The following is a 243793-nucleotide window of genomic DNA, read 5'->3' on the forward strand; positions in this document are numbered from 1 at the left end:
TGCTGCAAGTTCAGAAAGAAACGTCATCTCTTCTGCCTGCATTGTGTGTCGTTTATTAACAGAAAAGGTCAACGCTTAATATCATCGTGGGAGTGCAGCGATCAGAAGACCCGAAGAGGACTGTGAACTAACTACAGCAATAAACGTAAAAAAGAAAAAAAAAATTAAGAACAGTAAAGCGTGCCTGTGTTTTTACATTATAAGCCTTTTACAATAAATACTCCTAATCTACAGTTTGATAAACCAGCGCGTTAGTTGCGACCTTTGTTAAGAAACATTATCTGTTCTTTGATACGAAATTCCGGCGGCCTCAGTTCACAAAGCAAATGTTGACATGGCGGGAAAATTCCGCGGCCTCACAAAGCAAATGTTGACATGGCGGGAAAAATGTTGACATGGCGGGAAAATTCGGCGGCCTCAGAAAGCAAACACGCATGGAATGCACCTCTCCCCCTGTAGATATATCTCGTGTCGTCATGACAACGTCATGACGTCACGAGACAAAAAATGAAAATTATCTAGGAAGCCAATCTTCGATTTTCGCCAAAATACACCACAATGGTCAAATATGACCAAAGTTTATTTTTTTACCGGTCACTAAGTCACAAAGGTTACCATAGCAACGATTGTCGTTTTCTTTTGTTTTTAAACAAGGCCGATTTTCTCGAAATCTAGACTGACACTTGGTATTCATTTTTTAATATTACAAAGAACAGTACATTAACTACCTGTAGACGAAATTTAAAAAAAATCTGTAAGAGCGTTTTCAAGTAAATCGGGAATGTAGTTTTTCGCAAGGTTTTATGGTTTCCCACAGTTGGCACTCCATATCTTTCATCAAATTAAAGCAACAAGAATCTTCTCTTTGGTGAAATATCTTCGATGGTTATAAACATTTTTTAACTTGAAAGGAGCTCTGTCAACGGCTACGATTACGAAATGATTAATTTTCGAAAACTGCGCTCAGACAATTCGAAACAACGTAAAAGCGCGTATTTCATCTTAAACGGAATAACTTTAAAATGCTCCTACATAACTCTTTGAGAAATGGTCAGCAATAAGAATGATGCTTGCGCTTTTTATTGCAGTCGAAACGCAGAACACAAAACTATTGTAAGCCACAGAAAATAGCACCGAATTGTGGCTAAGTTTCAGTGGTCGTTTACCTTCTGTAGCGTACGATTTTGTTTATTCTGGTCCTTGTCTATTTCCCTCTTGATGCACGTGCAATGAATATTTATTCAAATTCCCGCGCTTAGTCTGTCATGCGTTTATGCTAAATTAATTGAAGAGAGAATAATTAATGGCGGCACGTTTAACAAGCTCATCCTTATAAATAAGTAATAAACAACATCTACGCAGTTCTTTTATTTTTGTTGTGATCTCAACTTTTTAAACAAAAATATACAAACTTTTAAGACTGAAAGTGCTGAATGATCTTTTCTAAAACCCATTTTGCGATTTCTTTTGCAACAATCTTTCGTTTTTTGATGCATACACGTGTACGTCTATTTATTTATTAACATATTTACACCATTTTGCATACTAAATTACGCACGAGCTGCTGCGTCGTCAAGCGCGGGAATTTAAATAAATATTCATTGCACGTGAATTAAGAAGGAAATAGACAAGGACCAGAATAAACAAAATCGTACGCTACAGCAGGTAAACGACCACTGAAACTTAGCCACAATTCGGTGCTATTTTCTGTGGCTTACAATAGTTTTGTGTTCTCCGTTTCGACTGCAATAAAAAGCGCAAACATCATTCTTATTGCTGACCATTTCTCAAAGAGTTATGTAGGAGCATTTTAAAGTTATTCCGTTTAAGATGAAATACGCGCTTTTACGTTGTTTCGAATTGTCTGAGCGCAGTTTTCGAAAATTAATCATTTCGTAATCGTAGCCGTTGACAGAGCTCCTTTCAAGTTAAAAAATGTTTATAACCATCGAAGATATTTCACCAAAGAGAAGATTCTTGTTGCTTTAATTTGATGAAAGATATGGAGTGCCAACTGTGGGAAACCATAAAACCTTGCGAAAAACTACATTCCCGATTTACTTGAAAACGCTCTTACAGATTTTTTTTAAATTTCGTCTACAGGTAGTTAATGTACTGTTCTTTGTAATATTAAAAAATGAATACCAAGTGTCAGTCTAGATTTCGAGAAAATCGGCCTTGTTTAAAAACAAAAGAAAACGACAATCGTTGCTATGGTAACCTTTGTGACTTAGTGACCGGTAAAAAAATAAACTTTGGTCATATTTGACCATTGTGGTGTATTTTGGCGAAAATCGAAGATTGGCTTCCTAGATAATTTTCATTTTTAAAAAGACCACCCTAGGGCTAAAAAAACTACATCGAGCCTCCTTAAGTTACTACCAAAGTGTTGTCATAGCAACAACACGACGTATGTAACATATTCGATAATGTTCGTTCTATTTTCTGATTGGACAAAAGAATTGAAAAAACTTTGGATACGTTGACGAAAATTGCTAAAACGTACAGAGTTTAATAGTGAATGTTTAGGCTAAGCCGATGTATACCAAACAACCTCACAGTTACAAAAGTGTCAGCTTCGATTCTTTGACTTTAAATCGAACTTTGAATTCTCCCCAGTAATTTCAATATGTTTCATTCGGACAGATCGCTTAAGCTTTTAAATGAGAAATTATGTTTTGATCTGTGCATCCAATATTGAAAACTAAAGCTTCGTTTACACGAGCATTTTTTGCGACAATTTTATGTGAAAAATATATTTGACCGTGTAAATGACAATTTTTTGTCGGTAGATCAAAGTTTATTTGTTTTTAGAAACAATGTTTCGATCTCAACCTAACACATCTCACACATGACTTTAAATTTAAACCGACAAATCATATTTTGAATTTAACACCCTCACGGTCAACTTAATTATGACAAATATTCTTCAATTTGTTTAAAGGAAGCAAGATTTTTAATTTTACCCTCGGATATACAAAGAAGGGAGAACCCTCCTTGAGGTTTTTTTTGCATAAGCATTGTTTTCAATTTCTCTTGGGACGATTGTACGTCATTGTAAATCCCAAGAGAAATTGAAAACAATGCTTATGCAAAAATTTTGCGAGGTAAACAATATGTATTATGGGAACGGTGAAAACAGCGAATCAGTGATCATAATTACAAGCAGGTCTAGCCAAAAAATCGTCATTATTAACATTTTTGCATGTTTGTTCCAGTATTTTTTGAAACAAAAGCGTACGATTTGTTTATTTTTGCTTTCTATAAGCATTCTGGCTTCTGGCTTTTGCATCAATTTCCGTCATTTTTTTGAATTTCTTAGAAAATGGTGAAATCCAAGACAAAAATAATGTAATCTTGTAAACTAAGCTAAGGACTTTATAATCAGTGCAAAATAATTTCACTGCTCCTTAATAGAACGAAAACCCTGGGTAGGGGCTGCATCCAGCACCCCCCCTCCCCCACCCCCACGCCCCCCGCCTTGTTCCACGTTGGGCGTATGAATTTGCTTGTACGTCCGAGAAGGATAAACTTCGCTCATGGTTAACTAAACTCGAGAAGATCACTTGCTTTTCCATACCGCAATTTCCAATAGTACATCTATTTTTCAAGCAGACAAGGTTGCTGTTTGGGGTTGCACCCTGGGGATGTAGCATTACCCAAACAACCATCAGTGAGGAGAATTTATAGCTTTGCATGGTTCTGAATTTCTTTAACGTAAAAAAATGTGAGCATAGCTCAGATTATTAGTGAAGGTGGTTAGCAAAAACACCAAAAGGAGCAAGAATACTTTAAAAAACTGGGGACGATTAATGTTTGAAGATGCGCTTCTTGTGTTAAATTCAACATTTGTATTTCTTTTAGGATTTCTGACATAAAGTTCAAGACAAGTAGAGGACAAGGACAAGTCAAAGCAAACAAGACAAAACCAGTAAATCACTGATCATGGAAACACAAAACAGCGGAGCATACCAGAAAGGAGATTATTAGAATTAAATGCATCCAACTGTATGTATCTTCATTACAGACACTATTAAGATGTATCTAACATGTGATTCAACTTATTAATGAGAGGCAAACCCAGAGAAATTTCCATTTGTTGATTTTTTGTTTTGTTTTCGTTTTCGTTTCTGTTTTGTTGTTGTTGTTTTTTTCTTTTCTTAACTTTAGTTTTCTCTTAAAAACCAGTCAATTTGACTTTAAATTTGAAACAAGACGTCAATATAACTTCGACAAATTATCTAAACGTTCTAAGTGTCTGCATCTCATTGAATACGTTGGGTTAATGTTAGGTGTCAGTAATTTTTTTCCGGTGCCACGTTCAGATAGCAAATTTAATCGCAATTGGATAAAAAAGAAACAAGAAGGCGGACTATAAATTGGGCTTCTGTAAAAAATCTTGACGAAGTAGTTTTCGGTTTAATCTATTTTATACACAATATGATTGAGGCGTGCGTGACTCTTGAGAATTAGCGGTGTTGCGTTACATTGTTGATCGTCGTGAATATGAACATATGTTCGGTGACTGATAGTGTAACGCAACACTATTATTCTTTAAAATCACGCGCGTCCTGATCGTATATTTCAATTTATTTTCCTCTGGTAAGCCCAATTTTTAGTCAGCCTTCGCGTTTATCCCAGCAGGCTATGATTTTTTTTCCTCACTGATGAATTTTAGAATGAATTGTCTGTTTGCCAAAATTGCAACTTAAAATTATTTTTGAAGGCAAATGATTTTTAAGTCGGTAAAAATCATTGAATATTTTTGAAAAACAAGCTCATTATAACAACAAATTAAAATTTTCTCGTCTTCAAAAATATTTTGTAAACATTCGTTGTCTTGATAAGCCAAAATTTCTTAACATGCTTAATTTTGTGTTAATGTTGAACAAGATTAAAAATTCTTTTTTAAATGATATTTTGGAAAAGATTGTCTTGATTTCCAAAACTAAGCTTACAAGTTAATCTATGTTAATTTTAAATTTTCCCGCCAAAAAACTTAGAAAAAATACGGGCGCTTTAAATACGCATGCGCCATTTTTTTTATTTTTGGCTTCCTCTAAATCACTGTCAGTAAATCCATATTGAAAATTTTTATTTTCCCGCCAAAAAACTTAAAAAATACGGGCGCCTAAAATACGCATGCGCCGATTTTTTAAAAAAAATTTATCAAAGTGCTATGTATTTGTAACTTAATAGTTCATGTATTATTTAATTTGCACAATAAAATAAACAACATTCAAAGACATTTGAAGTCTGCTTTTTTGTCTCTTTTATTGATCTCAACAATATTTAATCATGTAATATAAAGTCAATTGTCTACGAATTAACTTTAATTAGTTTATTTAAATTCAATTAAATTAATTACAAAGGTGTAAAGAAAAAATTCCTCCTATATATACTAAGTCTTTTGGCGGGAAAATTTGGAAAAATTTGCACAGAGTTCCCCCTGACAACTTTGTTGACAAAAATTTTAAGAGGGTAACCCCTAAAATTTTTCCCGCCAAAAAATTACAACATAACCCCATCTTATACACAAACTGGTTGAAACTTTTCGATGCCACTTGTACAAGTATTTGTAAGCGAAACGATTTTGGAATCCAATCTCTTATTTGTGTAGAAGATGGTGAACTTTATGGTGATATCTTGTTAAATAGTCATCCCTTAAACGACGAGCAGCTAGAAATCTATTTACAGAAACGAGAAAAGCAGGTTAAAATTTGTACAACTGCAACGTTTCAGCACGACATTGAAGGGTGAAAACACTTATAAATCAAAATCTTTAAGAATGTTTATATAGCCGGGTAACTTGAGGGTAACTTGAGCAATTCCAAAATGTCTCCACCTTCTCAATGTTCAAACAAGGGTGCTGAAACTTTGCATTTGTAGTAATTTTAACCTGCTCGTCTCGTTTATATAAATAGATTTCTAGCTGCCCATCGTTCAGGTCATTGCTATTTAACGTGATATCACCCCATATAAGTTACATTTCAAGAAGATAGGAAAGGCAAGCCATAAGTATTTCGAAAGGAAAAACTCCTGCGTAAATATTTAAACAACTCCCTCCCTCTATGCACGATTGAATCTCCCAACGTCCGTCATTTTTAGCCATTTCAGAAAACACAAACATTTCCGAGTAATTATAAGCCAATTGGATATTTTTATGGCTTGCCAAGTTACCTTCAAGAGATAAAATCGAGCCATGTCAAAACCATTCGTTTCGGTTTGTTACACAAAGCAAGTAAGACAAATATCATCGCAAAATACGAAAAAGATTTAGGCACAACTTTAATTTAGTGCAAGCAATTTCACAAAAATCAAAAAAACCTCGTTTTCGAGTTATTGAAAAAAAATTTAAAGCAATCTCTTTCGAAAACGTTTGCGCGTTGTTAGTTAAATTTCTGCCCTGTGTAGCATTCAGAAACTGGTTTTGACAAAGGCTCTGATACATTCAGTGAGGCTCTAAAGATTAATGTCTGATTATCAAAAAGCACTTCAAAATGTATCGCTATTGTATACCGTCTGTAATTTTTTTAAACGAAGGCGAACATTTTAGTTGAATAAAGAAATATTGCCGTTTTTTAACACGAAGGCGCACAATATAAAAGGACTTGACCCCTCCCACCTTCAACACTGTAAATTTGCATTCAAGTTTTGCACATGGAGGAAGATTTTTGCAGAAAAATGTTTTGTTCCTTTACAAATTTCAAATCTCTTTTTTAACATAAAACCTTACAATTTCTCAAATTTTGACTCATACGTCCTCGACAGGGTGTCAATTTAGACTTTTAGTAAAGTAATGTTAAAATTATGAACTTGAAATGTCAACTTTGAGCGAGTGAAAATGTGAATATGACATTGTGTAAAAAAAATCCATCTTATAAGTAAGCACTTGTATATACCTGAGCGTTGTGAGTCCAGTTCACTAATAAACATAATTAAAATCCATCTTGTTCAGTTTTGCTATAATTTGTTGAAAAACGTTTTTAGTTCGTTGATGTAGGATATCTTTCAACGAAAATTGACAAATTTGATTATAACCATCAATTCTCAGCTGCGTTAACCCTCGGACGTACAAGCAAACTCATACCCCCACCATCGTACAAGGGGGGGGGGGGTGGATGGAACCCCTCCCCGGAGTTTTCGTTATATTAAGGCGTAGCGAAATTATTTTGTACTGAGAAGAAAGCCCTTAGTTTACTCTACAAGATGACAAGATTTTAATTGGCTGTGACGTCACATGACGTCACGTGACGTCATTAGAGCCGCCATCTTGGATCCGCCATCTTGGATTTCAACATTTTCTTAGAAAGTCTCAAAATAACGGAAATTGATGCAAAATCAAGCCAGAATGCTTATGGAATGTAAAAATAAACAAATGTTGCACTTCTGTTTCAAAAAACTGGAAAAAATGAAGAAAAATGTTAAAAATGACGCTTTTTTGCAAGACCTGGTTGTATTTGTGACGTTGCCATGGCAACGTCAAATATCATGGACACATGGTTGACATATCAAAATTTCCGCCAAGGATGAATGAACAGCTACTGAAAGTTTCAGCATTGTAGAGTAAATCCTCTTTTAAAAATTTGGAAAAAACCTTCCGGGGGGGGGGGTGGCATCCACCCCCCCCCCCCCCTTGTACGTCCGAGGGTTAAGTTTGCATTTGACTGACAATTGAGCCCTATAATCCCTCAAATGGCTCATTTTATAGTGCGCTTCGAGTTAAAAAAAATTAGCTCGAGAGATTTGTATTTCGGTGTTTTCTCGATTTACCAAACTGAAACCAGACATATCTTATACAGCCTCACTAAAAATTACAAGAGAAAATATTGGGTTTCTGATCGATGTTTCATGTATAATTCCCTCCCAAACAAAGCTTACAAACTTTTCCGTATCGAAAAAACATCTGAGAATATTCTTCCTTTACCTTTTTTTTCAGTATATGAAATTATTTCAGAAACCCAATTATCTCTAAACGTTATTTTAAGGCGGATCTGCATGTCGTGTGTAGGTGTACGCTAATGTAAATTGTGCGCGATCTAGCGCTTTATTCGCCACAAACAAAAATTAAAAAGTGAATTTTTCATGTAATATTGTGATCATGTCAACTATTGTTAATAGCCTTGAAGGAATTTGCGAACAAAATGAATTTGAACTTTAACAAGGCAATCCACAGCTTTGTTTCTTCGTCTATAGTGTTTCAAATTTTGAGATGAAAATAAATAAAAAAAATTCTATCAACTATGGTCGTAATAATTGTTCAATACATATTATGTGTTTGATAGTTGCAACAAATTCCACACGACCACTTTTTTATTAGTTTTGAGCAAGTGAATTGCTCTTCAACAAACCAAATTCATAATCATATCTCAGCATTTAGAAATTTGCTTTTGCTAATGTTTTTTCCTCAGTAAGGTTTTTGAGAACAAGAATAAAATGTTCAGTGTTGATGTTCTTTAAATTTAAATTTCCAAGTCAATTATACCCTAACATAATTTGTTTTGGTTGACATGATCACGTAACCAATCAGTTACAAAAGGCCAATTGCTACGACAGTTTGATTGCAATATGCAGCGCCACCTTGAAATACTATAATATTTGTGAATGTCTTGTGATATGTTTTCAGAGCTTAGAAATATTGCAGTTTTCAGTCGAAACAAAACTGACAAGAAAACAAACAAAAATGATTAAAATTTGACAAGCTATTTGAAAGTTTTTACCCGTGCAAAGACGCTAGACAGTTCGATTCTATTAAGACACATTCTGATTGTATTTTTTTCACGGATTTTGTGAAAATGCTATTCTGATTGCTCAAAATCAAAGGCATCGGAAAACATGTGCAGACAAAACATCTTTAAAAACCTTTCTGATAAACATGGCAGAATTTAAATTATTTTCTAATGTTTTTGTCCGCGCTTGAATGTCTCTCGAATATAAGTAATAGTTCAGCCGAAAAATAAAATATTTCCAACTGGCCTACAATTTTAGATATTTTAAGCCTAATTCTATCTCAAGAACAGTGCCATTTGTTATCAGAAAGGTTCCAGTGTTACTTAATTCTCAAATAACATTCTTAACTTTGTGTTATTCACTCCTGTTTCGGACTTTCCCTCTTTGAATCCTTCCACTCCTTCTTTTTGCAGACATTTCCAGACTTGACGGTTCTAAAAGTGAAAGGGAAAATTTATTAAGAACAAACAAATCTTAAGGAATAAACACAAGTCCCAAGTTAAAGGCTAGATGCAGCAAGAGGCCTAGATAAAGTTTGATAAAGAAATATTTTGTAAAAGAAAGTAAACTTTCGGCGAAAGAAAAAAGCTTGGAATTTATAGCTTCTATTGCAAGTTGTAGTCTTCATTTAAGTATGATGCATTTTAACAAGGTCTTCGTCGTGAAACTAAACCGAGCACGTTTCGAGGCGCGCACGTGTTGAACATGAAGCAAAGTTTACCGCCGTAAAATATATACTTCGCGTTAAATTGAAGTAAAATTCCAAGAAATAGCAGCTTACCCGGCATAGATAAGAACAGTGTGGTATTGTTTTCCTCCAAGCGGCGCCATCATTTCTTCTCTAAAGTTTCTGCTCGTGAAAGAAAGGAGCGCTTCACATCTAACCCCGTCCACGAACTACTTTGACTGACAAACAATCACCTCCGATCTGCGTGGTCATGAATATGGAAAATTAGATTGGACCAATGGTTGGCAAACAATTAAATCTATGCCTGCCGGTATTCTTGGCTTGCAACCACGTGAGAAGGCGGCCATGTTGGAAGACAAAACAATAAAAAATGTTTTCGCGGAATTTGCTTGAAAAAAGTGTTTAGTTCCTAGTGGAGGGAAACGCTTTGTTCTTGTCCATCAGCATGGCCGCCGTGACATCAGCTGCAACCCAGCAATTCTTTTGAAAATATGTTTTGTTATGGAAAGAACTAACGGCTACAATACAGAATTATTTTTCTTGTTACAACCCAGCGTTTCTTTTTATGTTTTTAGCCACTTTCGTCCCTGTTTATTTTTGGAAAAGTATATTTTTTAAACTAGAGATAATGAATTGTAAAGGTTGAAGAAAGCATTCAGAAGTTTTCATTTTCATATAGTATGATCTGAGTTGTTGGGCCTTTAAATTATTACTTTTTATTTGTTTGCTGTTGTTGTTTCGCCCGGTTTACACGAGCAATTTTCATGTGGCAATTTTTGTGACAACGTTTATTTGCTCATGTATATGAGAAAAATGGTCAATTTTTATGCGACAAATATATTTGTTGACAAGCTGGCGAGTTAGCGTTTTTGTGACAAATAAAAGTTGTCACATAGAAAAATTCTTCGTGTAGACGACTTCTCACATAAAATGTGGCAAATATTGCGTCGGCATATGTGGTGCCCAATCTCCCAAACTCCTACTGAGCACCGTGCGCCCTTATCTCTGTGCTTATCTCTCTCAAATAACTGTTGTGTCACCTACACGATCAAATATATTGAGCCGGGTTAACACGGGCAAGCAGGTATCGCCTCGGGCGACTCTTACGCTTCTTTCGTGATTAGCAACCTCCCGCGTGCATCTGTAACTAAATAGTGCACGAAGTGACGTTCACCATTTGTTAATTAGGGACGGAGCATTTTTTTTATGGGGGGGGGGGGGGGTAAATTACCGAAAAAAATTCCTGCACAGAAAAAACGGCAAAACATATGCTGAAAAAATCGTCATGGGGAGTCATGGCGATTCTTGTACAACCTGTAGGTGAAAATATCTTGCCCACAAAAATTGCCCACTCTCGCCCCACCACCGCTCTCAAAAAAATAATGGTCCCCCCCTTAGCTGCAGTCCTATGTTGAGATCTTCACTAAAAGTTGTTGTTGCCGGACTATAATTCACGAGTGTCAAAGGGTGTGTAAGTGCATTTATTACATTACTAGAGAGGGCCCGATCTTCTAGACTCCAGGAATAAGCGGGGGGGGGGGGGGGGCGCTCTTAAAAAAAAGTTTTTCTCGGCCATACAGGCCTTAGTTGAACCTGAAAATAAGGTGGGGGCCCAGGCCCCTCCCCTAACCTCCGCCACTGATATTATATCTTCGCCAAAGAGGATTTGCTAGACAATTCTGTGTGCAACAAAAAACAACCATCCATGAGCAAAATGCCGAAATAAAGAATGTTGAGGTTTTTGATAAACAAATAATTTACATTGTAAAAAAAAACAACCAAACTTATTATGTTAAATTATTTAGAATGCCCTTACGTTGTCATCAGGATGCAAAGTGTTAACACATCAAATCCTCTAAACTAGTTATATATAATGTATGGGGGCCAGTGTGGAGAATTTCCATGTAACATCAGACACTCAAATCATACAGCACAAGTAGGTTTTAATAAAAAAACAAAACAAAACTATGTAATTAACAACAAATTTCATACATATACATTGTAATGTACAAAATACAAAAAGCATCTGAATAAATCTTTCACTAAGTGTGACTTGTGGGAGAAATATATATTTACATTTATATTATGAATCCTAACTATATTATCTGCGAGTTCGTGGGTCACGGTTAGTGTTTATTACATTACGCACACTTAAATCATTATTATAATTCCCATTGTTCCCATTTGATGCAGCTGGAAAAAAACTGCCACCGTTTCCGTTTCCATTCCCCCCGCCATTGTTGCCACGCTGTTTTAACCTTGGGTCACGTGATGCATCGACTTTAGCCGGAGCATTCCCCTGGGAGCTTGAAACGTCGTGTCTGCCATATGGGTGGAATCTGTGGGACCCTGAATTGGGTCCCATAGCTGGATGGTGATTGTTAGGAGGGGTCATTGCAGACAAGTGTTCCGCACTGTGGTTTTGATTCCTCTGTGCCATGGAAGATGTTGATGTTGCAGTTGTATTTGGTGTATTGGGCGAGGTTTTTCCTTGATCGCCTTGTTGCAGACTCTGTAAAACATGTAAAATGTCCATGTGATCAACATCTGTTTTCTCCCTACAATATCAATACACTGTTGAGCAAACAGGTGATGAGAATATAGAAAATCATCAACTACACTGTAGGAGATATTATCTTGATGTAAAGGGGGTGAAGTCTGCATATGAGCCAAATGGATCATCAGGCTGGAGTTTATTCCAGTTTCCATGGCATGAAAGGACAAAGTATTTTTACTCCCCCGCCCCCCCCCCACCCTTGGATGGGATGCTAGTCCATCGCAGAGTTACCCCCTAGCATTCACTGTGTAAAGAGATGCACTATGAGAGTAAAGTGTCTTGCCCAAGAACACAATAATTATTAATGCGGTGTCACGCCAAGGGCTCAAACCCGGACCGCATGATCTGTCCAGTGCACCAAACATTAGAACACCGTGCCTCCCATAATTATTATGCTACATGGAAATTTGTGGTAAACATTCCAACTTACTGCATCCCAAAGTAACAGCAAAAATTTAATTCTGAATCAGAGGAAGCGAATTCCCTTACCATAATTAAATCCTTTCAGGAGGCGGCAATATAATGAACGAGTGGTTTAGGGCACTAGTCTAGAAATCTGGCCAGAGGCTAGTTGTTCAAGCTCTCTACCCTACTACTAACTGAATAAATTTTGTTCTCAGTTGTCACAAGTTCAAATCACCCAGCACACTTTGTAAATAGCCAACTGGCAAGGTCTGCCCCTTGCCATGTTTAAATAATTATTAAAATATTAGTTTCTATTTGAGTGGCAGGCCTAGAAACTAGCTATCCCCTGTGCCCTAAACAGGGAAAATAATTAATTTTCTCTTGTTTACAAGTCCTAGTGATCTATGTGTAAAATGGAAGTCTAAGTTTCATAAATAATAATAAAAATAACAAAACCAATAACAATAATACTAATAAACTAAATTGACCACTTCCCAAATGGTAGTTTTCAAGGCCAATGTACCAGTAAACAAACGCTGCAGTAAATTATTGTAAATGAACAAAATTATTAGCTGTTAACAAACCCAATTGGCAGGAAGCAGACCTGTTGGCTATTTACAAATGTAGCGGAGGAGTTGACCTCGGGACTACCAAGAACAACACCGGCTAGTGGTCAGAATAGGACTTTTACCCGAGACCTCCGGATTTCAAATCCAGGGCTCTAACCACTCAGTCATACATTAACAATGCAGTTGCTCAGAAAAAAGTTTTGTCATATAAGTACTATGTTTTTTGCTGCTGTCAATTACCTTGGCAGACCTCTCAGGAAACAAAAGTTCACTTCGACAGGTCCACAGATGTTCATCATGTAACATCTGTGGCTTGTGATTGGTAGATTTTGATAATAATATTATAGCAGCAAAAAACAGTGCAACAATGTTGGTGGAGTTTTGAACTTTACGGCTCCCATGCACCAATTCAAAAGCACAGTGTCAGGCACAGTAAGAAAACTCTTACAGACCACAAAGTTCAATCAAGATCACAATTTGTCCAAACAGGGTTTGCCAGTCATTTTGACCGATCACATACATGGCTTTTAAAGTAATAATGATGACCAGAAAAATAATGAACATTCCTGATACTACCAATTTATATCTTATGCGTTAACTTTAATTCTAACAATTTTTCGAACATGTGAAGCGATATGATTATATTTTGCTTAATAGGCGTTTACCGCAAACACCCTCAGATAAAGCATGCTGCACCCTGGGTAAAGAAGGCCAAAGCAGGCGAACGAAGACGATTGATGGAACAGCAAGAGCAAGTGCAGGTAGTTTAAATTTGCTATTTTCAGTATTTTGACTGGTCAGAAACACATGATGACTGAGCTGAAATAAGTTTGGCCTGTCAACATGACCGGCATCTGTCTAAAAATTATTTTGAGCCCTGAAATGCTGCTACTTAGTTCTTACCTGTTTATGCTGCTGAAGAAATTCTGCATTAGGATCACTCATGTTTGGCTGCTCGCAAAACAACATACAGAAACTAAAACAGAAAAAGTAATTATCAAGTTTTTAATAAAATTAAATGTGAATAAAATTTCTTATTAACATAATTGGACTAAAGTGGACCGGGTGTTTATTAAACAAACGATATCTCTTTTTGTCACAAAAAAATGCCTAGAGTTTACAGAATTAAAAGCAACATTAAATTGCAACATCTACAAAACAAGAATAGTACATATGTTATACTACAGGAAGCTATGTGTAAGATAAGTACTGTACCATATACTAACTCTGTTAAGTGTAGCCCCTGTTTATTATAACTGCCACTTTTCCAGATAATTTATGTGTCACATAATTATAAGAGCAAAAATATTAAAAGAGCGCCACCCTTCAATAAGCGCCGTATTCATTAACACTGCAGCACTAATCAAAGCATCAAAAGACTGAATTGTTCGAGAAGTCAAACTAAAAATTAAAGCAAGTGCAGTAGAACTCAGTATCAACCAGCCTCGGAAATTATTCTCCTACATGATTACAGTGCATGGAACCATGATTAAACAAATCTCTATATAACGAAGTCCTCAGCGTAATGAACAATAGTGTACAGCCCACCCAAATTAAAGCTACAGTAAAATGTATGGAGCAGTACCTTCATATGGGAGGTGTGGGACGAGTGGGACGTGATTACCTGAAGTATGCCGTATTGTTATTATTAAGGCCGTTGAGAATTTTAGTGCAATTTGCGGATATTTCACAAGTTTGTAGTAATTTTGAAAAATGTAACAAAATGCAGGAAATCAGTAACATTTCCATGATTATAATCAGTAATCTGTGAATATCAAATAAGGAATTTATAATTCTTCATTTTTCTGGCCATTAAGTTCCAAAATGGGGTGTTACAATGTAATATTATACTGCAGAGTACACGCAGGTAAGTACAGTACTTTCTGTGTTCTCCTGACCTTATGATAAAATGGCATAATAAGGTAAAAGTCTGCATCCAGCCTAGTGGCCCATCTTGTCGGGGCTCATCCCAGTTTCAGTAGCATGAAGGAGGCCTTCCAAGGGGGGTAGCCGTGTCGCAATGTCCCATGTTTCTGAGAGCCCATGTCGCCTAGCTAACAGCTGTAAATGTCGCTGTCGTTTTTTACCCTATTGTGTTGCTGTCGCATTGTGTCGCTGTCGTGTTTCAGTGCCGTAATGATGTCGCTTGTCGCTGTTAAAATGTTCCTATGTCACCAGTATTCAGGGTCATGTCGCTTGTCGCTTTTACCCCTTGGAAGGCCTCATGAAGCAACTAGGAGTATTTCTACTTCCCCCTTGATGGAATGCGAGTCAATCACAGGGTTACCCCCAGCATTAAAATTAATTCACCGGTACCTATTTATACATGTGGGTGGAGAGGCACTAGCTATGACAATAAAGTGTCTTGTCCAATTGCAAGAACACAACACAGTGCCCTGGCCAGTGTTTGAACCTGGACTGCTCAATCCGGAGTCCAGCACGCCAACCATTAGGCCACAGTGCCTGATCCTAAATACTACAGGCTAATAATGTGTCATACTTTTTGTGTTCTCCAGACATTACCAGTATTTATTATATGGCTACAATAGTACGCGCGCTCTGATTGGCTGCTGAGCGGGCATTATTTTCTTGTAATGACCGGGCATTATGAAAATTTTTCTCGGCTCGACGGTTTTTTGAGTTCTGAGTAAAAGCTACTAGCGAGGGGGCAAAAACAACAAAAAATGCCGACAAAATATAACTATCTTTTCAATAACTGAAAGAAAAATATAAGCATACCGATACTTCTTTAGTATGAGCGACCAAGAGAGCCACAGAGAGCGAGTTTTACCTCCAGTGTTTTTTCCCTTGATTATACTCTTTTTTTGAATAGTGCTTAAAGGCCATATAATAAATAACTTATTAACCTCGTCCGTTCGGTTATTACAGGGGAATCTCAGACCTCGACCTTGATGTATTGACCTCGCTGTCGCTCGGTCAATACATCAAGGCCTCGGTCTGAGATTCCCCTGTAATGACCTCACTCTCGGTTAATAAGTAGTATATACTTTTTGTGTTCTCCAGACATTACCAGTATATGGTCAAATGGCATAATATCAGAATAATGAGCAACTATGGTGGTGGCGGACATTAAAAATATTTTATACAGGATCACACATCATGTCAAATTATAATTAATAAAAGGATAAATGCTCTTAATTTACACTTACTCGCCAACTTTCTCCAGGTACCCCATTTTGCCAGTGTACAAAGTCAAGCTTCCTTTCCATAATGACGAGTACCTGGGAAAAGTTCAGTGTAATAAAAGTTATTTCTGGATCAAAGCTAAAAGTATATAAAAGACAGTAAGAAAAAATATAGGCAAGACATTTTTTGGCTTTAAAATGTGTCTTTAAAATTTGTCTGCATAACATAGAGATAGAAAAAATTGTCATTTGTGGTTATGAGTGTTCTAATAAAAGCTATTGAGCAGTACTTTTATGTGGTACTGTTTATTATGTTGTACAAGGTGGTTCTAATTTTTAGGTCTGTGTATGAAACCCTAGTGTGTGACCATTCAAATGAAAGCTATTGAACAGTACTTTCATGCTGTACTGTTTATTATGCTGTGCAAGATGGTTCTAACTTTAAAGTCTGTGGATCACACCCTAGCGTGTGCCCACTAGAATGCGAGCTATTGGGTAGCAATGTTATGACAAAATGTGTGAAATGCATTTACATACAGAGAGAGTGGTAAAGAGTGGTATGTTTGGATTTTGACAAAATTATTTCCAAAAGGACAGGGTCTCTCTTTTTTTGTTTGAAAAACAAACAGGTTTCATTTTTTATGTCCGATTCTATCAAAATGTTCAACACAACCAGCCATAATTGTAATGCGTCAAGCTCCCCCTACAAAGGCACATAAAGAAGTTAAATTTTCAGTCCCCCCCTGCCCCGATCTTTTCCAAAAAAAGAGCTAACCAAAAAAGCCCTTTTCACCTTCAACAACAACAAAAAAATCATTTCTACACTTTCCTACACCTGCCTTAACTGGAAAATTAAGATTTTTTGCACCGGGAATTGATACTGGCTCAAAAAATATCCCTTTCGGCCAAGTGGTAAATTACCCTCCCCTCCCCTACAAAAGCAACCCTTTCACTACGAAATTCACTATTCAAGACAGTTGATGCTTGTTTTGGGCAGCAGGCTTCGACAAGAAAATTTTGCTAACAAATGGCTGTGATTTACGGCCATTTGGTAGTCCGAATTAGCCTGTTTTACTATGACAATTGCCTGGGTACCCCCCGACCCATGGAATTTCCGTGTAAACTAATTTATGCACATATCGAAACGTGAAACCCCACGATCTCGGAACTCAAAAGAATTTGCATTGAACGCATTCCGCAATCGAAAATAACCAGTATACAAGGCGAAGATAGCCTTCCTTACCCTCGAACAAACTTAATGATATCTCCTGGTTGAAGGATTTCGCCAACTTCATCCCAAACAGACACGGTAATCGAGCCTGTTTTATCGGCTACGCGGCATGAGCGAACAACATGAGCCTCTTTCGTTTTGGTAGCTTTCCCTACAAGAAATAGCCGAGATTTTAGATTCAGATCAAACCGAGAGCGGGTCAGAGGACAGGGCAGGCTTACCGACTTCCAAAACTATGAATAAACAGTGTAAGTTTTTTATGCCGGGCCGAATATCTTTGATGTCTGTGAAATGCCTCGAGTCTTCCGCCATAAGACAGTCTTACTGCGCCACTGATCTGCGAACGAATCATTGAACAGCTCTTATAAAAGAACTGATCAGTGACGTCATTGGCACGTGTTCCGCAGTATCGGCTAGGACTTGCGAATAAAGAATATTGGATCGACAATTATTTTCGAGGCTCGAAAAAACTCTTAAAATCGTTCTGGAAGTATCTTCTACTTAGAAATTTGAGTCCTTGCTAATATGTTATCTAGATGGCAGATAAATAGAAAGGGCCGTTATAGGTTCACGAAAAATATATCTCACAGAACGTTAGCTGGGACATGCGAATAAAGAATATTGGATCAACAATTAATTTTCGAGGCTCGTAACACTTTTAAAATCGTTCTTGAAGTATCTGCTACTTAGAAATTTCTGAGTTCGTGCCAATATGCTATCGAAATAGAAATTAGCGTGTCGTTATGGGTCCGCGAATTATAAGGCCCAGTCCACACTGACCCGGGTAAATTTGAAAACGGAGAAATTTGAAAACGCCGCGTAAAATGTTTTCCGTCCACATTATCGTTTTTGTATCATTTTGTATTCATCGTGGTAGAGTACAATAATAAATTATTTTTCGTTTGTCTCACGACGTAGTGACGTGTGATGGAGATCGCGACGTTTCGACTGCACACTGCTAGTCTTCATCAGGCGATAAGGTCGACTGGTTGTGTGTGAACTTATAAAGCACGCTGCTGCGCTGTGATTGGTTGGTTTTCAACAGCTGTTATTGGTGCATTTCGATCCTCACTGTTTCTGTGTCCTGTTGTTCCCCCAGCGGTCCGCTGTCGTACAGTTCTCCTGTTGTTGTGTTTTTTGATCGTGGGCATCTATGCTTCAGGAATTTCAATTCCATTATCCCTGTTGATATTATTAGGGTGAAGTCTTATGTGAATTGCCTCTTTGACCCTGCGTTTGTACCAGTGTGGGTCACGATCAATAAACTTTACCTCGTTCCAAAGCGGGTAGTGTCCGGTGTTGTTGGTGTGTTCTGCAACGGCGGAGGTCTGGGTACGGGCGAGTCGGATGTCCGACTCGACTCAAAATGTTCATCGTCCACACTAACCCGTGTAAATTTGAAAACGATACGCGGTATCGGCCATAGATAAATGGCAGAGCATGCGTTCATTATAACTAGAGTCCGTGCTATATTTAAATTAGGGAATTTTTTCACAATAAATGTTTTTGTCGGCGCCGAGGATAACGTCGATTAAAAAACTAATTTACTTAAAAAATTGCCGATGATCCGTAGATTTTAAAGCTAACCTGACCTGAATATTTAAATACAGCGATCAGTTCCAAAAAGAAGTCAAAAATTCACGGAATAAAGAATTAACTGATTTAGCGTTCGGAGTTTTAAACTTAGGTTGTAAAGCGCAACGTTCAGCTGCAAACAACAAATTAAGCTCGATAATAAAACACCCCTCTGTAACAGACCCAGTGGGACCCGACCCAGTGGATTATTTTCCCCTACCCAGTGAAAATGTAGTCTCCCCGGTACCCAGCGAATATTTTGATTTTACCCGCCTATATTTATGCTTCCCCAGTGACTGTGCGGTGTGACTTATGTCGAATAAACCTATTAAAAAACGAGCCCAAATAAGCCGACCCAGTGGAAAATTGGCCAACCCAGTGACTTTTTTCAGATTCCACTGGGTCTGTTACAGAGGGGTGTAATAAACAAAGAAGTGAAGATGAGTTTTTCAACAATGACACGACAAGGGACAAAGAAAAATTCTGAGTCCCCGACGGGAATCGAACCCATGGCCTCCCAGATACCGGTTGGGCGCTCTAACCAACTGAGCTACGAGAGACTCGTGGTGAGCTGGGCCATTTACTAGGTTGATATGTGACACGTGTCCTGCATACTGCTAGGATCAGCAATGTCGAAATCATCAAGTGTGTTGTAAATAGTAAAGATGGTAAATTTTAAGCTCCGTGATAAATAATGAAGATGAGTTTTTCAACAATGACACGAGCATGGGACAAATTGAAGAAAAATTCTGAGTCTCCGACGGAAATCGAACCCATGGCCTCCCAGATACCGGTTGGGCGCTCTTACCAACTGAGCTACGAGAGACTCGTGGTGAGCTGGGACACGTGTCCTTCATACTGCCAAACACGTTCCTATACTACACGCGTACAGGCGAGATTGGGGCCATTGTTTTTAATAATTATATCTTTGTAAACCTGAAGTGAACCAAAAATGGAAAGGTTACGCGTTTCCAGGCCCGTTGACCTGAGCGTTCCCTGTGCGAACCATCACCCATCTTTCTTGACCTTTCTCTTGCTGTTTTAAAGAGAATCACAAATCCACACTCGTTCGTATACTACACGCGTACAGGCGAGGTGCGCGCCACTGTTTTGAATAAGTATATCTTTGGTAACCTAGAGTTAACCAACAGTGCAAAGGTTACGCGTTTCCACGCGCGTTGGCCTGTCCGTACCCAGGGCGAAACATCACCCACCCTTCTCGACCTTTCTCTTCCTCTTTTAATGAGAATCACAACGCCAAACTCGTTCGTATACTACACGCGTACAGGCGAGGTGCACGCCATTGTTTTTAATAATTATCTGTTTGTTAACCCAGAGTTAACCAAAAGTGGAAAGGTTACGCGTTTCCACGCGCGTTGACGTGTGCGTATTCCGGGCGATACTTCACCCACCCTTCTCGACCATTCTCTTCCTGTTTTAATTAGGATCACAATGTCAAACTCATTCGTATACTACACGCGTACAGGCGAATAAGTGCGCGCCATTTTTTAAAAAAATTATATCTTTGTTAACCTATATTTAACCAAAAGTGGAAAGGTTACGCGTTTCCACGCGCGTTGATCTGTGCGTACCCCGGGGGAAACATCACCCACATTTCCCGACCTTTCTCTTCCTGTTTTAATGAGGATCATGCAACGCCAAACTTGTTCGTAGACTATACGCGTGTAGGCAAGGTGTGCGCCATTGTTTTAAAAAAATGATATCTTTGTTAACCTAGAGTAAACGAAAAGTGGAAAGGTTACGCGTTTCCACGCGCGTTGACCAGCGCGTACCCGCCTTCACCCGCCATTTTCCACCTCTGCATTGGAATATACCATTGGTAGTTTTTAATAACAGGTCATATTCCCCAAGTGATGTTCCCCAGTTTTCCAACTTTGCGTTTCACGTTCGCACTTTTCGCTTTCATCCGGTGCAAATTGTTAAACTAGAATCACTTCGTGAATTTTACCGGGGCCACATTTGGCTTGGCAACCAACGTTTACACTAGCATGCATAAGGGTCGTTTATATCAATAGGTTTGTCGCGCGACATGAAAATATATTTTAACGCAAATATTCTTTAGAGAAAAAAACAACGTGTAAATGAATAATGTGAAAAGAGAAAATGTTAGGGAATTCCTCTTTTTGAACAGTTGAGAATTTGAAAATCTGGCTAACGTAAATATTGCGCGACAAAGGTTATTTGAAACATTCCGTTTTGTCGCATCATTAGTCAAAGCAAGATTTTTACCGTAATTGCATTACATTGATTCATACGAAGACTTGTTTCAATATCACAGGGTGCCCGCGTTTTTAAAAATTGTAAACTATGACAAAATTAAATTTACTTCTTTTGGATATCGTTAAGAATCAGCCTTTTGATTTAATTTAGATTTTATGCCAATTTTTATGCGACAAAGCATAGGCGCCCTTGGCCGGCGTGATTTTTGTGTCTAGTGCGAAGCTCAGACACAATGCTATAACGTTAAAAAATTTGGGTAAGTGCTTCATATAAGGCAAATTATGACGTCATACTAACCAATTTACACTGAGGTTTCTCATACGTGACAGCGTACGCGAAGTATTTTGCGGTATTCTTCTCTGGGTAATAGTAATCGATAATCACTCGTTATTGCCTCGTAACCCGAAGTAAACAACCGAGCTAACGTAGAACAAACGGAACAAGTCTAATTTGAGATAATACCCGATTCCCTCTATAGCGCGCGCCTGCAGGGAATCACGGTAGTTGTATTCATTATATTCTGCGCGAGACTCAGCAACGATGCGCGTTGCTGAGTCTCGCGCATGGTTTGATGAATACAACTACCGTAATTCCCTGCAGGCGCGCGCTATAGAGGGAATCGGGTATTAAGTCATTAACTACGTCAACAAACGTTAACACAATGTGCTCTCGTGCTATCTGTTCACTCGCGCGCGCTCAATCAATTGAATATCCACTCTTAAGTTTTCGCTCATGAAGTAGTCTCTCGTTAAGATTGGGGAACTTGTCGTTCCCCCAAAAGTTATAATCTTTGTCTTGAATGCCCTCCTGCTTTTCGCAAAATGGCGAATAATAATTCAACTGAGCCAGCGATACATCTGAGCAAGTAAAGTTACTATGACAACGATTTTGTCAAAGCGGAAAGCGGTGCCCTGGAAACGAGACGTTGAAAAAACGAAAGGAACGGACAGCATTTTATGACCGGTGCTTGTGCCCCGGTAATTAGATGGCAAGGTAAATTTTGAACAGGCTAATGATATTTTGAACGCCGACAAAACTACTTCGACCGTAAAAAACTTTTGAAAAAGATCACCCACAAATGAGCAGCCTTCTCTAAAAATATTTGATGGAAAATAAACACAAAACCCTCCATTTGGCTTCAAAAATATGCACGGACATTATCTGTTCCTGAAAAAGCTCACAGATCCTTTATTGATACAGATATTTTTTACGGTTTTAAACCAGAATCATGAAGCCAGAATCAAGTAGTGTATGGTCGGTTTTTGTTTTGTAAGTAGTGTTCTTTGTGTTGCAAAAAAAAGAAAAAAAGCTCACAGATTTCGTCGAGCTTCGCTCTCGGAAAACTGTTCGCTTCCAGACAAATATCGGTGCATATTTTCCCGCCAAATTGAGGCTATTCATTTTTTTTTGTGCGTATTCCGTTGGGAAGTAAAGTTCCATTGGCTAAAGTTAATCCTAGCTCTGAAACATTACTTGCTTACAAAAAAGCGGCAGGTGGATTTATACAGCTTTTTACAGGTTGTATTTACAATTTAACTCTTATTTATAGTTAACAATTATTCACCGAAGTGGAGGTAAATATCATCACATTCACCGATAATAAGGTGAATAATTTTTTTAAGTATATACCACACAAGTTGAATAACTAGCGGACCAAAACATCACTTTCGGTAAACAAAGCGACGCGCGAAGGCAGTTTGTTTCTCTTTAGCAGCTCGGAGGTGAAAAGTACTTGGCTAATCACCTACGAGCTAACCAATCAGCGCGCGCGAAAAGCACTATTCGCTTGTGTGGTATATACTAATTGTATATAATCTCACCGACAATAAGCTCAATAGCAGGTACTAGTTTGGCTAATGAACTCAAGCATGAGTCTGCAAAAACAATATTCGGTTATACGTTGAATTGTTATTTTGTTTTTTATAGCGTAGCTTGTAAACAAATAAAACTCAGTCGTCGTAATTTCTCTCCTTACAAGCAACTGGAAAAGTACTTCAAAAATTAAAAATGGCTGAGAGAAAGAAACAAATTAAAAAAAAAAACATTGCAAAATCACCCCATGCTAAAGATGAAGTTTATTGTCCGAACAATCAGTACAAACTTTAATTGAAGTTTAGTTGTTTACAACTGTTTGTTTACCCTCTCACAGCTAATATTGACTTGTAGATGATTTTAGTTTTCAATCCATCAGTAGAGCTCTTGAGGGTTAGGAAAAGCAGTGAATAGCTGAAATATCATAGAATAATGTAAGAACAATTTTTTTGCAAAAGGATTCAGCAAACCTGGCAAATTACCAGAAGTGTAATTAACGGCTCTTTCAGCAACATTCAAGAGCAATTCTATTTACATGCCGATCTTGCCACAAAGGGGTGTCGCTTTTTTAGAAAATGAATAAGTAATGAACAGTTTCACGAAATCGTCAGAATAAGAAGTTTAAAAATTCGCCGCACTGTGTTAGTATTTTGTGTCAGCGTCACCACGGTTACATTCTTTTTGTTGGAAGGCAAAGGAGGCGGTAGGGAATTATTTGGTAACTTTTAGGTGTAAAAACAAACAGTTTGACAACGTAAAAAATCAAATTTTGTTAAGAGTTGAAGATGAACACTATCTTCAAACACAGCAACGGTACGGCAGTCCATCATTCAGGAAATGAAGACAACTCTAGTCTTAAAACTATTGTCATCATAAACTGTGTTCTTAATGCTCCACTAATGCTCATATCCATTCTGGGCAACGCTTTAGTATTGGTAGCCATAATAAGGAATCCTTCTAGTCGCTCAACTTCAATTATTCTGCTCTGCAGTCTCGCTTTTTCGGACCTTCTTGTTGGTCTCGTTGCTCAGCCGATTTATACTGCTCTTCAACTTACGCAAGACCAATCCGTACGCCATGTTTGGAGGATGATTGGGGCTTCTTTATGTGGAGTTTCCCTCTTGACAATAACAGCCATCACTGTGGATCGATTTCTGGCTCTTCACTATCACATGAGATATGCTACTTTAGTGACTGAATCCCGTATTAAATATACTTCAGTAATTATATGGTTGATTTGTTTTCTTATATCGAATTTTCAATTCTGGAGTCTTCGTGTACAAAGTTTTCTGGTGGGCCTTCTTACCATTATTTGTATTGTAATTTCCACATTTTGTTACATCAAAATTTATCTCATTGTTCGTCGGCATCAGTTACATATTCACGCTCAACAACAGGCACTGCAAAGTTCCAATGGTGAAAATAACTTAAACATGATGCGATTGAAAAAAAGTGCGGTGAACACTTTGGTGTTCTACATAGCTTTAGTTACATGTTATTTGCCAGAGTATGTTATATCAACTATCCATGGAATCTCTGACAAGAACTGGCAACCAGAATGGGACTTTGCTCTCACTGCAGTATTCGTGAATTCGTCCCTCAATCCATTTTTGTATTGCTGGCGTCTTCGCGAGCTTCGAACGGCAGTTGTAAAGACAGCAAAGCAGATGTTATGTAAACAAACAGAAGAAAACTAGACACTATCTTAATGAAGATGAATTTTCCAACAATGACACGAGCATGGGACAAAGAAAAATTCTGAGTCCCCTTCGGAAATCGAACCCATGGCCTCCCAGATTTCTGCTGAGCGCCAAACCGGTATCTGGGAGGTCATGGGCTCTTTGTCCCATGCTCGTGTCATTGTTGAAAAATTCATCTTCATTATTTATCACCGAGCTTTAAAATTTACCATCTTTAATTATTATTTACTAGACACTATCTTCTTTCTGAACGAAAAAAGGATATAAATAGAACACAGCGAGACAATAACTTTCGTTTTCTCTCGGTTGTCAGTTATTTTAGACTCGTGTTGGCAAACTCATAAATCAATGAAAAAAACTGTAAATAAACAAGTTAACAACAAAACGACAAATGCATCTTCATTATTTATCACCGAGCTTTAAAATTTACCATCTTTATTATTTACTAGACACTATCTTCTTTCTGAACGAAAAAAGGATATAAATAGAACACAGCGAGACAATAACTTTCGTTTTCTCTCGGTTGTCAGTTATTTCAGACTCGTGTTGGCAAACTCATAAATCAATGAAAAAAACTGTAAATAAACAAGTTAACAACAAAACGACATATGCAGGACCTCGTGATGTTAGATGGAGGTGTAATAAAATTGTTCTCGGTGTGTTGGAGCGTTATAAGGCGTCAGTTGAAATGAGCATACGTAGGAGGTAATATGTCGTTTTTTTCTTCTTTTTGTTGATCGACAGAATTCGCGAGCTTCGAACGACAGTTGTGAGACAGCAAGGCAGATGTTATGTAAACAAAGAGAAAAAAACTGAATGCTATCTTGTATTTTGGACATATCTCACACAGGACAAGATAATAATATTGTGACAGGATGTCAAGGAATCGAATGTTTCATTCCGGTGAGACTTTGAACCTATAGTCATATATTTTTCTTTTAGCGTCCCATGATAATTCTTTGTTTTCTTCAATGTTGGCGTTTTGTTTCTTTCAGCTAAAAGATAATAAAGAACGTTCACAGCCAGCTCCAGGTCATACTTATGAAAACACAATATATCAGCCAGGTCACTGTCCCTTAGAGGAAGATAAAAAAAGATAACAGAAATACCACCTGTACACACACTAAACTGACATGAAGTTTATGGATGTCTCATGTCTCAGAACAAACTTTCACCGCTGTATTTTATTCTCTGAGAGCTAATAATTTATTATTGTCTCATAGATTTTTTCTCAATGAATTAGGTAGGTGTTTGTTACTTGATTGAAGCAGTGAATGAGTGTATTCCCTTTGAATAATGTGTAAGGCAATTTTCATCAAAAAAGAAGCAGTAAATTGCCAGAAAATTAATCAAATCCTCTCCCACCTATATTTGAGACCAGTTTAAATTACTTGCCAATCTTGCCAAAAACCGATGTCCCTTTTTCGGAAACATGAATCGAACAGGTAATCGTACGAACACATTTCACGAAAAAATGTCAAAATAAGGAAAGTTAACTAAGAATCACCGGATGTTTTAGAAAATGCACTAAACTGTGTTGTTTGTTGGTGTTGTTGTTGGCGTATCCACTGTTTGATCACGATCAGCTTTGTTATACTCTTTTCGCTGGAATCACAAGAAGAATACTTTCGTCATTATTAGGTGTAAAAACAAACATTTTAACGACGATAATAGTTCACATTCAGTAAAAAGTTGATGATGAACAATACCGACAAACACAACAACGGATCGGCAGATCATCATTCAGGGAATGGAGACAACTCTACTCCTGGAACTATTATCATCATAAACTGTGTTCTTAATGCTCCACTGATGCTCATATCCATTCTGGGCAACGCTTTGGTATTGGCCGCCATAATAAGAACTCCTTCCATTCGCTCGACTTCACTAATTATGCTCTGCAGTCTCGCTGTTTCGGATCTTCTTGTTGGATTCATTGCACAACCGCTTTATATTGCTGACCAACTCAAAGACGACCGTTCCGTGAACCACGTTTGGATAATGATTGGGGCTTCTTTATGTTTGACTTCTTTGCTGACAATAACAGCCATCACTGTGGATCGATTTCTAGCTCTTCACTATAACGTGAGATATGCTACTTTAGTGACTGAATCCCGTGTTAAATATGCTTTAGTAATTGTATGGTTGTTTAGCTTCCTTGTATCGAGTTTTGACTTTTGGAACACACATGACATATTATTCTTTTAGTCCTACTTAATATCATTTGTCTTATAATTTCCACATTTTCTTACATCAAAATTTACTGTATTGTTCGTCGGCATCAGTTACAAATTCACGCTCAACAACAGGCAGTGCAAAGTTCCAATGCTGAAAACATGACGCGATTGAAAAGAAGTGCACTGAACACTTTCGTTTTCTACTTTGCTTTTATATTATGTTACTTTCCAATGTACATTATACTGACTATCCATGCAATCTCTAAGGGAAACTGGCAACCAGAATGGGAATTTGCTACCACCTTAGTGCTTTGTAACTCGTCCATCAATCCATTTTTGTATTGCTGGCGTCTTCGCGAGCTTCGAACGGCAGTTGTAAAGACAGCAAGGCAGATGTTATGTAAACAAACAGACGAAAACTAGACACCATCTTCTTTCTGAACGAAAAGAACTGAAAGTGAAGAGAACACAACTAGCGAGGCAATAGTTTTCGTTTCTCGGCTGCCTGTTGATAAAGAAGAAGTTATAAATAAACAAGAACTGAAGAACGACATTAGCAGAACCCCTCAATGTTAAACCGAGGTGCACTGACGAATTAAAAGCAGTAAAACGAGACATCTCTAAAGAAGCTTAAATAGTAGATATTAATTAATATTTTGTCCCTGTAAAATTTTAAGTGAAAACCAAATAAAAAACAGCCTCTATAGTACTTTCAATTACACTCACAAGCAATGTAAATCCTTAAATATGTCCTCGCAAATTGAACGCTACCCTAAAAATTCTGTTTAAACAGATCAAGGGCCTCTTAAAATTATTTTCCGTACTGGAAGAAGAATCCTTCAAAAAATGGATAATTAGCAAGCTTTCCCATTTTCACCTGTTCCCTAGCCGGGAGGAAAAAAATACATCCCTGAATAAATAAGTGACAAGTGGTCCCGGTATATAAACCACAAAATAAACAAGAACTGCTTAAGAACTGCTCATTTAAACAAACTCGTGTCAACATTTAAGCCAACTGCAGTTCTTATATAAAGCATTAGTTGCCATGACAATTTGATGATATGATGTCCTGACCCTTTTCACTCCTGATGTCAACATTCAACTTCTTCTTATTAGTCTCATTGCGGTTCTGATGTACTAGTCTAAAAAATGTCCTTTGAAATCGGTTTTCCATATTTTTATAACATCCATGGTTCATCGAAACCTTGAAGCTTCGTTGGAAGACATACCTTTATGATTCAAAATTTGGTTAAAGGGACAGTGTCCCGACTGATCATCGAAAGTCCTCTTTCCTCAGTAATTTCTACACTATATTGCCACCAAATGTACAATTCAATTGTTTAAAAAGATTGTACGGACCAAAATCGAACAAGCATTTTGGGGAAAAGTACATCTTTTGTCCAAAAATGCACGCAACGAAGAAATTGGCGAATTTGACAAAACTTTCCATGTGGTTTGGCGAGAGCTCCTTTTAACCAACCATTTTGAAAAAATTGAAGAAATTTCAACCCGCAAACTTTTGTTAAAAACCTTAACTGATGCACTGCTGATGGTTTTACGAATTTGTCGAATTTTTGTCAAATTCGTCAAACTGCAAACTTATGTCAATAACCTGAACTGATGCACTGCTGACAGGTTTGACGAATTTGGCAAATATGACGAATTTGTCGAAATTTTGTCAAATTCGTGAAGCAAGCTAACTAATGTCATAACGTCAACTGATGCACGGCTGACAGGTTTGTCGAATTTGGCAATATGACGAATTTGATTAAATATCGTTAAATTTGTTAAACAAGAAGCACATTCTATCAATACAAAATTTTTCATCCTTGGCAAAATTTCGTCGAATTCGCTGCCTACTTTGAACCCTTCTCCTTTGCACATTCTATCAAATTTTCGTCATAGGTGAAATCTCGTCAAATGCGCCAATTTCATCGTTGTGTGCATTTTTGGACATATCTCAAAAAGCACAGGATTTCATCAGATATAATTTTGTGACAGGATGTCAAGAAACTGCAAACGTTTCATTCCGGTGAGACTTTGAATCTACATAGTCATATATTCTTCTTTTAAAGTTAATATTTCTTTGTTTTCACCAATTTGGTGTTTTGTTCCTTTCAATTTCAAGATAATAAAGCGCATTGACAGTCAGTTCCAGGCCATACTTACAAAAACACAATATATTAGCCGGGGCACTGTCCATTTAAGGAAGATAAAAAAGGAAAAAAAAGACCACCTGTACACAAACTAAAGATGAAGTTTATGCCTGTCTCATTGTTCAAACAATCAGGACAATCTTCAGTTTAAGTTTGTTTACCGCTGTATTTGATCTTCTTATCAGCTAATATTGTCTCATAGTTGTTTTTTCAATCTTTTAAGCAGGTGCTTGTTGCTTAATTAAAGCAGTTAATGTCTGTATTACCATTGAATAATGTGTAAGGCGAATTTTTATCCAAAAAGGCGCTGTAAATTGCCAGAAAATTAATCAAATCTTCTCAGACCTATATTTGAGACCAGTTTAAATTACATGCCAATCTTGCCAAAAACCGGTGTCTCATTTTCGGAAACATGAATTAAACAGGTAATGAACACATTTCACGAAAAAATGTCAAAATAAGGAGAGTTAACTAAGAATCACCGGATGTTTTAGAAAAGCACTAAACTGTATTGTTTTGTGTTGGCGTATCTACTATTGGACAATCTTGGTTATATTCTTTTCGCTGGAACCAAAAGGAGAATAATTTCATTATTTTTTAGGTGTAACATCAAACATTTTGACGACGCTAAGTGTACATATTAAGTTTAAGGTGATGACGACCAAGGGATCGGCAGACCATCATTCAGACAATGAAGACAACTCTACTCCTAGAACTATTATCATCATTAACTGTGTTCCACTGATGCTCATATCCATTCTGGGCAACGGTTTGGCATTCGTCGCCTTAATAAGAACTCCTTCTATTAATTTTGCTAGCCTTCAATGATTGTGTTTTTATTCGCCGAGTTTAAAGGATGTAGCTGGGCTAGAAAGGGTTCAGTTCGTTTTCAATTTCCCATGCATTAGTGTATATTTTTGTCCGCAAATTGACGAAGTTCGCGGGAAAAATTATAGACAAATGTATGGGAAATTAAAAACGTAACTGAACGCTTTCTAGCCCAGCTACATCCTTCCAACTCGGCGAATAAAAACTTTTGCATAGTATCTTAACTTTACAATTCATGAGTTGTTCAGAATTATATTCAATTTTTCTAAAAGATATTTGCCGTCAGATTCCCATACAAACACTGTAATTTCTACCAGCTTTGCCTACTCGTCAAGATGGCGTCGAAAACCGCGATAAGGCCTTTTTCATTTTCTTTAGAGCTGTTTTGTAAGGTGATATTGACTCACAGATGTTTTTCTTTCAATCCATCAGTAGGGTGCTTGTTGGTAAAGTAGAGAATGAATGGCCGTATTATCATAGAAATCATAGAAATGTAAGGCAATCTCCATCTAAATAGGCGCAGCTAATTATCAGAAGTTTAGTCAAAGTATAGTCCAGTTATATTCAGGTTCAACTCTAACTACATAGTTATCTTTCCAAAAAAAGGTGTTCCTCTTTGAAAAAAATGAATAGGTAATGAACACATTTCACAAAAGTAAAAACGTCAAAATTAGAAGTTAACTAAGAATTGCCAGATGTTTTTGTAGAAAATGCACTAAACTGTGTCAGTCTTTTCAGTTTGATCAACTAAGTTATATTCTTTTCGCTAAAAGGAAAGAAAAAATTATTTAGCTGGCCGTATAAAGTTTTAAAATCGAAAACTTTGACAACGCTACGAGTAAAAATTCATGCAGTAAAACGTCGATGACGAACAATACCGACAAACACAACAACGGATCGACAGGCCATCATTCAGGAAATGAAGACGACTCTACTCCTGGAACTATTGTCATCATAAACTGTGTTCTGAATGCTCCACTGATGCTCATATCCATTCTGGGCAACGCTTTGATCTTGGCCGCCATTATCAGAACACCTTCCATTCGCTCAACTTCCATGATTATACTCTGTAGTCTCGCTGTTTCAGACCTTCTTGTTGGTCTCATTGCACAACCGATTTATATTACTCATCAAATTACGGAAGACGGTTTCGTTTATGATGTTTGGAGGATGATTGGGGCTTCTTTATGTGGAGTTTCTCTATTGACAATAACAGCCATCACGGTGGATAGATTTATGGCTCTTCACTATCACATGAGATATGCTACTTTAGTGACTAAATCCCGCGTTAAATATACTTTGGTAATTATATGGTCGATAAGCTTCCACGTATCAGGTTTTGACTTTTGGAATAGGCATGTATATAGTTCTCTTCTGAGCAGCATTATTATTATTTGTGTTATAATTTCCACATTTTCGTACATCAGAATTTATCTCATTGTTCGTCGGCATCAGATACAAATGGACGCTCAACAACAGGCAGTGCAAAGTTCCAATGTTGAATATAACTTAAACATGGTGCGATTGAAGAGAAGTGCAATGAACACTTTCGTGTTCTACATAGCTTTGATTTTATGTTATTTTCCTTCGTATGTTATATTAACCCTCCATTTCATGTCTGAGAAGAAATGGCAAACAGAATGGTACTTTGCTCTCACTGCAGTATTCATAAACTCGTCCATCAATCCATTTTTGTATTGCTGGCGTCTTCGCGAGCTTCGAACGGCAGTTGTAAAGACAGCAAGGCAGATGTTATGTAAACAAAAAGAACAAAACTAGAAACTTTCTTTTTTCTGAACGAGAAGTAATTTAAACAGGATACTGAGAGAGGTAATCTTCGTATTTTTTCTCGGTTGTCAGTTAGTTTTACAGCTCATGTGATAAGTTATAAATAAACAAGAACTGTAAAAAAAAAACAGGAACTAAACAAGATTTTCAGGACCTCGGGATGTTCGATCGAACTTCATTGAAATTTTTCTTGGTGTGTTGGAAGAGTAACTACAGTTTAAAGCGGGGTCATTCCTAAAGAAGCACACGTAGAAGATAACTTGTCTTTTTTTTCTAGTTCGTCTGCGATAAATTTTAAATAAAAAGTAAATAAAAAAACAGTTTACGTAGTATTTTCAGCCTCATTCGCAAGCGATCTATACCCTTAAATAAGTTGTCGAAAATTGGAAGCTAACCTAGAAATTCTATTCTTACATATCAATGGCACCTTTAAATTACGTTCGGCTCAAACAGAAAATAATATTCAAACAAAGGTTGATCTTCGAGCTTTGCCATTTTCACCTGTTCTTTCGCAGATAAGAAAAAAAAGCCCTGAATTAATAAAGTGATAAGTCATCTCCGTATATAAACCAGAAAACAAAAACGAGACAAGTCCTTCGGCTGCGGCGTTGAAAAGTTCAGCAACTCATTTGCAGAAACTCGTGTCAATGTGTAAGGGCCTGTTTACATGATTCCGGAATGACTTTCATTCCGGAACGAGTTCATTCCATCCCCATATATTTCTTTGTATCTGTTTAGGGGGATGATGATACCGAGACGAAAGTCAAGTCATTCCGGAATGAGTTTTTTCCGGTTTTTATTCCGGAATGAGATTTTCGTTCTGGAATGAAATATCATGTAAACACAGAACGAATTTCGTTCCGAGATGAAATCGCATTTCATGAAACCGCATACGGAGGCCACAGTTTGAATTTAGAGCGAAAAAACGTGATAACATTTACTGTTTAGCCCAAAGAAGCAGCTCTGTGGTCAAATTTCAAATACGGTCATAAATGGGCAAAAAAACATGTTTGCGCGAAACATGCGCCATCTTGTTTTGATCTTGCGCGAAACATGCGCAAGTTTGTTTTGATCTCGCGCGAAAACCGCGCACGTGAAAATGCCTTTGGTTGAACGGGTCGACTCTGTCATGTGAATGCAGAACGAACTTCATTCCGGAACGAATTTCGTTCCGGAATGAAACTCATTCCGGAATCATGTAAACAGGCCCTAAGTCTACATACATTTTTTATGACATTTATTGCTGTGAGAATTTGATGACGTCTTAACCTTTTATACCCCGATGTCAACATACAAATTCTTATGACTGGTCTCCATACATTTCCTATAGTAATAGCTGAGAGAATGTACCACACACTTTCCTTGGAAATCATTTCCTTTATTACTTAAACCTCCATAGTTGTCGGGCACCTCCAGATGGTTTGGATAAACGACTAATTCACGTTTAAATATTTCCTCACAAAAGGAAATAAAAGATCTCTTCGAGATACCGACTATTTTGCATGGAGTATGAGTAGGGGAAATGATAATATTGAAAGCGATTTGCCATGCATTAAATCAACAGGTTAAAATCGATCTTAAGTTTGACTGCTACTTTGCTTCAAAAGAAAGGTTATCAGTTGATTGATTTTCCTGATTATCAGCTGGCTGGGAATTCCCCTTGTCAAATTCCTACTTCGGAAAATAAAAAGGTCTAAATAAACTTGCCTGTTGTCTCCTTGAATCTGTCGCGAAGCCACGATTGCGCGATGTATTTTTCGATGAAATATATTACATGCGACACAGTCTATGTACTTCCACCGAATAAAGACATCGCCATTAATAAAACAAGTCACATTCTAAATTAACAGTGCAACCTACAAGTCAACAACCAGCTATTTACAAAACTCAAAACACTAATTACGGAGCTCAAAAGAAACCGAATCGAAAACACATTGAATACTCACGTCTACACTTACTTCGGTACACTATAGGTGATTTTCACTGTCACGCCGCGAAAAAATAAATCCAAAACTATTGAGTAAAAAAAAATCAAGAATTTTACAGGTTGTAGAAAACTACTATATAAACTCCTTGTCCAAGTCTCAGGTCTGTGCGTTATTCCGTACTCGGGTTATCCGTCAAAATGTTTCACGCAAATTTAGAGAGCACAGTACGGAAACGCCATGTTGGAGTTCAACCGCTTGGAGGCAACCATCAAGAAATAGCTTCCCATAGATAACAAACTATTACATAGAGAAAACAGAACAAAACCAACAAAAGGTAAGTCAACTTTATTTATCTCGCTTTCAACACAGAACACTACGGGAACGCAAGTGTTGACGCATTCCTATTGAACGACATTTTCATCACCCACAGCGAAAAGTACTCCCTTGAAAAATTAAAACAGTCCCTTGAGAGTTTACGAAAAACGGTAAGAGAGTGAATTCACTGCTCACTTGTCTTACTATTTTACTTTAACAAGCAAATTAGTCGAAAAAAAAAAAGGAAAAACCGCCTGCAAACATACTAAAGTTAAATTTTATGCATATATTATTGACCCAATATAATCAGCATAAACTTTAATTTTAGTTTGTTTGCAGCTGTTTGCCCTTCTCTGAGTCGACACGTAGATGTTCTTTTTTTCTTCATTCCATCAGCAAGGTGCTTGTTGGTGAAGCAGTAAGCGACCGTATTATCACTGAAAGTAACACAAGTTCCATCTTAAAAAAGTGCATTGGTAAATTAACACAACTTTAATCAAATGTTCCTCGAGTTGAATTTTGGACCAATTCTAATTACATGCCAATCTCGCCACAAAGTGGTGTCGGTTTTTCGAAAAAATGAAAAGGTAATGAACACATTTCACGAAAAACGTCAAAATAACGAGCGAGTTAACTAAGAATCACCAGATGTTTTAGAAAATGCACTAAACTGTGTCGTTTTATGTTAGCGTCTCCACTGTTCGATCACCTTTGTTATATACTTTTTGCTTGAACGAAAACGAGAATAATTTCGTCATTTTTAATAGTAAAGTGTAAAACAAACACTTTCACAACACTAAATAGTTGACGATGAACAACACCGACAAAGACAACAACGGATCGGCAGACCATCATTCAGCAAATGAAGACAACTCTGCTCCTACAAGCATTATCATCATAAACTGTGTTCTTAATGCTCCACTGATGCTCATATCCATCCTGGGCAACGCTTTGGTAATGGCCATCATAATAAGAACTCCTTCCATTCGCTCAACTTCAATGATTATGCTCTGCAGTCTTGCTGTTTCAGACCTTCTTGTTGGATTAATTGCACAACCGCTTTATATTGCTGACCAACTCAATGACGACCGTTCCGTGAACCATGTTTGGATGATGATTGGGGCTTCTTTATGTTTGACTTCTTTGCTAACAATAACAGCCATCACGGTGGATCGATTTTTCTCATCGTTGAAAAACAGGGACAGTGTCCAAATATACAAAAACGATTATACGGGCCAAAATCGAACAAGTATTTTGGGAGAAAAGTGCATTTTATGTGCAGAACTGCACGCAACGAAGAAACTGGCGAATTTGACACAATTTTCCATGTGGCTTGACGAGAGCTCATTTAAGCCAACCGTGTTGAAGAATTATTTGAAGAAATTTCGTCAAATTCGTCCAACTTGCAAACTTATGTCAATAACCTTTACTGATCCACTGCTGACGATTTTACGAATTTGACGAAATTTCGTCAAATTTGTCAAACCGCAAACTAATGTCAATAACCTGAACTGATGCATTGCTAAGAGGTTTGACGAATTTGACGAAATTTTGTCAGGTTCCTGGAACCGCAAACTAATGTCAATAACTCAACTGATGCACTGCTGACAGATTTGAAGAATTTAGCAAACTTATGACGAACTTGATGAAATTTCGTTAAATTTGTCAAACAAGAAGCTCATTGTGAAGAAATTATTCAACATGACACGAGCGTGGGACAAAGAAAAAATCTGAGTCCCCGACGGGAATCGAACCCATGGCCTCCCAGATACCGGTTGGGCGCTCTAACCAACTGAGCTACGAGAGACTCGTTGTGAGCTGGGCCATTTACTAGGTTGATATGTGACACGCGTCCTGCGTACTGCTAGGATCAGCAATGTCGAATTCATCAAGTTTGTAGTAAATAATAAAGATGGTAAATTTTAAGCTCGGTAATAAATAATGAAGATGAAGTGTTCAACATGACACGAGCGTGGGACAAAGAAAAAATTTCTGAGTCCCCGACGGCAATCGAACCCATGGCCACTCAAGAAAATCAAGCATGTTCGCAGCCAGCTCCAGGCCATACTTATGAAAACACAATATATCAGCCAGGTCACTGTCCCTTAGAGGAAGAGAAAAAAAGATAACAGAAATACCACGTGTACACAAACTAAAGATGAAGTTTATGCCGGTCTAATGTCTCAGAACAAACTTCAGTTTAAGTTTTTTCACCGGTGTATTTTATCCTCTGAGAGATAATATTTTCTCGTAGATTTTTTGCCCAATCTATAAGGTAGGTGTTTGTTGCTTAATTAAAGCAGTGAATGACTGACTGTATTATCATTGACTGATTAATGTGTAAGGAAATTTTTATCCAAACAGAAGCAGTAAATTGCCAGAAAATTAATCAAATCCCCCCCGACCTATATTTGAGACTAGTTTAAATTACATGCCAATCTTGCAGTAAGACACTACCTCTCTGGAACCTCTATTTTCATTCGCCCGGTGTAAACACTACCTCTATTGTTATCCAGGCCTAGGGGCATTGTTGTCACCTGTTATCTATTATTTTAAGAACCAATGAATTAACTCGTTTCGAGAGGTAGTGGGCAACCCCAATCTTGCCAAAAACCGGTGTCCCTATTTCGGAAACATGTACAGGTAATGAACATATTTCACGAAAAATGTCAAAATAAAAAGTAAACAAAGAGTCACCGGATGTTTTATAAAATGCATGCACAAAACTTTGTTGTTTTGTGTAGGCGTATCCACTGTTCTATCAGGATCAGCTTTGTATATAATTTTTTCGCTGGAATGCAAAGGAGAATAATTTCGTCATTTTTAGGCGTACAAACAAGCAGTTTGTAGTGTATTGAGCCAGCGGCTAGGAGCATGCGCACTTATGCGCATTCTGAACCATGTGCTTTCGAATAAAACCAAATACATGACAGTGGCGACGAGGATTAAGTCGTAAGAAAACGTCGAAATATGACTGCTATCGGGAAGATAGAGAGTTTTGATGAGACACAAGAGGAATGGGAAACTTATGCGGAACGTGTAGAACAGTTTTTCTTAGCAAACAACATCGATGAGGACCGCCAAGTGCCAACCTTGTTAAGCTTGATCGGGAGCAAAACATACACATTGTTGAGGGACCTTCTTTCACCGGATAAACCAGCCACGAAGAGCTTCCAAGAGATCGTCACAACCCTTCAGCAACACTTAAGTCCTAAACCATTGGAAATAGCAGAACGCTTTCGTTTTTACAAACGAAATCAGCGAGAAGGAGAAACCGTTTTGGCCTACGTAGCAGAACTGAAGAAACTAGCGACTCACTGCAACTTTGGCGCAAACCTTAACGAAGCTTTACGGGATAAGTTGGTCTGTGGCCTTCAAAATATGCAGATACAGAGGAGGTTGCTTTCAGAAGCAAAACTGAAATATTCCAAGGCTTTGGAGATAGCCGTAGCGATGGAAACTGCCGTTCGTGATGCTTCGGAATTGCACAGTGAGCTGCACGCAGAACCTCGAGTTGACAAAATCTCAGATAACAGCAAGCCACCGCCACCGCCACCGCCGCCGCCGCCGCCGAACCCCACGCCTAAAGTTTGCTATCGATGCGGAGGAGACTCACACGCATCACATTATTGCAGATTCAAGGACCAGACATGTTATTATTGTGGAAAGGTGGGCCATATTTCCAGAGTTTGTAACTCGAGACGACAAGGTAAGCCAAAGCAACCACCCAAAACACCACTAAACACTCAAGTCCATACTGTTCAGTACAGTGAAAGTGATGAATTTGAAGATGTGTTAGGAAGCATGAAGATACACAATGTGAGCAAACCGAGCAGTAATGTAATCTGGGTAGATCTGAAAGTAGAAGGGAAACCGTTGAAAATGGAACTGGACACAGGCTCGGCTGTGTCGATCATTCCACATGATTTGTACATGGAAAAATTTAACGACAAACCTTTGCATAAAACTGAACTAATGTTGAAAACCTACACAGGGGAAAACATTGTTCCACTGGGAGTCCTTAAGGCAAATGTTGAGTACAAAGATCAGCAACCCTTACTTTTGGATCTGTATGTGGTTAAGAATAAGGGCCCTGTGTTGATGGGAAGGGATTGGCTCTACAAGATACGCCTGGATTGGTATGCTATTAAATCACTAAAAGCTTCACAAGCCCCACCAATTGCTAAAGAGCGTCTGCAGACCATGCTAGACAAATACTCTGATGTTTTTGAAGATAAACTTGGAACATTTAAATCAGCTAAGGCAAAGCTAACCCTCAAAGAAGATAGCCAAGCTCATTTCTGCAAAGCTCGTGCCGTGCCTTACGCCTTGAGGCCCAAGGTTGAAGAAGAACTGAGAAGACTTCAGAATGAAGGTATTCTCACAAAAGTTGAGTGGAGCGATTGGGCCACGCCCATTGTACCTGTCCCAAAGAAAGATGGGTCTGTCAGAATTTGTGGTGATTACAAAGGCACAGTAAACCCAGAACTACAAGCTGAGCAGTATCCTTTACCCCGCATTGAAGATATCTTTGCAAAGCTTAGTGGTGGGCAGAAATTCTCAAAGATTGACCTTCGTCAGGCATACCACCAACTAGAGATGGAAGAAGATTCCAAGAAATACCTCACCATCAACACACACATGGGTCTGTTCCAGTACAACAGACTGGTGTTTGGCATCACATCAGCACCTGCTATCTGGCAGCGCACCATTGATCAAGTGTTGGAAGGAACATCTGGCACAAGCTGTATCCTTGATGATATGATCATTACTGGCAAGGATGATGAAGAACACCTGGCTAACTTAGAAGAAGTTCTGCGACGGCTTCAGCTTCATGGGTTGAGAGCGAACAAGGCAAAATGTGAGTTCTTCAAAGAGAAGATAACCTATTGTGGACATGACATCGACAAAGATGGCCTACACAAGTCAGCAGAGAAAGTTGAAGCAGTATTGAGTGCACCACGTCCAAACGATGTAGCTGAAGTGAGATCTTTTCTCGGGCTAATCAATTACTACCACAGGTTCTTGCCTAACCTATCGACAGTAGTACATCCCCTGACTCAACTTTTGGAGAAGAATCATCAGTGGAAATGGACAGAACAGTGCGAGATAGCATTCCACAAAGTGAAAGAAATGATCACTTCAGAGCAAGTTTTAACACATTATGATCCCAGCCTACCACTAAGGCTTGCTTGTGATGCATCCCCTGTCGGTATTGGAGCGGTGTTGTCCCACGTGATGAAGGACGGTACCGAGCGACCCATAGCTTTTGCTTCAAGGACACTCACCAAAACTGAGCAAAAGTATGCACAGATTGACAAAGAAGCCTTGTCAATAATCTGGGGGGTAAAGAAGTTCCATATGTATTTGTTTGGCCGCTCTTTCACATTGTACACAGATCATCAGCCCTTAACGTCAATCTTTCATCCGCGGAAAAGCATCCCTGTGGTCACTGCAGCTCGACTGCAACGTTATGCCTTGTTCCTGGCGGGCTATGATTACACCATTGAATACAAGAACACTAAAGTTCACAGTAATGCCGATGCTCTTTCCCGCCTACCACTCGAAAATGAATCCAGGGATGAGGAAGTTGTTGATCCAGTGGGTGTATTTAATTTGATGCAGTTTGATCCACTGCCAGTCACAGTGGATAACGTTAGGCGAGAAACACAGCGAGATCCTGTTTTGGCTCAAGTGTATGAGATGACCAGTAAAGGTTGGCCACACAACCCTGATCCTGCACTCAACCCCTATTTTGTTCGCAAAGATGAGATCACATTACAATCAGGCTGTCTGATGTGGGGGATAAGAGTCGTAGTACCTCCAAAGTTGCGCCCTCAAGTTCTCGAGGAACTTCATCAGGGACATATGGGGGTCGTGAAGATGAAGGCCCTAGCCCGAAGTTACATCTGGTGGCCTGGAATCGACAAGGAAATTGAACTGACTGTTAAGTCCTGCTCAGGTTGCCAACTAACACAGAGAGAGCCCAGTACAGTACCGGTACACCCATGGGAGTGGCCTTCGTCCCCCTGGCAACGAATTCACATTGATTTTGCAGGTCCGTTCCTCAACAGCATGTTCTTGGTGGTAGTGGATGCACATTCAAGATGGCAAGAGATAGAGAGAATGACTAGTACAACCTCAGAGAAGACCATTGAAGTCCTTCAGAAGTTATTTGCCAGATATGGAATACCAGCCCAGTTGGTAAGCGATAACGGGTCGCAATTTACATCAGAAGAGTTTCAGCAATTCCTTAAGAGAAACGGAATCAAACACATCACTTCAGCACCTTACCACCCTGCCACCAACGGGCTGGCGGAACGAGGTGTGGGGAGCTTCAAAAGTGCGATGAAGAGCGAAACTGAAGTGAAATCCTTGAACCTTAAGTTGGCAAGATTTTTGCTGGCTTATCGGAACACTCCCCACTCAACCACTGGAGAGCCACCATCCCAATTGTTCTTAGGAAGGAGATTACGCACTCGACTGGACCTGTTAAAACCAGATCTCAGCGTCCAGATAAACAACCGTCAGATAGACCAGTCTGTCGCCAAGGGTGGTTCTGTAACGCGGTATTTTTCCATTGGCCAGAGAGTAATAGCACGAAATTACAATGGAAAATCGAAGTGGGTGCCAGGTATTGTGCGTGCACAACTAGGACCCCTGTCTTATGAAGTGGAGATTGGGCCTAACTTAGTTTGGCGTCGACACACAGACCAAATCAAAGATTCCAATGTTCCTGTTGCAGACAACCATACACCAGTTATCCAGCCGTTGCTTTTCCCGCCCCCAGTAGAGCACCATGGTGACCAAGTAGCTGAGCCTCTTGAGCAGACAGAAACCATCCCACGGGAGACAGGTTTTCAGCCATCCAATCCAGCGGCTAAACCTTCAGTTAGCAGCCCGCGGAGCCAGATTGAACATGTTCCTGCTAGAAGATACCCTACCAGGGAGAGGAAGCCCCCAGCCCGACTGGACCTTTGAACATTGAACTGCCCATTTCTAGGGCTTTGACTTTATTTGTAGAATAGCATGTTGTGTTGGACTTTTTTTTTTCTCCCGGAAACTTTTGGGGTACGAGACTGGCTTAAGGGGGAGGAGTTGTAGTGTATTGAGCCAGCGGCTAGGAGCATGCGCACTTATGCGCATTCTGTACCATGTGCTTTCGAATAAAACCAAATACATGACACAGTTTGACGACGGTAAGTGCTCCGATTCATGTTAAAGCTGAAGATGAACAATACAAACAAATACAATAACGGATCGGTAGACCAGCATTCGGACAATGAACACAATTCTACTCCTGGAACTATTGTCATCATAAACTGTATTCTTAATGCTCCACTGATGCTCATATCCATTCTGGGTAACGCTTTGGTATTGGCCGCCATAATAAGAACTCCTTCCATTCGCTCAACTTCAATGATTATGCTCTGCAGTCTCGCTGTTTCGGACCTTCTTGTTGGATTTCTTGTTCAACCGATTTACATTGCTCTTCGACTTACAGAAGACCGTTTTATATACCATGTTTGGAGGATGATTGGGGCTTCTTTATGTGGAGTTTCTCTTTTGACAATAACAGCCATCACGGTGGATAGATTTCTGGCTCTTCACTATCACATGAGATATGCTTCTTTAGTGTCTAAATCCCGCGTTAAATATACTTTGGTAATTATATGGTCGATAAGCTTCCTCGTATCAGGTTTTGACTTTTGGAATAGGCATGTATATAGTTCTCTTCTGAGCAGTACTATTATTATTTGTGTTATAATTTCCACATTTTCGTACATCAGAATTTATCGTATTGTTCGTCGGCATCAGATACAAATGGACGCTCAACAACAGGCAGTGCAAAGTTCCAATGTTGAATATTACTTAAACATGGTGCGATTGAAAAAAAGTGCAATGAACACTTTCGTGTTCTACATGGCTTTGATTTTATGTTATTTTCCTTCGTATGTTATATTAACCCTCCATTTCATCTCTGAGAAGAAATGGCAAACAGAATGGTACTTTGCTCTCACTGCAGTATTCATGAACTCGTCCATCAATCCATTTTTGTATTGCTGGCGTCTTCGCGAGCTTCGAACGGCAGTTGTAAAGACAGCAAGGCAGAATTTATGTAAACAAACAGAAGAAAACTAGATACTATCTTTCTGAACGAAAAGATTTATAAACAGAATACTGCGAGAGAGTAATCGTCTTTTTCCTCAGTTGTCAGTCAGTTTTATTGCTCGTGTTGGAGAAGTTATAAATAAACAAAGAACAAAACAACTATGCAGAGCATCGCGATTTTAGACCAAGGTACAATGAAATTTCCTCGGTGTTTTGGAGGATAAACAGCAGCTAAATAGGGCAACCCTAAGGAAACTTATGTTATTTTACGTAGAAGATAAAATGTGTTTTTTCCCTACATTTTTCGTTTTATAGTTTATCTGATATAAATTTTAAATAAAACCCAAACAAAAAATAGCCTCTATGATTGCGTTCACAGCAACTGAGCCATGTATACCGGCCCTTACATATCAAGGGCCCCTTTAAAATGTTTTCCGCTCAACTGAGAAAAAAATAATTCATGGTAAATTTGCGAGCTTTGCCATTTTCACCTGTTCTGTAGCAGAGCGGGGAAAAAAACGGAATCAATAAAGAAATAAGTCATCTCTGTATATAAACTAGAAAACAAAAACGAGATATGTCCTTCCGCTACGGAGTTTAAAAGTTCAGCTACTCATTTGTAGAAACTCGTGTCACCATTTTAGTCTACTTACGTTTCGTATGGCATTAATTGCTGCGAAAATTTGGAATTAATGTCTAAACCCTTTATACAGCCCCGATGTAAACATACAAATTCTCATTAGTGGTCTCCATACATTTCCCATAGTACTAGTTTAGAAAATTTGATTATACATTTGTCCTACACGCTTTTAAATCATTTTCTTTATTTCTTAAACACCCAAAGTTGTCGAGCACCTGAACATGGATTGAAAAAACGACTAATTCACGTTTTAATATTTTCTCACAAAAAGGAAAAGTAGAGACAAACCGCCTGCAAACATACTAAAGTTGCCATTTTTGCAAATGTGCTTAAAGCATGGACCCAATATAATAATCAGCATAATTTAATTTTAGTTTGTTTGCAGCTGTTTGCCCTTCTCTGAAGTGATATTGACACGTACGTAGATGTTCTTTTTCTCCAATCCATCAGCAGGGCGCTTGTTGGTGAAGCAGTAAACGACGGTATTATCACTGAAAGTAAGAGAATTTCCATCATTGGTAAATTAACACAACTTGAATTTGGACCAATTTTAATAACTTGTCAACCTCGCCACGAAGTGGTGTCGCTTTTTCGGAAAAATGATTAGGTAATGAACACATTTTTAAATGTGTTCATTACCTAAAAGAAAAAGAACGTCAAAATAAGGAGTTAACTAAGAATCACCAGATGTTTCAGAAAATGCACTAAACTGTTCTGTTTTGTGTTAGCGTCTTCACTATTCGATCAACTTTGTTAAATTCGTTTTGCTTGCAGGAAAACGAGAATAATTTCGTCAACAATTTCACAACACTAAGTGTTCATATTCAGTTAAAAGTTGATAATGAACAATACCGTCAAACACAACAACGGATCTGGAGACCATCATTCAGACAATGAAGGCAACTCTTCTCATGAAACTATTATCATCATAAACTGCGTTCTTAATGCTCCACTGATGCTCATATCCATTCTGGGCAACGCTTTGGTATTGGCCGCCATAATAAGAACTCCTTCCATTCGCTCAACTTCAATGATTATGCTCTGCAGTCTCGCTGTTTCGGACCTTCTTGTTGGATTTCTTGTTCAACCGATTTACATTGCTCTTCGACTTACGGAAGACCGTTTCATATACCATGTTTGGAGGATGATTGGGGCTTCTTTATGTGGAGTTTCTCTTTTGACAATAACAGCCATCACCGTGGATAGATTAATGGCTCTTCACTATCACATGAGATATGCTACTTTAGTTACTAAATCCCGCGTTAAATATACTTTGGTAATTATATGGTCGATAAGCTTCCTCGTATCAGGTTTTGACTTTTGGAATAGGCATGTATATAGTTCTCTTCTGAGCAGTATTATTATTATTTGTGTTATAATTTCCACATTTTCGTACATCAGAATTTATCGTATTGTTCGTCGGCATCAGATACAAATGGACGCTCAACAACAGGCAGTGCAAAGTTCCAATGTTGAATATTACTTAAACATGGTGCGATTGAAAAAAAGTGCAATGAACACTTTCGTGTTCTACATAGCTTTGATTTTATGTTATTTTCCTTCGTATGTTATATTAACCCTCCATTTCATCTCTGAGAAGAAATGGCAAACAGAATGGTACTTTGCTCTCACTGCAGTATTCATGAACTCGTCCATCAATCCATTTTTGTATTGCTGGCGTCTTCGCGAGCTTCGAACGGCAGTTGTAAAGACAGCAAGGCAGAATTTATGTAAACAAACAGAAGAAAACTAGATACTATCTTTCTGAACGAAAAGATTTATAAACAGAATACTGCGAGAGAGTAATCGTCTTTTTCCTCAGTTGTCAGTCAGTTTTATTGCTCGTGTTGGAGAAGTTATAAATAAACAAAGATCAAAACAACTATGCAGAACATCGCGATTTTAGACCAAGGTACAATGAAATTTCCTCGGTGTTTTGGAGGATAAACAGCAGCTAAATAGGGCAACCCTAAGGAAACTTACGTTATTTTACGTAGAAGATAAAATGTGTTTTTTCCCTACATTTTTCGTTTTATAGTTTATCTGATATAAATTTTAAATTAAACCCAAACAAAAAATAGCCTCTATGATTGCGTTCACAGCAACTGAGCCATGAATACCGGCCCTTACATATCAAGGGCCCCTTTAAAATGTTTTCCGCTCAAAGATAAAAATAATTCATGGTTAATTTGCGAGCTTTGCCATTTACACCTGTTCTGTAGCAGAGCGGGGAAAAAACGGAATCAATAAAGAAATAAGTCATCTCTGTATATAAACTAGAAAACAAAAACGAAGATACGTCCTCCGCTACGGAGTTTAAAAGTACAGCTACAAAAACTCGTGTCAACAGTTAAGTCTACGTACGTTTCTTATTGCATTTACTGCTGCGAGAATTCCATGATGTCTTAACCCTTCATAACCCGATGTCAACATACAAATTCTCCTTAGTGGTTTCCATACATTTCCTATAGTACAAGTTTAGAAAATTTGACTATACGTTTGTCCTACACGCTTTCATATCATTTTTCTTTATTTCTCAAACATCCATAGTTGCCGAGCACCTGAACATAGATTGGAAAAACGACTAATTCACGTTTCAATATTTTCTCACAAAAGAAAAAAAAAGAGACAAACCGCCTGCAGACATACTCAACTTGAAATTTATGCCTATATTGTTGACCCAGTAGTCAGCATAAACTTTAATTTTTGTTTCTGAGCTGATATTGACACGTAGATGTTTTTTTCTTCAATCCATCAAAAGGGTGCTTGTTAGTGAAACACTAAACGACGGTATTATCACCGAAAAGTTAGAGAAGTTCCATCTAAAAAGCGCATTGGTGAATTAACACAACTTGAATTAAACTCCTCTCGAGTTGTATGTTGGACCAATTTAAATAACATGTCAATCTCGCCACAAAGTGGGGTCGCTTTTTTGGAAAAATGAATAGCTAATGAACACATTAAAAAAAACTCAAACTAAGGAGTTAACTAAGAATCACAAGATGTTTTGGATAATGCACTTAACTGTGTTGTTTGGTGTAAGCGTCTCCACTGTTCGATCACCTTTGTTATATTCTTTTTCTGGAAAAAAAGGACTGAGAATGATTTGGTAATTTTAAGTTAAAAATGAAAACAAAACCAAACAGCTTCACGACACTAAATGTTCACATTCAGGTAAAAGTTGATAAAGAACAATACCGGTAAACAAAACAACGGATCGGCAGACCATCATTTAAACAATCAAGACAACTCTACTCCTGGAACTGTTATCATCATCATAAACAGTGTTCTAAATGCTCCACTGATGCCCATATCCATTCTGGGCAACGCTTTGGTATTGGCCGCCATAATAAGAACTCTTTCCATTCGCTCAACTTCAACGATTATCCTATGCAGTCTCGCTTTTTCAGATCTCTTTGTTGAATTCCTTGCTCAACCGATTTATATTGCTGAAGAATTTACGAAAGATCGTTTCATATACCATATTGTATACAAGGTTTGGAGGTTCATTGGGGCTTCTTTATGTGGAGTTTCTCTTTTGACAATAACAGCCATCACTGTGGATCGATTTCTGGCTCTTCGCTATCACATGAGATATGCTACATTGATGACTAAATACCGTGTTAAATATATTTTGGTAGTTATATGGTCGATCAGCTTCCTTGTATCCGGAGGTTTTATATAGTTTGCATTTGGGCGTTATTATTGTTATTTGTCTTATAATTTCCACATTTTCTTACATCAGAATTTATGTCATTGTTCGTGGGCATCAGTTACAAATTCACGCTCAAAAACAGGCGGTGTAAATGTCCAATGCAGAAAATTGAAAAGAGGTGCAATAAGTACTTTCATGTTCTACATAGCTTTAAATATATGTTACTTGCCAATATATGTTATATATTATATTTGGCTTGTCCCCTTAATGTCCGTATTAACGGGTTTCCACTGAATTAGTCTTATGTTTTCACCAATAAATCTTCCTTTTATAAACCCGGTTTTGCCGCTGTTAACTAATTTTATAATGACTTTTTGAGACGGTTTGCAATGTCAAAGTCGTTATTTTATAGTCACAGTTTAGTATCGTTACTGGACGCCAGTTTTTAATAAGATTTGGTTCTGTGTCTTTGAGTTTGCTTGCAGCCGTCTTTTTACCACGTCTGAGCTAATATTGACTCGTACATGGATATTCTTTTTTCCACTCAGCCATCAGCAAGATGCTTCATGAACAAGAGTAAGAATGTTTTATCATTGAACGATGTAAGGTTTTATTCATCTAAAAAAATCGCAATAAATTCAAGAAGTTTTATCAAACGCCCTTCGACTTATATTTACATTGTAAGACCATGCAATTATTAATGTCAATCAAGCCAGTAACCGGTGTCACGTTTTCGCACAAAAGATAAATACGTAATAAAAAAATCACCAAAAATACAAGCAAGGAAAGTAAATTAAGAATAACAGTCTGTTTTAAAAAATGTACTGAACTGAGTTAACATCTTCTCTATTATTAAATCAGGTTTTAGGTTGTATCCTTTTCGCTAGAATGAAAAGGAACATAAGTTAGTTTAATTTTTTGTTGCAAAACTACAACGGATTTGGCAACGCTAAGAGTTGAGATTCAACATTGATGATGAGCAATACCGACAAACACAACAACGGATCGGCAGACCATCATTCATACAATGAAGACAACTCTACTCTTGAAACTATTGTCATCATAAACTGTGTTCTTAATGTTCCACTGATGCTCATATCCATTCTAGGCAACGCTTTGGTGTTGGCCGTCATAATAAGAACTCCTTCCATTCGCTCAGCTTCAATGATTATGCTCTGCAGTCTCGCTGTTTCAGACCTTCTTGTTGGTCTCATTACTCAACCGATTTATATTAATTTATTATCAATGTTTGGATGATGGTAGGGGTGTGCCTTGTTGAAGTTTCTCTCTTGACAAAAACAGCCATCACTGTGGGTCGATTTCTGGCTCTTCACTATCACATGAGATATGCTACTTTAGTGACTGAATCCCGCATTAAATACACTTTGTTAATTATATGGTTAATAAGCTTCCTTGTATCAGGTTTTTATTTCGTAAATTCGAGAATAGAACACTTATTAATAACCGTTGTTATTTTTATTTGTCTTACGATGTCCACATTTTCATACATCAGAATTTATCTCATTGTTCGTCGGCATCAGTTGCAAATGCTCGCTCAACAACAGGCAGTGCAAAGTCCCAATACTGAAGATATCTCAGTGGGATTGAAAAGAAGTGCAATGAACACTTTCGTGTTCTACATAGCTTTGATTTTATGTTACTTTCCGATGTATGTTATGTTGACTCGCCAAGGAATCTATAAGAAGATCTGGAAAACAATGGCGGACCTTTGCTACCACCTTAGTGTTTTGTAACTCTTCTATTAATCCATTTTTGTATTGCTCGCGTCCTCGCGAGCTTCGAACGGCAGTTGTAAAGATAGCAAGGCAGATGTCATGTAAACAAACAGAAGAAAACTAGACATCTTCTATCTGAATCAACAGAAATGTAAAAGGACATAGCGAGATCAACAGCAAAGTTCGTCTTTTTCGCCATTGGCAGTTAGTTTTATAGCACATGCTTAATGTTAGGCATTAATTTGTAGAGAAATAGAAATAAAAAAGAAGTAAAGGACATTTGTAAGTGCTCTGTAATTTATCTTGTTGTTTCGCGTGACGTGGGGCATCCCAAAAGAAATTCACTTCAAAGGTTTTTACATGTGCTTTTAAGATATCATTCTTTTATTATTTCGTCTGTAAAAATATAAAAGTAAAAACGAAATAAAACACTGTTATCACTGTGCTACTCTATCACACTATGAAAATCAATGATGCGCTGGAACCAGGAGTATCCCCGCGAGTGTTTACGGGTGTAAGGACACGGCACGCGGGTGTTTGTGGGTGTAAGGACACGACGCGCTAGTGTTTATGGGAGTGTGGAAATGGCAAATGATTTGGTATTCAGGCAATGTTTATGGGAAACTAATGTCATCATAAAATGTGTACATCTACAAACCTGTATCAGTAATCTAATGTTTTCAACAATAAATCTTCCTTTTCTAACTGAACCTAGTTTCGTCGCTGTCAGCTAATTTTGGAACGACGATTTAAGACTGGATGGTTTGCAATGTCCAACACGCCATTTTGTGTAGTCACAATTTAGTACGGTTACTGGGCGTCAGTTTTTAATAAGATTTAATTCTGTGTCTTTCAGTTTGCTTGCAGCTGCCTTTTTACCGCGTCTGAGCTAATATTGACTCCTATACATGGATGTTCTTTTTTGTCCTGTCGGCCATCAGTTATATAAATTATATGCTTGATGAATAAGGGAAGCCAGGCAAAGATGTATTATCATTGATAATGTCAGGTAATTTCGATCTTGAAAGGTGCAGTAAATCACAAGAGGTTTAATCGAACGCCGTTCGACTGATATTTACATTGAAAAACATATTAATAATGTCAATCAAAAAACTATCATATGTCATGGAGTTAACTTAATATCACCGGACGTTTTAAAAATTAATTCACCCTCTTTTCGCTTGAACGTAAAGCAAGATTATTTGGCCATTTTCAGTAAAAAAAAAAACAGTTTAACAACGTCAAGTGTTCGTATTTAGCTAAACGTTGATGATGAATAACACCGACAAACACAGCAACGGATCGGCAGAATATCATTCGTACAATGAAGACAACTCTACTCCTGAAACTATTACCATCATAAACTGTGTTCTTAATGCTCCACTGATGCTCATATCCATTCTGGGAAACGCTTTGGTATTGGCCGCCATAATAAAAACTCCTTCCATTCGCTCAACTTCAGTGATTATGCTCTGCAGTCTTGCTGTTTCAGACCTTCTTGTCGGTCTCATTGCACAACCGATCTATATTGCTCTTCAACTTACGAAAGACCAATTTGTAGACCATGTTTGGATGATAATTGGGTTTTCTTTATGTGGAGTTTCTCTCGCGAAATTAACAGCCATCACTGTGGATCGATTTCTGGCTCTTCACTATCACATGAGATATGCTGCTTTAGTGACTGAATCCCGCGTTAAATATACTTTAGTAATAATATGGTTGGCATCCTTTGCTGCCTCAGGATACGTTTTTTGGAATACTTATATACATGATTTTCTTTCAGGCGTTGTTACTATCATTTGTCTTATAATTTCCACATTTTCTTACATCAGAATTTATCTCATTGTGCGTCGGCATCAGTTACAAATCCACGCTCAACAACAGGCAGTGCAGAGTTACAATGCTGAAAATAACTTAAACATGGCGCGATTAAAGAAAAGTGCAATTAACACTTTCGTGTTCTATATAGCTTTAATTATATGTTACTCGCCAATATATGTTATACTTACTATCCATGGAATCTCTGACAAGAACTGGCAAACAGAATGGAGCTTTGCCTCCACTTTAGTATTAAGTAACTCGTCCATTAATCCATTTTTGTATTGCTGGCGACTTCGCGAGCTTCGAACGGCAGTTGTTAAGACAGCAAGGCAGATGTTGTATAAACAAACAGAACAAAACTAGACACCATCTTCTTTCTGAACGAAACGAAATATAAAAAGAATATAGCGAAACAGTAATATACGTTCGTTTCTCCATTGTGATTTAGTTTTATAGCTCAGGTTCGTTGTTAGCTCTTACTTTACGGACATTTGTAAATAAAAGATTGAAACGTGATTTGATAATGAGCAAAAAGAAACTTTTAGTTGTTCCATCAGAAACCGATACTTCTGAATACTTGAAAAGAAGAAATGAATATCTGGATGCCATATCAAACTTTCAGCCTGACCAAATTCATTTCTTCGACGAGGCCGGTGTTACAAAAACTACAGGAAATCGCAGTTATGGAAATGAAAGAGCAATTGAACTTCAAAGATACGCTTCTAACGCCGATTTACTTCACTCGCTTCGTGGCGTTGATTTTTCTAATATCCTCGATGGCCTCAAATGGATTTGAGTTGCTACACCTTTTTGACGATGCCGTAGATATCCATCTACGCCATAGGAGCGTTGTCTTGGAGCGTGGAGACTGCGTCGTGATGGATAATTGCGGATTCCACCATGGTCTATTTATTGAGCCAGTGCTTAGAGATCTGCTGAATGACTTCGGGGTGCAGCTGCTTTTTCAACCCCCGTACTCTCCGTATTTAAACACATGCGAATATTGCTCTCACCAAGTAAAGAAATTCCTTCGAAAATGTCAAATGCTGGCCAACGACGAAACAAAGATCGCAATCGCCGAGCGAGTTTCAACAATTTCCAAGGAAAATTCTTTTAGCTATTTTCAGAACTGTGGATATGTTTAAAATATTGCTTTAAAATTGATTTAGGTCTGTACCGTACAAAAAATATAAGCTGAAATAAAATACAACCTTGTTTACGAATGCGATTCCACAGGTTTTGTGACAATAGCCTTGAACATTGCAATGGGTGGGACAGCTCAATCAAATTCCCGCTCTCTGATTGGCTAATTATAACTTGTGAAAGAAGTTTGTTGGGTGGTCAAACCAAGGCGCGTCGAGCTGTAAATGGGGCATCCGCGTGCGCCGTGTTACATCGGGGAAACTGGCCGACGCCTGGCTGATAGATTCAGAGAGCATTTACGATCTATCCTCATACAAAGCGATGCTCCAGTGGCTGAACATTTTAATCTGCCAGGACATAGCACAAACGACATGCTTGTGTCAGTGCTCCGTGCCGGACTAACTGACACCATGGAAAGGAAGCGTTTTGAGGCAAAGCTGATTTTCCGGCACCAGACCCTGCGACCTCGTGGACTGAATGTGGACTTTAGCTTTTTTTGAACTTCTCTAATGTTCACTCAAACAAGCGCGCGCGCTTGTGACGTACGTTTTGATTTGTAAACTTTCAAATACTTTGATCACGCGCACGTGCTGATTTCCGTTAGATGGCATTTCACATTTACCACTGAAGAAGGGGCAGTAGCCCCGAAACGTATGGAAACATTATACTACCATCAAGCGCATTTTTCATTTTCATTTACATTTTAATTATCGTTTCAATTCATCCCTAAAGAAGCTCACGCAAGAGATAATATGTGCGTTTTCTTTGTCTTCTTTTTATGCCAGTGTTTCAACTGCGAAGAATCTTAATGGGAACTAAACAAAAAGCCTCCTACTACTTTCACTCGCATTCATAACGTAACCCTTTAAATAATTTGTCAAAAATTGAGATCTAAACAAGAATTTCTATTCTTATAGGGCGCCTTTAAATTATTTTCCGCTCAAAGAGAAATGATTTATTTTTTTTACGAACTTTACCTCTCACAGACAGAAATAATAAAACACATGAATCCATTAAAGTGATAAGCTGTCTCCGTATATAAACCAGAAATACGAAAACGATATGAGTCATTCAACTGCGGAGTTTAAATGTTCAGCTACTCATTTGAAAAATCTCGTGTTCCTATAGCATAAGTAGCCGAGAGAACTTGATGATGTCTTCTTAACCCTTTAGACCCTGATCTCAACATACAAATTCTCCACACTGGTCTCATTGCGGTTCTTCTAGTATTAGTTCAGAGAATTTGTTTTGGAATCATTTTTCGGCATCCATATATATTTCATCGAGAACCTTAAGATGCATTGTAAAAATACTAAGCTTTAAAAGAAGACTGAAAGAAAGACAAAAAACCGGCTCGTGCTATAGTTCAAGTAAAGTTTATGCTTGTGTCATTGTCCAAACAATCAGTACAAGTTAAAATTTTAGCTCAGTTGTTTACAGCTTTTTTTTTCACTCTCTAAGAGCAAGAGAGGATAAAGGGTAGGAGAGTGAATTCCCCATTACGTTTTTTTTTTTAGACATGGAACCCAGTACTTCCGCGGATGATTACGCGCGTTGCGTGGATGCTCACGTGTTCCAAAGGGAACAACCAGAATTATTAAAAACTAGCAATGGCATATTGCAATTTGATTGGTTAGCAATATGGTAGCCGATACGCGTCAACGAAAACAGCTGGGGAGCTCAAATATTGCAATTCTTTGGGCGATTTTAATAAAACAATTATTCCACTCACGCTTGTTGGATATGACACCGTTATAGCCATTTCGGCGCTACGCGCCTCGTTGGCTATCTTATCTACCATCTCATTTCCAACGCGCGCTCGTGGAATAATTGTTAATTATCCCACTTCGCCGACCACCATGTTTTGGCCTTTGCATTCTCTACGGAAACGCGCGAGAACATCCACGCAACGCGCGTTTATGTCTCTAGAAGTTCTGGGTACAGTTTTAACAATTAATGTATGGATTTTACTACCGTTTATAGCTATTCGCTGTTTTCACCGTTCCCACAAAACACCTCCCCCCTCCGCCCAAAAAAAAATTTGCATAAGCATTGTTTTAAATTTCTCTTGGGCTTAACAAATGACGTACAATCCCAAGAGAAATTGAAAACACTGCATAAGCAAAAATTTAGGGGGGGGGATAGAACTTTGTTCACACTATAGTATTCATGAATTTGTCCGTCAATCCATTTTTGTGTTGCTGGCGTCTCTGTATTCCAATGCAAGAGTGGGTTTTTAAGCCGTTTGAACGAATTACACTCTCGAAGGTTTTTTTTTAAGTGCTCTAATATAGCAATTGTTAATAAAAATGGACCATTATTTCGGGTCATCGATCGTGACTCCATTATCACGAGCCTTGTTAAATAATATGCAAATCAGGAAAAGCTTTTCATATGCATTTGTTTTAGCAAATCCCTGCTGATCAAATACATTTCTTATTTGATGTCAACATAAAACTTCTCATTAGTGATCTCCATACATTTCCCATAGTACTAGTTTAGAGAATTTGATTATACATTTGTCCTACGCGCTTTCAAATCATTTTCTTTATTTCTAATACATTCATAGTTGCCGAGCACCTGAAGATGGATTGGAAAAACGACTAATTCACGTTTCAATATTTCCTCACAAAAGGAAAAAGACCGACCCCGCCTGCAAACATGCTCAAGTTGAAATTTGTGTTTATATGATTGCCCCAATAAACAGCATAAACTTTAAGATGGTTTCCGCCCAGCATTAGAGCAATACAGGCAGAGAGACCTCATAGCATGGTAACAGTTTGAGTACAGCTAACAAAAACCTACCAAAACTTTAGCTCTCAAGCTGACCGCACGAGAGAAAAATAGATTTGAAATGATCTATATTTAAGAAGAAAAATAAGCGATAGGAAAATAGAACGACGTTTCGATGACGCCATGTCATCATTATCAAGTCAAAATTATAATACGGAGTTCAGGCTTATATAGTGATCTAGGGTGTGATAATATATTAGCATATTAAGATTTTAAATAAACAGTTTAGCACGCACAGAATCTGATTGCGTGTTAAGTTTCGGCTTTATGTTTCTAATAAAGAGCATTTCGTAAATTAAACAGTCCAACTTCGTGCGGCATTTCTTTAAAACAGAAAACTGGTCTTGTACATTGTAGACTTGCAGCTGGTGGTCTTCTTTTAAGTGTTGGCCAATCGCAGAATATTTATGTTCAGCGATGAGTTGAAAAAGATGTCGGGATGTAAACCCAACATAATCTGCATCACACAGATTACATGAGAATTTGTAGACAACGCAATGCTGATTTATAAGGGGAGGCTTGGCTTCTACCACTTTGATGTCATCCATAATTTTCTTGCTTGTAAACACTGGCTGCAGGTCGCTTCCGATTTTCTTGTTGAGGTCGTTAAGATTACGCCGTAACTGAAGCGTCAGCCGATTTCTGATCTTTAAACGGCAAAATAATTCTGATGGGCTTGTCTTGCTGGATTTCTTCCGGTGGTCTTGCTTGATCTTGTGTGCGAATAAAGCTGTTGATGGTTGATTCAATTAAGCGGGTAGGATACTTTAATTTGAGAAACATTGATCTTAAGTTGTTGCATTCATTGGCAAAAACATGAGAGAGACGTTGTGCATTATGGGACACCAGTGAGATTGGAAGGAAGACGAGATTGGAAGGAAGACGAAGGTACAATTGTTTAAAACAATTGTTAGGTCAGTTTTGATGTATGGATGTGAGGCTTGGAAACTTACGAAAACAGAAGCAAAGAGGCTGGACGGTTTCCAATACAAGTGCATGAAGAGGATTCTAAGAATAAGGTGGCCTCAGACCATATCCCACCAACAAATCCAGGAGAATACAGGAGTGAACAGAACGAGCGATGAGATCAGACGCCGAAGATGGAACTGGATTGGTCATATAATGAGGAAAGGCAGAGAGGAACATTGCGTCACAGCTTTGGAGTGGAGGCCAGAAGGGAGAAGAAGACCGGGTCGACCGAAAACAACATGGAGGAGGATGGTTGAAGATGAAAGGCAAACAGCTGGGTGGCAGTCATGGGCGAATGTCAGAGCCCTTGCAGCAAATCGTAGTGGGTGGAAAGAGAATGTCAAAGCCTTATGTGCCTTATGGCATGGAGAGATATAGTAGTAGTAAGAATCACCGGATGACGTTTTAAAAATGGGGAACTGAAGCTGTGTTGTTTTCTGTTAGCGTCTCCACTGTTCGATTATATTCTTTTCGCTTGAACAAAAACGAGAATAATTCCGTGACTTTTAGGTGTAAAAGATAAAACAAACACTTTCACGACACTAAGTGTTCATATTCAGTTAAAAGTTGACGATGAACAAACCCCACACAACAACAGATCGGCAGGCCATTATTCAGGGGATGAAGTCAACTCTACTACTCCTGAAACTATTATCTTCATAAACTGTGTTCTTAATGCTCCACTGATGCTCATATCCATTCTGGGCAACTCTTTGGTATTGGTCGCCATAATAAGAACTCCTTCAATTCGCTCAACTTCAATGATTATGCTCTGCAGTCTCGCTGTTTCGGATCTTCTTGTTGGTCTCGTTGCACAACCGCTTTATATTGCTTCCATGAACCACGTTTGGATGATGATTGGGGCTTCTTTATGTTTGACCTCTTTGCTGACAATGACAGCCATCACTTTGGATCGATTTCTGGCTCTTCACTTCAACGTGAGATATGCTACTTCAGTGACTGAATCCCGTGTTAAATATGCTTTAGTAATTATATGGCTGATTAGCTTTCTTTTTTCGAGTTTTTACTTTTGGAACACACATGTACATACTATTCTTTTAGGCTCACTTACTTTCATTTGCCTTATAATTTCCACATTTTCTTACATCAAAATTTACTGTATTGTTCGTCGGCATCAGTTACAAATTCACGCTCAACAACAGGCAGTGCAAAGTTCCAATGCTGAAAATAACTTAAACATGGCGCGATTGAGAAGAAGTGCAATGAGCACTTTCGTGTTCTACTTTGCTTTAATATTATGTTACTTTCCAATGTACATTACACTGACTATCCATGCAATCTCTAAGGGAAACTGGCAAACAGAATGGGAATTTGCTACCACTTTAGTATTAAGTAACTCGTCCATCAATCCATTTTTGTATTGCTAGCGTATTCGCGAGCTCCGAACGGCAGTTGTAAAGACAGCAAGGCGGATTTTATGTAAACAAACCAAAGAAAACTAGACACTATCTCCGATCTGAACGAGAAGAACTGAATGTTAATAAAATACATGTAGGCGATAATTTTCGGTTATTTTTTTCACGGCTGTCAGTTTGTATTATACCTAGCATAGAAGAAGTAATAAATAAACAAAAACTGTAAAACGGCGCCGAACCTCGCAACGTTATATATATCGAAGTCTACGGAATTTTTTCTTTTAAATTGTGAGAGATTAACAGCAGAAAAATGAGATACATCTCTACGAAGTTTAAATAAGAGATAACATGTGCTTTTCCCTTTTTATGTATATTTTGTCACTGTTAATTTTAAATGAAAACCAAATAAAAAACAGCTTCTATTACACTCACCAGCGATGTAAACCCTTAAATATGTTCTAGAAAATTGGATGCTAACCTAGAAATTCTGTTTTTAACAGATCGAGGTCCCCTTAAAGTTATTTCCTTACAGAGAGAACAATCCTGCAAACAACGAATAATTACCTAGCTTTGACATTTTCACCTGTTCGCTAGCCGGGAGGAAAAAGTACAGCCCTAAATTAGCAGAGCGACAAGTCGTCTCGGTATAAAGACCACAAAACGTAAACAACACACGTCCTTCCGCTACAACGTTCAGGTACTCATTTGAATAAACTCGTGTCAACATTTAAAGGGACTGTGTCACGGCTGAGTTAAGTTTATTTTTTAAGTTTTGACAATAAAACTTAGTTTTTGTAAAGAAATTACTCCAATGGATCCAAATCACAAAACCGTAGCTTCATTGCAACTAAATGTGCCTCCTGTTATAATTTGAAGTTACAAGCAAACGCGACCAACTTTGAAAACTGTTCAACCCAACAATATTTCAAAAACTCATAATGTAATCCGTTTCAATCTTCGCCATTTTTTGGCCATCCGTACCTTCTTTTGTACTTGCGCTGTTATTGGAATGATAAGAAGTTATGTTTATTTTTCACCGACTGTTTGATGGTCATTTCCGATGTCTAAATTTGGCTAAAATCGGTGACACAGTAACTTCCTTTTATGCTCGCGATTCCAACATACAACTTCTCTCTACTGGTCTCATTGCGGTTCTTATCAGTCGAACAAGTCCAGAGAATTTCCTTTGAACTAATTTTTCTTCACTTTTGTAACATCCATTGTTCACGAACACCTGAAGCTGGGATAGAAAAATACCTCTGCGATTCGAAATTTGGTGAAAGGGACAGCGTCCCGACTGCTTACCAAAAGTCCTCTTTCTTAATGTCTACACCTTATTGCAACCAAATTTACAATTTAATTGTTTAAAAAGATTATATGGACCAAAATCGAACAAGTATTTTGGGGTAAAAGTACGTCTTATGTGCAGAAATGTAAACAACGAAGAAATTGGCGAATTTGACAAAATTTTCCATGTTGTTTGGCGAGAGTTCATTTTAACCAACCATGTTGAAGAATTTGAAGAAATTTCTTAAAATTCGTCCAACTCGCAAACTTATGTCCATAACCTTAACTGATTCACTGCTAACAGGTTTGACGAATTTGGCAAATATGACGAATTTGACCAATTTTTTTTCAAATTCGTGAAACAAGCTAACTTTTGTCATAACCTCGACTGATGCACTGCTAACAGATTTGAAGAATTTTGGCAAATATGACGAATTTGACGGAATTCGTGAAACAAGCTAATTTATGCCATAACGTCAACTGTTGCACTGCTGACAGATTTGACGAATTTGGCAAATATGACGAATTTGATGAAATTTTGTTGAATTTTTAGTGTCAAACAAGAAGCTCATTCTATCAATAAAAAATGTTCATCTTTGGCAAAATTTCGTCGAATTCGCTGCCTTCTTGATACCCTTCTCCTTTGCACATTCTATCAACTTTTCGTCATTGGCGAAATTTCGTCGAATTCGCCAATTTCGTCGTTGTGTGCATTTCTGGACACATTTCAAAAAGTACAGGATTACAATCGTGTGGAAGTGGATGACATTTCATCAGATATAATTTTGTGACAGGATGTTAAGAAGTCAAATGTTTCATTCCGGTGAAAATTTGAATCTGTAGTGATATATTCTTCTTTTAAAGTTGATATTTCTTTGTTTTCATCAACTTGGTGTTTTGTTTCTTTCAGTTTTAAGATAATACGCGCGTTCATAGCTAACTCCCAGCCACACTTATGAAAACACGATATATCAGCCGGGTCACTGTCCCTTTAAGGAAGATTAAAAAAAAATGTAAAAAGAAAGACCACCTGTACGCACAATAAAGATGAAGTTAATGCCTGTCTCATTGTCCAAACAATCAGGACAAACTTCAATTTTAGTTTGTTTACCGCTGTGTTTGATCCGCAAAGAGCTAATATTGTCAAGTGGATCTTTTTTCAATCTACTCGGTAGGTGTTTTTTGCTTGATTGAAGCAGTGAATGTCTGTAATACCATGGAACAATATGTAAGACGAATTTCGACTAAAAAGGCACAGTAGATTACCAAAAAATTAATCAAATCCTCTCCGACCGATATTTGAGACTAGTTTAAATTACATGCCAATCTTGCCAAAAACCGGTGTCCCTATTTCGGAAACATGTACAGGTAATGGACATATTTCACGAAAAATGTCAAAATAAAGAGTTAACAAAGAGTCACCGGATGTTTTATAAAATGCATGCACTAAACTTTGTTGTTTTGTGTTGGCGTATCCACTGTTCAATCAAGATCAGCTTTGTTATAATCTTTTCGCTGGAATGCAAAGGAGAATAATTTCGTCATTTTAGGCGTACAAACAAGCAGTTTGACGACGATAAGTGCTCCGATTCAGTTTAAAGCTGATGATGAACAATACAAGCAAACACAACAACGGATCGGTAGACCAGCATTCGGACAATGAACACAATTCTACTCCTGAAACTATTGTCATCATAAACTGTGTTCTTAATGCTCCACTGATGCTCATATCCATTCTGGGTAACGCTTTGGTATTAGCCGCCATAATAAGAACTCCTTCCATTCGCTCAACTTCAATAATTATGCTCTGCAGTCTCGCTGTTTCGGACCTTCTTGTTGGATTTCTGGTTCAACCGATTTACATTGCTCTTCGACTTACAGAAGACCGTTTCATATACCATGTTTGGAGGATGATTGGGGCTTCTTTATGTGGAGTTTCTCTTTTGACAATAACAGCCATCACAGTGGATCGATTTCTGGCTCTTCACTATCACATGAGATATGCTACTTTAGTGACTAAATCCCGCGTTAAGTATACTTTGGTAATTATATGGTCGATAAGCTTCCTCGTATCAGGTTTTGACTTTTGGAATAGGCGTGTATATAGTTCTCTTCTGAGCAGTATTATTATTATTTGTGTTATAATTTCCACATTTTCGTACATCAGAATTTATCTCATTGTTCGTCGGCATCAGATACAAATGGACGCTCAACAACAGGCAGTGCAAAATTCCAATGTTGAATATAACTTAAACATGGTGCGATTGAAAAAAAGTGCAATGAACACTTTCGTGTTCTACATAGCTTTGATTTTATGTTATTTTCCTTCGTATGTTATATTAACCCTCCATTTCATCTCTGAGAAGAAATGGCAAACAGAATGGTACTTTGCTCTCACTGCAGTATTCATGAACTCGTCCATCAATCCATTTTTGTATTGCTGGCGTCTTCGCGATCTTCGAACGGCAGTTGTCAAGACAGCAAGGCAGATGTTATGTAAACAAAAAGAACAAAACTAGACACTTTCTTTTTTCTGAACGAGAAGTAATTTAAACAGAATACTGAGAGAGGTAATCTTCGTATTTTTTCTCGGTTGTCAGTTAGTTTTACAGCTTATGTTAGATAAGTTAGAAATAAACAAGAACTGTAAAAAAAAAAAAACAGGAACTAAACAAGATTTTCAGGGCCTCGGGATCTTCGATCGAGTCCCATTGAAATTTTTCTTGGTGTGTTGGAAGAGTAACTGCAGTTTAAAGCGGGGTCATCCCTAAAGTAACACACGTAGAAGATAACTTGTCCTTTTTTTCTAGTTCGTCTGCGATAAATTTTAAATGAAAACTAAATAAAAACAGTTTACGAAGTACTATCAGCTTCATTCACAAGCGATCTATACCCTTAAATAAGTTGTCGAAAATTGGAAGCTAACCTAAAAGTTTTATTCTGACATGTCAATGGCGCTTTTAAATTATTTTGCGCTCAAAGAAGAAAAATGATTCAAACAAAGGTTGATCTTCGAGCTTTGCCATTTTACCTGTTCTCTCGCATACAAGAAAAATAAAAGCCCTGAATCAATAAATTGATACGTCGTCTCCATATATTAAAAACAGCAACTCATTTGTAAAACGCATGTCAACATTTAAGGCTTGGTGCAGTTTTTATTATTATTATGGCATAAGTTGCCGTGAGGATTTGATGTCTTTATACCCGATGTCAACATACAAATTCTCATTACTGGTCCCCATACATTCCCTACAGCACTAGTTTAGAGAATTTGATTATATATGTCCTACACACTTTCCTTTCAAATAAGCGATCATTTCCAGGTGCTAAATAATGTTGAGAATGCATGCGACAAGTTTGAATAATTTACTGGAACACAAGGGATTCCAAAGCGCTTCCAAATTCAGTGAGTTTCATCGAGACTACACACACGAAACTAGATGAGGCTGTCGTGTAAATACTGGATTTTCTCATACTTAAAATGTTTGGAGATGCGTTAAATACTGAAGTCAGACTGTGAATGAAAAATAATTTTGCTTTCGCCGTTGCAACCGTTTTAGCCCATTTCTCGGTATTTTCAACGGTCACAGCAATAAATATCTCACTTTCAATCATTATGCAAATTTCGACATAAGCGCGTGTTGTCTCGGAACATCTGTATAACGCAAACAATTTACCTAAAACCGTTCTCCTTCTAACCTGGCCTTGTGATAAAATTCTTTTGGCTTCTATGTAAAAGCTTTCTTTTTGTTTGCGGCTGTTGAGAAGCTCTTTTCATTTCCCACGCTCATAAAACAGTGTTTGTTTTGCAGCAAGACTCGAGTTTTTATTTTTCGTTTGGCCTTTTGAAGGGGATAATTCCAAGAGAATTCACGTTCCAAAAAAAAATATAATAATCTTGCATTAAGCAGGAACTTGCTAATTTGCTGTCGAGGGTGTCAAATAAATATGATGCTGCTTGTCAAGACTCACAAATTACATACAGGTTCCTGATGGAGGGGAGGGATGGGGTTGGGGGGGTATAAAGCCGATTACCCAGCCCTAGCCTATTGTTTTCCCGAATTTTCCAAATTCAAATTATCTGTGTACCTTATGCGAGGCGATTTTGCTTCAACGTATGATATTTCCACAATAATTCGAGGTTCCAGATGATTTGCGCGCGAAATTGTTAACAGGCTGCTTGACGCCTACCTGGCATTATTGGGGATTATGGCACCTTTTGCTATTCGTTACAAGTTCGCCAAAATCACTCTTTCTGGGATATCTCACGTTCTTTTTAAGCTAAAATACCTAAAATCCTACATCATGCGAAATTTTGCTCGATTCGTGTTGCTTTTGCTCCACAAATTGCAATTACGCGAAGAAAGCGGATTAGGAAGAAATTTGACCTGTCCTCTTAACCCTTAATATGCTGAAATTAGTCCAAAAAACACGTTTTTTTAACCGTTAATCGATTTTCTTGGCTCCACGGTCCAAAAGTTCTTTAAATTTGCTAAAAATGCACTTTCTGACAATGCAGGAAGATTTTGATGTAATTTCCATGTAAAAATGTACAATATTTTACTTTGGCGCATGCGCATAAGCCAAAATTTGGACTTAATTTTTTTTTTTTTTGGCTGAACCGTTCCGATTTTTTTCCTTGCTCCTTTCCTTTTCGTTTTTCTCTGCTTTCTTATTCTCTCTATCTTTTACTCTGTGCACTTCTTCTACTGGCATGAAAAGTTTTGATCTGAATCAATGGAAAACCCTGGAAAGGAGATCATGATCAAGTACGGGTATTTTGGCCTGTTTTAGCACCAATTTTACGCCAAAAACTGATCGCGTTTTTTTCGATTAGCTCTGTCGGAATGCAGTCAATATTGAAGATGGGACAGTCCTGTGGAAAGATCTATCCAAGCTCTATAAGATGCAAATCACAAAAATCTGCTGACGTGTAAATTGGTGACGTCATAAGTGGCAGAATGGCCATTCCTCCAAATCCCGGAATAATTCGGGCTTAGCATGTTAAGGGTTAAGATTTTGTAATTATTTTGTCGACAAATGAAACTTAATGCTTTCTCTAAGTAAAGAGCAAAAAAACGAAATTTTGAAAATTTGACCGGATTTTGTTAACAGTAACCTTAAAGCAGCGTTTTCAAACTTCAAAAACACAATTGTATTGTATTGTGAGTAGCTTTTAAGCTGCTCACAATATAATACAATACAAATACTTAAAAGTATTTGTACAAATAAGAATGAGTAGTTAGACGTATCTTTTTGTTTTATGTTTGTAAACGACGTCCTTCTGTGTGTTGCAATAAAAAAAGTCTATGCTTCATGTCACTGCTATTTAATCGGGCGTGGCCGATTTATAGTTTACCCTTTGGTCGTCCTAGACGATAGTCTCCTGTCGGCTAAAAATGACGGGGATAGCCTGGGCCAATCGGTTTCATTTCAGTTTTGACAGTAAATCGTTGTAGGAACACTGGGTCGACTTTTGGGCTTATCTGCAATCTGGTTCTCTTCTTTGCTTCGGCGGGAGGACAGAGAAAAAAGCTTACGGGGTAAAGTACTAATAATCACCATTGTGAAACTGTAGTTGCTTTGACAAGTTGAAGCTATTTTTGTAAATAAAAGGGGTAACGTCATTCATGTCACGCAATGTTTTTGTGGGAAACTTTGAAACTAGACGCTTTGCTGGTGTCTACAAATAGCAGTGTGATCTGGCGGTACATTTTTTTGAGGCGGACTCCACTTTAAAAACTATTTTTTATATATTTAGCAAGGAGTATGTCGATTTTCATTTCCGCACAGTTGGGCGTCAAAGTCGCCTGTCACAAAGAGTAGAATGTTTGCACAACATGGTTTAGATATGTATTTTAGATTTGACTAGTGACGTTAGTAAGACACTTCTCAAGACGTCAGCAAAACATTGGCAATGTACAGTATTGGTGTGAACTTGAATGGAATTTTTTACGAGATCAGTAAAGCTATCGAATGAAAAGATGACTTGAAAATGAAAACTTCGAATAATTATAATTAAATACCAATTGAATTCTAGATGAGAAATTCCGGAAGTGACATCTGTGTTCAAAATAGGAATTTTTGTACAACTTAAAGTTCCGAAAAAAAAGACCACATGTTTTGTAAAAATCACAGACAAACATGATCAGGAAAACAAAACAGGCCAATGGGTTTTATCCACGAAAATACAACTTTCTTAAGAAAGAGTTTGTAAACAAGACAATGGAATCGAACTACATTTCACACGAAATTTGCATACATTTGAACTTGCAAAAAAGAAGTATCTCTGCCGAGACAAAATAGCGAGACCTTACATTAATAATTATTGTATTCTGATCTGATTGTTATTTTTTATGCATTAACTATTTGAAAGTGGTTCTCATCGATGAAAACAAAACGGTTTTTCATTCACTGCTTGAAGTATTTATAGACGTGAAAACATTCGCTTAATCAAATTACATACTGCACGAAATATTTTGTATCCATTTGTCCCGAAACTTTGAGGAAATTGAAATCTTTGTGGACAGTACTTCATAAAAGCAGTTCATAGAATTGAATAAAAAGATAAGAACCATATTGATAAAGGAAATTTTAAAACTTTATTTTGGCTCATTTTGACGAAATTCAGGATTTTCAAAGACTGCCAGTAAACGGCTGTATCTTGTCTGTCTCTAACGATTTTGCTACGGTTTCGAACGAGCTAATTTTTCAACATGATATCATGGCAGCGGGCAGAAGTCGGTTCGTTCTGAATTTTTCAATACGGTTTACAAGTTACAGGTCAATATACAGACCCTCTGTACAGTAAAAAACGTTTTGGGAACAAACCATTGTGAACTTATTTTCTATGTTGATCAGTAAAAATCCTTAGTACGACATGGGGTTTGTTATCAAGTTCGTTAGTACGTTAATACTGCAAGGTGTATAACCTCAGAGAATTATTATCAAGTGTGTTTTGTTTTATTAGCGGTTTATACTCTAAGGTCTTGGTATGGGAGATCAAAATTAAGGCAAATTTCTGTTATTATCTGATTGCTTGGCACAGATTAGTACGATACTGAATTGGTTAGGAAATGTAAACAAACATTAAATTGAATGAGAGTAGAAAGGGAGGAACAGGTGGGGGTGAAAGGCTAAGGAGATGGAAAGGGAGGGAGAATTAAAATCCATGCTTGGTTATAACACGCAACCTTTGACTTCTGTTGTTTTCTCACAAGAACAAAACTTAAGGTGGGGTTCTACCTGAATTTGAATGGAACTTTAAGAGATTTAAAGAAGGGATTGAAGAAAAGAATGGAAACACCTCCAAACAGTTGACCCCCTCGCAAGAGCACTCCGGGTTGTCAGGAGACTGTTTGGTGTCCGTCCACCAATTTTTAACTTCAAATTCAAATTTTAAAATCACATTAAATATCCAATATTTCTTATTTGTCTAAATTTTACTAATCCTTTGAGAAAAACTATCGCCTCCCAGACATCCCCCAAAATCGTCCAAAAATTAACAAAATACTGCAAAACAAATGTATATGGGATAAGTAAAGCTTTTTTGGATTCCTTGAAACGCGGCTGAAATGGTTTTCAGTATTTTCCAGCCCCTATACTTTGGGTCAGTACTACTATTCTTCACCAGTTGCTATTACAGTAATGGTATGAAACAAATACCTAATCATTGGTCAATAATAAGCTGTGATCATTTTCTTGACAATAGTAGTTACCTGATTAGGAGTTGTATACTGTTCCATTAAAGTGTAAGGGCTGGAAAATACTGAAATGCGTCAGCCACCTAAAGCGTTGGAAAAATTGGTCTTCAGGTAAAAACCCCGCCTTTATTAAGTATTGCGAAAAGGCTGCACTTTGCTAAGTGTTACAAATTTATATTTTCTAGACGTCTAGTTCAATCGTTCATTTGTATTGTGCGAAATATATTTTTAAAAATTGAGACCATTATGTCATTAAGTAATAATGCAATCTTGAAAACATTCCAGATTTTCATTATTAAATAGAAACACGAAAAATTCAAATTTGGGAAAACAAGCCTGTCAAAATGACGTTGCCATGGTGATTTCAAGTTACTGGCACAATAACTAATCCTACCAAATTATTGCGAGATAAATTTTAGATAAACGCGCAAAGTTTGGCAGCGTTTGGTTGAATCTTGAAAAAGTTATAAGCGTCCAAAGTCAGCGCGGGCCTCAAAAGCGCCCCCCCCCCCCCCCCCTAGGCTCTTACCGAAAGTGCTCGTAAAAAAAGCATTAAATGCTAAAAGAAGTGCTCGTTTTTTTGCCAAAAAAGTGCTAAAATAATGCTAATTTTTTTAAAAAGTGCTCGTGGGTAACATAAAAATGCTCACTTTTTTCCGATTTTTTTTAAACATAGAATATTACATTTTTCAGGTTTTCAGTTACATTTTTCAACAATAAAATGTAACGATCAATGTTTGATGTCAGAGTACGCTCTCGAGCTATCTCTGCCTTGGCTGGCTGACTTCCATTGTTCCTCGATGACAACGTGGATGACGTCATCTTGGAACGAGTGTGATGGACTGGGTTTCTAGAAGGCAACCACTGACGTATCAAACCTATTCCCCAGGCCTCCACGGCTCCTTTGACTAAAATGAGGGCTAATGCATCTTTGGACGCCATAAATAAAGTCAGATTGTGCTTTTTAACACAAAATTAGACAAATAGTCAGTCGAAAATCCAAAATAATGCTAGCAGTGCTTTTTGGGATAAAATGTAAAAAAAAAATGCTCGCGAAGCCAAATAATGCCAAAAAAGGTAAGAGCCTACCCCCCCCCCCCCCCGGCCTGAATAGGTTTAAGTGACTGTTTTTCCAGTGATTTTTACTGTACTGTACCCTGCCTTTCAAGTCAAAACAGATAGCTAATTATTAAGCGCCCGATTTTAAGCTTCTCAAGCTTCTCAAGCTTCTTGTTTATTAAGTTGTGCTCGGCAGTTCACACTAGAGTCATACAACATTAGTGTGAGCTGTCTTCTTTTTAACATTTACGTAAACTTGCCTTCATGTCGGAAGTGTGAGCCAAGCTTGCTACTACAGATCTTACAATCAGCATAAACTTCAATTTTAGTTTCTTTAGAGCTGTTTCTACAATTTCTAAGGTGATATTGACTCACAGATGTTTATTCTTTCAGTCCATCAGTAGGGTGCTTGATTGTAAAGTAGAGAATGGATGGGCGTTTTATCATAGCTAGAAATCATAGAAATGTGAGGCAATCTCCATCTAAATAGGCGCAGCTAATTATCAGAAGTTTAGTCTAATTATAGTCCAGTTATATTCAGGTTCAACTTTAATTACATAGTTATCTTTCCAAAAAAGGGTGTTCCTCTTTGAAAAAAAATGAATAGGTAATAAACACATTTCACAAAAGTAAAAACGTCTAAATTAGAAGTTAACTAAGAATTGCCAGATGTTTTTTTTAGAAAATGCACTAAACTGTGTTCTTTTCAGTTTGATCAACTTAGTTATATTCTTTTCGCTAAAACAAAAGAGAAAATTATTTAGCTGGCCATATAAAGGTTTAAAATCGAAAACTTTGACAACGCTACGAGTAAAAATTCATGCAGTTAAACGTCGACTGATGATGAACAATACCGACAAACAGAACAACGGATCGACAGACCATCATTCAGAAAATGAAGAGCACTATAGTCCTGAAACTATTGTCATCATAAACTGTGTTCTTAACGCTCCACTGATGCTCATATCCATTCTGGGAAACGCTTTGATCTTGGCCGTCATTATCAGAACACCTTCCATTCGCTCAACTTCAATGATTATACTCTGCAGTCTCGCTGTTTCAGACCTTCTTGTTGGTCTCATTGCACAACCGAATTATATTACTCATCAAATTACGGAAGACGGTTTCGTTTATGATGTTTGGAGGATGATCGGTGCTTCTTTATGTGGAGTTTCTCTATTGACAATAACAGCCATCACAGTGGATCGATTTCTGGCTCTTCACTATCACATGAGATATGCTACTTTAGTGACTAAATCCCGCGTTAAGTATACTTTGGTAATTATGTGGTCGATAAGCTTCCTCGTATCAGGTTTTGACTTTGGAATAGGCATGTATATAGTTCTCTTCTGAGCAGTACTATTATTATTTGTCTTATAATTTCCACATTTTCGTACATCAGAATTTATCTCATTGTTCGTCGGCATCAGATACAAATGGACGCTCAACAACAGGCAGTGCAAAGTTCCAATGTTGAATATAACTTAAACATGGTGCGATTGAAAAAAAGTGCAATGAACACTTTCGTGTTCTACATAGCTTTGATTTTATGTTATTTTCCTTCGTATGTTATATTAACCCTCCATTTCATCTCTGAGAAGAAATGGCAAACAGAATGGTACTTTGCTCTCACTGCAGTATTCATGAACTCGTCCATCAATCCATTTTTGTATTGCTGGCGTCTTCGCGAGCTTCGAACGGCAGTTGTAAAGACAGCAAGGCAGATGTTATGTAAACAAAAAGAACAAAACTAGACACTTTCTTTTTTTTGAACGAGATGTAATTTAAACAGAATACTGAGAGAGGTAATCTTCGTATTTTTTCTCGGTTGTCAGTTAGTTTTACAGCTCATGTTAGATAAGTTATAAATAAACAAGAACTGTAAAAAAAAAACAGGAACTAAACAAGTTTTTCAGGGCCTCGGGATGTTCGATCGAGTCTCATTGAAAATTTTCTTGGTGTGTTGGAAGAGTAACTGCAGTTTAAAGCGGGGTCATCCCTAAAGAAACACGCGTAGAAGATAACTTGTCCTTTTTTTCTAGTTCGTGTGCAATAAATTTTAAATGAAAACTAAATAAAAACAGTTTACGTAGTACTTTCAGCTTCATTCACAAGCGATCTATACCCTTAAATAAGTTGTCGAAAATTGGAAGCTAACCTAGAAATTCTATTCTGATATGTCAATGGCACCTTTAAATTACTTTCCGCTCAAACAGAAAAATGATTCAAACATGGTTGATCTTCGAGCTTTGCCATTTTCACCTGTTCTTTCGCAGACAAGAAAAACAAAAGCCCTGAATCAATAAAGTGATAAGTCATCTCCGTATATAAACCAGAAAACAAAAACGAGATGGTAATACCCGCCCACGGGAACATTATCCCTTCTCCCACTGGGTGTGTAGGTAATTTGAACCAAAAGGCCGGGTCGCTAAGTTATTTTCAAACGGTTGGTGCACGGATCACACGGTCAGCACATGTTTCGACGGCTCTCGATGGAAAAGCCTTGTGACATTTGCAAACTAAAATTGCTCCTTGGCGGGCGTATTTTTCAGATGAAGAAAAGAACTGGTTAGAGAAACTATCGGAGGTGCTCTAGGCGAAATCTCGGGGCGATCGGAGCCTTTGGGGCGAATTTATGGCTGGATTCCTTCAGTCGATCTGCTGGTAGACTGCTTGCAGTCTGTTTTTCTCTCGAAATTTAGTAAGGGAGTGCGAGGCTAGGGAGGGTTTAAGACGCGCGAGGAAGGATTGGGGCGAGACAAGAGTGCGCGCCCCAAGCCCCTTCTCATCCACCCGCCAGTTCAACCAGTTTGCTCGCGTTCCTGATATAATCGCGCGCTCCGACCCTAAGAGACCTAAGGGAAAAGGCAGACTACCAGTAGTCTAATCTGCTGGGCTTCGGCACTCGAGTGCCCTACCTTGAGGAATTATATATGGAGAGGAAAATAGAGAACCTAAAACATTAACCCACTGGAATCGCTTTGAAACGCCTCCCAATGGCACAGAAACACAATTTACACAGGGCAAACACAATTTACACAGGGCAGGTAAGTCGATTTTATTAGATCCTTTTCCCCTATTTTGAATTATTTTTTACGATCGTTATATTCCCATACAAACTCTTATAATAACGTTATTACGCAATTTCATAACCTAAAACCCACTGGAATCGCCTTGAAACGCCTCCAAATGGCATAGAAAAAAAAGTTATACACAGAAGAGGGCAGGCAAGTCGATTTTATTAGATCCTGTTCCCCTATTTTGAATTATTTTTTACGATCGTTTATATATTCCCATACAAACTCTTATGATAACGTCATTACGCAATGTCATGTGTTGACGGCTCCTTTAGGAGCTTGGGCTACCTGTGGTGCAAGGTACAAGTCAACAACCAGCTATTTACAAAACTCAAAACACTAATCACGGAGCTAAAAAGAAACCGAATCGAAAACACATTGAATACTCGCGTCTACGCTTACTTCGGTACACTATAGCAAACAGACAGTTCAGCGGTTCAATATCCTCTTCATATATGCCCGCACCCGTAACTAGCCTGGGAACTAGCTAAGTAGGAGATAACATGTTCGTTTTCTTTTTCTTCTTTTTATGTTTCGTCTGCAAAATAAAAAAGCCTCTATACTACCTTTAATCGCATTCATAACGTAACCCTTTAAATAAGTAGTTGTCGAAAATTGGAATCTAACCTAGAAGCCCTATTCTTACATATCGAGGGCGCCTGTAAATTATTTTACACTCAAAGAGAGAAATGGATAATTGGCGAACTTTACCTCTCGCAGACCGAAATAATAAAACACATAAATCCATTTAAGTGATAAGTCATCTCCGTATATAAACCAGAAAAACGAATACAAGATAAGTCATTCAACTACGGAGTTTAAAAGTTCAGCTACTTATTTGCAGAAACTCGTCTCAACATTTAAGTCTACCTACATTTCGTTATGGCATTATTCGCTGTGAGAATTCGATGATGTCTTCTTAACTGTTAGTCCCCGATCTTAATAACATACAAATTCTCCTTACTGGTCCCATTTCGGTTCTTCTAGTACTAGTTCAGAGAATTTATGTTAAAATCAATTTTCGGCATCTTTTTAACATTCATTTCATGGAGCACCTGAAGATGCATTGTAAAAGTACTCAGCTTCAAAAGAACATTAAAAACCGGCTCGTGCTTTAGTTCAAGTAAAGTTTATGCTTGTTTCATTTTCCAAACAATCAGCACAAATTTTAAATTTTACCTCAGTAGTTTACGTACAGTTTTTTTTTTACACTCTAAGAGCTTTATGAGGGTCTGAATGGGGGTATCTCGATAACACTAAACACTTAGTTTTTTGGCTCTGTAACATGAAACAGTTATATTTTTGACATTTTTACACTAGCAGTAAAAAATTCACTGAAACAGTAACTTTTATCCAGAAAGAAACAAAAATCTCACCTTAAAAGCCAATATTATTTTGTTTAGTATATTGAGAAGTTTTCGGCCATTTTCCGACGATTTCCGATCATTTAAGAAGATTTCCGAAGACTGCCGGACATTTGCGAAGACAACCAAATATCTCCGGAGACTACCGAAGATGTCCGAAGACTGCCCAAGACTTCCGAGGAGAAATCCGAAAATTTTCTCTAAGTTCATGAGTAATTTTATGCGATTTTTGAATGGCAGATAATGATTTACAATGCCAAATTTTTTTACGAAAAACCCTCCAAACACTTAACAGTATTTTCTCCGAAAACAGCAAACACTAAAAAATTGGTCAAAAAAATTATGGGCAAATAACACTTAACATTAAACCCCATTCAGACCCTCCTTTATGGACTCGTAGATGATTTTCTCCAATTCATCAACAGGGTGGCTATGGTTACGTCAAACCGGGAATGACTGAATTATCAGTGAATAATGTAAAACAATTTTCATTTAAAAGGCTAAACAAATTACCAAAAGTTTAATCAAACGCACTTCTAGATATTTAAGAACAATTCTGATTACATGCCAATCTTTACAAAAACTGGTGTTATATTTTAGGAAACAATGAAAAGGTAATGAACACAGTTTACGAATAACATAAAAATAGGAAGTTATCTAAGAATCACGGATGTTTTTAGAAGATGTGCTAAACTGTGTTCTTTTCACAGAGTTGCCATCTTCACTGTTCGATCAGCTTCGTTAAATTCTTTTTGCTGGAACGAAAACTAAATTTATATAGTCATTTTTAACTGTAAAAACAACGTTTATTGTTCATATTTAAGCTATATTCAGTTTAAAGTTGATGATGAACATTACCGACAAACACAACAATGGATCGGCAGACCATCATTCAGAAAATGAAGACAACTCTACTCTTAAAACGATTTTAATCATAAACTGTGTTTGCCGCACTAAGAGAAAAATGAATCAAATAATGGTTAGTTTGCGAGCTTTGCCATTTTCATGTTCTATCGCATAGACAAAAAAGGCCTGAATTAATAAAGTGATTAGTCATCTCCGTATATAAAACAGAACACGGAAACTCGACAAGTCCTTTCGGTTGCGGTGTTTAAAAGTTCAGTTACTCATTTGCAGAAACTCGTGTCAACATTTAAGTATACGTACATTTCTTATACCAGTAGTTGTCGTAAGAATCTGATGATATATTAGTTACTTATATCCCGATGTCGACATACTAATTCTCATTACTGATCTCTATACCTTCCTCATAGTAGTAGTTTTACAGAATTTTTTCTCTTTATTCTTACAACATCCATATTTTTTGAGCAATTGGAAAAGTACTTCTACGATTCAAAATTACCTTAGAGAAGATAGAAAAAAACACCGACAAACCATTTCATACTACAGTTGAAAATCATGCTTGTGTTATTGTCAGAACGATCAACGCAAATTTCAATTTCAGCTCGGTTGTTTACAGCTGTTTTTTTTCCTCTAATAGCAAATATTGAATCGAACATTTTTTTTTCCGATCCATTAGCAGGGTGCTTAAGGGTTTAGCCTAGCAGTAAATGGCTGAATTATCATTACATTATGGTTTTTATCTGTAAAAGGCTCAGCAAATTACCAGAGAATTAATCAAACGCATTTTCAGATATATTTTAGACCCAATTCTAATTACATGTTAATCTCGTCAAAAAACCGACGCAGCTTTTTGGGAAAAATGAATAGGTCATGAACAAATTTCACGAAAAACATTAGAGAATGCACTAAACTTAGTTGTTTTGTATCAGCGTCTCCACTGCTCGACCACCTTAAATACGTTCTCTTCGCTGGAACGTAAAGGGGGATTATTTCGAAATTTTAAGGGGTAAGAACAAACAGTCTGAAACTATTACTGTTCATATTCAGTTTAAATCTGATGATGAACAATACCGACAAACCGCAAAACAACGGATCGGCAGACTATCATTCAGAGAATGAAGACAACTCTACTCCTGGAACTATTGTCATTATAAACTGTGTTCTTAATGCTCCACTGATGCTCATATCCATTCTGGGTAACGCTTTGGTATTGGCCGCCATAATAAGAACTCCTTCCATTCGCTCAACTTCAATGATTATGCTCTGCAGTCTCGCTGTTTCGGACTTCCTTGTTGGTTTCATTGCTCAACCGATTTATATTGCTAAAGCACTAACAAAAGACCGTTCCTTTCGCCATGTTTGGAGGATGATTGGGGCTTCTTTATGTGAAGTTTCTTTCTTGACAATAACAGCCATCACAGTGGATCGATTTCTGGCTCTTCACTATCACATGAGATATGCTATTTTAGTGACTAAATCTCGCGTTAAATATACTTTAGTAATTATATGGTTGATAAGCTTTCTTATTTCTGGTTTCCACTTTTGGAGTCTTAATGCACACAGTTTTCTGGCTGGTCTTCTTACAATCATTTGTCTTATAATTTCCTCATTTTCTTACATCAGAATTTATCGAATTGTTCGTCGGCATCAGCTACAAATTAACGCTCAACAACAGGTAGTGCAAAGTTCCAATGGTAACTTAAACATGGTGCGATTGAAAAGAAGTGCAATGAACTTTTTCGTGTTCTACATCGCTTTAATTATATGTTATTTTCCAATGTATGTTCTATTGACTCTCCATGGAATCTCTGAGGATGACTGGCAAACAGAATGGAGTTTTGCTCTCACTGCAGTTTTCATGAACTCGTCCATCAATCCATTTTTGTATTGCTGGCGTCTACGCGAGCTTCGAACGGCAGTTGTAAAGACAGCAAGGCAGATGTTACGTAAACAAACAGAGGAGAACTAGGCACTATCCTTTTTATGAAGAAAAAGGAAATATCAAGAAAATAGCGAGACATAATTTTCTCTCTTTTTTTCAGTTCTTGATTGACAGTTTGTTTTACAGCTCATGTTGAACAACAATTGTAAATCATGTTGAACAACAATTGTAAATAATGTTAAACAAAAATTGTAAATAAACAAGAAAAAAACAAAACAAAACAGGAACTCGTAACGTTTGATCAACGTGCACTGAATTTTTCTCGGCGTTTTAAAAGATTAACAGCAGTTTAATGTGGCATCCCTAGAGAAGCTGACGTATGATGTAACATGAACTTATTTTATTTTCATTTTTTATAGTTCGTCCGTGATTTTTTTTTTTTTTAATAAAAACCAAATAGAAATCCCTGTCTCTGTAGTATTTTCAACTGTATTTGCAAGCGGTGACTACATGTACCCTAAATAAATTGTCGAGAATTGGAAGGCGACTCTCAATTCTATACTTATACATCGAAGGCCGCTTTAAATTTTATTCTGTTCAAATTTAAGAATGATCCAAGCATGCATTGGTTAATTTGGGAACTTCGCAATTTTCTAACGTTTCTTCCTATGTTCGGAATTGTAAAAAACCTGAATCAATAAAATGACAAGTCGTAAAATAGAAAATTCTCCGAATTAGTCTCTCTGCATTTCTTATAGTATTAGTTGGGAGAATTTAATGTTTGCAAACGTGAAACCCTAATGGCAACATACAAATTCTCAATACTGATCTCCATACATTTCTTATAGTATTAGTTTAGATGATTTTATTATATATATCCAACACTCTTTCCGATTAAAATGATTTTCTTTGTTATTCACTTACTCCATTCTTCTAAACAGTTAATTTATGCATTAAACCTGGATTAATACAATTCATCCATGAGTTGGCTCATACAAACCTTTGATTATAAACAGAGATGCCTTTGAAATCTTTGCTGTTGCTTATTTTTCAACTAGTATTGCTATACAGTGCATGAACAGATAAGGCGAAAGGGTGCAGCCTTGCCTGACTTTTGTCTAAAGTTTGAAAAACTTAGAAGACCATGCAAAGTTCAAAACGCAGTTTGTAACACTGTTTAAAAAAAATATCTGGTTTGTAGCCAGGCATGATAAGAATTTAAAAATTATTTGATAAAAAGTTGACACTCTTTCCGATTAAAATGATTTTCTTTGTTATTCACTTACTCTATTCTGCTAAACAGTTAATTTATGCATTAAACCTGGATTAATCCAATTCATCCATGAGTTGGCTCATACGAACCTTTGATTATAAACAGAGATGCCTTTTTATCCAATTAATCATTGATGGGACAAAGTTTAAGGAGAAGAGATTGAGACAAAAGAAAATAAAACAGTTGTAGAATGTATTTGCCCGATATTTTGGTCTGAAAAACCTGAAAAACAAACGTTCTACGGGAAGATCAGCTTACTGTTTTTTTTTTTTTTACATATTATTTCAAGATATTTTTTTACTGATCCAGGTCTTCAGAAGATTCGGCACTCTTCGTAAATAGTCGTTGTGAACTTCAAATTAGAGTTTTTGAAAGCAAAAGTTTAAATGTCTGAAGGTTCTCTGTATGAAGGCCCAATTCAAAGAGTCAAAAGCCTTTTTAAAGTTCCAGGGACACTTTCCCGGTTGATATATCGTGTTTTCGTCAGTATGGCCAGTAGTTGGCTATAACCTTACTTTATTATCTTGAAATTCAAAGAAAAATAAACACTAACATTACGAAAGCAAAGAATTCTCAACTAAAATGGAAAAAGTATGACTAAGGATTCAAAACTCCACCGGAATGGAACTATTGATTTCTCGACGTCCTGTTACAAAATCAAATTTGATGAATTGTTATCCATTTCGCCCCTTGTAATACTGTACTTATTCCTCTAAATACTTGCTCTATTTTGCTCTGCAGCATCGTTTTATTCAATTTATTTGTAAACAGTTGAACCTCTCTAATACGTACACCGAAGGGACAAAGCAAAGTGTCCGTATTAGAGAGGTGTCCGTTTTATAGAGTCTTCACTATGACGTCACTTTTGACTTCATTGACAGCTTAAAGTGTTGAGAAACTAAAATAAGGCCACACTCGTCTTTTCACTGCATCTAAATTGATTACTATCATGGCCAGAAATCGCGGACATTAGAGTCGGCGAAAATTTGATGCCTCGTACATTTAGCGGTCACGAAAGTTGGTAATAGCCGCTGATTCAAAGGCCTGACTTTGGGCTCATATACATCGACGATAATACACAAGAATGAGGCCTACATAGAGTAATATTTTGTGTAGTGGGGAAGCCACTGGCCAAAAATATTGCATGTCAAAAAAATTGGAACAAAAGAGCTTTCAAACGATGGCTTTTGCAGCAAAATTGGAGCAAAGACGGCTAAAATATCGCAGTTCAAAGACAGCGGATTTGTGGATTTCAACGTGGACTGCCACCTGGTTTTCTTTTCGACGATTTACGGGATTTTTAAAAGCAAAAAGCAGGGCGAAGAAATCAGCATCGAAGGTGAAAATTGGCCAAATTAAATAGTACATCATACGGTGCTTGTCCTCAAACGATCGCGGCACTTGGGATATCCGGATTATGTTATCTGCTATGGCGGATCAAAATCTGCTTGGGATGCAAAGATTGGATTTCAAGCCTCTGTAATATAGAGCGTTGTATGAGCCAAGCTTCGAAAATTAACATCGATGAAAAGCAGGGCCAGTAACATTTGTTGATGAAAAACAACTAATCAGAATAGCCGAGGGAACTTTCAAGAACTCGACCAGAGGGCGGCACTTGTTCCCGGTAATCCAGAACTTGCTCTGTTTTATTTTGTTTTATTTCTCTCATACATTTCCTTTGAGTGTTTGGCGGCCATATTGCCCATTAAACCCGCGCGTGCGCCGTTGAGTTGACCAGAATTTCTGGCCATGACAGCATTGAGTCACACTGTCTACCAGGTTAGTACTATATTCTGCATCTCAGCTACGTGTACTATATACGAATCAAACGAAATGATCTGCAACGCAATGCTACAGGAAGAAATTAACATTTAGCACAATTACGAACGTAAACTATCATCGCCTGATTACCGAAGTGGCCGTAATGAAGAGATTAAGTTTGTATGAATTTGCTCTCTGGGGCCGAGTTTTAGTGTCAGTTGTCCGTATTAAAGAGTGTCCGTATAATAGAGGTTTCTTTCTAAAGATAATACATGAGAATTTTGTTGGGACTTCGGAGATTCAGTCCATAAGAGAGAGCTGTCCGTATTAGAGAGGTGTCCGTAAAGAGAGGTTCGACTGTATTTGGTGACTTTTGGCAATATAATTGGAAATTAAAAAACAGCACTTTTCGATAATCAGTCGGCACACTGTCCTTTGAAAAAAACGAGTATTTACTGGAATATTTTTACCGACAGCAAAATTTATCCCACCATCTTTTAATCAAACTTTTTTCACCAATTAATCTTCCTTTGATAAACCCAAGTTTCGCGGCTGTTAACTAATTTTGCAATGAATTTATTGAGAGGTTAGCAATCTCTGAGTCGCTGTTTTATAGTCACGATTTAGTAATGTTACTGATTGGGCGCCAGTTTTTAATAAGATTTGGTTCTGTGTCTTTGAGTTTACTTGCAGCGGTCTTTTTACCACGGCTGAGATAATATTGACTCGTAGATGGATGATCTTTTTTCCACTCAGCCATCGGCAAGATGCTTCATGAACAGGGGCAAGAATGTTTTATCATTGAACAATGTAAGGTTATATTCATCTAAAAAAAATCGAAATAAAGTCAAGAAGTTTAATCAAACGCCTTCGACTTATATTTACTTTGTAAGACCATGCAATTATTAATGTCAATCAAGCCAGTAACCGGTGTCACTTTTTCGCAAAAAAGATGAATACGTTACAAAAAAAATCACCAAAAATACAAGCAAGGAAAGTTAATTAAGAAAAACAGTCTGTTTTAAAAATGTACTGAACTTAGTTGACGTCTTCTCTACTATTTAATCAGGTTTACGGTTATATCCTTTTCGCTGGAAAGAAAAGGAACATAATTTAGTTCAATTTTTTGCTGCAAAACTACAACGGATTTGGCAACTCTAAGAGTTGAGATTCAACATTGATGATGAACAATACTGACAAACACAACAACGGATCGGCAGACCATCACTCAGGGAACGAAGACAACTCTACTCCTGAAACTATTATCATCATAAACTGTGTTCTTAATGCTCCACTGATGCTCATATCAATTCTGGGCAACGCTTTGGTATTGGCCGCCATTATCAGAACACATTCCATTCGCACGACATCATGATCAATGATTATGCTCTGTTGTCTCGCTGTTTCAGACCTTCATGTTGGATTCCTGGCTCAACCACTTTATATTGCCAAAGACCTTACGGAAGACCGTTTCCTCACTCGCGTTTGGTCGATCGGAGGCGATTCCCTAATTGTAGTTTCCCTCCTGACAATAACAGCCATCACCTTGGATCGATTTCTGGCTCTTCACTATCACATGAGATATGCTACTTTAGTGACTAAATCCCGCGTTAAATATACTTTAGTGATGATATGGCTAATTAGCTTTCTTGTATCGGGTTTTCATTTTCTGAATACGGGAATACAACACTTAATAATAGGCATTATTATAATCGTTTGCCTGATAGTTTCCACATTTGTCTACATCAGAATTTATCTCATTGTTCACCGACATCAGTTACAAATGCGCGCTCAACAACAGGCAGTGCAAAGTTCCAATGCTAAAAGTGCACTTAACACTTTTGTGTTCTACATAGCTTTGGTTATCTGTTATTTTCCAATGTATGTTATATTGACTCGCGAAGGAATATCTGGAAAGATCTGGTATACAGATTGGCGGCTCTTTGCTACTACTTTAGTATTTAGTAACTCGTCCATCAATCCATTTCTGTATTGCTGGCGTCTTCGCGATCTTCGAACGGCAGTTGTAAAGACAGAAAAAAAAAAAAAAAGTTGTAAAGACGGCAAGGCAGATGCTATGTAAACAAACAGTAAAAAACTAGAAATTTCTTTCTGAACTAAATGAATTGTTTTCAGAATAAAGCAAAAAAGCAACAACGTTTTTCCCTCGATTATCAGTTACTTTTATAACTCAGTCGTGAGCTTTTTATTTATGGAGAGTTAAAAATAACACGAAATACCAACTAAACTGGCGGAGTGGATGTGCGCTAAAGCTTTTTCGTGTGTTAAAGAAATAATTATTGTGATTAAACTTCAAGTGCGAGAGATGACATGCTCTATGTTCAGTATGTTATTTCTACATTTTATTACGTCTGTAGTACATCAAATTTAAATAAAAACCAAATAAAAGAAACCTCCCACTATATACTACCTTCCATTGGATTTACAAGCGATGTACTATGTAAAGTGTTAAGATTATGCTTAGGCTAATTTTAATGTTCAATTTCACTTTGATTACAGCTGTCTTTGTACACTCTGAACTACAAATTAATATTGACTCGAAGGCGAATGTTTATTCCTCTCGGCCATCACCAGGGTGATCACTGAATAAGCAAAGAAAGACTGTATTACCTTTGAGCAATGTAAGGTAAATTCCATGTAAAAAGGATAGCTAGATTACCAGAGATTTAAGCAAACGCCCTATGAGTTCTATTTACATTATAAGACAACTTCTTATATTGCCCACACCGGCGCCGCTTTTTAGCAAAACTTGAATAGCAGAAAGATTTAATTGCCCTTCAGGGCTTGGCCCAAAGGCTAAAACCCGAGGAGGCATCCTTCAAAAATATCGCGATTTGTCAACGTGGCGCGCAAATAGTGTCGGGAGTTGTGCAAAATGCCCGCAAGTGGGCATCCGGAGGTGTGATAAATGCCTGTAAGGTGATTGGTCAATTATGACGCGAGAAAAACGAGTCTAAAATAATTGGTAAAAAAATTAGTTCAAGCTTGAGCTGAAGATAATTTGAGGTTTCATTCGAGATGTTATTTGAGGTTTCGTTAGTGATTTCATTTCACAAGCTCTGGAAGCCCTAAGCTATGTCAGTTTTTCTAAACGTTTGCGAGTGTTAACTCGCAGAGAGAGAAGAAAGGTAAGGAAATTCACATTTTCATGTAAAAGAATATTTGACGTTTAAAGTACGAACATGTCTACAAACTTGTCCGCGAACTACGATAAGCAAGTCCAATACCGCACGGGGTAAAGTCTTGATCAGTCCACCTCTGGACGAGATTTGCTAGACGACATGCGGCATCAAAAACAGGGAATTAAAAAGCGACTTCGAAAAAATAAAAACTCTCAGCAGACGTTTAAATTCTTGCTAAATATTTTGAAGACAATCGGGCTTAAATAGAAGTTTGGAAACGTTTTGCTATTGCCAACGTTTATCTTCACTGAGATCACTCAATACGGCAAAACACGGTAAAATGTTGTCAAGCGGTTGCAGTGGCTTTCTTGTAATATCAAATTTACGTGATCATTTATTTTCTGAATTTTGTATAATTTCGCTTTGGCATCAACAGTTCATCCTAAAAGTTTTATTTCAATCGCATGTCCTCGTACTATCTTGAAGAAATGAAGGCTAGAAAGCATATGATATTTTGGTGATCAGATTTAAGAAGTAACTGCCAACGGAGTGGCAGGGTATTCTGCAGTTAAGCCAAATTGATTTTCAATCAATTAGCAAACAGAAGAGCCAAAATATCAAGCGAAAGAATTGACTAAAAAAGGATGAGCTGAAAAATAAAACACTGATTAACAGCGGGGGCAGACTAAGTGTCAACTATCCCTAATTTAGACTCACAGTCTGTTTTAGAAAATGCACTGAAATTTGCTGAACTTCTTATTGTAAGGTGTAAAGTTAATGTTTATGTTTATCCTTATATTAATGTTCAATTTGAGAATGTATACAGCTGTTTTACACTCTTTGAGATACTATTGACTCGTAGATGCATGATTTTACCCCTCGGTAAGGTGCTCCATACATAAGAGAAGTAAATGGATAAATAAGGGAAGCAATAAAAGGATGTATTATCATTGAATAATATAAGGAAATTTCCATCAAAAAAGGCACAGTAAATTACTAAAACCTTAATCAAACGGCCTTCGAATGATATTTACATTGTAAGACCAATTCTTTTGTCAATCTCGCCACAAACCGCCGTTGCTTCTTTTTGAAAAAGATAAATACGTTATGAACACAAAAACGCCAGCAGGAAATTAAAGTTAATTTTGAATCACTGTCTGTTTTAGAAAACGCACTGAACTTTGCTGTTTTCACAGTATTCTCCATTCCTAAACCAGTGTTGTTATATGATTTTCTCTCGAAAGAAAAGGAAACTCAATTGGTCAATTTTTTGCTGTTAGACAAGGATTTGACGACGCTAAGAGATAACTAGATTCATCGTATGATAATGAACAACAACGACAAACAGACATATAGACGACACTTGCAGATTTGACATGCAGTGAAATGTTTGGATGAATAACAGTCGTAATGAATTTCATGTGAGAGATAACATATCCTTTTTTTAACTCGGAAAGAGTTGTAGTTAGCGAAGTGAATTTCACTCCTTCCCTCCTTCACTCGTTTCCTGTTAGACATAGGCACGCAATGCGTGCAAGTGTTTTAAGGCCTCTAGAGAATCAGACCTGTTCTCTGATTACTTACTTTTCTAGTTAAATTACATAATATTAACATGCTTAAGTGTAATACTCCATAATTTTCGAGCTATTTTAGAAGTTTGCGGCCACCGTACCTCACCGATTTCGCTGAAATTTGGCATGCAGTCTTGTTTTAGGGTCCTAACTACCAAATGGATATTAAAAAGTTTCAATTCTTTTTATTTTGGAAAATATCGAGAAGGCCGATTTGAAGCGTCCGTGACGGGCCGCTACAATGGCGGATCGAAGGTGTTCTTGTTACTTCGACACTGAGCCTGCCGTCACAGTTTCTCGATCATACTTGGTACAGTTATAAAGAACTATCTTTCTTCTTTCAATTTATCAACATAGATTGGGCAAATGCTGAGTTTGAATGATCAACGGCCAATAAGTTCAAAGGTATGTTAACGATGTTTTGAACAGCCTCAAATTTACTACCAAATGAAAGGCTTATAACTCCACTGTTATCTCGATTTAGAACTAGCCAATTACCGTGAACAAAGCTTGTTCATTGGTGAATTGATTCCATTAATAAAAAAATTGGGGAAATGTTACAGTTAAGAATAAAAAATTATAGAACCTCTAGTAAATTGGCCATTTCGGCGCCATTTCAGCGGATCAGCTCATGTAACAGCACATAATCGGGAGAAACATGAAAGGGTTACGGTCGTTTAAAATAAGCAGTTTTCATGTATTCTTTGCTTATCTTAAACAAATACATGATCTTTGCTAAAGATATGGCGATTTTTGAGCGTACGATTGTTTTTCCAAATTTTTATATCGGCGACTTTGTTGTCGAGATTAAACGCTGTTGTAATTCAATATGCGTTTCACAAGAACTTCTGTTGCTCGCATTTTCCAAATCATTGTTTAAGAAATTGCCCATTCCGTAACAGAGTCATTCTTAATTTTTCTTTAAAAATTACTAGGAATGCAAAAATGTCATAGAACGATTTTATACTAGTGGAAATACCTGTCAGACATAACTTCAACTGTTCGTGTTATCCGGCTGTTTTCACAATATGCAAATTAAGGAATTCTTAAAGTGCCTATCTTTAACTATTTCACGCTTAAAGATTCCTCAAAATCTTTTCGCCTACCTTTTGGCCAAACAAAGGTTTGTGTCTCCAGGCAGAATGCGCGTTATCAGCAATGAAAGTCGAAGAGATACAGAAGCTCGAGTAAAATTCAAACTGCTGTGAAATGAACATCGTTTGAGCTTGACGCCTATTTATAGATTGCGCCCGTTAATTAAGTTTATTCATTTGGCGATCAGATAAAAATCAATGAATGATCAGAGTTAAAAAAGTCCATTTCACGGATATTTGTTTCAGAAGCATTTATGCATAGAAATACCGGTTTATTATTGACTGTTGACGCGGTTAAAAAATACTCGGCTTCCAGCGGTAAATCTGCATTTATAATTGTTGGGAGTTTGGGGTGCTTTTGTGGTGATGTTGTTTGGGGGTGGGGGGTGCCTTCGTATCCTCTTTTGTTCTCTGACACAGTGGCCTGAATTTGGAATAAAAGAGCTCATCTGTTAATAAGCATAATGCGAGCTGATTTCGAAATAAACATGACTTTACGTTTGTGTCATCAGTAATTATAGCGTTCGAAGAAGGCGTGGCTTAGTCGTGGCTTAGTCTTCTAAAATAGCGTAATAACAGTGGAGCTAACACATTTTTTTCATTAGATTGAAATGAATGTCAAATCAATTCTTTTTAGGACAAGTTAAAAGAAACAAATGTTTTTCGTCCAGATTTTTACAAAAAGAGAACGGGTGAGCACTTGGCTGTTTCTGTTATCTCGGACTTTTTTTATTACAGTCGAACCTCTCCATAAGGACACCTCTGTAATACGGCCACCTCTATTATCTTAACGCTTATATAAACGTTCAATTTAATTTTCTTTGCTGTTGTTTAAATCAAAATCAAATAGAAGAATCCTGTCACTATATAGTACTTTCCATTGCATTTACAAGCAATGTATGCTATGTAACCCGAAGGTTGAAAAAACGATATGTGAAGTGTAAAGATTACGTTATGCTTATCCAAATATTCAATTTGAGAATGTTTTTAAAGCTGTTTCTTACACACCGTGAGTTTTTTTTGACTCGTACCGGATGAACGTTATTTTTTCTTTCGGCCACCAACAGGGTACTTCTTGAATAAGAAAAACAATGAAAGGATGTATTTTCATTGAGGCCCAGTGAATTACCACAAACTTTAATCAAATGCCCAACGAGTTATATTTACACTGTAAACCAATTCGTATGTCAATCTTGCCTCAAACCATTGTCGCTTCTTTTGGAATAAAAATCAATAGGGTATGAACACAATTATCAAAAACACGACAGCAGGAAAAATTAATTTACAGACAAAATGTACTATACTGTATTGTTTTCACAGGTTGGCTTATTCTCTACTCTTTTATCAGTGTTGTTATATGCTCTTCGCTGAGAAGGATTGATAAGTCGACTTTTTGTTATGAAACAAGGATTTGACGACACTAAGAGTTTATCAGATTCAACGTTGATGATGAACAATACCAACAAATTAATCAACGGATCGGCAGAACATCATTCAACAAACGAAGACAACTCTACTCTTGAAACTATTATCATCATAAACTGTGTTCTTAATGTTCCACTGATGCTCATATCCATTCTGGGCAACGCTTTGGTATTGGCCGCCATAATAAGAACTCCTTCTATTCGCTCAAATTCAATAATTATGCTCTGCAGTCTCGCCGTTTCAGATCTTCTTGTTGGATTCCTTGCTCAACCGATTTATATTGCTGAAATACTCACGGAAGACCTTTTCGTATACCATGTTTGGAGAATGATTGGGGCTTCTTTATGTACAATTTCTTTGTTGACAATAACAGCCATCACTGCGGATCGATTTCTGGCTCTTCACTATCACATGAGATATGCTACTTTAGTGACTAAATCCCGCGTTAAGTATATTATTATTATGTTGATAAGCTTCCTTTCATCATTTTTTCACCTTTGGAGTCTGCGTTTACATAACTTTCTTGCAGGCGTTGTTATAATCATTTGTCTTATAATTTCCACATTTTCTTACATAAGAATTTATCTCATTGTTCGTCGGCATCAGTTACAAATTCACGCTCAACAACAGGCAGTGCAAAGCTCCATGGCTGAAAATAACTTGAACATGTTGCGATTGAAAAGAAGTACAATGAACACTGTCGTGTTCTACATAACTTTGATTATATGCTATTTTCCAATGTATTTTGTTTTTGACTCTCTACGGATTATCTTGCACTGACTGGCAAAAAAATCGGAATTTGCTTTCACATTAGTGTTTAGTAACTCGTCCATCAATCCATTTTTGTATTGCTGGCGTCTTCGCGAGCTTCGAACGGCAGTTGTAAAGACAACAAGGCAGATGTTATGTAAACAAACAGAAGAAAGCTAGACACTATCTTTCTGAAAGAAAGAAAATAATATAGACAGAATACAGCGAGACAGTTTTCGTCTTTTTCTCGTTTGTCAGTTATCTTTATAGCTCATGTTGGAGAAAATGTAAATAAACAAGATTTGTCAATAAACAAGGTATAAACGACTCTTGGAGGACTCCGTAATGTTTGATCAATGAGCACTGAAATCTCTCTCGGTGTTTTGGAAGATTAACCTTGTTCTAAGGGCCTCTCTCCTTTTTCTCCCTTGTTGAGGAGAGAGTCCTCTCTCCTCATCGACATTGCGGGCATTGTGACTGCATGCCTTAAGTATGACATAATATTTAATGCCTTTTATTTCTCTATATACATTTTGTCTTTGACAAATCAAATAGAATAGATCAAAGGCCGCTTAAAACTATTTTCCGTTCAAAAAGAAAAATGCTTCAAACAATGGTTGATTTGCGAGCTTCACCATTTTATCCGTGCTCCTCTACCTTGGGCTGGACGTTGTCGCGGTGTGAAGCTTTAGCACAACGATCTAAAGGGCGCCTTCTATGAGATGCTCCAGAAAGACATTGACGCTACGCCACTCCACGACCTTCTGAGTCTTCTCAGAGATGCACATGCCAAGGTAGGATCCGACAACACTGGCTGGGAAGGCACCTTGGGTAACGAAGGACTCGGCGCCATGAATGATAATGGCCTAACATTTGCATCTCTCCGTTCTGAAAACAGTCTTGTCATAGGCGGCACCTTTTTTCAGCATAAAGACATCCACAAGTACATGCATGTTGTACACATGCCATCACCAAATGACAAAGATAAGAATCAGATTGATCGCGTGGCGATCAGAAGAAAATTCAGGAGATCCCCATATGACGTCAAAGTACAACGAGGAGCAAACGCTGCAAGTGACCATCACCTCGTCCGATGCAAGATACGCCTAAAGCTGGCAAGAAATAGAAAGAATCAGATGGCAAGGACCATCTATGACACTGCAAAGCTAAAAGACTCTTTGCCCAAGTGGAACTTCAGCATATCCCTGAAGAACCGAAGATAGTGAAGACCTGGGCGTCGATGATGCATGGACAGAGTATGAAACCCTTGGGCAAAGAACAAGGAGGGTCTGGATGGGGGGCTATAAATGTCAGTTGTCAGTTAAAATTTTGGCCATTTGTCAGTTGTCAGTTAAATTTTAGGCCATTTGTCAGTTGGAAGTTAATTGACTGTTAATAATTAACCATGTAGCTTAACTATTTCTTTCTGACCCAAAATTTAGCTAAAAAAGCACATATTATGTAAATTATATCATTCATTCGAAAATTGATAACATAATAACTTATTTTTTTCCCAATTTTGACGTTGAAATCAATGCAATTGGCCTTTTATGTTTCTAAAGACGTTCTTTATCAACAAATGCTACTCAAACGATAACGTAGTTCGCACCGCCGCAACGCTTCAAAATTTAGTTCTGTGCAGGGCCGCCGTAATGATATCATTATTATAGCACACTCAACAAAATGACTTGATTGTGATTGGACGAGAGCTCTACCTATAACACTTCTTTCCGAAGTTGACACGACGTATTTCGAAGTTTGCACGAAGTCTTCTTCCGAAGATTTCCGAAGTTGACTCGATGTCTTACGAAGATTTACGATGTTGGCGCGAAGTCTTATGAAGGTTTACTTCACTGAAGTTTACACCCAAAGTAGTCTAAAGAGGAACCGCGGGGTTATTAAGTTTATCGTTCCCGAATGGTCATGATTCACAGTACGGAAAACTAGAAATAAAAAATAAGGGCACGTGTAATTTTAAGAACTTTCAAATAATTACTTGAACCTAGCCTGGTGTAAACGCCCGATTCGCTGCTATTTATGGACGGACCATTATTTTTTGGAGGTGGGTGCAGGGGGGGGGGGGGGGTATTGTTTGCAGGGCCTGGAAAGACAAAATTAATTGTTTGTAAACACGATTTGTATAACAAATCATAGTTTGAATTTCGGGGAAAATGTTTGCAGTGATGCATAATATAAACTACAAAAAAGTTTGTAAAGGAAAATTTTTCATACCTCCCCACCAAGAAAATAATGGTCCGTTCCTTATTAAAAGAATTGTTTGAAAAGTTTCCAATTTGTGGTTAATACAGGACTGTAATTGGTTATTTGGTTGTAAAGGATTGTACACTGGCAACATAATACAGAAAAAATCAAGCGCACTTTCTTGTTGATGTTTTTTAAAAAAGGAAGTAATTCCACAAACTATTGTACCCAAGTTTATAGCGCTGACGAAAGATTTGAGTGAATATAAGCTAATATAATATCATTTTGAGCTTCAGAAATACTTCTTGCTTGAATACAATAGCCTGTTGGTTGAATGACGTTGATACAATTGTGTTTTTGAAAAGGGCACTCCCGAAATTATTTCCGAACAAAACTTGAAAAGTTTCTATTGTGTAGTCAATATTAGCACACGTACATTCGAAGCCGGAATAATTTTGACATTTTTAAACAAGAAAATGTCATTTCTATCGCGTTTAACTGAGCTGTACTATGATATGTATCTAAGTCTTTCAGAATTGCTGTCAAGAAACGAAAAACGTTTCGCCGCTTCACGCGATCACGGTTCACACTTCACGCTTCATGCTTCCGGTGATTGCGTGAAGTTCGTAATTACGTCAGAGCGAGGGCGCGAAGCTTTGTATTCTTCCGAAAAAAATCGAGAGCTTGTGTCAACAAAGCGAGATAATTGTAAAGGAAAGGATTTGTTTGTCTTTAGATTGAATTGATCCTGTCAGCTCCTTCCAAATTGGCCGTCATTTGCATTCTGTCAATTGAGGCGACAAGGAAAGTGTTTTTTGATGTGCGACCACCGTATAAACAGTTGCTAAGCTCGTCGAAGGTTTGTTTTTAAGGGAGCTATGCTCAAAGCCGGTGACTTGTGAAAGAAGAATTTTACCGCTTGATTGGACTCAAAGATTTTGTTTTACAATTGGCTCATCCAAGGAGATGCCGAAGTGTTGTGGAAGCTTGTTTAATAGCGGCGAGAAACCAAACAAGATGTCCTCGTGTTGTTTTTATAGGTGACAATTTTGGGCAATTTTTGGCAACTGAACGCATTGTTTTGGATTCTTAAATGTGCTGTTTACGTCCTTAATTACAGTTAATATAATTTCACAGCAAGTGTTCCCTTCAAATTCCTTCGTTCATAAACATCTGTGTTGTGTATACACGAGTAAACGTATTACACAACACGCGCAGAGGAGATGTTTGGTGAAAGATGACATCGCATTTTGGAAGACGGTTAGCTGTTTTACTGTGGAAAGCTCAGCGTTAAAAAACGCTCCATTTCTTAACTATTGTGTATAATGGCCGACAATGAAGTACCTCAAGAGGAAATTGAGAGTGGGAAAAGTAACAGCGTTACAGTACTTATTGAAAACGCTGACGAAAAACCGCAAGCTTTGGAGGATGCAGTCGAAGGGAAATCTCGTTCTTCTTCCATCGCCTGGTCAACGCGAAGTTCGATCGCCAATCGAACTCGTGAAAAGTTTCGAAGTCTAAAGCGGCGATCATCGGTGGAAAATTTTGGACAATTTGGCTTCTTAGTTCCTGCTTTAGCCTTGTTTCCTCAAGCAGATGGGGTAAGCAGAACTTAATTTATTGTTTATTAACATAATAGCTAAATAAATTTCGAAATTGAGAATGTTCAAATTTTACACAAAAATGTTTGTGTTATAAGGTCAACTAGTAATCATTTGGACACAAGTCAGGTGTGTCCAAATTTTTAAATAACAAAAAGGTTTCATATTGCAATTATGTAGGTATTGCAGGTATATACACTGTACCTTGAATAGTTCACTAGGGAGTGTGATAGGGGGGTGTGTGTTGCTGGGGGGAGGGGGAGGGGGAGGGTATCTCTTTACTGTACACCCAGGCCAGGAATGCTCATATGGGGTGAGGTAGACTTGCTCCAAGTCGCTCGTTAGATTCGCAGGAGACGGCTGGATACGGAAACGGAGGGCGCGCGCGGGCATGAGAAACAAAATGGCGGAGGATCGTGGCGGAACGAGCGACTTGTCTCACCTGCAGCGCGCCAATTCTGAAATGTGGCGTCACTGGTGGATTTTTCCACCGGTGACGCCATCAAGATTATGTCAATCATATTGTATTGCGCGCGAAATTACTGAGCACGCTATGCCCGCCAACTTAGCGCGCGCTGCTCGCGAGACAAACTTGCGTTTAACTTTTTACCTCTTGAGCAGAGGTGTGTCCTTCTCACATCGGCAGTTTAAACCAGTTTTGGAACAAACATTACAAATGTCTTGTTTTTTGTCTGTCCCTTTTAAATTCTACAGAAATGAGAGAGCCATCAAGGGGCTTGAGTATGATTTCCCAAAAAAAGGGAAGAAAATCGCAATTTTAACACACGCCACAGCGCGCGTCAGCTGCACACGGCGCACGAAACTGACGTCAACACGATAAAAAAAACCAACTTAATGCACACGAAATGATGCAATATTTTCGCGGCAAAAAACGTCACCAAGAATCGATTTCCTGCAAGTGACACAAGTCGCTCGTTCTGAGCCATTCCTCGGCAAGTGTCATTTGTTTTCCTTCGCGCGCGCGTTCACAGAAATGAATCCCGCGCGATTTTAAAAGCGATTTTACTCAAGTGGTCTTTCGTGCTTGATTTCAAAGCGATTTTATTTAAGTAATTATAGATGCAAAGAAAAAAAGAGCGACTTGGGGCAAGTCTAGGGGTGAGGATAACCACTATATTACTGACCCAAAGAGAAAGACCAGGTTTTGTTTCTCCAAGACCCTTGATTTTCTCACTGTTTGCAGTTGGGACAGTCAGTTTATTTATATATCCCGCAACCAATAAAAAAATATAACAATACAGTTGATGTTTGCAAGCGTAAATATGTTTTTGCCCCAACTCAACCTCATTGTAGCCCTAGCTGCAAGGTTAAGTCTGTGTCTGAGCCAAGTGGCCTATACAGCCGGAGCTTATCCCAGTTTCTGTAGCATTATGTAACCAGGAGTATTGCTTCTCCCCCCTGGATGGGCTGCAAGTCCATTGCAAGGTTAACCCTGAGCAGTAAATTTGCTGGTACCCATTTATACACCTTGGTGGAGAGAGGCATTGTGATAGTAGAGTGTCTTGCCCAAGAACACAATGCAAGGCCCCTCCCATGGCTTCAACCTGTGCTGTTCGACACGGAGTTAAGCACGCTAACCATTAGGCCACTGTGCCACCAAAGGAAAAGGGGCCAAAGGAAAGGCTAAAATGAGATCTGAGAAGACTAAAAGTTTTCTTCCAAATAATAATTATAAGGGGTCTCAGCCGGGGTCACTTTGTTGTGTTCTTGGGCAAGACACTTGACTCTCACAGTACCTCTCTCCACCCAGGCGTATGAATGGGTACCAGCAAATAAGTGCTAGGGGGGGGGGAGAACCCTGCGATGGACTAGCATCTCACCCATGGGGGAATAAAAAATACTCCTACGGTAGACCCTCAATACTACATAAACCAGATAAGCTCTGGTGGTATGGGCTAAGCTCTGGCAGTCCAACTCTGTTTATAACAAATCTGTGCTCAAGAAATCAACATCCTTTAATAAAATGTGACAGATTAACAATTTATAACAATAAATATTTAACTTTTGTATCCTGGCAATGACAATGGTTTAATTTTTTTTATTAATTACACGTGTGAATGCATTAACCCATTTAATTTATTAATTTGTTAGAGGTAATCAAAAAATAAAATGTATAAATTACCTACCGGTATCTTCCAAAAAAGATAATTAAAAGTAACTTGCTTTCCTTTAACTTATTCAAAAAAAGATTTCTGTAGTTTTAATTTTAATAACTTTTATTTGCCAAAAATGTGTAAACTGTGAATTTATGCCATAGAAACAGTTGGCAATGTGATAACTATGTGCAATCATATTTCCTATTCTGATTTTTAACTTGATAATTAAATTTTTCAGCAAATCCAGAAACAATGATTTTTAAAGTTTTGATTAAAGCATTTGACCTGACTAATTATAATGTCTTGTTATATGCTCAGAGAGAATTTTCTTAACATGGAAACGTCAACAGTGAGTATCATAATATGCTTGTTAAACCTGGAATCATAATTTGTTAAATTCACCTTTGCAGTTTAAATGCCAGAAAATGGAACAGATGACTTGTACATGTAGTAATTAAAAAAATTAATGTATCAATGTATCAATGCAGCCATTTAAAGGTGTGAATTTTCTATTAGTTAAACTAGGCCTGCGGATTGTTATGTTGAAATTTAACAAATTAAGAAACATGCATGAAAAAATGGTTTAACTCGTAAAAATAAAATTCAGATTTAACATAAAAGGGTAACTTTTACTTGATTAAAAATTGATTTAATTGACTAAAATGTACAAAATAATGGTTTCCAGACAACTAAAATGCATGTGTCCAATGAATGATGATGCATAATTTCAAATACAAAATGTCCTTTTATTTTTGTTTTACAATGTTATCTCATCTTCTACATGTACGCAGGCTTGATTTTCAGCCGCTTTTCAGGAAAATGAGCATATGGAGCAAAGTAGACTTGAGAGGGCAGCGAAAATCGAGCCTAACATGTACGGTGTACCTTTAATTTAAAATCATTATTGTTAACTTTTCAGACGGATGCTCTCACACAGCAGTTTGGTGATCTGCAAGGTACCCACAGGGAACTGAAGTTAGCTTCAGCTCATATCGATGATGCACTCAAAGGGAGGTAATTTTGTAAACTGTAATTATTTGTAATCTGAGAAGGGGAAAGGGGGGAGGTGAACTGTACTAAGATTGCTGTGGTGGCCCGTTAACACTGGCATTTCCCTTCCACTCCCTAGAACCTATCATCATCATCATCATCATCATCATCATCATCATCATCATCATCATCATCATCATCATCATCATCATCATCATTCATCACCATTTTCTTCCTACTTCTCCTACTCCTCTTCGTCATCATTAATGTCATCCTCATCTTTATCCCCCTGAGCCCCTCATCATTATTATCATCATCTTCTTACTCCTCCTCATCATCATTATCATGCTGATCATTGTTGTCATCGCCATCTTCCTTATCATCATTGTCATCTTTATCAACATTACTTTTTTTTTTATCTTTGAATTGTCATTAGGAACACAAGCTAAGGCTGCAACACTCTTCGTCAATTATGTTCTGTAAAGTAACTTTGGACATACAAAAAAGAACTATGGATATACACATGTTATGAATGTTTTAACACTCTGTTGTATGAACTTTTCTCATAGAGGAAGTTATGGAAAAGCTCGTTCATACTTCAAACCAAGGCTTGCCCAAAGGTATGACCATCATATATGTGTAACCATTCTTGTCACTGCAATGTGAAAATGTTTATCAATGACCTGACAATATTTTATTCATTTAGGTGCTTTGATATTTTGGACAACCCTTGGTTTCGTCGACTCATCATCTGCAACTCTTTAATACATTCCTTCCTTATATTCTTTGAACCTCCAACTATTCATGTATTAAGGTAAGATATGAATTAAAGTTTTAATCTATACAACGTGCATCTATAATGAGGCTGTCATAACGAGTGTAAAATAAATAGGAATTTTCAGTGGCATAACCGTGGACCAAGTTGCCGTTCATCCGCAGAATAAGATTTTTTTTAAAGGGCTTTTGTGGGGAAAGAAACTGGAGAACCTGGAGAAAAACCCTCGGAGCAAGAAAAAGAACCAACAACAATTTCAATCCACATGACACTACTCAGGGGTTAGGGGGTTGATGCTGTGCCGGGGGATGGGTCGTTGGGTAGGCAAGCATTCTCTGCTGTGCCAGGGGGTGGGGAAATGGGTGGACAAGCACTCTCGATGCTGTGCCAGGGGGTGTGGGAGGGGGGTGGGGTGCAGGGTGGATAGGCAAGCACTCTCAATGCTTTGTTATCCCTGCTCCTCCCTGCTATCCACTTACTTACATGCCATGTACTTCCTTACTTACATGAAACTATATAAATTATGTACATGTGGTAGGAACCAAATCGCTGAATTTTACAAAACCTTAAGGTCAGTACTGAAGGGTTTGAAGACACATCTTTCTTTCTCTCCAGTGTTCATCCAGTGGTATATGCCGTGAATCTGTTCTGTATCTTGCTGTTCATCTTTGATCTTGTGGTGCACATTATTTTCCTGACTTGGCCTGTGTTCTGGTCGAGAAGTGCTGAAGGAGGCTGGTGGAATGGGTAAGGAACTGACTATATAGATTTCTTATGTTTGTAAAACAAAAAGATAATAAAATCAGATAAGATAAAAAGGTTGCCTTCAGTTAATTTAAGGAGCTATGTCATGGATAATGTGCGTTCCCTGGACCGTAATTGGTTAACTGGGAAGGTCTTTATGGCATTAAAAAATGCTCAAGCAGTTGTTCGGGTTTTAGTATAGTAGATTCCAAAACAGACTGCAATTGGAAACAGAGTGGGTTAATCCTGGATATGAAAGATGGTTTTCTTAACTATGTAACATTAATTTAAATAGTTTTTGGCCAGTCCAAGTGAGGGTAACTCTATCTTTGATTAACAAATGCAAAATCGACCAATTTTAACACTTCTGAAAATAATTATTTCGTGTATGAACTATCAGACGTTACATGTCAAACAGCCACACGGCGGCAAGGGTGGAAGATATCCCTGAGCAGTGAGAGTGGGGGAGGGACAAGCCTGCAAAAAAGCTGCTTAAATTGAGTATCTAGCACTGGTAAAGAAAGATTTAATACATTGATGCCATGTTTGATCTTAAGATTTGCCTATTTTCGCTGATGTTTGTATATTTTTTCTAAAAAAATTCCCACAAAGGGGGTTGGGGGGGGGGGGTTGGGGCACGGGCACCCCAGGATCCCCCTTGGCTACGCCCCTGCGCAAAGTATTAAAGTTGAATGACCTGTAGTTATTAGTTTTAGTGTGCGCAGATTTGTCATCCCAAGATTTGATCCTAAAATGTTTTCTGAAAGGAATGCACACCCATTTCTTTCAGGGTAGAATTTGTTCTTGTTTGCTGTTACACTGTGGATTTTATGTTGCTGGTAACATCTAGGGCTTTAGGAAAGGTAGGTTCGAATAAAAGATGTGCCATTTAAACTCATAAGCTGTACTCAAAATTAAAATGAGGAAGTAAAGTTTGAAATTGTGTACACAAACTGATAAAAGTGCTTATTTTTATATGTGTCATATGAATGAATTTGCTATAGCACAAGGTATATTGCATTGGTTGATACTGACTGTAAATTTGTAATTGGTGCTGCAATACTATTCTAAATTTAAATATTTATTATAAGTAGTAAGTCTTTTTCATGGCCAGTTGCCAGGCTACTAGCAGCACTCCAGTTTCTATAGTCAAGTGTTAAGGCTTATGTTCCCACAAGCACCTATTGTAGTTCTGATACAACTGCAAGTATCTTGTCCTGGACCTGGGGTGGGGTGGGGAGGGGCAGTGGGTACTCCCTATAGTGGACTATACCTGTAGGGAGGGGATGCCTTTTTTCAGGCTGGAGGTATATAAAAGGGTAGGGATTTCTTTTTTTTTTCTTTTTTGTTTCTATTTTGTGTTCACACTCATGTTTTAACAAGTGCTTGCACTCCTAAATGTTGCGTGGGTAAAACATAACTACTGAATGTTTGCAAGGAGTTATCTAAGTAAAGTATTTTAAAGGTTATTCAAGGAATAAGTTAAGAAAATAAAATGGGGATCCCTACTGTAGGTATGTGAAAGGGATACGGGGGGGGGGGGGTAGCATTATGGTTTTGTCAAAAATGGTCTGTTAAAGGGTAAAGGGGTTATGGTTTGAACCTCCGGGCAGAGCCACCCTGTATAAAATATTTTTGAGTAGCGACCCCTTCTGTAGGGTCCTGGACTTCTCTATTCAGTGTCAAACAAAGTAAAATTTTAATTTATTTGTTTTCTTGTTTCTCTCTTGACAGTATATACCACAGGTTTTTAGGTCCCTCAGATTAGCTCTCATTCTGTGCAAAGTCAAGAATATTCGGCATATTTTTAATGTTAGTATTTCCTTGCCTTAATATAAGAAAAAAAATGTATGTTGGTAGACATAGATTTTATCTACTTTTATTTTCTAAGCTAATGTTAAGAGCAAAAAAATATAGATTTGTAGGACTCCGAGATAGAATAAGCCATGGCCATTTGTTAGGTACTTTTCCATGTGATGAAATTTGGAAATTTATTGATTTTTAGGTATTGATGACTATTGGATTTAAGCTTTCAAAGGTGATTAACTTAATTTTGTTCTTCAGTAAATAAATTAATCAACTTTTTATCAAGGGTTGCACATATCAGTCTTATGACTGACAAACCTTTGCCCTCAGATTACAAATCAAATTGGAATTCAGAAGTGTTGGTTTTGGTGGAGGGAGGAACACCCATAAGAACCCAGAGAAAAACGCTCAGAGCAAAGTTCAGAACCAACTTTGAACAACACAGTCACTCAACCCACATATGACACTGAGTCCAGCACTCGAACCCATTGGTGGGAGGAGAGTGCTCTCACCACTGCGCCATCCATGTCCCTTAAATATTGATTCCACAGTGCTAATAGAAGTACAGTGCTAACAACAATTTCCAGTTATTTGTTCTGCAAAAAAAAGAAACAAAAATGAAAAAAAAAATGCCAATGACTGTCAAGTTTCTTTTTTCACGTAATGAAGAGGGTGAGGAGAATATGTGTATTTCAACTCCACCCTGGTTATGATGTAAGTACACAATTTCAGGTCATTCCCCCACCTTACATGAGACACGGTGGCCTTATGGTTAGTGGGCTCGACTCTGGATCGAGCAGTCCAGGCTTGACCCCTGGCCAGGGTCGTTGTGTTGTGTTCTTAGGCAAGACACTTCTATATTATTAGTGCCTTTCTCCACCCAGGTGTACCAGTGAACTAATGCTGGAGGGTAACCCTGCAATGGACTAGCATCCCATCCAGGAGGGGATTAGAAATACTCCCAGTGCCTAAAGTTATGCTACAGAAACCGGGATAAGCTCCAGTGGTATGGGCCACTTGGCTCGATGCAGACTTTACAAAGCCACCCAACCCACCTTCCCACTCCCTTGCCATAGGTGGACCAAACAACTCAGGGGCACAGTCATATCGTATTGTATTGTGACTAACTGTTTCAACCCTCAATCCCAGTTGGAAAAATGCTTGATCCCCCCAGGACTCCGGGAACCTAACAATCTAGAGTTTATTAGAACTTATGACCATAAGGTCACTGCATTGCACTGTTAAACTGAATATTGTACTAAGTAACATTATCTTTTTCTCTTTGTTTCTAGCTATTTTTTATAATTCTAGTATTTGTTCTATTGTCTGCCTGTATTGGGGTTCACATTCTTATGGATGCTTATCAATGCAATGGTCCATTAGGCAATTCATCTTCTACAACTTTCCATCATGGGTGAGTTCTGAATAAGAATCAACTTTGTTTAAGGGTGACACATAACAGCCTTACAGCTTACAAACCTATGGCCCTTGGATGACCAACTGATTGGAATTTAGAAATGTTGGTTTTTGTGGAGGGATGACAACCAGAGAACCCACAGAAACCCTTGGAGCAAGGAGGAAAACCAACAACAAATTAACTCAACCCATGTAATTTATAAGATCATGGGTCCAGGATTTGATCCAATTGTTCCAGCCACTAGCTGGTAGGAGGCCAGTGCTCTCACTACTGGACCACCCCTGCATCCTCTATTTTTTGTATCATAAAAGAAAAGGCTAAATTCAATTATTAACCAACAGGTTCACTAGCTAACTTCCTTTTTCTTCTCCTTGCTCATTTTTTCCTTTTTCTAGCAAAACAGTTCCATGTTACATTCAGGATGAAGAAAAAGTGTACCAAGGGTGGGTTAATGTTTGTTTGTTGTTTGTTCAATTTAGCACCTGGGTACTAATTTTCTTTTGATAGCTCAAGGGAGGGAGCTTATAAGAGAGAGGGTTATTAGTCTTATTAAGGACAGGATGCTTAGGAACAACCTGTAACTCAAGAAGTGTAAAAAAACATGTAGAGGTTGGTATAGGGAATATAACACCAATTGTTTGTTCAGAACGTTCAAAATTACATTCAGTTGAGAACGCAGACAACACAAGTCACTCCTCTAGTCGGTCTATTCTTGAATGCCACTTTTGCGATTGGGGGTGCTAAATGAAAGGGCGCTCTTATTGGAATAGGAGCACTTATACAACAAGTGACACTTAAGGGGGGGTAGTGCTTATTAGAAATGGGTTGCTTACTGGACAGAGGGCACTAAATTGAATCATAAGGGTACATTAACTACACAATGAAGATGTTTTGCTTGTTTTTCCTTCTCAGGGCTTTTGACCATGTTGCATTTGGAATGCTTAGATTGTTTGTCCTGTTGTCCACCGAAAATTTTCCGGTGAGTAAAACATACATGCACAATTAATTTATATGTATTAATGCAATACAATAAATGCATTGCAATGTCAAAACAAGTAGTGATCAAATAGCAGAGATCAATGAGGTACGACAAAGGAGGTGGAACTGGTTAGGACATGTACTTATAGGAGGGACTGGTGTTTACAACTGTTTGATGGCACTGAGGTGAAAGCTAGAAGGTCAAAGAACAGGAGCGAGACTAAAGATCACTTGGAGAAAGAGAGAATAAAGTTAGGGTGAAAGAGTTGGAGTGTAGCCAAAGCATGCTGCAGCATGGAACAAAAGAATGTTGGATTGAGAACAAAATTTTATGGCCTTATGTGCCAACTGGCGTGAGGAGATGAGAGGACGATGAATGCAATCGCCAATGCAATATTTCATTTAGACTAAATAAATGGCAACTGCTGAATCCCTTATTTACATGTAAGTAGCTTTATTATAGGTGACTGCCAAACCAGTTTTATGAAATCCATTTTCTCAATTTCTTCATCTTCTGTTAAATATTTGCTGTTGCAGGAAGTAATGCTTCCAGCTTTAAGAGTGGATCCAGCATATTTTATTTATTTTGGTAAGGTTAACTTTGGTTTTGTCAAGCAAGAAGCATTTTGTTGTTGGTGTTACAACGATCTTGTAACCTCTTGATTATAAATTCATTTTTCAGGATTGTTTGTATTTGTTGGAGTATTCTTCCTGACTGCAATCCTTTTAGCTATTGTTGTGGATAGCTACTGGTAAGTTAGTGGTAGATGTAAAGGTTGATTGGAGCCCTGTTGAATGACATAATTAAAAAGTTGTACAGTGATGTACCTCTGTTTTTTGTGCGAGGCGAAAGGCTTAATGGTTGGCGCGCTGGACCCTGGATCCTGGTTTGAGCCCTGGCAGAGGCAACGCATTGTGTTCTTGGGCAAGGCACTTAACTCTCGCAGTGCCTCTCTCCACCCTGGTGTTTAAATGGGTACCAGCAAATTTACTGCTAAGGGGTAACCCTGTGATGTACAAACATCCCATCCATGGGACCTACAATGATGTACCTCTGTTAGTGTTCATTTGAATGAAAACTCAATTTAAATTACTCTTAACAGTGCTGTTAACAGCATCACGAGATGTTATCCCATACAGCTGGTATCAAATGACTCTTGATACATGCATTTAGCTTAAAAGCTTTATTTTGCACCTGCTTTTTAAGCTCCCCTCGCTGATAATCCCCTCTTTTACAACTGTTATGTCCACTCCCTTAATTTCAATTTAAAGGGTCTACTCTAAGAAGCATGTCAAGAAAGAACGTTCCAGAGAAAGAGCAGAACTGGCAAAGGCTTGGAATCTTTTGGATCCGCTTGGAAAGGGTGTGTTTGATGACTCGATCAATCAATTTATCAATCGATCTATCGATCAGTCAGTCAGACAGTCAGTCAGTCAGTCAGTCAGTCAGTCAGACAGTCAGTCAGTCCGTCAGTCAGTCAGTCAGTCAGTCAGTCATCAATTAATTAATCAATCAGTCAGTCAGTCAGTCAGTCAGTCAGTCAGTCAGTCAGTCAAGAGTTGTCACAGCAGTACAGGGCACTTTTTGCTCATAACGCATCAGTCATGCTCGCTTACTGGAAGTAAGTACAGTAACGTAAAACATTTGATTACATTGTGTAAGAAACATTATTATTCTAATTGTTCAGTGTATTTTTTGTCACCACTCAGGGGCCTTGAGTATAGATGATGAAAAATTTACAATGCTGTTTCATCTGTTAAAACCAAAGGTAGGTGAACCACTGAGTGAGCAGTGTCACTGGTTAAAAGAAATGTCACAATAATGAAGATTCAGACTGTGAAATAAAATTTGATATCATTTCAAAACTTCCTGACTGCATCCTGCAGTGGCCTTTTAAAAATGGCCCTTGAGGGGTACTGGTTTGAGCCCTGGTCAGGCTGACTGCATTGTGTTCCTGGGCATGTCTCTTTACTCTCCAAGTGCCTCTTTCCCCCCAGTTGTACAAATATGGGCACTGGCAAATGTTGAAGTAACCCTGTTATGGACTAACATTCCATCCAGGAGAGGGTACAAATACTCCTAGTCGCTTCATGTTACAGGCCTGAGATAAGCACCAGCGTGATTGGCCACTACGAATGCAGAGTTTTTTATTTACCCACAGAACTTAAATTTGTTTCTTCAGAATTCAGAAGCAGAGAACCTTGTTCTCATTGAAATGTTAGATACTAATGAGGATGGAGAAGTAGATTCTTTTGAATGGACAACCATGTTGAGTCAGGTATATAAAAATCTTACATTTGAAGCTAATCATAGACTATTTTCCCTGATTCCCACTGAATGAATGTAAAAAAATCGAGGTTTGGTCGTAATCTGGTAATAATTTTTCATATGCAGGTTCTTAGTCTTGAATTTGAAGACGATGATGACCTCTTTCTACTGGATGAGACAGTAAGTCAGCTATCTTTTAAACTTATTTTCAAAGTTACAGTACCTGCCATCAATGTTCTTAACCAGGGTATCTGAATCTAGCTACGATTTTGTTAGACTTGCCCCAAGTCGCTCGTTTTCTCTTTGCATCTATAGTTACTTAAATAAAATCGCTTTGAAATCAAGCGAGAAAGACCACTGTGAACGCGCGCGCGAAGGAAAACAAATGACACTTGCCGAGGAATGGCTCGGAACGAGCGACTTGTGTCACTCGCAGGAAATCGATTCTGGCTGACGTTTATTGCCGCGAAAAATTGCATCATGCTTGTGTGCACTGAATTGGTTTCTTTTATCGTATTGACGTCAATTTCGTGCGCCGTGTGCAGCTGACGCGCGCTGTGGCGTGTGTTAAAATTGCGCTTTTCTTCCCTTTTTTGTGGGAAATCATACTCAAGGCCCTTGATGGCTCTCTCTAATCTCGTACCCAGATGTCTACTTACCACGGTAGTACACATCTGGTCAAGTGCGTTCAATTCGCCAATCTGATTGGTTGTTGAACAGCTTCAGCATTTGCGCGCGGATGATGCAAACTTTGTTTCGCACGCGCGCACCGTGCGTTGGCTAGTAGGAAATATTTGGTTTGAAAGGCTTTTCTACAAATGCGTCGTGTTTTGAACGTTACTTATGTGAATAAGCTATAGATACAGTTTGTAGTTCAAGCTTGTTAGAACAAAATGTTTTAAAATAACGATATACGTGGGTAAAAAGATGGGCAATTCCGCAAAAAACTTTGCAAATCTGACGCGTACTTGACGCGTACAGCTAGCTTGTACGCGTCAAACACAGCGCGCGCTTTTCCCCGCCGTTGAAGGCTGGTTTGAGTGTTTTAATTTATCAGCAAAAACACGACTGGCGGCTTTTTTTCTTCCTCAACTCCATTTCAAGATTGTGTTACTTGTCTTTCCTTGCATGGGAAAGAAGTTCATTAGCTATTTACAGCGGCCAAGTGAGCTTTTCATCTTCTAAATTGCCGAGCATGCGTAGTCGCGTCGTGTGTCACATTTCTGACACATTCGACGCGAGCAAAATCCGACTTTACCAGATGTTCTCTCCGAGGGTTGAGAAGATCTGGGTACGAGATTAGGCTCTCTCATATCTGTAAGATTTAAAAGGGACAGGCACAAAAAAAGACATTTGTGTTGTTTGTTCTAAAACTGGTTTAACTGCCTATGTGAGAAGGAAAGAAGTCTGCTCAAGAGGTGAAAAGTTAAACACAAGCTTGTCTCGCGAGCAGCGCGCGCTAAGTTGGCGGGCACAGCGCACTCAGTAAGTTCGCACGCAATACAATATGATTGACATAATCTCGATGGCGTCACCGGTGGAAAAATCCACCGGTGACGCCATATTTCAGAATTGGCGCGCTGCAGGTGAGACAAGTCGCTCGTTCCGCAACGATCCTCCGCAATTTTGTTTCTCATGCTAGCGCGCCCTCCGTTTCCGTATCGAGCAGTCTTCTGCGAATCTAACGAGCGACTTGGAGCAAGTCTACGATTTTGTGTACAAGTGCCCCACTGTAGAGCAGTTGTGGATGCCCAGCCTAGTACCCAGGCGTTCCCTTCCACTTATCAATTTGGCGCGAAATTTCGTGACGTCACTGAACGGCACGCCAACCCGTTCACAGGCCCTTACGTGGACCTCACGCTTGCCCGAGAGAGGAGGAGAACGCTTAGGGTCTAGGCTGGTGGATGCCCAAAAGAGTCATTTATGCCCAGTTTCCACCCTTCCTAGCAGGTCTATAATTAAAGCTCAACAAACACAAGACTGTAACATACTTACATGGTTGTTTATCTTCAGGTAGGTCATTCCAAGTGGATGATCAGCGTCAGAGAGAGTGCAAAGTTCCTTTCTGAGGTATAGACTTCAGTTTCTTATCTTCATTACCTAATGTTTGTCTTTATTTATTTATTTTGTGTGTGTGTGGCTTCCCACTTTCTGTTAAATATGGCTTGTGTGGCTTGCCCTCCTTGCTTTACTAGCCTTCCTCCCTTTCCGAAACGTGGGTGTATTGTACCCCTCTCATACTACTAGCGTTTTTTTTAACGTCTCAGTAGATACATTCCTCTTATTTTCTTCTATTTGTCTAAACACAAAAGTATGAACCCTTGTAAGTCCTTAAATTTGACCTATGAAATTGAAAGGTGTACTTTTGTTTTAAAATTAATTCTGTTCTCTTACCCTAAAAACAAATGCCTGGTTGTGAATAATATTCCATTCCCCACAAGAAAGATTTCTGAGAGAACTAAAAAAAGCCCTTAACTGATGACACACAATTGCACTGTGGTATTGCGTACATGAGGGATGGTAGACTTATTTCCTTGTTGGTTGTCGTGTTTTTTGTGATATAGATGTTCTAACCCTGTGTTTACACTGTTCATTTGTTTTGTTTTCAGTCCATATTCTTTTCCCGTTTTATCTTACTTTTGATCATTTTACACTGGTAAGTAAACTACTTTTATTTTTTGTAATTCCTGTTATGGATATTTGTAAAACCTGTTCTCAAAACGACCCAATAAATATAAGAGAGTCATTTGTAAGTATACAATAGCATTGTTTTATGTTTTGCAGCATACTTTTTGCCTTTAAATGGAGAGGACAAAATCTGGAGATTGAATTTATTGTACAAGGTTTGTCTTTATTAACAATTAACAAACGAAATTGCAATTTCAAGATTTACGTAAGCAAAGTGGGCCAGAGTATCCCCATTGACATCATTTTTTAAATTTCACTCTATATGCCCAGACAGACTCTTTCTACATACTGCAGACAGAAGCAACGATAATAAACACAAATTTGTTTCTGTTCTTATTAATGTACCATATGTGTGACTGCGATATTCTGCCTCGTCTTTGGGAAGCATTTTTGAGTAATTCTCTGCTATTTTGTTACTTTGTTTCAGTGTTCAGGAGTATTATTGTAACAATATTCTTGGTAAGTCTCTTACCAAAATAAATCTTTCTTTTTATGTTAATGAATATGAGCACCATCCTATTTATTTAAATTTTATTTGAAATCATTTTTTGCATAAATTAGGTTTTTTTCTTGAGAATATAGTTATTTTCGGGAAAAAGTTATACTTGATAGCTTTTGTTTAAATAGTATTGCACCTGTCATCCGCAGACTTGTCCAGCGTAGTAAACTGTACCACATGAAAGTATTGCTCAATAGCTTTCATTTGAATGGTCACACACTAGGGTTTCATCCACGGACTTAAAAGTTAGAACCACCTTGTACAGCGTAATAAACAGTACCACATGAAAGTACTGCTGAGAAGCTTCATATGAATGGTCACACACTAGGGTTTCATCCACGGACTTAAAAGTTAGAACCAACTTGTACAGCATAATAAACAGTACCACATGAAATTACTGCTCAATAGTTTCATTTGAATGGTCACACACTAGGGTCTCATCAACAGACATAAAAGTTAGAACCAACTTTTTAGCATAATAAACAGTACCACATCCAAAGAGTACTACATAACCTTGTAAAGCGTAATAATAATTGTGGCTTATTATGATAAGCTTCTGGGTGTATTGACAGCTTCCATTTGAGTGGACGCTCACGTTTAATCACGGACTAAGCCGGTAAAAGATATCTGGCATAAGCTAAATGAGCTTAGGATGATGCAATCTGGAATCTTATGCAGCATTTGCACGATTTACGCTATAACAATGTCACTACCCTAATGTTTAACACTGTTCATACTGTTTTTATTTTCCAGTTTGAAGGCGCCACTCGACTGTTAGCTGTTGGAAGGCGCATTCTAGAAGCTCTTGAAATTATGGACCTTTTTCTGGTAAACAGTGTAGCCATTGATTGTGTTGTATTGTTTCCGTCGTGGGTGCCCGCCACTCACAGACCCTTCAAAGCCTTGAAAAAAAGAAACAGTGCCAAACAGCTTTATAGTTATTTGGTCAAAAATAGGGTGCGTTTTTGACCCCTTTTGACTTTACCGTGGCGATAATCTTTGAAGTCACACGCATCTTGCCGGCTGTAATAGAATATTATAGTGTATACCGTAAATGATCTAATAAACGCCCGGGGCGTCTATTAAATTTTAGGTGTCCTACAGGGGGCGTTAAATAGATATGAGGCGTTTATTAGAGAGAGGCGTTTATTTCACATTAACTGAAACAACGTCTACAAAACAAATAAGACATAAAGTTTGCCGGCGCGGAGTAAAACAGAAAACAGAGTTTGTGAGTAGGAGCCTAATCTATTCTGCGCTAATGCAAAGCTTGGAGATGCCGTTCATAGTTCGATATCGATGTTTTCATCGACATCGGGGTCAACCATGTTGGTATCGTTGGCCTCTTCGATGTTCGAATCAAGCAAAAAACTAAATAAATTGCGTGATTTTACTCTATGGAACGTTACCTTGGTTTTTGAGGCGATCCTTGGAGGGGGCGTCTATTAGACACGGGGCGTTTATAAGAGAGGGGCGTCTAATACAAACTTTATACCTCAGGGGGAGCGTTTAATTAGATACGAGGCGTTTATTTGAGAGAGGGCGTTTATTAGATCATTTACGGTAAAGACTAGAGTATTGTGAGCCATCTGAGCCTACAATGATTATTACCGCTTACAAGGACCCCCCACCGAATATACGCTCCCCCAGTAGCATATCTACAGTATTAAGGGCAGTACCATGAGCATCACTTCGAAATATCAAAAGTCAAAAGATATATTTGCATTAATGGAAACCTAAAAATAATGGTCCAGCTTTGTTAAAAATGACTATAACAGTCCACTAAAGAAACAAAATAGGTTTTATCATGAGTTATACATGCACGAGATTTCAATCAAAAATTGAAAACGTCTGGCAGACGTTTTCAAACTCTGCCCATGTGTTTTAATATATAGATCGTTAAAAACTAATTACACTTTGCTCTCCTTAGAATGATTCCCTTAATATCTTCACCTTGGTGATCTAGGCACATCTTGTGAATGAGCGAAGCTATTAAGTCATAGTTTTTGCTCGGTTATGGCCACAAATGCATCAAAATTCCTGATACTGCCCTTAAACTTGCGTTTTATGCTATTTGTTGTTGTTTTTTTAGGTGGTGTTAGCTTTCTCTTCTAACTTTGTGTGGTACACGAACTATCCAAACTTCTTCTGGTTCAGAGATTATGTGACCACCATATCAAGTCTGGCTGTGTTCTGTCGGCTTCCTTTCAACAACAGACAGCTCAAACAAGCAGTTTCCATCTTCTTCAGAGTTGCTCCAGTCATGGTGGACCTTCTGTGTCTTTTAGGGATCATTTTGTAAGCGAAATCTTCTAAGACTAATATATGTTTTCTAATGTTTGATGTATCAACAGTAAAATCTGTTAAACCGTGAGTGCTAAAGATATAACAATTTGTGGAATGTCTATTTTGTCGTGACCAATTAGAAGCGAAATGAAAGCACACTGAACCACACTTCATAAGAATAGTTATTCTAAAAACCTCCATTAAGGCAGGAAACAATGTAGGTTGACATTATTTTCAAATCCAATCTTTGGCTATTATTATTTTCAGAGTTTATTCATAAGTGAACTTGGATAAATATGAATGATATTTTATGCGCGTTTATATTTTTCTATCATTTGCAGATTTGTCTTAGCGAGTGTTGGAATGGAGTTATTCCATGCAGCACCCGAAACAAGTGAGGGTCACATGTACCTGTCGGCCTGTGGTTTGGGTTTTCAGACGTTTTGGTAAGTACTTCTGACCCATACTGTTAGGACAAACAGTTTTGTAAACCACAGAGCAGGTGTAATGTGCGTTAAGTTCCATAAAACCTGCAAAACATGTTCTACAGGTATTGTAACTCATCCACTTTAATTACATTTTCCAGCCATAAGCAGGTCATACATTATCATCATCGTCATTGGCGACCCTTTTCCGTTTTATTTTGGATGGCAAACAAACTCTCAGTATGTTTTTCTAGGAGAGTTTTGATGACCAGGGTTTGCCAGTCACTGCTTTTTTTCTTGTTTAGCCCCACTTCCTGTGTCTCCTCTCTCTTATGCCGCATTTCTTTGAATATGCTGGCAACAGAAGTGCCTACTACCCCCCTCCCCCCTGAAAACAGGCTAATGTCATCCCTCCCGTACTAGTAACATTGGTGTTGCGTGATAAACACATTCCTTTGTTTTTAGTTTTCAATTTCATTCAATATCCACTGAAAGTTGCTAATATGTGTACTTTCGGAGATCAACAGCCTTTCTTCGGCAAAAATCTTTGCAACCATGTTCCCAATTTTGTTCTGTCCAATCACAGGAAAGTTGCCTTTTAAGTTTTGAGAACATGCGAATGTATCATTACTTAGGCGCCCTTTTGTGATAGTTGAGTGGAGTGTGAGCGTGCTAAAGGGATACCCTAGGTGTACACCATTTCACACTGAAGTGGAACAGACATGCAGATTATCTGGGAACGGGCTTCGTACCCAAAAAGTAGCAACTCCGCAGATTTATGAAGTAGTGATTTTCTTTCATCCTTCAGGTGTTCCTGCCTGATCTTGTTCCAGATGGTAACCACAAGCAATTGGCACGAAATCATGAACTCGGTAAGTTTGCAATGTATCTTAGTATGTGCTCGAGTATAAATTTGACAATTGTTATGAAATTGCTGTTGGTAAAACCTAATTAATTAGAACAGCACTACTCAATAGCTTTTACGGTATTTGAGGGATCACACACTGGGATTTCATCCACAAACTCAAACGTTAGAATCATCTTGTACAGCATAATAACAGTACCACATGAAAGTACTGCTCAGTAACTTTTATTTGAATGGTCACACACTTGGGTTTCATCCACAGACGTAAGAGATAGAAGCGCGTTGTACAGCATAATAAACAGTTCCACATGAAAGTACTGCCCAATTACTTTCATTTGAATGGTCACACACTAGGGTTTCATCCACAAACTATACGAACCACCTTGTACAGCATAATATACAGTACCACATGAAAGTACTGCTCAACAGCTTTCATTTGAATGGTCACATATACTTGGGGTTCCTCGACTTAAAAGGTAGAAGTGTTTTTCTATTTTGTCAACGACTGATTGTAATGTGTTTGTTTTCATTGGTTAGGTGATGGTAGCCACAGAATCGAACTGGGCAAGTCTGTATTTTGTAGCAGCTTATATTCTGGTCAACATGGTCATTATGAAGTAAGTGCCTTCCTTGTTCACCTATTATACCTATTTTACTGATTCTTACCATGGTATTTTATTTCCTAGTAAATATTTTTCAGCAAAAGACATTTCATCAGTCTTATTTTCATAAATATGGTCAGTTAAAATGATTTTTTGGTGAGTAAAAAGTCAGGGATTTTTTTGTTTTCTTCATGGAAAGAATTAAATCTTGTAGCAGTTCTCGCCGATTTTCTAAGCAGTGAGATAGCAGTGAATGTAAAGACGCACAGTCTACAATACGTATAAAAATGTCGTACATCTTTCATTACCTTTTGATCCAGCATTTCAGCTCTGGTAAGCCTGTAGTACTTCTGGTCCTCTAGTGTAGCAGTTGCTATTGTTTTTTAGCCTAGGGGCATTGTTCCTTTTGTTTGTTCTTTCGTTCTCTCGAAGGGTAGCAAGCCATACATGTGAGATCTTGCGAGCTCTGCTACCCTACCTTTTTAATTGTGTTTGTTTACCAGTTTGTTTGTAGCCATTGCTATTGAAGCTTTTAACAAGCTGGGCACATTGGACGAGGAGCAACAAGTACGCCCGCATATGGAGAAACAGCATTCAGACCTGAGGCCTCCCACTGTTGATGTACGGAGTTTTCCTTAGTTTTTCTCAACATGAATACATTTTAAGTGGTAGAAAGTTTGGTAGTTTTGTTAATTAATTATAAATTAAAACATTGAACAATTTAGTGGCAGAACGGCATGCCTGGAGCCTTCATGGTAGACGTTTCCCTAATTTTCAGTAGTGATCAGTTTTCCGGGAACATTTTTTAAAAGAGGTCAAATTATTTTCATAAAGAAACACTGCTGCAGTGGGCTTGTGAAATACAAACTAAACTTGCATTCTCTTTGGTTCTTGAGAGCAGAAGAACAAGGGTTTGAAAGAATTGAAAAATAAACTGCGTATTTTGATTAGGCTGTATAAACAAGAAGGACTATAGTAGCTCGTATTTTTATTAAGCTGTTATAAGGAGGACTATTAAAAGTCATAAACATGTTTATTAATATTATCTTTGAGTCGAGTTCCGCTTGTTCACGTGCATATCAACTTAGGGCACATTTATTTGCAACATACGCGAATAGCCGTCGCATATGCCCGTTGGTAATTTTTATTGTTTTCAAGCTAAAAAGCAATAGAAAATTCCAACAGGCAAATGCGACGGCTATAATTGTTTGTCGTACACAAAGGTTAAATAAACAGCCCACGCGACAAATTGAAGTCTACCGACGCGTCAAGTTTCGATTCAAAACAAACAAAAGCTTGCAAGCATACAACATTCAAATCCAATGCGCTGTGTGAGTATCAAGAACAATTATTCGGGAATAATAGTGCTAACAGTCCATTCGTAATATTGTTTTCATTTTCGTTTCACATCTGTAATGAAAATTAAAAGGTATACAGCCTTAGAATGCAGATCAATTTCCGTCCGTCGTTGTAAGTTTCGCGACGCGTTAAGTTTCCATTCAAAGCTTTCGGGTTTGTTAGTCTCGTTCCCTCTCTTCAATAATTTGCCTCTCTCGATTATATTATTCTATCCATGCATCGTCCGCTAGAGGTTCTTGAGAGTAAGCGCCTTCTTCTTTGTCACTCTTATCTTCTACTGCAGTGCAAGCGAACGATTCGAATTCTCTGGACTCGATCTTTTCGTTCTTCTTCTTCTTCTTCTTCTTCTTCTTCCACGTAACTCACCTCCTTCAATACTGAAGATTCTCGTGAGTGTTAAAATAAATAACTACTTTACAAAATAAATAAATACTATTCAAATTAAAGTAAATAGGGCTTAAATGCTATGGATAAAAATAGATAAAAAAAAGTCAAAGTTAAGTCAGACGGCAGGCTTTTCTTGAAGGCCGTCAAGTTTGGTGCATTTACTGTTTCATTGGCCAGGCTGTTCCAAGAACTTCTTTAGATAAGAAATCGCTGTCGTGCGAGTATTCTATCCAAACTCGAAGAATTCTTGGGAAAAACAAACCTTATGTAGTGGTTTTCAAGCAAATAAACAAATGCAAACGCTTCGAGCGGTTCCTGACATGACGTCACTCAGCACCAATCCTCGATTACGCGGTCAACTTCTTTGGGCGTGGCCGAAGGGGGAACTTTAAAGTTTGATTTTGCAGCGAAAAAGTGGCGGAATCCAAAAATTTCTTTTAGAAAACTTGTTTATGCATTATAGAGATACGAAAACCACAAAAAACCTGTAGGCTATATAGACACTTTAAAAGAAAGATTAATTAAATATCAAGTAAACAGAGAAACGTCTCTTCCTGTAGAGAACTAATATTATATGTCCAGTTGAACTTCCCGTAAGCGTACACCCTTGGCACCAGAAAACGATGTTCGCTTATGGGAAGTAAAAAGTGTAAGTGTCCGCCTAAGGGAGGTTTCCGTTCAGTTAGCAGAGGTTCAAATTTTATTCATTTATTGCAAGCTTAGTAAGTCAATAACAGTGAATCATTTGGTCCTAGTAATAATTTTCTTCTCATAGACAACGGTGAAGCATCAAGCTGTTCATATGATCCACAGTGTCGCAAGCAGTTTGTTTGGAAGCGTGAGGGTGAGTGTCTGTGCAAAGACTATTCCAGCTTCCAGTAATTTGAGTTTTTAATTCAGAATGTAAGCATCTGTAACATAGACATAAATAACATCATGACTTGGTACCCAGAACACCAAGATGAAGATATTAAGTGAATAGTTCAAGGGACAGCAGACCATTATTAGTTGTAAGCGATATTTTCGAGACACAAGGGCAGAATCTGACATCAAAACCTCTTACATACGTAACTCACGATGACACCCATGTAATAATTTCGTTTGCAAGTATAGTAATTTAGACCGTTTCGGTTACGTTAAGGTTTCCATTGTTGCAAGATGCCTTTTGGCTTTTGACTTTTTGACGTCATGCTATGACAGTGCCCCTTTAGGCATTCCCCTCTCTAATATTTACATCGGTATGTTTGTGTATGTTTGTTAGCTGATTTTATACTATGACTGGAAATAAGCCTCACCCTCTCTATCAAGTCTCCCCACCGTCTTTAAAGATTTTGAAAGAAAGTTCCTGGGGCCATAATAAAGCTTTCATAGTAATTTGTGACACCCCACTGTAGGCAGACCAAGTTGCAGAGAGAAGACAATCGTTAGCAGTGGCAGACGCTTTAAACTTCAGAAATGGTACAATCAAAAGAGGATCAATCTTCAAGGTATTACTTGTTGCGACTGTCACTATTATATCCCAAACACACACAAAAAATGTCTGAATCTTTGGAGCATCGTCAATACATCGTAGGCTATTGTTCGGTGATCCTTGAAGCATTGTCTGTGTTAAGAAATGATTCTTTGGAACATTTTTAATAGACAGGATTTTTCGAGTATCTAGCTAAATTTATTAAAGTTCAGAATTTCGTCATGAGCGTTCTGGGTTAGTGTAAACCCGGCTTGGCCCACTCCCCCCCACCCAAAAAAAAAATTCTTGAAAAAAAAAATTTTTTCCCCATATGGAAATTCACAGGGTTTTTGGGAACATCTTGAGGTGTCTTTGACTTGCCTTTGAAAAATTCAAAAGTTCCTGGATGAGTGGATGTCCTTGTAATACCATTTTGCTTTCTTTTGATCAATCAGTGTAAGTATATGTCAGTTTCTTGATTATTGACAAAATTGTTTGTTATAGATTCAGTTGTGATCGTTGTCTTTTTATAGCATAGAAAAGCTTCCATTGCAGAAGGGAAGGCAGCAGAAGAGAAAGAAGAAGTATGTAACGGAATGCTAAAATTATCATTACTGCTTTGAAATAATTCTGGGAGACGTTGGGACAAAACCCCGGGGGAGAAGGGTGGTACCTACTCAAGGGAAAAAAAGTACACGTGCTTAATGGTTAGTGAGCTGGACTCTTGATCGAGAAGTCTGGGTTCGAGAACTGCCATTGCCATTGCATGGGGTAAGACATTTTACTCTCGTGTTGTCCCTTTCCACCCAGGTGTAGAAATGGGTACCAGTGAATTTAATACTGGGGGTAACCCTGCGACGGAGTAGCATCTCATCCAGGTTTAAGTCCTGACCTGGGTCATTCTGGTGTGTTCTTGGGCAAGACACTTTACTGTCGTAGTGCCTTTCTCCACCCAGGTGTATAAGGGACGGAGTAATCTGCGATGGACAAGCATCCCATGCAGGGGGGAGTAGAAATACTCCTAGTCCCTTCATGCTAAGGAAGCCGGAGACAGGCCCAAGCAGCTGGGCAGAGGCTTATCTCGGTTTCCGTAGCGTGAAAAAACTACAGTATACAAACTACAGTATATATAGAAGTTGCTGCTACAATTATTACCGGGTATTTTGATTTTAGGATGACGTTTTTGTGCAGGACGAAGGCGTGCAAAGTAAAGGTGACAAGGTATTGGATTGTTTTTTATCGCTTGTAATTAAAGCGTTTTCCCTTTTTGTCCGCTTTTTATTTAACACTTTTCTTACAAGGTTAGGGGACGGACCGTTATTTTTTTTTGAGGTGGGATGGGCAATTTTTCTGGGCAAGATATTTTTTTTCCTATGGCTCCCCTTGCACAATTTTTTTTAGCCATTTTTTTCTGTGCACGAATTTTTTGGAAATTTCCCAGACCCTCCTCAAAAAAATAAAAGTCCGTCCCGTATCATTTAACACAAACGATTGTGTCATGCAAAACATTTCAAAACGTGACTGTTGTACGCATTTGCGTGATGTCAGTTGGTTCGTTTATGTCACGCAAGTAAATTAAGTAGAGTCTGCTCTTTTTTAGAGAGAACGAGTTCTTAAGAAGCGAATGAAGGAGAAGAAACTTGCGAAGCAGAAAATGGCCAACGCTGAACACAAAGTTCGAGTGGCGACTGCATTTCGAGGAAATAGAGAAACTGATCTGGAGTTACAAGTGGGAGATGAAGTCACCGTACTTGGCAAGGTAAGGGATCCCGTGGAATAAAACAATAGCGGGAAGGGCATTTGGGAGGAAAGTTAAGGAAATTGAGGATTCAGCAAAGGAACTTTTTAAAATAAATTAGTTTTGTCCCCTCATGTCAGAAAAAGACAGAAAAGTTTCTGTTTTTTATTGCTCCAGGATTTGTACTTTCAACTTTCAAGGTTCGCAAGCGCATTGAAAGTTGTCAAAAGTTCGTAAGTTTGAAAATCAAAATCCAAGGCCTGAAAAGTCCTTGAATAGTTCATGTGGGACACGAAATTACTTAAAAGTTGCAGTTTTACTGTTTGGCTAAAACAACAACAAAAAACATGCCTCTGACAGTTCCGTACGAAAATAAAGCAATTTTTTGGCAAATCACATCAACAAAATATGTGTACCAACCGACATCTTTCTGCTATTTTTGTGCCGCCATCACACTGAAAAGTTACGGTTTGTACGCCGAAAATGCATAGAAAGTTTAATAATTAAATACGACAAATTGTTTCCCCTGCGTGGGAGGATGTCCAATTTTTATAACTGTCCAAGGTAACTAAGACAGCACTAGTGGCCTGTTAACTGGTCTCTTGAGCAATTGCTCGTTAACTGTTAACGTACAAGCTTGAATATCGTTCCAGTTCGAAATAGATTGACTCGACAAAATCGGTAATTTCGTCTTCGGTTTCCATGTATTCCTCTCAAAGTCGTAGCTCTCAATGACTTGTGCCTCTGAAGGAATGTGGCCGTTTCCTAAGAGACCTCCCCCCACTACATACAGAGATCCTTTCAGGTAGACCATGCTACCATCTTTACGAGGAGCATGCAAACTTGCTATAAACTGCCATTCATTTGTCGAGACGTTGTACGTTTCACACGTGCACGTGACGTCATCGGGTGCATTTTGAAGACGGACACCACCAGTAACGCCCCCTGCGATGAAGATTCTTCCACGCGCGGCCACACCGCAAGCGCCGTACCTAGCGCACTGCAAGTTCGCTATCCTTTCCCACTTCTCTTCAACGATGTTAAACCTGACAGCGTATGCAATGGGTTCAATTAATGGTCCATTCACGCTCATACCGCCAGACCACAACCCACCAATGACATATAGAGAATTATCCATAGCCACAACGCAAGCTCCTGTAGCGCCCCGCCAACATTCATCATACGAAAGTGATGAAACTTGTTGCCATGAATCTGATTGAACGTTACATTTCATTACGTGACATTGCAATCTGTGCATACTCTCCCAAGTATAGTCAATGGCATATATTTCTGTTCCAACAACTGCCGCGAGTCTTGCAAATTGCCTCAAATGACTTTTTTCCGTATTTAACACAACCCAGCGATCACGGAGAGTGTCATATCTTTCTAATTGACAAAATTTATAATGTGGAATCACGTAAAGTTTACCTTGAAATGACAGCAGGTTATATCGTTGAAAAACCCGGCGGGCGCTCCCCAATTGATACCATTTTTCCTTATCGGGATCATAACACAAAGTCACGTTGCCTGCTAAAACGATTAAGTGAGTATGCTGCCAATTTCTACCGGCGACTGGGGAATATTCTTGGCGGTTTTCCAACAAATCCCCTTCATGGCCCCCCTCAAGAGCTTTAAACAACTGGAATTCTCTTTCACCAGATGGTTGGTCACGACATCCTTCTTCAAATAGTCACGCGTCACAAAAGCTAGTCGCACGTGACGAAATAATTCTTCCAGCTTCCCTTTTCGCTCGCTCTTGCTTCGTTCAATCCACGTAAGTATGATCTTAATTACTTCATTTTCTGAGCTAATAGCTATCGCATCACTGGAAATCCACTCTTCTACTTGCTGAGCGTCCAAATTAAGAAAATCTTCTGATTTCGCCACAACCTCGAAATTTGACAAGATAAATTCCTTGGCTTTGCGGATTACGAGTTCCTCGCATTGATATTTGTCAGCAAAATAATAAATTGAAACACAGTTCGACGTCGTTATGTTGTCCTTTAAGAATCTCCCAGCGATGGTTTTCAGGTTTGGAAGAAGCAAAAAATCTGCAGCCTCGATCAGCTCCTGAGCGTTCGTTGAAGTGATCTCAACAGTACCAGAGTGCGTGAATTCTAGCACATCTCTCATAATTATGTCAGTCATGTGTTCCAACCGAATGATTCCCTCTTTATTCTCCCTCATGTCGCTGTTGAGAAGTGCAAAAAAGAAAGGACTTGCCTCTGAAAGCGCGCTTCTATTCACCCTCAACTCTTTTCTGTCTTTTAGCATCAAAGTCACATCGTTTGAATCATCTTGTTTTGCCTGCGGGATGCCGAGTCGATCCATCATTGTCATTCAGAGAAGATCTGTTTAGAATCTTGAATTGTCGTGACATGCAAAAAAAAACAAACAAACATTTTCATCGTTTATTTCTGAATATGTTGTATTGGAACGTTAATATCATTAAATGCGGAAGTTGGCCTACATCCTACGTATATGATATTAGCTACCCAACCTCTTTATTGAACCTTTTGATCGATTATTCCTAGTCCGCCCGATTAACTGGAAATATTGCAGATGAGATACCTTTAAGGCTTTTACGTGGTAAAAAATTAAAATAGTGTACAGAAAAGTAGCCTGAATTTCAGACGTCCCTCTCTGGTCGCTTGCTCCAGAGAACAGACGTCTGAATATATTGGCCGCTAATGCAGTCCGGTGACGTCACTGCACTTTGCTTTAATCCATGCGGAAAAGTTTCTGTCGAGGTCATGACTTTGTGAAAGAAAAATCGCTTCAATAAAGAAATACAGGGTATAAAATGGTTTTAATAGTAAAGTGTCGAAAGACTCATTTGTGTATGGAACTTTATCGCCAATTTAAATGCCTGACAGTACTTGCAATTGGTAAATTCCTTGTAGGAAATTAAGCTCCCTTAAATTAAGGTCTTAAAAAACTAACACGACTTAAATTTACGCGAATTTGAGGGAAAATGTCTTTTGAATAAAGGAAGTTAAGTGAAGTTCGGGACAATTTTTCAAAATGAAGAAAATTAACGTGATTTTTATGTCTATTTAATAAGATAATTTGGCTGTTTTACCACTCTTTTGAAAACAGGAAATAACAACAAGCTTGAAGAAGCTTATAATTGAGCAGTTAATATTTAACCACTTTTTTGTGTTTTGCCTCAATACATTTTTGAATGACGTAATGAATTAATTTAGAAAAAAGATTGCACGTCAAAATAAATCTATGTTAAATAGTTGCTTCCAAAAATATGCATACCCCCTATCACGGTTGGCATCAATATACTTAACCCCCAATGCTCTATCCCCCAATGCCCTCACCTCAAAATTCCACCATTGGTAACCTCCCCCTTCCCCCTTCCAACTGCCTTTCGGAATTGTGCGTTCTTTTCTTGAATCCCAATTGGAAATTCTTGTTAGAACCCCTAAAAAATCCGGGAAATATATGAAATAGTACAGGACACATTCAGTTCTTTCATATAAACAAACTTTCCTAGCAGTCGAACACTGCAATTTTACGTTCAATTTCTCAAAACAATCTTCTAGAAATCGATATTCAACTTTTATCAGTATTTGCTTCAAGTCAAATGGTTGAATAACGCACAAATAAGACTGGGGAGCAATGGCCGCGTAAAAGACGCATTTCGTCGCCGGCCGCTAAAACTCACATTAGAGAGATTTAAAAGCATGACGTTAATTTTTTCCGCGAACTGCAAAAATTCAACTTCTGCAGTCTGCCGTTTGGCCTTTATACACGGAAATGAGTAGTTTTGTGTTTGTCATGCATGTGGAATTTTTTCCCCATTTTTATGAGAGATTGGTTTTAGAATTCGATAAAAAGGAAACAAAATGAAAGGCAAGCTCGCGTTTGCCGTTTGCCGTATAACGTTATGCTTAATCTCTCTAATAGAATTACCGGCCTTTTATGGCCGAAACTATGCGGAAACTCATAGAAATGAAAATATTTATTCTTCACCTTCGGGGGAGTCTTCGCCTCCACGCGTACTATCACACGATCACAAAAAAAAAACATAAAAAAAAACGAAAACTTCACATCCATTGTGTCAACCAACAACAAAGGTGAAGAGAAATCGCTGTCACTGTTCTAAATAACTGAGATCTTAGACGGGAAGCTGCAAGAGATCTTGACAAAGCTTGAAAAGCTTGACGCTATCGATTAGTCAGCTAAAATCCATCAAGAAACGCTTTCCAGGATGGATTCGCAAATTCACTCATTAGAACTCGCTCAAGCCGAAGCGAATCGGGACATCAACTACCTCAAAGAAAGTTTGAATCACGCAGAAGACCAAAACAAGAAAACTACTGAGAGCTTCAAAGAGTACAAAGAGCAGATCAGCTTAAAATTGTCCAAGCTACAGCAGAAAGGAAACACGGTGGAAGACAAAATCGCATAACTGGAAAATAGAAACCTATATTTGGAAGCTTATTCGAGACGAGAAAATATCAAATTCGAAAACATCGTAGAGGAACCCGATCTGAACGGGAGACAAGAAGACACGGAAATGGTGCTTCGAAATTTCCTTGAAGCGAAGCTCGGATACAAAGATGCTAGAAGCGTCGAGATTCAGCGAGTTCACCGTCTAAGCAATAGGAAAGATGCAAAACCCAAGCCAATCATAGTTAGGTTTTTACGTTACAAAGATTGCGAGCAAATTCTTGCTATGGGCTGCCAACTGAAAGATACTGACTATAAAATGTACCAAGACTTGTCCTATGGCATTGTGGAAAGAAGAAGAAAGCAAATGGACGTCTTCAAAACCGCCAGAAGAAACAACATCCCAGCAGCATTCAGTAAGTCACAACCTGGCAAACTTTTACATTAGAGGGATGTTATGGCCCATCGGAAAACCCCTTGATTTGTTCTCCCATTAAATTCCACTAATACTATACTCTCCCCTAAACGGTAGCTTTTCAATATTTGATTTCCGCAAGTACATCATACTTTTCCAAAACTCAGTATAATATATCAATATTTGTTATTGTATAAACAAGCAACATTATTCTGCTTCTGCGGGCTAGCCCTTTCCTTCTATTAAATCAATAATCGCTAAGACAACAAAAATTGTGGTTTATTATTATCTTACGAACAAATCTGCTCGGTAGAAGGAAACTCAAAATGCACTTTTTTTTGTTCAGGTAAATTTTGACAGACAATAGAGACATTTAGCTTCAGGTTTTCGGCTCTAAACGTCAAACCGCAAACGTCTAGGAATCACGTGATCAAGCTCCGAGGTCACGTTTGAAGTTTTCAACGCACGTTTTCGACGGCAGGAGGTAGCTTTTCACGTTGGTGATTTCCCTTAAGGTTTCTTCTCTTTTATTTTTAGTTATCTCACGTATTGACGCTATAGATATCTGAAGTAGTTATTTGTCTAGACACAGAGAAAAAATTCAAGTTGAAAGAGTGCAGATTGAGTATTTTGTCTTCTTTTAAACAACAAGCACTTGCATATGTCGTAAATCCAATATGGCGGCGGAAAGCTCGCAAGTAAATTCTCGGAAACTCACCGTATATTTCTCAGAAAACATCCAGTGGAACGGACGAATGTTTTGAAGGCAAATCAGTCAAATTTCAAGAAGGATGTGAGCGTTAAGGTAAGCTACTTCTTTCACAGATTCCGTAACAAAATACAGCAGTTTTTGAGAGAATTGTATTTATCGTGAAAGAAAAAATAGATTTTGATTTTGCCTTGAATCTTGACGAGCAGTTTGTGTGCTTTTCTTCGTGCCGCCAGACCGGATCACTGGTAATTTTGAATTTCAGAATTTGACAAGTCATCTTTCCGTTTAGTTAACTTGTTTTCTACGCGAATTTGCTCGAGGTTGAAGACGTCTAGCTAAACCGGTAGAGTTCATGATACCTCAAACGCCAAACAACTAACCTTAAACTGCCGTTTGCGGTTTGCCGTTAAAGTAAAAAACCTGTAGCTAAATGTCTCTATTAAATAAAGGAAATGAACACTTACCTTCGCGTTTCTTGTCCACGGGCAGTCCGTGAATTGTAAATACACTGCTGCAGATTATTTTAAGGCATCTCAACGCGCACTCAACTAGCACAGCGAACGAAGACATGGACAATGCTACTAGCACCACGTCTCGCCGCGGTTTTGATATCTCTAATGACGTAATGTTTCTTTATTTAGCGTGCACTACATTGACATGTCAAAACAAGTCGTGTTTTACAGTATTCAGTACGTTCCGGTGGGGGGAAAATCCAAACGTGCGTGACCAAGGAGTCGCCGCGTGGGTCTGACGTAATGATTTCTTTTATAAATAGTTTGGACATGTCCAAGTAGTCTTCGGTTTCGCAACGGTGCTCTCTCCGAGTAAAACACTCGAATGGCACAAACATATACATTTCACACTGAACAAAGAGCAGAGTGTTCGTAATGTTTTAAACGAGTGATCGCTAGTAAACATCAAATCTTGCGTGACCCTGACCAAGGAGTCGGCAGGGCCGAGTGGGTCTGGAACGATTTACTGACAAAACAAAAATAACAAAAAAACGCCGGCCGGATTATGAACCAGTCCCTAGTCCGCTCGGCCGGTTAACTAGAAATATCTCAGGTAATATCTCTTTAAGGCTTTTGCGTGGTAAAAAACTAAAAATAGTGTACAGAAAACTAGCCTGAATTTCAGACGTCTCTTTCTGATCGCTTGCTTCCGTTTCCGCTAATGCCGTCCAGTGACGTCACTACACTTTGCTTTAATTCACGCGGAAAATGTTTTTGTCGAGGCCATGGGTTTGTGAAAGAAAAATCGCTTGAACAAAGGATTACAGGGTAAAATCTGTTTTAATAGCAAACTGTTTAAAACTTACATGAAATGGAGATTTTCATCAACTGCAAGCTATATTCTTTACTGAACCAATTTAGACTGAACTGATTTGCTTTATCACACAAGCGTTCAATAGGTTAATAGGTTAAAAAATTTAAATTCTAAAATCATATCTCATCTAAAAAGAGAACAAATACACTCCTGATTACTTAGATGAATCCATTAAGACGGTTAAGAAGGCAACAAGAAACGGTATTCAGTACAAGAATATCCTACTTGACTGTAATAATAAATAATAATAACTTTATTAATATAGTGCCACTCCTAAATTCTCATGGCGCTTTACAAAATAAATGTGTAAAAACAACAAAAACGGTTGTGAAATCTATACATTAAGTGTTAAAAGTGATTAAAAAAGTTTAAAAATATTTACAAAACAATGAATAGCTATATATAAAAACGGTAGTACAATCTATACATTAAGTGTTAAAAATGTTTAAAATATTTACAAAACAATGAATAGCTATCTATAAAATTTTGAAAAAGATATGTCTTTAGACCCCTTTTGAAGCACTCGGTTGAGTTTGCCTTTCGCAATGTAAGTAGAAGATAATTCCACAGCTTTGGGGTGCATACAGTAAATGCCCTCTCGCCAGGGACCTCGGCTGATCTAAAAGTTCATTGGTGACAGATCTCAGAGAACTTAAGTGAGAGCGATAGTGAAGCTTCAGTCAAATAGCTAGGAGATGCGCCGTTAAGTGACTTATAAACTATTAGTAAAACCTTAAAAATAACGCGATAATCGACTGGAAGCCAATGAAAGTCAATCCAAACAGGAGCGACGAAGCGACTGTGGACACTGAGTTCAGAAATCACTGGCTTGTCGAGCTAGGCTGGACATAAGCTTATAAACTGCAGTAGAACCCCGGTAACTCGAAATCTGAAGGGAAACGAAAAATAGTTCGAGTTAGCGGGGTTTCGAGTTATCGGGGTCGATTAAATATTCAATTTGCCAAGTTAATAATTGATAGTTTATCGATTTTTCAGCACTTCACAGAACAGCACAAATTGAACTTATCTCGTCAGAAGCTCTCACACAATCATACATTTTTGTGATAAGAGTGGAAAATGACTGTCAGATACGTGATCTATTCGTTGCTCTAATTAAAATCAAATTGCTGTGGTATTCGTTTTAGTGTTTAAATCCGATTACACGACAAGAAGAGCTTATGGGATATCAATGGCCAACCGTGGCGAGCTGCAAGAACCACAATTCGAGTTATCGGGGTAAATTTGACCCAAATTTTGATCAAGGGAAACGAAATTTAGTTTGAGTTAGCGGGGTTTTCGAGTTATCCGAGTTCGAGTTAACCGAGTAAAAATGACTGAAAAGTGGGGTCAAATCCAAGGGAAATGGAAGTTAGTTCGAGTTAGCGGGGTTGTTCGAGTTATCCGAGTTCGAGTTACCGGGGTTCTACTGTATTACATGGTATTAGTAAAACCTTAAAAATAACGCGATAATCGACTGGGAAGCCAAAAGAAAGTCAATCAAAACAGGAGCGACGAAGCGACTGTGGACACTGAGTTCAGAAATCACTGTCTGGTCGAGCTAGGCTGGATGACAAAACAAGAAAATTTTATATGGAAAATCACTGCATGTCGAAGCGACGACCGCCGCTAACTTAAACCTACCGGCTTTCCATATTGATTCTGCATCCGTATGTAAACTTAAACAGTTATAGATTCAAAGTAAATAACTAATAAATTAACTTTTCGGAAGGCCAACTCTTTGCAGGCATTTTGAAATTACACTCCGCGTTGAAATTCACTCATAATTATGCGAATGATTTTTGAATCAACCAATCAAAATCATTACCCGGTTTTTGGGTGGTGACCTCACCGGACGGCATAATCGGCTTTTGTTTAGTTGTGTCTTCTCGGGAGCAAGCGACCAGAGAGAGAGAGAGTTGTCTGTCTGTCAGGCTAATAGAAAAGAGGTTTTTTTTGTTTTGTAATTTCTTTAGGTGTTCGGGCAGTATCCAGTATTTGGAATGAAATTAAGGTCTTTGAAATTAACGCTCCACTTAACTAATGTCGCGGAAATAAACTGACAAAAAAAACGTGACGAATTAACGCGAATTTTGATAATTCGCATTAATTTCATGGAGCGTTAATTTCTTATAATAAAGTTTGAATTAAATAGCTGTTAGTGTGCTTAGTCATGAAGGTGACTTGGCATATCTGTAATTTTGGATTATTAATTCACAAACAGCAGTGCAGCGGATATCACGCGGAAATGCATGGCTCATTTACGAGTGCAAGCGAAAACAACCTCGTCTTTAGTGTTAAAATCCTTAAGCGCTGTAGCCCATTTACAGTAAAGCAGTCGAAGTTTTTTGGCTGCTTTACTAAGTAGACGCACAAGTCAAGCGATTAATTTCAGTTAAAAAAAGAGCTAATTGCAGTGTAACGAAAAGATGTAATGTTCATCATGTCACGAACGTGGGACAAGAAAATTTCTGAGAGAGAAAGAAAAAATCTTGGGTTTTTTCCCGTTGGCCATGGGGACTCACATATTTTCTTTGTCGCACGCTTGTGACAAAGTGAACGTAACATCTCTCAGGATATATTTTGAGAATGCGTTTGTGTAAGCTTGACTGGAAATAGTGAAAAAAAATAGGTGGGGTATACAGTAGTCAAGAGAGCTCAGACCGCAGTCCGTCTCAATTTAAAGTGAAATTTGTAATTTCATATGCATCCATAAAACCTGTTTTTAAGATAAGTGACTGAGTTGATCGACTCGTCAACTTTACCGATAAAAACCTTTTTTTCTGAAAACCATCCAAAAATTTACACGACAGCGAACTGACTGAAGTTCATTTCCGTGAAGTGTACGTGTTTCATTGCTGCAAACGTCAGTCTATGATAAAGATTAAATTACTTTAAATTTTTAAGATGACCAATACCAAACCAGTAATGACTCATTAACTCACAAAACGTTCCAATGAATTAAGACAATAGTAAATAGTATAGTATGACGCGATAGTATTCATCCGCGGAGGGCACTATCAGCCCATAGTGCCCGTCCGAGAAAAATACCCGAATGAACAGTGGTCGTCCGTGAATGTTTTTTGTAATGTTTCTACATTTAGTGGGTTTTTTGTCTATCGGCTCGTGTTCCCACAGCATTTCTCGTTCTCTCAAACTTCCACTCGTGTTTCTTTAACTCGATAGAAACACGGAAAATGTTTTCTATTTCTTAAGTTTTTATTTATTTTATTGCAGAAAGATGACTGGTGGCATGGACGGTGTAAGAATAAAGTCGGCTGGTTTCCTGGTAAGCCTGGGCTCTTATCATGCAGCATTCTCGTCCCCATAGCCCTTTCGTTTCTCCTTACCGGCTGGGCCTTGGCACGAGAAAACGAAGGGCTTTGGAGACAAGGGATTTCCAGTCCTAGATTCTAGGACTTACGGTCCTCATGTATGTAGTCATATACTGTAGCCTTCTTAGCCATTTGACATCAGCGTTTTCAAAAAGTCCCGTTTTCGCCGTCCACACTACACTACCTAGGAGGCGTTTTTAAATTTAACCACTTTGGAGAGCGTTTTTAAAAAGTACCGTTTTCGTTGAGCGAAAACACCGTTTCAGTGTGGACGGTTGGCCTATCCGGAGAAAAAAAGATGGTTTTCAAATTTACCCGGGTTAGTGTGGACAGGGCCTAAGGAAGTCTCTATAATTTGATAAAAAATTATCTTTTCTTTTCGTAGCATCTCATGTGATCTTAAGAACAGTAAAGGCAGTGCCAGATTATGGAAAACGGAAGTCGAGAAGGTCTACTGTGGGAGGGAAGGGTGGGGAAGGCGTCCCTACCGCACAAGTTACGGGTGAAGACGAAAATGCTAATGACAAGGTAAGCTGGCAAGAAATTAGACATTTTTTTTTGTTCGCCTCGCTAAAATGCCCGACAGTTTTGAGCTCAGCCAGACTTAAAATGTAACTTCTGCGATCTGTTGCCTAAAAAGGTTAACCGTGTTTGTAAGTACGGTTCTTAAACTTATTACTAATTCATCAAGTTTAAACAAAGAAAATCATAACCGTGAAGGAGGTTTAGATACCCAGTCTTAGTAAGGGTAGATGTGTACAATTTTCATGTCTCCCTTTACTCTGTATTCTTTGTTTCGATTGAGATGATATATCAAACACTCAACAACGTTTCATCGGCTAGCTATCCAAACAACTTGAATTTCGTCAATATACTCGGTTGCGCGTCGCATTTTAAACTCTCTTCCCGATGAAACACTATCTCTCGTGTTTGATATATTACTTCAAACTTTATTCTTATGCAAAAATCTTAGATAGGAAATGTTCGTTTCAGTAGCAGTTTTATACAACTGTACGTATATTTCATAAGACTCAAGGTGTCTCTTACCAAAGTAACAGAAGTTGTTTGTTTCTCCTGAATACTTCTGTTAACTGAGAGAATTTAAATTACACTCGTAATTAGACCAGCAAAGAAAATGTAAATGTCTAATGACAAGAAAAAATGGGTTAATGAAGGAATTTATTTTTCAACAACTTTAGGTGCAAGGTCTTGTCAAAGAGAAGAGTTCATCGTCTTTGAATCGGAAAGAAAATTCTTTTTTCCGTGAAAGGACATCCACTTCTGGAAGCCAGGCCCCGTAAGTAGAACACACCTTAAAATTGATTGGTGGTTTTACAGTAACTTTTATTACGTGTACATCAAAGGGACAGTATCCCGACTGATTATCGAAATTTCTCTTTCCAATTTCCAAATTGTATTGCCAAATGTCAAATGATAAAAAGCCTACAGTGCAAAACAGAACAAGTATAAAAGAACGCAGGAATACAAAAATGGACGTGGATAACAGTCAAAATTGATTTTGTGACAGGATGTCAAGAAATCAAAATTTTGAATCGATCTTTTAATCATTATATTTTCTTTTTAGTTGATATTTCTTTGTTTTCACCTCTTTTGGCGTTTTCTCTTTCTATTGTAAGATAATAAAGAAAGTTTTTAGCCAGCTGCAGGCTATACTTATTGAAATACGATATATCAGCCGGGACACTGTCCTTTAATCAGCGTTTCACAGTACACTTAAATTTTTAAGCTTAAATGGGTTTAGAGACTTAAATCCGTTCAGTAAAAATAGCGTTAATTGTAAAAATGTCCCATTAAGCCTCTTCTTCTTTGGAAGAAATATCTCAAACCTTCAATAAGACCAGTGCGGAAATTTTACTTGATTTCAATTGTAACGTTGATGTCTACGACACAGACTCTAATTGTGATTATCTTATTTTTTGTAGGGGTACACCTCCAGCCGTAAGAGGCCGGGTATGTAGAATTCACTAGCCATTTACATTAAACGATAGATTAACTTTTGTTTTATGGGAGCAATATTTTCAGATTTTTTAATCTTGCGGTTTGTTCGTGTATCAGATGAAATTAAAGAAAACAGGGGACTGGAGACGAGAGATCCTTGGCGACATGACTGTGATGAATGCAGAAGAGGTAACATCGTGTTTTTAAATAATGGTATTTAACAATTATTGGACGAGGTTGAGCAACATATCGTGATTTGTCAGTGTCTGGCAGATCAATTATTTGCCGAAGCCGAATTCGGCGAATGATTGATCTGCAAGACACTGACAAATCGCGATATTTTGCAATTACCGAGTTCTTAAAAAAAAATAAGTATGTTTATAATGGTTATGCACTTAGCTTCATATCTCAACGAGAAAGCTAGTTTACAGGCATGCCACTGAAACAGAGGAAACAAATAATTTTAAATAAACATGACAAGGTTAAAAATCCCAACAGGCTCATTTATCATTCGATAAATGAGCTTGTTATTGGCCTAGAAGAAATTTTAAATCGTTCTTCGACAGATCTAGAAAACGAGATGGCCATCTTTCTCGAAAGTAGACACCATTACGCATGAGCAGAATATTATTTGCAGCAAAGCCATTCTTTGTAGGCAGCATCCTCGTAACCAGGGTTTCCGTTACTCTTGACCAGCGGTCGAGAAACGAGCGACCATGGAAAGCTCCGATTTGCAGTCCGAAATATCGCACTACCCGTTGAATTACGCATGCCTAGCTTTCAAAAGCCTACGAACCAACGTTTCCTTGCTTCTTTGTTGTATTTATAAGACTTATTAAGGTACAAAGAAAAGTGCGTGTTGTTATTGTTGTTACAATCTATTTATTTTTATTTCAGTTACGTGAGTTGAACAATATCATGAGAGCAGAACTTAGAACGCCAACAGGAGGACGACGTTCCAAGAAACTGGTAATGATAATTTTTGTAATAACGATGCATAAATTGCTAAAGTTGAATTATTCGTTTAATAATTGATATTTTAAGCATGACGGGCATTCACCCCTAAATTGTTTGCAATTGAGTGAAAAAATAACAATAATTTTCAACACTGTAAATGTCTTGCAAAGAAAAAAAAAACTAAACAAAAACCCATACTAAGAAAATACAAATTACGTTAGTAGCCAAATAGTGAATAAAGTAACATTAATGATGAATAAATGGCTAAAAATTTCAAGAAAATATTAAAACTTGCAGTATTACTGGCATTCACCAGTAAATTGTTTAAAATGGCTGGCAATCACCGCATTGCCGAACGCCCACCATTCCCCACCCTTATCCCCACTCTCCACCCTTCACCCCCCTCCACTCCCTCCCGCTCAGTTGGGTATAACAACATTGTTACACCTCAAAATCAACCAGCTCTACTCAGGGAAGGAGCCTAAACTAAAAACCTTCTTAAGACATTAGAAATGTTTAGAGCGATTTTCGACTGAGTGTCGTGAAACCTAACCTGCGATCAGCCATTCCTTTTTTTCCCGGCTGATCGAAGGCTAAGTACAACCAAAACCAAAGTAATCACTCTTGCCAATCACATAGGGCGCAAACAATCCAGTAACCAATCAAAAATCGAAGCAAATACATGAAACCGGCACGAAGCGCGGGAAAACGCACACAAGCGAGCCACGATTGGTTTTGGGTTTACTTCTGATTGGTTAAGAAAGTGGCGCGAGCTTTTTTAATCTATTAATAAGCGCACTAACGCAAAACCAAATCAAACGCGAATTATCTTCGACACTCAAGTGAAAATCGCTCTAAAAACGCAATATTTCTATTCTATTTGCATTCATATTTTAACACTTCCTTCTGCTTTAAGAAAGGAAGCAGATTTGTCAGTGAACAATGATTTGTTCCTTCGGTGTCATTGTTATAGCACTAACATTTTTGTAGAAAAGCTTCACAACGTAGAAAAACGATTTTGAAACGACAAGAGAAGGTTCCATCGGTTTTTTCGTGAAAGTGAGTTTATGCGCTTTTGATCATTTTTATGTTAAAAGTGCACTTTAAATTATTATTATTATTATTATTATTATTATTATTATTATTATTATTATTATTATTATTATTATTATTATTATTATTATTATTATTATTATTATTATTATTGAGGAACAAGATCACGAGCTAGTGAAGAAAGTTTCTATCAGACTGAATAATGGAAAAAATGATCCCGTGTAGAAAAGTCTTCAAGATACTAGAGATACGGATAAGAATTGAGATATTTGACTAAATATACAAAGAGATCCATCAGGCATTTGTATTATTCATGTGACAAAGAGTGGTTATGTCAATTTATAGGGTACAAACTACACATACTGACAAAAAACATCTACTTCAATGTGTATACTTTGTTAGCTGTACAGCTAGTCACGAGAATACGTCCATCTGGGGCTGTTGCTATTTTAACAGGATCTGGTAAACAAGTGGCAGTTTTGCCTGTGAAGCGACCGTCTAAAGAAAATTGTTGAACTCGGTGATTGCAACGATCACATACCAGAAGATTGTTGAAGCTGTCCACAAGCACACCCCTCGGCTTGTTAAACTGTCCATCTTTATTCCCTCTTGTTCCAAGCTTGTACAAGAGAGTTCCTGATTGATCGAAAGCCTTTATGCAGTCGTTGTCTCCATCAGATACGAGAAACAGGTTTTCGTAAGGAACACAGCTTCTTGGAACTTTGAGTTTCTCTGGGCCGCTGTCTCCAAACATGGAAATAGTCTCGCCTTCCTGTGTTATAACCTGTATCCTATGATTGCCGCACTCGGTTACAACAATGCGGTGCTGTTCATCCAAACAAACATCAACTGGGAAAGAAAACTGTCCTTTTGCTGCACCATATTTTCCAAAGCTTTTTACAAAAGTTCCTGTCTGGACATCAAGGTGTTGCATTTTATTGTTTTCTGAGTCTGCAATCAGAATTTCGTTATCATTTAAAAATGTAACACCATATGGGTAGTTAAATTGTCCAGCGTTTTCTCCTTGGCAGCCAATTTTTCTTAAACAGTTGCCTTCTTGATCAAGTATATAAATACAGTGTGCACAGCAATCTGTTATGGCAATCTTTCCTTTCGTATTAACGGCGATTCCACGTGGCTCTCGAAGCTTATCTCCTTGAAACAACTTTAAGTCCAACTCACCGACTACAACAAGTTCACGTTCTTTCACGTGCACAGTAACAGGACATGTCGGAAGTTTATCGCCATTTATATTCACTTCAATGCTGTATGCGCCCGGTACATTTGGTGTAAAGTTCACTTTGAATTCACCGTTTTCTTTCTCTCCAACGATCACATTTGTGACGTCTCCAATGGGTTTAATGAGAACTTCAATTTGATTTTTGAGATCAGGCTGGTTACTTATTTCCCCCTCGGGTGTTCTTGGGCATAATATCAATTCTGCTTCTACACCAGCCTGAAGAGTTTGATCCAGTCCTTCCAGAGTGGAATAAATTGCATCAACTCCTGCGGTTTCGATATCGCCCAGTCTCAAGCCTTCTACAGAAGCCGCGGTAAATTTGATGAATGTAGTCTCCTGATGTTTTGGAACTACAATATCACGAAGCTCTTTAAATTTCTGTTTCAAAGTTTCCTTGTGTTGTATGATATCTGAGCTTGAGCTTCTCTGTACCAGATTTTGTGCAAACTCAACCGCTTGGTTCATTTGTTTGAGCAGAGACTGCACTTTCTCGTTGGCCGAGTTGATTTTGTCGAGTCTCGTCACGCGTGTCGTCTCGAGGGAAATTATCGCTTCTCGCTCGCGCTCTCGAATCTTTGCGATCATTTGTTCAGCTGCTTGCGAGACTCCACGTTTAGCGGTTGCGACATTAGTTTCCAGCCTAGAAATAGTTTCCTCAAATGTTCGAATCACATCCTTCAATGCTGTCTCATTTTCTCTTGTCAATTCAGCGTCCGCCATGATACTTTCCTTCTCGTGTCCAGCCGCTTTGTCGAGTAAAATAACTTCATGGTTTCGGTGATCTGTGACAATGCAGGCATGACAGACACAAGATTGACAAGGAAGGCAGAAAAATCTTGTGATCTCTCGCTCGTGGTACTGTTCCGAGCAAAACGGCTGTCGCTTTAACAAGGCTTCGTAATCTTCAGCTTAAAAGTCTTTCACAGGCATGACTTTGTGTCCTTCGAATTCAGCCTTCATAACTTCATGCGCACTCAAACAGTGGGAGCACATGAATCTTGCACAATCGAAGCAATAATGAACATCAGAGCTTCTTTTCTTACAATGAGCACAAGTTATGCTACTTCCATCGCCTATCTGTCGAACAGCAAGGAGACTCAGCAAACTGTTGTGGAAAAAACTGCTCGGCAAACTTTCGAAGCGGTTTCCTTCGGGTAAATCGATTTCGGCTCTGCATTCAGGACATGGAAACTGTCCTTGTCTGTTTCTCGCTCTTGCATGATTCGACAGACACTCGCAGCAAAATGTGTGAAGACATGATATGGTTTTGGGCTCGTTGTAGATATCGAGACAAATCGAGCAAGTGACTTGTTTCTTGAGGTTTTTTAAGAAGGACTCCATCGTTAGCGCTTGTCGAAGAATTCTTGCGAAACCCACCCTGTAAGAGCTATTGTTTGTGATTCCGAGAAAAACAGATTTTATGACGTCTACAGTACCTGACCTTTCCTGGTTAATTCGGGAACTCTATCACGCAAGACGATTGTTTGTAAAAATAATAAAAACACACTGCGGTGACAAACATGACAAGACAACGAATGTCGGAAAAAACGTCGATTTTGAACACTTAACGCTTCGTATGCTTCAACATACATCACTTCTGAAGATGTATGTTGAAGCATACAAAACGTAGTGTTTAAAATCGACGTTTTTTCCGACATTCGTTGTCTTGTCGTGTTTGTCACCGCAGTGTGTGTGTGTTTTTTTAGGCAGTGACGTCAGTCAAGCCTTATGCCAGTGGGCGGAATTTGTATCACTTTCTGTCGCCATCGCCCTGCAATGGACTTGCATCCCATTCAGGGGGGAGTAGAAATATTCCTAGACACTTAATGCTACCGAAACCGGGATAAGCTCCGGCAGTGTGGGCCGCTCGGCTCGTGGCTTCTCCTTCTGTCGCGATCGACCGATCAATAGGACTCAAAAGAACCGAATGAGTTAACAAGAAATCGCCGCAAAAAAACACGAAGCAAAATACTCCTGAAAAGTTAGATAGGACTGATACAAAGTATCAACGAAAGAGACAAATTATGTATTTGTGAGTTTTATTGAAATCAGTGGACAGACATGATCAGATCTCTTCATTTTCTTATCCAATGGAAACGCTTGACCTTGCGTGTCGCTCGCGAGAAGTATTGAATATCGTATATCGAATGTCACACTACAAGATAACGCAACTTTTTGTTGAACAATCATTCAACGCAGAAGTTGTCAGCTACTTTTATTTAGTATACGTTAATTTTTTAACAAATTTCCTGAAAATTAGTCAAGACCCCCTTGGGAAACGTCATCGCCTCTGCATGCACTGCATGCCGTTTATTTACTGAAGTTAAGAAGGCCTAAGAATAAGAGTGCCTACGATTGTTTGTATTAAAGATTTCACTTTGCGGGATTTCATGCAAGAGTAGAATTGTTTCGTAAACTGGCAATAGTTGTTGCTAACACTACCTTGCTGGTAAAATTGTTGGCTTTCCCTGTGTTTTATGACTCGTGTATTGAGCGCTTCTGATAGCGTGAGTATAGATCATTTTCACATGACGTCATTAGCTACTAAAATCCAAAACTAAAGAAACACCAAAGTTTGTATCTACGTCAGGCATAAGAGGTACTGAATTTATATCGGTTTACAACTTTTCAGCTCAATAGCGTCCTTGTTTGAAAACCGGCGCCTTTTGAACTTCGGAGTTATGACGGTGCATAACATAGAGTTACGATCATGTTTAACCTTGCGATCAGGCTTTCTTTTTTTTCGCGGTGGGAAGAAAAAGGGAAAGAAATCACTAAGACAGATTTTGAGTAAAATAGGAAAATGTAATATTTTGCCTATTTTAAAAATAGCGCAAAATTTTATTTTATTGAGCATGAATGTTTAATCGAAGCCAATTTCTAATTTCGGAAATTTTGAGGTGAAACTACTAATGCCCAGTCCCCTCTTGAGCACTCGGTCGTTCGTTTTGTCTGTTTATTAGCATTTTTATCGTTCAAATGTCGCATATGATGGTTGTACGCTGTAACAAACAGAAATAAAAGAAAGATAAAACATTTCTGAACATTTTACAAACGAGTTAAAAGCTGGGCTCATTTACTCCCTCAAAACTGTTGTAAGCATTTTTTACTTTGACAACTGCTTACCACGTTCACTCTTCCCCCACCCTCCCCACTCATCCGCTTTCTCACCCTCCCTTCCCTCATTTCATTGAAAGGTTATTTTCAATGAAGGTCAAAATCTAATTTCTCCTAACAGTATCAATACATTGTCAAGCAGACAGGAGATGAGAATATAAAGAACATCATCAACTAGAGGCAGGAGCCCATTACCTGGAGCGTGCAACTTCCATACTGCATATGTGAAACGGCGTTTTCACAAGTACATTGACACAATGTGATTTGCGCGATGCAGTCGTTGTGTCACCCACAAATGACCACTGCTCACCATTAGAGTTCTCAGTAGCTCAGTGGTTAGAGCGTCCGACTAGTTTTTGCAGTTCAATTTTAAGAAAACAACATTTTATTGACCATTTTTTAATTTAAGATCTTATTTCGAATACAGATTTTTTTTTTTTAAATTAGTTTTTAATAAGTAGTTTTTTAATTGATAATTCGTTTCTTATATATTATTGTATATCGTAGGTTTTTTATTGTGTATCTTAGATTTTTTTTAATGCTTGTAAATAGGAGGGCCACGAGTTTGTTAGCTTTATAGCTATTAAGTGCTACCCTCTATAAATAAAGACGTTACTTACTTACTTACTTACTAAGGTCGTGGGTTCGAGTCCCATCTGTGAACTCAGAATTTTTTTTCTGAGTTCTTTCTCTCCACACATCAATCCATTATTATTATTTAAAGTTATTTTTAGATAAGATTTTCCCGCGAATTGGTTTCGGCAGGAACCCGTGTTTTCGGATGTCAATCACAAGCGATTTCGTAATAGACTGTTGATACGTAAATAAAGTACCTCGTCCACGAAGGAGGTCAACATAGCAGATACGTGCGAGGAAACTTTTTCGGAGTGTTCTGACGGCATTTCAAGCAATGATTTCAGTATCTTCTCGCAAAGTAGTAGCTGTCTTCATCGGAAGCAGTAATTTTCGCAGAAAAGATTTGGCTAAAATAACTTTACTTTTGAAAACGCCGTTGCACGTATATACGGAAGTTGCATGCTCCGGGTAATGGGCTGCTGCTAAAGGATATTCTCTTTATGTATCGCCAAATTCTTAGAACGAACATTAAAAGAAATGTATGGGAATAAGTAAGGAGAATTTGCAACTGAAATGGTTATATTCTTCCTGGTTGCAGGGTCCTCTAAGATTTGGCAGTGACGACGATTCAATGAGGTATAATGTAAATTTTGATTTTTTTTCTTGGGGTTATTTTTGACTTTATAGACTGAATTATTTTTTTTAATCAAAGTGGATTACAGTAAAAACCCGCGTATAAGAACAAGTGGATTAAGAACACCCAGGCCTGATTTTAGGAAATAAAGTACCATTTATATAAGAACACATTCAGCCTGAAAAATGAAAGTTGTTCTTATATGGAAAAATATCAAAGATCAACACTACTTTTCATTGCACACATAATAGTTCCACCCCAATTACAGTACAGTATTGCCTTGATTTATCAATTTTATTAAAATTAAAATACAATTGTGTGCATATATATTGATTTCATCTATTGGTAGCCTAGTATGTTCCTTATTTTAAGAAACTTTTTTTAAGAACACTTAAGAACACTTACAGGCTGATTTTGCAGATTATAACCCTTTATATAAGAACCAAATCAGCCTGAACCGCCAAAATAGGTGTTCTTATACGCGGGTTTTTACTGTATGCGCCAATTATTTTATTCACAAATAATGCTTTTTTCTACTACCAGAGACTGTCCAATCAGCGAAGACCACGAACTTATGGATATCAACCAAGGTGTGTATAATATCTTTTAATTTCAAATTTTATATTCATTTGCTGTGAACATTTCGATATTCTGATGCTAACTTGTAAAACAATATAGCCCGCCCTATGAGTTAAGCTCTGTAAAAAGTATAAATTACCAGACCCGTGAATTCCACGTGAAACCGCTCTTGAAAAAACGTTATCACTCGATTGAGGAACAAGAACTGCAAGCAGTTTATAATCGTGCGGGTAATGTTTGACCACCTGACCTCTTTCAGTGCTTTGGCTTAAAGGCACGGAGCCGCACAGTAAAATCTTTAGAAAAGCAGTCACTTGAGAAACACACAAGTCGTGTTTGCGTTAGTCACGGAGTGAACGTGACATGAATTTCCTTTACCACGTCATCTTTTGCTTTTTAAAACCACATGCCTAGCCGGAAAAATGCCTGCTTACGCATGCAAATATTTATTTTGTTCCGAATGTTCAATAGAATAAACTCAAACCAGTTCATTTAAAAGAAAGCCAAATCACGCCAAAATAAAGAGTAGACTAAGACCATCCCATTGTGTTTCTCCGTTTAGCCTCTTCCGACAAGCTTTTGGTAATTCCCCTGGCGCGATGACGTGTATCCCGTGCTTTGGCACATTCTTGCTGAGCTTGCAACTTACGTTTCGATAACGTTTCGATTCTCAAAATACCGTAAACTCAAAACAAAAATTGGGATATCCAGAAAATAAGTCGTCGTTTTGCAATATTTAACACGTTCCGGGTAAATTGTACGACTTGTACTCGCTCCGAGCCAAACGCTTGAGTAACACAACAATAAATATTTCACACAAACAGAGCGCAGAGTATTCAAACAGAAAATAGGTGAATGATTATTTATAGCTACAAGCGAGAGATCGCGTGACATGGGTCTGATGTAGTGGTAGTTTTAAATAGCTTGGACATGTCCAAGCGGTCTTTGTTTTCGCTATGTGATTATATTCAGCCCTCTTTTCTTGTAAAATATGGAATGAAACAAAATTATACATTTCAGAGAGCAGAGTGTTCGTGTTAAACGCGAGTGATCGGCTGATCGCTATTAAATATTAAAGCTTGCGTGACCGTGACAAAAGAGCCGGCTGGGCCGCGTGGGTCTGGATCGATTTACCGACAAAAAAAAAAAAAAATTCCGTGCAGATTATGAATCGGGCCCAGGCCCCGCCCGATTGATAACTGCAATCCTGTTTTCTTTGTGTAAGTAGTCCTATTTTTTGGGAAACGTTCAAATTCAGATAAAACGCGACTGTTCTTTTTTCAATTTTACTCGTTGCTCTGATACAATAATAAATGAAATCTGGTTTCTTTTTAGGCACCACAGAGTAAACAAAACAACGCGATACAAATATTGTGCAGACTTCTCACTTTGAGTTGCAATTCCAAACTAAATTCCTAGCTTCGATAGCCAATCTAATTGTGCGTTTTGCCAGGGCTCTGTGACACTATTCGGCACTAGATTTTTTCCTCGGAAACACTGTTGTTTTTTGAACGAAATTATTGTTTGTTGCTTTCTTACAGGCAGACCAAGCAGTGGCATATCACTGGATCCTAGGCCCTACTCTGGTCGTTATTTGGGCAGATCTGGGAGCCCGCGGTTTGGTCAAAATGCGGTCGGTCCTTTAAGCAGATTACGACCTGAAAGTGGAAGTAGCGGTGAAAGGTCACCTGGAGTGAAAATACCAAACGTTGAGGTAACTGGATCACATAAAACCCAACAATAATGGTTTGATTTTTAAGAACAGTACTGGCCAAGTAATACGGGCAACATTTTCATTTGACTTGTCGCGCAACATTGTTGCATTGCAAGTTGCAAGTTACCCGTATTACTACTGCGTGCTGAACTTGTCACGCAACAAATTTCAGTGTTGCAAGTTGAAAAAAAATGTTGCAAAACTCGGTTCTACTTTGTGCAACATTTTTGCTGCAACTTGCAACACTGAAAAGAAAAGAAAGACTGGCCATAGCGTGACCTAACCGCTTAAACGTGACTTGGCACTAGCGTGACAATCCCCTTAACATGGTATGTTATAGCGTGACCGAGCCCTGTTATCTCATCGATACTGAGTAGGAACCAGCGTTATTTATTATTGTGTGTATATTTTAGTTTTTCAGCCCTGGTACACCTACCCCACCCTCCACATACACAGATCAAGTAACATCCTCATCAACAAGCAGTAAAAGGCTATCTCCTGGGCCAGGAACGTCGCCAAAACACGACAAGAAACCCAAACAAAAATCAAAAAACGGCGAGATGCCGGAGTGGATGGTAAATTTTGTCGAAACGAACAATCTTATTGTCGGTAAAGACGTCAAGTTGGACGAATCAAAGGCGAATAGTCGACGGCGTTCCTCGACTACAACTTCCGGTACAGGGACAATAAAAACCGGAACTCGAACTGGAACCGGAACCGGAACTAGAACGTCCGGTTCAGGATCCCCGCGGACCACCGGAGGCACTACCGGGACGAAATCCCGCGCGTCTCCGGGTGTGGCCAAGAGAGGGGGTACGAGTCCCTCGGGAGCACGGAGTCCTAGTGGAAGGCCTGTTACTCCGGGTAAAGGGACTAGTAGAAAGTCAGTTCCGCAGTAGATCGCTTTTACATTCGAACTTTAGAGTTAGTTGAAAAAAAATTCTGGCGTGACAGAAAAAGGACAAGTATGTGCGCGTGTGGTGAATGAAACTCAATCGGACGACAGTTGGTCACGCAATACTTGTCGCGTGAGAGAATAACGATATCAATCTTCAGGCAATAACATACATTCGTTAGCAGGGTCTATTGCTTAATTATTGTCGTGAAGGCATGGGGTCAAAAGATCCCGTATTTGATAGGCCGTCCCTTGATACAAAGCGTCCTATTGAATCTTAATCTACTCAAGTTGTTTAGGGAGTGACTGCAACGAGCCTGCCCTAGGAAAAGTTATATTGTTTAGAAAAAAGCCTTTTTCTGTTGTAAAATAACATATTATCTTCAGAGTTACTGTTTTCAGTCGGGGGAACAAGTGCCATTTGATGGCGACATCACTTCTTCGAGAAGTGACTGAGCTTGCGGTTTTCGTTCCAGAAGTTGCTAAGCAACATGACATATTTATTCGCGCGACGGCTTTTGGAGTGTTTGTGTGCTGTTGCGCTGGTTTTTGATTGGATGAAATAATTCGGAAATACGTTCCAAAACCAGCACTTATTCTCCCGACTGATTCTTCTAAATTTTTGACAGATTAAATGTAGCTAAGTTGAGTGGATCCTGAGAACGAGTTTTCACCAGTCCCCACTCTGAAAAAATTCCACTAATGAAGAAGACTAATAAGTAAAATGTACATAGGGTTATTTATTTTTTTAATTGTTTGTGCATTTTTGATTACATATTTTGGAGGATATTTCTTATTAAAAGCACTTGAAAAAGATCTGTTTCCAGAAGTATTTGATTAAAATCACTCTATTCGGTTCCGTTACTCTTCCATAGGAAAAGCACGCGTTGGCGAATGATTATATTTGTTTAAAATACATAATGACATAATGTGATTTGCGCGATGCAGTCGTTGTGTCACCCACAAATGACCACTGCTCACCATTAGAGTTCTCAGTAGCTCAGTGGTTAGAGCGTCCGACTAGTGTACGGAAGGTCGTGGGTTCGAGTCCCATCTGTGAACTCAGAATTTTTTTTCTGAGTTCTTTCTCTCCACACATCAATCCATTATTATTAAAAATTACTTTTCCAAATAAATTCGCTAACTGACGGTTAGTTTGTTTCTGTAATACCAAGTTTTAGCAAACAAACGAAGCTAACTCAACAACATTAAATATAAAAGCTTATAACCGCCAAAACCAAAACATGCACTTCTAATAATTCACTGTAACGTAAGTTTGATACTTACACCCAGAGGACACGAAGCGCCATTTTTAAAACGCCCGCATAGTACTTCTTAATGTCAAACAGAATTTGGTTAATGAGAAACGAAGTAAGGACCCCATTGTAATAAAATGCGAATATTGGCCGATCTAAAAGAGGTGTGACGTTGACTTCTGCACACATTAGTGGGTGTGACATCCTGTCTATTGTGTGTAAGTATCAAAGTCACGCCATTTTTAGATGGCAAATATCCGCATCGCATTAAAACAATAGAGATCCACCTCTAAAATGGTCAGTTGAGGTCGCTACTGACTAGCTTATTATCCATTACCTATTGTTTAAATATTCATAGCTTTATATTTCTTCAAAAATGGAATTTCCCGACTCATCGTTCGTACGCTAGAAAGGGTGTGACCACGTGTCTATTGTGTGTAAGTGTCAAAGTCACACCTACTTTAGATCGGCTAATATTGGCATTCAAATATTTCAACATTGAAACAATAGGCTCTACCTGAAAAAAACTGACCATTTTTGAGGTGGACCTCTATTGTTCTCATACTGAAACTACAAAGATGCAAATATTAGCCGATCTAAAATAGGTGTGAACTTGACACTTTCACACAATAATCACGTGATCACACCCTTTCTATCGCACACACAATTGCTCGGCAAATCCCCCTTTTGTACGAATTATTGAGGAATGAATATTGAAACAATAAAAGTTGGTTAATGAGCCACGGAGTATGGACCAAGCTGGCCAGTTTTGTAGCTGGACCTTATTATTTTAATGAAATGCGAATATTAGCCGATCAAAAAATGGAGTGACTTTGACACTTGCGCACTACAATGGGTGTGACTTTCTGTCTATTGTGTATAAGTGTCAAAGTCACACCTATTTTTAGATCGGCAAATATACGCATCGCATTAAAACATAAAGATCCACCTCTTAAATGCTCAGTTTAGGTCGCTACTGACTAGCTCATTATTCAATCCCTATTGTTTAAATATTCATAGCTTTATATTTCCGCTAAGAAGGGGATTTCCCAACTTATTCTTTGTCCGCTAAAAAGGGCGTGACCATGTGTCTATTGTGTGCAAGTGTCAAAGTCACACCTATTTTAGATCGGCTAATATCGGCAATAGAATATTTCAATACCAAAAACAATAGGCTCTACCTGTAGAAACTGATCATTTCTTGAGGTGGACCTCTATTGTTCTCACACTAAAACTAAAAACATGCAAATATTAGGCGATCCAAAATAGGTGTGAACTTGACACTTTAATTCAATAATCACGTGATCACACCCTTTCTATCACGTACAAAATTGTCCAGCAAATCCCCCTTTTGTACGAGTTATTCAGGCATAAATATTGAAACAATAGAAGTTAGTAAATGAGCCACGGAGTAAGGACCAAGCTAGCCAGTTTTATGGATGGACCCTATTGTTTTAATGAAATGCAAATATTAGCCGATCTAAAAGAGGTGTGACTTTCACATTTGCGCACAACATCGGCTAATATCGGCAATAGGATATTTCAATAAAAAAACAATAGGCTCTACCTGTAAAAACTGATCATTTTTTGAGGTGGACCTCTATTGTTCTCACACTAAAACTAAAAACATGCAAAGATTAGCCGATCTTAAATAGGTGTGAACTTGACACTTTTATACAATAATCACGTGATCACACCCTTTCGATCGCGCACACAATAGTCCGGCAAATCCCCTTTTTGAACGAGTCATTCAAGCATGAATATTGAAACAATAGAAGTTGGTTAATGAGCTATGGAGTAAAGACCAAGCTGCCCAGTTTTGTAGGTGGACCCTATTGTTTTAATGAAGTGCGAATATTAGCCGATCTTAAGGAGTGTGACTTTGGCACTTGCGCACAACGATGGGTGTGGTTTCATGTCTATTATGTATAAGTGTCAAAGTCACACCTTTTTTTAATCGGCAAATATCGCATCGAATAAAAGCAATACAGATCTACCTCTTAAATGGTCAGTTTAGGTAGCTACTGACCAGCTCATTATTCAATCACTATTGTTTAAATATTCATAGTTTTATATTTCCGCCAAGAAGGGGATTTCTCAACTTATATGTTTGGGCGCTAGAAAGGGCGTGACCATGTGTCTATTGTGTGCAAGTGTCAAAGTCACACCTATTTTACATCGGCTAATATCGGCAATAAAATATTTCAATAATAAAACAATAGGCTCTACCTGAAAAACACTGACCAATTTCGAGGTGGACCTCTATTGTTCTCATACTAAAACTACAAAGATGCAAATATTAGCCGATCTAAAATAGGTGTGATCTTGACACTTGCACACAATAAATACGTGATAACATCCTTTCTATCGCGCACACAATTGTCCGGCAAATCCCCCTTATGTAAGATTTATTCAGGAATGAATATTGAAACAATAGAAGTTGGTTAATGAGCCACGGAGTAAGGACACACTGGCCAACTTTGTAGGTGGACCCTATTGTTTGAATGAAATGCGAATATAAGCCGATCTAAAAATGGAGTGGCTTTGACACTTGCGCACAACCATGGGTGTGACTTCCTGTTTATTGTGTGTAAGTGTCAAAGTCACACCTTATTTAGATCGGCTAATATACGCATCGCATTAAAACGACAGAGATTCACCTCTTAAATGCTCAGTTTAGGTCGCTACTGAGTAGCCCATTATCTTATCCTCTGTTTAAATATTCATGGCTTTATATTTCCGCTAAAAAGGGGATTTCCCAACTAATCATTTGTGCGCTAGAAAGGGCGTGACCATGTGTCTATTGTGTGCAAGTGTCAAAGTCACACCTATTTTAGATCGGCTAATATCGGCATTTAAAAATTTCAATTTTAAAACAATAGGCTCTACCTGAAATACTGACCATTTTCGAGGTGGACCTCCATTGTTCTCATACTAAAACTACAAAGATGCAAATATTAGCCGATCTAAAATAGGTGTGAACTTGACACTTTTACACAATAATCACGTGATCACACCCTTTCTATCACGCACACAATTGCCAGGCAAATCCCCCTTTTGTAAGAATTATTCAAGCATGAATATTGAAACAATAGAAGTTGGTTAATGAGCCACGGAGTAAGGACCAAACTTGCCAGATTTGTAGGTGGACCCTATTGTTTTAATTAAATGCAAATATTAGCTGATGTAAAAAGTGTGGCTTGGGTGTCACTTCCTGTCTATTGTGTGCAAGTGTCAAAGTCACACCTTATCAGACAATTTGTTAATATCTTCTTGAAGAACGGGAACTTTCCAAGCAATGAGCCAAGCATGAGCCTATTGTGGACAAGTTTCAAAATAACACGTGAATCAATCCATCAATCAATCAATCAATCAATCAATCAATCAGTCAATCAATCAATCAGCACTAAAACACGTGACTGTTTGTCTGATTGACTGACTGAATAAATGAATGAATCAATGAATGAATACATCGAGTGTCACTCCTCTATTAGGTGATCTAAAAGAGGTGTGACTTTGACACGCACACAAAGGAACAAAAATTTTAAAAGGAAAATACAACAAGAAACAGTGTTGTTGTTAACTTTATTTAAAAGAAGCTTTTTAATCTCGCAAGGCAAATATTGCATGGCGATTGGAGATGTTTGTTTATTCAGTGAATTATTCTTGTTTTATTTTCGTGGTGGGTTTTAGTCACCCCGGCTACAGGCACGTAAAAGTCTGCCAAATGTCGCGGAATCCTATTGTCCAATAGGCTATATACAACCAGAGCCCGATAGTTGTCACGTGACTTTGCCTCCTTGAATGACGTCATGTTTCTTTGCAACGTCTCGGAGATGAAATATTTCGGTCCCAGGTTTCGCGCATGTTGAATCAATAAGCGACGACGGTGTATCATGTATGCTTTATTTTCTTTTTCTTCTTCTGCTCATGAAATTGTCCTGTTTTCGACTTGACAGACTTTACCAGCAACGACAAGCTAGGAAAACAAAACACAACCACTGAGTAAGCGGAGTGACAAGATAAGAGATTTAACTACCTCTGACAGGTGTTGAGAATAAAGAAAATCATCAACTAGGGGGTATTGTCTTAGAGCGGTTTTCACTTGAGTGTCGAAAGTAAATTGCGTTTGCTTTGGTTTTGAATTACTACGCTCTGTGATTGGCTTTAAAATCTCGCGCCACTTTCTCAGCCAATCAGAACTAAAACCAAAACCAATCGTGACTCGCTCGCGCACGTTTTCCCGCGCTTTGCGCTGGCTACATGTATTTGCTTCGAGTTTTGATTGGTTCACTGGATTGTCTGTGTCCTTTGTGATTGGCCGAAGTAATTACATTGGTTTTGGTTTTACGACACTCAATTGAAAACTGCTCTATCAAGACTTGCCTATAGGAATCAGTAAGATTATCTGACATTTTGATCTCGACTAGTTGTCAACTTACCTAGGATCTCGTTTTTGGCACTGATCTCCTGTAATAAAAGAAAACATTCAAACAATTTATTATTGATTTACAACCAGTTGTACCTCCCTTATAACCAAGGCTAAATTCTAGGTCCTTTGTTTCAAGGCTTCTGCCTAGGGGCAAGGGACCTGTTCAAAATTGCACTGATCACTGTAAAATTCACTGTAAAATTCCAGGATCACTGTAAATAAAGCTAAACAAAAGGAATTTAAATTATAGGCTGGGATGTCGGGGTAACAGGAAACTTTCTACACCCTTGAATGCTAATACATAATCTTTTGCCAATACGATTATTAATTATACAATGCTTTGAAGTAAAATTTCGTGAAATATCTAACAAGTGTTACAAACACACACGTCTTCTTTATTCAATAAAGATCTTAATCACAAATTTTATGCCTCACCTTTTTCGTGTCTCTTCTGGGTATTTTTATCTTCTGATTTTTCTCTTCTCTTTTGTCTTTCCTCTATAATCGTCTCCATGGCCTTAGTTTTCCTGTTGACAAATGATCACTGTTAGTCTTAAACATGTATTAATTGTTTTTGGACGTTTCAAGACTTTTGTTCCCTTTGTGTTCCCGCAAAGCGATAGATGACCAGGTTAGTAAAGCTTTCTGATTGATTTTGCCTGTTTATTACTGTAATTAAAGTTTGTCATATAACCTACACAAAACGATATTAAACACAAAACAAGATAAATCATCAAAAGTATTGAACTCAAACAGGGCCCACCATTTCACTTGGCTTTGTAGCCAAGAGTAAAACTCAAACCTCTAGCGATCTGTGCCATCCTACTAGCAATGAAAGCTTAATACACACAGACTATTAAAAGCTTCTTAAATATTCAGGCCAATAGGTTTTGTTCATCAAGCTTATCAGATAGGTGATGTGTTGCTCGACCCCAGCATCCCTACACAAGGTGGATCTGCTCAATGCTCAATCGACAACGTCCCCCACCCCTGACCCCTACACAAAATGGGGCCCCCCCGCACTCTGATAGGTGCAGCAATGTCCCCCTCCCCACCCCTACACAAGGTGGGCCCACCACCAGAATGCATGCTATGGCCATTTAAAATAATGTCTTGCTGGGAGAAATCTCGACTCTAATCCTTCAGCAAGCAAGCCTCCTAACCTTAAAGTGATACACTATAGACTTTCTCCTAACCACAAAGCTAAGATAAACTGAGCATCGTTACGAGATTTAGTATAGTCATCATACCTATATTGCGGATCTGAGGGATCTACAGCAAAGTGATGTGAGGTAAACAGCGCGTCAAATCGCGAATCCTCCAAGTCCACGTTAAAGTTATCATCCACAATTTCTTCGTCCTTTGCTTTTCTCTTTCGCTTCTTTTTGCTTTTCTTCTCATTTTCCATTATTCCTTTCAGACTGAAATGCCGCCGATCATCTTTCTCATCCATTAAAAGTAATTCAAGCTCCTCCTAAAATTGTAAAAAAAGTATTAACTATGAAAAATTAGAACCAAGAAAACATTCTACAGTCGAAGCTCTCGTAAGCGGACACCCTCGGGACGCAAAAAAATTGTCCGTAACTGGAGCTGGCCGCTTACGAGAATGGTTCTCGTAAGCGGCCATTAGAGGTGTAGGGGATAGATGGCCGCTTACGGGAGCGTTCCCAGCTAACATTAAATACAATACAGTCGAAGTTCTCTTAACGGACACTATCGTAAGCGGACAGCTCTACTTACGGCCGCCTTGTTTGAAACCCCGTTTTAACTCCCATACAAATTCTGTATTTTTACATTCTTGTAAGCGGACATTCCCGTAAGCGGCAGCGGACACTTTCAGAGATTACGACTTAGACGTTTTCTTTGTTTTTAAGCTCCCGTAAGCGGACAACCCAAAGAATTTCCTATAAACAAACATTGTATCTTCGTTTTTATCAATCAACTTCAAATCCCCGTTCGTCACAATGATTTTCAGCACTAACAGTACCATATTTCAGTGTTTTTTTGTATTTCCAATTATGGTGCACGCTTATGTTTACTGAATTTGATTGCGTTGTCTTACCTTTGCCTTTCTGTCCTCTTCAGTTTCCTGTACTGTTTGTTTTCGTTTCTTCTTTGTTTTCCCAGTGGATGCCTTGTTAGTTTTACTGTTATCACTTATTCCAGCGTCAAGTTCTTGGCTGAAGAAAGGATCTGATAAATCAACATCCGAAGGAATCTCATCACTTTCATCAGGATCTCTGGCTGTTGAACTAAAAGAGAAATAAAAACTTGATTCGGGTAAAAACGTCATGGAAAATTACAATGCAACCAGTACAAGTAGAAAATAGAAAAATACAGCCAATCAGAATACAGGAAAGCCGTTGTATATTCGACGGTATTCAAACCAACTTTACCATTGTGCGCTGCAATTTTATTCTTGATGAAATTTGGTAAGCCTATTTTCTATGGCATGGTATAAAATAGTTACACAACACTTCTCTCTCGTGGTACACTACCACAAGTCACTTGTATTTTCTCGGTATACACACGAGCCTTTGTTGCATGAAGGACGAAGTGTGAAGCGACTAGGAGTATTGTTTCTCCCCCCCCCCCTCGTGGATGGGATGCTAGTCCATCGCAGGGTTACCCCTCAGCATGTAATGTCAGGTTTTCGCAACAATTCACCAGCACTCATCTATACTCCTGGGTAGAGAGAGGTACTGTAACAGTTAATTACGGGTGTCTTAAACTCTTTTGGTGTGGTTACCTGTGGTACAATTAACACACATCAAAGACAAGGCTCTCAAAGACACTTTCGGTGAAAACTGTTTACACCTGGAATGAGCAAGGCAGAAATATCAGATCTTTGACCCCTAAATTTGATGGGAATCAAAAGCTTTTTCGTTGAAAGAAAAAAAGGTTTTCGCCCATTGTAACTGCTCTTATAGTATTTTCGTCCCAAGAGCCACTTGCCCCTCTTAGCCAGCTGAGCTTGGGGAACAAGGAACAAGCAGATCTGAGGACACACGATTTGTTTGGCCAGATTTGAACAAAGGAAGTTTCAAATCTATCTTATCAAATCAACCGTCTTAACCCTCGTATAACAAAGGGATTTTAAACCATTTCATTTAATTGGCCGTTCCTTTTGTTAAAATACAGCCAATCAAATCATATGTTGCTAGAGCCACTTGTTCCTTGTGCCCCAGGCTCTGCCAGCTAAGAGGGACAAGCGGCTCTGGGGACAAGAATGATCTTAAAGCTGCAACAGCAGTAAATCTCAACGTACTCGTTCTTTGAGGCCTCTTTTTCCTTTCGTTTCTCTTTCCTCTTTTCCTTTTTATTCTGTAGATAAGATTCCCATGGAGTCATCTGCTTCTTCTCTTTCTCTTTCATTTTACTAGTTACCAGATCTTCTGTGGTTTCTCGCAGGCCTGGTTCCCAGGTGATCTCTAATTCTTGATCTCTGTCTGACTTGCGCTCTTTGTCTTCAATCTCCTTCAAAAGTTCCTGTTTCCATGGTAATAAGAACAAAAAAAAATGTAAATGTAATTTATTTACCCACGCGACACGGAGGAGCTCAGGAGCTCGTTAAAACGTGTACGTGCATCCAAGGTCAAATTGGAATTTGGAGTGTTGAGTTTTTGTGGAGGGAGGAAAACCGGAGAACTCGGAGAAAAACCCTCGGAGCAAGGACGAGAACCAACAACAAACTCAACCCACGTATGGCACTGGGCCGGAATCGAACCCAGGCCACATTGGTGGGAGGCGAGCGCTCTCACCACTGCGCCATCCCTTCTCCCTGTTTGAGTCTCCTGAATAAAAAAAAAAATCTCTCATCGCTTATGTTGCAATGTCACGTCATATCAGGCGTCAAGTGCACAAGCTGAGGAAACAATCTAAACACACATAAGGCTGGTAGCCATTGTGTTAACTTCGTTTGTAGTTTTCTCTCTTAAATGGGCTATGTCACGGTAATTAGGGTAACTCTATTTTCGTTAATTGAGAGCTGTAAACTTCAAATTGGCAGAGCAAAAGTGATTTATTGGCAAAATCACGGCCACATAACAAACAAGGATGACATTCGAGCATTGTAAATGACAATTTCATACAAATTGAGATAAACTTGAAAAAAGTCGGCCCGTCGTTTTTCAAGTTTACCCGAACGCAATCCTTGTTAATCTTCTCGAATTTTGCCCATCCATGCCTCTTTTTGGACTTTCTGTGTTTCTTTTGACTTATTCTGCAGTTTTAAGCCGTTATTGTGATATTTCAGTTAATTGTATGACCAGATGGTCAGTGCCGAAATTGCCTAAAATTGTGTGATATAGCCCCTTTAAATCAGCTTCTTCATGATAAAAATATTTGGCAGTGCTGAGAACATTTTAAGATGCTGGAACGCGTTGTAAATATGTTTGACTGACCTTATACTTATCAATTTTCTTGTCCTCATCTTCAGACAATTCATGGTCGCCATTCTTATTTTCTCCTTGTTGCTGTGATTCATCCTCATCAGATGAGGAAGCAAGATAAGCATTGAAGTCCATCTCAAGTAAATCATCTTTGTTAAATTTTCTCATGGTGGTTCTTTGCCGTCCTGGGTCTGTTTCGTCCCATGTCAGTTTGACATTTGTTTGATGAAGGGCTGTTGTAGAGAATCTGAAGAAAGATGAATTGCACAATACAGTCAACTGTCGCCTTGCGGACACCTCGCTATTGCGGACACTCGCTATTACAGACAAAATCCAGATCCCCGGCAAAAGAGGTTTGACTGGAAATGACTCCCTTATAACAGACTCTTCGCTATAACGGACTCTCGCTATAACAGACACTAAACAAACGCCCCAAGCTTGTCCGCTATAGTGAAAGTTGACTGTACTTAACTGAACCTGATCAAACTTTCATGAGAATCAACAAGAGTTTCTCCTTTAATTACAAGGCTAAATTATGAGGAAAATGGTTATTCGGCATCATGACATGTGGTAGCTGTAGTAAGGGATTCGCACACGTACATGTATATTTAGAAAAGAAATAATGGCAAAAAATGTCAGTAATAACGGGTGGCTGCATTATGGTGGAATATAACCTGTGATCAGGTTTTTTTTTTGTGGGGGGAGGAAAAAAAAAGGCCCCCCAAAAAAAAGGGGGTGGAATACTGTGGCCACAAGCGTTCTACTGTTAGTACTTACTCTGGAGCTTTATACAAGCCTGATGCTGGTAGCTCTGTGGCTACTGAATGGGCTTCCTGTTCAAACTCCATGTCATCAGGAATGTATCTCAAGTCCAATACATTTCCACTAAGCTCAAACTCTGTTCCATCACATTCTTCATACAATACCTCTGCCGTTGCTAAACCAAAAAGAATTAAAAACACCGGGTTTAGAGCCCAGGGGGGTACTTCGGCTTGTAAATGACGGGGATGATCAAATGGAGGCAAAACTCAGGACCCCAAAAAATCCCTAAGTTCCGACATTACCAAAAAAAATCCCTGGACCAAAAATAACCCCCCAAAAAATCCCTTTTCAAATTACTCCTAAGTTTCCAGGAGGGGCAAAAATATATCACAAAGAAAATCATAAAAAATCCCTTATTTAAATCAAGTTACCCAAAAAAATACTTGCCAAATTTTCCAACCCAAAAAAATCCCGGAATCGAAAATTTCAAACCCAAAAAAATCCTTCGATCATCCCCGTCATTTACAAGCCGGAGTACCCCCCCCCTGGGGTTTAGAGCTAGTTGCCAATGCCTTTTAATAGTGTGTACATGCTTCGTTAAGTTTTCAAATTTGTTTTATAAGCTTTTGATTGATTTAGTATTTATTGAACAATCAAAATCTGAGAAGTACATGTACATCAGGGGAGAAAACTGACAGGCAGTATGTCAGCAGCTGAAAATCTACTCACCTGTGAGGCTTAAAAAATGTGCCCTTACACTCTAACTTATTACACATAATCAAGTTCAATTTCTAGTCTCTATAAGTTAACCATATAGAATGTTTTTGGAATGGATGTACATGTATGCCCCTGTTCTTCAATTTATACATGGGAGTTAAATTGTAACTAATGGGAAGAGGGGAGGAGAGGAGGGTAATTTATAAATAGCTGTAGACATAGAGGATAATTAATACATGATTGCATGGAGAAATGAAATTTATCTTTGAGTGTTCAAATCGATATGTCACGAGTGAGCGCAGCGAACGAGTGAGATATCGATTTGAACACAAGAAGATAAATTTCATATCTCAAAGCAACCATGTATTAATGTTGCCCGAAGGTCATACGAATGTTTCCGAACATTTTCGAAAATTTCCGAAGATTTTCAAAGATTACTGAAGATTGCAGAGGAAGATCCGAAGATGTTTCGACTTGATATCGATAAACTTTGACTCATTGAGCATTGCAACATGGAAACTCTTCGAGCTGACTGGTCAAACATGATATCACACATGTGTGGATTTCATTTTTATCCACACATGTGTGATACCATTTTTATCGATTTGCTACCACTCGCTAAAACACTGCAGTTTATATAATAAACTGATGTTATCCACATCAGATATCAAATCCCGGGGGGGGGGGCACTCCCCTATATGGCAGTATACAGGGATGTGCTGCTGGATAGGGTATGGTTTTTGACTCCTCTGGCGAGGCCCTTCCAGGGGGTTTCCCGTGTCCCTTGTCTAAATTTAAAAATGCAACGTGTCGCTGTTTTACCAAACTTTGCATCGCTGACGGTAGTAAAATTGAAGGAAAATTGCTTGTCCTTGTCGAAATTTTAAGTTTTTCCAAAAGGGTTGTTGTTTGTCGCGATTTTATTTTATTTGCTGTCGCTACTTTTTGGGCCATGTCGCTTGTTGGAATTTACCCTGGCAGGGCCTCTCTGGCCCTAAACAGGGTATATAATTTCAAGCCTCTCTGTCCTAAACTGGGCCTGAACCTCAGTCCTAGACAGGGTATGGCTTCAAGACTGTCGTCGAGTATTTTCATTGTTTTTGCTTTCACTTCAATGAAAAGCATATTATTTTTATTTACTGGGATTGGTGTTCGCATTCCAATGCGTCAAACATTGCATACTGGACGCAATCAAAATAAAGCATAAATAATTGTTGATGTCGTCCTTTGTCCTAAATAGAGTCTTAAAATAAGGCGGTGTTGTCCTACACAGGGTAGGTAAGTCTTTATTGTCCTAAACAGGGTCAGGGTTTCAAACCCCCCAGCGGCACCCCTATAGCTAAACATAGGTCAAGTCCCCCCCCCCCTACGGAACCAAATCCTTTATGTACCTGCTGAATTACACTCCATTACTGCATAGTAATACTTCAGTCTGTTTAGTTGGTATTGCCGCAGTTTCTCCATAGAAAATTCTGAACCCTAAGAGAAGAAGCAGATCTTCATATTGAGAAATCCACAACAGGAGAGCTAAGTGGTTCATTGTTGTCTAATGTTATTATTATCAAACTCTGATCCATGCCCTTAATTAGAATATTAATTACATGTAGCCTTGGCCCGCAGGGTAAACTGAAACATGTGGAGCAACAGTTTAATTGCCCAGGGCATTCAGTCGAAGATATATGCAGGTCACTGTAATAAAATCTGGCCTGGTTAACATTGTCAAGGAAATCCGTCAGCACGAGGAATTGACACACATCTTCAAGTTTAGAACCCTCGTTCCCCAGGGGATCAATCATGATTTCTTGTTTCTTTAATCATTCAAGCTTCACATCTCACCTCCATATTTGTATTGTCGTCCATTTCCTCCTTTTCACTGTCGTCATCTTTCAGGTTAACAGGCCCACGGCTTTCCTCTTTACCCATTTGTTCCAAACCATACTGTGAAGGATAAATCTACAAAACATGCCAATGTTGTAGTTTAAAAATTGTAATCTAGTACATGTTACTGCATTGAAAACCAAGCCGCCAGTGAGTGTTTTCTCCATAATAATATACATGAAAAAATTACTTGATTCTGATTGGCTAAGAGTAGTGCTGGTCAGTTGTAACACCAGTGCAAAAAGTGTAAAACTAGTGCAAATTAAAGTATTCTGAATTATGATCAGCTGAAAGACAACAGGAAATTTTCTAACATTAACATGGTCAATTAACAGCTGTCAAAACAAGGTATCTGCTGACCAGTATCACATGACCATATCGCAGGCTGAGGTGTACACCTTATTGAGGTCATGTGTGTTTTTTTCAAGCTGACCACTGACCAAGTTACTTTTTGCCATTGTATCGTGGGCTCAAATTTTTTCATGTTTATATCATTAATAAGTAATCATATGGTTTTTCTCGTTCAATTTGAAATTAATTTCCACTTGTGAGTTTTTCAAAAAGCTGAAAATGCACTCGCAGAAGTGGCTCGTGCAATTTCAGCTTTTTGAAAAACTCACTTGTGCAAATTAATTCCAAATTGAACTCGAAACCGTATGATTATACCTATACTAAACATCCCAAACAGAAAACTGATTTTCAATCAGTAGTGTTAGCAAATAAAAAAGCCTAAATATTGGCAATAAAATTGACTGTTAAGTATTGGATGTACTGAAAAAAACAACAACTGATTTTCATGCATGATCTGAGCAGTGGCTGCCTGAGCTGTAGTGTTAACCATCCCTAGCAATATTTCTACATGTATAACTATTCATTATTACCTTTACTGATTCAATAATACCATCTCTGGGCTTGAAGGAGTTAAACAACACTGAAACAAGAAAACAAATGAAAAATGTGATTAAAAGTGGACAAGATGCTTCAAGTAATACAGAAAATGGTATAACATAATAATTTGATCACAGCATCTTAGGACAGAATCAGTAATATCTAGAGTTTTAAGGTCTTAGGCCCTGTCCACACTGACCAGGGTAAATTTGAAAAACGCATCTTTTTTTTACCCGGATAGGCCAACCGTCCACACTAAAACTGTGTTTTCAGTCACCGAAAACTGTACTTTTTAAGAACCCTAGATCCAAAGTGGGAAAAATGATTTGAAAATGCCAGCTACAGGTGTTTTAGTGTGGACAGCAAAACAGCAACTTTTTGAAAACGCTGACGTCAAATAGTCATGAATTCTCTGTCAAAACAAAATGTTTAATAAGCTTAACAATAGTCTTGTGCATGCGTTGTAACTCTACCTGCAAAGAAGCGTATCGTTTTCAAATTTACCCGGGTGAATGTGTTCAGAAAACACTTTATTTGGCATTTTCAAATTTCTCGTTTTCAAATTTAACAGGGTTAAAGTGGACAGAGCCTTAATTCGTGTATAAAATACCATCTAATCTCACATACAGCACAGCTCAATAAGAAATAAACCACCAAACATGCTATAAATTAAATATTAAATAAATATTAAATTAAATATTAAATAAATATTAAATATTAGTTGCTGTGTAGCACTTTGGATTGTAGTCACTGTAAACAAAGTTTTCAAAAAGTGCTTTTGTTCTTACATGTATATCAAAAAGAGATATAAGAACAAATGAAAGCACTTTTTGAGAACTTTGTTTTTAAATAAATGTTTTAAATTTGGAGTTTACTAGTTTGCGTCAAGGTTTGTTTTGTTTTTTTTGCATTGAACTTTGTTTTCAATGTTTTAAATTTGGAGTTTCCTAGTTTGCGTGATTTAAGGTTGCATTTTTCTGGACCAGCTTGTTTTGAACAGTGCTATGGATAGCAGCCTACAGTGGAACAATAAATAATAATTCCAATATGGCCTACCATACAGATCAGTTGCTGTTACTCTGTCCCAATCAAGGTTACAGATGGCAAGACGTCTGGTGGCAGTTTCCGTTGTCTTTGTAGAAGTATCCATTTCACCCCAAGGGTGTTCAATGTCTTCCTATAACAGAGAGAAAGATAGAAATAAAAATTTTAATTAGTTCTTTAGTTCTCCCCCCCCCCCCCGAATATAATGGGATGCTAGTCCATTGCAGGGTTACCCGCAGCATTAAATTTACAGGTACCCATTTATACCCCTGGGTGGAGAGAGGCACAACCTTGTTCCCAGGGCTTCTCTTCCTTGTTGTCAAGGAGAGAGACCTAAGGCTGTCCCTAAGGGCCGGCTGCCGGCCAGCTGGGCTGGTTGGTGTGCCGGCTAAGCATTTTCTTAGCTACATCCCTGGAGACCCTGGTAATGTTGGTTGGAGAAAGGCACTGAGAGTTAAGTGACTGTTTATCCCAAGAACAGACTACCCACTAGGCACAAACCTGGCCTGCTCAGTCCAGCACACTAATTACTATTTATTGGCATTAACACCCCCCTTGAAGTAGGAGGGTAAGGGGATAAAATAGATGTTAGATATGCAAAAAGCTATGTTATACTGTGCAATGTAGTAAAGTTCAAACCTGTGTTATTTCAATTCTGATATTTTCTTCATCCTCCTCATCAGATGATGACTGTATGTCTCCCTCTCCTCTACTGATGTCCACTTCTTCTTCAGAACTCATTTCAATGTCATCTTGCTGCCTCCCTTTGGTTTGTTTAGTTTGTTTTATATTTGAAATATTTTCCTCAGCACCTTCTTCATCACTACTTGTACTTTCATGTTTCTGAAGATTCTCTTTCCTTTTAACTTTTTTGCTGTCCTTTTTGATAACTTTTCCTTCCTTCTTTGCTTTTCTAAAAGGCAATTTAGAAGTAATTTTTTGAAGATTGAAGATACATAATTTTGTATAGAAGTGACAACTGTACGTAGGTCCTACGATCATAAAAAAGTGTTTTATCAGAAACAATTAAAAGACTTTTGATATAGTACAGTGGCGGATCTAGGAGAGAAGCCGGGCCCCACCTTATTTTTGGCCAAATAGAGGCCTGAAGGGCTGAGAAAAATTATTTTCGAGAATGGGCCACTCCTTATTCCTGGGCCTGAATGATTAGATCCCCAACTCATCTGAAGGTCTGGATCCACTACTGTAGTAGGTATATCCATAGTACTTTCTATGGTATATCTGACCTCTCACATGAAAATGTTAAAAAATTTAATGGGTTCCTGTTTTCCAACAGAACCCGTTCAATAGCCACTTTTCATCTGTTCAGAAAAAAATTCCATCCATTCAAAATGGCAAGTTGGGTCATTTGTTCAGAAAGAACATGCTCCCATTTGAATGGATTAGGTCATTCCGACACATTATTCCGACTGTTGGATGTTATCCACTCATAGGTCTGTATTGTCAATGATTGGCTGTTGTGGTTTTTGATTGTAGGTATCTAAGCTTCAGGAATTTTGATTTTGCTATCTCTATTGATGTTATTAGGATGAAGTCTCATAATTTATATATTGTTAAATTGTACCTCTTGGCATTGACATTTCCCCCTATTGAATCTTTTTCCCTTTTCTTTTCCAATTGCAGTTCTTTTCCATCCTCTTCTATACAAAAGTAAAACAAAAGAAAACATAAATTTCACACTAATGGAATCACTCAATCTAAAATACATAAATACATTGTACACATAGGCAGCATCAAGGTTCACAAACTCCATGTACAATAAATTCACAGCTTATCCTAAATAATGCCGTGTGCAATTAGGGACAATGACTAATTTCACTAGGTGGTTTTGTCATACCTTTGTCAGATTCATCTGACATTTCATAAAATTTGTGGAGGTCTTCTGTTGATGTCTTTTTGACTTTTGAGCCTCTTTTGTCCACAAAATCTGCAGAACAGAGTGAATGTTAACTGTGGTATGGTATCAATCAATCAATCAATCGATCGATCGATCGATCAATCAATTGACTAATCGATTGATCCATTTAACTATGATTGATCTAAAGATTTATCAGTCAGTCAGTCAGTCAGTCAGTCAGTCAGTCAGTCAATCAGTCAGTCAAGTTTCCTGTTAATTTTAATCAACAAAATAATTATAAATAGACAAAATCACAGTATCATACCATTTAGCACTAATTATGTCACTACTAGCTACACACGAAAACTTACATTTTGTTGTGAAGTTCTTGTCTGTAAACATTTTCTGAAACCGTCCATCGATCTTGAGTTTCCGCTCCTTTCGCGAGATTTTCTGAAGATAGCACAAGATTATAAACATGTTAAATCGATCGGACTCTACTATTTCTCACGGCAAGGCGAGTTTTTATGTAGACATTGAAGCGGACGACTGTACATTGTGTATAAACACAAACAACCGTTGACATCGTATCACTTTCAAACTTTGCATTTGGATGGGGAGACGTACTCTTTACGAGTATGGAAGAAACATGTAAGTAAGAGTTTTATAGCAAATAGATAGAACAGACGATAAATAAAGTAACCCAAATAAAACAGCTGATTTCAAAACTTGCCTTGAATCGCGGATCTTGAGCGACACGTGCAAATCTGTGGTCAGCTTCCATCTTTTCTTTTCGGCGACGATCTTCAAGCAGATAAGGCTTTACAAACTTATTTCGCTAGTTTTAACTCAACAAAACAAAACTTTCTTCCTTGAAGTGACTTTTAGGGCCTTTAACCACGGTAATAATGACTCTTCTCTCGAAAATATCGTCAACAAAATAAAACTCGACAGAGGGCAAAAACATCCAGGCATCAACTTTTGCATTGGTAACCGCTCATATTACGCAAGATGGTACAACGTTGTATCACCCCACCCTAGAGGGGTTTGTTCTTGCTCCGAGCCAAATGCCTTAAAAAGAAAAGAAAAGAAAAAGAAAAAAAACTGCCCGTTTTTTTTTTTTTTTTTTTTTTTCAAGTAACGCGGTGATGAGACATTTTTCTTCTTTGCACTTTTTTAAAATTTCTGTTTTCCTCATTCTCCCACATCACATGCCCCACCCTGTCAGTGGGGCTTCTTTAAACGTGCCCTCAGGGTCTCCAAGGATGGATGGAGAGTAAAGATAAAAATAATAAATATCATATTCACAAACATAAATATCATATACCAGAAATATGTGTCTCACAGATTCTCATGAAGGCAGGGGTACTGGGGTAGTACATATTTTTGAGGAAGGAGGGGTAGGGGCTTGGAGTTTTGCTGATAGAAGCAGTCTGAAGAATAAAATAAGTATCAAAAAACATGGAGCTAAAACACTACATATATTCTAGACGTCTACAGATTTTTGTATCCTGGGGGTTGGCAGGCATGGCTTATTGCAAGTATGTTTTGTGATAATAATGTGTGGTTCCAGAAAATATCCATACACCCCCCCACAGAAGGGATTGGAAATTCCAGGGAGGGGGGGCTCACAAAGACCCAAAACTTTAAAGCAATGTATGAAGCTAAATTGGAATTTCCAGAGGGGAGGGGGGTCATAGGGCAAATCCCTTTCTTGGGGGGGGGGGGGGTGGATAATTTCTGGAACGACACAATATCGCAGGATGACTTCAGGGGGTAGGAGGAATGGTGGCCTAATAGTTAGCATACCGGCCTCTGAGTCCTGGCTGGGGTTGTTGCAATGTGTTTTTAGAGCAAGACAATTTATCTCTTCACCCAAATGTATAAATGGGTACTGACGAATGTAATGTTGGGGGGTAGCCCTTCATAAAACACTGATAGCAATACAGTTCTAAAAAAAAAAAAAAAAAAAAGTCTGCAATAGGATAGATTTTGGGTGTCTAGTCTAGTCTAGGGTTGCACAATCAGCTAAGCATGGTCTGGTATAGGGTAAGGGTTTCAAATTCCCAGCAGCACACCTCCACCCAAAATTATACTGGGTGCCCCACTCCCAGGTCCTAGTCACTTCATGCTGGATAAACCTGAGATAAGCTTTCGCACCTGTAGAACACTTTGGGCCAGTGCAAAAATTGGCTTTTATCTATGACTTCTGGGAAGCACATACTGAGATTGGTTAATTAGTATTGGCTATTTGACACTGCACATTAAATGACAGTTGTACTTTTTTGTGTTTAGCAAACTCTTGTGTGTAGTATTTACTCACTGGTGCACCAGGGCCATACATAGCTTGGGGGGTCAGGGGGGTCAGTTGCCCCCGCCAGGAAAACTAAAAACTAAGGAAATTAACTAAAAAAAGCTAAGAAACTAAAGGTGTGCGGAGTTTGCATCCGGAGACAAAAAATCCTAGGTATGGCCCTGTGCATTTTACTGTTTTGACTAATTTTTATAACAAAATTTATTCTCTATAAGAAAACAGATGCTTAATGCACATCTCAACAACACCAACAACAACATCAGTAACATTTATTATGGAATCCATTCTACACAATTATTATATGATACGGCACTAAATTCTCTATACGGGGCATCTTTCTATATACATATAGTAAAACTCTTAAGACTGCCCTGACTGTCTGTGTCTCAAACTACCGGTATGTTCTGTTACAGTTTGTGCACGGCTTTATAACCCACACCATAAATTGACAACAACAATCAGTTTTTGGTCCCATACTAGAAAAAATCACTTTCAAGGACCGAAAACCAATTTCAAGTACTTTCAAGGCCTTGAAATCAAACACCAGAAATTCAAGGGTTTCCAAGGGTTTTCAAGATGCGTACGAACCCTGTTTACCATTGATTTGCAGTTTGAGAAAACTGAAAATATCCTAGTTTTATAAATATTTTTTTGGGTGCTTTCTAGTCTTTCTCTCATATAATAGTTCTGCACTCTAGTACAGCTATTCTTTGCTTTACAAGCAATCTCACTGCAATAGCAGACATTTTGCTTTATTTCTTCATCAATCTTCACCCTTGTAAGATACCATTGTGTCAACTTTGTGCACAGTTGTTGAGAAGGACCTTAGCCGCACTTCTTGTGAGTTGGCGATGATCCTTGCCTGGGACTCTTCCCAACTTTCAGGAATATCTTGATCTCTGTTGGTATAGGCTAGTAGGTCAAATGCACCTAACAATGAACAAATCACATAATTTAGTGTCTTTCCCAAAAACAAAACTTGCCAACATTGGACAGGGTGAAACTCTTTACTTATGCATCTCAACAGCATTTACATGTATATGATCACTGCCTCACACATCGAAAGTAGGTAAAAAAAATCAACTCTGTGTTTGAGCCTGCAATGATGCTATGAACACCTGCAATGACGCTATCCCCCTATCCCCACCTCCCAATCATGCTTCACGCTCTCTTCTTGCTAGCGCTTGAACTCCCCTTCTCCCTCCCCTTTGAATGTCAGCCACATATACTACTGATCTCATGTATGTGTCTTGAGCAGCAAAGTTTACTTTCAGTAGCTGATAAGCTGGCTGAGGTGTGGACCATCATGGTATCATTTGTTACAGTGTACACAAAATAAAAATAATAATTAAATAATGAATAGTGTTACTTACACTGCCCATCAAGAAATGGTAGGAAGGTAACACTAGCAGTGATCTGTCGGATTACATCTCTCATTTCTCTTTGAATATCTTTTTTGCTTTTTGGTGCAGGAGGTTTACTGAAAGTAAATAAAATCAATTTTTTTTTCTCCTTAAGTTTAAATCCGCAGTATGTACACAAATGTATTGCACACTGAAGATACTACTGTACCTATTGGGCACTTCTGTAAACAATGTTACTTTGTACTACTAGTTGTTGCCCAATTTTGCTGAAACATATACCTCACAAAGTGGACATAACCTACTACCATTATTATGATTAGAGTAGATTCAAACCTTGTTGCTCCTTTCTCATCCGTTGCTTTTGTAGTGTTTTCACATTGGATATCAAACTGCCATCTTTCCACAACTTCATCTGTGTCCACCTGGCTAATTACCATGACAACACGCTGCAGAGTATTCTCCTGAAGCCAGTCTAAGAGAGAAATAAAGTAGGCTTGAAATGCTGATTTAAATATCAGTATATATAATTACAAATCTTTAGCCTCTTTTTTGTATTTGCTAAGTTGGAAGCAACACAAGAAATGATGAGCCACAAATGGCAGGGGTATAGGGCAAAGGCTTGTCCTGCCGGGTGCTGATCTCACTTTTCATGCTTCCCAAATAAGTCGCAAGACATATTATAGTTGGTTGTCTGAAAATAAGCTTTTTAAAGCTCATCAGTACGGTGGAGCAAAGGGCTTTTAAAACAGTTGATTTGATTGGCTAGATTTTAAATTTTCACTGTTAAAGATCAATGAAATCATGTGTCCCTAGAGCCACTTGTTTCTCGTGCTCCAGGATCTGCCGGTTAAAAGGGACAAGTGGTTCTGGGGTGGTTCGACTGTACAATACAAGTAATGATCATTTCTTGAAATAGGACCTACCTTTGACCTGTTCTAGCACTTTTGAAAGGTATTCTTGTAGCTCCTTGTTGTCGCACTTAAACAGCGTCATATCATAAAATTGTTCTCTTTTGAAAGAATCCGCAGGATATATTCCCCTTTGATATAAAATGCTGAGAAGTACAAAAGAAGCAAAGAATGGGAGCGATTTTACAATACCGGGCCACTTATTTACATATCTCTGAACGCTTTAAGAACGAAGCATAGTAGAAACAAAAGGAACCATTCAAATTCAATGAGATGCAAATTAGTGGCCCGGTATTCTACAGTTTAGCCCATTGTTTATATTTATTAAAGGAGGCTAAACGATCAGACATGCTAATCCGAAACAATGTTAAGCTTAATTGAAAATGTTTGTTGGTGAAATGTTCTCAATGTTTGATCAGCCAGACTTCTACAATAAATTTTATAGTACAAAATGTTAATAGTACAGTATAAAAGCGGTTATAGAACACAGATCGACTCAAAGCCTTTTTATCTTTATTAATGTCGATCAACAAGGTCACTTCATTAGAAGTTAGCAAAATAAAGTTTTAACAATAAATCAATAATTCAGACTAAAGTTTTGACCTCACGTGTTAATATGAAAAGATTAGATACAAACTTACTTGTTTATCCCATATTCTGTTAAGAAGGGAGGAAACAAAACAAGATTGGTTTAGAATAGAAGCAGATGAATTCGGAAACCCAAAAGAAAGAAAAATTACCGAAGAATTCCGTGACTAATTCTGCGCTTCCTTTCAATGTGATCGACTTGCTTTCTTGTTTGGTACTTGCCGCCATTTTTCAAAGCCAGCTAAGGTTGCAAGGGAAGCTGGGAAGAAAAATGAGGAGGACTGGAACTAGGAGCTGCGACTGGTCACGCAGATCGTCACGCAGGGTCACGCAATTTTTGTTCTTTTCACTTTCTTCCACATTTCACATTTCTCATCTTATTTTTTTTGTATCCAAACAATCTTTCTTGCCTCTAAACTTGTTGACTACTAGCTGTTTTCCACTTTCTTGTAGACTATTGAGCATGATTTTTAAAACGCGCACGCGAGAAGGGTTAACATGTCGGTCGTCGAGTCGTCGGCGCCTTGTCGGCCTACAGATAGAGTTGTTCGGCCTCCGGCCCTGGGAAGCTCTCGGTGGCCAAATAGTAAAACTATGAGCTTTGTTTGGTCGCATCCTTTCCCTTTCGATACACCTTGCCACCAATAAAACGAAATCACATATTGGAAGGGGGGGGGGGGAAATTACCTTTGAAGGGGTAGTGAAGTGGTATCAGGACAACTCTCCCCCCAATTTGGACGATTAGCCCCCTACATTCAGTGGATATCGAGTCGACAATTCCGCTTTTTTTGGAGTGAAATGTGAAATAGTTGTTTCCCTCCTCGTGAAATAGACTTGATCCCAGTTGTTCAAAGAGTTGATAACGCTATCCACCGGATAAATCGTTTTCCAGTGATTAACAAAACAAACTACGCTATCCACTAGATAGTGATTTTTCTGATAGATAGCGTTTATCTATCTTTTAAACCGGGTCCTGGGCGGAGAGAGTTAAAGAAGAAGTAGGAGGCAGGGTAAGAGTTGAGTGTTTTGACCAAGAAAACAACACAAGGAGAATCACCGGGCTTGAATTGTCAATCTTTAGATCTCGATGAATCCGGATGCACTATTCACCTCAAAACTCTCATAAACATTTTATTTTATTTAATTATTGTCAATCTTTAGATCTCGATGAATCCGGATGCACTATTCACCTCAAAACTCTCATAAACATTTTATTTTACGTTGAATATGGCCGGAGCCCAGATGTCAAAACTACAAAAAAATGTAACGACAAACAAAGACCTTCATCAGAATAAAAAAAAAGATTAATATTTTTATTAGGAGTATGTTGTGGTAAAAGTAATACAACAGCTGTATACTTTACGCTATAAATACATCATCTCTCCACAAACGATTTTTAATACCATAGTTCCTTTCCTATATTACAGATCAACGAAATAGCTGATATCGAGACAGACAGAAGAGAAATACCTTAGCGGTGTTTAATTTTTTCCTATACAAAAAAAATTACCCATACAGCTACCAACAATCTCAAGATCAACGCTTAAGAAATATGTCACAGGCTCTGATTGGTCAATGTACAAAATTGTTAATCAGTTATAACGAGCTTTCTCATTGGCTAATGCCAGTCTTCTGATGTTGCCAAGGCAACCAGCGGCGGCCTCTTGGAGAACTTCGTCAGACGAACCAACCATTTCGAGAAGATACTACAATAGAGAGAGATGAACAAAAATAATGTATTAGGAATGTCATAAGTTCTTCTTCCGTTCCAAAATTTAAATTTTTGGCTTCCAGGGTGAAAACGCGCGCCAATTTAAAATTCCATTTCCAAATGACTGAAAGAAATAACTTTAGTTGCAGTTGGATGTTTAAGGGATAGTTAAGGGATAGTTAATTTGAAGAAAAGATTCATTAAACGGCTCTTGTTGTTAATGAAAGTTATTGTCACTTTTCTAAGAACGGCTTCAGCCGGATTTTTGGCATATACTAATTTATTGATAATACTTTAACAGACATTTACTGAAGGAGTCTTTAAAAGAAGTAAAAACACCAAGCATACAATTTTTACCTTAACGACTCCACTATTATGCATAGAAATGCAATTGTCTGGGTCACGTGAGAGCTGATGGAGCGCACGCGCAGTTGCTCTGTGTACATCCGGGTTCTTTGACTTGAGGTAGTTAACCAATGGTGGTACAGCACCCGCTTGGCCAAAGGCGACTCGGTTATTACCCCACGTACAGCATCTGGGAACGAAAAGAAATGCAATTGTGAGTTTTGTCATCCACTTTAATCTTGTTCCATCTTAGCCATCCTTGTAACTTTATCCGCTACCACCATCCTTTTTGCTTTAAATTTACTAGTCTAGGTAAATAGATGGCTCCTTTTTAGCGTAAGATGCTGAACATCTGAGAGAAATGTCCGAGATCCCAGCTGAAATTTTCCAAACTGATGAAATATCACTACAGAAATCTATCAACGTGCATATACACGAAGGAATATGTTGCAGGGCCACATTGCAGCGTCATGTAGCTGGGCAAAAACACACGTATGAAAACATGGCAGGGGCATGTTGCAGCGACACGTACCCTAAAAGTATTGGCACACACGAGGGGACGCGTCGCTGCAACGTCTCCCCGCTACATTTTGTTTTGTGTGAATGTACATATTGTGATTTTGTCGCTTTGTGTGTCAGCACCGTTAGTGTCTGTGTTTGGATAAATGGGAAAAAACCATCCAGAAACACTTAACGGGTTTCTTTAGTGTAGCGCCATCAGTTTTTGAATTTTGTGGTTTGAATCTCAACTGTGTCTCTTGAATACTTAGATAACGGTGTTTGAAGAGAGATGATTCTCTACTTAGCTTAATTCGAACCATATCATTGAAAAATGAAACAAAACAAATCTAAATCGAGCTTCAAATTTGAAGCGAGAAAATTTAAGTGTATGAAGTGGCTTTCAAACGGCTGGTTGTTAAAAGATTTTTTTTTCTTTTACTTACCTGGCAATTGATTCAGCTAAATATTGACGTAGGCGGTCATCAGTCTGAAAAATTAAACAATGAAATATCAAAATCACTCAAAAGTGTTATACAGTTAATTTAAGTTCAGCACTCGAAAGACACGCGTTCTGAAATTCCATATTGTTCTTTAGCCTCACCGTGGTCGCCAGTTTGGCAAGCATGGGTACCACTCCATGATCTGTGATCACTGCAAGATTTTCTTCATCCTTTGCTATGTTAGCGATAGCAGCGCACACACTTGCCAAAACCTGAAATGTTAAAATAAGGAAGATCAACGTCTAAGCTGTCATCCTATGGCAATCTCCAAAAAGAAAATGTTAGATGTTGTAAGGGCGTGGAGTTACAGTTAGGCTTCCAAAATCCTGAATTCGAGATTTTGGAAGCCAAAATCTTACCCCTGGTTTAAGACGGAATCCATCAGGCAATCGAGTTATAATAAATTGAGTTGGACAAAAATCGAGTGCCAAAATAATTTAAATCCTGTTGCGTTATTTTCTACCTTTTTTGAAAGCTAAAGTAATTATCCTTGATAATACCAACAACAATTACTCATCAGAGCCTGAGAAAATGAATGACAAAGTTCATATAAACATGTAAACTTTAGGTTAAATCTCACTCGCACGTTTAGCTTTTTTGTAAATTTTTTGAATCTGGTAATAGCGGCAAGCCGAAGCCGAAGTTTACGCTTAAAATAAGTGGTCGTCCGATTCGAATTTGAACTTAATATTTGGCAAGGTTACTATTTAATGTAAGTACTTTCCAAAACCGAAGAGAAAAGGCAAAGTAAAATTTTGATCATAGTACCACTTTAAGCAATTTAGTGGAATTCAGTGGAACTTTGAAATTTGTTTTCGATGTTTGGTGTTGTCAGAAATGATTATCTTTTGATAAGATATTTGAAACAGTAAAACAGAAGTTTGCAATAAGATGTAAATAATTTTGGTACAAAGTTTTGTCGAATTAATACTCGAAGTTCCTGGCGGATTCCGTCTTAACTGTATTGCTAGTTGAACTCTTTGTAAGAAACAATCGTACATAACATAAAACCAAAATTAAAAAGTCCTTCAGGAACTAGAAAAAAAGGATACTCCAAGAAAAAATTTAATGTTTTGTTCGGAAAATTACGGGCTTACCTCTCTGTCACTGGATTTCAACAAGCTAACGATTAGTTCCAGTCCTCCAACAAACGATCGCACCATTTCTCCAGCGTCCTGGGAACGGGTAAATGGGAACAGTCACAAAAATAGGCCAATTCCGATATATTAATATTCTAACTTGGTTCCGAGGCTTGGGGGAATAAAACAAAAGAAATGATTTATTCATCCATCAACCTCGATGTGATATCTTTTGTTTTATTCCCCCAAGCCTCGGAGCCAAGTTAGAATTTTAATATATCGGAAATGGCCTATTAAAATGCAATGTTTTGTAACTGTTGTGGTTATGTTGTGGTTCAATTTTATCCTTGGTTCAAATTCCATTTTCTTTTGTTTTAGGGTATGGTAATGTATGATAATGAGTTTAAAACAAAGGAAAATAAAATTTGAACCAAGGATAAAATTAAGCCACAACAAGTTTTCAATTTGAGAAATATGATGACCCCTAGTTACGTTAAAGCTTTAACGGTTCGAGGCCAAAGTATTTCAAAAACTTTAATAAAGATCTTTTTAGTTTATGCTAAGGTGGATCGACAAGTAAATCTTAAAAACTTAAATTACTCTTCCTCTTCCTTGTTTGTTTGCATAACACCTGCCTTGCTGTCTTCACAAATGCCGCTCGAAGCTCGCGAAGACGCCAACAATACAAAAATGGATTGATGGAAGAATTTATAAATGCTGTAGTATCGGCTATAAGATCCACACGTTCGTGCAGCAATTAGGGAAAAAACTGAATTTAGCATGGAAATAAACCACGGTGTGTAACACAGGATCATCATTATGTATTATATAAAAGTGTTTTTGGCACTTTTCGTCAAACGCAGGAGCCTCTGATTAATAACGTCTTCGAAGTTCAAGCTTTCCATAGCCTGTTGTTGAACATGAATTTGTAACTGATGCTAACGAAAAATCCGGTAGATTTTTGATGCGACAAAATTGGAAATTCTAAGACGAATGATAATATCAACAGCTGCAATAAAATTGTATTGTATTAACACATTTTCAACACACAAAATAACGTTCTTTTCAAAATCTCAGCCTCGGGGTTATTCTTTAAATATTATTAAAATTGCTCAAAAATAAAATGAGAAAATGAATTAAAATGAACGTCGTTGATGAAGCGGATTCGTGGTTGAGAAATGTTCTTTTTATCATTCATTTTTCCCTTTATCTACATGTATACAGTTTTAAACGTGTGGAATATTTTAAACATGTTGATTGTTTAACAACATTTTCCCTATTCAGAGTTATCCTGCAATATTTAAAATAAATTGCCTTTAATTATTGTGCTTTTATTGATTTATTCCTTCTTCGTTACGCTTATTTGTCGTTATTTTATTTGTCGTTATATTTCGATTGGTAAATTAAAAATAATAAAATGGCCTCTACTAGGGTTTTTGTGAGAGAAGTGAGGTTTTGAGGTTTCGGAAAGTGGATGCATTTTACTGATTATATGTTTTCAACTTAACCGGCAAAATTCTTCCTTTCTCTAAATGACAAAACTAGCTAAAAAGGAACAAAAGCAGTTCTTGCCGTACGTTTGATGCTAATAACATTTCTTCAAAAAGGATTACACTTGTAATTGATAATAATAATAATTTATTTCTAGTGCATTACATTAAAAATCTCAATGCCCTTACAAGTAAAAATATTTAAAATTACAAGGTATACCCCGATACATCCAAAAGCAGAAATGTCATACGTTATAATCCAAGAATATTCACAAGAATATTTCAGCCTAAAATCGACAAAAAAATAAGAACATTCAGCCTGGGCCGAAAAAACAATATTCTTATAGAAAAAAAAAAAGAGTGTATTTATCCATGGTAAAAGGTTTAAAGCTTCTAAGCTTGTTAGCCCGTGTAAAACTTAAAATTTAAAAATACATGCAAAATGATATTCTAATAAATGTTAAAAAATACAACATTCACTACTAACTACAATTTAAAATTTCAATAAAATTTAAAAACATCTTCTTTCAGTATGACTGTCTGCGCTGATAACGTCTTGAAGCTGATATTTGGAATGTTCTTGCCTCTCGCTACATTAAGAAAGGACTTAAAGGAGCAATGTCACGAAATTTTAAGTCATTTCTCTGAATACTTTCAAATTGAAAGAAACCTCAAAATAACAATTTTCTAACATAGAAAAACAACAAAGGAGTAATAATAATGCGAAAATAATCAAGGATGATTTCGACTGACGAAGATTTAGACGGATTACGAACAAAAAACTTGAAAAAAACTTTTTCAAGATGCGTTGTCCGTGACGTAGCTCCTTTAAAATTACTTGTTCTAATGTACAGGTGTTGCGGATGGGTTTCTCCAAATAACGGATCCCCTGTGGGCGTTAGAGTGTTTTATATAGTTTGTATTAAAACGCAGTACCACAGCTTTGTTGCAGTTCCTGAGGCAATGCTTGTTTTCCGCCTGGACAATGATGTGACGCATACCAGGTGCTAAAAACACATCCAAAACCTTATTAACAAACAGGTAGAAGAAATCTCTTGCGTAGTTAGCAGTTCAAAAACGATCGAAGATTCGAAGCGGAGAAACCAAGATGAACTCGAGTGGTACGATCACCTTAGAATGTGTCACTTACGAATTCGTCGGTGACGTGCCAAAGCACTTTTCCACACCAGCCTACAGTGTACTCGCCTTCAACACCATCATCCTCGTAGTGACCTGTCCTTTTGCCATTGTACTGAACGTCCTGACGATGATCGCCGTGAAGATCAAGGCGCGACTGCAAAGTATGTCTAACATAGCGCTGGCCTGCTTAGCAGTAACTGATGCGATGGTCGGAATCCTTGTCCAGCCTCTTATGATTTGTTTTTTTATTATGACACTACAAGGAGAAACCACAAGCGATGCATGTCTATTGCGAATTGTAACGAAATATTCGATTAACTTTTTTAGCTTTTCTTCACTTGCCCACTTAGTTATAATGAATGCGGATCGGTACATGGCTATCAAACAAAGCTACAGTTACGATGAAATCGTCACCAAAACTCGTGTGCTGATTGCTTCTGTCATTGCGTGGATCTTCACTACAGCGGTACTCACTTTCCATTTCATCGACCACAACTTATTTTTGTCTATCCAAAATTCGTTCATAATTGTATTTATGGTGTTAATTACAATCAACAGTGCAGTGGTTTATTGTGAGGCTCGCCGTCACGAAAGGCACATAGCAGCTCATCATGTTTCCGTGGAAGCCAGAGAAAGGTTTTTAAAGGAAAAACGAGCCCTAAAACTGACCACTACTATTGTTGTTATGGTGTTTTTAAATTATCTGCCTATAATTAGTTTCAGAATAACGACGAACTTTCTTAAAGACAGATTCTCGATAGATACAGTTTATGCAGTTTATTTCTCTGCTACAACTTTAGTTGTGGTTAACTCTTTTATAAACCCGCTTATTTATTCTGTCAGATTAAGACAGTTTCGTGTTGCATTTATTGAGTTACTTTTGAAGAAAAACCGCTTGGAAGCTGAAGAGTTTGAAAAGAACATGTTTGGACCACGAAATGCTGCGTCCAACGATGAAACCAACCAGGGAGGGGAGACAGAGGAGCAAAATGTCAACCAAGTGAAAACTAACATTGACATTAAAATAATAAACCAGGAAGGAGATCGAGAGGAGCAAAACGTAAACCAAGTGAATGCTGGCATTGACATTGGCACAAACCAGGGAGGGGAGAGAGAGGAGCTAAATATCGACCAAGTAAATGTTGACACCGAAACTGACACAAACTAGGGAGGAGAGAGAGAGGAGGAAAATTTCAACCAAGTGAATGTTGATACCGAAACTGACACAAACTAGGGAGGAGAGAGAGAGGAAGAAAATGTCAACCAAGTGAATGTTGATACCGAAACTGACACCAACCAGGGAGGGGAGAGAGAGGAGCAAGAAATTAACCGAGTGAACGTTAACGAATAACAACAATAAATAAAACAAATCAGGGTGTTTGTAAATATGTAAAAAGTTAATGAAAATCGTCGCTTTCTTGTGTAAATAACTGATAGCATATAATGTTTCAAGGCTCTTTCCCTGCCGGTAAGAGCACGTTACATGTAAAAGAAACGAAAATAAATATATCAAAAGGTAACATCGGTATCAGAGTTCATGAATGAAGATCGTGGAAGAAGGGACACTTCAGTATATGTCTCATATACAGTACACTAAGCCTCAAGCTTCGTCTCTGCAAAGATGACTCAAAACTGGCACACCTTCTTCTATATACGACGTTTCATTTAAAGTAAAAAATAAAGTAAGAATATTAAACAAAAGGTGGTAATTTAAGAGTCTTTTGGTAATAACAAGGCATACTTAGTCTTTTCTGAAGCTGGCTACTTATTTACCCGGTACCCTGTGGGGGGGGGGGGGGGACTCCCATATGAAAAGGGCAGGGATACTCGTCGTCTTGGATTTTTGGTCTCGATAAGGGTTGCACACCAAGAAATATAGGCTAATTATTTTGAATATTGCAGGATTACTCTGAGATGGGAACATGTTGTTAAACAATCAACATGTTTAAAAATTCTCACGCGCATAAAACTGCATACATGTAGATAAAGGGAAAATGAATGTTTAACAGCACCTTTCTCAACCATGAATCCGTTTCATCAACGACGTTCATTTTAATTCATTTTCCCTTACAATTCAGTGTTAAATCAGCCCAAAACATTTCGAAACTTCATTCGACTTTAAAGCTGTATTTAAGCAATAATTTTTGGTTAATGGCAACGTACCAAATGAACCAAAGAACCATAAGCACATAAAAAAAAAATAAAAATAAAACAACTAAAACAGTTATTCCAAAGTAATGCTTATAGGTGTTGTTACAGTTGCTAACGGCTGGGAGCAGTGGCCTTGTTTAATAAATGTTTAGTGCTTCAGTCCATTTTTACAATAAAAATTAACGGTAAAATTTCGCAACGTTTCGACCGATCTTCGGTCATTATCAAGCTAAATGTAAGAAATAAAATTTGCATAGATATATATATATATATATAGCTACAAAGGGGTAAAAATGTGTGAGAAATATTGATGAAGTAAAAATATGTATGTATGTAAAAATGTATGTTAAAAGAATTTACAAAGTAGTTGCTAAAAAACAATAAAAAGCATGCAAAACTAGTTAATAAAATTTTTTTTAAAACTTTCGCACGAATAGAGTCAGATTGTACATTGAGACTTGGTCTGCACCTGTTCCTAAGACACTTTCTCCGAAGGCTCCGCTCGTTCCGAAGACATGAGTCCATTTTTAACCATGAAAAAAACAAATTAAAATAAACGGAAAATGCATAACTCACTGATGAAACATAAAATTTGACTTTCTTACGTAAAAAGAGTGTATTACTGTCAGATAAGCCCACTTCACGACAAGATATCCAACTTAAAATATTTTAGCAATCATTTTTAGTTAATTAACGGAGATTTCAACAAAGGAAAATCACTGCACAAAAACAGTTGTTAGAAAAAACACGAGTGGGCCTTCAATCAATCAAATATTTTAATTCAAATACATCTTCGCTCATGCTTGGGAATTTACCATTTGGTAAAGTTATCATTTTTAGTAAAACAGAATGGTTCAAATTGAAACTGTTTTTCCTCGGTTTCGAACAAAAATTAAATGCGTAAAAGAAAAACAAAATTAATCCATCACAAATACAACAATGTACATAGCCACTTGAATACATGTGAGAACCAAACGTAGTTCACACGGTAATGTTGAAAACACATCGGAACCTTAATAACAAACAGATCGAAGAAGTCTCTCGTAGTGAACAGTTCACAAACGATCAGAGATTCGAAGCGTTAAAGCCGAGATGAACTCAAGCCTGCAAAGTCAGACTAGCACGATCCCCTCAGAATGTGCCATTTACAATTACGTTGGTGAAGCGCCACGGTACTTTTCCACACCAGCCTACAGTGTAATGGTCATCAACATCATCATCCTCGTAGTGACCTGTCCTTTTACCATTGTACTCAACGTGCTGACGATGATCGCCGTGAAGATCAAGACGCGCCTGCAAAGTATGTCTAACACAGTGCTGGCCTGCTTAGCTGCAACTGATGCGATGGTCGGGATCTTTGTCCAGCCTCTAATCATTTGTAATAAATAACCAAAACACCATTGTAATGGTGTTTTTAAATTATTTGCCCATAATTAGTTTTAGGAGAATGACGAATGCTCTTAAAGACAGATTCTCGATAGATACAGTTTATGCAGTTCATTTCTCTGCTACGTCTTTAGTTCTCGTTAACTCTTTTTTGAACCCGCTTATTTATTCTGTCAGATTAAGACAGTTTCGTGTTGCATTAATTGAGTTACTTCTGAAGAAAAACCGCTTGGAAGCTGAAGAGTTTGAAAAGAACATGTTTGGATCACGAAATGCTGCTCCCAACGATGAAACCAACCAGGGAGGAGAGACAGAGGAGCAAAATGCTCGCATTGACATTGAGACAAACCAGGGAGGGGAGAGACAGGAGCCACATATCGACCAAGTAAATACTGATACCGAAACTGTAACAAACCAGGGGGGAGAGAGAGAGGAAGAAAATGTCAACCAAGTGAAAACCGACACTGAATCAAACCAGGGAGGGGATAGAGAGGAGCAAGAAATTGACCAAGTGAACGTTAACGAATAACAACAAAAGCGAAACAAATCAAGGTGTTTCTAAATATGTAAAACGTTAATGAAAATCGCAGCTTTCTTGTGTAAATAATTGATGGTGGTCTTAGTAATCAGTAGATTATACTTTGCATTAAATTTTAAGGCTTGTTTCCCTGTTGGGTCAAGCGTGTAACATGTAAAAAAAACGACAATAAATATATCATAAGGTGATTTCAGTATTAGAGTTCATGAATGAAGCTCGTGAAGGAAGGGACACTTCAGGATATCATATACAGTATACTTAGTTTCAAACTTCGTCTTTGCAAAAATGACTCAAAACTGGTACACTTCCAATACGAATTAACACATGTTTGGCAATTTACGAGTCTTTTGGTAATGACAAAGCATACTTAGTCTTTTCTGATTATCTGGTTTTTTGGTTATTTATTAAGCTCTCTCGGTGGGTGGGGGGGCGGGAGTAATTCCGGTTTCCATAGCACAAAGTGACTTGGACCTAACTCATCCCCAGTCGTGTCTCTGTCACTATAAATATTGTCTCGTAGTGACAGAGAGACGACTGGGGACGAGTCAGGACTAGAACTATTGCTCTCCTACGATGATTATCTCCTAGTCTCCCTTTTAAACAAGTGTATTTAAAGCTTGGTTTAATATTTCATCCAAAATTAGCTTTATCGATGTCTTTTTAAAGTTTCGATCTTTACAAGTGTATTGAAACCCTAATAAAATTTATGTATCATTTTGTTTTCATTGCAATGATTCCTCCTATCTTTATAAGTCTAAAGAAATTCAATTTTGGATTTTTTTATAATTTCTGGGGTGAAAATTACGTAACTTTGCAATTGATTTTATTTCAAAGGCTGGATATTAATAGTGAATTCAGACCCAAAGATTAGATTGTTACAAGTGCATTGATACAATAATTTGTAGATTGCTATTATCTGCGCATTTCCATACGTAAAAAGGTGCGGCATTTCACTCTTATTACACAAGTGCGTTCATTCAATAGCACGTAGTGCAGCCTTCTTCAGCGAGCCGTACAAATCTTGATATGACGACCAAAGCTTTAAAAAAGATAGAATGATGTATTTCTATGCTAATATCAGCTATTTTTTCCTATCAATGAACAAACACTTTGATCTTAGCCGATACAGCGTTCAGTAACTCGTCCGTCAATCCATTTTTGTACTGCTGGCGTCTTCGCGAGCTTTGAACGGAAGTTGTAAAAACAGCAAGGCAGATGTAAAGAAATGGAGTAAAACTAGTGACCAGAATCATCACGGTGTAATATGTAAAAGTGTTTTGGCACTTTTCGTCCTGGCAAGGTGTTCTGATTAACAACTTTAAAATTCGAAAAGGGTGGGGAATTTGACGCTCTGTGAAGCCCTTACCGATGGGGCAATTGACAGTGTAAACTGCCAACATCGTGGGGAATTCGACCAAAATTTATCGGAAAAGTCAAACGCCCAGGGGGCTTGCCGTTTGGGGGGGGGGGAGGGGGGTGTGACGGCCATTCTTGGATTTGACTGATACATAAATCACTCGCAACCAAGACAAGAACTTTCTGAAGCAAGACAAGGTTTTTCCTGGCCAATGCGAGTTAACAAAAATGTTCTTTTTCTAAAGGTTAATTAATCCCCCCTCCCCCCAAACCGTTATACATCAGTGCCTCATTTCTAATGGGGTTTCATGACATACCTTTGCATTTTCGATGCAGGGGCAAATGGCCCAGGCTGCACTGGACTGCACCTGTTGAAACAAAAGGAGCAAGTGGCGTTTATACATCATACTTACAGCAAATTTCACACAGATATTCACAACGAACAAGCGTAACTTACAAACTATGTTGACGAATAATAAGAACATAATATGAGATATTGTCAGTCACGAAAACCTGTAGATTATTTTTCTTAAGATCTTGTCACATAACCATAACCCCTGGCTAGGCTTGAAAACATCTTGTATTATGGCAAGGAACGTGTTACAGAGAAATAAACACACCTTTGGGTTATTGGACTTGAGAAGAGACCACAAAAGACGCACTCCATCAAGGCGGTCGATAATACTAAAATGAAAAAAGACAACAGTGAATATAAAACCAGTTAAAAAGGGTTTAACGTTTGCGTGTGGTCTCTAGCTTCTTTCTTTATATAAGACTAAAACCTTTAACTGAAAAATGCCAAAACCGTCGATTAAGAGCAACATTTGTATTTTTGTTGAACACAATAAAGGCTTAGAATGATTTTATACCTGAAACCAAAAGGAAACAACGTTGCTGTACTTCAGATGGGTGAGCGCATCTTTGTTATGTTACTTACAGGCTAAAGCCCTTGCCAAACAGCAACGCAACTGGACGCAAATTGTCGCAAGTTGAACTTGCGTACAGACTTGCGTTGGCTGGCCAAACGGACTCGCAAGTTTACTCGCAAGTGCACCCAAGTTGTCAAAAAAGCCATTTCAATGCTACTGCGCACGCTGAAATTCAGTACTTGAAGTAAACAGCAAGACTTGCGTTGACTTGCGTTGGGTGGCCAAACGGTGAAAAACTTGAGCTGACTTGAGTGCAAATTTGTTCTCGACCAAAGTGTACGCACGTCAACGCAAGTGCACGCAAGTCCTGGCCAAACGGAGACGCAAGTGGACGCAAGCGGAAAACTCAGCGTCTACTTGCGTCTCCGTTTGACCAGGTCTTAAGAGAAGGTTATAAAATACAGTCGCTACTGACAGGCAAAATGCATTTGACCTACTAAGCCGGTTTTTATTCCCGTCAGTTGTAAAGCATGAAGCGACTGGGGTTTTTGTTAGCCCTGAAGGGAAATGCTAGTCCACTGCATGTAGGTTACTATTTTGTCAGATTGCCTTAACATTTAGCAAGAACCTATTTATACCCCTGGGCTGAGTGACGTTCTTTAAGAGTAACGTTTCCTTTGCATAAGTGGATTATCAGTGAAACTAGTGCAAGTACTCACGCCATGTTGTCAGGCTCGGTCGCACAGGCCCCCACGGCATTGGTAACATTGACCAAGAGAGCCTGGTTCGTACTGGTCAGCAGGTTCACTAGTGAAGGTATGCCGCCGGCTTTACGGATGGTCGTTCTGTTAGCTGGAATTTGAGCGCACTCACCCAGCGCTCCGACCACGTTGATTAATACCTGTATAAAAGGACATTAACAACCATAATCAGTAAGAATCGATAGATAGTATGATGCTTTCTAAAAGTTGTTTCTCATATGATCGCCGCGATCGTTCCTATAGCATCGATTGTTTGCAAATACTGAGACGATCGTAGGCGATCGAAGCGATTGGAAGCGATCGGAGGTTCTCATATGATCGTCCCGATCGCCTGGTATGAGCGAAGACCTACGAAAAACAATCTTTTTAGCCCTAGATCCAACACAATGGCAGCCTTTAATGAAAGAGCAAAACTCGTAGCCTCCTATATTCTCAGTTATTGCAGTTTAACGGCGAAGAAGGGAAAGAGAATCTAAAAGGATAGAACACGCGCGATGCAACTGATCGTGATCGCCCCAATCGCCGCAGTCGTTAGCGATCGTCTGTGTAATGTTTTCATAATGTAATTGCTCCGTTCGCAAGAAAACTTTTTGAAGTGACAGAGGCGATAGAAACGATTGGAACGATTATATAAGAACCAGCCTTTAATGGTTAGATACATTTGATTTGCTGCAAAGGTTTACGAACCAATATAAGTTAAGAGAAGATCGTCGTCCAAGGAAAAGAGAAACGGACTTCGGGAGAGCAAAACGAAAATCGACAAGGAGGAGGGAATGGAAAAGTTATTCCTTTGCCTGTCCCCTCCCTTCCTCGATTTTTTCCTCGCCCCAGATCCTCCCTTGCTAACACGAACAAGAGCTAACGTTTGAGATCTCGGCCACACAATCTCGAAAGAGCCGTTGACTTCTGTTCCCGGGGCCCGGGCTTCTGTTATGGACATAATGCTTAGAGTCAGTGTAAAAGCAAGTGATCTTTGTTACATTACCTCCTCTGGCTGTTCGTTTAGAAGAGATACCAACTGCTCGATAGCTTTTAGTTCTTGAAATCTGCAGACAGTAAAAATCAATAACTTCATTGGACGAAATCAGCACAACGGAACTTAGAAACGGTTTTACAACCCTGATTTCATTCAACCTCAGGTATAGCTAAAAAATCATACGAATCGCTTAAGTCTTTCGTAAGGGCATTGATTGAACAAAGAATAGCCTGTGTACAGCCGTCCCGCTCCCCTCAAAAAAATCGGGGAGAAAACGTCTGTGTTTTGGCGACGTTAATCGTGTTCCGCGGCGGGTGGTTTTCCCGGAATGTGTGGAAAATGATCTGATTGGCCCTTACACAAAAACCATTCATTGTACACAGGCTACCAAAGAACACTTTGGTACAAAACCGCATGAAAATAATAGTGGAAAGAAGAGAAAATAATAAAACAGCGCGACTCTATTCCTACCTTGTTACGTTCTCACGGCTGATGGAACATTTCCAAATGGCTCCCGTGGCAGCTGCGAGTAATTCTTTATTTTCAATATTGAACGACAGAGATACCAGAGGGTCCAGGCCCCCATACTTCCGAACAAGCTCACGGGTTTCATCATCCTCGGCACACTGGAAACGAATTTACATGTAGTATATCTACTAAGTAACAGCTCTGTTTGTAGACAGTGAGAAATATGTTCGCATAAAAGTGTTCGGTATGAAAATTTTAGAACGTACTTTTTATTCTGGTAATAAACTTCTTCCCCGGATGAAAGCACAACCCGTATTACCTATACCTTTGATGGGTACCAAAGGTGACAAAGCCCATGTTTTGTTCAAAGTTAACACACCATTGACTTTTATCAAAAGTTCCTGTCAAAGCCGTAATAACTTTGACGCGCGTCAAATGTTTCAGAATGTTTGTCAAAGGTGAAATCAAAAGTGCTCTTCACCTTTGACCTTTGTCATGCAACATTTCCCCTTCGTTTGAAATGATGCGAATCAAAGGTACAGTAGACGAAGGGTAGCGGCAAAAACGAAGATCGAAGACCCGAGTGAAAAGAGACTTTTCGTGCAACGTAAGTCCTCATTCTCCGTAAGTGTAAGTGCCTGACTAGTAAATGTTTTACCGAGAGCAGTTCTTACCTTAAAGATTGCACTGGCACAGTGCATTTGAAGTTCTTGATTTTCGCTCTTTAAGTTTCTCACGAGGTCCTCGATCATGCCTTCAGTGCGAATAGCAAGTCTGTAACTGGCCTGAAAACAAAATGTTCATTGAAAACTTAGCTTGCAATTGTATCACTCTCGGGAACAGAGAAGTTTCCAAATACCGTAAAATTAAGATAAAAGTCTTGGGCTTATAAATTATTTGACCAAAAGGCTTTTTTGGTGATTTTATTTTTGTGGGGAGGGCTTTTTATCGAAAGCAGTTTGGCGTTTCAATAAAGTTTGGGTTTATATTTGGGAGGTATACCGCGTCTGAACATTTTTAGGTGCATACTGAAGTACTAACCATGAACCGGTAGACCTCTATTTAAACCATAAAAAATGTTTTTGTCTTACAGAGTACTGAAATGTTGTCTCGTTTTGCGGAACGTTTCGGGAATAACCCCTTCACCAGCAACTTATTATTTTTTCTCTATTTAAATCATAACGATATGAAACTCCAAACAAGTCCTACAGTGGTTTAATAACCACACTCTAGCAACAACAACAAAAATAGAACTACGAAACAAGCCCTACTATAGGCGGCTTATAATCGGAAAAAGTTTTCTTTCTTCAAGAGCTCCATAACTACCTGGGCTTATGTTAGGGAGAGCTTATTACCCAAACTTTCCGAAACAATTTGCAACTGAGACTGGGGAATTTTTTTGGCGGTTGTTGCTTATTATCTGAATTTTACTTTGGTAACTTTGGACAGAAATTATCTGCTTGATTTAGTTTTGTATTACTATACAAGTTAAGGTGGGAGGCGCGGTGGCCTAATGGTTAGCGCGCTCGACTCCGAGTTGAACGGCCCGGGTTCGAGACCTGGCCAGGGTGCTGCGTTGTGTTCTTGGGCAAGACACTTTACTCTCACAGTGCCTCTCTCCACCCAGGTGTATAAATGGGTACCGGCGAATTTACTGCTGGGGGGGGGGTAACCCTGCGATGGACTAGCATCCCATCCAGGGGGATGTAGCAATACTCCTAGTCGCTTAATGCTACGAAAACCGGGATAAGCTCCGGCTGTATGGGCCACTTGGCTCGGACACAGACTTTACCTATATAAGTTAAGGTGTCCTAACTACCTTATTGTTACTTATTTTCGCGGGCACTTAATTTCGCGAAAATGGAACGGCGATATTTCGCGGGACTTAAATTTCGCGATTTGGCCAAAAAAATAAGATTACGGGAACTTAATTTCGCAAAGAGTGTCAAAATACTGGTCCAACTGATTTTAATTTTCCACTGCAACAGTTTCCAGTGACATTGAACAAACCCATATAACAAAACAAAGCTTTAAAAACAGTTTAATATGTTCCTTTGCAACAAAGTAGGGCTAGTTTGACGACTGTACCAAGGTAATTAAGTAGTAAACTGACGGCAACGTTGAATATTCATAACGAATTATATAGAACGGTATTAAATTTCGCGTCGTTATTTTTCGCGAGAACCTTTTTTCGCGGGTCTTAAATTTCGCGATTTTTTGTAAATCGCGAAAATCGCGAAAATTAAGTCCCGCGAAAATAAGTAACAATAAGGTAACTAAACTGACCAATACTAACCTCTGATGCACACTCCTGCAGTGTCCCTACAACAGGAATAAGCATTGCTTCATTGCTGGACTTGAGCAGTCTTGCCAGGAGCGGTATACCGCCTGCCTTACGGATAGCTTGCTTGTTTTTGGTGCTTTTACTGCAGCTCCACAAAGCTAGTGCTCCACAGCGGGCAACGTCTGCTTCTAGATCTGATGCATTCACTAGGGTTCCACAGTCTAAGAGTGACACCTGTCAATCAAAAAGACGAAAATGTCAAAAGCGCTGTTACTTTCTTCTCCCTTATTAGTTGCCGCGCTATCCATGGCAAACATTGCTTGAAAGCGTTGAATTGACTCTCTTTACTATGTACCTACGAGATAGACCTTTAAGAAAAGGCTGCACATAAGATTTTCTAAAGGGTTACATCGCAGCGAATTTAAAAGTGTCATCTTTACTTTTTGGGACTTTTATTTCTTATCTAGGGCTACCAAACAAAAACGATGAGCTTTCCCCCAGACGCTCTACTAACCAATTTTCGTATTCCTCCATATTGTCTGACAGTTCGTCTTGCTCTTCTGAATTTAGCCACATGAGCAATGGTCTCAGCAGCTAGACACTTTAGCTCTTCGTTGCCACCCAGGAGAAGTTTCACCATAGTCTGCAGACCTGTGGAAACGATAACACAATACAGTTAAACTCGACATGAAGTACTATATACTTATCGCAGTTTTAGTATGTTTCTAAGTCACGTGTCGTTGATGATGATGATAATATGGGTGCTTATATAGCGCATTTACAAAGCTCGTGATAAATGCGCTTCACAATTCGAATCTATGGGATGAGACCGGACATCAGCATATCAGGCGCCTGTGGCAGCCGCTATCCGTCCATGTGTATGATCTCACCCCACCACACAACCCATGGAATAGAACAGACCACAACACCGGGAACTTCATGCCCTACTCTTTGCGTTATGACGACAAGCTGAAGCCGGCTCTTGTGCAACCTTCTGATTGGTTAATAAAAACGGGCTTGCCTATGCCAAGATTCAACAAATGCACCACCCTTTCCTTCAGTTGGTATATAATTTAAACTTATAAATTTCCCTTTTCGTCTGTTTTTGCTGCCATTTACTTCCTCCTTACAGCAAATTTAACAACTGATCTTCTAATGACTTGCTCCGTCAGCCTCGTAGCTTCGTTTTTTGGAGCAAGAGAATATTTATTTTTCAAGGGTCTACATCGCAGCGAACGTAAGTGTGATCTTTACTTTTTTGGGTCTTTTTTCTTTAGCTTGGGCTAACGTCCAGAATATTTACAGTTATAATATTTACAGTTAATGTAGAAAATTTACAGTTTTAACGCTTTTTTATCGAGCTTTGTCTTGCCTATTATTTTCTCACCTCCCAAGTCAGCAATAGCCTTTCTAATGAGAGAATTTCTTGATATCTCTTTCAAAATCTTCAAAGATCCAATCTATAAAAAAAGATGAGAATTAGTATAGCTACTCTCCTTAGTACTGAATGTCAAAAAATTGTGAATAAACAAAATACAATGGAATCCCGATTTTTCGCATCCTCAATTTCTCAAACCTCCCGATAACTCGTCCAAAAGTCGTTTCCTTTGGCTTAATTTTCTTCACTAAGCCGAACACTGCAAATTTAACCCCGATATATCGATCTTCCGATCGATATCTTGATCCAATTTTCGTTTCCCTTTGAGGTTCAAGAAATGGGGATTCTACTTCAACTTAATACTGTGAAAAATCCACGATAAGGGTCACTAGTTATACAATTTTGGAAATAGTTAATTTTAGCACAGGGCGCCCAGGCTCACGCTCTGACAACTCGGTCAATATGGCGTCGTCAAAATTATAAGGATTTGTATGGAACTTTAGAGGAAACCATTTTATCGCACGAAAATATAATAAACCGCTAGTAAAGCTTACATTTCACATCATATGTTGTCTATGTGACGTTTCTTGACAGTTCTAAAGCATTTAAACCCTATTTAACCGATATTTTTAATTTTAGTTTACTCTTACCTAAATATATGCAAGGGTAAACACTTCCGACGCTAGATAAACACCACTGTTCGACAAAAATGAGCCAAAACTTGCTTTTAATTTGGTCCACTCACTCCAAAACCTCGCATGGGCATAGTCCGAAGACCATTCTTTTACTGCAGCAAATTTTTGATTCACCTGCCTCTCTTCGCGATTTAAGAATACGGGAAAAATAACCACGGTCTGCAAACTTTTAGCTTTCTCCAACACCTTGAACCAGAGAGAGTGGACGCATTTTTACTTAGCCTTGCCTTTCACGTGCAGCCTCACGCTATGATTGGGCGATAGTTGTCAGGGCGACGATACTTTTTTCCCGTTGGGGAGGGAGGCAAACGAGACCGTCGAGGGTACTCTGCCTTACTCATGTACACTGACCAAAGATCCCACAGGGTGATTTTGCCTCACGTACGAATCTAGACTAACTGCTATAACATGACCATGACGGAATGTTGCAAAACCCTCCATATTAATATTATGACCGCACACAGATTTAAAGCACAGGCACGCGACAAAGCAAAAAATGCTGTCAAAACCTCAGTAGTCGCAAAAGGTTTTGCGAAGAGCCTTCGGATGTAATAGCTAATGCTAGTACTGTGCACGTTGTTGTTCAGCTGGGAACAGACAAGAAACGTAGCAAGATTCAAAACGCACTTGTCGACTACATTCTAAATTCATTCTCCACAATATATGCAAGAACTTATAAAAGTAATCGCATTTGCATTGAAATGAAAACACGTGTTTCACTGAAACATTTACGATAATACTAGGAGTTGCTGATAGCAAGTAAAGTGCTGCGAAGTGAGTTATAAGAATAATTATTATAATAGTAGGAGCGGAACGGAAGGTCATAGGAATGTTTCGAATTTTATTATTTTCAGATAGCACGTGCAATTCGATCGCAAAGCCATCAGAAACACCAATTTATGACGTCAAAAAGCTCAAAGCTCGTTCCATTCAAGCGCGCGGTCATTATGAAAAAGTTTTCATGGAGCCCTTGCAAATAATCTTAGTAGTTTTTGCTGTACATATTTCGCGCTTAAGGCACAGAAAGAAATTTTTTCCTTAAATTTACTTAGTAATGGATAATTATGAAAGCGAATTATAAGAAGGCCTCGTAAAATCGTTATTCATCAGAGATGGCGCATTAGGGATAAAAAGACCGTTACTCCGGCACTATACTTGACCATCTTGCTCAAGAGAGGTTTCTTGGGAAGCATTTACATTAAAGTACTGAACAGAAGCGCAAGCGACAGCGATTTAAAATTTAACTTCTTGCTCTTTAGCGAAAAGGGCATCGCAAACGACAAACGCAGCTTTTACATGCCGCTGATCATACGTACTGCATGTACTCAAAATCATCGCCAGCGAAAAAGTCGAAAATCGAGTGTGTTGCATATATAAAGCGCCCAGGCCCCACGCGGACAGTCACAAATAGTGTGCTGCTACGCTAAGGCTTCGCAGCAAATAGTAGTTTACGCTAACCTTTTGACTTTTTATTACATTAGCGAAGACACTTTGAACAAACGCTCTGAGCTATTGCCTTTTGCTTTGTTACATTGTTGATGATGTTGCTGTAGTCGCTTGTTGTTTTGTGAAGTGCGACGAATTTAATTCGCAAGGGATTTGCAAAATTCACTCTCGGTACACCTGTGAGTCTAGAATTTTCTGTGAGGCAAAATACCCCTGTGGGATCTCAGGCCAGTGTACATGAGTAAGGCAGAGCACCCTCGACGGTCTCGTTTGCCTCCCTCCCCAACGGGAAAAAAGTATCGTCGCCCTGACAACTATCGCCCAATCATAGCGCGAGGCTGCACGTGAAAGGCAAAGCTAATTAAAAATGCGTCCACTCTCTCTGGTTCAAGGTGTTGGAGAAAGCTAAAAGTTTGCAGACCATGGCTATTTTTCCCGTATTCTTAAATCGCGAAGAGAGGCAGGCGAATCAAAAATTTGCTGCAGTAAAAGAATGGTCTTCGGACTATGCCCATGCGAGGTTTTGGAGTGAGTGGACCAAATTAAAAGCAAGTTTTGGCTCATTTTTGTCCAACAGTGGTGTTTATCTAGCGTCGGAAGTGTTTACCCTTGCATATATTTAGGTAAGAGAAAACTAAAATTAAAAATATCGGTTAAATAGGGTTTAAATGCTTTAGAACTGTCAAGAAACGTCACATAGACAACATATGATGTGAAATGTGAGCTTTACTAGCGGATTATTATGTTTTCGTACGAAAGTTTTTTTTTCTCTAAAGTTCCATACAAATCCTTATAATTTTGACGCCACCATATTGACCGAGTTGTCAGAGCGTGAGCCTGGGCTCCCTGTGATTTTAGAAACATAGTTACTCAGGGGTTTGTGCGCGATGACAGATTCCTAAAAGATTTCTGCGGAAGAAACAATCAAAATTCTGCATTGTGAACGCGGCGAAAAAATTCAAACGCTCTGGCTGTGTCTCCTTATTTTATTCTCGGCCCCTGCGGGTCGCGTTTCCTAATCAAAGTTGATTTAACTCGCACACTTGTGCTCGCCCACTCAACTAACGCTGAGAAAAATGAGGGACCACTAGTCTAAGTTCTAAGTTAGAAAAATTGGGACTGAGAGAAAATTCTTATTGTTAAGGTTCGTTAGAGTAGCTTTCATTTAGTGAGTGGTTTTAAAAACCCACGCCGGTCACTTTCTCAACCAATCAGAAGTAAAACTTAAACCAATCATGACTAGCTCACACAAGTTTTCCCGCGCTTCGTGCCGGCTACATGTATTGGCTTTGAGGTTTGATTGGTTCACTGGATAATCTGTCTCCTTTGTGATTGGCCAGAGTGATTACTATGGTTTTGGTTTTACGAGAGTCAATTGAAAACTGGTCTATAGTTACCTTGCATTTTATTTCATCAGTCTCCAGCAGGTTTATCAACACTTCCAGTCCACCAACATCTCTTATGGCCAGTTGACACGTCTCTTGTTGAAGATTGAAATCTCTCATGGCACACAGAGCTATGATAGTAGCGGTCTGATTTCCACTCTTAAATGGAAAGAATTGTGAAAACATTTGTAAACTACTGCAAGAACTTCGTGTCATGTCTAAATTGATTAAATGATGAAGGCTTAACAACTAGCAGAAACTTGAAAAACAAGGAACAGAGTAAGTAAAAAACCATTTTAATGTCAACTTCGTGTTATTGAAACCCAGAGACGAGTCTTGAGAGAAATAAGATGCGTCTCGCGAGACGGTGGTAACTTAATTTTGAGCAGTAGTGAGTAGGGTGGGTAATGAGAAGTTGCAAAAGAAGCCATGACTTAACACACCAAAAATACCCATATGCATATGGTAAATATACCATGTATTTATAATTACCACTCCCCCGCTACTCCCCCGCCAAGTACGTTATCTACATTGTATTCAAATTTAAAAATATGCCTCAAATCACAGTAAACTCACACCTTGTTTAGTCGTGAGGAGGAAAGGAAATTGATTTTCCTGAGTTCTGATACGATTCTGAAGCGCTTTTTGGAGAAATTTGCACCATCACATGCACAAGCATGATAAATCACTTAAAAAGGTGAAAATTGGACCCCAGAATAACGTCTTGTTTTTTCATCTTTCATTAATTTTTGAAAGTTTTATTCATCCATGATCACAGGGCAAAGGCAAAAAAACAATAAATAAACACAGGCAAACTTTTTTTTCACTATGGTCATGCACAACACATACCTTCAAGTACTTTACAAGCTTCTGGATCTGCCAGTATTCGGATGGTAAATCAGCATTTGACTCCTGCAAAGAAAAAAAAACTTTATGCATCCTTAATTTTGTATTTGCAGGCAACTAAATAGACTTCTGTGAAATCCCATGTGTGGAAGCCAAGAACGCGTTTGAATATCGAGAATAACTAGACTTCACGTCTTCTGTACACGTTTGACGCACTGGGCTAACTTAATAAAACTGTAAAATAGTTGTTCTTGAAAAGTTCACTTAATAAAAACGTAAAACTTGCGGGAGTCCGATAAACATGTATATTTCGATCAATGATCCTTGTCAGTCGTCGGCCATAATAAAAGTTTAACTGATTTTTTTTTTAAAAAGCATCATACAAAAGAAAATTGTTTTCTTCTTAGTAGATCCTTTTATCTGTTACGATTGACAAAACTGAAAGTAATTTCAAAATACAAAATTCCCCGTGCATTTTTGCCGTCAATAGATGTTTTACACGTATGTGATGATAAATTCGTAAAAGGTTAGTAAAAGGTTTTTTTAAACTACAATAATTTTATTGAACTAGAACGTAACAGCAGCTTGTTCATTGATCTAACTATTATATATGCAAGATGAATTAGCAACTCCCCGACGCTGTTTGGGGGAGGAGTGGGTGAGAAGAATATTTTTGCCATCATGTCAGCTAAGTGATTTTGAAAACGTGCGATTTACGTGCGGGACATTCCTTTGTTTTGACTAGGTTTAGCCCAATGATAAGAAAATCATCATAAAATGGAATGGAATAAAGTCTAGCATAACGACGACTTTCGATTCAAAAGCTCTTTCGAGTTCGCTAGCTCATGCCTAACATGCAAATTTGTGCGATCGTGCCAGACTGACTGTATGGTATGTCAGCTCAAATGGAACTTTCCATACGAGTGAGAACAGTGAAAAACTCTCGCGAGAGATTAATCGTTTTGGCGTAAGATAATTGCCTATGATTTATTCCAGAGATTTCCGCTTCATTGATTCTCACGAGACGAGGCTCTTGTTTAGCGAGAAACAAGATGAGAGTTGGTAACTTACTTTTGAAAGGTACTGTAAACAAACTAACCTGTCGTCTGTCTTGACTCTCTTCCTCCTCCTCACTTTCTGATGAGCTTTCACTGAAGTCTTCCTCTATGTCACCTTTCATCTGTGAACGTACTGACACTCGTGTGGTCTTACCTGCTTCTCTGAAAACCAAAAAAACTTTGTGAGTTGTGATGCTTAGGACTTGAAACTGAAAAAAAAACTTGAATTCCAGCTTGCCCTTCAGACAAGCAACTCTAAAATTTTGCTTAGCTGGGACAGTTGCATTGTCTTAGTTTTTTTTTTTTTTTCGATTTTAGTCAGCAGGTTACTTGCCTGGGACTTTGTTCGTCATACAAGTGAGAATTAAAAGTTATTGTCCAACAGAAAAATCTACTTGTCCCGGATGACCAGATGGCACTTTTTTCAAGCCCTGAATTCCCCGCAGTTTTTATTTTGCTTGTAAGTATGTGAACAGACTAGAATTGTGGCAGTAATGTTTTGAATAGAGTGGCATAAAACATGTCATTAAAACAACAATAATGTTGTAATACCTGCTTTTGGAATGTCTTGATGGAGGTTTCTTATCTGGAGTACCTTTGCCCTTCTGTTGGTCTTTTTTGCTAAAAGGATTAAAATACTTAAAGTAAGTACTCTACAGTCCACTCATGCACTACTACAATGGCCTCATGATTGAAAATCATCTTTGATCTCCAAATGACTGACACCATCAACATTAAGATTTAACTAGCTTCTAATTTATTTTTCTTGTTTATTATCTCTAGAATATCTGTAAGTTTCACAAATTTTGCCTTGTAAGTTTTTCGAACATGGTTACTTAATTTATTACGTAAAAATTGTCAGCAAATTTTTTGTTGGAATTTAACTTTACCTGAAAAATCAAACTGTGCTAATTCTAAAGAAAATGTGAGAAAACCCTACATTGTTTAGACACAGTTGTGGTGCAATCCTGATTTCTCAAACCTCAAAGTAAAACAAAATTGGTCTGAGAAATGGGGGAGTTCCAGAAATCTGGGGTAAAACACCAGTGTTCGACTATCCAAGGGGAACGACTTTTGTTCAAGTTTTGGGTTCAAGGAGTTGGCATTCCAATGTTTAGGAATAAACCATCACATTTAATTGTTAGTCTGAATGAATAGTCACTGAAATTCATTCTCATTCACAAGGCTTGCAGTTGTGGCTACTGATTGAACAAATGTTGATTCATCTACAGTATGTCACATGTCAAACTCTGGATGTACATCAGTACTTACTCATCCTCTCCCACCAGGTCTTCACCAAATTCAATGTTAATGTTTTTCCAGCGTGGTGATGACTCATAGGTTTTCCCTCCTTTAGTTCCTTTCTTCTTTTGTGTTGCTTTGCTGGCTTTTGTCTTGGTTGCAGCGCTAAAAAAAAAGAAAAAGAAAAGAAAACGTTGAATTCATGTAGTTGACAATTTATTAACTGGGGGTTGATAAAGGTAAATAAACCACTGTAGCGAATCATGAAAAGCTGACTTGTTGAGAATACGCCCTTTGCAAGAGCATTAAGCACTCATTATGAGAGACACGGTGGCCCAATGGTTAGTGCACTGGACTCCAGAACAAGCGGTCTGGGCTTCAGCCCTGGCTAGGGCACTGCGTTATGCTGCTGGGCAAGACACTTTACTCTCATAACTGCCTCTATCCACCCAAGTGTGTCAACCGGTACTAGTGAATTTACTGCTGGGGGGTAACCCTCTCATGGACTGGCATCCCTTCCATGGGGGAGTAGAAATTCTCCTAGTTGCTTCATGCTATGGAAACTGGGATAGGTGCTGCTCTGATAGGCCATTAGGTTCAAACACAGACTTAACCTAAGAGCGAAGTACTTTGTTCCAACAAGAAGCTGACACTCACAACATTATACATGTACCTGCCAACTATCACGCCTTAGGCATGAGTCTCACGCCTGTGAGTTGAAAACTTTGATCTCACGCAAACTCACGCTTTCAAACCAATTTCTCACGCCTAGTTGAAAAATGTGAGTTATTACAACCATAAATGGCACACTTTCCAAAAATATGTGAACTCAAACCAATGTGAGAAACGAAAACTCCATGTAAAATGAGTAAATGACGATACTTTCCCTGAAATCTCAGATTTTTGACAAGAAAAGCATTGAGAATGTGGTTGTGTTTAGCAAAACACGTCCTGGGACTGTGTTCGGAATATGTTCAGAACGTCTTCGGAATACTTCGGACATCTTCAGGAATCTTCGGAAATAGTCGTGTTATCTCTGGAAATCCTAGCACTCTCAGGATAAAAATCTCACGCCTTTGGCCCAGAAAAGGTTGGCAGGTATACAACATTAGCTTTTCAAAATTCAGTACAGCACTTTATTTACACACTTTCAACTCCCAGTTGACAGGGTGTTCATTAGGCATTGGAGATCGGAGAATTCTCCCGCTACCGGTACTACATAGAATTCTCCGGCTAGATTTCAAAGGCCTGTACCTATTTTTTATTAAGATGTGGAAGTACCTTTAGAAATCATTCTCCGGTTAAATAACACTATTCTCCTGCTACTACTGACAATTCTTAATGAAAACCCTGAGTTGATACACCACCAAAAACACCACTCAATATATGGCCAAATTCTACATTCTATAGCAGCTGTAGAATAACTTGGAGTTGCATTTTGCATTATAAGTGCTCACTTTTGTTGATTTTTAGCCTCCACTCCATCGGCAGTTTCTTCTCCAGCAGATCCAGTTGTTTCTTCCTCATTCACAGTCTCCTCAATCCTGTCAGTTTTGTCTTGTTTCACTTCAGATGATCCATAATATGCAAACTCCTACAAGAAATGACTCAGTTAATAATTAGGAAGAAAAATGTAGTGGACAGTTTGAGACGTCAAACGTACAGTTTGTGTTGTTCCAGAAAATATCCATACCCACCCCACAAAAGGTCATCAAAAGCCAAAATCTTTAAAGGTACGTACAAAGCTTAACTGGAGTTTCCAGAGGGGGTGGGGGGCTTAAACCAAAAAGTCTTCCATGGGGGAGCTACAATGTATGGATATTTTCTGGAACAACATAATATGATTTCTTATTTTTACAACCATTAACGTTTGGCCCAAACTAAAGCTACATACTTAGCTAAGGCTATCCTGGGGAGGGTGGACTCCCATATGAAAGGGATAGGCCTGCTTGTAGGAAAATTTGAATTAAACTCCTAAAGGAGACCGATCTAGGCATGACTCAAGCTTTTTTACTCTTAGATACCATTTTTCATGCCTTATCGGTCTTGACTGCCAGTGAAACACAGTATGAGGACTTTTATATTTCTTCACATACAACCCTAAGTCAGAGGCCAAAATCTGTAAATGACACCCGTAGCTAACCAAAACAATAAGAATCCCTGTCCCTTTCATTTGGGAGTCCCCCACCCAAGGGTAGGCTATACAAACACTTTCCACATACATTTAAAACTGTTTCCTGCACAGCAGCCAAGCACATGAATTAGAGGGGAGTTTTTCACATGCATTACAATCTAGTCTTAGCCGGCATACACTGTAAAAATATTAAATGGAACCATGAAAGGTTAAAACATATTACCTTCTTTTCAATAGCAGAGGCAAACTGTGGGCTCTTAGCCTTGAGCAGTGCTACAAGTGAAGGGTAGACATCTCCTTCTCTTTCAGAGTTAACTTGTCCTTCTTGTGTCAAGCCTTTGTTTAGAAAGTAACCCGCTGTGTTTGCTGTGATCGTCAGCTTGTCGGTGTCAAATGGCTTCACATTTAAATAGCTGATGTCGCCGTGTACTTGTTGCCAAGGTGGAGCATGGCAACCATTGCTGAACTGGTGATCTGGTGACAGAGGTAGTTGACTTCTTTTAGTATCAAGATCAAAATATTAATTCTCCTCACTTTTGTCATCTTTCTTTGAAGTTAGTTCTGAAAATTTGGTGGTTCATTGACATCGAGATAACATCCCCTTTTTGGCCTTGTTGACAAAGGGTAAGAGTTTTATTCAGACAGTGTGTTTGCCATTCAGCATCAGGTTTCTGTATATACGAAGAGCAAGTAACAAAGGTGTTTAATAATAATTTATAATGGCTTATTCCCTTGGCTGATGGGATGCTAGTCCAAGTTTGCAGGTTAACAAACCCCCCGCCTTCCCCCCTCCCAGGCCCCTGACCCCCACCCCAAATATTGTAGCTACAGTAGGCTGCCTGGCTAACAATTGTCTGGTACACATACCCTTTTAAACAGAGAGGCACTGTCAGAGTAAAGTGTCTTAGGGCCTCTTCACACGAGAGTTGAGATGAGTTTCGTCCCGGGATGAATTTCATCCCGGGATGAAAAAAATTTCATTTGATATGAGCGAGTTCATCCCGGGATGCCAGGACATAAGTTGTCCCGCCCGAGTTGAATTCATCTCGTCCTTGCTTACATTACATTACATTTCATCCCAGAAAGACTGTTTACATGGCGGTTTTCGTCACGTTTCATCCCGGGATGACATTTCATCCCGGTGCTTAGGACAGGGATGAAATCGTCCCGGGATGAGTTCATCCCGGGATGAGTTATTTTGTCCCGGGACGAAATCATGTAGACAGCAGCAAGATGATGACCAGACATCGAGATGAATTCATCCCGGGACGAAAGTCATCCCGGGACGAAAACTCTCATGTAAAGAGGCCCTTACCCAAGAACACGATACTAGTTATTACCCTGACAAAACCCAGACCACTTGATTCCAAGTCCAATATTGCACAAACCACTAGGCCACCATGCCTTCCAGTACAGATACTACTTAATTAATTAATTTTTATAGCCGTTAGTAATTATATTAATTGCACTGTATGCCGCTCATGTATCCAAGTAAAATGGGTTTTAGATAGAAATATAGACTCTTTTCATAAATGGCGCCCAAATTTGCATATCAATACTTAGTACATCCTTAGCCTCATGTGGATGTTTATAGACAAAGGATTTTTTACGTGAATGTGAGGCTTAGGATGTATATGTATTGTTATTCAAATGAAGATGCCATTTATGCAAAGGGTCTATAGGGAGAAGTTCAAGATAACTGAATTGAAGCTACATAAAAGGCATTACCGATAAGTTTTCTCCACAATATATACGTTATAGAATTTGAAAGCTTGAAAACACTTACCAAGTGTCCACTCAATATATTCCAGGCATTTGCCTTCCTCACCAGCAAAGGATTTCAAGAGCTCGTAATCTGCCTGTGGATGATAAAAGTAACTTACAGTCTTTTAAGTGAAGACTTAATTTCAGTTGATTCGAGCATGACTTGTGGCCTTCAGTCTTTTCAGCAGTAATTGAAATGTGGCTGGACTGAGAGGTCTTACGTTTCAAATGAAAAATTGTTTTGACAACAACGTGTATTCACAGCTTCTAACTGCATAGTTTAACATGTACTTTTACATTTTACAGTCAATATGAATATGAAGGACATTGCATAACAGGAAATACAAAATATTTTTATATGTCCTGGTTAACTTTAAGATTAAATACAATATTAAATTCCTTCCAACGCAACTGAAAGTAAATTTCAAAAAAAAAAAAATACAAAAAAATGAAATAGAATTCATTATGGAGCTGATTGTACAATGAGCATTACCTGCACAGCACTGGGGTTAAGCCTGACTTCCCTGCAAGAAAGATTGCCATGATATTATATTAGTTCGAGTTCACACCTTAACTGCTAACCAAAATCGCTTTTATAGAGCGATTAAAACATGCAATGAGATTTTTTTTTTCCTTTTTGTTTTTACCAGTTCTTTGTCAGTGACTTAGAATACTGGCCTTCTTACCAACTATCAAGCCACCATTAGAAACCTTACACTCTTACTGCTAAATCAAAGTACGGGTAGACATACTTGGCAATGGTGTTGTGTGATTGTACCAGAAGTTGTTTATCCATTTCGCTGATGAGAAGCGACAATGTAAACCTGGCCTCTTGTTCCTCCACGTTCTCAGACGAGTCGTCTCGTGCTTTGCTGAGATCAGCATGTGCCTTCAGCAGAGGTCTGTCACTGCTGTTAACTGCGGCATATGCTGCACCCATAACATTAACCATTGGGTCTTGATTTTCTAGATAATTTGTGACAGAATATTACACCATCAGATTAGACGCTCTCGTTCTTATGGCCGGGGGGGGGGGGGGGGGTGGGGAGCTCTCCCATATATAAGCTATATACACCAATGTAGGTATGTGCCACTGTGAAGGGTATGGTTTAACAAGCAGTTTAGTCCGGGACAAGGTATAGAAATCAGAGAATTTTGGTCTAGAAAAGAGTAGCATTAATGTCGGGAAACTAATTTAAGTGGTACAGTGTATGACTAAATAAGTCCAGAATAGGAATAGAAACTCAGCTTTCCAATACATAAATAAAATCATTGTGGCATCGTTGTTGACAGATGGTTTCCATTAAAACACTGATAGTGACACAGTTCTAAAACAAGTCTGAGATAAGGTAGGGATTTTTGGTGTCTAGACTAGTACGTGCATAGGGCTGCAAAATCAGCTGAACAATTTGGTCTGGTATAGGGTAATGGTATTTCAAAGTCCCAGCGACACAACCTCACCCACAGAGTGCCCTCCCCCAAGTATATTGGCCATAATCTAGGACATTTTTAAGGGCAAAATTTTATGGGCCCTATTCTATTTTATACCTTCAAGGCAAGCCTGAGCTTCCTGGCATTTCCTTTCTCCTGCAACTTTCAGGACATTGCCGATCTGCTCAAATGTCCAGACTTTCATGATAAAATCCTCTCCATCCTGAAGGCAAATTTAAATCATTGTGTGCTTAATGTATTACGAATAAGACAATTTTCATTCTCTAAATAAGGCAAGCAACAGAACGGATTAACCAATTACCTTATCCATAGAGAGAAGATGCTCTCCATTTGGTGTTTTAGCTTCAGATTTAACATCACTGTTACTATGAAAAAGAACAACAAAAAAGGTAATCAGTTTACTCTTTACTACAAGGCTTTCATACTGAATACAAAAGAATCCCAATGCTTAAAATTAATGAGCCCCTGATTTTTCAAACTTGACCAAATAATTTGAACCAAAAGTTGTTTAGCTTTTGAACACTACAATTTTACCCCCAATTTCTTGAACCAATTTTTGTTTTCCTTGGATGTTTGAGAAATCGGGAATCTATTTTTTCTTTAAGTTCCTTTCTGTGTACTATGCCTCTTGACACAGATTAAAGCAGAGGACTTATTAAGCTAACTAGTTCAGTAAAGCATCAGTCTCAACGTACGTTATCTGAAACCCCATTGATCCAAAGTTCAATTCTCCAAAGTTGTCAGGTTTCAGAGTACTGTGCCACTTGAAAGGCTCTTTGAGTATGGTTTCTGCCTCTCGTGGATGTGAAGTCACAAGCGCCTCAACCTGCTTTACAATATCATTCAACAATGCTTCATTTTGAGGAGTGAACTCCAACTTTCCCTTGCCATGTTCACTGACAGAAGTCCCATGGGTGTGGCTGGAAATTGTTGCCCCCATAGCTGATAAATAAAGGTAGAAAGAAATGTTATGAGTACACTGTACGTACACATATGTATAAAGTGGTCCATTGTAGGGTTAACTTTAGCATTGTCAATTTACCGGTACCCATTATTCAACAAGGTGGAGAGAAACACTATGAAGTTAAAATGTAAAGCACTCTAAGGCTCAAATTCAAACCAGACCAGACGGTTACTTGCAATGAACTAGATTTTCCATCTAAGGAGAGATGGAATTATCCTGGTCCATGCTACTGAAACTTGAACACAGTTAAATGTTCTACACAAGTACCCCATTTTTAGTTCAGTTTGTGCACATTCTGCAGGTCAACTGTCTTCTTTGCTGATAACAGTGACTTTAAATAAAGTATTGCAAGCACAGCTGGGTCGCTAAATCTTGCAGGTAACAAACAAAGTGCACTTAAAAACCTTACACTATTTAGTCATCGACGTCTACTTGAAGTTCGTAAGTTCGTCTCATGTATGTGCACTGGTGGAAAGATTTAATACTAAATGGATTTAAAATGAGCTGCTTATACAATTATCCTTACTTCTAAAAGTATAAAGTCGACACTGTACTACCGCACAAGTCATAAAGACATTCTAATGTTAGTTTTATTTGACAATCGATCAAGAGATAAGCTACGCTACATATAGCAGTTTTAATCTTAAAATCTCGGCTTAAGCATAACGAAATACGTATTAAAGCCACATTAAATTGTCCATTTAAAATCTTACTCCAGTATTATTATTCTTATTGCAGAAATAGTCAAGATATATGAAGATTTACACTTGTACAATATACACAATATTTGATCATAATACAAAATTAATTCGACAAATTAGCTCGAATGAGTTGATCTTTTGCTTAGGTAAATTTTCAGCAAAAACGCATTTTATCGAGTAACGAGAATAAAGTAACTATTGCCTTCGACGTTGTTTAATTATTTAAGCTTACCTTTAGCCCTGTATCATAAAATATTAAATGTTTTTACGCTGTTCCCTCGCTTGTTATTTTGCAAACTCGAGTTAGTCTTTCCCCGCACTGACTCTCGTTGTCATAGCAACCCACACAAACTCCAATGGGGGGAACCGCTGACTATTAGATTCGCGTGAGGAGAAAAACGTTGCGTGGACGTTGCGTGACGAAAGCGTGACGTCCAATTTTATAGTTCGCCTGTCAAGCCTACATAACTTAGGCTGAGATTTTGAAAAGAATATAATTTTGTATATCGAAAATACAATTACAATTATGTACCAGAATTCGAGTTATCGGCCCATCGGGGTAAATTTGACCCAAATTTTGATCAAGGGAAACGAAATTTAGTTCGAGTTAGCGGGGGTTTCGAGTTCCGAGTTTGGTAGGAAATGTAGGGGGCAAAAAAGGGGGGTTATCCGAGTTCGAGTTACCGGGGTTCTACTGTACTGTTGTTTTCTCCAATGTTTATTTCATTGGCTTGAATATGTAGTCCTGAATTTACTCGGACTTTCCTTCATATTATTCATTAAGAAAATATAAAGGAAATTGATATTTAATGAGTGTCTTTACTAAAAGACACCGCTAAATTTTATCTTCAATTTTCTTTCCCTTAATGGTGCAAAAATGAAAAGATCTACATCAGAGGTTTTTGAAGCCGTTTAATAAACTCGCAGTTCGTGCTTTACCAAGTCTAGAACACTCGCCTCGTGTTTTATAACTTGATAAAGCACTCCTCAAATTGTCAGCTGGTCCTGGATTTTGTTGAGTATTTCTGCGCAAATATTTTTGTTTTGTTTTGGTTTGTACTCGATTTTCTATGCCCTGGAAGTTTGTTCCAGTTAGCGGGGCTGTTCGAGTTATCCGAGTTCGAGCGACATATAGGCCGCTCATTTTGCATCTATTACATAAAAGTAGTTTAAATAAGAAGCAAATAACCTCTTTTTTTTTAAATAAGAACGCGTAAAATTTGGCTGAGCCTGAGGATGTTCTTATTTTAACCCATACATTTTCTTAAATTATGGGGCAAATCTCAGTTTCAGCAATAACCCCAGTACGTATACCCCAAAACAATCTGACTTTACAATGCCTAGGTTTAACTCGATGAAATACGGAAAGCACTCGACCAGATATCTAGGACCCAAATTGTAGTCAAAATTACCAAAGAGCATAAGAGAGGCCACATCTCTCAGCATTTTTAAGACGAACATCAGAAATCTTAACAATCTTCATGCATTATTAGATGATGGGTGCAGAGGCTGTCCGCTCTGCTCCTCCTAAAGAATTTTTAAGTATGTATTATTGTATTATATAATCCACTGTACATAGTCTCATATGCATAATATTTAAACTTAGATCAAAATTTTATTATTGTAAATAGCTATATTTTTTTAGCCATTTTTTTTAGTTTAACTCTTTTTTGTTATGTCCCCGTATTAGTAGGGGAGTTTTTCCCCAGCTAGGTGGTTGATGACATTCTTAATAAAGTTTCTATCTACCTCTCTATCTATCTATGGTTCTTATAAAATATAAAGTGTGTAGTCAAGTATACAGTTATGACCCTAAAATAGCCAGTTGGGTATGTTATCGACCACATAACTGTCGTACAAATCTTTTAAGCAGTTTACAGTACTCTACCAAGGTCTTAAAATTTGGAGTTTTCTCCCAATATCCATCACTGACAACGCGAAACAACGTGAAATGCCGGACCAAATTCTGCGTATTTTGGACAACGTGAACGACGACGGCTTAATTTTCATATTTCTATCTGGAGTTGGATACTCTCCTTACATATTTGGTTGGAGCTAGTACCGGCCTTAACCAATAGAAACACTAAATACATTTTGGATAATTGCGAGATCCGCAACTGTAAAAAAATAAATACATTGCGAGAACATATAAATGGGCCCTCACTATTCAGAGAATGACAGGGAACTAAAGTTAAAGGAAGTAGCCTGTTCAAGCATTTGATAGAGAAAGCTTAGCGTTTTGGCTGGGGAAATTTGTTCAAGAAGTCCTCAACAAAAACAGAGAAAAGTATCATGCGAAAATTTTTCATGTCAACATTGCGGGAACTAAAAGGAGCGACTGCAGTCATTTATCACCAAGCTTAAAACTTCCCATCTTTAATATTTATCACACACTTGATGCTTTCGACATTGCTGATCCTAGCAGCAAATGGCCCAGCTAACACGAGTCTCTCGTAGCTCAGTTGATCAGACTGCCCAACCGGTATCTGGGAGGCCATGGGTTCGATTCCTCGTCGGGGAATCAGATTTTTTCTTTGTCCCATGCTCACGACATAATAAACATTTAATCGTTATCATTTATCGCCAAGCTTTTAATTTACCATCTTTATTCAGTTATTTATTACACACTAGATACATATTGTCCTAGAGCCTTAAGGGATGTTCCTAAGCATCCAATTCTTCAAATTAAAAGCATCTTATGGTGAAAGTTTCTTAATTTAAGACGCTTACAATCTCAGTTATACCGGCCTTCTTCCATCCTTTTGCAATTGTCTTTCTGCCTTGATCATGTTTAACAAGTTTTTGTGATTCAATCTTCTTACCATGGTATTTTAAATCTTCGCGTGTGTAAATTACACGAGAAGAATTTTATTCGCGAGGATTTAATTTCGCGCTTTTTTACAATCGCGAGAAATTAAGTACGAATTAGGTACACCGCAGTGGCTTCACGTATACGCGATTATACACATCAAAACAGTAGAATTTCAGTAGAAGTTTTCACCCTTTCATAATTTATTTTCGAGTTCAGTGCTCGTATCCACTTTGCATGATTTCTACCAGACGCAAGTTAATGGTAATATTGACAAATTTCGGACAATTTTAACAGCTAAAGTGACCAATCTTGTGCTAATGCAGTTGTTAATTTGGGATTGTCTGTAGTCACTCACGATTATCTTCATATCTAAAAGTTTTTTTTTTTAAAAAAAACTGTGGAGAAAAACAGCCGAACGTAAATCTTAAAAATAAATAATGTCGGATTGATTCAACGATTTTCTTCAAAGCCAAAGCAAAAAGCTTGTTGAAAGGTTTATGATACTACAAGACAACTGTGAAAACAAAGGCAGATTTTGAATGATATTAAAACAACTATGTTTGTTTGTTTTCACAAGATTTTGCTGGTGTCTAAAAAGCTTTTTAAAAAGTTAACACCACGAAACAACTGGGAAAACAACGGGAGTCAGTCTTTCACGATTATCCTCATAACTGAAAGCTTTTTTAAAAGTTTATGATACGTCGAAACAACTGTGGAAACAACGGGCTATTTATTGTTTTTTTAATATCTATTTTTTTTTTTTCAGTGATAACACGAAACGACTATGAAAACAAAATCCAAATGTGAATCATAAAAAAAATATATGTTTTCTCTTATCCTCACATCTTAAAACAGGCTTGCTATATAAAAAGTTTATGATACCACGACACGACAGTGGAAACAAAAGCCGAATGAGAATTGTTGAGAAAGCAGTGTCAATTTCATATTGTCAAAATTTCTACAGTTACGGTATCGTAATATCTGAATTAAAAGCTTTAATTTTGTTAAAAGGTTCATGATCACAGGGGACAACTGTAAACAAGCGCCAAACGCAAATGCTAATGCAGGTTGTTTCGGATAGTAAAAATTTCGCACGATTTGATTGTCTTTAAATAAAGCTTGTTGAAAAGTTTATGATATTACGAAAAATTGTGAAAAAAGAAGTCGTATATTAATGTGTTGTTTTTTTTCATGTCAATTTCTACGATTATTTTCATATCTAAAAGCTCGTTAAAAAGTTTATGATATATCGGGATACAACTGAAAACAACGATCGAATGTGAATGTTAAAACAGCTATGTTTGATTGTTTGATAAACGATTATTCTTATACTCTAAAAGCTTGCTAAAAGACGTTTGTGATGACACGAAACGTTTGTAAACAAGCGCCAAACGCGTGAATGCTAATAAGCGCTTGTTTCGAATTGTGAATTTCTCACGATTTTCTTTGAAAAAAGCTTTTTGAAAAGATTACGATACCACGAAACTTCTATGAAAACAATGGTCAAAGTGAATCTTTAAAAGCTAGTCGGTTAGTCAATTTCTACGATTATTTTCATATCTTAAAGCTCGAAAAAGTTCTGATGCCGCGAAACAACTGTGAAAACAACGATCGAATGTGAATGTTAAAACAGCTATGTTTGATTATCAGTCTCAGATTATCCTTATATCTTAAAGCTTGTTAAAAGCCGTTTATGATGACATGAAACGTTTGCAAACAAGCCCCAAACGCGTGAATGCTAATAAGCGCTTGTTGCGCGATCGGATTGTGAATTCTTAACGATTGCCTTTGAATAAAGCTTGTTAAAAGTTTACGATACCGCGAAACATCTTTAAAAACAACAGTCAAAGTGAATCTTTAAAAAAACTAGTCGGATAGTCAATTTCCACGATATTTTCATATCTAAAAACTCGTTAAAAAGTTTATGATATATCGGGATACAACTGTGAAAACAACGATCGAATGTGAATGTTAAAACAGTTATGTTTGATTGTTTGATTAACAATTATCGTTATTTTCAAAGGCTTGTTTAAAAGCCGTTCTTGATGACAGTAAATAGAGCAATTAAAGTGACGTTATACGGGAAACGGAAACGCGTGCTTACCCTTCGTTTTGTTACCTTTTAATCAAATCCTTAAAGTAATCCCTCATAAAAATAGGGGGAAAATCCCACATTCACAACTACTCATTTCCGCGTACGAGCGCCAAACGGCAGACGGCAGAAGTTGAATTTTTGTTGTTCACGGGAAAATAAACGTCATGCTTAATCTCTGTAATAGTAAACAAGCACCAAACGCAAAAACCAATACAGGTTGTCTCAGACTGTAAATTTCTCACGATTGTCTTGTATTTAAAAAAGCTTGTTAAAAAGTATATGACCACTAAACTAAACAACTTTGGAAACAGGCACCCGAGGGCCGCTTGTTTGTGTGTTTTTCTTTGCGTCCTCTTTTAATTTTGACGACTTGATTTCACAGCTGTTGTTTTAAGATGTCTTAAACATTGATCAAGCTTTTAGCATGAAGAAAGACACGATCGCGTTTGATCTCTTAAAAATCTAAAAAAGTCATTTTCAAAACGAAAATTAAGTCTCGTTCGCTTTAGTTCAGCAGCTTCGAACAGCCTTTTATACCCAGCCCGTTTAACAAATCGACTGTTGGCTTCCGTGTTATAATTATATCTGTTAATTATATTTAACACCGCAGACAGGTTCTGTGATTCATTGTTTACGTTTAATATTTGCTGTGCTTTTAAAATCCACAGATATATTCCGTGAGTTATTATTTACAATAAATATTTGGTATGTTCTTTGACCAATCAGGTTGCTGAATGCATGCACTTAAGCGTTAGCGAGGAACATTAGCTGAACAGTCTGTTGGGCTGTTGAGAAGTTCAGGCAGGACAAATAACGTTCAGGTAAATTTGCACTATTTCTAACTAGGCTTCAAGTAGTTTGTTCCCCTCAAAATATTTCTTTCGCTTGGTAATATCGTGTTGTTGTCGCTGGCCACTAAAACGGCGCCCTTTTCCTTTCGTTATTGCTGAAAGTGCAAAACAACAGTTGATTTTGTGCTTAAATTGGACACAATTTGAAACCTTTTACTCGTACAACCCAAACCTATGTCGGTTTATAAAAACAAATTTAATTGCAAAAGTTAGAGTCACTTTACTTAATGAAGTATATTTTTGATATCCATTAGTTTTTCTTTTTGAAAAATTATGAACGAGTTAATAACAAAAATTAGGAAGTACGAAACCGTATCAAAAGCGTTTACTGTTCTGTAAAGGCAAAGCCACAGAAATTTGTATTCTTCTTTTATTCTTTAAAAGTGTTTTATTTTTGTCTTCTTCTTTATAAAGATCACAATCGTAGTAGCTTTTGTTTTTGCGAGTGCAATACATCAGCTCAGAGTTAAAAATTACCCGAACGACGCTGGAAACATGGGCAGCCTTCAAGTAAATTAAACACTGATTTTTTTTTTTCATTTTCTAGTCATAGAAAGTCATAACCTTAAAATGGGAAAAGAAAAATTTTCAAACAGTCTTTTACTTTTTTAAGTATATTATAGGTAAAACAAGAAGTTCCGCTTTAAAAAGGATGGCTCGTGCCACATTTCACACCTTTCGGCCGCAAAATGCAAATTTGTTCTTTGCAGTCGTAGCACATAACAGAGTCAAGCGTCTGGCAAGCTAACACGCTTAAAAAGCTCACGAAACATGATATAACTTGCTAATATTTAACAAAATATTAGCAAAAGGAATAGTTTTTGATTACTTTTATTTAGTAGGGTTTTCACTCGAGTGTCGAAAGTAATTCGCGTTTTCTTTTTTCACATTGCTACGCTTAGTGATTGGTTTTAAAAAAGCGACAATTTTTTGCGCAAAAATTCGTACTCCAAATTTACGCGCGTGAGGTTTTAATTCACTCACTGATAAAAAATTACACGAAATATAAAGCAATAAAAAATGAAGATGGTAAATTTTAAGCTCAGTGAATAAATGGTTAGGATGAAATGTCCATTTGTCACGACCGTGTTATAGAGAAAATCTGTGTCCCTGACGGGAATTGAGCCCATGGCCTCCCAGATACCGTTTGGGGGCTCTAACCACTGAGCTTCGATAGACCGCTTCGTGAGTTAGGCCATGGCCTACGCTTTTACTGTTTCTCATCAGATATTTTTTTCTTTTCAGGGTCATCATGGCGGATATGAAGATAGCGCTGTTGGTTGTGTTGATTATGATAACAGTCACACCCATCACCCCGCAGTTGTGTGATCCGTCCGTACCAGCACTCATCCCATGGCACAACACATGGCACAAGTCTTTCTACGCGTATTGCACCAGCTCAAGTGAGATGTTCGTTAACATATGTAATGTGTAATGTAAAACTTTATTTACACACGGAAAATCATCTGTTATTCAAGCTTAAGTAAAAACCAAAAACTAATTACAACTGCTTTACATGATTGCCGTGTGGTAATCCGAAATATCAGCAGTATCAGCTACTTTCTTAATAATTTGCTTTAACTTCTTAACAGATACAGCATTTTTTATGCATTAAGGCGGGTTAGTCCACAACATAGCCCCGCTGTAAGAGAAGCTTCATTTCAAATAATTGGTGCTTGGTTTGGGTAGAGTCAGCTTTCCCTCAGAGGCTCTCAAGTTATAAACAGAGTGACGATGAGAGAAAAGACTTTTAAGATAATCTGAGGCGAGTCCATTTATGGGTTTAATCATCATCAAGGCTTTCTGTTTCTTTCGTCGAAGAAATAGCCTCTCCCAGTCGAGGGTGGACAGGAGGTGGTTTGACCTCCTATCAAAAGGTGATTTAGTACTAACTCTGGCTGCACGATTCTGTAATTTTTGGAGCTTATCACTCAAGTAACTACTCAAACAGTCCCAGACAGGGCTGCAATAATCAATAATTTATTCTGCTTAAATTGAAGTCATCACCCTTTGTCGCGATAATTATGTGCATGTTGGACCTATAATGTGATGCGATTTAAAGAGGCTATGTCACGCAGTTTTAGGCAATCTCGGCACTGAACAACTAGTTATAGAACTAACTGATACATCACAATGACGGCTTAAAACTGTAGAAGAACTCAAAGAGTTATAATCTTAAAAGGCTATAATCTTATTAAACTGTAGAAGAACTCAAAAGAAACAGAGAAAGGTCAAAAAGGGGCATGGATGGGCAACTTTTAAGAAGAATAAAATGGATTGCGTTCGGGTAAACTTGAAAAACGTCGGCCCGACTTTTTCAAGTTTATCTCAATTTGTATGAAAGTGTCATTTACAATGCTCGAAAATCATCCTTGTTGGTTATGTGGCCGTGATTTTGCCAATAAAAGACTTTTTCCCTGCCAATTTGAAGTTTAGAGCTCTTAGTTAACGAAAATAAACAGAACTACCTAAAATACCGTGACCTAGCCCCTTTAACATTCAAACCTCTCTGGGATGCTGTCCAAAGCCCCTTGCGGCTCCCTCGCGGCTTCGCCACTTGCTTGTGCGCGCTTTAAACCCCAACAAAACCGCCAGCTACGCAAGCTAATAGCGTATAAGCCCAACGAATTTTATTTTGGGCTATAATCTTATTATCGCAGGCCTGACAATCGTTTTTTCAGCCCCACGCAAAAAAAACCACGCTTGTGCCCCTTATCTGTGCAGTTAAAGATGCCAAATGTTATTCTAATGAGTTTATTTTAATATACTTTGAATTTTAGACCACTTTTTGAGCCGCTGGATCTCTTATTACCGACAATGCCAAGGAGACCGCCTTCATTACTTCAAATGCAGTCAAGGTCCTGCTAATGGCAGTTACATCCAGCACTGTTCCTGGACTAACTTGCTACATTTGCCCACGCAGGCCTATTTCAAAGGGTGCGCCAACAATGGATTTATCACTGGAGTAATCAGCGTCTATGATCCAGCCACAAGCGACCGCGTGTATGTACTGTGAGGGGAGGGGAAGGGTAGCTAACAGCCTCCACGGTTTTGTTATTGCAGTGATGCGCGCTGCGCCGATACCGCGCGAGAAAGGTAGTTGATGATTCGCAAAACGACTTTCATTGGTCACAAGGTCAGAAGGAACCCATTCAATAGCTGTCAAAAGATGTCAAAAAATGAATCAAAAACATTTTTCAGTAGCGGCAATTCAGCGTGAATTACTGCATATTATTTTGTAATCTTAAGTTAGTTTTAATTTCAATTCTTATTTTTCAACTCACTGTAAAAAAAAAAAACTGAATATTTATTTAAAGGTTCGCGCTATATAAATGTTAATTATTACTAATTATCATTATTAATCATGCACGGAAGTTTGTAAACTAGTATTTATTTTGAAATTACCTTAAAGATCCTGTGCTGCTAAAAATAGGTTTTAGCGAAACAAGCTAATATATAATTAGTACTGAGACTTTAACTTACACCTTATTGAAAGAAATTAACGATACATGTTATTAACGCGAATTTCAAAAATTCGCGTTAATTTTATTTATGTTAACACGTTTACTATAAGCATCTAACCAGAACTTTTCTTAAATTCGCGTTCATTTTATTACGCGTAAACTTTGTTCGCTTTGTTAAAATGCTTCGTTATATTCCTATAATAAGGCAGTTAGCTGACCCGTGAATTTATTTTTTTGAATTTTACAGGATTAAGTTCCGCTGTTGCCGGATCTGGGGTTACAAACCGGGACAAGGCTACGTACAGTACCTCCAGACTAACTGCCTGAGTACCTGGTATAAAAACTACTTTGGTCAGACTCTGTTGAACTACCAAGTTCCCTTTGGTTACACCTTGACCGGAGTGGGAAGTTCATACAACTCATAGTAAGTGATATACTGCTCAAAAGCTTTCATTTGAATGGTCACACACTAGGGTTTTATCCACAGACTTAACAGAAAGAACCACCTTCTACAGCATAGTAAACAGTACCACTAAAAAGTACTGCTCAATAGCTTTCATTTGAATGGTTACACGCAAAGATTTCGTTCACAAACTTAAAGTTAGAACCACCTTATACAGCACAATAAACAGTACCACATAAAAGTACTCCTCAGATAGCTTTCGCCAAATGCTAATTATGGCGTAACTGAACTTATTTTCGCAGCTACAAAGACCGCATTTGGCGATTCCATATCTGCAAAATGCAAAACTGAAGAACAGCGTCAAAAGTGCAAGGACTTAAAAAGAGACCGTGACATAATGGGAACGGAGTTAACCAGAGACAACATTTTTCGATAACATTGACTAAACATAGATTGTAACAGACAGGCGCAAAAATATTGTGCATTCTAAGAAAGTCGTTCTGCAGGTCTGCTATCAAGAAGTTAACCGACTAAACAAGAACTGAGTAATATGATAAAGCAGTATCAGGAACAAATTCTTTTCTGCTTTGGATGTATCTGATATTATAATCGTGTTTCAGTTTTTGGTTTTTAGCTTTTTGCCTCAGCGCAAATCGCGAGTAACAGCGTTTCTACGACTTTTCAGGAATTTAGCAATTTTGTAATGTGCCTTTGTCAAAATAGTTTGTTAACCAGCGAACGTCTCAATTAATAATAATAATAAAAAGTCTTGCAACCCATTCAATGTCATTGTTTATCATTAATTTGTTTGTTCTCGTTTCTTGGGTCTGTTTATTATCTAGAAAACTTGTTAAAATAGTTTTTACCTTCCTAGGGCTTTTACGTTATTTGAGCTGGACCCATGTAACGCAAAATAATAATAAAAACACTTTCTTTCCCTCCATTTCCCTCTCTTCTCCCTCCCTCTTCCGTTTCTCCCCATTCCCTTCCTCTTCCCGTGTCTTTTAGCCTTATAAAGCAGTTTAGTTCCATATATAGGAAATTCATATTTCAATTTTGTCTTCAAAGCTTTGACTTTGAGAGAATAACGCACACAATAACTCCAAATTGAAGTTTAGGAGAAAACTAAATTGTCTTGTGTATATATTAAATGAGAAAAACTCTAAAGAACCAATATATTCCATTATTTTCTTCGTAACGGACGGACAGTCGCGCGACAACAACAATTTTGAGCGCTGGATGAGTTTATCAAGTTTTCTTAGATATCAAATTATGGTAATGATGGATGAAATGGATCTTCTTGACACCTTCAGAGAGAAACATCCAAACAAAAGTAGTTTCACTTACGAATCCAAGGCGCTCAAAGTTAAGTCAAGGATAGATTATTTCTTGGTCGCTAGATCCTTTGCTTGGCAAGTCTCTAAAACTTATATCAAAACTTCTATTGCCCCGGACCACAAGGCGGTTATACTTCATCTAAATTTGTCTAATAACAAACGAGGCCCTGGCCTGTGGAAATTTAACAACCTCTTACTAAATGACATATCTTACGTCAATCTTATAAGAAATAGTTATCCCGGTATTGTTAACAAATACTCGGATATCGAAGATCTGAAATTAAAATGGGAACTTATTAAAATGGAAATTAGAAGCTTAACTATTCCCTATTGTAAACAAAAAGCAAGAAAAGTCCGTGAGCTGGAAAAAAACCTTGAGAAGCGCTTGGAAATCTTAGACGAAAAAATTAACTCTTGTACGGACGATGCTAACTTAGAGTCTGCCCTCAAGGAACACGAATATTTACAAAACGAACTTCGACGTAGTTACGAGAAACGGGCAGAAAGCGCAATCTTTCGATCAAAAGTTCGCTGGACAGAGGAAGGAGAGAAACCGACAAAATACTTCCTAAATATGGAAAGGAAGAATTATAATAAAAAAATTATAACGGAGCTCCAAACATCAGAAGGGCTCAACACTACCGATGAGAAACAAATGCTGGATGAAATAAAATCTTTCTACCAAAATCTCTATACCTCAGCTAATAACGTAACAGATACGGTCTTTCAAGAGTTTATCAGTAAGACACCATTGCAATTTCCAAAATTATCCAGTAAAGAAAACGACCGTATGGAGGGGAAGTTGACTTTCGAAGAATGCCAAAATGCTTTAAAATCAATGGCAAACGGAAAATCACCTGGTGAAGATGGATTTACGGTCGAGTTTTATAAGGCTTTTTTTTACCTTTTGGACCAAGATTTTCTCAATAGCATAAACGCTGCCTATGACGACGGTGAGATGTCCATCTCTCAGCGTAGAGGAGTGATAACACTCATTCCCAAAGAAAACACGGAATTGAAAAAGCTATCCAATTGGCGACCAATAACTTTATTAAACGTTGACTATAAAATTGCATCCAAAGCCATTGCTACAAGAATTGAAAAGTTTCTCCCGCAGCTTATTAACACAGATCAGACGGGCTTCATGAAAGGCAGGTACATTGGACAAAACATAAGGCGAATAAACGATATTATGGAACAGACCAAACTCCAGAATATTACGGGTATTCTTTTATTATTAGATTTTAAGAAAGCTTTTGACACAATTATTTTAGAATGGTCTTTCATTCAGCAAACTCTTCATCTTTTCAACTTCGGTACTTCTTTAAAGCAGTGGGTTAAAACCTTGTATACTAAAGCTGAAAGTTCAGTCTTACACAATGGTTTTACAACTGAGTTATTTCAGCTGTCTAGGGGTGTGAGACAGGGGTGTCCTCTTTCCCCATACTTGTTTATATTGGGGGCTGAAGTATTAGCGGTTAGAATTAGAGAGGAACGCTCTCTAGAAGGGATTAAACTTTTTGGAAGAGAACACAGGGTCAGCCAATTTGCAGACGATACCTCATTATTTTTAAGCAATTTAACTTCAGTTAAAACCTCACTTAAATTAGTAGACGATTTTGGTAACATTTCGGGACTTAAACTCAATGTGGAAAAGACAAAAGCAATATGGTTGGGTCCTCAAAGGTTCAATGAGTCCAAGCCTTTTAGTCTCATGTGGACTAAGGAACCTGTCAAAGTACTAGGGACGTTTATCTCTTACAATGAGAAAGGGAACCAAAAGAAAAACGTAGAGGCAAAAATTGACAATATGTCTACCAAACTAGGCATCTGGGGGGCTCGGAACCTCTCTTTACTCGGGAAATATTTAATAGTAAAATGTTTGGGCATTCCGCATCTGGTTTATTCAGCTTCGACATCAATAATTCCAAAATGTTATATTCCTACCATTAAAAATCATATTTTCAGCTTTATCTGGAATAAAAAACAGGACAAAATTAAAAGAGATGTCTTGTATCAGGACTATGCAAACGGGGGCTTACGTGCTCCAAATGTGGACGTCTTATTCAAATCTTTAAATTTGGTATGGATCTCCAGACTCCTGACAAAAGACCAAAGTTTCCCGGAAGCTTGGAAAACCATCCCAAACTTTTTTTTGGAAAGTATGGTGGCCTCCAATTCTTCCTTCGTTGCAATTATGATAACAGCATCTTAGAAAACTATGATATTCCACTATTCTACAAAAACATGTTAGCATATTTCCTAGAGTTGAAGAACCTGTATGAACCAAATAGTGAATCTGCTCTGATCCTGTTCAACAACAAAGATATACTAATTGATAGAAAACCAATCTATTACCCAAAATGGATGGAAAACGGGATATCTACAATACAAGATATTTTGGACAATAACGGGAAATTTTTATCTTTTCAAGCATTCCAAGAGAAATATAATGTTAAATGCAATTTTTTAAACTATTTACAAGTACTTTCTGCGATTCCTGACTTCTTGCTTGAGAAAGCACGAGCTCAACCGAGTTTTGACGTGAGAAATAGCCTCAACAATACAATCTTTCAGTTTTCCGCTTCGGTTATATTAGACATTGCCAAATTGAGATGCAAGGATTACTACTGGCTTTTTATAAACGCCTCCATAATTGAACCATCCGGAACAAAGAAGTGGGAAAAAGATCTTAATCTGCAAGTGTTTAATTGGGGGTTAGTTTTCTCACGAATAAGCAAAATTTGTAAGGACAGCAAGTTAAGAGAATTTTATTATAGCGGAGCTCCTAAGCGTAGCACCATAACCATGAAAGAAGGAACACTATCGAAATGAGTTTTCATGGTCAACATGGATAGCGGCATGGTTCGCGGGCGCGTACGTACGGCGTACATACGTACGGAGTCGCGCAACATGGCGGCCATAGTTTGATGGTAGAAAGAGTGAAGCAAGAAGGCCGTATAAAGGCGGCCGTATAAAGGCGGCCTTTAAAATTTAAAGAGGTTTGAAAAGAAAAACAAGAAGTAATGAAACAAAATGTGGCTGAAAATTACGTGTAGAAAGTAATCGACCGCCAAAAAAGTGGACATTGAGAGCCATAATCGATCGATGACTTTCGTGTCTATCTGTAAAGCCAGCATCGTACATGAAGGAGCATTCGAAAGCTAAATCGGGTTGATATAATAAACAAACCATTTTATTGCTACGGGGTAAAAAAATAACCGGCACGCATACATGCATGCACAGGCGATGACGCTTTACAATGATCCCAGAAATTGCATTTTTCTTATTCATTTTAATTTTTATTTGCCTTGACTACAAAACGAACCTCAAATACATTACAAACCTACAGTATGATAAGATAAATACATTAAATCATTATGAACTTCGTCATTTAGCAACAGAAAGGCCCAGGATTGATTTCCACACCTAGTCGATACTGAAGATTGTGTGACATTTCCGTATTGAAATGGTCTGAAATGTAATGAAGTCAACACCGCTTACTAGAATCACTTACATGCATTTATGCAACTTATCAAACAAAACATTTTAGATCAGCTAAATCAGCAAAAGGGTAGAAGTTCTTTCTGAACTCTGGCTTCTCGTACAAATAGGAATACGGATACCGTCACTGTGTTATTTTTAATGGCTTGAGATAAATACCCGAATAAATATTATCAAAAGCAGTAAAAGGAAGATGGCGAGTCGCGAAGGGAAAAGAAAAGAAAATTAACTTAAAGATTAATATTATCGACAACAATGCACGTCAAAGCAAACAATGATTTCAGATAGCTCACCTTTGCAATCTAATCAAGATACTGCTTCCATCGGTCTCCCTTTTGGAAAGGTTTCAAAAGTTATGACACTAACCGGCCTTCACTCGTCAAATTCAACATCAGACAACTTAGTGTGCCATCACGTATGCCGACTTCGAATACACGTACAACGGTAAAAAAGTTCTTTAAGCGAGCTCACAATTATCCAGTACATCATTCTCCCCTGACCCCAAAACTCCGTTTAACTGTACGTTAGAAATCAAACGCGTTTTGCCGATGGATGCTCTTAAAGATGTTTCATACTCATTGACAATCAAAGATGGCGAACCGAAACTGAGTAAACAATCAAAGTGCCTAGTTCCCAGTGCTACTCGGTTGGAGTAATCTCTCACACCTCACACGTCCGTCCACCGAGCGATAACATATAGGCGTCACCGCCTAAAAAAAGAAAACAAAAAAAAACTTGACCCTCTGGGATTTGAACTCACGACCTCCCGAGCCGCAGACTGGCACCTTACCGATTGAGCTAATCCAACAGCCTCTGTAAAGCACGTTGAATATATTCTATATCAATGTAATAGATATTGTGGAGTCTACTAAACTGCTGCGAAACTATAACAGGATCGCAAAACTATTTTCTATTGCTAGAAAGCAGATAATTTACTGTACTCTAAAGTAATTTTTCGTGCCATTAGTAATGATTTTGTCCCGCTTTAAGATTATTATTTTTGTCGTACTGCTGACATTCAGTTTAACCGTGAGCTATTTAAATTTGTCTTGCACCTATAAACCGCCATAAACATTAGTACTTTGGCCGCTTATTCACTAGAATGAAAACATTGGAAGCTCCAGTGAAAATTAAATAAATGGGGAGCTCCGCTTTTAGGCGTGTCTAAATCTATATATTAAATTAATCCACCGAATAATCGTCACCAAAAAAGAGCTGCATATATATGGAATTGAAACAAATAATGGATGCTTATATTGCGATGAACCTGACTCTATATTGCACTCTTATGCAGACTGCCAACTTATCACGATGCTCACTGATAAACTTATAAATTGGTTCAATAGTTCAAACAACACTAGCTATTCGCTTTCCAAAGTGGAAAGGCTCTTTGGGGTTATGGATGGCACAGGAGACAACCAAAATATTTTAAAGCTCAATTTCTGTTTATTGTTTGTCAAATATTACTTATATTGTCAGAAGCTCCAATCTAAAACATGCAATTTTGAAGAATTTATTGCCAAATTGAATTTCCGGCTCAGTGTTGAGAAATATCACTGATCCATCATAATTTAGAGTAAGGGAAAATTGCTTCTCTCTTTTTGTCCAAAACTTATTTAATCTTCTTATTAATTACAGTATTTTTTTTCAAAATTAAAGTTCAGTTAGTGTTAATTAAGTAAGAGAGGTAGGCACTAGATATATATATTGTTTTTTAAATATTCATGTAAACAAGTGAACGTGTATTTTTCCTTTCCTTCTTTGTACTTTTATTCCTGTAATTAATTATTTACTTTATTTCCTGTATTTTTTTTGTGTGTGTGTCGATTTTACTGTAAATGTGTGTATTTCATTCAATAAAAAAAAATTAAAAAAAAAGTTTTCTTAGATATGGGGCTCCACCCGCGCGCGGGAGCTCCATTGTCATTTGTATGAACGAATTGGTAAAAAGGATGCCAGGGAAGGGGGGGGGGGGGGCGGTGGGGGGAGATAGCAAAAGGATAAGCAGGACTAATTGTTGGTTTACCCACAAGAAAGGACAAGTTTTGGCGACTTTTCATATTTCGAGAACTTTTTTTCTTTCGAGCACCTTTTTACATTCTGTGCATTTTCTACACAGAAGGTTTTCGAAGATTGCCCAAGGCAATACGAACGTTAATAAATATTTAAGAACGTTTCCGAAAATTAATGAATCTGTTTATTGTACTTTATTCTATTAATGCTGTTTTCAACTTAAAGCACTTAGCTTTAATCGTTAGCGCTTTGGTTGTACATTGAATACAGAAATGTTTCATTAAATATTTTTTTCCAAACATGGCCATCCCAAAAAAATGTTTAGTTTCCCATCGCCCCCTCTTTTGTGATGGTGGGTCGGTCGGTCGGGCAAAAAAAGAATGAACACTTTAAGGGGTCCTCTCTCCTCCGCAGAGGCTCCTCAGAGAGGTTTTCGGTGGGGAGAGTCCGCTGTACGAAAAGAGTGCAGGCGAAATAAAACGGCGAGAGCGGCCGCGGGAGCCTCTGCCAGATGTCACACCCAATATGGCCGCCATCCGGGGGAGGTAACCTTTCTATTAGTGTTCCTCACCGGGGGTGGTGTATATGTTACTACCATATGTCAGTAAAATGACTGCTAATAGCATGTCTGGAATCGGTTCTGAAGTTAATTACGCGATGCACGACAAGCAGAGTCAACAAGAACGCATTAAGATGCCGGCGTGGAAATGTGGAAAAGTTTTATTTTGCACAAAGATTGTAGTTTTATTAAATCTGTTTTGTTGTGTGGCGAACAACAAATTCAACAAGCAAAGGATTCGATTTGGAAACTTCTGGCAGCTGAAACTTCTCAAAACGGATTAATTCTTTCCTGAAAGAGAAGAGAACAAGTAGGTTTGTTTTGAAGAATGTTAAATTTAGATACGTATAAACAGATTCTCAGGTGGGAATTCGATTGCGAAATTTCAACATCAATTCTAATCTTTGCCGTACGAACTAATTAAACCAATCGAAGCATAAGCTTAAATTCTGTTTCTTCGTAAACAGCTGCTAAAACTTGTGAAGAAACTATGCACACACTCATCTCACTCGCATTTTTCTGTACGAAATAATGCTTGTTTTGTGGTTGTTGTGTTACTCGATCAAACGATCATAGACATTAAACTGGTAGATATTTAAAGCGAACTGCAAAATGTAGGAAATTAAACAGGAAAAGCACGAAATTCAAGAAATCCAAGAAGTATATTTACCATCAACAGATATCTCCTCGAGTGGGAAGTCAAGCTATTTGAAGTTTTTCCCAACTCACGCTTGACCTCCATAGAACAACAAACTTCCCACACGACTCCCCACAAGTTTCAGGGGGGACTTCGGATACAAAGATTTTTGCTTTTCTTCAGAAAAAAAGAAAACTTTTCGGAGAAATAACGGTCCCTACTTGAAGTAACAAACTTTCCGCTGATTTTTGCCAAGTTTCAAGCTGCCAAAGTCGGCGAGGGCTCAGAAATTCATCAATGTACCAGAAAACGACAAGGATGTTCGAGAAAACGACAAGCTTGCGGCAGAGGTTCCCCGCGAAGTGGATCTCGATCTATTGCGCCTGCACTCACTTTGCCCAGCGGATTTTTACAACGAACGCCCCATCGGGAACCTCTGCGGAGGAGAGAGTAAGGGGTCTGGGTTTCAGAGAAGGCCGGCTGCTAAGTAAGGCCCGGCTCAGACGCCGTACTTTTCATGAGCTGAACTCAATTCGAATTTGGACCGACCCAAATTGACAAAAGCACGTCTTGATTCAGACGCCGTACTTTTTGGCCGTTCCGAGGCCGTCCTAATACAGTTCCAATAAAACCAGTTAAAGTTGTCAAAAAACATTATAATAATTTATGAGTTAGGATCGGCACATGAAAAGTACGGCATCTGAATCAAACCGTTCCAAAGGCGTTCCACAGGCGAAATTCTCGGCCAAGCCAGGCGGAAGAACGGGTGAGCCGTTCCAAATTGAAATAGCCGTTCTAATTTGATTCAGACGCCGATCTTTTCATGTATATAAGTCAAGGAATTTGGTTCGGCTCACGAAAAGATCGGCGTCTGAACCGGGCCTAAGAAAGCATTTTTACAAAGACAACTCGAAAACGTGATCTTTTCGTTCGTTATTCCTCATTTAGTCGTCTATTTACAATTAATACGACTATCAAATGTCTAAACAGCCTTTAAAAAACGTAGTATCGATGATAATTAAAGACAAGGACATCACATCATACCAATTGTTGTTAATAATACAAGATCGTGTGCTTGTAAATTTAAGTACTTGCTTCTTTGACTAGTGAACCTGGAATTTTTTTTATTCTCCTTTTTGATAAAATGGGTCGGTCGGGCGATGGGAAACGTAACATTTTATTGGGATTGCCCAAGAGTTTTAGTTTGCGGAGTTAACTGTGACATTTTGTGTGATTTTGATGGGCAAAAAAATTAGAGGAATACTTAATTACTCACCAACACCGATCAAAAAGTCAGTTATGCTTTCGCAAATTATATTTACAAACTGCAGAAAAATTTCTCAAACAAGAAAAAGCAAAAAGCGATACTGCAGCCCAGTATAAATATATTATCGGCGGTTTATTATCCATATGTTAATTTTACTTTACTCCCTTGTACTTGTTTATATTAGAAAGTGTGTTGAAATCTGGTACCCGTGAATTTAGATAGGTAGACAAATATTTACGCCCGCTCCGTTGCGAGTCACCTGAGTTTAGACTCTTCCTACCGCACGTTACTAACTTAAAGACGAAGGAAATTCATTTAGTTATCTATATTAAATATCTCTAAAGTATTAAACAATAGATTATCTTCTTGACTTAATCTAAAAGCTTGATAAAAAAGTTTACGATACAGCAAAACAGTGAGCAAAACTAACTGTGAAAACAACGGCAGTTTGTGTATGATGTCAAAACAAAATACTGTGTGACTTACATGACCGGCTGGCTCTGCTAGAATTTATATCGCGTAGTGGCAAAGTTTTTTAAATTAAGCGTTGCTGGAAGTGTGAAAATTAGCAAAGGCTAGATGAGGTTTTTGAATTCCGACAACTTGTTTTTTGAAGAACTAATGATTTTAAAGAGTGCGGGAGGAACCCAACTCAATGCAGCGCTGTCAATTACAAATCGTCGACAACGTCGCGTTTGTCAACATCTTTCCATTAACAATTTAAATGGTATTACAATGGTATTATCTATTGCATAAATTCAGAATTAAAAACAATTATGTTTGATTGTGTCTCTTGAGACTTTAACCATGATTTAAAAGCTTTTTTAAAAGTTAATATACCACGAAACAACTGCGAAAAAAACGAGAGTCAGTCTCTCACGATTATCTTCATATCTAAAAGCTTTTTGAAAAGGTTATCTGATGATTAAACACGAAACATCTGTGAAAACAAGAACCAAATGTGAATCTAGAAATTTTGTCGGATTGTAAATCTCTTGTCACGATCTTTCTCTAACGATTATGTTCATGATCTCAGAACTTTTTAAAAAGTTTATGATACCACGAAACAACTTAAACAATGGGCGAATTTGAATTCTTAAACAGTTGTGTTAGATTGTCAGTCTCTCACAATTTATAAGCTTGTTTAAAAGCCATAAATGAGGGCACGAAACAATTGTAAACAAGCGCTAAACGCGTACGCTAATGTTCAGTGATCTCAGAACTTTTTAATAGAAGTTTATGATATTACGAAACAACTTTCAGTAAAACGGGCAGAAATTTGAAACAATTGTTAAAACTGTTCCTATTATGTTAGATTGTCAGTATCTCGCAAGATTATCTTTATATCTAACAGCTTTTTAAAAGCCGTGTATGAGGGCACGAAAATACTAGACTTCTCCAAGTCGCTGTTTGTTGTGGTTTGTAAACAAGCGCTAACACGCGGAATGCTAATGCAGGTTGTTTCGGATTTCGGAAAGCACTTGACAGTAAATATTTGTTTATGATAGCATAAATTACATATTTGGTCATGAAATGTTCCAGTTATGTTGACGTCAGTTTCGTTCACCCTCTTTTGCGTTGGCGCCTGGGGTTTAAATTTATTTTTTTTTTTTTTTTGGGAGATGGTTGTAATGTCTTTCAAGATTATAAGATTGAAAAGGAGATCACATAAGAACACATTTGTGTTGTTTGTTCTCAAACTGGCTTAATTGCCGTGTGAGAAGGAAACAAGTCTGCTAAAGAGGTAAAATACCGTTGCGGGGGGGCGCATAATGGGGAGAAGCCCTCTTTCGCGCGCAAATTTATTTTCCGGAAAAAGGCCGGGGGTGTAAAACTGAACAACAACCGAGCGTGAATATTAAAAAAGTTATGTTTGATTGTCACTCTCTCAAGACTATCCTCGCAGCTAAGAGCTTGTTAAAAAGTTTATATGAAAAAACAACTGTAAAAACAAAAAGCAAATCTAAAGCTGAAACAGTTATGTTTGCTTGTCGGTCATTCACGATAATCTTTATAACTAAAAGCTTTTTTAAAAGCTTATGATAATTTATCACGAAACAACAGTAAATAAGCACGCAAAATATAAAGTGAAAGATAATGCAGGTTGTTTTGGATTGTAAATTTCTCACGATTGTCTCCGAAAATACTGTCGCAAAGTTTATGATGCACGAAACAACTGTGGAAATAAGAGCTCGTGACGACTTGATTTCACAGCTGCTGTTTTGAGATCTAAAATATTTATCAAGGTTGTAGCATGAAGAAAGGCACGATTGAGTTTGACTTCTTAAAAATCGCAGAAAAGTCATTTGCAAAATGAAAATTAAGTCTCGTTCGCTTTAGTTCAGCAGCATTGGTCAGCATTTTATACCCAGCCCGGTTCATAAATCGACTCTTGACTTCCGTGCATGGTATAATTGTATATTTTTTAAAACTATATTAAACACCGCAAACAGGTTCTAAGATTCTTTATTTAGGTTAAATATTTGCTATGTTTTTAAACGCCAGACATGTTCCGTGAGTTATTATTTACAATCATCATTTGATTTGCTCCAATCAGATTATAGAATGCATGCACTTAAGCATCAGCGAAGGACATTAGCTGAACAGTCTCTTCAGCAGTTGAGAAGTTTAGGCAGGACAAATAGGTCTCAGGTAAAGTTGTACTAATGCTAACTAGGTTTCAAGTTGTTTGTTCCCCTGAAAATATATTTCCTTCGCTTTGTAATATGCTGTTGCTGTTGTTGAGCCCCAAAACGAAGCCTACTTTCTTTCAATTGCTGAAAGGTTTTATCCTCACTGAGAAAAGTGCTAGTGAAATAAAGCAGTTGGGTAAGAAATTATTCATTAAGTTGTTTTGGCGTGAATTTTCACTAAGTAGTTTTACTCGTAATGTGTATTTTTAGTTGGATGGGTTTACCAAGTTTTCTTAGGTATGGATCTCCGCTCGAGCGTCGGAGCTCTGCTGTAATTTGTATGAACGAGTCAAAATTGTAGTTTGCTTACATACAGAAAAACGAAAGATAGAAGAATATGTAGAAATCATGTCGCGGGTGAGGGAGAGTTAGAATAAGGATAAGCGGGACAAATTGGCGGCTTAACTCTAAAAGTGCTATAATCCATCTATGAGGAGCACCTAACAGACCGTTTCAGTGGATAACTGTTCGGAAGACCTTTATTCGCTTACGATTTTCGGATTAACGTGCGATGAAAACTGGTGATTTCAACAGCTCAAACTTTTGTGATATGGGGAAAATATGCCTGCTGTTTTCGGAGAGAGGAGAAAAAATGTCCTTTTGGGCACGAAAAAGGCAAGCTACGATTTTCGAGTAGGAAACAGCGGCTCATAAATTCGGGTAATAAAATTTCGTTTCCTAAAATTTTCTGAAGCTTGAAAGTTCAGAAAGCGTATCCGAAAAGATACAATTTTCTTAGCGTTTAAAAATAAGGCTTATTCATTTTACTGGTAAAATTGACAACAGAGATCAGTAATATTTAAACCTTCTGACACGACAGGTAACTTTACCTAAAAGCAGCTCTTTGAAAATAGTCAATTTCTTAACCAGTTGGGTTAAGAATATTTTGTTCTTATAATAAAAATACAACAAAATATACATAAACAACCCGAGTCAAAAGTAAACAAAGCCAAAAACATTTTCCATAACTGGCAATGCCTGATTTTGGATATTCATTAATTTAACTGAAAAAAAAATGACAAATATTGAACATTAGCTGATGTAGAATATCGAACATCAGAATTCAAAACAAGTAACAAAGGCTTTATACACGTGGCACATAACAGAACTTCTTTAAGTCCTAACCGCCTGATAGAGTTTATTGTATATCAATTAGTCTTCTACCGAAGATAAGCAAGAACTGTTCATTAGTTTTTTTCCTGTTTTGCCAAATCCAATCACAATCCATTCTTGAAACAAAACGGACTAAAATTGGCGTGGACGTGGAGGACGTGAAGCCTCTTCTCTTAACTTTGTCAATTCTTCGTTGTTCGCAGCTCGTCAAAGAAGCTGTGTTACAGTAAACACCCGCATGTAAGAACCTAGTGGTTTAAGAACCTGCTGGCAGAAATTTGCATTTTAATACCCCAAAATATAAGAATTGTTTAGCAAGAAATTTAGCGGTTTTTTTTGTTGGTTTTAAAAAATTTTTTTTATATTTTTTAAAAAAACATCCCAAATTTTTTTTTAAAAAAAAAAAAAAAAAGTTTTTTTTTTTTTTTTTTTTTTTTTGGGGGTTGAGGAATAATATTTTTTAATATTTTTTTATTGGTTTTTTTTTTTTTTATTTTATCCCCATTATTTCGATTTCCTTTCCGATGCATTGTATGAGTGGAACATTACGTTTTCTGGATCGGCGCCGAGTTCAGTTAGGACGTCCATTACTTTACGCGAACACTCTTCATTGCTCTCTCCTGGATTTTCAGGGATGTTGTAGAAAGGGCTGGTCTTTGAGTACCGTCAAAGGAACTCAATAAATAACCTCAAAAAGCAGAAATTAATGAAAGCCAGTTCCCATCTACTGCTGTGTGCTTCGACCAATACTTTAAGGAGGCTCGATGGAGTTTTTTAGCCCTTAGGTGGTTGTTTTGAAAATGAAAATTATGAGGACGCCAATCTTCGATTTTTGCCAAAATACACCATAGTGATCAATGACCAAATTTGATCAAAAGTAAATATTTCGTAATCATAGCCATTTGCTGTTATATTGTAAAATGTTTATCAATATCAATATTGTTATATTGTAAAATATTTATCACTATCAAAGACATTTTACAAAAAGGGAGGTACGTCTGCTTTAATTGGTTGAAAGATGTCGACTGTCAAAATGTTGCGAAAAACTTCATTCTTGATTATATTTACTAAAAAAACGCTCTTACAGACTTTTGTTAAACGATAAGCGCTGAATTTTTAGTCAGGAATAATATTCATAACACAAATATTTTGTCTGTCACTGACTATTATCAAACGTTTTAAACAACGTTTGTTTGAAACTCTTATAAAGACGTTTCGGCCGAGAATCTTCGGCCTTCCTCGGTTTTGAAAAAACCAACGGCTTAAAACGGTTAATTTCGTCTAGCTACAGGTAGCCAATCCACTATACTTTAACATATGAAAAAAATGAATACCAAGAGTCAATCTGGATTACGAGTAAATCAGGCTTGTTTAAAAACAAAAGAAAACGATAATCATTGCTATGGTAACCTCAGTTACTAAGAAACCAGGTAAAAATTAAACTTTGGTCATATGTGATCATTATGGTGTAGTTTGGCAAAAATCGAAGATGGCTTTCTGGATAATGTTCATTTTCAATACAACCCCTCAAGAGCTACAAAAGTACATCGAGCCTCCTTACGTACTTGCGAGGCTTGCTGCGAAAAATGTTCACGGTAGGTTCAGATATCTTCCTTCCACTCATGCGAGCATACAACAACTAGTCAGGTTAGTCGGTTATCTTTTCAAAAACGTAAATCTACAGCAAGGTTAAACAGCTGTGAAAAGTGTTATAAACGTTCTACGCTGTTACCGTTTCTCATCAGAGATTATATTTCTTTCAGGGTCATCATGGCGGATATGAAGATAGCAGTGTTGGTTTTGCTGATTATGATAACAATCACACCCATTACTCCGCAATCAAGCTTACCTAATACCACGCAAATAATCCCATCCGTTTCCACGCAAAGAACCACACCCATTTCCCCGCAAATAATCCCGTCCGGTACACCGCAGTTGTGTGATTCATCGGTACCAGGTTTCCTCCCATGGCTGAACACATGGCACAAGTCATTCTACGCGTATTGCGGAAAATCAAGTGAGATGTTCTTTAATATATATATATTCTGCTTACAACTTTATAATTTGCATTTGATAATGGCGACAAAATGACGCCGAAAAGTCATGTTTTAGCGTTGATTGTTCTTTAAAATTTAAAATGTTTTTCGATTTCTTATTTAATATAGTAAAGTCATCACCCTTTTTCGCAAAAGTTATGTGCGTGTTGGACCTACAAAGTGATGTGATTTTAGATTCAAACCTTTCTGGGATGCTGGTCCGTCGCAGTTACCTTCCCCACCCCACCCCACCCACCAACAATGAATTTTTTCTGGTTGCGCCAACGATTCACCAGAAACTATTTGAAACCACTTATTCTGGCGTCAAGCGAACATAGCGTATACAGTTCATTCGAGAAAGGTTGTCAAAAAAAGCACAAAAGTGCATGCGACAAGACCGAAAGGGAGTATGGGTAGAAGTAGAAAGCAACTGCACGTGATGAATGCTAATACGATAGCGACATGACAAACGAGAATAGAACTCTTTAGCTACGTATGTAAATTGCCCATTGTAGATCATGTGATGCTCTCCTGAGAATTGTCTCTTTGTCTATCTGAAAATTATTCAGTCATTTCCACGTGTTTTTTTTGTTTGAGTTTGAAAGAGATCATTCTCAAGGGTAACATCACGTGGTCTACAATGGGACAACAAACAAACGAAGCTAAAGAGGTCTATTTGTACGTTTTCTTTCTCTTCAGACATGTGGTAACAAGGTACTTTAAGCCATGCTGAATTTAAAAGGAATTTTCAAAACTCAAAGGCATGCGACAGAAAAAGTAAAGCTACGGAAAAAGTCCTCCTGAGAGGGAAAACAAAATCTTCACGTGCAAAAATAACTTGTACATTTCCTCTAGGCCGAGCAACATGCAAATTCCGTGACCAGCCCCGGCCGGCGCATGAGCGAAGCCCAATGAAACTTTATCTGGGGCTACAATCATATTATCGCAGGGCGTGACAATTGTTTTTCGGTCTGGGTTTGCAATACAAGTAATTCTATTTGAGAAGCTTTGCTTCCCCAACGGGCTCGCGAAAAATCTCACTTGTGACAATTATGCTGAAAAAAAAAACCGGAAAACACGCTAAAAAAACACGAATCAGCTCCACGCGAGTAAAACCACAATTGTGTCCTCCTAGCTTGGGCATGTGCCGTTTAAGATTCCAAATGTTTTTAATGGGTTTATTTTAATATATTTGAATTTAAGACTATTTTATGAGCCACTGGATCAGTTATTACCGACGATGCCAAGGAGACCGCCTTCATTATTTTAAGTGCCGTCCAGGCCCTGCTACTGGCCATTACATCCAGTACTGTTCATGGACTGGCTATTTGAATTATCCCACGCAGGCCTATTTCCAAGGGTGTGCCAACAATGGATTCATCGCTGGAGTAATCAGCGTTTACGATCCAATCACGAGCGACCGCAAGTACTGTGAGGGGAGGGGAAAGGCAGCTAACAGCCTGTGCTGTTTTGTTATTGCAGTGATGCGCGCCGCGCCGTACCGATACCGCGCGAGATGGGTTGTAGTTGGATTGCAACACCAGTTATTCAACTCCATCCCAAAACGTTTTAGAGGTCACAGGTCAAAGGGAACCCATCACAAAGCTGTCAAAAAAATGAGTCGAAGATACTTTCTTGTCACAACGGATCAGCGTGCATTACTGCATATTATTTTGCCCGGGGGGCACTCTGTATATTTTTTGGTGGGGTTGTGCCGCTGGGAATTTGAAACCCTTACCTTATACCAGACCATTTTCAGCTGATTTTGCAACCCTAAACTAGACACCAGCATTTTTTAGAACTGTATTAGTATCAGTGTTTTTTGGAAAACCATCTGTCAACAACAATGCTGTGATGATTTTATTTACGTTTAAGAAGGCCTCTTTTTCTTCTGAGTTTCTATTCCTATTCTGGACTTAATTCGTCATACCACCGATCAGTTTCACGGCAAATGCCACCCTATTCTAGACCAAAACTCTCTGATTTCTATACCCTATCCCAGACTAAACTGATTGAAAACCATACCCTTCACAGCGGCACATACCTATATAGCTCATCTATGGGAGTGCCCCCCGGTTATTTTGTAACCATGCACAGACGTTTCCTCACTATCATGTCACTTGTACGCAATTTGTAAACTATTAATTATTTTGATAAGACCAATAAGATTCCATGCTGCTAATAAAATAGCTTATAGCGGAACCAAGTAATATGTATTGAAACAATAGACGAAAAATTAAAATTATAGACAATGATGTTTATAGTGGTCATGCACTTAGCTTCGAGAAAGCTAGTAGGCAGCCATGCCACGGAAACAGGGGAAAAAAATATTTTAAATGAAATGAACATAACATGATTAAAAATCCCAACTGTCAGTAGGCAGACTAGTTGGCTATATACAAAGTGTAACTGAGGATTTGAACTCGGGACGACCGAAAACAAATCCAGATAGTGGCAGGGTGGAGGTTTTGAACCTTGGACCTCCGGATTACAACAACAACGCCCTAAACTACTCGGCTACGCTTGCTTCCTCTTACTCCTCTTGATTACTGAGAATTTTAACTTATAGTTTGCTGACACGTGAATTTATTTTTCTATTTTTCAGGATAAAGCTCCGTTGTTGCCGGATCTGGGGTTACAAACCAGGACAAGGCTACGTACAGTACCTCAAGAAGTACTGCCTGAGTACTTGGTACAGAAACTTGTTTGGTCAGACTGTGTTGAACTACCAAGTTCCCTTTGGTTACACCTTGACCGGAGTGGGAAGTTTTTACAACTCATAGTAAGTGTAAAAAAAATGATATACTGCTCAAAAGCTTTCATTTGAATGGTCACACACTAGGGCTTTATCCACAGATTCGATAGGTAAATCATCTTGTATCGCATAATAAACAGTACAGTACAACATGAAAGTACTGCTCAAATTTAAAGATTTCATTCCAATGGTCACACACTAGGGCTTTATCCACAGAATCAAAGGTTAGAATCACCTCGTACAGCAAAATGATAAGAAGCATATGAAAGAACTGCTCAGATAGCTTTCGCCAAATGCTAATTATGGCGTAATGTCAACTTATTTTCGCAGCTTCAAAGACCGTCGTTGGCGATTCCACTTCTGCAAAATGCAAAACTGAAGAACAACGTCAAAAGTGCAAGGACTTAAAAAGAGACCGTGACATAATGGGAACGGAGTAAACCAGAGACAAGCTCAAGTCGATACCATTGACTAAACATAGATTGTAACAGACAAGCGCGAAAATATTGTGCTTCATTCTAAGAAAGTCGTTCTGCAGGTCTTCTTTCAAGGAGTTATCTGACTAAACAAGAACTGAGTAATATGATAAAGCAGCATCAGGAACAAATTCTTTTCTGCTTTGGATGTATCTGATATTATTATCGTGTTTCAGTTTTTGGTTTTTAGCTTTTTGCCTGAGCGCAAATCACGATTAACAGCGTCTCTACGACTTTTCAGGAATTTTAGCAATCTCATAATGTGCATTTTTTAAAATAGTTTGTAAAATTAAATAGCGAGCGTCTCAATTAATAATAAAAATAATAAGCCTTGCCAACACGTTCAATGATCATTGTTTATCATTTATTTGTTTGTTTTTGTCGTTTCTGGGCCCTGTTTATAATCTAGAAAACTTGTTAAAATGGTTTTTGCCTTCCTAGGACTTTTACGTTATTTGAGCTGGACCCATGTGACGCAAAATAATAATAAAAAAAACACTTTCTTTCCCTCCATTTCCCTTTCTTCTCCCTCCCTCTTTCGTTTCTTTCCATTCCCTTCCTCTTCCCTTGTCTTTTAGCCTTAAAAAGCAGGTTAGTTCCATATATAGGAAATTCATCCTTCAATTTTGTATTCAAAACTTTGACTTTGAGAGTATAACGCACAAAATAACTCCAAATTGAAGTTTCTATGAGAACAATAGATTGTCTTGTGTAGATATGAAAGAAGAACAACTCTAAAGAACCAATAAATTCCATTATTTTTCTTATATAACGGACGGACAGTCACGCGACAACAAAGCTTTTCAGCCCTGGGTGGTTTTATCGAGTTTTCTAAGATATGGGGCTCCGCCCATGCATGGTAGCTCTACTGCCAACGAGCAAAATGACAGCAAAACGTAGGATCGTAATATTGGTAGCTTTGATGTCGAGATTTCCCGAAGATTAACGAAGGTTGACGAAGATTTCCATCGAAGAGAAAACATATATTTGGAGCAACTTTCTTAATCAAAAGCAACTTTTTGGATTTTTTTGAGCAACTTTTTGAGAAATTTCAAGCAACATTCTGGGAAATTTCGAGCAACTCGTGGCCAGCCTTTACTAATAGGTGGCTTAATTTTCGGATTAAAAATAGCACACGTAGGTTTAGTGGAAAAAAGGAATAGAATAATGGTTTGTAATGTGCAACATTTCGGGAATAATCTGCGCAGGTGTTAAGTTTTCTCGTATTGATTAGCATAATTATAATTATAATTAATGGACATAGCCAAGAGGCTTCCGTAAGAGGTTTGCGGAGCTGGTCAGGTAGCATTTGTGTTTTAATTATGGAATTCAGGGGAAAATAAACAATTTTCAGTTGACTTCGTTATGTTTCCCAAGGTTTCTCGATGAGGGGAGAACAGTACGTGGAAATTTAACGATTCGAAAAATGTCCGATGATAATCATGAAGATGCTGTGACATTTAGATCCATACGCCACAATGTGCTTTACAACACTTGCGGGGGACTTTGACCAGACAGTATTAAGGGACTGTGTTACAGGTTTTAGCTAATTTTAGGCAAAAGAAATAGGTAACTGCGATGGACCAGCATCCCAGAGGGTTTTAAATGTAAAATCACATCACATTGTAGGTCCATATGCACATAATTTTCGCGACAACGGGAGATGACGTCACTTTAAAGGAACTGTGTCACAGATTTGGTAGTCAAGTTTAGACATCACAATATGTTCACCAAATTGAGTGAAACATTAAAATAACCGCTTAAAACAGTGAAAGAACATTTCAACAACACACCAAATACAAAAGAAGGTACGGATGGCCAAAAGTGACGAAGACTGAAACCGATTGCGGTATGGGTTACGAAATATTGTTGGGCTGAACTGTTTCAAAGTTCAACTCGTTCGTGAGAGACACTTTTGGTTGCAAACAAGTTATGGTTTTGTCATTTAGATTCGTAGTAATTTCTTTGCAAAAATTAAGTTTCATAGCAGGTATTTGGCAAAACTTAATAACATAAACCTTACTTAGCCGTGACACAGGCCCTTTAAGCAGCTTACAAAGAATGAGGAAATTCATTGTAACCAAACTTCAACGGAAGAACAGTTTTATATAATAAGGATAAGAAAGCGCACACAAAGAAAGAACGATCACCTTAGGCAGAGAATAAGAAAACATCATTGAGCCCCTATCCCTCGTACCTCCCTCTTTATTCCCCCAGGTGAGGGAGCCTTAAGCCCGGGCCAAACGAGGATGAGAGTTGATGAGAGTTGACTGTCATGAGAGTTTTCGTCAACTCCCACCGACTAACATCAACTCGAAACGAGAACGAGAGTCAGTCAAACTCTCATCGACTCACGTGAAAAACTTGAGCAAGTTTAGTCGATGAGAGCGCATGAGAGTCGATCAGAGTGCATGAGAATTCCATGCCAAACGAGAGCAAGAGTTCGAACTCTCATCAACTCTCATCCTCGTTTGGCCCGGGCTTTACCACAAAACGCACGCGCAGCTTGCACAAGTGCGAAAACGTTCCATCTTGCACGATTCGATTCCAACACATCGAAAATATCAAAAGTTATTTTGAGACGAGTGCTTCAACGATGTTATCTTTTCATACTTATCACGAAGCTATTATCATGTGCTATATTGAAACGCCGGAACTGATTTAAGGGCCTCTTCATATGATCCCGGTTGACCGGGCTGGCCCAGTTACCGAGATCTCGGCTCACTCCTATTTTCTTTGTAAAATTTTTGATGTGTTTATATGAGAAAGCGGGCCAGCCCGGTTACCGATATCTCGGTTTCTGCAAACGAGATATCGGCAACCGGGAAGAAAATTTTCCCATATGAACACTCCAGCCCGGCCGCCGGGACGCAACTTTTTTTGAAAAAATAGCTTCCCTTTCGTAACAGGGCGGTCAAAATGGCATAATTTTGCCTTGTAACTATTTCCACTTTAGAAATATGCGAATTAGCTTTATAAGTAAAGTTACAAGGGTCGATAAAGCTACGATAGTCGCAAAAGATGCAACTCTATGTGTCGCAATTTTGGTTTCGTTTCTTGAATTTTATCCCCGTCAACCGGGCTAAAATTTTCCATATGAACAGACGTCAAAATGTGTCCTGGTAACCGAGACAGCCCGTTAACCGGGCTCATGTGAAGAGGCCCTAAATCGACTGGAATGACGGGTCATTGATAAAAGATGGGTTCAATACGAATAGAAATCGTTATCAAAAAACAATCACTGGTTTGCAAATTTATATCGCGTGTTAGACGTTGAAAAATTATCAATACAGTCACAGAAACAGATATTGACAGAGATTACAATCAAAGTCTGAATTGAGTGGAGGGTTGTTTAAATTTTTGTGATTTTCGCTTGTTTTGCTCTTGTTTTAGTAAAACAACTTGTAAAATCAGTTTATTTAAATCATCAACACGAGTTAGAAAGGTTTTTAACTGCCGGCTGTCAGACAGGAATAAAGACATTCTGTTACACTGCTTAGAGGCGTTGGAGAGCGATTCGATCTGGGTACTTGAGCCCACACGAAACGTTTTAATATAAACCTTTTAGTAATGTAACTTTTTTCGCAGGTGAGCATTAAACCTCTTAAAAACTTTGATAAAATATTTCAACTCGAAAGGTTCGATCTTTGAGTGCCGTTAAAGGAACTCATTAAATCCCATATAAATAGGAAATTTGTGTAAACCAGTTGTCATTTAGCAGTGTGCTTCGACCAATACGTTAACTAACTGGGAGGCTTGCTGCAAAAAGGGTTGACGGTAGGTTTAAATATCTTTCCTTTCCTCTCATGTAGTTACTTACGTTTTGGAAAACGTAAAACTCCAGCAAGCGATTCGATATAGGTACTTGAACTCGAACGAGACGTTTAAATATAAACCTTTTAGTAATGTAATTTTATTCGCAGGCGAACATTAACCCGCTCTTAAAAACTTTGATAAAATACTTCTACTCTTAAGGGTCGAACTTTAAGTGTCGTTAAAGGGACTCATTATATGCCATATAAAGAGGAAATTTGTGTACACCAGTTTCCATTTAGGCAGTGTGCTTCGACCAATACGTGAAGTATCTGCGAGGCTTGCTGCAAGACGTATTGACGGTAGGTTCAAATATCTTCCTTCCTTTCATGTCAGCATCCAACAAAGACTAATCTTTTCAAAAACTTAACACCCCAGCAAGGTTCAACAGCTGTACAAAGCTTTACAAACGCTCTTATTGTTTTTCATAAGAGATTTTTTTTCCTTTCAGGCTCATCATGGCGAATGTGAAATTAGCGCTGTTGGTTCTGTTGATTATGATAACAGTCACACCCATTACCCCGCAGTTCTGTTCTTCATCCCGACCAACTCAACTCTCATGGCATAACACATGGAAGCAATCATTCCAAGCGTGGTGCCCATCAAGTGAGATGTCCGTTAATATATATTCTGCTTAAAGTTGGGGGTGGTGGGACCGTGTCACAGTTGAGTTTAGACAATTTTATTAAATTTTGCCAAATACTCGCTTCGAAACTCAATGTTAGCGGCAAGATTACTTCTATGGACCATAGTGACAATAGCTTCATTTCAAACAAATAATATGTCTCCCCAGCGTGCGTTCTAATTAAAAGTTACAAACAAATTAAACGAGATCAACTTTGAAAACTGTTCAGCCTAAGTATTTCCAAAACTCACATCGCAATCCGTTTCAATCTTCTGCAATTTTGTCCATCCAGACCTTCTTTTGTATTTGCTGTGTTATTGAAATGTTGTTTCACTGTTTTAAGTGGTCAAATTGCAATCCGTTTCAATCTTCTGCAGTTTTGTCCATCCAGACCTTTTTTGTATTAGCTGTGATATTGAAATGTTCTTTCACTGTTTTAAGTGGTTATTTCAATGTTTCACTCCATTTGGTGGCCATTTTCTGTATGTCTAAACTTGACTTCCAAATCTTTGACACAGTTCCTTAAAAGTGAAGTCACCCTTTGTCGCGAAAATTATGTGCATTTGGACCGACAATGTGATGTGATTTTACATTTAAAACCCTCTGGGGTGTTGGTCCATTGCAGTTACCCTGCGCCCAACCCCCTAAATAATTTTTTGAGCTTGCCCTACCTATCCGCTGGTACCCATTTATACTTCTGGCGGAGAGAGGCACTATGAGAGCAAAGAATTGTGAGAAAAACCGATGAAAACACAATGACCTCTCTCAGCTTGGCTAGCACGAAACCGCTCAGTTCGGCATCTAGCGTATATGTACATAGCTTATAAGCCCATTGAATTTTATTTGGGGCTTTAATCTTACTATCGCAGGGCGTGGCACTCGTTTGAGTAGCTTTGCTTTCAATACGGGCTCGTGAAAATTCTCACGCATGACAATTAATGATGCTTAAAAAAATCTCGAAAACGCGCTCAAAAAAGAACGCAAAACAGCCCCACGCCAGAAAAACCACGCTTGTTCCCTCAGTTTTGCCGTTTAAAATTCTAATAATTATTACATTGAATTTTAGACCATTTCATCAGCCAGTGGATCAGTTATTACCGATTTTGCCAAAAAGACCGTCTATATCATTTTCGATGCCGTCCAGGCCCTGCTAGAGGTCGTTACGTACAGTTCTGTTCATGGACAGGCTATCTGCATAATCCCACACAAGCCTATTTCAAAGGGTGCATCAACCATGGATTCATCGCTGGAATAAGGAGCATTTATCATTCAGCCTCGGGCGACCGCATGTATGTATTGTGAGGGGAGGGGATGGATAGCTTACAGTCTCCACGGTTTTAATTTGTTATTACAGTAATGCGCGCCGCCCCGCGCCGTACCGATGCCGCGAGAGAAAGGTTGTGATTGGCTCACAACACGAGTTTTTTAACTCCGCGCCAACACGATTCAGACTTTGATTGGTGAAGACGTCAGAAGGAATCCATTCGAAAGCTGTCAAAAAATATCAAAAATTGTGCATCGAGAATACTCTCTAGTCGCATCGGTTCAGTGTGCATTACTGCATATTATTTTTTAATCATGTACTGAAGTTTCCCCACTGTTAGATCGTTTGTAAACGATTTATAAACTATTTATTATTTTGATACCACCAAAAAGATCCTATGCTGCTAAAAACAATACGTCTTAACGGAACCAATTAATGCAAGGTTACTATTATTAGCGGCTACAAATTTTACCGATTTTCGCAAGTTGAGCGAAAATCGCTAAACTATCTAGTACTCGCTACAATTTGTCTCGGTAAAACGCGTTAAATTAAGTACACACCCCACCCCACCCCCACCACCAACAACATACCCCCCTCCAAAAAAAAGTAAACATAGTCGACTTGAAAAATTATTTTAAAAATGATGCGGAACCCATTTACTGACACTTTAAATTAACTTTGTTCTTTCTGGCAATGGAAATGTGACTTTGTTTGTTTACGAAAGACGTATTTCCATCTTAGCTATTTGTTCATTAAAAAAATAGCTGGTTTACACGATATCGCTATTTTGTTCTAAATTTCGGAAAATCGCTAAATTAAATAGTCGCTAAAACTTGTTAAAAAAATCGCTAAAATTAGCTACAGCTAACAATAGTGTATAAATTGAGACTGACACTCTTACAGTGTGAACCAGAAAACCGTGAACACTTCACTCTATTTTGCATATGAAAATTTCTGCAGAAAACCATCGGATGATAGCTCAAACCTGCAGGGAAATATAAACAAATGGACAGAGATGAAGCAGCAGGTTATTTTTTGCGAATAATTCGTCAACTGTTTCTTCCACTTCCTTTTTCAATTTATACTAAAAATTGTGCACGGTTTTTGTGTTCTCACTGTAACTTATATCTAGCTTACACGTGAATTAATTTTTGAATTTCACAGGATTCAGCTTCGTTGTTGCCGCAGCTATGGTTACAAACTGGGAGTTGGCTGGAGACAGTACAAAAAGACTAGCTGCATAAATACATCATACATAAACAGCTTTGGTCAGACTGTCATGAACTATCAAGTTCCCCTGGGCTACATCTTGAACGGAGTGGGAAGTTACTTTAATTCATTGTAAGTGCAAAGTACTGCTCAATAGCTTTCATTTGAATGGTCGCACACTAGGGTTTTATCAACAGACTCAAAAAATAAACCACCATGTACAGCAGAGCAAACACAGTACATAGTACCACAGGAAAGTACTACTAATTAGCGTTCATCAGAATGGTCACACATGGATGAAATGGATGAAACTAGGGTTTCATCCACAGACTTAAAGTTAGAACCACCTTGTACAGCATTATAAACAATACCACATGAAAGTACTGCTCAATAGCTTTCATTTGAATGGTCACACGCTAGGGTTTCAACTACAAACTTAAAATTTAGAATCATGATGTACAGCGTAAGTAACAGTACCACATGAAAGTACTGCTCAGTGCACAGTTCTATCTCACGCTCTCATCTCAGACTTTGCGCGGTCAACAAGCGAACGCCTGGGAACTAGGCTGGTTTTAACCCTTTGAATTCCAAGAGTGATCAAAATCAAATTTCTTTTTGTAATATCACCATACAGCTAACGTTGATTGTGGGGCGAAGATAAAGAGGTAACTTGTGTTTTATTTTTGCAGCTACAAAGACCGCAGCTGGCGATTCCACGTCTGCAAAATGTCAATCTGAAGAACGACATCAAAAGCGCAAGGACTTAAAGTACAGTTAAAAAGAGACCGTGACTTACCAGGAACGGACTAAACCAGAGACAAGCTCAAATCGATACCATTGACTAAACATAGATTGTAACAGACAAGCGCGAAAATATTGTGCATTTCAAGAAAGTCGTTCTGCAGGTCTGCTATCAAAACGTCAAGACTAAACAAGAACTGATATCATTAAGCTGTATCAGAAACAAATTCTTTTCTGCTATACAAGTATCTGATATTATTATCGTGTTTAGGTTTGGTTTTTAGCTTTTTGCCCGAGCAAATACGAATAGAACACAGTGTTTCAACGACTTCTCAGGAATGTTATCACCTAGTATAGCCGTTAATTTTTCGTAATGTGCGTTTGTCGAAATAGTTTGTTTAAGCAATGAGCGTCTCAATTAACAATAAAAAGTCTTGCCAACACGTTCAATATTCATTGTTAATCATTTCTTTGTTTGCTGTAGTTATTTTTGGGCCCAGATTATAATCTACCAAACTTGTTAAAACGTTTTTCCGCCTTTCTAGGGTTTAACGAACACTTTCTTCTCTTCCATCCCCCTCTCCTCCCTTGCCCTCTCCTCCCTTGCCCTCTCCTCCCTTGACATCTCCTCTCCCTGCCTTAACTCTTCCCCCCCCCCCCCCTTGGTTTCAGCCAAAAGCAGCAGCTTAGTTCCCTATATAAATGATTCATCTTTACTTTGTCTTTAAAGCTTTAGGCTTTGAGAGTATAACGCACAGAATAACTCCAAATTGAAGTCTCAAAGAGAAAACTAGACCTTCTGGTGTAAATTATAAAGCAAACTAACTCTGAAGAGCGAATTACTTCCACTATTCTACTTTATATAAAGGAAAGATGATATTCTAGTGACGTCATGTTACTTTCTGTATTTACCCGCGTATCACACGCGCGCACGATACCTGCAAGAGGCATTCGCGCGTGGGTGTTAGGGTGGGGAACACGCCTTTCCCAAAATCTTTCTTCGTGGTCAGTTTCAGTCGAAAAAAAGGGGTGGAGAGGGCTGTGTTTTGTGCAGTTCTACTATCACAGCCCAACTGTTAACTATTGAACGGTGGACGAAAGACGTTTTCTCGGGCACGTTTAAATACAGTCGCGAAAAATATTTTGAGTTATATTGGAACAGGTCGTTGAGACTTTACTTGTCAAATGCTGATAAAATGAAATGATTTTTTGTAGTTAAATCCACTGTGATAACAGGCCATTTGTAAAGACATGGTTGATCAATATGTAAAATCTGTTATCAAATCTAGAAATCAAGGACAAGAGTCCCAAAACCAGGTATAATTGTTACAAAAATATATGGTGCGGTTGACTATAAAAATAAGCGAGAAAACGGATCGCAACGGTAATTGGGTGTCATCTTGGCACCATTATCAAGGAAAGAATGTAACGGAAAAGATAATTTATACTAAAAGTACGTTTGTAAAGGTGTAAAATAGAACGAAAATAAATTAAGACTAAAATATCTGTTCGGTGTCCATTCCAGTGAGGTTTTTTTAAAGGGATAAAGAGGGTTATGTCCGTTCAATGGGCTTAACCAGAAGCATGGCTTAACAAATAGTTTCGCGCGAATGGTCCCTGACTGGGTGTTTAGACTCGGTTTCTTCTTGCGGATCCACAGGAATTCGAGGATAAAGTAATAAATCGCTCCTTTTCTTCGACACCGTTTTTCTTTCGTTCCTTTTTATAGTCAAATATATCGTGCGAGAAATAAAAGCAAGCACAATATCATCACACACATAGAAATTGATACCTATGCGATCACAGCTAAGCAAGGGGGGTATTTACTTATTAAAAAGTTTGCCGTGTTTTACTTTTCAGAAAAAAAGCAAAATACAGTTAAAAAATTTGAAGTCGAACTTAACATGCGAGAATTTAACGAGAACTTATCATGCCCGACAATACATTTGATGCGTCTCCAAACACATTCCCTTCGGGTACTTAAGGACGCACGAAACGTCTTAATAAACATTTTAATAACACTTTTGCTTGCAAATGGGCATTATACTCTTGATAACTTTGATAAAATACTTAGCTTTTAAGTATCAATATCTATAATGCAGTTGCTTTGTGAATTATTTATTTTCGTGCGCGCATTGGACACGGGATACATCGGAGCACAACTTGTCTCACGGAAAAAGTAAAATTTTACGGTGAGTTTAGTAATTGTTCTCAGATACGTCTGCCTGAAGGTTGTCTTGAAATAATCGCAAATATGTTTTTACTGGGTTTGCTATCCGTCATTAAGGACTTAAGGGCCCGTTCTGTGTTTCGTCGCAATGAATTACTTACGGGGCACCCAGCTAGCCAATTATTAGAATTCTGTTACAGGCAAACTTACGTTTTTTTCTACTCCTATGTCTGAAGTTTGATTTTAAAGCAAGGTCCTTGGCAAAATTCCCCAGCTAGCGAGCAAACAACAAAACTGACCCAAAATTTACACCTAATTCATACACCAATGGTCAATAGACGTGGCTGAAGACGGGAGGGAGGGGGGGGGGGTTGAATAGATAATTTAGATAGATCATTCGTATCATAATTCGCCTCACACAGGCCTTGTGAAACGTCATTGCTTCTTCAAGCATTGCGTGCCATTTATTTGTCATGTAAGCATACATATATCTTAGCATATATCTTTCCAACAACGCAACACTTCAGCAAGGTTAACTGGTGTGTAAAGCATTATAAACGCTCTACAATCTTACTGTTTCTCATCAGATATTTTTTTCTTTCAGGGTTACCATGGCGGATGTGAAGTTAGCGTTGTTGGTTCTGTTTTTTATGATAACAGTCACACCCATCACCCCTCAGCGATGTCCTATAGACAGACCAACTTTCTTCGCATGGAAAAATACATGGCACAAGTCATTATACGCGTATTGCAGATCAAGTGAGATGTTCGTTAGTGTATATTCCGCCCATAGGGGCTTTGTCACGGATTTTACCAGACTTTAGACAGCCAAAATATTTACTTGTGTCGTAAAAAACCATTAAAGTAATGGTTATTAGCACTAAAACAAGCGTCTTTGACAGCGGATGGGTAGGATGGAAATGGATTTTAACTTGATAAAAGCATGTAATATTGCTAACCGAGTTGGCCTCCCCTTAAAGCCATGTGGTTTCTTAAAGGTCTCCTTGCCTTACCATAATTTTTGCTGTAATATTTCAATCTTAAAGTGGCTAATAAATGATAATGGTGAAGATGATAATAAAGTCTCCAAATGTTCTTGATGAGTATATTTTTATATACTTTAAATTTTAGACCATTTTATCAGCCATTGGATCAGTTATTACCGATATTGCCAAGGAGACCGCCTTCATTATCTTCGATGCCGTCCAGGCCCTGCTACTGGGCTCTACTGGCAGACCTGTTCATGGACTGGCTATTTGAGTGCTCCCAGGCAAGCCTATTTCAAATGGTGTGCCAACCATGGATTCATCGCTGGAATAAGGAGCACTTTTGATCCAGCCTCGAGCGACCGCAAGTACTGTGAGGGGAGGGGAATGGTAGCTATCAGCCTCTGCGGTTTTGTTATTGCAGTGATGTGCGCCGCATTGCACAGGTTCCGCGCGAGAAAGGTTGTAATTGATTCACAAAACGAGTTGTTCAGCTGGACTAAGCTAGCTGACACGTGAATATATTTTTTGAATTTTCAGGATTCGTCTCCGTTGTTGCCGCAGCTTTGGTAGCAAACCTGGAGTAGGCAAAATAGGCTGGAAACAGTACCGCAAGACTCACTGCCGGAGTACCACATATCTAAACACCTTCGGTCAGAGATTAAACTATCGGGTTCCCTGGGGCTACACCTTGACCGGAGTGGGAAGTTATTTCAATTCATAGTAAGTATAAAAATGATAAAATTATACAAAACCTCTTAACTTTATTCTTTCATTGCGATCAAATTACATTTTTGCAGTGTTGACCCTATCCAGACCGGGGGGGGGGGGGGGGTGACCGGCTGGGGGTTTTGAGGCCCGCGCTGACTTTGAACTCTTATAACTTTTTTAAGGTTCAACCAAACGCTGCCAAACTTTCTGAGTTTTCCTAAAATTTATCTGGCAATAATTTGGTATGTTTGCATTATGTGTCAGGAACTTGATATCGCCATGTCAACGGCATTTTGACAGGCATGTTTTCCCAAATTTGTAATTTTGCGTGTTTCTGTTCATAAAAATTAACTTTAATGGAATTATTTTTACATTTTTACGTTTTTAAAGCACATCCTTGATGATTTTGAGTACTTTTGCAGTACTTTTGGGTGGTTTTCTGGCATTTTGGAAAAATTTTGAAATCCAAGATGGCGGATCCAAGATGGCGGCTGTTTTGACATCATGATGTAATTGTCACGTGATGTGACGTCACCATCCCACGTGAACTATACCAAAAGAAAGATATTTGGATATACTATATATCCTATAAGTTTCATTGTGATTGCTTAAATATTCTGGAAGTTATGGTTTCATAGGTCAGAGATGGTAAAAAAAGCCTGGTCTGAATAGGGTTAAGAAAGTACTGCTCAATAGCAGTTCATTTGAATGGTCACACACTAGGGTTTCATCTACAGTCTCAAATGTTAAACCACAATGTACAGCAGAACAAACAGTACCAAAAGAAAGCACTGCTCGATATCTTTCATGTGTATGGTCACAAACTTGGAATTCAACTACACACTTAATAGTCCGGGAGCTAGGAGCACAGAAATGATGATTTGCACTTCAAGAGTACTGAAAAGGTTTGACAACGGATTTCAATAGATTAAAACCTCCTCTTTCACGCTAGGTAGTTTGTGGTTTCAAATTGTGGAATACGTTTTGAGTTATAGCTATGTTTTTGTCAGTTGGTACAGGTCAAAAAAGGTCTCACATGAGAACGAGGCTGAAATTGCCACTCAATTTATTCATAGAAACTTATTCAATAAGAAAATTAATGTTATCCAGACAACTGATAGGACTCTATGAAAGTCGATTTTATGGAAAGCACCACGGCTTGCAAAGAAATCACACGATATATTTGTGCTCGTTTTGTGTGACGTGTCACAGCATCCTCATTCGCTGTTACATAGGAACAGAAATTTTTCGCTCACGTTCACCAGCAAACTATTTGCTCTTTCAATTCGCTCTTTCCGCACTAAAGAAAGGCAATATTTTTAAAATTCATCACTTGCTGACGTTAAAAACTTGACAGAAGCCGTTAAAGTGGCGCATTTCTTCTAAAGCCTCGCTTTCATGTTAATGGAAAAGGAAAAAAAATAATATTGAACTTGGCAAAGAAAGAAGCAATGTTCAATGAAATTTGCCCACAAGAACATATTTAAAATACATGCAGATGCTGTCAATTGTAGCGTAGAAAGTAAATATGACGTTAAACTATGTCAGTTCTGACAAGACCTATCAGACCCAATTTAAAGAAGAAGATTTCGAAAGTTTCCACCTTAGATTTTGTTAAACTTTGTCTCGTATTTAAAAGTTATAAACAGTCGTGATGACGCCTAGAATATCATAAATTCCAGGTCACAAATAGTAGTTTAATGAAACAGTCATTCTATTTCTGTTTCGACACTCGTGGTCCCCCGTACAGTGCAGCATTTTGTATTACTTTTTCTATCCATGCCCAACAGGTTATGCCAAGGTCTTTAGTAGCTGTAGGTTATATATTCAAACGCAAGTCTGAATGACTTTAGCTTCAGGGACATACTGTAATGTTCTTTTTTTTTTCACAGTAAATGGGATAGCACAGCCCATTCGCAGTACGTACAAACAGCTCTCTTTCGAAATGAATTACATTCTATAGATCAAAGCTTTGGTTTGTTTGCTGTTCTCTCGTCTACCTCTGCCGCTTTCTCTAACCGCCCTAAACGATCTTAGTTTTTGATTCTGCGTAAAACTGTTTGAGCATTTCGGTTTCCAGTTACAGCAAGAGATTTCAAAGCACTAGGAAATGCCCAAAAAGGAGGGAACTACAATCCACAAAATTTTCCAAGTCTTATGGCAACTTTTCCACTTAAATACAGAAGTAATGAAACACGTCTGTGCTGACCAGTCAGCGCCTTCATTTGCAATTCAAGTCGCCTCACAGAATTCAACAGGAAGAGCCATGGCATCTTTTTTGAGCTTTTCTCAGGGACCAAAACTTGTTGTTTTCTCACGAATCGAGCTCCTAACTGGGCAGCACATAAGTGTTTAAAGTACCGCAGTGTCTCGCAAGATTGCAGCTCTCGCGCCATCTTTCGAATCATGTTTGGTGTGTAATGGAAACCTTGTGTAGGTTTTCTCGGGGCCAGAATGCAATGATCGCACAATTTATCACTTCCCTTTCGTCTTAAGAAGACATTTTTGAGAAGGGAAGGGGTGGTGGTTGGGAGGGGCCGGGAGGGGGGGGGGGGGGGGGGGGTGGGGGGGGGGTTGGGGGGCTAGAGGAAGGTATAACAAATCTTTCCAATATGACCAGAAAAACTAGGCTCTTTACTTGGTTGGCGTATGGCTTACTTAAAGCCCCAAATCGTCCGAAGTAATAACATTTAGTAAGCTTGCCTCAAAGCACTTCAATAGTGTTACCTCTCACTTAAAGAAGTAAAAATAGTGCGGGGAGAACATTGTCTTTGATCGTTATTGGCCAATATCCGTCCGGAAAAGATGCAGAAGAGAGGAAAATACATTGAAATCCATATTATAATGGCCCACATACATCACTTCCTTGAGTTAAATACAGGGAAATACCTGCGAGCAAGAGCCCAATTTTTCCCAGGTTAGCCGAAACGGGTTCTTGTATAAATGGTAGTAAAACAAATTATTTTAGGCTACTCAGGTTCTTTATAAGTTCTTATTTTCTAAAGAAAATTTACTTTAATGCTTATAGAACTTTTAGTGATATTCAGCCTATTCCTTGTGTAAAATTTGCATACCACATAAGTGCTTATGTAAAAAGCACTAGCCATTTAGAATATCACATTATATATACGCACAGTTGTGCTTTGTAAAAACTTCCCGAAAAACATTTTTAATCAGTTTAAGAAAATAAAAACTTGTTTCCAAATTTGAGGCCAAATAGGTTCTTATAAAATTGGGGTCTAATTTCCAAATTTTAGCGCAACAGGTTTTTAACTGTTAGGTTCTTACCCGCGGGTTTTTTACTGTATATATATTTTAAAACTGAAAAACAGGACTAATCTCGTGTCCTCCCAATCCGATTATTAAAATATACCAAAAACAAGAACCTTGTCATTGCTACTGAGTGTAAAAATAAAAATTTTGCAGTTTCTCGGAAAAAGAGAAAGCCCAAAATTAATGAGATTACTAGATTCAAACAACGAGAAAGCCGTCAGAAGGGTTCTATCACACGCCAAACATGATGCCAAAGATGATGCGAAAGATGATGCAAGAGCTTTCATTCAATCGCCAGATACTGAATGAGTGATGTACTGGTACTCATTATGCAAGGAAATTGGCTGCCAAGAGCTGTGGCTCCGGACGGTGTTTAAAGTTCAAACAAAATACACTCAAGTACACAAAATTGTTTCATCAATGTTTGGTAAACAGTTGTGAAAAGCTATTCATGCTTTCTAGCGCATTTGGTCATATTAACATGTTAATTTGCGCCATAGAAATATTTCTTACTCCTGGGATGCGATTCTACAAACGTTGATGTTCATAATGGAAAGCAAGATAGATGGAAACTAATAAGCATTAACACAGGCTTATCAAGAGATCTTAGGATGGTTGGAGAAAGCAGCAGGGTAGACCCGAGAATGGACTTTGCTGGAGGGGAGCTTCTGTCTGAATCTCTTCCCAAGCAAAGCTGACTAACTTGTACTATGGATGAGTCATGTTGTGTCAAAAGAAACAGAATAGCAAGTCTCTTCAACAAACGTCATTCAATCTTTCTACTTAGGTTCTTGATTTAGAAAGACACATTAAAATCATTTTCCTTTAGTCAGGTAGCCCTTATTTTGTTTTACAAGATAAGGGTGTGTTTTGGGCAACCCAATGAAGGGCCGAAAACCACAACTGACAGTCACTTTCTGCAAAATAATTTTTTAAGACTTATTCTGAAATATCTTGTCAACTCAGTTGCATTGTTTTTTTTTTGTTCTTGATGTTTTTCGTTGGTTTTTGACGACGGGTGACAGCATTATATCTTTTTTTACATATCCTCAACACTCGGCATCATAAATGCCACTATTTCAGACACGAAGTCAGAAAATAATGTAACATTCATCCAAGAATGATAATGGCTGGCTTAAATCTACTCACTGTATTGGTGCCTACTGTATTGGTGCCTAAAAAGTAGTCAGGAACGTCGTGATTGAAACGAAGAATTATGTCAAAAAGCTGAAACTGAGACTTAACCTACACGTCACTAAACATACGGTCCCAGGCAAACGCTCCGCACATCAAAACATTTACGGGGGGAAATTGCTATAATGAACATATTTGTATCATAAAGTAGACCTTCTTCTCAATAGTTTCGGAAAAAAATTCAAGGCTACGTCGCTTATACATCTTTCAATTTTAAACGTACGAAGGCTAAGGAAATAAAGCAGGCAAGATTCGTAATGAACGTAACAGTCTTGAATATCATTTTTTTTTTGTTTCTTGAAAGCTATCTTCGGGGAAATGTGTGTTTGTTCATGGAAGTTTACAAGCAGCTGCATCGCAAATTTGTTGCTAAGCCCATGCAATCTCGGGCACCACTGTTGAGACACTTGGCCAAGTGTCGACTTAATAGTGTACAACAGTTCTTTTTTTTACCCTCCGCCACCCTCCCTCATTTGGTCATTGCATCATGTTGGTTAATGTTGTCGTGTTGTGAAAACAACACAAAATGAATAACAAACCTTTAAAAACGACTAATGCAGTTCAAACGCGCTCTTGAGTAGAGACATTTGAAAGAACAAAATGTGACTACTTGTTACTTGGAATTTGTAACATTCTTGATGTCATCAACGAATGAAACGGAGAACAAGTTATAATAAAATCTTAGAATATTTTTAAGCACCAATTGCGATCTCTAACTTTATTTTCTACTGTAGCCGATCGACAAGACCTGTTTTGGGTATTTTCTGTTAGGGAAAATTTTATCAAATATTGTTTTTCCTAACCAAGTTTATTGTCACTGTTCGTTTTCCTTTTAACACCAAAGCGAGGCTTCAGTTAAAAGGCGCCACTTTAACGGCTTTTACCAAATTTTTAACGTCAGCAAGTGATGAATTTTAAAAATATTGCCTTTCTTTAGTGCGGAAAGAGCGAATTAATAGAGCAAGTGGTTTGCTGGTGAATGTGAGCGAAAAGTTTCTGTTCCTATGTAACAGAGAATGAGAATGCTGTGACACGTGACACAAAACGAGAACAAATATCATGTGATTTCTTTGCAAGCCGTGATGCTTTCCATAAAATCGACTTTCATAGAGTCCTATCAGTTGTCTGGATAACATTTATTTTCTTATTGAATAAGTTTCTATGAATAAATTGAGTGGCAATTTCAGCCTCATTGTCATGTGAGACCTTTTTTGAACTGTACCAACTGACAAAAACATAGCTATAACTCAAAACGTATTCCACAATTTGAAACCACAAACTACCTAGCGTGAAAGAGGAGGTTTTAATCTATTGAAATCCGTTGTCAAACCTTTTCAGTACTCTTGAAGTGCAAATCATCATATCTGTGCTCCTAGCTCCCGGACTACAAATACTCCACCATACAACTCACGTTGCCTGTTAGGCTCAGGTTAAGTGGAACTTTTTGTTGTATTTTCGCAGCTACAAAGACCGTCGTTGGCGATTCCAGATCTGCAAAATGCAAAACTGAAGAACGACGTCAAAAGGGCAAAACCTTAAAGTGAAGTTAATAGATACTGTCACTGTACCGTGATTTATTAGGAACGGAGTAAACAAGGGAAAAGCTCAAACTGATACTCTACTAGATGCTAACAGACAAGCGCGAAAATATTGCACATTCCCAGAAAAGTCATTCTGCAAAGCTGGCGTTAGAAAGTCAAGACTAAACAAGAACTGACTAATGAGAAACAAATTATTTTCTCCTAGACATGTATATCCGATGTTATAGTTTGGCTTTTTGTTTTTTTCTTGCAGGCGTGAATCAAACGGATAAAATGCAGTACTAGTGTTTTACGACTTTTGCGTTTGTGAAAGTAGTTTTCTAAACAGTGAGCGTCTCAATTAATAATAATAAAAAGCCTTGCCATTAATGATCGTTATTTATCATTTGTTTATTTGTCAATGCCTCTGGGTCTGTTAATGAACTACAGAACTAGTTGAAATTGTTTTCGGCCTTCCTAAAGCTATTACGGTATTAGGCCTACTCTGGGACCCAAAATCGCCCAAAGTCGCCCAAAGTCGCCTAAAGTCGCTCTAAGTCGCTTTAAATAGTATAGATATTTTCTGTAACAAGGCTTTATGGTGTACCTTGATGATTCCCATGTACCTAGGTCGGTCACCTAAAATTGCCTGAAAGGTCACCTAAAATTGCCTAAAAGGTCACCTAAAATTGCCTAAAGTCGCTCAAAATCGCCCAAAGTCGCCTAAAGTCGCCCAAAATCGCCTTAAATCGCCCAAAATCGCCTGTAATTTTGGACAAAATAAGCTAAAATCGCCTAAAGTCGCCTTAAGTCGCCCAAAGTTACGGCGACTTTGGGTCCCAGAGTAGGCCTGGTATTTCAACTGGACCCATGTAACGCAAATGAAAGATAAACGCTTTCTTCCCTTTCCTTCTCCTCCCCTCCCCACTCCTTCCTTCTCTTCCTTCCCTCTTGCCCCTCAGCCGAAAGAAGCATGTTAGTTCCCTATAGAGGTTATTCATCTTTTTTTTCTTTGATGCTTTTATTCGAGAGCAAAACATGTGCACAGACTACGAAATAAATTCAAAATTGAAGTTTGCAAGAGAAAACTGGATCATCTGGTGAATATTTTAAGCAAACTATTTTTGAAGAACTTATAAATTTCACTATTTTACTACATATAAAGAAGTAAAATAAATATTCCAGTGTCTTTATGTTTTTCTCGACAGTTACATCCTGTTTCTACCGAATATCATACGCGCGCGTGATGCCTGCATATTAGAGGAATTAGCGTGTGCTTGCTGGGTGGGGAACACGCCTTTTCCCTCAGTCTTTCTTTATGGTTGGTTTCAGTCAAATGCAAAGGAGTGGATAGGGCTTTGTTTGGTGCAATTTTATTAGTCACAGCCCAATGCAACAATCAAAACGTTTTCTCAGGCACGTTTAAATCCAACAGCGAAGAATATTTTGTGTTATATTGGAACAGGTCGCTGAGACTGCACTTGTCGGATGCTGATAAAATCAACTGGGTTTTGTGGTTAAATCCACTGTGATAACAAGCCACTTGTAAAGACATGGGTGATCAATATGTAAAATCTGTTATCAAATCTAGAAATCAAGGACAAGAGACCCAATACCAGGTTTTACTGTTACAAACATATATCGTGCGGAAAATAAAAACCAAATCGATATCGTCACACAAATAGAAATTGTTACCAATGCTCATCACAGTCTGATAAGAAAACAGATATGTATTTACTTACATGTTTGCTCTGTTGCACCTTTCTGAAAATCGTTGCAAATAAAATCTCTTTTTTTTTAAAAGAAAGGCGGTTGGAATAATTGCAGTCGAAATAACCGCGAGAAGTTAAACACTTAAGGGCGCACGCAACGTCTTGATAAACATTTTAGTAACACTTTTGCTTAAAACGATTATACTCTTGGTAACTTTGATAAAATACTTAAAAGCTTTATTTAAGTGTCAAAATCTATTATGTAGTAGTTGCGCAAATTTTCATTTATTTTAGTGCGCGCACTGGACACGGGATGCATCGGCACAACAGCAAGTTTCACGGAAAAAGTGAATTTCACGGTTGTTCTCAGATACATTTGCCTCCAAGTTGTCTTGAAATAATCGCACATATCTTTTACTGGGTTTTCTATTCGGCATTAAGGTCTTTAGGGTTTTCGTAAATCGCAGTTGGAGTGCAACATTATGGGGCCCCAACTGGCAACCTAGTCCCCAAGGTCTTCGATGTTTTCAAAATGGAGCCGCGATTTTGGGGACGAGGTTGCTCAACTAGCCAATTTGTGAGAAACTGTTATAAGCAAACTTTTTTTTAAACCACAAAACCATGAAACCCATGAAACCCTTGAAACTATGAAAACCCATTAAATCTATGAGACCCTTAAAACCATAAAACCGTGACTGTAAAAACCCAGGAAACCCAGGAAACCCATGCAAACATAAGAACCATGAAACCATAAACCAATGAAACCATAAAACACCATGAAACCCAGGAAACCAATGAAACCCATGAAACCCATTTAACCTATGAAACCCATGAAACCATGAGATCATGAAATTGTGAAACTCATGACACCCAGGAAACGTATGAAACCCATCAAACCATGAACCATGAAACTATGAAACCCAGGAAACCTATGAAACCCATGAAACCCACGAAACCCTGCCATGAAACCCTTGAAACCATGAAACCCATGAGACCATGAGACCATGAAACTGTGGAACTCGTGAAACCCACCAAAAACACCCGATAAGAACAGCTACTTAGCTGACCCGACAAATTAATAAAAAAATTGAATTTCACTCCACTGGGATTCCTTGCTGGGAACTTGCCTTAAAAAAATTATTTAAAACCCTGAAAAACACGTTAATTATAGGAACACATATCCTCAAAATTTCAAATGTTTTAAAATGTTTTGAATGCAACAACAGAAGGTGTTTTGTTAATCACCTTTTGATGATCACAAACGACCGATCGCGAATTTATCTACCTCTCTGCACACATTACGGACCTATGTAACGTTAAGTCAAGTGGTGCAATCTGATGCATCTACATTAAAAGTAGACAAAAACAGCCATTAGGCTGAGAATATATTTATTTTGAAGTCAGCTGTACTAGCTAAGGTAAATTGGATGTCAATTGGATGCTCTCGACATGAAACTCGGCACGCACAAACTTGAGGTTTTACATCTAAGGAGAAGTTTTCCTTTCTTTGAATCTCAGCTCGATAAACGAAGAATCCAGAATTTCACGTTTGTCAAGGGCGGTAGCAAGAGACAGGTATGGTAAACAGATGAGATACCAAAAACATAATAGGCAATGCTTAAAAAGGTTCGTATTGCAATACGGCTTTCGACTCGCGTTAAATTTATGTTTCATGTTCTCTGTTTCTTTTAGACTTGAACCATGAAGCGTTTCATCTTTGCAGTTGTGTTGCTATCTATTGTGTGCACTCTTTTGAATGTAAGTATAACTTACAGTATTTCGACTAAATTTCGATATTTCTGAAACTTATTTTTGCGACAACAACAACCGCAATTTATTATGGTATTTCCAAAAGATCTTAAGAAAAATATATGTATAAAATAAAATCACAAATAAATAAAGATAATGTTCTCATGTGGAAAACAAAGATTTATGCATAAGGGCCAATGCATGAAAAACAAAAGCAGCAGTTGATCGACATACAGTAGAATCAATGCTGTTACAAAGGAACAAAATTTGCATTTATATTATACTCATTAAAAATACTAAGGTTCAAGTCATGTATTCTTTCAGAGCTTTAGTTATGAGTTAAATCGTTTCCTTTAAGTTTAATTTTATTATTTTTGCGAAATTTAATCAATTCCAACTAATTTTTTTCTCTTAGGATGAAGTGATGGGCTCCTCCGTCAGGAACAAAAGAGGTAATAATGGCACACACTAAAAAAAAATAATCTCGAGCGTAAATTACGATATAATTATTCTAAAGTTTGCAAGTAACTTGAAAAATTTGAATAAGTAGTGACTGATTTTTAACTAAATTTTTTGGACAGCGATGAAAAAGCCGGGTTTATGTCCTAAACCCTTTGGCCCTGGTGAGTGTTTTGAATTGTGCAAGACAGATGAAGATTGTCCTGGGAAGTTTAAGTGCTGCTTTGACGGATGCGGTCGGCTGTGTATGTCACCAGGTACGTCGTATATGATACCATAAAAACTGACGGGCTTAAACCTTGATACACAGAGTCAGTAGCGCACGAACACGTTGACAAACTCTTCATTTGACTGTGTGAGCACGAACGAACAGTGGGATTTCCCCACCAAGCATTCTATGCAAGGTGCTCGTTTAAACTCATAAGAAGATCACCTAAAACGTTTCTTTGGCAGTTTTTTGTAAGAAACGCAAGGGTTTTTAAGCTGTACACATAAGCATGTCTGTTTCTAAAGTCGTGTCCCATAGTGTGACTCCAAGCTATGTTATAGGAATGATTATGCATTTTAAAATGCGTTGATACATTACCTCATACAATAAGTTCACTTTTCCCACATACAAAGAAGAAACTGTGTTTTTATCTTTCAGCTATTTTCGTCTGCAAAAAGGATAAACCGAATAATTTTAAAATTCATTCACATTATCCTTTATTTTTGGCTAAAAAATACCTTAACGTGATTGTACATTTCTCACTGTTACTATGTTTAGTGTGTACAAAAAACAATTAGTCTTCTCGCCCTGTTTTCTCTGAGCTGTATATACCTCGTGGACTTTTCGTTTACTAAACTCGGGCTCCTCGCCTATATTATTGTTTAAGGTCGCGCAGGAAAAATTTTTTTTTGGACTAAACTCAAGATTTACTATAAATCTAACATTTCCCCAAAAATGAAAGTAAAATCTTAAAACGCACGCGAGTTATTTCGAAAAAAAGGTTTTTAAAATAAAAGTTAATAACACAGTTAGGTGTCATAATCCTCAGCGCGTTGACTTCCCGGCGACGTTTTTGCGCGAAAGAGCCTCATCCCGGAGCTCTTATTACGAGAACCACATTAGCATCTTTTGTTTACATTTGATTTTCCTTCTCTTTCATTCCAGATATCGCTATTCGGTTCATCGCTCTTCGTTTCTCGTTATTGACTTAATAAAGGTCGTGAAAAAAGTTAACAATAATAGAGAAAACTCCTTGGATAGCGAAAACATCGAAGCAGAGACCTAAGAAGAAGACAAATGCGGAATGTTGGTCGATGTGCGGGCGGGAGATCCTTCGAACAAATTGAACTACCCGTTGCTACTTCATTTCCTGTACTCTTCCCCTGCGTATTTTTCTAGGTTTTTTCATTTCTCTCGTACGCTGAAGTTCAACAAGGAGAATAAACGTGACTGTCACACTATTATTGTCTTTGAATTCCCGCGAAGATCGTTTCGCTGTGATGAACGGTAGGGGTGCCATCATTTCATTGGTCGGCGGCATATCCTGTTGACATAAGAGCGTAACATGTTTACAAATCTTCGAATGGCGAAAACTCGCAATCGTTTTTCGCGAGAATACCGTCTCTTTGAATGAATTAATAGGGTATGTAGAGTTGGCGGATTCTAACGAAATTTGGCCAGAACATTTGCAAAGCACCAAAGAACAAAAGTGTGTCGGGGATTTCCTTTATTTTGGATATTTCTCTTGTGACAGCCGCGGACGCAACAGGGTCGGCAAATTATTCGATACTTGAACTTTACGGGTCTATAAAAAGATAACCAATAAGAATTAAGAAAAAGCCTGACACACTTTGAGAGATTGATCCTTGCTGATTAACATTGTGCAGTTCTTTTGCAGTAGTGGTTGTGTTTGATACCCGATTAATTCGGCGGAATGACACTTGGTCTTTTTCTGTTTACCGGCTTCTTACTTCTCAAGAATGGCTCAGCCAAACATCGGATATTTTTTTTCGAATTCCACAGTTCTTTACCTTTCTATTGATATATAGATTGTGGTAGTTTACTTAAAAACAACGCGCGTACGAATTTTTTTTCGAAGGACACCCGCGAAGGTATTGTGTAACCTTAAAGCTTAATTTATTAGCCAAATTTCTTGACGGGGTGCCAGCTTGTCGAGCTTTTATTCACGACGTTTGGAACATCGATTTCTCGAAAATTTATTAAGGATATTAGGGGATGATGGAATTGCATCATGATTGTCCTTCTACTGAGGCATGACCGTCTAATGTGATGTTACATGCTCTTAAAAGTATAACTACAAATAATGCGATTTTGTGTCCAAGTTTTCAGCTAGAACAGCGCACCGAAGTAAATAATTATATAAACTAGTGATAAATCATAACCTCTTTTGTGCTATGAAAAGAACGAAATTTTCGATTTCAAAAACTGCTAGAAGTTAATGGCTTCTAAGAAATTTAAAATGTGAAAGCTAAACTTTAAAACGTGCTATTTTCATTTTGAGTTGGAAGTTTAAAAACTTCGCACTTGTCATAGCACAATAAACCAAGTTTATGTTGCTCGCAAATCATTTCCTGAAACTCTATATCGGCGGAGAAAACTTGCAGGTTTTGAGGCTTCCGAAGACCTTACGAGTCAATGTTTACAACAACGTGTGCTATATTCAAAGCTGTGAATCTAACAATGATAACTTGCAGTATATGTTTCAGCGCACGGGACACAAAGTTAAGAACGATTACTTGTTACTTGCAACTACTTGTTACTTGTAAGTACTTGTTGTGCAAAGAACGTTAAAAACAATCTTTATCAAGCATATTTCGCTTGTTGTCGGCTTCAGTAGTCGCTTTTCGTGCATATTCTTTAAATAAATACATACTAAAGATTGCAAGGGTCCTGCGCAACTTTAATAGTCTCTGGATTTTGGTTTGAATGGATACAGAAGTGTCCCGTTTCATATTCAAGTAACAAATCTCTCTTCTTTATTTTAGTTTAGGACACTGAGTCAGCAGTAAACCAGCGGTCAGGATTTCCGAGAAAGATAACATAACCTGACGTAACTTGTTTAGTTTCCTACATCATGTAAGAACACATGGAAATAATAAAATCTTTGAACCACCTTTTTTCTCTTGATTTGTTTGTCAAATAACACGGAGGTCAAAATCAACTTAGGGGGGTAGCCTGTGTCTAGACTCTTCCGTGAAATATCCTTTCAGCAACTAATAGCGTTAAAAGAGAAATCAGTTGCCGAGATGAAAATTTCACAGAAAATCCTGGACGCGGGCTACCACCCTTAATTGACCATGAAAACTATGACTCCGAAATAGAGCCGAAATACTGTTCATTTCTCTGGAGAATTCTATATTTTAAAAACATTGTTTATATCGCAAGATCTTTTTAAAGGAGCTGTTCCATGGATTTTAGCAAATATAGGCATGGGAAATGGCCACCAAATTCGGTAAAATAAAAAAATAACCGCTTCAAGCAGTGAAGGAACATTTCAATAACACATTAAATACAAAAGAAGGTACGGATGGCCAAAAGAAGTTGAGATTGAAACGGATTGCAATAAGGGTTTTTGAAAAACTGTTAGGCTGAACAGTTTTTTTTTCTCGTTTGCTTGTAACTTTACATTATAACGCGCGGGAGACATATTTGGTCGTTTAAAGAAGCTATGGTTTTGTCATTTGGACCCATAGAAGAAATTTATTTGCAAACATCAAGTTTCATAGAGTATTTGGCAAAACGTAATAAAATAAACTTAACGCTGCCGTGACACAGTCTAAAGAAATTCTAACGATCAGGCTTCCTTTTTGTCCAAAAAGAGCAATCGCCCAATGGCAAGATAATTGTAAATTATCTTATTACATGAAATTTTCGCGACACGTTAAATTCGCGATTTAAGGTGCGCATATTCCGCGACAATTAAATTTCGCGATTTTGCGAAAATTTGTATTTTGAATCACTTTAATTTTGCGTTTTTGAAAAAGACTCAATTTAAATTTCTTTGGCAATCAAGGGAACAATAATGTCAAATGTAAGAAAAACGTAAGGGCGGAACTAAATCTCGGCAATAGCAACAGCAGAGCAGTTCTCCCGATGTCTACAAGTAGGTTATGCTTGTACGTTAGTTATCGTTCTTGAGTCAATTGACGACAACATCCATTAACATTGAAAATTCCTTTCTTCAGTGGTACTTAACTTATTCTTTCTTGATTATTGACATGAGATTCACTTAATTTTTGTGTCATGTTAAGTTCGCGACACTTATTGTTCGCGTCACTTTAATTTCGCGATTTTTTGGAATCGCAAAATTAACGTGTCGCGTCAATTTCATGTAATAAGGTATATAAAGAACAAAAAAAGTAACAGCAGGGTGCAACTAAAATTGATTTTAAGGCTTGTGCGAATGATGGGTCAATGATGTTGACGCACCACCATTTGCGTTTGGAAATGTGTTAATTGTTTAAGAAGTAGGAAAAAAAGCCGCAAGAAATAAGTGTTAGACTGACCAAAAAACTCATAAGGATTCTTCCGAATAATCTTCTTCACAACTAGGTCGCATTTCCGAGACACGTTTACAGTAGATCACATTAACGCTAAAACTAAATTGACTTTAGAGAAAATGACAATTACGTTTCTTTGTCACACATTTTTAAGGCGTTTAAATTTAAATATTAAATAAATTCTCGTTCCAATGTAAAGTTTAATACGGTGTCATTAAAATACGCTAAAACGGATAGCTTATGACTTAAGAAACAACAGAATAATATTCTTTTGAAGCAAGGTTTGTTTTCTACTAATCGTCTACTTTACGAATCGATATTGTTGCATGGGGAAAACTTAATTATAATGAAACAATTTCTGCTTTCTT

The 243793-nt window shown here is 38.1% G+C and overlaps 16 protein-coding genes and 3 pseudogenes across 23 annotated transcripts; 13 read left to right on the forward strand and 6 right to left on the reverse strand.

Moving 5' to 3' along the window:
* Window positions 1-11371: 11371 nt before the first annotated feature.
* LOC144629883 (uncharacterized) lies at window positions 11372-17676 on the reverse strand. Its single transcript, XM_078488127.1, has 5 exons — window positions 17548-17676; window positions 17339-17477; window positions 16120-16191; window positions 13853-13925; window positions 11372-11930 (listed from the first exon to the last, which is right to left on the reverse strand). The coding sequence occupies exons 1-5, from the start codon at window positions 17636-17638 to the stop codon at window positions 11520-11522; spliced, it is 786 nt and encodes a 261-aa protein (XP_078344253.1). The 5' UTR covers window positions 17639-17676; the 3' UTR covers window positions 11372-11519.
* Window positions 17677-23422: 5746 nt separating this feature from the next.
* Window positions 23423-24945, forward strand: LOC144631141 (histamine H2 receptor-like). The gene has a single exon (XM_078489528.1). It carries the CDS (start codon window positions 23740-23742, stop codon window positions 24649-24651), a length of 912 nt encoding a protein of 303 aa, XP_078345654.1. The 5' UTR covers window positions 23423-23739; the 3' UTR covers window positions 24652-24945.
* Window positions 24946-26259: 1314 nt separating this feature from the next.
* LOC144631023 (melanocortin receptor 4-like) lies at window positions 26260-27361 on the forward strand (annotated as a pseudogene).
* A 3318-nt stretch (window positions 27362-30679) lies between these two features.
* LOC144629803 (histamine H2 receptor-like) lies at window positions 30680-31604 on the forward strand. Its single transcript, XM_078488012.1, has one exon. It carries the CDS (start codon window positions 30680-30682, stop codon window positions 31592-31594), a length of 915 nt encoding a protein of 304 aa, XP_078344138.1. The 3' UTR covers window positions 31595-31604.
* A 9472-nt stretch (window positions 31605-41076) lies between these two features.
* On the forward strand, window positions 41077-41988 carry LOC144630159 (histamine H2 receptor-like). The gene has a single exon (XM_078488452.1). It carries the CDS (start codon window positions 41077-41079, stop codon window positions 41986-41988), a length of 912 nt encoding a protein of 303 aa, XP_078344578.1.
* A 1451-nt stretch (window positions 41989-43439) lies between these two features.
* On the forward strand, window positions 43440-44351 carry LOC144629909 (histamine H2 receptor-like). The gene has a single exon (XM_078488155.1). The coding sequence runs from the start codon at window positions 43440-43442 to the stop codon at window positions 44349-44351; it is 912 nt and encodes a 303-aa protein (XP_078344281.1).
* A 4573-nt stretch (window positions 44352-48924) lies between these two features.
* On the forward strand, window positions 48925-50946 carry LOC144630522 (melanocyte-stimulating hormone receptor-like). The gene has a single exon (XM_078488874.1). It carries the CDS (start codon window positions 49259-49261, stop codon window positions 50171-50173), a length of 915 nt encoding a protein of 304 aa, XP_078345000.1. The 5' UTR covers window positions 48925-49258; the 3' UTR covers window positions 50174-50946.
* A 7914-nt stretch (window positions 50947-58860) lies between these two features.
* LOC144631222 (histamine H2 receptor-like) lies at window positions 58861-60215 on the forward strand. The gene has a single exon (XM_078489636.1). It carries the CDS (start codon window positions 58983-58985, stop codon window positions 59895-59897), a length of 915 nt encoding a protein of 304 aa, XP_078345762.1. The 5' UTR covers window positions 58861-58982; the 3' UTR covers window positions 59898-60215.
* Window positions 60216-66983: 6768 nt separating this feature from the next.
* Window positions 66984-68026, forward strand: LOC144629462 (histamine H2 receptor-like; annotated as a pseudogene).
* Window positions 68027-72502: 4476 nt separating this feature from the next.
* LOC144629466 (histamine H2 receptor-like) lies at window positions 72503-73414 on the forward strand. The gene has a single exon (XM_078487672.1). It carries the CDS (start codon window positions 72503-72505, stop codon window positions 73412-73414), a length of 912 nt encoding a protein of 303 aa, XP_078343798.1.
* Window positions 73415-87222: 13808 nt separating this feature from the next.
* Window positions 87223-134590, forward strand: LOC144630002 (uncharacterized). Of its 2 annotated transcripts, XM_078488267.1 has the most exons (43): window positions 88061-88147; window positions 90583-90613; window positions 91184-91278; window positions 91824-91874; window positions 91961-92068; window positions 92645-92776; window positions 93564-93636; window positions 94508-94585; window positions 94779-94811; window positions 95872-95993; window positions 96392-96439; window positions 96909-96975; window positions 97512-97563; window positions 97657-97726; window positions 98247-98338; window positions 98685-98743; window positions 99158-99253; window positions 99370-99423; window positions 101257-101313; window positions 101853-101899; window positions 102028-102086; window positions 102359-102390; window positions 103184-103258; window positions 104523-104728; window positions 105058-105162; window positions 105950-106013; window positions 106544-106623; window positions 107112-107229; window positions 109130-109198; window positions 109749-109841; window positions 110338-110388; window positions 110978-111025; window positions 111405-111563; window positions 121634-121685; window positions 122117-122259; window positions 122931-123028; window positions 123675-123702; window positions 123808-123879; window positions 124588-124659; window positions 131232-131269; window positions 131811-131857; window positions 133388-133560; window positions 133974-134590. In XM_078488267.1, exons 1-43 carry the CDS (start codon window positions 88143-88145, stop codon window positions 134457-134459), a joined length of 3738 nt encoding a protein of 1245 aa, XP_078344393.1. In that variant the 5' UTR covers window positions 88061-88142; the 3' UTR covers window positions 134460-134590. The 2 variants fall into 2 exon arrangements, with proteins under 2 accessions (XP_078344392.1, XP_078344393.1); XM_078488266.1 differs by lacking the exon at window positions 90583-90613 and having other exon boundaries at window positions 87223-88147.
* LOC144630480 (kelch-like protein 2) lies at window positions 111629-117604 on the reverse strand. Its single transcript, XM_078488837.1, has 2 exons — window positions 117538-117604; window positions 111629-113904 (listed from the first exon to the last, which is right to left on the reverse strand). The coding sequence occupies exon 2, from the start codon at window positions 113880-113882 to the stop codon at window positions 113082-113084; it is 801 nt and encodes a 266-aa protein (XP_078344963.1). The 5' UTR covers window positions 113883-113904; window positions 117538-117604; the 3' UTR covers window positions 111629-113081.
* Window positions 125865-128367, reverse strand: LOC144630004 (E3 ubiquitin-protein ligase TRIM45-like; annotated as a pseudogene).
* Window positions 134591-139583: 4993 nt separating the features above from the next.
* On the reverse strand, window positions 139584-152643 carry LOC144630158 (ESF1 homolog). The gene is made up of 17 exons (XM_078488451.1): window positions 152415-152643; window positions 152053-152134; window positions 151682-151771; window positions 151409-151484; window positions 150463-150736; window positions 149836-149956; window positions 148773-148822; window positions 147850-147966; window positions 147405-147492; window positions 145312-145471; window positions 144547-144781; window positions 143412-143632; window positions 142206-142395; window positions 141394-141617; window positions 140579-140670; window positions 140154-140181; window positions 139584-139690 (listed from the first exon to the last, which is right to left on the reverse strand). The coding sequence occupies exons 1-17, from the start codon at window positions 152463-152465 to the stop codon at window positions 139606-139608; spliced, it is 2184 nt and encodes a 727-aa protein (XP_078344577.1). The 5' UTR covers window positions 152466-152643; the 3' UTR covers window positions 139584-139605.
* A 1905-nt stretch (window positions 152644-154548) lies between these two features.
* Window positions 154549-157106, reverse strand: LOC144630175 (mitotic spindle assembly checkpoint protein MAD2A-like). Its single transcript, XM_078488474.1, has 6 exons — window positions 157008-157106; window positions 156909-156924; window positions 156283-156413; window positions 155693-155831; window positions 155369-155475; window positions 154549-154925 (listed from the first exon to the last, which is right to left on the reverse strand). The coding sequence occupies exons 1-6, from the start codon at window positions 157081-157083 to the stop codon at window positions 154759-154761; spliced, it is 636 nt and encodes a 211-aa protein (XP_078344600.1). The 5' UTR covers window positions 157084-157106; the 3' UTR covers window positions 154549-154758.
* A 1082-nt stretch (window positions 157107-158188) lies between these two features.
* On the reverse strand, window positions 158189-189790 carry LOC144630003 (outer dynein arm-docking complex subunit 2-like). 2 transcript variants are annotated; one of them, XM_078488268.1, is made up of 28 exons: window positions 189708-189790; window positions 188506-188752; window positions 188112-188175; window positions 187907-188012; window positions 187111-187324; window positions 186852-186882; window positions 186381-186453; window positions 184818-185068; window positions 183918-184054; window positions 182491-182625; window positions 181771-181839; window positions 181260-181380; window positions 180164-180226; window positions 179327-179473; window positions 175798-175870; window positions 174925-175061; window positions 174423-174644; window positions 172801-172911; window positions 172130-172284; window positions 171668-171728; window positions 170641-170822; window positions 169673-169736; window positions 169370-169420; window positions 161010-161087; window positions 160014-160124; window positions 159856-159899; window positions 158924-159101; window positions 158189-158561 (listed from the first exon to the last, which is right to left on the reverse strand). In XM_078488268.1, exons 2-28 carry the CDS (start codon window positions 188748-188750, stop codon window positions 158448-158450), a joined length of 3237 nt encoding a protein of 1078 aa, XP_078344394.1. In that variant the 5' UTR covers window positions 188751-188752; window positions 189708-189790; the 3' UTR covers window positions 158189-158447. The 2 variants fall into 2 exon arrangements, with proteins under 2 accessions (XP_078344394.1, XP_078344395.1); XM_078488269.1 differs by having other exon boundaries at window positions 188506-188755.
* Window positions 189791-195122: 5332 nt separating this feature from the next.
* LOC144630007 (dermatopontin-like) lies at window positions 195123-235020 on the forward strand. 4 transcript variants are annotated; one of them, XM_078488275.1, is made up of 5 exons: window positions 195123-195203; window positions 213987-214240; window positions 215463-215685; window positions 216865-217041; window positions 234938-235020. In XM_078488275.1, the coding sequence occupies exons 2-5, from the start codon at window positions 213994-213996 to the stop codon at window positions 234984-234986; spliced, it is 696 nt and encodes a 231-aa protein (XP_078344401.1). In that variant the 5' UTR covers window positions 195123-195203; window positions 213987-213993; the 3' UTR covers window positions 234987-235020. The 4 variants fall into 4 exon arrangements, with proteins under 4 accessions (XP_078344401.1, XP_078344399.1, XP_078344402.1 ...); XM_078488273.1 differs by lacking the exon at window positions 234938-235020 and adding an exon at window positions 217345-217837 and having other exon boundaries at window positions 195125-195203; XM_078488276.1 differs by lacking the exons at window positions 213987-214240; window positions 215463-215685; window positions 216865-217041; window positions 234938-235020 and adding exons at window positions 196479-196636; window positions 198014-198236; window positions 198945-199121; window positions 199403-199891 and having other exon boundaries at window positions 195129-195203.
* LOC144630008 (dermatopontin-like) lies at window positions 221246-225593 on the forward strand. 2 transcript variants are annotated; one of them, XM_078488278.1, is made up of 5 exons: window positions 221246-221267; window positions 221755-221909; window positions 222995-223217; window positions 224357-224533; window positions 225091-225593. In XM_078488278.1, exons 2-5 carry the CDS (start codon window positions 221762-221764, stop codon window positions 225137-225139), a joined length of 597 nt encoding a protein of 198 aa, XP_078344404.1. In that variant the 5' UTR covers window positions 221246-221267; window positions 221755-221761; the 3' UTR covers window positions 225140-225593. The 2 variants fall into 2 exon arrangements, with proteins under 2 accessions (XP_078344404.1, XP_078344403.1); XM_078488277.1 differs by lacking the exon at window positions 221246-221267 and adding an exon at window positions 221546-221605.
* A 3077-nt stretch (window positions 235021-238097) lies between the features above and the next one.
* Window positions 238098-242038, forward strand: LOC144630011 (omwaprin-a-like). 2 transcript variants are annotated; one of them, XM_078488288.1, is made up of 5 exons: window positions 238098-238283; window positions 238401-238466; window positions 238873-238909; window positions 239039-239173; window positions 241916-242038. In XM_078488288.1, the coding sequence occupies exons 2-5, from the start codon at window positions 238410-238412 to the stop codon at window positions 241921-241923; spliced, it is 237 nt and encodes a 78-aa protein (XP_078344414.1). In that variant the 5' UTR covers window positions 238098-238283; window positions 238401-238409; the 3' UTR covers window positions 241924-242038. The 2 variants fall into 2 exon arrangements, with proteins under 2 accessions (XP_078344414.1, XP_078344415.1); XM_078488289.1 differs by having other exon boundaries at window positions 238102-238283; window positions 241911-242038.
* The last annotated feature ends 1755 nt before the right edge of the window (window positions 242039-243793 follow it).

Source organism: Oculina patagonica, chromosome 11 (genome assembly GCF_052425735.1).
Source record: "Oculina patagonica isolate OP01 chromosome 11, crgOcupat, whole genome shotgun sequence".
NCBI classification, from domain to species: domain Eukaryota; kingdom Metazoa; phylum Cnidaria; class Anthozoa; order Scleractinia; family Oculinidae; genus Oculina; species Oculina patagonica.

Excerpts from the sequence above, each read along its gene's own strand:
- LOC144630158 (XM_078488451.1), bottom strand. The coding sequence starts at position 152,465 with ATGGAAGCTGACCACAGATTTGCACGTGTCGCTCAAGATCCGCGATTC. Across the intron at positions 145,472-147,404 it reads AATGGAGTGTAATTCAGCAG|CAACGGCAGAGGTATTGTAT; the intron begins GTACATAAAGGA and ends TTTTTGGTTTAG. Across the intron at positions 141,618-142,205 it reads AAGAGGACAGAAAGGCAAAG|GAGGAGCTTGAATTACTTTT; the intron begins GTAAGACAACGC and ends TTACAATTTTAG.
- LOC144630002 (XM_078488266.1), top strand. The coding sequence starts at position 87,872 with ATGGCCGACAATGAAGTACCTCAAGAGGAAATTGAGAGTGGGAAAAGT. Across the intron at positions 97,727-98,246 it reads ATTGTTGTGGATAGCTACTG|GGTCTACTCTAAGAAGCATG; the intron begins GTAAGTTAGTGG and ends TTCAATTTAAAG. Across the intron at positions 99,254-99,369 it reads GGACAACCATGTTGAGTCAG|GTTCTTAGTCTTGAATTTGA; the intron begins GTATATAAAAAT and ends TTTCATATGCAG.
- LOC144630003 (XM_078488268.1), bottom strand. The coding sequence starts at position 188,750 with ATGGGGGCAACAATTTCCAGCCACACCCATGGGACTTCTGTCAGTGAA. Across the intron at positions 172,285-172,800 it reads GTGCCAGTGCAATCTTTAAG|TGTGCCGAGGATGATGAAAC; the intron begins GTAAGAACTGCT and ends ATTCGTTTCCAG. Across the intron at positions 159,102-159,855 it reads TTAGCTGAATCAATTGCCAG|ATGCTGTACGTGGGGTAATA; the intron begins GTAAGTAAAAGA and ends TTTCGTTCCCAG.
- LOC144630159 (XM_078488452.1), top strand. The coding sequence starts at position 41,077 with ATGAACAATACAAACAAATACAATAACGGATCGGTAGACCAGCATTCG.
- LOC144630007 (XM_078488275.1), top strand. The coding sequence starts at position 213,994 with ATGGCGGATATGAAGATAGCAGTGTTGGTTTTGCTGATTATGATAACA. Across the intron at positions 215,686-216,864 it reads CCAATCACGAGCGACCGCAA|GATAAAGCTCCGTTGTTGCC; the intron begins GTACTGTGAGGG and ends TCTATTTTTCAG. Across the intron at positions 217,042-234,937 it reads GGAAGTTTTTACAACTCATA|CTACAAAGACCGTCGTTGGC; the intron begins GTAAGTGTAAAA and ends GTATTTTCGCAG.
- LOC144629883 (XM_078488127.1), bottom strand. The coding sequence starts at position 17,638 with ATGGCGGAAGACTCGAGGCATTTCACAGACATCAAAGATATTCGGCCC. Across the intron at positions 17,478-17,547 it reads ATTCATAGTTTTGGAAGTCG|GGAAAGCTACCAAAACGAAA; the intron begins GTAAGCCTGCCC and ends TATTTCTTGTAG. Across the intron at positions 13,926-16,119 it reads TACCTGGAGAAAGTTGGCGA|TTTCTGTATGTTGTTTTGCG; the intron begins GTAAGTGTAAAT and ends TTTCTGTTTTAG.
- LOC144630011 (XM_078488288.1), top strand. The coding sequence starts at position 238,410 with ATGAAGCGTTTCATCTTTGCAGTTGTGTTGCTATCTATTGTGTGCACT. Across the intron at positions 238,467-238,872 it reads TTGTGTGCACTCTTTTGAAT|GATGAAGTGATGGGCTCCTC; the intron begins GTAAGTATAACT and ends TTTTTCTCTTAG. Across the intron at positions 238,910-239,038 it reads CTCCGTCAGGAACAAAAGAG|CGATGAAAAAGCCGGGTTTA; the intron begins GTAATAATGGCA and ends TTTTTTGGACAG.
- LOC144629803 (XM_078488012.1), top strand. The coding sequence starts at position 30,680 with ATGACGAACAATACCGACAAACACAACAACGGATCGACAGGCCATCAT.
- LOC144631141 (XM_078489528.1), top strand. The coding sequence starts at position 23,740 with ATGAACACTATCTTCAAACACAGCAACGGTACGGCAGTCCATCATTCA.
- LOC144631222 (XM_078489636.1), top strand. The coding sequence starts at position 58,983 with ATGATGAACAATACAAGCAAACACAACAACGGATCGGTAGACCAGCAT.
- LOC144630480 (XM_078488837.1), bottom strand. The coding sequence starts at position 113,882 with ATGACAATGATGGATCGACTCGGCATCCCGCAGGCAAAACAAGATGAT.
- LOC144630008 (XM_078488278.1), top strand. The coding sequence starts at position 221,762 with ATGGCGAATGTGAAATTAGCGCTGTTGGTTCTGTTGATTATGATAACA. Across the intron at positions 223,218-224,356 it reads TCAGCCTCGGGCGACCGCAT|GATTCAGCTTCGTTGTTGCC; the intron begins GTATGTATTGTG and ends TGAATTTCACAG. Across the intron at positions 224,534-225,090 it reads GGAAGTTACTTTAATTCATT|CTACAAAGACCGCAGCTGGC; the intron begins GTAAGTGCAAAG and ends TTATTTTTGCAG.
- LOC144629466 (XM_078487672.1), top strand. The coding sequence starts at position 72,503 with ATGATGAACAATACCGACAAACCGCAAAACAACGGATCGGCAGACTAT.
- LOC144630522 (XM_078488874.1), top strand. The coding sequence starts at position 49,259 with ATGATGAATAACACCGACAAACACAGCAACGGATCGGCAGAATATCAT.
- LOC144629909 (XM_078488155.1), top strand. The coding sequence starts at position 43,440 with ATGAACAATACCGTCAAACACAACAACGGATCTGGAGACCATCATTCA.
- LOC144630175 (XM_078488474.1), bottom strand. The coding sequence starts at position 157,083 with ATGGCGGCAAGTACCAAACAAGAAAGCAAGTCGATCACATTGAAAGGA. Across the intron at positions 155,832-156,282 it reads AGTGCTAGAACAGGTCAAAG|ACTGGCTTCAGGAGAATACT; the intron begins GTAGGTCCTATT and ends TTTCTCTCTTAG. Across the intron at positions 154,926-155,368 it reads ACCATTTCTTGATGGGCAGT|GTGCATTTGACCTACTAGCC; the intron begins GTAAGTAACACT and ends GTTCATTGTTAG.